The 288,358-nt window shown below is 41.0% G+C and overlaps 3 protein-coding genes across 5 annotated transcripts; 2 read left to right on the top strand and 1 right to left on the bottom strand.

The window, feature by feature from the left end:
• The first annotated feature begins 71,211 nt into the window (after positions 1-71,211).
• Positions 71,212-209,192, top strand: DENND4C (DENN domain containing 4C). 2 transcript variants are annotated; one of them, XM_032880511.1, is made up of 33 exons: positions 71,212-71,595; positions 106,611-106,932; positions 116,699-116,951; positions 118,917-118,986; positions 120,736-120,905; positions 132,031-132,269; positions 134,269-134,335; positions 135,427-135,485; positions 136,319-136,463; positions 139,534-139,709; positions 145,729-145,829; positions 146,160-146,378; positions 152,716-152,861; positions 153,855-153,890; positions 153,971-154,101; positions 156,107-156,239; positions 158,845-159,051; positions 162,925-163,053; positions 163,244-163,388; positions 163,664-163,810; positions 169,098-169,220; positions 170,671-170,817; positions 173,223-174,388; positions 177,063-177,240; positions 177,924-178,033; positions 178,323-178,498; positions 182,897-183,079; positions 183,855-184,050; positions 186,015-186,260; positions 187,350-187,467; positions 205,700-205,850; positions 207,522-207,586; positions 207,796-209,192. In XM_032880511.1, the coding sequence occupies exons 2-33, from the start codon at positions 106,628-106,630 to the stop codon at positions 207,930-207,932; spliced, it is 5,874 nt and encodes a 1,957-aa protein (XP_032736402.1). In that variant the 5' UTR covers positions 71,212-71,595; positions 106,611-106,627; the 3' UTR covers positions 207,933-209,192. The 2 variants fall into 2 exon arrangements, with proteins under 2 accessions (XP_032736402.1, XP_032736403.1); XM_032880512.1 differs by lacking the exon at positions 163,664-163,810.
• Positions 209,193-211,114: 1,922 nt separating this feature from the next.
• RPS6 (ribosomal protein S6) lies at positions 211,115-215,366 on the bottom strand. The gene is made up of 6 exons (XM_032880514.1): positions 215,240-215,366; positions 214,580-214,711; positions 213,911-214,121; positions 213,404-213,550; positions 211,345-211,502; positions 211,115-211,254 (listed from the first exon to the last, which is right to left on the bottom strand). The coding sequence occupies exons 1-6, from the start codon at positions 215,243-215,245 to the stop codon at positions 211,159-211,161; spliced, it is 750 nt and encodes a 249-aa protein (XP_032736405.1). The 5' UTR covers positions 215,246-215,366; the 3' UTR covers positions 211,115-211,158.
• Positions 215,367-240,174: 24,808 nt separating this feature from the next.
• ACER2 (alkaline ceramidase 2) lies at positions 240,175-272,636 on the top strand. 2 transcript variants are annotated; one of them, XM_032880509.1, is made up of 6 exons: positions 240,289-240,396; positions 248,646-248,760; positions 249,479-249,620; positions 257,667-257,804; positions 264,162-264,299; positions 268,306-272,636. In XM_032880509.1, the coding sequence occupies exons 1-6, from the start codon at positions 240,289-240,291 to the stop codon at positions 268,490-268,492; spliced, it is 828 nt and encodes a 275-aa protein (XP_032736400.1). In that variant the 3' UTR covers positions 268,493-272,636. The 2 variants fall into 2 exon arrangements, with proteins under 2 accessions (XP_032736401.1, XP_032736400.1); XM_032880510.1 differs by lacking the exon at positions 248,646-248,760 and having other exon boundaries at positions 240,175-240,396.
• The last annotated feature ends 15,722 nt before the right edge of the window (positions 272,637-288,358 follow it).

The raw sequence follows: 288,358 nt of genomic DNA, 5'->3' as shown, positions 1-288,358 counted from the left end.
GGATCAAGTCCCACATTGGGCTCCCTGCTTAAGTGCGGAGTCTGCTTCTCCCTTGCCTTTCTCTCTCTCTGTGTCTCTCATGAATAAATGAATAAAATCTTAAAAGAGAGAGAGAGAGAGAGAGAGAGAAAGACTTAACAAAAATTCAAGGAGGGAATACAGAAACAACCCAGGTTGAAATTTAGAAGATAGAAATATTGTAGCCTCTTTTCTTTCTTTATGTTTCTTTTTTTAAAAAAATATTTTATTTATTTATTTGAGAGAAAGCATGAGCAGAGGGAAGATGGAAGAGGGAGAGATGTTAAACCAACTGAGCCACCCAGGCACCCCCCCCCCATAGCCTCTTTTCTGTTCAAACTAAAGCAGTGCTAACCGCGGTCCAAGGACTTTTGTCTGGGGATCAACATAAAGCTCTTTTTTAAACATCACCTTCCTAAAAAAATATATAAATAAAAAAGAATGCCAGTTGGACAAAACATATGTTTAAATAACCAAAGCAAGCCGATTTTTCATCTGCTTCTCAACCTGTAGGTAATAGAATGATCTTCATACTTTCATAAATAAACATCATAGCTCTTAGTGTCTATCCAGAATATAAGGATTCAGATGTTTAAACCCCCCAATGTTGTCATTAGGATGAATATAATTCATGGTCAACTGTATTTTTTTAAAGATTTTATTTATTTATTTGGTGGGGAGCAAACACGAACGGGGAGAAGTGCAGAGGGAGAGGGAGAGGCAGACTCCCCGCTGAACAGAGAGATCCCAACATGGGGCTCCATCCCAGGACCCCAGGATCATGACTTGAGCCCAAGGTAAAGGCTTAACCAACTAAGCTACCCAGGTACCCTATGGTCAACTGTCTTTGAAAAATACAAATAATATAGCAAGTCTGCAAAAAAAAAAAAAAGAAAAAAGAAAAAGAAATGAAACATAGAAAGAAACATCATAGCTATCCCTAAGTTGAAATAAAAAGAGGAAGGATAACTTTCTGATGTAACTATAAAATATCTATTGAAAGGTTATTAAAGTATGGGAATTTTACAAGGAAATCTACCAAAATGTTAATTATAGTTATCATTTGGTGGGAGGATTATAGTTCATTTTTTCATATTGTTTATCTCCATTCTCTAAAATGAACTATATTACAGGAAATTAATTAATTAATTAATTAAATGAACTATATTACTTGTGACAGAATAAGAAGGCTTTATAGTGAATATTTTTTTAAGGTTGTACTTAATGCTCAAAAATTAAATATCTAGCTGCAGGAGTCACTGATGATTGCTAAACTGTACCTAGCAACTTGATTACAGAAAGCTAGTAACTGGGTAGAGCTTACCTCTTCTAGAAAATCCACCTGAGAACGTTACACGAGTACCTGAGTCAGGAGGCCCCATAGCTGCTTGGAGATGGCCGGTTAGGAAGTCTCAAAACTGCAAGTCTAATTCATGAACCAAGGCATATTCTCTCAAATGTTCTGAAAAAGTTGGGTATGGGAGTACAAACTGAGCAGAGGCAGCATCAAGGTCACAAGACCCATTCCTAGTCCCCTTTTAGGTCTCTACACCTGCCTTCTTCAAGCAACATGCATTCCCAACCAGCCAGCACCAACCTCCAGAACACCTTGACAGTGGGGCATCCCCAAGGGCACAAGGTTTCACTTCCATAAGAGGTCTCCCAACCAATCATTTCCTTAAGAATTCTTCCTAATTCTTCCAGGGCATCTTTGCTAAGCATCTAAGACATGGCTCCTTCCCTTCATGTATTTGTAAGAACTTCAAGGATCCTGGGCCAGAAGTCACACACAGGCCATCATGTTCTTGACAGCTCCCCAACAGGTGAGCACATATGTGGGTCACAACTTATATATAACCTGTCACTTAATTTATCTATTTATTTATAGATAATTCTTATTAGGGCGTTCTGTAACTGAAGTAAATTTTAACATATTCATGTTAAATAAATGATCTGGGTACCTAATTCATAATACCATTTCCTATGAAAGATAGAAATCAAGAACTGAAGAGCATTTCCCAGAAAAGGAGTAAGGATGATTTTATCACATTTATTGTGCGTGTGTGTGTGTGTGTGTGTGTGTGTGTGTGTCTCTCTCTTTTACACACAAACATACACATAGCTTGATACCTATACTCCAAACTACTGAGAAATCTCAGTTTGTGGTGCAATTTATTTTTAGTCAGAGATATACACAAATAATTTGTTTCAAAATTACAAAGTATGTATTTTTGTTTTGTTTTGTTTTTTGTTTGAGAGAGAGTGGTAGAGCACATGTGCAGGGGGGGTGCAGAGGAAGAAGAGAGAGAATCTTAAGCAGGTTCCGTGCCCAGCATGGAGCCCAACTTGGGGCTCGATCTCATGACCCTGAGATCATGACCGGAGCTGAAGAGTCAGATTTTTTTTTTAAGATTATTTATTTATTTATTTATTTATTTGACAGAGAGAGAGAGAGATCACAAGTAGGCAGAAGTTTGGGGTGCGGGGGAAGCAGGCTCCCTGATGAGCAGAGAGCCCGATGCGAGGCTCAATCCCAGGACTCCAAGATCATGACTCGAGCTGAAGGCAGAGGCCCAACCCGCGGAGCCACCCAGGTGCCTCTGAAGAGTCAGATTCTTAACCAAGTGAGCCACCAGGTGCCCCACAATGTATGTCATCTTGAGAGACATATCAAATAACTGACAATGGTAACTTGAGGTAGGTGGTTAGGGACAAAAAAAAAAAAAAGCCCTCCCATTTTTCATATTACGTATTTCTAAAAACATTTGAAAATGCATAATGAGCCTATATTTCTATTTCTGTAGGCAGAAAGCATAACAAAATTTAAAAACAAAAAGCTTCAAAATGTGAGTGACTTGAAGCTTTCCCACAAAGATCAGGTACACAGGAAGGATGTCCCCTCCTGCCATTTCCTTTAATATTGTTCTAGAAGTTCTAGCTAATACATTAAGACAAGGAAAGGAAATAAAATGTATACAGTTTGGGAAGGAAGAAATAAAACTGTCTTTGTTCATAGATGACATGGTAGTCTATGTAGAAAACCCAAAAGAAATGCAAAAAGCTTCTAGAGCTAATAAGTGATCATAGGAAAGATTATTGCAGGATACAAGGTTAATCCACAAAGAACAGCATTCATAACACATTTTTCATGACACCCAAAAGAACAATACACACATTCAAGGAGGCCCTGTTTTGCAACCAAAACAACAGGTGGAAAATTCATGACCCCTGCTCTTGGAGAGCTCCAGTTACTGTCTGAGACTTCTGACTTTATAAAGCAGAAAGGGAATATTGGTCTGTGTGTGTGTGTGTGTATGTGTGTGGCACTTGTACACAGAAAGAACAGATTCCTGCTAATCATCATTTGATAAAGTACAATTATATTTTTAACAAGATAGAATAACTTCAATTTATATGCCCACAGAATATGCCAGACATAATTACATACACATAAACATAAATATAAAGAATTAAAAATAACAAGCTGGTAGGAAAATGATGTGCCCATCTAATGACTCTAGTTAAAATGAATTTCATGAAAAGAAAGACAATATAGTGCATTGATTAGAAGCACAGCCTAGGGGCGCCTGGGTGGCTCAGGTGGTTAGGCATCTCCTTCAGCTCAGGTCATGATCTCAGGGTCCTGGGACCAAGCCCCTCATCAGGCCCCCTGCTCGATGGGAAGCCTGCTTTCCCTCTCCCACTCCCCCTTAAAGACATTCTTCCATTTCTTCACCAAACCGAGTTCTGCCACTCAAGCTCTCACTTTCCTTTGACCATTCTGCCTTTGACACTCTTCTATTCTCCAGCCACACTTCCTACCTCTAAGGATATATGAGCAGGAGGTAAGCATTATAATGCTCAGGTCAGCTGCCTATGAGGGTTGCTTCCACAAGACTCAGCTTTTCAAGTTGCTCAAAATCTCCTCCACCACCCTTATCCTGTCGTCCTTCCTCCATGCATCATTTCAGGACCAACAACTCCTAGAACACTGAAGCATTCTTGCTTTCTTTCCCAGCCAAGGACACTTTAGGAAGGAAGCCCTAATTGTTCTGACAAAACATTCTGTCCATTCAGAATGAACTCCCAAAGGAATTCTGGGAACTCATGCCAACAGTCTACCGGATTGCTGCTGGCCAGTTGGAGGAGCCTAGAAGGAAGAGCCTGTTGATGCTTCTGCCTCCCCTCCCCCCACCCCACCCTATGTTTTATGGTGTCAAGCTCCCAGCTTACAATGTCCCCATTCTTCTGGTGATACCATTTCAAGAGACTTACACAGCTTCCTCCTTTGACTAGCATTTGTGGGTTTATGACATTCTCTGCCAAACCGTAAACGTGACCTGCAAATAGTAGTTTTTCTGGCCTGTGTACATTCCTAGAATCTCTAGGTTGACCAGCGTAATTACAAACCCCAGAACATTAATAAGGACAATGAAAAGTGGGATGAAGAATCATAGAGGGCAAATTGTTAACAAAGAACAACAATAGGGGGCGCCTAGATGTCTCACTCAGTAGACCATGCAGTGCTTGATCTCAAGGTTGTAAGTTCAAGGCCCACACTGGGCATAGAGTTTACTTAAAAATAAGTAAATAAATATAATGTTTTTAAAAAAGAATAACAAAAGAACCCTCAAAGTCTGCACATAAACTAAACAGAAAGCTTTGTGAAACTGAATCTTGTAAGTTTACATAATTTAATAAAGCCTCAGGGCACCTAGCTGACTCTGTCAGTAGACCAAGTAACTCTTGATCTCAGGGCTGTGAGTTCAAGCTTTATGTTGGGTGTGGAGCCTACTTAAGAAAAAAAAAGGGAGGGTGCCTGGGTGGCTCAGTGGGTTAAGCCTCTGCCTTTGGCTCAGGTCATGATCTCAGGGTCCTGGGATCGAGCCCCGCATCGGGCTCTCTGCTCAGTGGGGAGCCTGCTTCTTCCTCTCTCTCTCTGCCTGCCTCTCTGCCTACTTGTGATCCCTGTCAAATAAATAAAAGAAATCTTAAAAAAAAAAACCTTTAAAAAAAAAAAGAATAGTGATTGATCATAATTTAATAAATTACAATTATATTTTTAAGAAGATAGAATAATTTTAACTTATATGCTTATGGAATATGCCAGACATAATCACATAAACATAAATATAAATATAATAAAGAATTAAAAATAACAGGAAGCTGGTCAAAAAATGATGTGCCCATCTAATGACTCCAGTTAAAATGAATTTCATGAAAAGAAAGACAATATAGTGCATTGATTAGAAGTACAGCCTATAATCATCCAGATCTCTGTTTCATGCCAAAACAGTATCCAACTTGCAAGATATGCCTCTAAGAGAAAATAGGAGGGAACCAGGAGAGGTTGATAGAGCCCTCAGACTGTGCTGTAGGGCTCACCCGCAGCAAAGAAGAGAGGGAAGGGGGGGCGCCTGGGTGGCTCAGTGGGTTAAAGCCTCTGCCTTCAGCTCAGGTCATGATCCCAGGGTCCTGGGATTGAGCCCCGCATCGGGCTCTCTGCTCAGCAGGAAGCCTGCTTCCTCCTCTCTCTGACTGCCTCTCTGCCTACTTGTAATCGCTGTCTGTCAAATAAATAAATGAAATCTTTAAAAAAAAAAAAAAAGGGGAAGGAACTGTGGAAGCATGTTAATTCACAGTGTTTTCTAATGAAAATTCAGCAAGGCTGGTGGGGAGCACTCAACTCTCCAGAGAAATCCCATCTCCAGCTAACGAGCCTGCCTTTAGATCCCTGTGCACCCCACCCCTGGCCTGGGGCAGTCCATGGGTAGCATGGTCGTAGCTCAAATACATTGTGGTGCATTTCACAACACAGGAGGGCCCTCCAGTCAGTTGCTTCCTGAAGTTGGAAGGATATCTGAGAGGCGTATCTCATGGCCACCACACTTAGCTTCCTCTTCAGTGAGACAAGACAGAATCCATACTCACCAACTAGAGCGGTTGTGTTGCTCAGAGGAAGTGGTGTTTATGAACACTCTGTAAACTCGAAGGTATGTGATATGTAAACCATTATTTACCCAGAACTATGCCCCAGTCAGGAGGTGTTCTCACTTCCTATCTCTGTCCGCCTCCTTTAATGCACATCTGCAGCAGTCTGCCTCTGAACCCCTCATTCTTTTTCTTTTTTCTTAAAGATTTTAGTTATTTATTTTTAGAGAGAGATGGAGAGTACGAGCAGGGAGAGGGGCAGAGGGAGAGGGAAAGAGAGAATCCCAAGCGGACTCCGTGCTGAGCACAGAGCCCAGTGCAGGGCTCAATCCTAGGACCCTGAGATCATGACCTGAGCTGAAATCAAGAGTCGGACACCTAACTGAGTGAGCCACCTAACCATCCCTGAACTCCTCATTTTTCTGGGCTACCCAGCTAGTTATTTCCTGGGCCAAGCCCTGCCTAGAAAACGGGAATGGAAAATGTAGAGCTTTGGCTCGTAGTCAAAACATCCTCAAACAGACATACTGGGTGCTGACAGGTCAGCCTAGGCCCATAATGCCCCACTTCATGAAGCTGGACATTGACTTCCTTGCTTCCTTGCACATCAGGTTCTATAATTTAACACTTGCTATACCACTTGGGAAAGAAGCAGACCATTGGCTTTGAGAGCTCTACATCTGTTTTTTATTTTATTGATTTTTAAAAGATTTTTAATTGATTCATTTTAGAGAGATCGAGCAAAAGCAGGAGGGGGGGTGAAGGGAGATTGAGAAGCAGACTCCCTGCTGAGCCCAATGCGGACTCCATCCTAGGACCCTGGGATCATGACCTGAGCCGAAGGCACACGCTTAACTACTGAGGCAGCCAGGTTCCCTTTCACCCTTTTGAAACCACGGGAGCTTTTTGAAATGCAAGAAAAGCAGACCAGGGAGGCCAGCAGACCCGTCCATCTCCACTCATGTCAACAGCCTACATGGACAGCAACTGTGGTTCATGGAGCAACAGCGTTACAAACATCATAAATATCCCCTCTCAGACCCAGGCAGAACCAACGAATGAAAATCTGCCTTTTAATGGATACCCCAGTGATCCCTGTGCGTGTGCCAGACCACTACCATCTCCCTTTAACCATAGTTAAGAGGGAGGCCAATGTAATTTGCCAGATAAATCCCCGGGTGAAAATAAAAAGCAATTAATAACATTTTTCTTAAGAAATTACGTTTTCCAGGGTGCCTGGGTGGTTCAGTTGGTTGAGCGTCTGCCTTTGGCTCAGGTCATGATCCTGGGGTCCTGGGATTGAGCCCCGTATCAATGCTTCTCCCTCTCCCTCTGCCTGCTGCTTCCCCTGCTTGTGCTCTCTCTGTTAAATAAACAAATACATAAATAAACTTGAAGAAATACAATTTCTTTTTTTTTTAAATCTCCTTTGCTTCTTCACTCCCCTTCTTCAAAACCTACAACGTCTCTTACTGAGCTCCCATTCTGACCCAGACACATCATTTTTCTAACCCTCAGATCATTTAAAAAGGTATTTTTATTCTTAAGGTGCAGATGAGGCCCAGAGGGTTAGAAATCCACCCAAAGTTAAACAGCTGTAAATTTTCAGCCTGCATGTGTCCCTTTCTGAGTCCTGCTGCTCTCTTTCCCCTGCATGACTCCCTCTCTCAAAGCCCTGGCATGTGCCCCCACCTAGACCTTGCCCATCTGGGCCAGATGACTTATGTTTGCCTGTCACACAAGGCTTCTGGACTTGTCTCTCCTGGACTTCTCCATCTCATTCCCCTGTCCCTTCCACTGCAAGTTTACCTGGATCATTTCCTCTTGGCTCTCAGGCATCAGCCAGCTACTCTTATCATTGGAGAACAATGGGAAACACCTGTGCCTTGTGGTCCTCTACAGCCAGGGGAGGAGGAAGAAGCAAGAACATGGCAGGCAGGTGAAGAAGTTCTTAGGAGGGTAGGATGTGGTGTACCAAGGATGCCCTGTTTCGATCCAAATAAAGAATGCAAATGGTCACTCTGCCTATGGTACTAAGCTGTGCCTTTGCCAGGGAGAAGGATTCCATAAACTGTGATACCTGCCCATAAGGAACATGAATTCATCAGGGGAGCTGGGACCCAGACACGTAAAAGCCCCAAGAGCAAAGCACACAGAAGCACAGAAGAGATTATTTCTGAGTGGTGAAGAGCAGGTAGCATTTGAGGATCGCCAAGTGGATAGGTGGGGTGGGAGGGAGTGGGCACACCAGGCAAGGGGAGAACACACAGGACAGGAGGGAAAACAGCTTTGGGGAGTGTCATGGGTAGAGTCCTGTGTGGTTGATCCACAAGTATGTTAAGAGGCCTGTAGAGGGAGATTAAGGAGTTAGATTGGGAATGGTGCATCGGAATAAATTTGGGAAGTGATATGGTCAGAAATGGGCAATTATGTTACTACTTTGACACACAAGATGGATCAAAGCAGAGCAGATGGTGACCAGCTTGAGAGAGGTGACCGATTCGTACCAGAATGAACCTCAGAGAACATGTAGACAAGTGGTTTTCAAACTTCTTGGCCCTGAAACCCTTTGTTCAAATGAGCTCTTGCTCACCTGTGTGAACAAAATGGATTAAAGTTAAATTGCTCTGATTGGGGAAAATTCAGGGAAACTATCCTCCCTCTTATTCTCTCCCATCCTTTCTCTCGGAGCAGATTCTGCTTGAAAATCATGATCAACAGAAATCGGCAAACTAGGCATGCCTGGGTGGCTCAGTCAGTTGGACATCTGCCTTCAGCTCAGGTCATGATCCCAAGGTCCTGGCATCAAGTCCCCTGTCGGGCTCCATGCTCAGCAGGGAGCCTGCTTCTCCCTCTGCCTGCTACTCCCCCCTGTTTGTGCTCTCTCTCTCCCTCCCTCTAACAAATAAATAAATAAAATCCTAAAAAAAAAAAAAAAGCAAACTATAACCAAATCCTGCTTGCCTCTTGTTTTTGAATATAAAATCCCATTGGAACACAGCTATGCCCATTTGATTATATGTTGTCTGCAGCTGCTTTCATGGTACAATGACAGAACAGAGTAATTGAAACAGAAACTATTAGGCCACTTTACAGAAAAGGTTTGTCAGCCCCTCATCTAGAACCTTGCTACTCAGGTATGATCTCCAGACCAGCTGCATTGGCCTGCACTCATTGTCCCTATATGGGAAGGTCGATTTAGGAGTCATTACCTTGGAGGAGATGACTGGAGTTAGGAGTTGTGTGATACGGTGATGGGTCAAGGAAGAGAGTCCAGAAAGAAGAGAAAGGAGGGTTTGAACAAACCTTAAGGAATACCTAGATTTAGGGAGCAGGTCAAAAGAGGAGAAATCACAGGGGAAAGTACCAACTCTCATTCGTACCAGTAAATCATGACCCATTGACTTTCTAACGTTTTTTATGAGAAAATCTGAAATATTCCTCTCTTCCAAATGCCTTGAAGAGTTTGCATCTTAGGAATCCTGGACAAATGTTACAGGGGAGATATGTTCTTGCTTCTCACTATATAAATGCCCCGTACACATCTCTCTTGACCTTCTTCAAAGTAGTATTTTGAGGTCATGAATATTTATTCTTAAAATGCAAACTCCTCCCTAAGAAGAAATGTGCATAATGCTGTCTTTATCAGATATCTGGAATAATATGGTAGATTCCTTCTCTCATTTAAAGGCATATACAGAGGCACCTGAGTGGCTCAGTGGGTTAAGCCTCTGCCTTTGGCTCAGGTCATGGTCTCAGGGTCCTGGGATCGAGCCCCACATTGGGCTCTCTGCTCGGAGGGGAGCCTGCTTCCCACCCCCCTGCCTGCCTCTCTGCCTACTTGTGATCTCTCTCTCTCTCTCTCTCTCTCTCTCTGTTAAATAAATAAATAAAATCTTAAAAAAAAAAAAAGGCATATACAGGGGTGCCTGGGTGGCTCAGTTGGTTAAGCATCTGACTTTGGCTCAGGTCATGATCTTGGGGTCCTGGGATCAAGTCCTACATCAGGCTCTCTGGTCCGTGGGGAACCTGCTTCTCCTTTTGCCTCTGTCCTGGCTGCCCCAGCTTGTGTGTGTGCTCTCTCTCTCTCTCCCTCAAGCAAATAAATAGAATCTTAAAAAAAAAAAAAAAAAGGTGTATACAATTTTTTAAGTTGGCATACATGTCAGGAAAATCATCATACAACTCAAATGAATGGATGCCTTTTTACAATCCCAGTCTTCATATGCCTTGTCTGCAGACAGACTCTTACTTTCTTTTCCCCTTCAGGGACTGTGCATTAAAGGCAGGAGGAACTCGAGCAAACTGGACTTCCAGATGTGCCTATATTACTAGTTTATAAGAAAAAATGTTATCTGAGCATACCTCTAAAATTGCTTTTATTGACTTTCTTTACCTCTTATTTGAAAGATTTCTTTTTTGAAAGGTCAAGATGATAAACTAAGAATTGTCAGCCGTTTGATAGGACCAGATTTCTAAGATAAAAACAGATACTTGGCTTACTCTGTATACATTTTTTTTCTTTTTAAAGATTTTATTTATTTGACAGAGAGAGAGAAATCACAAGTAGGCAGAGAGGCAGGCAGAGAGAGAGAGGGGAGGAAGCAGGCTCCCTGCGGAGCAGAGAGCCCGATGTGGGGCTTGATCCCAGGACCCTGGGATCATGACCCGAACAGAAGGCAGAGGCTTCAACCCACTGAGCCACCCAGGTGCCCTTACATTTTTTTTTTTAACTCTGTATATCCTGGAAAAGACCTGCAGAGGTCTGCCTTTAACAATCATTAGTTGTGGGCGCTTGGGTAGCTCAGTGGTTAAAGCCTCTGCCTTTGGCTCACGTCTGGTCCTGGGATCAAGCCCCATATCCGGCTCTCTGCTCAGCAGAGAGCCTGCGTCCACCTTTCTCTCTTGCACTCTCTCTCTCTCTGCCTGCTTCTCTACCTACTTGTGATCCCCATTTGTCAAATAAATAAAAATAAAATCTTGAAATAAAATCGTAAGTTGCTTGGAAGATTCAGGATTCTGATTGCTGAGATTTTCCTGAAAGCAATTTTTTTTTAAAGATTTTATTTATTTAACAGAGAGAGAGAGATCACAAGTAGGCAGAGAGGGAGGCACTGAGCAGAGAGTCCGATGCAGGGCTCCATCCCAGGACCCTGAGATCATGACCGGAGCCTAAGGCAGAGGCTTTAACCCACTGAGCCACCCAGGCGCCCCTCAAAGCAATTTTCTAACACATGTTTTACTTTTGCTAATGGCTTCTTTTTTTCTTACTATTTCTACCGTAACCTGGAGGCACTGACCAAGTGTTGACTATTCCAAAGGGAAAGATTTAACAAATACTCTCTAAGATTACAGTGTTAGTGTTAATCTTCATGTGCTCACAAGAATAATTTTTTAATGGTATGTAAACTTTATTCGGACCCCACTGATCTGTACCAATTATCTTTCTAGATCAATGCCATCTAATAGAAATTTCTGCTAGCGACTGAAAGAATCTGTATCTGTGCTAAACAAATACTAGCCAGTAGCCATGGGAGGCTGTAGAGCATCTGAAATGTGGATAATGTGACTAAGGAACAGAAGTTTACATTTTATTTATTTTTAAATTATTCAAACTCTTAGCCACCTGTAGCCATGGTCATCGGATCCGACAGTGCGATTCTAGAGCCTTTCATCCACACCTGAAAGATACCACTTCATTCATGAAGAGAGGAGCACCACCTGTTACTGTGACCTACCTCATGAACAGGTGATTTAGGAACTGTTGCCTGGCATTTCTTTTACTCATAAGAAATAGACTATTCAAGGGGCGCTTTGAGAGTCTCTCCCTCTGCCCACCCACCTGTGCGCGCATGCACGCTCTCTCTCAAAATAAATCAATCTTTTAAAAAGAGACTATTCGGGGCACCTGGGTGGCTCGGTTGGTTGAGCAACTGCCTTTGGCTCAGGTCATGATCCTGGGGTCCTAGGTTCGAGTCCCACATTGGGCTCCCCCAGCTCTCTGGGGAGCCTGCTTCTCCTTCTCCCCCTGCCTGCCACTCTCCCGGCTTGTGCTCTCTGTCAAATAAATTAAAAAATCTTAAAAAAAAAAACCAAACTATTCAAGGGGTCCCTGGGTGGTTCAGTCAGTTGAGGGTCTGAGTCTTGATTTGGGCTCAGATTGATGAAGTTCTAGAACATAGGTGAGGTTGAGTGGGGTGAGGTCCGGAGCTGATGACCAAGAAAAAATTCTTGAGACATCTTTGGTGCAAAATGGTGGTTTATTAAAGCACGGGAACAGGATCAGTGGGCGGAAAGAGGAGCTGCGGGGGGGGGGGGGGGGTGTTCTGAGAGGCAGCTGGTTGCGTACTGTGGAGTTGGGAGGAGGTAAGGAAAAGGGAAGTTTCCATAGAACTTTCATATGCTAACGAGGACTTACAAGATACAAGATACCAGATACCAGAGGCCTTGCCCTTGCTAAGGTCCTTTTGCCCTCCAGCAAGGTATTAACATTAAGATGGGTGGGAGATTCCTAAAGAATGGGGGTTGGGGAAAGTTGGAGGGTGTCAGCTTTTGCTTTGTCCTCAGTCAGCTCATCAAGATCCTGATTTCAGGGTCATGGGATCAAGCCCTCCATCAAACTTCACTCAGCTCCAAGTCTGCTTGGGATTCTCTCTCTCCTTCTCCTTCTGGCTCTCGCCCACTTGTGTGAGCTCTCTCTCTCTCTCACATAAATAAAAAGTAAAATCTTAACAACAACAATGAAAAGAAATAGACTAGGGAATTTCCAGTTGGTAAGGGAGGAGAAGGCAAGCTGAAAGCAAAGCACAAATTGACCCCCCCACCCCCCAATCCCCTGCTTCCGAGTGGGATCTGTGTGACATTCCCCAAGCTTTCCTGGCTGCCCTAAGGCTAAGGGAAGGGGAAATGAACAACCACTAGGCGTTAACTTACAGTTGTAGAAGGTGTCTCCATCATTTACAAATGTCTTAGTGATTTACAAGAAAAAAAGCAATCTTATCAATCGCCTAACTTCCAGAAAACCATAGACTCAATTTCCCGGAGCCTTAACATCACCCTCCGCTCCATAGTGATGTGGGAAACAAAGGCAGAAGGGAACTGAAGTAAAATTCAATGTCCCTATAACCTGCAGCCCATTGACAAATACTTGAGGTAGGTAAACTATAATATTCCTCCAGGAGATTCCCAGCGGTCTTTACAGATTTTTATTTATTTGACAGAGACCACAAGTAGGCAGAGAGGCAGAGAGAGAGAGAGAGAGAGAGAGAGAGAGAGAGAAGCAGGCTCCCTGCTGAGCAGAGAGCTCAATGTGGGACTCGATCCTAGGACCCTGAGATCATGACCCGAGCCGAAGGCAGCAGTTCAGTCCACTGAGCCACTCAGGAGCCCCCAACAGTCTTAATGTTAATGCCTTGCTAGAGGGAAAAACAATCTTAGCTTGATCATAGCCAGGTCTCCAGAATCCTGCAAGTCCTTTTGGACACCTCTCTTTGCCCTTACCTCCCCCAACTCCAAAGTATATAATCAGTCACTTCTCGCAGCCCCAGTGCAGCTCTTTTCTGCTCACAGGTCTTGTCCCAGTGATTTAATAAACCACCTTTTTGCACCAAAGACGTCTCAAGAATCCTTTCTTGGCCATCAGCTCTGGACCCCAATGACACTCCAAACAACATCACAATGGAAGCAATCTCTGTACCATGTACTTTAGTAGAACTTGGAAAAGGAGACAGAAATGAAATAGTGTCCTTCACCATTCTCAAGGAGCCTACAGTCTATGCGAGGAGAAAAGATTGTTATCAATTAGTAACACTAGTTGAAGATACAATGTAATGGAAACAGAGACTCATAGCCTCAGGACAGAGCTGAAGCTGCCCCCCACTCAGATTAGGGGTGGGGTGGAAGGGAGTTGGAGGGAGTTGCAAGGAAGTGCTCATAAAGGGGGTGGCGTTGATGTGGAGGTTTTTAAGAACAGGTGAGGAACAGGAAAGGGAACGTTATTAGCGAATAGCATGATATGCATGGGGAAGGCTGAGTGTGCTGAGGCTGTGGGAGAAGGTACTCTGGAAGGTGGTAGGAGATGAGACTAGAAAGGTAGATCTGGGAGATCCCTGAAAAGCATGCAAAGGGACTGAACTAGAACAGAGGTGAGTCACTTCATTAGGGAAGGGAGTGAAACGAAGAGTATTTGGAGCAGGTGGCGGACAGAGAGGCAGGGACGGGATCCTTACCGCTCGCTGTGATGAGCTTAGGAGTCTAAAGTCACTCCTTTTTTTTTTTTTTCTTTTAAGATTTATTTATTTATTTATTTAACAGGCAGATCACAAGTAGGCAGAGAAGGGGGGGGTGGGAGCGGGCTCCCCGCTGAGCAGAGAGCCCGACATGAGGCTCGATCCCAGGACCCTGAGATCATGACCCAGGCAGAAGGCAGAGGCTTAACCCTCTGAGCCACCCAGGTGCCCTAAACTTCATTCTTATAGTGGTATCTGGGAGTCCTTGGAGGACACTGGATGGATGGACGTTGTGAAGGATGGATTGCAGAGAGATGGTTGGAGGACTCAAGAAATCTTCAGGGAGGACAGCTGTTTTTGTTTATTTGTTGTTTAATTGACAGAGACACAGTGAGAGAGGGAACACAAGCAGGGGGAGTGGGATTGGAGAAGCAGGCTTCCCGTAGAGCCAGGAGTCTGGCTTCAGGGCTCAATCCCAGGACCCTGGGGTCAGGACCAGGGCCAAAGGCAGACAGTTAATGATTGAGCCACCCAAGTGCCCAAAGGACTGCTGTTTTGAAAGAAGAAAAGAGCTAGTTTGTCTGCTCCCATGGAAACCTTGAAGTTTGACATCTCTAGGAAGCCAGAAGTGGGAAAGCCAAGTGTTCTCAGTCGAAAGGTTGTCTATACCTACCTCACGTTGAGGATCATGGGTAATTTCCTGGACCCTCTCTAGAATACAGACCTATCACACAGCATAGTTTGACTTTCCTTACCAATGCTTTGGCCTCTACACAGGAATATGGCGCTCACTGGAATGTTCTTAACTAGTACAGAGCCCCTCGTAAATACAACCACTTCCGGTCAGAGAATCATGACTTTCTGGTACATCACAAAATTGGGTTACTGGTTCCTTAACTCAGCTTTGCCACTGTTTGGCTAAGATGGTAAAGAGTAGAGGTAGGAGAGAAAAACAGAAACAGCAGGTAGGGAATGACAATAGGAGTAAGGTAGAGGGCTTTCAGTCCTCTCACAATTTCATGGCAGCGTGGTTAACAGTATAGACTCCAAAACCAGGCCACAGGAGTTCAAATCTGAGTTTCCCTACAAATAGCCATTTGGTAAAGCCTGAAGCAAATACTTAACCTCTATGTATTTCAGTTTCCTTGCCTTTTTTATTTTTTTAAGATTTTTATTTATTTGACAGAGATCACACGTAGGCAGAGAGGCAGGCAGAGAGAAAGGGAAGCAAGCTCCCCGCCTAGCAAAGAGCTGAATGTGGGGCTCGATCCCAGGACCCCGGGATCATGACTCGAGCCGAAGGCAGAGGCTTTAACCCACTGAGCCACCCAGGTGCCCCAGTTTCCTTGCTTTTACAAAACAAAGGTAATAATAGAATCCACCCCTGTGAGTACTACCCAAAGGACTTACAACAATACCTAGCATGCAGTAAGAGCTCAGTAAATTCTTAATTATTACTATTACCACAGAATGAAAAAGATAGGCAAGGGCTCAGGGTGCCTGGGTGGCTCAGTCGGTTAAAAGTCCAACCCTTGATTTCAGCTCAGGTCAGGATCTCAGGGTAGTGAGATCGAGCCCTGTGTGGGACTCTGCACTCAGCCGGGAGTTGCTTGAGGTTCTCCCTCTCCCTCTGCCCCCTCCTCTACCTCCTCTATAAAATGAACAAATAGAGACACCTGGTTGGCTCCGTCAGTTAAGCATCTGCCAGCGGCTCAGGTCATGATCCCAACTGGGATTGACTCTGGCGTCCTCTCCCTGCTCAGTGGAGAGCCTGCTTCTCCCTCTCACTCTGCCTGCTGCTCTTCCTGCTTGTGCTCTCTCACTCTCTGTCTCTCTCTCTCTGGCAAATGAATAAATAAAATCTTAAAAACAATAGGGTGACTGGATGGCTCAGTTGGTAAAGCAACTGCCTTCAGCTCAGGTCATGACCCTAGAGTCCCCGAATCGAGTCCCACCTGGGGCTCCCAGCTTCATGGGGAGTCTGCTTCTCCCTCTGACCTTCTCCCCTCTCATGTTCTCTCTCTTACTGTCACTCTCTCAAATAAATAAAATCTTCAAAAATAAATAGATAAATAAATAAAACAATGAATAAATGAACCTTAGAAAAAAAGATAAGCAAGTTCTGTTTTCTATGGCTGAGATGGAAGAGTGGTTTTACCTTTATTTTTTGGTTTGTTTTTATTTATTTTTTAACTTTAAATGTATGTGCTAATAACATTTATGAAGTATTTAGTTGTCTCAAGTACCAATATATAGTACTAAAAAGAATTCTTAGGCCCATATACAGTACTATTAATAACTTAGTATCTAGGTAAAGTTCACAAAGACTGCCTGTCATGGCAACACAAACTGGACCAAAGTTCAGAGCCAGTTAGAGTTGCTGAGTTACTCATTTATGAGAGCTAAACCTTTGAGCACCACAAGGTGGTTGTAAAACTTAACAGGAAATGACTCAAATCTGGAACAAAGTTAGTCTCATGTACAGTGAGAAGTTGTGCAAGAGAAAAAAGATGAATGTTAAATGCCAGGATGATGTGATACATTGCTCAACATACTGGTGTGCAATCTGTCTTTGCAGGGGTCAGATCATCGTCTCACTTTAGAAAAGGTTTTCCCTGGGTTGGGGTGGGGAGGGATGGAGTGGTTGGGTGATGGACATTGGGGAGGGTCTATGCTATGGTGAGCGCTGTGACTTGTGTGAGTCTGATGATTCACAGACCTGTACCCCTGAAGCAAAGAATACATTATTTAATTTAAATAAATAAATAAATAAAAATACATTAAGAGAGAAAAAAAAAAAAAGAAAAGGTTTTCCATTTGCCCTAGACAATTTCAGCCTCTGGGTTACTTCTCAAAGTACATTTGCCTTAAACCAATAAGCAAAGAAAATCTTTCTCAAGTGCTGTGAGTGTACAATTTCCCTTTTCTAGACTCTGTCATCAGGGTCATAGGCGTGTGAATGAGGGTCCAGGTCCCCTGAGGAGACTGTTCATGAATGTAAGAGGTGTTCAGAAGTGACTAGGATGGGGGAAACTAAAGCAAAAGAAATGTAACTTAAAATCTCCTTAGATATTGGGGCGCCTGGGTGGCTCAGGGGGTTAAAGCCTCTGCCTTCAGCTCAGGTCATGATCTCAGGGTCCTGGGATGGAGCCCCGCATCAGGCTCTCTAGTCAGCGGGGAGCCTGCTTCCCTTCCCCTCTCTCTGCCTGCCTCTCTGCCTACTTGTGATCTCTGTCAAATTAAAAAAAAAAAAAAATCTTAAAAAAAATTTCCTTAGAGATTGCTTACATCCAGTGACAGACACCTGAAACTTGAAGAATGTGACCTTCCTCAAAGAGCTCGAGGCTGCCTTCGTACCTTTACATTTAAAAGGAACCTTTTCTTGGCAGTAGCTGGCCCCTCAGGGCCCGGAAAGTCTTGCTTCCAGATTCCTTGGAGAGTTGTGGTACCCCTGACCCCCACTAACTGAAAAGTACACAATCAGTCACTCCTCACAATCCCAGTATAGCTGTTTCTGCCCACAGGTCCTGTCCCATGAATAGGGAAAGGGTGAAGGTCTAGCAGGAGAGAGAGAGGAGGCCCTTGACTCCCCTGAGTTCTGGAACTATTCCTGGCAGGAGGAGACACTGAGGCAGCACGGAACAAACCGAGACACAAGAATGTCAAGGGCACAAGCTTCCCAGTCAGTTCTCAATAAAGGACTGACACCAAAAGCCCTCAGTGGCAAGCCTTTCCGGACTCCTCTCACTTTAGAGAGGGTTTTTTTTCCCCCCTTTCTGCTCTCACCTTCACTTAATAAACTTTGACTTATTTCACCCTTTTGTGTTCTCGAGATTCATTCTTGGACTCTGTGAGACAAGAACCCTGCCATCCTGCAACACTTAACACCGGGCTCTGGGAGACAACAGTCACAGGGGTGAAGACATACTCTCACAAAACTGAGAGGAGTTCCAAAGAATCACCCTCTCGAATCAGTCAACAACATACGGGGAGGCAGTGTGGTGTGGAAGTAAGTAGCTTTAAGGCCAGACAGATGTAGGTTTTAGTGCCAGCTGTCACCTTTGCCCATGGTATATTCACAAGGTAATTCACTGCAGAACTGTTGATAATAACAAGTGACTAGACATATACTAATATCTACATATCTACATATCTACCAATAGGGGACCAGTTAAATAAATTATGGTATAACCACATGGAAAGTTACCCAAATGGAAAAACAAAGTACAAAGCAGTGTGTAAAGAGGAAACTATTTTCTATCTTATATCTGCTTGTTTAGGCAATAGAGTATCTCTGAAAGAGTATTCAAGAAACCAGTTAAGACTGATTGCTAGTGGGAGGGAAAGTGGATAGCTGAGGAAAAAAAGTTGGAAAGAGAAACTTGGCATTTCACTTTTAAACTATGTGATTCTGTCACCTGTTCTAAAATTAAAGAACGGTTAAAAGGAGATATGTCTGGAGAAAACTTACAAAAAGAAAAAAAAAAATCTTTCCTTTTTACTAGTTACGCAAACTTGAACAAGTTACTTAACTTTTACAGGGCTCAGTGTCCATAGGTCTAAATGAGGATAACAACAGGACCTTATCAACTAGGTTTGAATAAAGATTAAATGGTCAAATATAAATATACATTAAAAGATTTACTTTACATTTACATTACTGGTGCTGTGCCTGGCACATAAATTAATAGATACATAATAACATTATTATATTTGTTGGAATTCTGATAATGAAGGCTAGAGAGAGGTTGCAAAGAAACAGGCTCTTCCTGTATGGAGCTTACAGATACATATATATCTGTAATGTATATATATCTGGATAATCTCATATATATATGTGTGTGTATATATATGTCATTTTTCTCTTGCACAGTTGTGCATATATATCAATATATCGGTATATACAGATATTTATGTTTATATTTTTATATATTTTTAATATATTACATATATACATGTATATATAACATATCTCTCTATCCCCTCACCCCCACCCTGCTTTGTAATCAGTAACTTCATCCTTGCAGTAATTCTGACCAAAAATCTTAGAATCATCCTTGAATCCTCTCTTTCTCTCACAGCCCACATTTAAACTATTAGCTACATCTGTTGCTTTTTGACATCATTATCAAAATATTTCCAGAATTCAGACCTTCCTCCTCTTTTCTTTCTACACACCCTAAGCCAAACCATCATCTTCTCTTGTCTGGCCTTCCACAGTAGTTCCTTAGGGCACCCCACCCCCGCATCCTGTTCTGTTCTCAGCACAGCACGGCTGTAATCCTCTGCTCATAATCCCTAATGATGGTTCCACTCACTCTCATTGTAAAATTCAGAGCCTTGAAGATGTGATCTGGCCCTATTGCTTCGTTGACCTCAACTCCCCGTAAGGGTTCAGTTCATGGTCTTGAGGTTGTGGGGTCGACCCCCGTGTTGGGCTTTACAATCAGCGTGGAGTCTGCTTGCCCCTCTCCCTCTGCTACTCTCCCATTCTCTCTCTCTAAAATAAATTTTTAAAATCTTAAAAAAAAAAAACCTGAGAACTTCTGGTCATCAAATGACACAGTAAGTGTGTCTGAGTCACATGCTGGCCTCTTTGCTGTCCCACATGCATGACAAGCTAGGAGATTACGACAGATATTTCAAAAAATGAGAACTACAGCCAAAAAAATATTTTAAGAGTGTGAAATCTGTACAACACAAACACCTCCTCGACAGAGAGAGAACTCTGAAGTCAACAATTAGAGGGGAAAAAAATACTTTTAAAGCACACAGTGACCATTTAATAAAACTGACAATGTAGTCAGCCAAAAAGGTGTCCAGAAATTTTTAAAATATCAATATTATATAACCAGATCCTCAGATCACAACACAATAAAATGAAAAACTTGTTACAAGGGTGCCTAGTTGGCTCAGTAGGTTAAGTGTCCAACTCTTGATTTCGGTTCAGTTCATGGTCTTGAGGTTGTGGGGTCGACCCCCGTGTTGGGCTTTACAATCAGCGTGGAGTCTGCTTGCCCCTCTCCCTCTGCTACTCTCCCATTCTCTCTCTCTAAAATAAATTTTTAAAATCTTAAAAAAAAAAAAAAAACCTGAGAACTTCTGGTCATCAAATGACACCCTCAAGGAAATGAAGAGGCAAACCACACATGGGGGGGACATATTAGCAAAGCATATATCAGATAAAAATTTGGTATCCAAGATATATAAGGAATTCCTACAGTTCAATAATAAAAAGACAAAAAACTCATTTTGCAAATGGGCAGAACATTTGCATAGTCACTTCACCAAAGAAGATAAGAGAGTGGCCAGTAGGACAAGAAAAGGAGCTCGAAATCACTAGCCATCACGAATGTAAAAGTGGATGGGGTACCCAAACATACCCAGCAGAGCAGCTAAAATGTTTCCACCATGAGGATTTGAACACCAAAAATTCATACATTGCTGGTGGTAACTAGACTTAAAAGCATTTTAAGGGGTGCCTGGGTGGCTCAGTTGGTTGAGCATCCGACTCTTGATTTTGGCTCAGGTCGTGATGATCTCAGGGTTCTAAGCTGGAGCCCCACATTGGCTTCCGTACTTGGCAGGGAGCCTACTAGACATGCCCTCTCCTTTCCCTCTGCGCTTTCCCCCACTTGTGCGCATGCGCTCTTTCTCTCTAAGATAAATAGATCTTTAAAAAAGAATTTTAAGATATTTAATATTTAATTTAATTTTAAGACATTTAATACTTAAGATATTTAATATTTAAGTGTTTTATTTGTAACTTTCCTATGAATTTTCTTCACATTGATCAATATACACAGAAAACAGGCAAAGAAGAAAAAGATGGTGTGAGGGAGGGTCCCAGAAAAAATAAAAATAGGTGTCCAAGGACTGAGTGTTGAAACAGAGGAAACCAACGGGAACAGAGTAACAGGAAAGGAATAGGAGTCAGAGGCAAAATGTGAGCTACCAGAAGGAAAAAGGCAGTTTGGAGGAGGGGAATCCAAGTGGGAAGCCAGAGGAAGGCTTAAATGAGGTGACACATGACATGCCTACAATATTGCCTGACACATAGGATACACAGTATCCAAATACATTTATTAATTATAAATCAGGAGGAAAATTGAAAGGGCAGGTATTCAATAACTGTTTATTCAATAAATGTTTAGTTGCTCTGGTGGTATATAAAATAAATAGGTTTTAAGTGTTCTGTGCTAAATTAACATCGCATTTTTTCCATGATTCTATTTTTACTGTAGGCCCCCCCCCCACACTGTTTTAGATCTATTGTTGAGGTAGCAAGAAATATTTGAATGTAACTTGGGTTTCTCTTTTTCTGGTAACAACCCTACAAGAGGTGAATAAGTGCGACTGCCTTTCAGAACAATGTATTTCTTATAATATAACCCCTGGAAGATTTTACTGTTACATAGCACATTTAGATACGGCCTTAAGAAAAACACATACTGGCAACAGGTCTTTGGGGGAGAGGACGATATACGACCTTGAAGCTGAGCAGCTGGGAATGCCCGGCCTACTCAGGGCGGAAAGTTGCCTGCTTCCCTTTTCTGTTATCTCCCCTTTCTCCTCCCAAAAGTGCCTGTTGTTGGTTAGATGAATCCTTTGAATGTGCTTGTTTAACCATAAACTTTACCCTCCTTCTTGTTTGTCCACAAGACACGTGACTAATGTCTGACCTTCATTGACTCTTCTGTTGGTTATTGTTTCTATCTAATAAAAGTGAGACTGAGGAGTTACTTGGGGCTGCAGTCTTTTCTACTGTTGTCCCCCACTCTATTTCTCTTGCAGCTGACTTGTTTGTGCCTCATTTTTCTTCCATTCCCCACTGGAAGTGGCGCCCGAAGAGGGACCAGAAACAAAACAGGAGAAGAAGCCCCAACGTGAGTTCTTGCACGACCGTGCCTTTTTCCAGCTGGTGAGTTGTGGGTACTTAACCACAGGGTATGGGTAATCTAGAGAGCACAAACAATTATCCCTCTTACGTTTGCTTACTGAGACGGATCCTAAAGGCGGGAGGAGCAAAAGTCAGCAAGGGCCACCTTATGGAGCTTTTAAAGGTAATTAAAGAACATTGCTCCTGGTTCTCTATATTACAGACTTTAGATTTACAAACATGGGAAAAAGTAGGTCATGAATTAAAACTTCTGTATACTAAAGGAAAACCAATTTTAATTACTATATGGCCTACTTGGACCCTCATTCGCTCCGTTCTAGAGCCTTTACAAACCTCTGATTTGGAGAGCGATAATGAATGTTCAGGAGAAACTAAAAAAGAGGAACCTGAACATGCCATTCAGGAGGAGAAAGAAATTACTAAGGCCATCAGAAAAGAATATATAAAAGAGAAATCTTCTCCTCCAATAAAGGAACAAAAGGTGCAAATGGCACTACTGCCATTGGCTTTATCCTATAAGAAGACACCATTTAATGAAAAAGATGAAAAATACATGTTATCAGCTATTCAGAAAGACCTCCTTCAAGCACAGCGAGCGGGAGACCTAGATGCCTTACATTTTAACATCCCGGTTATTACAGAACGTGTCCTTCCAGGACATGATCCTAATCACCCTAATGGTTTCTATGAGGCCAAGCCTGAGCCATTTCCCTTCAAATTATTGAAGGAACTAAAACAAGCAGTCCAAAACTATGGAGTTAATTCCCCATTTACAATGGGAATCATTCAAGGCATCGCAGAAGGCAATCGACTTATTCCAACTGATTGGTCATGGTTAGCAAAAACAGTTCCATCCTCAAGTGAGTTCTTACAATTTAAAACATGGTGGCAAGATCATGCAGAAACAGCAGCTGCCCATAATAGAGCTCGTAATGTTTCTATTTCCATGGAACACCTCATGGGTATTGGGCCATGGGCCCAGGTGCAAGACCAGGTACTAATGAATGATCAAGCTGTTGAGCAGCTCTGGCGTTGCTGTTTGAGAGCCCGGGAGAGAACAGAATCCCAAGGGGAGAAGTGCTCTTCTTCTCAAGAAGTGGTACAAAGTCCAAAAGAACTCTCTATTGATTTTATTGCGAGATTAAAAGGGGCTGTCAAAAGACAAATAATCTTGAGGCCGCAGATACCATTCTGCAACTATTGGCTTACGAGAATGCTAACTCTAATTGTAAGGAATTTGATAGCACCCTTTAAAGGCGAAGGAACATTGACAGATTATATTAAGCTATGCCAAGGAGTAGGAACAGATACTTACAAAGCTGATTTGTTAGCTCAAGCAATGGCTGCTCTGACCACAGGAAAATTTAAAGGACAATGTTCAACTGTGGACAAGCAGGGCATACTAAAGCTCAATGTAGACAAAAAGGAAAATTCCTTCTGCAAAGTGTAAAAAATAAAACACCTGGTCTCTGTCCCAAATGTAAAAAGGGAAATCATTGGGCAAGTCAGTGTCGCTCCAAATTTAGCAAGGATGGATTCCCCCTTCAGGGAAACTTGTTTCGGGACAAGCCCTCAGCCCCGAAAAACAAGGGGGCCAATTCTCCCATAACACCCAGCTTTCGGACAAATGTACCATTTTAAATTTATTACATGACACAACTGGTAGTGCTGGATTAGATATCCCCATTCCCAAAGATTATTTTCTAATGCCTACCAAGCGTCCTATTAAAATTCCAACTAATATTTATGGTCCTCTACCAAAGGGGACCACTGGTTTACTTTAAAGGAGATCTAGTCTTACTTCAAAGGGAGTACTAGTTTACACTGGCATTATTGATTCAGATTATGCTGGTGAAATTTCAGTGATGTTAACTACTGTGGCTTCATACCACTTTCAAAAAGGAGACTGCATTGCCCAGTTGTTACTTTTACCTTATCTCCAGGGTCAGTCTAAAAACAAACTCCAATGGGTTTGGAAGTACTGGAAAAACTGGAGTGTATTTAACTGAGAAAATTTATCAAGATAGACCAATTTGTTACCTTAAAATACAAGGAAAGGAATTTTCAAGTCTAATTGATACTGGAGCTGATGTCTCTATCGTAAGCTCATTACATTGGTCTAAAAAATGGCCATATAATTCCTCTTCTGTTACTATTACCGGATTAGGACAGGCTGGCAATGTGCGTCAAAGCTCCAATATTCTTTTCTGTGAAGGACCTGAGGGTCAAAAGGGTTGTTTGCAGCCATATATTGTAGACTTACCATTAACCTTTGGTGGCAAGATTTACTAAGTCAGTGGGAAGCCTCTCTGGTTATACCTTCCCCTAAGGAGGATTCCCAGATTTTTCACTGAGGGCCACTGCTCCTGAACCCGTTAAATTAAATTGGAAGAATGACAAACCCTTTGGGTGGAGCAGTCGCCCTTAACACAAGAGAAATTACTTACTTTACAAGCCTTAGTAGAGGAACAGATAGAAAAGGGACATACTAAAGAATTTCACAGTCCTTGGAATTCACCAGTTTTTGTTACTAAGAAAAAATCAGGAAAATGGAGACTTTTCAGCAGACCTGTGCATGGTTGGTTATCTGCTGTCCAACGCATGGGGTCTCTCCAACCTGGATTGCCTTCGCCTAATCTAGTCCCACACGAATGGCCAATAATTAATAACTTACAGGATTGCTTTTATACTACACCACTTGCTAAGGAACACTGTCCCCGTTTTGCTTTCACTATGCCCAGTGTAAATGTAAAAGAACCAGCCAAATTATATCAATGGAAAGTTCTTCCACAAGGAATGCTGAATAGGCCCACGATCTGTGAGGAGTGTGTGGCAAAAGTTACACAGCCAGTTGGAAATCAGTTTCCACAAGCTTATCTTACCCATTATATGGATGATACGTATGTGCAGCCTCTGACAACATGGCAATTGCAGGAGGCATTCAGAATGCTTCAATGGCAATTAGAAAAATACAAACTAATTATAGCTCCAGAAAAAAAAGTCACCACACCTGTCTCACATTTGGGGTTCATGATGGACAGGACCTCAGTTAAATCCCAAAAAGTTCAAATCCATAGAGGTAAAATTACAGTCTTGAATGATTTGCAAAATAATACTGGGAGACCTCAATTGGATAAGACCTAAAATTGGAATTCCCACTCAACGCTTTACAGCATCTATTTGCCTCTTTAAAGGGAGATCCTAATTTAAACATCCCTGGGACCCTATCAAAAGAGGCCTTAAAAGAATTACAATTTGTTGAAAGCCAGATTCATTCAATGCAAACGGGTAGAGTCCAACCTGGGATACTGTTAGATCTTCTCATTTTTCATACCCCACATAAACCCACTGGGTTAATTATCCAGGAAAAACTAATTATAGAATGGATTTTTCTCCCAAATAATACTGTTAAAACGCTCACTACCTATATAGACCGTATTGGCAGTATTAACTCAATTACGAAGAAAAAGAACTCGCCAAATAACAGGGGTATGATCCACAGGTTATTCTGCCGTTAAATAAGACACAAATTGAAACGGCATTCCAAAATAACTTAAATTGGCAAACTGCCCTTAGTGGCTTTACTGGAAACCCCTCATGATCTCTCTTGACTTGTTTCCTTTTTAAAACATACTGCTTTTGTCCTTCCTAAAATTACTTCTAAAAATTCAATAACAAATGCCTCTACTTTTCTGATGGCTCTGTCAAAGGTAAAGCTTGTTCTGGTCCTACTTCGAATCGAAGGTCGGATCTACTACCGGTCTCTCAGCACAAAAATCAGAATTAATGGCGGTTATTGGCATTGTTTCAAGACGTTTCTTCTGCATTTAAGCTGTTACCTGATTCTCTATGTACAGTATATGTTCTACAGCATATCAAAACTACTACTGTTTTTACATCCGATGTAATATGATGACCCTCATCATGGTAGCCTAAGTCTTCCTGGATGTTATGCACAAATACGTAACTTTACTTACTGGGCTTATATACCCAATCCTCCTCTGCTCTGTCCAGTAGAGTGGGGAGAAGATAGAATGCCAATTTATTTAAATGCTTCAAAATGGGTAACCTGGAATTTTGGATCCTAGATTGCCACTATTTGCCCTTAGAGGAGGGCAAAATACTAATCTTACCTTAGGATATCAAAATAGACCAATATGTATTGGCGATCATTCCAGTTGTCTTAATCCCTGATGATCAGAGATGGTTGGTGGACTTCCCTACTGATAATTATCTGACTAAAGTTCAGTTACATTTACTCTCCACTAAAGGATTCCTAGCCAATGAATATCAGGGTCCTAGCTATAACACAGCAGCACCCCCTATTCCCAAATGCAAACTAACACAAATACGGTCTGATGAGGGAATTCACCCTTTATGGGAGGATTGTCGAGCTTCTCATCCCAGTAATGATTCCTATGGAATTGTATGGGACTGGTCCCCTAAGGGGATGGCAGTCACCAATTGCACTGGGAGACCCTGCTCCTCTCATCGAAATTTAAAATGGCAAGTTTTTGATGATCTCATCTTACCACAAACCTTAACCTCAGGAGATGCACCTCTGGTCTGGCTTGGGCAAGGATTTTCTATGCCATCTATTTTTGTTATCACTGGTCTGGCTTGGGCAAGGACTTTCTATGCCATCTTTTGTTAATCATAAAAGACAAAAGAATTTATGGAAGGTTACCACCACTTTAAATCCTATAAGAGTTTGGAACGGCTCTTATATTTATCAGTCTAATAACTATGCATTTTCTTTTTTCCTAATGGATGAAGAATGGGTAAGAGCTTGTGTTAGAGATCCCTGTGTTTTTGTTATTGATCATAACAATAGAGAAATAAGCTGTCTCAAATGTAAAATGTTAACCTGTGTAGATGAGGATGTTCATACAGACAATTCCATTATCCTCATAGCTTGAAGAATAGGCATTTGGTTACCGGTGAAACACCACCGTGTTCAGGAAGGCTCTCCAGATACACCTACACTTCTAACAGTTTTGAAGGACTGGGTCCATAGAACCAAAGATTTCTTGGGTTGCTTCTAACAGCTATTTTAGGAATTACAGCCATTACTGCTACAGCTGCCACTGCAGGAATAGCCTTGCATCAAACTGTACAAACCACACAATGTGTTCAAAAGTGGCACAAGAATGCTAGCAAAGCTTGGAATCAACAAATGACCATAGATCAAGAATTAGATGAAAGTATCTCTGATGTAGAAACAGCCATGATCTATATAGGAGATGATCTTCAAAATATACAGCTTAGGCTTCATATGTTATGTGACTGGAATGTTTCTTCTTCTTTTTTTTTTTTTTTTAAAGATTCCTATTTATTTGATAGAGATCACAAGCAGGCAGAGAGAGGAAGGGAAGCAGGCTCCCCGCTGAGCAGAGAGCCAGACGCGGGGCTCGATCCCAGGACCCCGGGATCATGACCTGAGCCGAAGGCAGAGGCTTAACCCACTGAGCCACCCAGGTGCCCCTGGAATGAAAGTTTCTTCTTTCTGTGTTCTACTCCCCATGCCTATAATGAATCAGAAATATCTTGGAGCAAAATTCGCCAGCATATTACTGATCATTATGGTGATAATCTAACTTTAGATATTAAACAACTTTGAGATACTATTCAAAGTATTTTCACTCATCATTACAATCAGCCCCAGGGATGAGTTTTACTCAAAGAATTAATGATACTCTGTTTGACTTAAACCTTTTTACTGGGATCAAACTGTGGAGGCCGAGAAAAATTAAGGCCATCCCACCTCAGGTTTAGCATAAGTAAAGCCATCTTAGACCCCTGGGCCCAAGGGCTGAACTTTCCCCTACTTTACTTTAGTTCCAGAAGCCCCACCCTGCTTTGGTTCCAGGAATCCCCACCTTGCTTTAGTAACAGGAACTCATAAATTCCCTGGCCTTAACTAAGCTCGGGGTCCAAGTCCCTACTCTTCTGTGTCGGGTATACTTGGGCCCAAGCTTAAGCTTGTCAAATAAACCCTCGTGTGATTACATCGGTGTTGGCTCACTCCTTGGTGGTCTGTTAGATGCGAAAACTTGGGCATAACATTTGGAGGTTCCACTGAGATGGGGTCTTACGCCGGCTGGTGAGTGCACTCGTTGTTTTTTGTTTTTTTAATCTGTTTGTGCGCATACTTTCAGGGAGTCCGGTCTGCATTTTCACCTGTAGGAATTCCAGTCTGTATTGGGAGTTGACATTGGCTCAAGCGGACGCATGGCGGGCCGTCGACCAGGGAGTCTTAGATGTCCCTTTGCTCCTGCCTGGAGGCTCGGCTGCTGTTGCAGTCGGGGCTTACCTTCCTTACAGTTTTGTCTTCGCGGCCGTGCCAATCGTTTGTCTTTGTGAGTGTGTTCTTGTTAATTGTTGTAAGTGTATTTGCTTGTTGTGGACTGCGGAGGTGATGCGACAGACGCAGAAGAACCCTCTGTTTCTGGTGATGGACCACTTCTCGGACATTAGGGAAAGAGCTCATAACCTGAGTACGGAAAGGGAAAGTGTCGGACTTTCTGCATGTCTAAATGGCCATCCTTTAATGTTGGATGGCCGTGGGAGGGCTGCTGGGTCTGCGGTTGTCTTTTTCTTTCTGAAGATTTTTTTTTTTTTTTTTATTTGACAGAGATCACAAGTAGGCAGAGAGGGCAGGCAGAGGGAAAGAGGAAGCAGGCTCCCTACTGAGCAGAGAGCCCAATGCGGGGCTCAATCCCAGGACCTGGGATCATGACCCGAGCAGAAGGCAGAGGCTTTAACACACTGAGCCACCCAGGAGCCCAGGACTGTGGTTGTCTCTGTCTTGTCTTTCTGTTGTCTGTTGTGGTTGTTTGCTGTGTTTGAAGAAATGGGGCAAGCAGAGAGTAAGTGGACTCTGACTTTAATCTCTATGTTCCTCTTAATAGATGTGGGGCTTCTCCCTTACTTGTTTCTTGTGTTAATGGCTGGCTATAACTGGAGCCAACTGGGGTTGATCTAACCCGAGATTTTAAGGAATATCCCCCAAGCAGCTGCTGAAACTCCTTTGTTTCGGGGAAATTTTGGTCTTCTCTGGCCTGACAGGGACTGCTCAGCCCCTCCCCTCCCCCTTGCTGGGAGGGAAAGCATGGCATTTGCTGCTCTGTTGGAGATGATGAGCCCTAGAACTGGAAACACTATCTCTGCGTTCTGGTGGTGCTTTGTTCTGTTCTTTACTGTTGGGAAACAAGAAGAGCGCCCCCTGGACCTAACACCCAACTGGTGAGGTCAACTTCAGATCTTCCCACTCGTGTCTCAGGTAAACATTCAAGGTGAAGTGGGCCCAGGTGGAGCGTAAACCAGTATTTAAACTAAGTTAAGTTTGTTGGTTTAATTTAAGATACACATGTCTTTTAAACTATTTACAGTCAACGTGAAACTTCAAAGGTCAAATAAGCTCGTGTTACTGGTTAAAAATCTGTTAGCAAAGAAATGACTAAACTGATGGTTAATTGTTTAAAAGTTTTAATGGGTAACTGCTGAGACAGCTTTCAAAGTCTTTGGTAACCTGAAAGGTCAAAGTTTTGCTTGGATGACAAATGGAATTAAATTTGTGGGACATTTAGGTCTTTTCCAAAGAGGATAAAATGCTAAGTCATTGAGTACTGGATGTAGGTTTGTGCTTTTGACTTCTTAGAGCAAAGAAAATAATATTTAAATCAGTTAGTGAGCTTGGTTTGTGCTTAACTGATTCATAAACCGGCATCTAAAGAATTCTGTTAGAACCATTCACAATTGATAACTGACTAGAGGTTAATAACTAAAGGTGTTTCTAAGAGTACAAAATTCTGCTAACTGTGCTAACTGTAAGACTGATGGAAATAAAGGAAGCAACTCTGTATGTAGGAAAGTAGAAGATTTGTAAGAAAGATTTAAGGAATGGGAATACATTTTGTGGAAGGGAAGGGAATTTTGTCGTAAATGAGATGGTTGGAACGATATGGCTTGGGGCAAAACCTGGATGCAAAAGAAAGTTGTAGAAGGTTTGTGGAGGGAAATCTTCGGAATGGAATTTAGGATAGTCAGGACGGACTAAGATTGAAATGAATGGGTTTTAAAGGCACATTGCTATAAGACTGAAATTCTCTGTTTAAAAGGACAAAGTTATCTTAAATTGATCTGTTGTTAAAATGTAAATGGTTTTCTCTTCGCCGTCCAAAATTGTAAATGAGATCTCTTCGACTGCTAAGGCTTTTCCTTGATACCTAAGCTACTCAGGGAGTACTGCTAAACCAGTGCTAAACCTTGGGTTACATTTGGGTAAATGCTGCAACTACTCTAGAGGTTCTATACACGCTATATACACTTCTAAAGTTTTAATGTTTCGCTAAGGGTCATCACTTGATATTTCACCATATCTATTCTGAGTTTTTGTCATTTATAATTGTTTTAATTCTCTTGTAAAATGAGTTTTATCCTCAAGGAGATTCCTGTAAAGGACTTAGAGGACAAATACAGGTCTTTGATACGTTAAAATCCTGGAACTGAAATGGGTAAGAATTTCTGGAAGTAAAGGCTACATTCAGACTAAACCAGAATTAGCAACATGGGACTAGATGAGCTGGAGGGAATTGTTGTGTCTCTTAACGTTTTGTCTTATTTTAAACATGACTGGTTCTGTAATGTTTGCTCTCCCAGACTAGGGAAACTTTTTCTTAATTTATCTGTAACTTAGAGCTGTAAAAGTATTCATTTGTAAACGAATCAAGGCATTCAATTTTTCTCTCTAACTGAACCCTCTGAAACCGAAGATCTCAGCAGGTATTCTTTCTTCCATAGCAATCAGTCATTTGCATAAGTTCAATAAGAATCTGTTCTCCTTGTAACAGGACACCATTGGAAACACTGGTTATTTTACCACGGCTTTGACTGGAATGTCCTATTTGAAAAAACTCAGGTATGACAGTTTAAAGGAACTAAGGTTGACTTTATAAATCCTGGAGCTGTAAAGCCCTTTGGAACTGTTGGCCTGATACCTTGCTTAAGAGTTCCCAGCAGCCTCACCAGGTGAGTAAAGAATGTCACTTCCTGGCAGGATACTTTGGGAACCTCTACTATTTGCCCAAATCGACAGGTATTGTAGGCCTGTCTGGCAACTACGTGGCTTGGCTTCTGGCCTGGAGAGGCTACTAAAAAGTTCAACCTAGAGATTCCTTATAAGAAGTTCCAGCAAAGCAGATTCTAGAAGATCTAGATGATTATTCACTGTTCTTGCTGAGCTTATGTAAATAATTAGGCCAAGTTTGTTAAAACTGGACTTGTTTTTCAAATAAATTAGTCCTGATTTGACTATCTCTGGAAATGAGGGTTATTCTAGAGAGAAATTGTTTTTATAACACGCACTAATGGGTGCTAAATTCTAAATTTGTTTTTAAGTGTTTGTCTAAGCTAGACAACTGGAGGTAAACTTCAGAGAAGTTGCATGATAGCTCATTTAGACGATCTTGCTTTTGCCAGTCAGCCCACCCCAGATATAAGCAGCATTTCGGGAATTAACAAACAGCCTTACTGAGTGCCCCAGCATTGGCCATCCCAGATGTTACCAAGCCCTCAAACTTGTATGTGGATAAAGAGGCAGGGGTGGCCAAAGCAAGACTCGGGGGCCTTGGCAAAGGCCAGTAGCCTATCTTAGCAAGAAACTAGATCCAGTAGCAGCTGGGTTCCCCCTTGCCTCCACGTAATTGCTGCCACGGCCCTCCTGGTCAAGGATGTAAGTAAATTGACTTTGGGTCAAAATCTCAACCTTGACTACCACTCATGCTATCGAGGACCTTCTCCAGACTCCACCAGACCGGTGGATGACAAACACCGGAGTGACGGGGTATCAGGCCCTCCTCCTTAACAATGACTGATCAGTCTGTACTCCAGTTGCTGCAGGCATTAGTCTGTCTAGCGCACGCAGAGATCCTGACTGCCCACACTGAGACAGACGGAGCTGGAACCACATCCTTACCAACACTGGGGACTTGATTTGGATGCGCTGCCGCCAAGTGGAAAACTTGGAGCCTTGCTGGAAGGAACCCTACATCGTGATCCTGACCACTCCCACCGCTCTCAAGGTCGATGGGATTATTCCCTGGGTCTGCTACACCCACGTCCGACCAGCTGACCCACACACTGTTCTCTAGGACTTCGTCCCAGAATGGAAAAGTCAGCCTGACAAGGACAATCCCCTAAAGCTAAGACTGCGCTGTTCTCACTTACCCCATTAATGTTGCTTGATTTGTCAAAGACAGTACAGTTCAGCTCATGGTACTCAGACAGCAATACCAACCACCGGACCTTGTTGCTGAGACCAGACTGGACGCATGATTGGGTCCTTCTTTAGGTTTCTCTGAGAGGGGGAAATGGGGAGGCTGAGAAAAATTAAGGCCATCCCACCTCAGGTTTAGTTTAGCCTTAGCATAAGTACAGCCATCTCAGACACCTGAGCCCAAGGGCTGAACTTCCCCTACTTACTTGGTTCCACCAGAGACACCCCCCCCCCCGGCCCCTCCTTTGGTTCCAGAGACCCCCCCCACCCTGCTTTAGTAACAGGAACCCATAAATACCCCTGCCTTAACTAAGCTCGGGGTCCAAGTCCCTACTCGGCTGTGTCGGGTATACTTGGGCCCAAGCTTAAGCTTGTCAAATAAACACTCATGTGATTACATCGGTGTTGGCTCCTTGGTGGTCTCTCAGATGTGAAAACTCGGGCATAGCAAAGCAAACTGGACTCCGCATTATAGGTGGAATGATTGTATTGCTATGATCTTCTGATGCTTAGTCCTCAGATGCACACGAAAATCCTCAGACGACTGGAGAATCAAGAAGCTGCAAAATCAACTTACTACTTCCTCACAAAAGGGAAATGCGACTGCCTTTCAGAAGTGTATTAACTTAAAATATAACCCCGTGGAAGATTTTACTAGTTACCAAGCACATTTAGATAATAGCCTTAAGAAAAACACAGAACTGGCAACAGGTCTTTGGGGGAGAGGATGATGATAGACGACCTTGAAGCTGAGCAGCTGGGAATGCCCAGCTTGCTCAGGGCGGAATGGTGCCTGCTTCCCTTTTCCGGTATCTCCCCGTTCTCCTCCCAAAAGCATCTGTTAGATGAATCCTTTGTGCTTGTTTAACTATAAACTTTACCCTCTTTATTGTTTGTCCACAAGACGTGTGACTCTGACTTTCATGTGTGACTATCTTGACTTTCATCGACTCTTCTGTTGCTGTTAGATTCTAATAAAAGTGAGACTGAGGAGTTGCTCGGGGCAGCAGTCTTTTCGACTGTTGTCTTCTGCTCCCTTTCTTTTGCGGCTGACTTGTCTGTGCCTCTCCCATTCGCCAACTGGAAGTGGAAAATAGGAGCCTTTTACTGAAGGGCATTTTTAACTTAAAAAAGGAGAGCAGGGGTGACTGGCTGGCTCAGTTGGGAAGGTGTGAGGCTCTGATCTCGGGGTTGTAAGTTGAAGCCCCATGTTGGGTATAGAGATTAAATTTTTTTAAAATGAGCGCAATTAAGAGTAGACCGCAGGCTTGCCCAGCCAGTGGAGCAGGGAGCTCTTTAACTCTTCTCCCCGCCTTCCCCAAGTAGGCTCCACACCCAGTGTGGAGACGAGCATGGGGCTTCATCTCACGACCCTGAGATCAAGAGCCGGTCACTTAGCCAACTGAGCCACACAGTCACCCACAGCATGTAACTCTTGGTCTTGGGGTCATGAGTTCGAGCTCCACGTTGGGTATAGAGTTTACCTAAAAAGTCAGAGAACAATTAAGTAATCCACTTGTGGTTAAAAAATTGCAGTACTGAGGGGCACCTGGGTGACTCAGATGGTTGAGGAGCCAACTCTTGATTTAAGCTCAGGTCATGATTTCCAGGTCGTGAGACTGAGCCCCTTTTTGGGCTCTGCCCTGGGCATGGAGCCTGCTGACAAGTCTCTCCTCTTCCCTCTGCCCTCCCCCAACCTTAAACTCACACACACACCCAGACTCACTATAAAACACAAAAACAATTGGCAGCGCTGAAATTCAGTCTTCATCTGATGAAAGCACAGTTCAGGATGACCATGATTAATTACACTCCGGATTCTGTACTGAAATGTGGTCGGTTAGGCTGGAGCACTTCATAGGAAAGTCTTCAATTGTGCCTCAGTTTCCCTGTGCCAAGTTGTAAAATGCACAACAAATTAAAGCACTGTTCAGGTTATGAACATTTTGAAGAATGAAAGTGGAAGTGAATACCAGATTTCTTCCCCAGTCTCAGAGAATGTTAATGATCAAAAAGCTACCTACTGGAAGTTGGTAAGGACTACCCAAGACAGGTGTTGGGGTAACAGTGGCCCTTTGATCGCCCACCTGCCAGCTGTCACACTTAGCACCACCTGTCTTCTCTCAGGCCAACATTTGCCTTTCCCAACTCAAGTCTGCCAAAAAACGCACTCAAGCTTCCTGGTATTCTTCCTCATCCCAAATACTTTCAGTTCATTAGCCTAGGACCTGTTAATCATTGACCTGGGATGAACTTTTTACTCCTGGGCTGCCTAGTGTGTTCTACTTCGTGGGAGTTTTCTGGAAAGCCCAACTTTAGCTGTTAACACGTCAGCAGAACAGAGTGGTGATTGATGAACTTAAATCATTTCCGAATTATCCATGAATTGCTAACTTCTTGAGTTACAGAATCTCCACTCTTTCATATATGAGACCACAAAGATGCTTTCATGCAGAATAATACAATGGAAAAGGAATGATGATGCCAGGAACCAAAAGTAAAATATATTTAAATAATTTTGTTGACCACTATTTTTTTTTTTTTTTAAAGACTATATTTGTTTACTTGACCGAAAGAGAGCACAAGCAGGGAGAGCGGCAAGCAGAGGGAGAAGCAGGCTCCCTGCTCAGCAGGGTGGACCTGGGAGGACCCTGGGATCATAACCTGAACCCAAGGCTGACGGTTAATCAACTGAGCAACCCAGGCGCCCCTGTTGGTTACTGTTTTACCAAGAAACAGATACAGCTGACAAATCTGTATTATATTAAGGACATGTTAGGCCGGAGGCTTTTTATATTATTATAAGGAAATAGAATGAACTCAGTTATATTAGGGTATGGGTAATTTGACAATTGAAGTATGTATATAAAGAACTTTTGGCAAAAACAGATGTTAAATTAACCCATCTCATACATCAGATTTTAAAGAGATCATTTTTAGCACAATAAACAAGTGTGTTTACCAGGAAACTATGTTCTCCAGAGATCTGTGTTATAGGACTTAAGGCTCCCATGGGAGGTTCTTTTTAAAGTAACACTATTGTTTAAAAAAAAAAAAAAATTCAGGGGCTCCCTGTCTGGCTCAGTCAGTAGAGCATGTGTCTCTTGATCTTGGGTTTATGAATGTAAGTCCCATGTTCGGCATAAGGTTTACTTTATTATTTTTTAAAAAGATTTTATTTATTTGACAGCGAGAGAGGGAACACAAGCAGGGGGAGTGGGAGAGGGAGAAGCAGACTCCCTGCTGAGCAAGGAGCCCGATGCAGGATTCGATCCCAGGACCCTGAGATCATGACCTCAGCGGAAGGCAGATGCTGAACAACTGAGCCACCCAGATGCCCCTAAAGTTTACTTAAAAAAAATTTAAGGGGTGCTTGACTGGCTCAGTCCACAGAGCAAGCAGTTTTTGATCTTGGGGCTGTGAATTCAAGACGCACCTTGGGTGTGGAGCTGATTTAATTTTTTTTTCCTCTTTATAAAGATTTTATTTATTTGGAAGGAGTGAGAGTGAGCCATGGGAGGGGCGGAGGAAGTGGGAGAGGTGTGGGGCCCCATCAGAACTCAACCTCACAACCTGATCTGATCGTGAGCTGAGTCAGAATCAAGAGTTGGACACGTAACCGGTTGAGCCACTCAGGCACCGACCTACCCCCCATTTAAAAAAAAATTTTAGATGTACAAGAAGGTATAGAAAGTGATTTTTTTTAATATTTTATTTATTTATTTGACAGGCAGAGATCACAAGTAGGCAGAGAGGCAGGCAGAGAGAGAGAGAAGCAGGCTCCCCGCTGAGCAGAGAGCCCGATGCGGGGCTCGATTCCAGGACCGTGAGATCATGACCTGAGCCGAAGGCAGAGGCCCAACCCACTGAGCCACCCAGGCGCCCCTAGAAAGTGATTCTTTTTTTTTTTTTTTTAAAGATTTTATTTATTTATTTGTCAGAGACAGAGGGAGAGAGAGCGAGCGAGCACAGGCAGACAGAGAGGCAGGCAGAGGCAGAGGGAGAAGCAGGCTCCCTGCCGAGCAAGGAGCCCGATGTGGGACTCGATCCCAGGACGCCGGGATCATGACCTGAGCCGAAGGCAGCCGCTTAACCAAATGAGCCACCCAGGCGTCCCTAGAAAGTGATTCTTAAGGCCAAGTTCACATTTGAATCACTTGGGAAGCTTTGACTGAAATGCCAGTGCCTGGGCCCTTCTCCCAGAGTGTCATCCACTGTGCCTGGGCAACAGTAGTTTTTTTTATTATTATTTTTTAAAAGATTTTATTTATTTATTTGAGAGAGAGAGGGAGAGAGAGAATGAGAGAGCATGAGAGAGGAGAAGTTCAGAGGGGATGCAGTCTCCCCGCAGAGCTGAGAACCTAATGCAGGACTTGATCCCCAGACTCCGGGATCATAACCCCAGCCAAATGTAGTCACTTCACGGAGCCACCCAAGCGACTGCAACAGTAGTTTTAGAAGCTCTCCTGGTGATTCTAATAGGTGACAAAGGCCGAGACCCACCGGGACGAAAGTCTCTCTTCCATCCTTGGTCTAAATTTAGTTCCCAGTTCTGCCAGATGCAGCCGGCCTTACCAGGCTTTTCTAGAGTCCCCTATATCTCACATGACTGCACATAAATGAGGTCTGGTGATGAAGAGCTCGTCTCCTGAAATCAAGATTATCTGGGTTTAAATATCAGTTCTTCTCATCACTAACTAGCATTTGGACAAATTATTTAGCTTCTCTCTGCCCAGTTTTATCTGTAATATGGTGATAACAATAAATGCCTAACTTCCTAGGGTCTTTTTGTTTTTAAGATTTTATTTATTTATTTGATAGAGAGACACAGTGAGAGAGAGAAGACAAGCAGGGGGAGTGGAGGAGGGAGAAGCAGGCTTCCCACTGAGCAGGGAGCCCCAGGCAGGGTTCAATTTCATGACCCATGAGATCATGACCTGAGCTGAAATTGAGAGCTGGACACTTAACCGACTGAGCCATCCCTTGCCTCCCTTGCCGTTTTGTGATGATACATTTTGCGGATAATTTTATATTGACGTGTAAGTATACTTCCTTCTTTTAACAGCTGCATGGTAATTCACTGTAAGATGTACCATTTAAAACCAGTCCCCTGGGACGCCTGGGTGGCTCAGTTGGTTAAGTGGTTGCCTTTGGTTCAGGTCATGATCCCAGCGTCCTGGGATCAAGTCCCACATCGGGCTCCTTGCTCAGCAGGGAGCCTGCTTCTCCCTCTGCCTCTGCCTGCCATTCTATCTGCCTGTGCTCCCTCTTGCTCTCTTTCTCTCTGGCAAATAAATAAAATCTTAAAAAAAATAAATAAATAAAAAATAAAACCAGTCCCCTGTTAATGAACATTTTGGTCATTTTTAGTCTTTTGCTGCCACAATTTTGCAGTGAATATCTTCTTATACAGATCTTTGTGCATGTGCGCAAGTATCATCTAGCACCAGGACAAATGTCTAGAAGAACTGCTGTCAATTTAAAAATCTTGGTGGAGGGCACCTGGGTGGCTCAGTCGTTAAGCTGTTTGCCTTCAGCTCAGGTCATGATCCCAGAGTCCTGGGATGGAGGCCCACATCAGGTTTGCTGCTCAGCAGGAAGCCTGCTTCTCCCTCTCCCACTACCCCTGCTTGTGTTCTCTCTCTCTCTGTGTCTTTCTCTGTTGAATAAATAAAATCTTTTTAAATAAATAAATAAATAAATAATAAAAATAAATCTTGGTGGATATTGCCAAAGTGTCTTCCAGAAAGCACAAACCAGTGCACACTCCCACAAAGAATGTGTGAGAAAGGCGGCTACCCTCAAACAAATATATTATAAAAATTGTGGAGGGGCGCCTGGGTGGCTCAGTGGTCTTCGGCTCGGGTCATGATCTCAGGGTCCTGGGATGGAGTCCTACATCGGCCTCTCTGCTCAGCAGGGAGCCTGCTTCCCTTCATCTCTCTCTCTGACTGCCTCTCTGTCTACTTGTGATCTCTGTCAGATAAACAAATAAAATCTTAAAAAAAAAAAAAAAAAAACAGAAAACTGTGGCGTGGCGCCTGGGTGGCTTATTTGGTTAAGCATCTTCCTTGGACTCAGGTCATAATTCCATGGTCCTGGGATGAGTCCTGCATTGGGCTCTCTGCTCAGTGGGGAGCCCACTTCTCCCTCAGCCTGCCAAAGCTCCCCCTGCTTGTGCACTCTCTTGAGCACTCCCTCTCTGACAAAAAAATAAGTAAAATCTTAAAAAAAAACCAAAAAACCGGAAAAACAAAAAAACTGTGGCTATTTGCCAATCTCCTGCATAAAAAGGCTTCTTTTTTGTACGTTGATTGATTGATTGATTGATATGGTGAAGGAGATTCAGAATTCCTCAGAGATTTGTAAACAAACACAATTCAACAGCATCTTGACAAAGATTTTCCTGTGGTGCCCTGGGTTGGGAAGGAAGGTCAGATGCCGTTCCACGGAGGAGGGGACATGTGAGCTATGTTTGGCCACGGAGTGCCTTGATCCCCGTATGTAGGAAGCCGAATTTGTACCAACTCTGGGTTGAGTGAAGTTGCAAACTCAAGACGGTTGGAAAACATGCTTTCTGGGTGGCTGAAGGGATTTGAGGTTACCAACAGCAAGGCACTGATGCGCAAATACAAATAAGCAAACCACAGATCAGATGGTGGGAAGGGGTGGGTCTGGGGGACCCAACGAGGGTTTTAGAATATAGGCCTGGTTTCTGGCACTTCCTGGATGTTGAGCGACATCTAATGGCCAAATGGATGAAGAGGTCTATATTTTCAGTATTGTATTTTCAAGGAAAAATCTGTTGTAATGACATAAGGACAATTTAAAAAGGTTTACCTGCAGATACATAAAAAGTGGAAATTTATTTTTTTCCCCGTGAATACAGGCAAAAACTGAACAAAAATTAATTTTGGGTGGTGTAGTGCACTGAAGGCTATAGAAGGGAAAAAAGATGTTAGAATTGAAAGAAACAGACCAGTATCCAGGCTATTTATTTTATCAATGAGGAAATTCACTTCCAGGGAGAAATAACATACCTAAAGCTACACAGCTAGTGAATTATTGGTGCTCTGATAAAGTTATGATTTGGGCCCAACAAAGAATAATGAATATTTTACCCATCCATTTGCAAAACACAAGATGAAACAGATACTTTTGATTACACTACTGCCTGTTAATTCACAATATGGGGCATGTATGGAATTTAATGCTATCTACAGTACCTGAGATAATGAAATAGTCAGTTATTGGTCATTAGGCTCCTGCCTAGGGCTGTCTGATTTTTCAGACCAGTAGTGGACAAAAGCAGAGAAGTTCCAATGGATATCAGACTATACTGCAAAAAGTCCAAGGAGAGATTTGACCTCTGTAACCTAAGAGTTGATTCCCTAATTTTTCTCTTTGCCTTAAAACTGCTAACAGGTAAAGTTGGGACAAGAGACCAGGATTGATTCACATCATTCAATACACTAACCCCCAAACACTCACTGACCCCTTGTGTATGTGCGCCGTCGTAGGCATTTTGTTGGAAATGACACAGTACAAAGCAAAGAACAAGTGACAGTGAGCTTACTTCTTCAACCTGTTGATCTGAGTTAAATCGAGGTCAGCTTAAATATGGAAAGGAATTTACAGTTGTGCAACCACAACTCTGAAAAATATAGTTATGAATTCATCAAATAAATACATATCAAACAACATCTACCATGTATCAGAGCTAGGGACACTGCAGAGATCCAGACCCAGACTCTCGTAAAGCTTACAGCCTGGTAATTTTATATGCTAGAAATTGTGGTAAGTACACAAAGAAAAGTACAGGTGCCATAAGTATAAAATACAGCTAATACTAACTGAGGACTTGCTGTGTACCATTCACTATTCTTAGCATTTAGCATGCATTAAGTCCTTTAATCCATACAGCAATAATAAAAGTTCCTTACCCTCATGTCATAGATGAGAAAATTGAGAAACACAGAGGCTTTTGTAACTTGTCCAAGGTTACACAGATGGTAAGTGTGTCCTTGGCTATGTATCCTTGGGCCAAAAAAAGAATGTATGAGAGATTTAACCTACGTGGGAGAATTAGGGTGTAGGTAAGAAGGAGTGTAATTGTTACCTGTCTTGCCTAAGAAGGGTTGATTGCAGAGACATCCAGCTGAAAACTCTCTGCTGAGCTCTTGATCCATAAATGCCTTCATACCAACTCCATGTGGATATCCCATAGACACTGCAAAATCAGTGTATCCAAAATCAAAGTCTTCCCTTCTCCTTAGGCTAGTCTTCCTATGTTCTCTCTCTCAGTAGACACACCACTATTCACTAAGTTACCCAGGCCATCAGTTTTACCCAACATTGATTTTGGACAATGTGTGCGAAAGTCAACACACGAAATAGACAAATACAACCTTTATATTATTAAAAACATACTTGTTTTAAAAAGAGGGTTTTAGGTCACCTGGGTGGCTCAGTGGGTTAAGCCTCTGCCTTTGGCCTAGGTCATGATCTCAGGGTCTTGGGATTGAGCCCCACATTGGGCTCTCTGCTTGGCAGGGAGCCTACTTCCCTCTCTCTCTCTGCCTGCTTCTCTGCCTACTTTTGATCTCTCTCTCTCTCTCTGCCTACTTGTGATCTCTCTGTCAAATAAATAAATAAAATCTTTAAAAATAAATAAATAAAATAAAATAAAATAAAAAAGAAGGGGTTATTTATTTGAGAGAGAGAATGTGTGTGTGAGAGCACAAGCCGGGAAGGGGCAGAGAGAAGCAGACTCCCTGCTGAGCAGGGAGCCCAATGCTGGGCTCAATCCCGGGACGCTGGGATCATGACCTGAGCCGAAGGCCGATGCTTAACTGACTGAGCCACCCAGGAGCCCCTTGCACAGTGATTCTTACGTATTTTGGTCCACTGCTTTCTAAAACCAGTCTTTTCCGAAATAACTATTTTGGGGCCGCCTGGGTGGCTCATTCCTACACCAGGACAATCCAGGGAGAACATTGCTATTTCCTTAGCTCCTCCTTTTTTCCTCCTAGAGCAACCCACTACACTATCAGACATGGCATCTTGAGGAGGACAGGGTGACATCACAGCACGCCTCTTCACTAGGACTGCCTCCTCTGGCCATCGCCAATGAAAGCGTGTGAACTTGGATTTAGCTGATTCCATTCTGTGCATGCAAACAAGTTGCACTGCTAGTTAAAATCAGATACCCGCTTCCTTCTCTAGAAATAGCGGGTCCTTAATCTCAGTGATTCTCCCTTATCCTGGGCCACACCTTGAGAAATAACGACTGAACCCTGGTAAAGAAAAGTCTGGAGTGTGGTCTCTTGGAATCGAGAGCTGGACTGCTGAATCCTGCCAGCTTCATTCTCCCAGCTAATGGAAATGAGCCCTGCTGGAAGGAATCGATTCATGTTGGGAAGAGTGGAGCCAGTCATCTCCGAAGCACAGAAACATTTTTTTTCATCTGTCATGTGCAAACAGATTGCTGGCCTTCCTCAAGGAGGCAGGCCCAGACAAAAATCTCAGCAGGCCCTTCCAGGCAGCATTTTTCTGTGGATGAAATTAGGTCAAAGAGAAAATTCAAAGCAATTGGAGGAGAGGGAAAAAAAAGTCTCCAAACTGCAGCATAAAACTGGAGGACCAGTATGAGACATCCCACCTGCTTTGTGCCCTGATGAAGGCCAAGGGTGTGTCACATGAATCTCATGCCTTCCTGTTCCCTGCAGCTGCCTTCTGAGTCATCGTGGTGGCTGGGGAGGGCCCCCAACAGTCAGGGGGGACGTAAAACCACTCGCTGACCATAGAACTTGTAGGTGAGGCCCTTGTTCCAGGCCAAAGTGAAAATTAGAGAGCAAATGCATTGTGGCTTATTCCTGTTGACTTAAAGAAGTTCCTTAGTCTGGCTTTGTCTGCAACTGCAAATTAACAAAAGGCGCAAAAAAACAAGCTGGTAAGGAGACTTCACATCTGCTAAGTGAGAGCTGCTGCCAGTCCTATTAGTCACCAAGATCACTGAAGGGTGGATCACACCAGCAGGATAAACATTAAAACAAAAACAACACTTCCTTCTAAGAGTTGGGGTTTCCTAAGAAATCCTTAAAATGAAAACCTCAGTGCCAAGGCAGGCAGATACTACATTCCGAAAGCCAACCCTCGTGTTTCTCTTAATGCTGTTGTCAGCTGTCACGGAATGGGGTTGGGGACACAATACTCTGTGAATTAAGATTGCTCAGTAAGCACGTTTACATGTTCCGTTGTTTACGTGGGAGCATTTAAGAACCACTCCAAGGGGGCGCCTGAGTGGCTCAGTGGGTTAAGCCGCTGCCTTCGGCTCAGGTCATGATCTCGGGCTCCTGGGATCGAGTCCCGCATCGGGCTCTCTGCTCAGAAGGGAGCCTGCTTCCTCCTCTCTCTCTCTCTCTCTCTCTGCCTGCCTCTCTGTCTACTTGTGATCTCTCTCTGTCAAATAAATAAATAAAATCTTAAAAAAAAAAAAAAAAGAACCACTCCAAGGGACAGAAGGAGCACTGAGGTGTAATGCCTTTGCACTTGGAGTCCCGTCTCTGCCCCTCAACTCAGTGCTTACGGGGGTTTCAGGGTTGCTGTTCCTTTAGTGCCCACGGTTCTCCTTCAGGCCGCTTGGAAGAAGTAGACCAGGGTGGTGGGCAGGAAAGCAAGGTTTACTGAGCAATAGGACAAAGCTCCCCAAGAGGGAGGGGCCCGGAGAGGGTTGCCATTGGAGTTTCTAAACCTAGGGGTTTTTCTGAGATTGTCAGCGGGCTGTTATCTCATTAACCCTCCAGGTACCTGCCACCCAATCAGGTTTTTGTCCATGTGCTCATTTACCTACCAGGTAGGTGAACTCTTGGTTTCAGCTCAGGTCTCTGATGTCAGGGTTGTGAGATCGAACCTCGCCTAGGGCTTGGAGCTCAGCAGGGAGTCTGCTTGAGATTCTCTCTCTTCTCTCCCTCTGTGCCCCCTGAGATAAATAAGTAAATCTTTTAAAAAGGGCATTATATATTTCTGAAAGGATATATAAGAAAGTGGAACTAGTGGTAATATCCAGGTAGGGGGACTGAGAGATAAGGGGTCATGGTTAGACAAAAGATTTTCTTTTCATTGTATGCACAGTATTTTCCACCCTATGGGGGAAAAAATGCATGTGTAAGAATCACTAGTATGAAATGTAGGCTTTAATAAAATCTTCATAAATATACTAAAATGCAGAAACATGTTATTTCATTTACATTTAGATCTTTTATGACTGCAATGCCTTGTAATGGAGTCTGGACTAAGTGTGTTCTACATGAGAATTAAAATTATACAGTAGATGGGACTCTGGTTGACTCAGTCAGTGGAGCATGTGACTTTTGATCTCAGAGTCATGAGGTCAAGTTCCACACTGGGTGCAAAGATTACTTAAAAATAAAAATCTTGGGGGGACGCCTGGGTGGCTCAGTTGGTTAAGCAGCTGCCTTCAGCTCGGGTCATGATCCCGGTATCCTGGGATTGAGTCCCACATCGGGCTCCTTGCTTGGCAGGGAGCCTGCTTCTCCCTCTGCCTCTTCCTGCCACTTTGTCTGCCTGTGCTCACTCTCGCTCCTCTCTCTCTGACAAAATAAATAAATAAAATCTTAAAAATAAAATAAAATAAAATAGAATCTTGGGGGCACCTGGGTGGCTCAGTGGGTTAAGTCTCTGCCTTTGACTCAGGTCATGATCTCAGGGTCCTGGGATTGAGCCCCACATCGGGCTCTCTGCTCAGTGGGGAGCCTGCTTCCCTCTCTCTCTGCCTTTTGCTTTGCCCACCTGTGATCGCTCTTTCTGTCAAATAAATAAATAAAATCTTTAAAAAAAATCTTAAAATAAAAAAATCATACAGCAGAAAGTTGCATACTTTCTGGGGTTACATTTCTTATCTGATGAAAGTCAGTGCCCTTAAACTATTTCATACAAATGGAAATATTAGTTCAGAGACACTTGAAAAGGCAAGGCAGAAAGAACAGTTTGGAATTTATATACTGGAATTTGATATAGTACTTGTAAAACTAAACATTTTTTTATCCTGGGAAAGTCTGAAATGCAGAGATAACAAGATTACTTGTAATAAGCCAATAGAAAATATACCATAAGCTTATTGTGTGCCAAAAAATTTTACTCGTTTAATATTTTGACATAACTACAATCTCTTTTTTGATTAGAACTTAACAAAAATTTTTTAAATATTTTATTTACTTTGAGAGAGATAGCAGGAGAGGGGGATGGGGGCAGGGGTAGAGGGAAAGAGAGAAGCAGACTCCCTGCTGACCAGGGCGCCTGATATGGGCTAGATCCCAGGAACCCCAGAATCATGACCAGCCAAAAGCAGATGCTTAACCAACTGAGCCACCCAGGTGGCCCTGATTAGAGCTTTGACACTGAAATGGGTTCACTGAAAATTAGAACTGTATCAGAGAATACGTCTGAATATACAAATTCTCACCTGGATATTTTAGTGGTCTGGCCATAACTACTCTATAACCTTCTAAAAAATAAATCCAAGTAGATGTGATGGTGAAATCTCTCCTTAAGTTCCTCTTTCTCATTAAACTATAATTCAGCAAACTTGAATTTTCACTTTACCAGGAAAAGATTAGGTAGTAAATGTAATCATAGAATAGATAGTCATCAGCTCTGTCCAAAAGAATATATGCCCCCTGAATGATTCAGGAAACTAAGAAAAAAAAAAATGCAAGATTTGTTTCCCTGTAAGCAAGACATGAGATTATCTGTAACTATTACTGAGCATTAATGATTTGAGAATTTCCTTCCCATTAGCCTCAAGAGATTATCATGTCTCTTCCTTAGTGTCAGGAGACCTAGAGTTTTGTTCCAGCTTTGTCCCTATAGTCATAACTTGATCTTATCTTTAAAACTTTAAAACCCTTGTCTTTATTTTGAAACTGGGCTAACAGAAGAACATAGTGTGATTGTTGCAAAATCATAGAATCTTGAGCTGAAAGAACCTTAAAGATTATCTTGTTACAAAGTTACTTGCTTATTTTTAAACAGAAGTCTTAAAAAAAAGATATTATTTATTTAGCAGAGAGAGAGAAAGCAGCAGAGGAAGAAGGAGAAGGAGACTCCCCACTCATCAGGGAGCCCAAAGCGGGACTCCATCCTAGGACCCCAGGATCATGAAATGAGCCAAAGGCAGACGCTTCATCGACTGAGCCACCCAAGGGGTCCCAGAACCCTTTTTTTTTTTTTTAAGATTTTATTTATTTATTTGAGAGAGAGAGAGAGAGCTCAATTGGAGAGAGGGGCAGAGAGGGAGAAGCAGACTCCCCGATGAGCAGGGAGCCCGATGTGGGGCTCAATCCCAGGACCCTGAGATCATGACTTGAGCTAACACTTACGTGGCTGAGCCACCCAGTGCCCTTATTCAAACAAAAATCTAAGGAGTAAGAGGAAAGATAAACAGCTTTGGTTGACAGAGAGTGGCCGCTCAGGCTCTGCCTGCCGGCCTGGCCAGGCCCTCCTACTGTCCTACAGGGGAGTCCTGAGGCTCCGCAGCACGACCTAAACCAGACTTAGTCTAGCCTCATTTCACAGACTGATAAACGGAGGAACTTCGGGAGTTGATTGCAAAGTAATAGCCGATTCAGGACACCTTGTTCCATTGTTGTATCTACTGTCATAGCAACAAACATCAAAAGACACATTTGGGCTAAGCACTGCTCTAAGTTCTTTACTTGCCTTATCTCCTTTAAGCCTTACAATAACCCTCTGAGGTGTGGGTCCTGCTCAGATCAATGTACTAGATAAGAAAAAAAAGGCAAAGGGAAAATAAGTAAATGGCCTGAGGTTGCGCAGTCACCACGTTGTCTTCCCAGGCTTCAGCTGTTTCATCCATAAGGAGCAGGATAGGGGCGCCTGGGCGGCTCAGTGGGTTAAAGCCTCTGCCTTCAGCTCAGGTCATGATCCCAGGGTTGTGGGATGGAGCCCCGCATCGGGCTCTCTGCTCAGCGGGGAGCCTGCTTCCCCCCAATCTCTCTGCCTGCCTCTCTGCCTACTTGTGATCTCTCTCTCTCTGTGTGTCAAATAAATAAATGAAATCTTTAACAATAACAACAAAAAAAGGAGCAGGATAAGACCATTTCTTAAATGCACACTCTAAAACTTTGTAATTTTATGATTTCATGTTGTGAGACTTCTCCTCCCAAGAACTGTTTCTTCAGAACCTGCTACATTCCTTTGAGACTCTTAGGTCTTTGAGGCCGACAGAGGGACATTTGACAACGTAATCGTTTCAGTTCATTGGTCAGTTGAGTCTGACAGTCTTTCACCCTTGAGCAAGGACTGTCATTGACCCAGTTTTTGGTTTTTTTGTTGTTGTTTTTTAAAGATTTACTTATTCATTTATTTATTTGGCAGACAGATCACAAGTAGGCAGAGAGGCGGGGGAGGGGGGGGGAGCAGGCTCCCTGCTGAGCAGGGAGCCGATACGATGCCGATTGGATCCCAGAACCCTGGGATCATGACCTGAGCCAAAGGCAGAGCCACCCAGGCACCCTGACCCAGTTTGTTAATGCAAGAAACGGTGTGAGGTGTGATGGTGGGATATTGCTTTGGTCTTGGTCTTTGTGGTCAGAGAACAATGAAGTAAGAAGCCACAGCATGAAAAGCTTCCTTTGAGATGACTGTGTAGCAACAGAAGGAGCAAGAAAATGCAGATCGTGACAGATAAACAGGAACCTGTAAGAGGAGTTTAAGAAACCGCAAGGGGGGGCAGGGGGCACAACTACAGGTCACTTGATCACGATAAATTTGGAGCAGTTTTTTTCTATGCAAATGGACACAGATCCACCAAGGATACAGAAAATGTTGTTGTCCAATCAACTTGGCTAAATTCATAACTTCTTTTGCGTAAGAAACAAAACTTATTACCCGAGTAAGTCTTGAACTGCTGTGATGGCCTTGCGAAGAGGAGAGCGATGTTTTTATAAAGATAACCAGTTCTTGAACTTTGACCGGTGTATTATATATAAAGATGATTACAGACATCAAAGTAATGTAATCATTCATCTTATTTATTTTATTGGTGAAAATAATATTTAAACTCAAGGATAGTTCACTCGGTTTGAATTTCCTGCACACAGGGTTGGAGTTCTTATCTCTCTGTAGACATGCCAACCTGAAGAATGTGTTTTTCACTCAAAGAGTAAAAGTACTGTGATTCTTTTTTTTTTTTTTTAAGATTTTATTTATTTATTTGACAGACAGAGAACACAAGTAGGCAGAGAAGCAGGCAGAGAGAGAGAGAGAGAAGCAGGCTCTGCACTGAGCAGAGAGCCCGATGCGGGGCTCGATCCCAGGACTCTGGGATCATGACCTTAGCCAAAGGCAGAGGCTTTAACCACTGAGCCACCCAGGCGCCCCAAAGTGCTGTGATTCTTAAAGAGGAATTATGCTTTTGTTCTGTTCTGCCTCTGACCTCCTCTCTTCCAGCCTCTTGCCCTCCCACAGGCACAGTGTCTCCTTTTCTCCAGTCATTCCCATTTTTTTTTTAAGATTTTATTTATTTATTCATGAGAGGCAGAGAGAGAGGCAGAGGGAGAAGCAGGCTCCCCAAGCCTGATGCGGGAACCCGATGTGGGACTCAATCCCAGGACCCTGGGATCATGACCTGAGCCAAAGGCAGATGCTTAACCATCTGAGCCGCCCAGGTGCCCCGTTCCCAATTTCTTACGGTTTCCCAAACACGGGAGTCTGTCACATCTCTGTATCTTAGTGCATGCTGTTCCCTCCCCCTCCGATGGAACAGGTTCTCTGCTTTGTATTCCCAATAGGCCTACTTATTTCCTGATCACCCTCTTACATTCAGATCAGTTGTCATGTCCTCCTGGAGGCCTTTACTATTAAAAAAAATTGCAGTGAATACCCTTGTGTATATCTTTGCACATATTTCTGAGTGTGCCTTTCGTGGAAATTATTTGAAGTAGATTTACTGTGACAAAGATTATTAACATGTATAAGGGTCTTAATACACAGAAGAGCTCATTCTCTTAAAATAGGGATGGATAGAATGTTTCTAAAGTCAATCACTTCCTCACTTGAAAAGGACAGCACAAACCAGTGGCCCTTTCTGCTTCACTCCTCTTGCCACTGAGCTTTCCCGCTGCCCATACTATTTCCTTCTCATGAATGCTCCCATTCCTGTTTCTTGGGGAGCCTGTAAAGAGCTGGTGCAGCTCCTTTCCTAGTGCTAGAAACCTCCCCCACTATCCTCTTTTTTGCCGTAGATCTGTCCACCTGTCTCACCCACCTCCTACCACTGTGCTAGACAGAGGCTCCAGGTTGTAACATACAAGATTAAGAAGGGCCAAATGGGCAAACTGCAGGTACTTCCAGGGGCCCTGGGGCTATGATTTATTACACTGGTGGCTTTCAAGGTCATGTTCTAGGATTTTTCAGTGGTGCTCTAGAGGCCTCTAAAGGGAGAGACCGAAGGAAAGAGAAGCTCCAAAGCTAAAGCCCCAGGTGCTCCCTTCTGCACATCAGCCAGGGTCCAGTTTGCCTCTTTCACATGTTCTGTGCTGGAGTAAGGAAGGTTTCATTTGAAGAGGAAGTAGTAGAAGAAGAAACAAAAACAAAGACAGAAACAAAACTCTAAGCCTTAAAGAAAAAAAAAAACAGTCTTACTATGATTTATGAGTTTATGAGTTTACCAAGATTGAGTGGGCTGGCCTAGGAAACTCACCTCACGATTACATTTCAACTTTGGTCTCTTGTGGAAAATGCATTCATTCGTTTATTCTTAAAGTGACCAGTTTGTTCTGGTTTGTCTGAGATTTTCTTGGTTTTAGCACTGAAAGTTTTGTGTCCTGGGAACCCCACTTGTTCCAGGCAATGTCACCTTATTCAAGTTATTCTTTCCACCCATTTATTAAAAAAAAACAACAAAAACATCTAGCAATTTCCACATGCCGGGCACTCTACTAGACACTGGAGAATAAAGAAGAAGAACTTTGACAAAAGTCCCTGACCTTGAGGAATTCAGAGGAGTGGGTTCAGAAGGACACTAATACTCAACAACAAAAATTTGGTAAATGACACTACAGAGCAGTCTTCAAAAATTGTGTGTCTTCATCATAAAAATATTGAGCATTCACCCAAATATATTATATCTGTAAAGTATACTTATGTTCATAATAATAAGAGCTAACACTATATGGCACTATTAAGTACTAAGCATTGTTCTAAATCCTTTACAAATAGTCACTCAGTCAACCCTCACAACGACCCCGAAGTAAGTACTATCATTATAACCACAGTGTTTTAAAAACAGCTGCAAATTCTTTGACATAATCATCAGGAGGTCTATTCCTCAACCCTTGAAGCTGACCTGACCTTGGTGACTTGGTTGGTTAATAGAATGTAGGAGGTGTGACATTAGGGGACCCCTGAGCTTATGTTACTAAAGGCCTTGTTCTAGGGGAAGTCTGATGTCATGTGAAGAAACACAAGTTGGACACCAGAGAAATACCCAAGGGGCCCCAGCTGTTAAAGCCTTCCTAACACAGGTATGAGGTATGTGAATGAAGAAACCTATGGATAACACCAGTCCCTGTCAATATATGGCTGCAACCATATGAGAGATCCCAAATGAGGACCACTGGGAGTCCAGTTATCCTCCAAAACCTTGGAAGATAATAATGAAGTATGAAGTCTTCAACCCTTAGAGTGGTTTGTAATGCAGTAATAAGTGGTTGGAACTATGTCCACTTTACGGATGAGAAAACTGAGACACAGAGTGGTTCAGTAACTTGATGGAATCAAACACAACTAGCAAGTGGCAGAGTCAGCATTTGAGCCCAGACCACTTAGCTTCAGAATCCACTGCAGTTGTTCGCCTTTGCATTAAAAAAGCCTACACACACACACACACACACACACACACACACACATAAATTTAAAAGGGCAAAAAAAGAATTAAAGCTATGATTTTTTTTTTCCTTGTGGATCAACTAAGGATCCCATTGGTTATTCTCCTGGCAAAGGCCTTAAGTCATTGTGGGACCATCAGGGACAACAGCATAGAAAAGGTCATCTAAGCTGGATCTTGAAGGACGTCAAAGGTTATTGTGCAAGGAATGAGGAAGAAGGCAGTAGAAGGACAATACATTTAAATTGTGGGTTACAAGGAGAAAGGTGGTAGGAGCTGATGCTGGGAAGGTGTGCTAGAATAAGGTAGTGAAGAAACTTTGCACCGAACTGGGAGTAGTCAAAGGCTGTTCAACAAAAACATAATGGGATAAAGAAAAGGTAATTTCAGTGGCAGCAAGGGGACAGCTACAGGAAAGATGGAGGCCAAACAGGCAAATGCTATAGACCAGGTATGGGATGACCAACGCCTAAGGAAGTGGGGGAAATACAAGGAGGCAAGTTTGAGAGAGATTCGTAGCATGGCTGACAAGATTGGGCAGCCAGTTTGGTGACATAGATATTAGGCGACCCACCAGACTGTCTCCAGATTGTCTGACTGGTTGATGCTGCCTCTGCAGCTCAATAATTCAAGAGTCGGCATATCACCTTCTCAATAAAGACAAACAGGCGTTCAATGCAAAATAGATATTGAAAACCAAGGTACAGATCAAAGGGGTTAGAGAAACAAATTAACTTGTGGAGCTAAGGCCAAACCCTCCTCATTTGGATCACTTGAGATCGCACTTGGGAATTTGTATTTTCTTTTTAAATATTTATTTATTATTTAGAGAGGAAGAGAGAGACAGAGAGAGAGCACATGTGAGGAGGGGCAGGGGGGGAGAGGGAAAGAGGGAATCCCAAGCAGACTCCCCACCCAGCTCAGAGCCCAACTTGGGGCCCCATCCTATGACCCAGAGCTGACACCAAGTCAGACGCCCAAAGGACTGAGCCACCAAGTGCCCCCAGAGCTTAAGGAATTTGAACCAAGATCAAACAAGCCTTCAGCTATAACCACCTTTCCCAAACTTACAAAATGCTGTGAACAGTGAACTTTGGATGAAAGCAGAGGGGAAGGGAAAGGCTTATATCAAAGTCAATGAAATAGTCTGAACAAAGGGCAGCTGGTTTCCATTGATCTTTCTTATCTCTTAGATAAAGGTAGTTAATGGCCTATAAATACAAACAAAGGATATGCTTATCCCAGGAGGCAGGAGGGTGGCAGCCCCTCAGGGAAAAGCAGAAGAAATGTCCTCTCCTGAGATGGGAACCTGGCCACTCACTGGTCAGATAGCTGGGGAATGGGCAAACACTTGACATTTTAGTAAAAAGAAACTAGTTGGAAAGTTGGGAGGTGAGTGGAGGCCAGATTTGTGCCGGCTAGGGTGCTGCCAGGATGGGGAGAGGCGGTGTTAAATAAAGGACATGGCAGCCTTCACACAGCAACATCTGAGGGAGAGCCTCAGCAGGTCTTCTAGAAACATGGTCCTAACTCTGCGGACTCAACATTGCGGGCCGTGGACCAGCAGCATGGGCAGCACCAGTGAGTTTATTAGAAATCCTGAGGGGCGCCTGGGTGGCTCAGTCGGTTAAGCATCTGACTTCAGCTCAGGTCACAATCTCAGCATCTTGGATCTCAGGGTCCCTGTGTCCCACTCCCCATAGGGCTCTGCACTCAGTGGGGAGTCTGCTTCTTCCTTTCTCTCTCCCTCTGCCCCCACCTCCTGCTCATGCACGCGCTCACTTTCTCTCTCTCTCAGATAAGTAAAATCTTAAAAAAGGAAACCCAGAATCTCTGGTCCAACCCATACCTACTAGATCACAATCCACATTTTTTAAAGAAAGATTTATTTATTTATTTATTTGAGAGAGAGAGAGAGAGAGAACGTGAGAGAGAGCATGAGAGGGGAGAAGTTCAGAGGGAGAAGCAGACTCCTCTTGAAGCTGGGAGCCTGATGCGGGACACGATCCTAGGACTCCGGGACCATAACCCTGGGCGGAAGAGAGTCGCTCAACCAACTGAGCCACCTAGGCGCCCCACAATCCACATTTTAACAAGATTCCTGGTGATCACATAGTAGAGTTTGGGTGTAGCTGGAATCCCAGCTTCACAAAGATGGCAACTATGCTTGCTAGACCTAGAGACAGGGAGGGCTCCCAAGCACTCAAACTATCATATCTGAGTCCCAGCCATCTTATAAAGAAAAGCCTAAAAGTTAAAACAAAGGGCACCTGGGTGGCTCAGTTGGTTAAGCACCTGCCTTTGGCTCAGGTCATGATCCCAGGATCCTGGGATCCAGCCCTGTGTCAGTCTCTCTGCTCACTGGGAAGCCTGCTTCTTCTCCCTCTCGCACTCCCCCTGCTTGTATTCCCTCTCTCGCTGTCTCTCTGTCAAATATGTAAATAAAAATCTTTTTTTTTTTAAATTTTATTTTTTTTTAATTTATTTTTTTTTAAGATTTTATTTATTTGTCAGAGAGAGAGGGAGAGAGAGCGAGCACAGGCAGACAGAATGGCAGGCAGAGGCAGAGGGAGAAGCAGGCTCCCTGCCGAGCAAGGAGCCCGATGTGGGACTCGATCCCAGGACGCTGGGATCATGACCTGAGCCGAAGGCAGCTGCTTAACCAACTGAGCCACCCAGGCGTCCCTGTAAAAATCTTAAAAAAAAAAAAAAAAAAGTTAAACAAAAAAAACCCTTCATTCTAAAAATGATTAAAATCCTCCTTCAATCTTGGGAAAAGTTGGTATAAGCTTAGATTAATTGTGATTAATCCTGAATGTGGTAAGTAAAGATGATACAAGATGAAACGATCCTAAGAGTTCACATCACAAGAAAAAAATTTTTCTTCTCTCTCTTTTTAAAATTTATTTATTTATTTATTTATTTATTTGACACAGAGAGAAAGAGAGAGAGAGAGTGAGGGAGAGCGTGAGCAGGGGAGGAGGGGCAGAGGGAGAGGAAGAGGATGACTCCCCACTGAGCAGGGAGCTTTTCGTGGGGCTTGATCCTAGGATTCTGGGACATGACCTGAGCTGAAGGCAGATGCTTAGCTGTCTTAGCCACCCACGTGCCCCTAAATTTGGTTTTAATTTCATGGGAATCCCTGAATTTAAAAAGGGTAGATTTCTCCAACAGCAGCTAATTGTCTGTTCCATTTTCAGATATGTTCATGGAGAAGTGACCTCCCTTTCATTCACTCATCCATCCATTCCTTAGACTCATATATTTCCTGGGCAATGTGGTAGGTGCATGGTAAGTTTGTGCTAGGGGTATGGTGCTGAATAAACCAGACGTGTCCCCTGCCCTCAGGTTGCTCACAGTCTGGTATGTTCCTGGCATGCCACCCTTACCAATTGTATCTTGTTTTCTGGTTTAGTTTTCAAGATATAATTCACATACCATTATATATACCCTTTAAAGTACCAGTTGTATTTTCATTTATTTTTGCAAATATTTGTTGAGTGTTGGGTTAATTGTAAGGCACTATGTTAGGTAATTGAAATACTTATAGACTGAACCCTCTTGGGTCTTATAGGGAAGATTTACTAAATAGTAAAAATATTACAATTCAGTTTCTTTATATCCATCAGTTAATTTTTCTCTAGTTTTATTAAGATACAATTGACATACATTACTATGTAATTTAAGTTGTACAGCAGGGGGGTTCGACTTACATATATTGTGAAGTGATTACTGCAATAAATACAGTTAGCGTCCATCATCTCATACAGACACGATAAAAAGAGAAGGTGGGGTGCCTGAGTGGCTCAGTTGGTTAAGCATCTGTCTTCAGGTCATGATCCTGGGGTCCTGGGGTGGAGGCCCCGTCAGACTTCCTATTCAGCAGGGAGCCTGCATCTCCCTCTCCCTCTGTCGTCCCTCCTGCGTGTGCTCTCTCAAGGTCTCTCTCTTAAATAAAGAAATAAAATCTTAAAAAAAAAATGCAAAACCAAATTTACCTGACATTGAAAAGGAGCATGAATATGCTGTGAGTAGATATCATATAATGCCCACCATCATAATTTATTTTCAGTAGTTTGAATTATTACCAGGGACGGGCTTTTTAAGTAAACAAAATTTACCATAAAATGTGGGTAAACTTCAGCCTAATGTGGGTCTAATTTAGCCTAATATGGGTAATGCCCATATTGGGTGTAAGGTGTAATGTCCTACACATTCTAGTTTTCTTTTTTTTTTTAATTGATATGTTTTTTAAAGATTTTATTTATTTATTTGAGAGAGAGTGAGAGAGAGCATGAGAGAGGAGAAGGTCAGAGGGAAAAGCAGTCTCCCCTGGGGAGCTGGGAGCCGGATGCGGGACTCAATCCTGCGATTCCAGGATTGTGACCTGAGCCGAAGGCAGTTGCTCAACCAACTGAGCCACCCAGGCACCCAAGTTTTCTATTTAGAGGGGTGCCTGGGTGGCTTAGTGGGTTAAGCCTCTGCCTTTGGCTCAGGTCATGATCTCAGGGTCCTGGGATCAAGGCTTGCACCACGCTCTCTGCTCAGCAGGGAGCCTGCTTCCCCCTCTCTGCTTGCTGTTCTGCCTACTTGTGATCTCTCTCTCTCTCTGTCAAATAAATAAAGTCTTCAAAAAAATATATTTTTAGAAATGCTACTTATCTAGCCACATTATCCATAAAGAAGTTCCTCAGCATGAATCCTGCCATGCAAGCCTGGGTAATACTAGGGAATGGAAGTTTATCTTTGGCCCTTTCAGGATTTTCTTTTATCTTTCTTTTTTTTTTTTTTAATTCTTAATTATTTGAGAGCAAGAGCAAAAGCGAGAGAGAGAGAGAGTGAGATATGCGACCATGTGTGCATGTGCACTAGAGTTGGGGGAGGGGCAGAAGGAGAGGGAGAGAATCTCAAGCAGACTCTATGCTGAGCAGAGAGGCCCACTCAGAGTTCCATCTTGTGACCTGAGCCAAAATCAAGAGTCAGACTCTTAACCAACTGAGCCACCCAGGAGCCCCTCAGAATTTTCTTTTTTTACTTTAGAAAAAAAAAAAAAAAAACACTTCAGTATAATATTGAATACAAACAAAAGAATGTGTTATAGTGATATGTGAATATGTGTTCTGCTTAAGAACAAAAACATTATTGGGGCGCCTGGGTGGCTCAGTGGGTTGAAGCCTCTGCCTTAGGCTCAGGTCATGGTCTCGGGGTCCTGGGATTGAGCCCTGCATCGGGTTCTCTGCTCAGCGGGGAGCCTGATTCCTCCTCTCTCTCTGCCTGCCTCTCTGCCTACTTGTGATCTCTCTCTCTGTCAAATAAATAAATAAAATCTTTTTTTAAAAAAAGAGCAAAAACATTATCAATATTAGGACTTACTACCTTTTGGGAACTTATACCTATTTCGGAAGGATTCTGGCTTCTAGAGACCCGACATTAAGGTAAAAAGTTTGAGAAACGCATATTCAGTAAGGTCCTACTTGCTGAGAATCGCTTTAGATTTGCCATTCTTTTTTTTTTTTTTTAAAGATTTTATTTATTTATTTGACAGACAGAGATCACAAGTAGGCAGAGAAGCAGGCAGAGAGAGAGGAGGAAGCAGGCTTCCCGCTGAGCAGAGAGCCCCATGCAGGGCTCGATCCCGGGACTCCAGGATCATGACCTGAGCCGAAAGCAGAGGCTTTAACCCACTGAGCCACACAGGCGCCCCTAGATTTGCCATTCTTGAGTGTATAAAAATTTTAAGCATTTTTTTTCCTGACAAGAAAAGTGTATATATTCATTGTAGACATTTTTGAACATAGGAAAACATATGAAGAAAATTAAAATAATAATCCCACTGCCTCCAGATAATTGCTAACATTTTGAAATATGCAGACATACACAAAGACACACACTCATGTAAGAATACACTATTAGGTGTCTTGATTTCCTTTCAAGACATAAAGATATGAGTCCCTAATAGTGGAATTTCATATGTTGTGATAGGTTGGTGGGAAACTTACTTGGAAGCAAGATTTTTCTCAAATTGTACCAAACAAAACATTGCATTTACCAAAAGATAGCATTATAGTGATGTTCCTTAGATAATATTCAGCTATTAAGTAACCCAAGGAGCCCCTAGGGCCACGAGAAGGGTTTTAGTAATTTCACAGTGTAATTCAAACAAACTGGCATCAAATTCATATACTCAGAGTAAGATAAGAGCATTCAGCCAAATTCATGCAAAGGAAGCATATGCCTGAAGCCTTATGCATTCACAAGCTCACAGATACAAATTTACCCAGACTGATGGGTAGTGGTAGAATCAGAAGAGTTTGAACAGTGAAATGACACCAGAATAGAACTGGAGTGCCAGGAAACCTTAGTTCCTCTTGGTAAACCATCTGCAAACCGGACAAAGCCGGGCAGGCAAGTGTGTCTGTATCTGGGTGGTAAATGAGGAGATGAGAGGTAAATGAAAGACAGACCGGTTTCAAGTGTGTCTCACATGAATGTCTTTTCTAATTGAGTGATGGTAACCAGTCTAGCAGGTTCTTCTTGTCCCCTTGGGGGGAAAGCCTGTGCAAACAGGTAACTCTTGCACAAGGTTTTTTTGGATTAACAAATTTTGGGTTTTATGTGAGGACCCTCCACCGAAGAGAGCCTATCTAGAGGCTAGAAAGAAGCTTTTCTAGAAAGCAGAGCTAATATTTCCCTGTTGGTTTTAGTCTCTAGGACTTAGGGAAACAGTATCTCCGTTTAAGAGGCTTGGAGGTGGAGCTTGGGGGTGTCACGTTCAGGAATTTGAATTGAGAGACAAGCTCAGCAAGGAACAAAAATGAAAAAACATGCCAGAGGTAGGGTCCAAAATATGAGAAGCCAAATAAAATAAAATCAGAGTCCAAAGTAAAGCTCACAAATCACAGGGTTGAGGGAGAAAAGGCTAACGGTAAAATTCAGAATACAAGGAAAGTACAGGAAGGCTGGCGTCAAATAGTAAGCTTCTGTATATTTTTCTGAAGAGCACTAAAAATGTGAACAGTTGTCTACATGAGCAGATCTGCTGGGTTTGGAGGGAGACAAGGTCACTTCAGCACTCACAAGCCCAAAGGTTCATATCCAGCATCCAGCCTCCATACCTAACTATATGGTATGTCAGCCAGTACAGGTATTTAGCAAACAATATATTTTTAAGATATTTTATTTATGTATTTGAGAGAGAGAGAGAGAGAGAGGAGTGGAGGGGAGGAGCAAGAAGGAGAGGGAGAAGCAGGGAACCAGACTCAGGGTTCAATCCCAGGACCCTGAGATCACCACTTGAGCAGAAAGCAGACACCCAATGGACTGAGCCACCTGGTGCCCCATTTTGCAAACAATACGAAGCAAATAAATTAATATACCTTACATTTGTTTAAATTGTTATATTGAGAAAGTCCTCAGAATTTTCCGTTGTGATGCTTGTAGATAGAAAAGATTGTGTGACTCACTTGAAAGCGGTCATCCCTTGTAGATTTATCAAACAGAGAAATCAGCATCTGTATGCTATAGCAAACTATTGCTGAAGATCTAAAATAATAGGTCAATCTTGTAAAAGCCACTTGCCCGTTAATCACGTGCTTAATAGCTTTGCTGGATTTGATGTTCCCGCTGTAAGTGCTTTAGGTTTTAAATTCAGCATTCTGGTCATTTTTTGTTTCTTTGGGTTTCATAGCTATAAATTATGTTTGGTGTCATCTTGACTAATGTTTTGTTGTCCAAATGACTGGACTTGAGCAGTAATGCTTAACCGAGAGGTAGATTATCACATTCTTACGTTCCTCTTCTGTCTAATATGAAAAATACATATAGGACTCTTGCTTAACACTATGTTCAGATGATACCCCCATCAGGCAAGATTTCATTGAAGACATACACAGCCTAGGGTGCCTGGGTGGCTCAGTGGGTTAAGGCCTCTGCCTTCAGTTCAGGTCGTGATCAGGGTCCTGGGATCGAGCCCTGCATCAGGCTCCTTGCTCAGCAGGGAGCCTGCTTCTCACCAGCTCCCCCGCCTGCCTTTCTGCCTACTTTCTGCCTACTTGACATTATTCTGTCAAATAAATAAATAAATAAAATCTTTTAAAAAAAGAAAAGAAAACACACACAGTCTAAATATAATAGTTTTACCACCTTTCAAAATGTCTCACATTTTGGTTTGTTCCTTGATGGAGTAGGAAAGTTTCTCTCTAATTGACCCTGAATATAAATCTGTTAGAAGGTCTCCCACCAAGCGCAGTCCCCACCCTTCAGGCCAATCTAGTCTGAAAATTCCATTGGTAACAAGAGTGCAGTGAGATTTTTCTCCAGCTTCATGCAGTCCAGACTATTCTCTTGCTACACAAAATTACTTCAAGAGTTAATTGAGGTTTGGTTTTCTTAATTCCCCTACCCCCTCCCCCAGATCAGTTAAAGGTCTTTATCAGTTTCTTCTGACTGCTTTGTTCTCTTTCCACTTGGCTTAAGAATAAAGAGCTGATAGTCAACAAAGGCACATCCTTATACTGACAGAGTGAACTCCAAATCCACGGGGAGTCATTTGCTATTCTCTTAAAAAGAGAGCAAACCTTCCGTACCAATAGCAATCCAGCTGTTCTGTTTGCTTGTGTTTCCTGTGCAGTCTCCTTCTCATAGAAAGTCTTACATTTTAACTTATACCAAAGCACACTCTTCATTTAAACATCGTATAGCTTTTATTAAATGATTGTAATGTGCTCACTGGAAATACAGTTGTGCGAATTAAAGGAAACAAATTCTCCATGACCTCACTAGTTTTTAGGGCAGTGTTTTTCTATATATGTTCATGCATACAGATATTCATACTAATTTAAATAGCAATTGTCTTTGCATATAGGTTTTTAGCCCGCACTTTTCTGTATAAAAATATACTTTTCAACATCATTCTTCATATGATGTGTTGCAGTCCACCTCATAGATGTTCCATAATTTGGTTGTTGAATATTTGTTGTTTTAAATTATGTCTCACTATAGGATTTAAACCTTCCTATAACGGCCTTAACTAAAATTTAATTAATTTGTAGCTTTAATTTAAAAAAAAATGTAGCCTTGGTTGTTTTTTAGTTAAAATTTCGGCAAATCTCCTCATTGGGTAAAAAGCTATACATAGTTTTAAGGCATTAAAAAAACATGGTTAAACTGTCTTGTTGAAAGATTTTACTTTTAAGTAATTTCTACACCCCATATGGGGCTTGAACTTACAACCCTGAGATCAAGAATTACGTGTTCCACTGACTGAGCCAGCCAGGTGCCCCACAAACTATTAATAATGACCTGTAAGAGAAAAGATAGCTATTTATTTATTCATTCATTCCATTCATTTTTAAGTAGGCTCCACAAGCAACATGGAGCCCAGTTTGGGGCTTAAACTCATTACTCTGAGATCCAGACCTGAGCTGAGATCAAGAGTCAGCTGCCTAGCTGACTGAGCCACCTAGGTGCCCCTACAATAAAAATATTTTTAAATCAAATAGGGAATGGCAGCTCTAGGTGTACAAATTTTGGGTAAATGAGGGTCAGCGGGTCTGCTCAGAATCTCTGCTGTCACACAAAATGCACCAAACTCTCCCCTAATTTTCTCTTGGCACTGTCTTCCACCAATGTTTAGTAACTGCATATGAAACTGTTCTTCCTTAAGAGAGCAATACTGATAATGAGCCAAGGCTCCAGAGTCAGATAGGCCCAGGCTCAAATTTAGGCTCAAGGTCTCTGTGCGTTTGGGCAAGGTATTTAATCTCTCTGAATTCCAGATCATTGACCTATAAAATTGGAGAGATAATATTATCTACTTCACTGACGTTCTTCTAAGTTTCAGCCAAGATAGTATATATAATGCCCTTATCAAACCTTCTGGCAATGATTTTAATTATCATTATTTATCAAATTTTTATTCGTATATAAAGCAACACAATGCTATGTTCCAAAAAAAGTTGTCCTACGTTGATCTTAATATTCCAGTTTTCTAAACTATTCAAATTTTAATCAAAGTTGAGATTAGCTTATGAAAATTAAACTTTTCTATATTTGAAAATCCACTTTGATGTAAAACAGAAATATATACAAAGAATTTGATACATATTCCTAATAAACATTCACGGGGATCAAGGAGTCATGTAAATCGTTCATAAGATCCATATTCTACTTAATTTATACACAAAACCTGGTTAATCATCTTAGCCACATATATTTACTTCCTGGAAAAAAAAAAAGGGAAGTTTTATTTCATCTAGGCTTATGTAATTAATGACGTGAACTGATTACAAAGAAGAGGAATCACAGCATGTGAGAGTTCCTCAAATGAAGATCCCAGGCCTAGAAAGGTGCATGTAACCTACTCAAACTGCAGGGGTAGGCAGGGGCGTACCTGGTACCCCACGCCCAAAGCTGTTGACTCAGTGCTTTCCAGGGTACTGCGCCATATCTCAGATGGATAGAAATTCTAAGCTGGATTCAGTCACCAGCTTATCTGCAATAGCAAAAGCTAGGGAAATTTTGCTTTCACGTGGTTTCTGCTCCTAGAACTCAGTAGCATTTACATATTTATTTATTTTTTAAAAAAATTTAAAAATGTTATTTACTATGATGAAATAGTCTTTAAAAAAAAAGATTTTACTTATTTGTTTGAGTGAGAGAGAGCAAGAGAGAGAGAGCAAGGGGAGGTAGACAAGGAGGAGGGAGAGGCAGACTACTCGCTGAGCAGGGGCACCCCCTCCCCCAACATGGGGCTAGATTCCCAGGACCCTGGGATCAGGACCTGAGCTGAAGGCAGATGCTTACCTGACTCTGCCACCCAGGTGCCCCTTCTATTTATTTTGTTGATTGCCTGTTTTCCCTCACTAGCATATAACCTTCCCAAAGGCAGGAATTTTTGTCTGTTTCGTTCTTACTCCAACCCTAATGCCCGGGACAGTGTAGGCACCTAGTAGATGTTTGATACTCCCTGAATGAGTGAAAAATTATTGGCCCTTTGCCTTTCCTTTACATAACATGAATTGTAATTTAGGCATGTTTTCTGACTGAATTATAGAAATCATTGTGGCCTTTCTCTGAAACTAAAATGATTTTCTAACATGTCAGCTCAAAACCTTATTTTCCACACACCAGGACAACATTACTAATAGTACTTGGATTTTAGCTGCCTTCTGAGCAAACCAGTCTGTAAGTCCAGCTCTAAAAATAACTTTTATATGTTTAAAAAATGAAAGAGCTGAAGAATATTAGGATCAAAGTTTAAAAAAAAAAGTCATTGAACTAAATCCAAATAGGTAAATTTAAAAACACTTCTGAGTTTTATCCCAGAATGGGATGGAATCTTCAGGAAAGTGGATAATAAACAAGTTACTACTCTGCTTAAAAATGCTGGAGATGCCATGACTTGCAAAATACATAGTGAAAACGGCTTGTGAACACTGAACGATAAAAATCTAGTTGAGGTGAAAGGACAGTATACATTAGAGTCAGAGCTCCCCTGAAACGACCCTAAAGGTGGTTGCTTGACTTGTTTTTTTTTTTTAACTTTCCAGAAATCATTGTCCTTTCCTACAACTACAGAAGTATTTTAAAAGATGGTGCTGTCTTGGGAGGAAAAAAAAAAAGCAAGGAAGCAAAAGCATATCAAAAAACAGGACTAAGAACTTCTAATAGTATGGTTTCACTTTTCTTTTCTTTTCGTTTCTTTTCTTTTTAAGATTTTATTTATGTATTTGACAGAGAGATACACAGCAAGAGAGGGGACAATAGCAGGGGGAGTGGAAGAGGGAGAAGCAGGCTTCCCTCCTAGCAGGGAGCCTGATGTAGGGCTCCATCCCAGGACCCTGGCTGGGATCATGACTTGAGCTGAAAGCAGACATTTAATCGACTGAACCAGCCAGGTGTCTTCCTTTCCTTTTTTCTTTTTAACCACTGAATTATTTCAGATTACTTTTCTGCGCTATGGACTCCTGATTGCTGTAATTCCAATAGGCTTCAAAAATGAAAAGAGCTTCCTTGACAGAGGTGCTGGATACTGACAGTTAAAGCACTGATGTTGTAAGGCCTGGTCACTTCTGGCCTACAAAATTCAGAGGTCAGACCATCAGCTTCCCCAGGCCACTGACTCTACCAGGACCTGGGCTTCTATCCTGGGCAAAAGCAAGTGTATAAGAAGAATCCTCTTGAAATCGTGAAGCCAATTTTGTCATTTCTGTCATCATCTTCAGTCCCACTTCAAAACAGAAGTCCTTTTTGCCATGCCCTTTTGTGCTGCTTATACTCTAGCTTCCTTTTCCCATTCTTGACCTCCCACTAGTGGGAAGTGCCAATGGGACGTTAGGGAGCAACTCCAGATCTCCCAGAATCTCCTTCCCCTCACTTCCCTCATTCTTGGTATGGATAAGTGACATTCTTTCAACCAGTGACACCTCTAAGTGCCTTTGATAAAGCCATTCTAGAGCCCCCACGGCTGTCACTCTTCCTCTACAAAGCTTTCCACTCTGCCTCCTGAGATTTTCCATGATAAACAGATTTCTCCTCTACATCCTTAACCTATTCACTGGATACTTTCCTGTTGACTGCCCCCTGAGGACTCATAACTAAATTCTAGTTCATTCATAAGCGTATTCCTTGCCCCTTTCCATACTGGAGGCTGCTCATTCTGAAAAATGCAATGTATCTGGAAGTCACAAATTAAGGTCTCCATTTACCTCTATTCTTCTCCCCCTTTCTATGGTAAAAATCTTTGATTCCTTGGGACTCTAGTCATTGGTGACCCATTTTCTACCCCAGTCTTTTTCTCTTCTTTCCTTTTCTTTCTTTCTTTCTTTCTTTCTTTCTTTCTTTCTTTCTTTCTTTCTTTCTTTCTTTCTTTCATCCTGTTTAGAGGGAAAAGGAAATCAAACTAACATTTGTTAATCTCCTAGTTTAAGAGTTGGCAAACTTTTTTTTTTTTTAAATAAAGCATCACATAGCAAATACTTTTTTCTTTGTGTGCCATACTGTCTCTGTCATAACTCTTTAATTCCTCTTTAATTGTTATTTTTAGTGCAAAAAGAGCCATAGACAGTAGTAAACAAATGGGCATGGCTGTGTTCCAATAAAGCTTAATTCACAAAAACAGGCTTCAGGGTAGATTTGGCCCAAGGGCTGTAGTATGCTAACCCCTGTCTGAGTATGTGCCAGTCACTATACATTTGTCATGGGAAACTATAATGACAATTCCCCAATAGGGTGGAGTAGTAGACAATGAAGGTTAAGGACCTAGCATGGTGACTGGCTTACAGTAGGCGCTTGGTAAATGGTTGCTACAAATGATGATTAATCTTAAATGACTCAGCAAGATAAATATTTTATGCCGGAGGAAAGAGGCTCAGGGACATTAAAGAACTTGCTTATGGAGTAAACAAGGATCCAAAAGCCGAAACTGTCTGCTCGATCCTTTCTGAATGAACATAGTTTGACTGAATTTGATTTAACTGTAGAAATCTAGGTGAAAGAAGTAGTAAGTCCCAGGAAATGGAATTTAGGGGAGTGATGGGAATAGATTCAAATTTTCTGCAGAAACCTGCCTTCTCCTTTTGGTTTTCTAATTAATGCTCCTCATTAGGATTCATTAGCATATCAAAAGAGTATTAAAATAGCAATTAACTTTGGTGGCTAAAGTAAACACAAACACAATTTTCCCTCTGACAAGCTCAAAAGAAAATGCTCTAATAATTCTTAATGAAGGCAGCAGGCATCAGTAAATAAATCATTATGTTGAGAATTAACATGTCATTTGAGTCAGTTAAGACAGGATTTGTTAACTTGCTGTTCTCTTTTAGGCATTGTCAGTTAATGGTTATTGCTAGCATAGGATTATTCACAACTATATTTAAGGATCTGGACCCAACTCAAAGAACTTTCTCACATAGACTGCACAGGGAAGAAGTATGGATGAGAGTGCCAAACGTTTCAGACGTGTGCAGGCATATCTGCAGATTGGAGAGGCGGAACTAGTTGGGGTTTACCTGTACTAGGGTTTTGGTAATCCCAGGGAATGAACAATGACCAGAAACATGGAGATTGAAAACTGGTGGAGAGGACAGACTCCTCACCTGCTGCTTAATTATTTGATTGATTCACCAATAATATTTACTACCGTTGTAGGTACCAGGGATATAGTAGTGAATACACTAAAGTTCCTGTCCTTATGGAATTTACATGCTCATAGCAAGCACATAAATAGACAAGAAACGTCGATGTCCAGAGGATGGGGAAAATTTAAAACAGGGCAAGATGATAGAATGTGAATGTTGTTTTAAATAGGGTAGGCAGGGAACATTGAATTAGCAAACACTAAGCACTACTCCCAGCAGAAATAGTTTCCTGAGAGCACTTGTTCACATTTGCTTCAACTAATCAACACAGAACCTTGTTTTATGTGTTTCTGTTTAAAGAAACCTTATTTGAGGTGCCTGGGTGGTTCAGTGGGTTAAGCCTCTGCCTTCAGCGGAGGTCATGATCTTGGAGTCCTGGGATGGAGCCCCACATCAGGCTCTCTGTTCAGAAGGGAGCCTGCTTCCCCCCCTCTCTCTCTGCCTGCCTCTCTACCTATTTGTGATCTTTCTCTGTCAAATAAATAAATAAAATCTTAAAAAAAAATAAAGAAACCTTATTTAATATGTATCACTGATTTCTTAACATTGAACTCACGGCCAACAGCATTGTAAGCCATTCCTGAATACAGCTTTTCTAACACACTTCTGCCCAGTCCCTCCAACGCTTTCCCTTCTGTTCCACTAATGCCTTTCTGGGTGTCAAGGTCACCCAGTTCTGTATCCTGGAAAACTAAAAAAGAGCTGTTGTTTACAGGCACAATGTGGTTAGATGTTCAAGTCTCAGGATACGGGCTTACATTCTGTGGTCAAGAGCCACAGGTCTATGGAAGGACTATATGTCTCAAGGGTGGGACACACAGCTGAGATGAGTGCTTCATTTGACTGCACATAATTGCCTCCTGTGCCCCACTAAATGGCTGTCAATAGTCTATAGGCATGGGCCCTTTTTGGCTCCCCAGTAGTGGCCTCTGGGAGCGCTGGACAGTTCTCTCAGTGCTCTATTTCTTCTCTGTCTTGCCAAATGACATCCTCCCCAACCCCTAGTGCACCTCTAGATTTGGGGGTTCAAGAGGACATCATTTGGCAAGATAGAGAAGATGGTGGTACCAAATAATGAAATGAGGTAGCTCCAAAGGGAGTAGGTTTTGAGGGGAGATACAGTGCAGGGAGGGAATTAAGAGCTGTGTTTTGAACACCTAAAATGTTAGATGCCATCGAGACATTGGAGGTAGTTTCATGGTTGCCATAGCTCAGGGAAATTTGGGGCTAGAGAGGTAAGTTTGGGAGTGAACAACTAAAAAGGGTTGAAATTATTCTAGTTTCTATTGATCCTTTTGAGAAACACCTTCTAGTATTCGGTTCATCTTTTCTGTGTGAAAGGAATCATAAAAGGAAGGGATTAGCATGAGATCATAACTATTTTTTTGTCAGGGCATGTAAAACAATACCGACCTTATTAAACTCATATTAAATACAATCCAGAAATTGAACATTATTTTTGAGATTTTTAGGCAGTCTCTGATTCTTCCGTATTAGGAGGTTTTTGACCTGAATAGTGAAACATCTTTAACGGTGACAATTTCAGAGGAAAGAGTCCCTACCCTATATTCTCTGAACCATGGAGGAAGCTGGGCGGCAACATTCTGGTTTACCAATCAGAGGTATATTGCAGACTCAAACCTTCCAGGCAGGAGGTGCTTAGATCCATGAGGAGTGGGAAAGAGTGAGAGGGGATGCAGTAGCAATATTTTGTAGGTTTTTTTTTTTTGTAATTAAAACAATAATAAAATATTTAATAAAATAAAATGTAAATAAAAATAATTTTTAGTGGTGACAGTGCCTTGTATTTATGTTTTTAAATAAAAAAAGTCCGGATCTTTCAGAACCACATGCTGAAGTATTTACAGATGAAATGAAATGTCAAGTATTTGTTTCAAAATACTTGGGGTAGGGAGGGGAATGGGGAAGGTGATTCATGAAACCAAGATTAACTGAGTTGAAGCTGGGTGAGAAACACAGGAAGAGTTCATTATACTATTATTTTTGTTGATGCTTCTATTTTATTGTTTTTGATTTCTTAATGCAATTTTTTAAAAAAATTGATCTTTGAAATAGAGAATATATATATTTCTCTTTTAAAAAATATTTGAGAGAGAGAGCACATAAGCAGGAGGGGCAGAGGGAGAAGGAGAGAGAACCTCAAGCAGACTCCACAGTGAGCTTGGAGCCCCAGATAGCACTTTGATCTCAAGACCCTGAGTTCACGACCTGAGCCGAAAACCAGAGGTAGACACTTAACGACTGCATGACTTAGATGCTCCTAGAATACATGTATTTCTTGATCTGTGGTGAGGACACTTTGCTACGATGTGAGAAATGAAAGAAAAGAGGTCTTGTGTCTCACATTTTCATACAGACTGTCTTCCTGTCAACCCCTCTACCCATTATTTTTTTCCTCTCTTTGCTAATCCCTACTCTTCTTTGTGATTTGTTCTCAGGATCATTTACTCTACTTTGATTCAAGACCAAGAGCCATGTGTCAGTCCTCTCACTGCTAGCCCAGCTGTGTTTGGCCTGTAGGCCTAGTAAAGAGTGTTGGATAAAGAACACCTGAGTAACTCCAAAAAAGACTCTCGATGAGGCCATTCTGATAATGCTGAGACAGAGTCAGTCCACAGCCAGATAAGATACTGGAGTGGAGCACAGAGAGATTATGCTAATGGTCCCTGTGGAGAGTAGGACACACTGGCTCGTTGAGATATATGAATAATGCAGATCTCGTGTTTGCTGATGTAATTCTTACTTCGAACTCTTTTCTGGAAGAATAACACGGTGCCTGCAGGCATGAGTCACCAGGCCTTCAAATGCGATGTTTTCAAAAATTGATGAGTGAGGGGCTGGAACCACATAACTTGCCATGTAGATTATACACTGGAAAGTGGAGATCAGGCTCAGATTTTCACGCCGTGGGGGGTATCCTAGGTAATCCAGAGTTCAGTTATTCTGACTGGGGGAAAAAAAGAGCTAAGAATTTAGCAGTTTCTCCTCCATACTCAAGTATGAAATCATCAAAGCTGAGACTGGGAGACTCTAGGTACATCAATAAACTTTGCTGGGCCTTATTTTCCCCATCTATCAAATGAGTTAATTAGGATAGATGATCTCTAAATTTCCCCTCTACTCCAAACTCACGATTCCATGAAATACTTAAAACCACATTTTTTATTATGAAAAATTTTTAAAAGCCATATTAGAGAACACAAAGAACCCCCAGTAGCACTCTCTCCATTTCAACATACGTCCCATTTTGTTTTACCTAAACTCCTACTTATTCATTGTCCTACCTCCATTGCATAATTTTGAAGCAAATCCTAGATAGTGTATGAAATACATTTCAATGGACTCTTTTGGAGCAAAGATAGTTTATAAGCAACAGATCAGAAGTCAGACTTTCCACTTTTCCTGGATACCTTCTCTTACTGCAATTGTAACCACAATCATTAAATTTAGCGTGCTAGGATGCTAAGAATCACACGCTAAACCCTGTTATACTCAAGGAAGAGCTATCATTAATGAACACTTGCTATCTTCTGGGTTTTACTCTGATGCATTAAGTATTTTTTCTATGTAACAAGTTACCTCCTCTCCCCCCAATTTTGCAGCTGGAAACAAGAAAACATTTCTTTTTTTAAAAAATATATATAGTTTTTAAGATTTTTATTTATTTGACAGAGAGAGATCACAAGTAGGCAGAGAGGCAGGTAGAGAGAGAGAGAGGAGGAAGCAGGCTCCCTGCCGAGCAAAGAGCCCGATGCGGGGCTCGATCCCAGGACCCTGAGATCATGACCTGAGCCTAAGGCAGAGGCCCAACCCACTGAGCCACCCAAGCGCCCAGGAAAACATTTCTTATCTGATAGTTGCCTTGAGTAAAGAATGCAAGAGCATCTTATTTGGGTGACTGGGGCTCAGGATCTGTCAGGTGGCAGAAATAGAGGTGTTGGCTGTGGCTAGTCATCTTCAGGCTCGACTTGGCAAGGATACAATTCTGAAGTCATTCGCAGGGCTGCCTGATGACATGGTAGCTGATTCCCCCAGAGTAAGCAATCCAGCAGGAGAGAGAAAGTATCCAAGGGCGAAGCTTTTTTAATAGCCTGGTCTTGTTAAAGATACCTCATCATTTCTGATGGAGTCTGTGTGTTAGAAGCTAGTCAGTAAGCTCACCCCACACCTAATGGAAGATTACACTAGGGCATACATCAGGAAGCAGGGGTCACTGCAAGCTGCAGTGAATGTTTATCACATGGGCTAAATATTCATTACTGGACTAGTCTGTTGGATATTATAGCTTATTATAAATTAATAAATGATCTCATTTCTTATGAATATAATTTTACCCATTTACACACAAGGAAAATTAACTAACTTGCCTGAGGATGGAGTGGAAGAAAGTGAGGGAACCATGATTTATTTCAGTCATTCATCAGATATTTTTTTGAAAGTCTATCATATATTGGTTATTCTGAATCTGAAAGAGAATGTGACATATGAATACACATGTGACAATGTGAACCTTGCTCTCAAGGGCTTACAATTTAGCATGGAATTCAGACTTTAAGAAATTACAAAAATAGGGGTGCCTGGCTGGCTCAGCCCAAAGAGCATGTGACTCTTGATCTCATGGTTGTGGGTTTGAGTCCCACATTGGGTGTAGAGATACTTAAAAATAAAATAAATTATAAAAATAAATTACCATAATCAGATTAAACTGTTAGATTTATAATGCTTCTGTTAAACATGGAGTTGAATAAAACAGATCAAAAGAAATAAAGATATATAAAGGTCTTTGAATATTCCCTTGAAAACCAATTTTTAGTTTTTTGAGGGAACAAACAGGAAGTGGAAAATAATTTGGGATGTTTGAGCACTGAAGATGGCAACCCCAAATACCCTTATATTAAGGAAAATTTCAGGATTTTCATTCAACTCTTTTGCATTGCTGATCCACAGAAATCTGCAGTGACCATGCCCAATCACAGTGTATTCCCTTTTTCAACGGACGGGGTGTTTCTTCTACCCATTCTTCCGTCTAGAAAGGCTCAACTGAAACTGTGATACTATAAGGATTGTAACAATTATGTCGTTATTGGGCTCTTCAGCTCCTCTCCCATGTTTTAGACTCAAATATTTACATGTTAAGAATTAAAATGAACTTATTTCAGTGCTACATAAGATTGCAGTTGAGGTTACTGAATCAAGAACTTTCAGGCCTAAGAGCCGCTACCAAGATAAGAAAATTAGGCCCCAAATACACACCGTCATTCCATGAAACTTTAGGTAGACACTGGCAAAGAAAAATCTATGGGAAACCATTAGGGCAATTAAAATAGTGAAAAAAAATTAAAGAACCTCCTAAATCCCACCTTGCAAACTGAGAAAAATCTGTCAATCAAATGGGAGAGATACATTGGCTTCTTCCATTTTTCATTTCTGTGGTTGCAAAAAACCAAGAAGAAAAAACTCCCAAAGTTAACAAAATCTATCCATTAAGACATCTTGTCTATATTAAATGTTTCTTAACTCTTAATTAATATGCCTCGAGAAAGGAAGGACAAGAAGTCCTCGAGCTCAATTTCTGAGCATTAGTTCCTTGAAAAACTTCTGCCCCGATTGTCAAAGATTGGTTTTGCACTGTGCTTAAACTGACTCCAAACTATTACTAAATAAAACTTACATCCATTGCTGTGCATTTCTACCGAATCAATTCCGTCTGCTAAGGTAGTTAGGAAAATAGTTTCTGCCATTGGCTACAAAGTTCAAACTATCTGTACATGCAATAAACTTCAGAAGTGAACCGACAACAGAGCGCTCATGACTGAGGTGTAATCTTAAACTTTCCGGCAAAAGTGCAGATAGAATCAAGAGAGTAATTCCCAGGAAAACGATCATTATATATTTGAATATTCACCAGAGATACCCAACTATTACCCGTTCTAATTTTGACTTGCCATGGAATCTACGAAATCATTTGCCATTTATTTTTATTTTTTTTCCAGGAGATAAAAAACGTCCTGTTTCAAACTAGTTGTTACTTTTTCTCTCTTAAAACTTCCAAACGTTTGTCAAAAATATTTTGCAAAATTTGCATGAAGGCGAAAGGACTTTGTATGCATACGTGTAGATAAGGAGCCTACACTTAGGAGGAAGGAGAGGATTTAAGCGATGTCTACATTCGGAGTCCGCATCCCGACCTCCCGGCCGAGGCAGCGACACCGAGCGCAACCAAGGACGGACTGAAAGGACTTCGGGAAGACCCAGACCGCGGGTCTCTCTCCAGCCTCAGAGGCGCCCCCGTCATGCCTGGAAATTCCAACTCCCACCGTGGGAACAAAACTTCTCTTCCACAGACCTGCATCCGGCTCGGCATTCACCTCAAAGACTTTGAGGGACTCAGCGTCACTGTCCCCGTCTTTCATAAAGCAGAGAGGGGCAGCCGCCACCTGCGTGAGGCCAAGGCAATAAACACCACACATAGAGTCTGCGCCCTGCAAGAAGGGGTGCAAAGCAGCGCTCAGGGCTTTTTCCTCCCAGCTTGGTTTCAGCCGGGGGCCGTAGGAGCGGACACGGAAGAGGGGTTCCAACTGGGTAGGGCCGGGACCTCGCGCCCCACGGTGGTCGCCACGGGAGGTGGGGGGAGGGGAGGAGTGCCGCGCGGGCACGGCCCTCCCTGGGGGCGGGGCTCTAGCTGTGCCCCGCCCCCGCGACCTCCCTCTCCCTCCCCTTCCCCCACGTCCTTTTCCACCCGCCCCCGCAGTAGGAAAGGGAGAGGGAGGGGGAAAAGAAAGTGCTGTTCTGTGGAAAGGGGCGGAAGGAGGGGGAGAAAAAAAAGAAAAGGGAACAGAAACATGGCCGTCAGCTGTCGGAACGGTGGTGCAGCGGGCAGCTCCTAGGCGACCCGCCACCCGCACCGCCGGACTCGAGAGAGCAGAAGCGGCCGCGCGGGCTCGCGCTCCCGGCCGTTATCGCTGCATGCGGCGCCCCTCGAGACCGAGCCCGTGAAGCGGCGCAGGCGCAGATCGGGCCGTGGCGGCGGCGGCGGCCGCGGGAGCAAGTCCCCCGCCCGGCTGTGCCGAGGGCGCGCAGGCCGCGAAGCCGGCGCTTTCATGCCCCAGGAAGGGGCTGTGTCCGGGTGGCACTGAAGGTGGAGCAGGCGGCAGGTGAGTCTGCGGTGGAGGGCCTTTCGCGGAGGAACCCTGCGCCGCGCCTCCGCCGGGCCCGCGCTCCTGGGCTGCGAGGGCGCGGGGCAGGTAGCAACTCGGAGGGCTGAGTTCCGATGGCTCGCCTGCTAGGGGTCGCCAAGGAGGCGGAAAGGGGCCGCGGCTGGCGTTCCCGGCCTAGTTTTTCAGCGGTTTCCGGGGGCGAGGAGTCCCCAGATCCTGCGGGGAGTGATGATCGGGGAGAGGCCGCGCCGGGACAGGCCTCCCCGCGCCGCCCGCCCTCGCTGCTGAGAACCACTTGCCAGGACGCGCGAGAGGGTCTGGGCCCTGGGGACCTCCTGGGCGACTGCCGTGTGGGAGGGGGCTGGGCGGGGAGGGGGCGGGGATTGGGTTAGAGTGGGTGGAGAGCGAGGGCTGGGGTCTGGCGAGTAGGGTCCAGAGACCGCGAAGGGGGGAGATCTGGAGGGCCCGGGCAGGTGTCGCAGGTGACTTGAGGGCATGTCCTCCTCTGCCTTACCGTGGCTGATCCTCAGGGCTTCCTTGTGGGGGATGGCTTTTCGGAAGGCTGGTTTCATTAAACTCAGAGTGACTAAACACAAATAAAACCAACTAATGAGCCTCTATGCTGACTTGTGTAGAGGGATGTAACTTTTCTGCACTGAGGATGCTATCCTGTCTTTTTTTCTTTCGCTGCTTCATGGATCTTTTTCCCTTCCGTCGCATCAGAACAAAGAAGGAATGACTCAATTTTTTACAGAGTGCCCTCGAGCCATCCCTTTATGTGTTTGCTTCACACGGGAAAATTTAGGCCAGTTACCGAAGTTACTTGTGCAAATGTGAGGGCTAAGTGTCATTTCTAGTAACGAACGAACCCTCCGCTGTCTGTGTGTTTTTGCCTGAGATTGTCAAGCATTGTTATCTGGGAATTTGATTTACGGAGACTACTTAATCGCGTGCAGACTCGTGTTGTCTTTTCCCCTAGACCCCAATTTTCGGTAGGAGTGGATCTTCCCTTCCGGTCTTCCGGTTTAGAAGCTGAAGGGTATGGGAAGACAGGGAAGAATATTAGCGCTAAGGTGCCACGTTTTTCATGAATACTTGATTTGAGGTGAGCGTGTATATTAAGCTATCCGAAATGAAGAGCACAGTTTATGATGTTCTGTGTACACGTAAGAGCAAGATCGGTATCAAAAGTTAAACTTCTCTATGAACGTTAAAGAATGCTTCTCAGTTCTTGTTCAATTTTAACCACTAAAACAAACAAAAACCTTATATTTTATTTTCTGCCTTGTTCTTTGTATTACTGCTAAAAAGTTGGTAAACTGTCTTGCTGTGAAACTGGAATCTCAGAAATGAATTTAGGTATATATTCCTGAGGGAGATTTGCCTCGTAGAGTAGGCTTGATTTGACTAATTTTCCTTCTAATGGCAAGCTCGGTCCACACTTTGCACTACATTGGTATCTCCTGTGGCCATTTTGCAAAATAGTTGATCTTTTGTATTACCGATTTTAGTGAATAGGTCATGTTGCTAGTTGACTTTGTCCATACATACTGCCTTACTTAGTGCACTACAGTTTTAGACTTGTTAATTTGGATAATAGAGAAGCAATGATGTTAGAAATGTTGAAGTTGTATATTGGAGTAATTTACTCTTGTATAATTTGTAAATGAGTGCATCCTGTTGTTAAGAGTAATCATAGTATTTTGTAGTATAAACTTGAGTTTTCAGCTAAAGAAATTGGCAGTAGAGCTGGTGTGTGGAGGCTGTTCTTAAAACGCAAATGTTTTAAATTATAAGGAACTGCAGTGCTGTGTAGGCTGTGACAATTCATGGTGCCAGATTTGGAAGGTTATTTGGTTGAGGTGCTCTCTATAATAAAGAAACATGTTAAGTATCTTCAGTAAAAGCTAATTTGTAGCTATGCACAGGGAATTTTGCATGATAAAGATACATAAAGGAGGCTTTGCTCTTTATGTATCTTCCATTTAGGATCGAAACATGTCATATTTTCTTTGGAGTTTCCTGCCAAGGCAGTTACTGATTTTGCTTTGGCTTTGCTGCTCAGTTTGAACCTTGGTCTTATGCTTGCAACTTAAGTACAGGTTGTAAAGAAAAAGAAAGCTGCTGAGTCAGAGGCAGGTTGTCTCATTTGGTCTTTCTGATTTGCAGAAGGGAATTTGTGTTAGCATTTCAATTTCTAATATAATATGCATGTGAAATTTAGAGATTAATGGCAAATAAGCTTCCCTAATACAAGAATTAAAATTTTATCTTATGTCAGCTACTGCCTAGAGTTTTATCTTCTCTTTCAAACTGTCAGTTTGACAGACTTGTAGTAAATGGGATGCCTTGTTGGGATTGGAGATTGCTTTGTAAGGCTTAAAAGTTGGGGAAAGTTGTACCTGATACAGCTGGTGTAAAGTTATAGGGTTAGCATCAGATTGTAGGGAATTCCAAAATCAGATACATTTACTATTTGAAATTTAAAACAGTATTTTTGGAGAAGAAATTAGGTAGTTTATAAACTTTAAATTTTTTTCTACTTATGTCAGTACATAATAGATACAATTCAGTGAAGTAGAGTTTAGTGTGCTACTTGAAAACTTTTTACTTGGGGCGGGGGGTGCCTGGGTGGCTCAGATGTTTAGGTGTCTGCCTTCGGCTCAAGTCATAATCTCCAGGTCCTGGGATGGAGTTCGGCATTGGGCTCCCTGCTCGCTGGGAAGCCTGCTTCTCCCTCTCCTCAGCCTCTCCCCGTGCTCTCTCTGTCTCTCTCAAATGAATAAATAAAAACTTAAAACAAAACTTTTTATTGGACGAGAATACATGATTAAAGGAAATTCAAAAGGAAAAAAGTTTCTCACCTATCTTACAGTTTTCTGTATTTTTATTCTACTTGTATTATATACTAATTAGTATAATGTACTAATCCTGTCCATGCTTGTATATAATTCTGTAGTTAATAATCATACAATTGTCTTTATTTTTACAGACTACTTATTTGAGATAGAGCATGAGCAGGGAGGCGGGGCAGGGGAAGAGGGTGAGGGAGAAGCAGACTCCCTGCTGAGCAGGAAACCAGAGATTCAAGACTCGGGTCTGGATTAATTAATTAATTAATTAATTATTTTTGTGTGTGTATGTATTTACTAATCTGACAGAGATAGCACAAGTAGAGAGAGGGAGAAGCAGGCTCTCCGCTGAGCGGGGAGCCCAATGTGGGGCTTGATCCCGGGACCCTGGGATCATGACCTGAGCTGAAGGCAGTTACCTAACCGACTGAGCCACCCAGGCACCCCTATAACTGTGTTTTTTTAAAAAGAGGATTTATTTTAGAGGGAGAGAACATGTGCATGTGGAGGGCGGAGGGAGAGAATCTCAAGCAGACTCCCTCCAGAGCCCATTGTCTGGGTGCTTTATTTCAGGACTTGGAGATCATGCCCTAAGCTGGAGATCATGCCCTAAGCTGAAATCCAGAGCCTGCCCCTTAACTGACTGAGTCATTTATGCACCCATGTAATTTGGTTTTTAAACATAACATGTTTTCTTGGTGCTGATTATTACTGTTATTTTATGGCTTTGTAACAGTCCAAAGTTTTACTGTTTCATAGTGGATTTAACTATTTCTTTGTCTTTTAACATTTTAGTAGTCCACTTTATTACTCTTAAAATGATGTGATAATGAAATCATTTTGCTAATATGATGGTCCAAACCAAATTACTTTTTAAACTTGAAAAATTAAATATTCTTTGAACTGTTGCATTTGCAGTGGATTTTTAGGTCTCCTATAATAAATATTTAATTGAGAACAGAATTGAAGAATAAAAACTGAAGATATGCCTGTATGACTTGAATTCATTGAGTAGGTATCATAATATAAATTCATAACTGTCCCTGTTACCAACTTGCTACATGTTTCTGTGTTTATTAATTTTACTTTTAAAATACAGTCGGTGATACTTAGCATAGTACTAAGTGAAATATGTTAGAGAAAGACAGTTATCTTATGATCTTGCTGATATGTGCAATTTGAGAAACAAGGCAGAGAATCATGGGGGAAGGAGATGAAAAAATGAAATGGGATGAAACCAGAGAGGGAGACAAACCATAAGAGACTCAATCTCAGGAATCAAACTGAGGGTTGCTGGAAGGGAGGGATTGGGAGGGATGGGGTGGCTGGATGGGGGACATTGGGAGGGTATGTGCTATGGTGAGTGCTGTGAATTGTGTAAGACTTATGAATCACAGACTTGTGCCCCTGAAACAAATAATACATTATATGTTAATAAAAATATAATAAGTAAAATTGTTATAGGAGTATTTATTCTTATAAATATTCTTATAGGAATTCTTAATTCTTAAAGTAATAGTGTGGGGCATAAATGTTTCTCAGTGTAACTTACTTCAGCCAGACCTAATATTTACAAATCTAGATTTATATGCTCTTTAGACTTTTGAAGAGTAATTTTATAGGATTTTAAAAGTATTTTAAATATTTTAAAGGATTCCTTGAATCTGGTTTTTTATTGTGTATATACAGTTTATATGTCTTAATTTAGGGAAGCTTAGATCCTAAAAGCATAAATGTTATAAGTCTCTTTAATTATGGAAAAAAGAATGTATTAAATAGGTACTGTGCTATTGGCTGGGATAAAAAGTTGAATAACATACCGTCTGAATATTAAAGTCTAGTAGGATAAACAGTTTCATAAATATGCATCACAACTACAACTTGACAAATCTAGAATAGAGGAAACTTCTCTACAGGAGCTGAGGGAAGTCCCTAACTATTTTTGGTGTGGATTAGAGGTGTTGAATTTACATAGAAGGAGGCATTTGATTTAAAACTCAAAAGAATGATATGAAAAGGTACAAAGTAATGAAAACGGTGAATTTAATTAAAATGTGAGTAATGTGTAGGTGCACAAGTAGTGTTGGAGGGAAGTATGAACTAAGCTGGAGGGGAAAGCAGGGCTATATCTTGAAGGGTCTTAAAAGTCAAATAAGAAATTAAGACCATACACTGGGGGGAACAGGAAACCATACAGTTGTTTTAGGCTGTAAGTATCTTTGGCTCAGTTGTGAAGAATGGATATGGGAGAGCAGCTTGAGTGAGGCTGAAGGTTCATCAGAAGATCTTGAAGGCATTCAGGTGAGAATTGAGAACAACAGTGGTAGGGGTGGGAAAAAATGAATAGACTTGAGAAATATTATGTGATACAAACATTTTTCTCTGGCTCAAAAGCTTTGCCTTTATCCTTATCTTCTTGTCCAGTATGCACCTGTCACACCAGCCAACTTTCACATTCTTTCTCTTAGAGTCCTTGCATATACTGTTCCGTTTACATGTTAGTTTTTCTGAGCTGGCTTTCCTGATCATACTGTCTAGTTAGGGAGATCAGTTCCTATCAGGCCACCTAGTTATTTTATTCTGTAGAATTTATTTGCTTTCCTTCCTTCTATCAGATTTGTTTCCCTTACCAGTTTGGAGGTTATATGCGATCTGGCTCCTTTTTATTTTTTTAAGTGTGGGTCTGTTTCTGGTCTCCTTCTGTTGTTGGTATTCTTATACCAGTACTATATGGTTGTAATTACTATTTGTATATAGCAAAGCTTAAAATTAGGTATTATATGGCCTTCAACATTGTCTTTTTTCAACATTGCTTTGGTTATTTTAGAACTTAAGCATTTTCGTATAAACTGCAGACAGTACTTGTCAGTTTTTACAAAAACCCTGATGAGGACAGTTGACATCTTTGAGTCTTCTGATACTTTAACATGGCATATCGCTCTATTTACTCAGGTCTCTAGTTTTTTTTTTTTTTTTTTTTTTAAGATTTTACTTATTTGACAGATCACAGGTAGGCAGAGAGGCAGGCAGAGCGAAGAGGAAGCAGGCTCCCTGATGAGCAGAGAGCCCGATTCGGGGCTTGATCCCAGGACCGTGAAATCATGACCCGAGCCAAAGGCAGAGGCTTTAACCCACTGAGCCACCCAGGCGCCCCTCTAGGTTTTTTTGGTAGCACTTTTGTAATACTTCTTTTGTAGGTCTCATATATATTTTGTTCAATTTATCCTTAAGTAGTTCATGTTTTTTGATGCTTTTGGTTGTCAATGATACTGTATTTTAAATTTCTTTTCCCCAGTTTTTTGTCGATAGTGTAAAAAATACAGTTGATTCCCTTGCATATCCTGTTTTGTATTGTGTTATCTTACTAAATTCACTTTTTATGTCTAAGAGTTTTTATGTAGATTCCTTAGGATTTTCTGTTTATTTATTTATTTAAAGATTTTATTTATTTATTTGACAGTGAGACAGAGCTAGAGAGGGAACACAAGCAGGAGGAGTGGGGGAGGGAGAAGCAGGCTTTCCACTGAGCAGAGAGAGGACACTGGGATCATGATCTGAGCTGAAGGCAGAGGCTTAAGGAGACTGAGCCACTCAGGTGCCTCTCCTTCGGATTTTCTTAATACACAGTCATGTCTTAAGAGAAAGCCATTTTTGCTTCTTCATTTCTGACTGTGCCTTTTTTTAAAGACTAGCTAGATTAGTGCTGTTCCCTAGAAATATAACGTAATTTAAAATTCTTAGTAGCCCCACCATAAGAGGCAACAGTAAGTCATTAAGTGTAATATATTTTTTACTGTACTCCCTCCAACATATTATGCACATATGTAGTAGTTTCCCCAGTGCTGCTGTTAAACAAATTACCACAAACTATGTGGTCTAACATAATAAATTAATCTCGGTTCTAGAAACTGAAGGTTTGAAATCAAGGAGTTGGCAGTGACTCGCTCCCTCCAAATGCTCTAGGAAAGATTCCTTCCTTGCCTCTTCTTATTTCTGGTAGTTGCTGGCAATCCTTAGATATAGGGCTATTTAGATTTTCTGTTTCTTTTTGTGTCAGTTTTGGTAATTTGTGTCTTAAAAATTTTGTCCATTTCAGATAAGTTGAATTTATTGGAATGAAAGTATTTATAATATTCCCTTGTTACTTACTGATATACCTTCTTTCATTCCTCATTCCTCATGAATATACCTTCTTTCATTCCTCATATTGGTAATTTCACTTCTTTTTTCTTGATTTAGAGGTATTAGTTTCTATTACCATTGCTTGTCCATTTTCAATTTTATAGATTTCTGCTCTTTTTATTTTTTTGTCTACTTTTCATTTAATTTGCCTTTCTTTTTCTAGCTGCTGCTTTTTTTTTTTTTTTTTTAAGATTTTATTTATTTATTTGACAGTGAGAGAGGGAACACAAGTAGGGGGAATGAGAGATGGAGAAGCAGGCTTCCTGCTGAGCAGGGAGCCTGAAGCAGGGCTCAATCCCAGGACTCTGGATCATGACCTGAACTGAAGGCAGATGCTTAACAACTGAGCCACCCAGGTGCCCCCCCCCTTTCTATCTTCCTTAGGTGAACTCTTAGATCATTGATTTAAAAAACTTCCTCTTTTCTAATATACTTGATTAAAGCTATAAATTTTCTTCTAAACATTACTTTAGCTGCATTTCACAAGTTAATTTCTGTTATTTTCATTCAGCTCAGAATATTTTCTAATTTCTCTTGTGATTTTTTTTTTCTTCGATGGATTATTTGGATGAGTGTTGTTTAATTTCTAAATACTTGTGGAATTTTATAAGATGTCTTCCTGTTAGTGATTTCAAATTTAATTCAGTTGTGGTCAGAGAACATGTTGTGTATGATTTGTATTCTTTTAAATATATCGAGGCTTTATTTATGGGCCAAAATCTTGTTTTTTTCTATGTGTACTTGAAAAGAATATGTATTTTGCTGTTGTTAGGTGGAGTATTCTATAAATATCAGTTATATCAAGTTGATAGTGTTCTTCAAATTTTATGTATCCTTACTGATTTTCTGTATACTTGTTCTGTGAATTACTAAGTGAGGAGTGTTGGACTTGTGGATTTGTTTATTTCCCCTTTCAATTCTGTCAGTTTGCATATGAAAAGATGCTCAACATGACTCATAATAAGGGAAATACAAATCAAAACTACAATCAGATACCACCTAGAATCTGTCAGAATGGCTAAAATTAACACAAGGAACAACAGATGTCAGCAAGGATGCAGAGAAAGGGAACCCCTCTTACTCTGTTGGTGGGAGTGCAAAATGGGCAGCCACTCTGGAAAACAGTATAGAGGTTCCTCAAAAAGTTAAAAATAGAGCTACCCTGTGATCCAGCAACAGCACTACTGGGTGTTTATTCAGAGGATAGAAGGATAGTGATTTGAAGGTGCACGTGCACCGTGATGTTTATAGCAGCATTATCAATAATAGCCAAATTACAGAAAGAACCCAATGTCCATTGATTGATGAATGGGTAAAGAAGAGGTAGTGTGTATGTGTGTGTGTGTGTGTGTGTGTGTGTTGTCTGTATGTGCACGCACGCATCCATATACATATATAAAATGGAATATTACTCAGCCATCAGAAAGAATGAAATCTTGCCATTTGCAATGAAATTGTTGGAGCTAGAGAGTATTATGATAAGAGATAAGTCAGTCAGAGAAAGGCAAATACTGTGTGATTTCACTTATGTGGGATTTAAGAAACGAAACAGATGAACATTGGGGAAAGGAAAAAAAAAGGAGAGGAAGAGGCAAACCATAAGAGACTCTTACTATAGGAAATAAACTGAAGGGGAGATGGGCAGAAGGATGGGCTAATAGGTAATAGGTATTATGGAGGGCACTTGCTATGATGAGCACTGGGTGTTATTTGTAAGTGATGGATCACTAGATTCTGCTCCTGAAACTAATATTACACTATATTTTAAGTAACTAAAATTTAAATAAAAACTTAAGATATTAAACCCCCCGCAAATCCCCTGATCTATCAGTTTGTGCTCCATGTACTTTGATGCTCTTGTTAGGTGTATACACTTTCAGAATAGTTAGGCTTGATGAATGAACTTTATTATGAGATGTTTCTGTTTATCCCTGTTCTGAAGTCCTTCTTGGCCTGTTGTTTTGTTTGTTTGTTTGTTTTTTAGAAATTTTATTTATTTATTTGACAGACAGAGATCACAATTAAGCAGAGAGGCAGGCAGAGAGAGAGGAAGGGAAGCAGGCTCTCTGCTCATTAGAGAGCCCGATGCGGGGCTTGATCCCAGGACCCTGGGATCATGACCTGAGCCGAAGACACAGGCTTAAACCACTGAGCCACCCAGGCACTCCCAAAAAATTCTAGTTTAAAATCAGCTAAGAGCTTAAATAGATAACAAGTATATGGAAAAAAAATGCTCTGCCAGGATTAGGGAGTAACATTCCTTGAGAGCAAAGTATCTGCATAAGTTATTTGAAATTCTTTTGCATGGGAGATTTGCCTGTTTTCCTTAATGTGTTACTTTATTCATGTTATTAATTTATATCAGTATGGACTTGATATTTATTTTGTACTTTGGGTTATAATGCAGTACTACTTTATTTGCTCAAATTGTTCTAGGTATTGTTTTTGGTGATTGGGAGCTCGTTCAGTTGGCTCCTGTGCTCCTTTGACATATACTCTCAGTGTGGGTTTATACTCTCGGTGTTTATTTTTGGAGCACTTACTTTCTGGCACTAAAAAGTGCTCCAGGCTCATTTTGTATATTTTCTGTTCCAGACCTAGAATTAGCCACTTCTTCAAGATGTATTGGTTCTTTTGATTGGAGAAGAGTGTTATAAACCAAGATCTTGGGGTGCTAGGTGTGCTGATTGCTATTGGGGTGTCGTTGCTTCTAGGCCTTCTCAGCTGATTGAGCAAGGAAATATTGTGTATGTTAATCCATTCTATACATATATTTATAAGTCTTTCTGTTTTGTCACATCTGTATTTATATTAAGCTAAATATGAGTTTATTTTTTTAAAAAAGACTTTATTTATTTATTTGACAGAGGGAGACACAGCGAGAGAGGGAACACAAGCAGGAGGAGTGGGAGAAGGAGAAGCAGGCTTCCCACTGAGCAGGGTGCCCCATGTGGGGCTTGATCCCAGGACTGAGCTGAAGGCAGATTTAATGACTGAGCCACCCAGGCACCCCTAAATATGAGTTTACACTGAGTCTCTAATCCATTACTAATGGATCATCATAGTTTCCTCCCCTTATTTGTCTGTAGATTCCAGCTTTGACAGTGAGAAACCTGGCTCCAGTGTGTATCATCTATTTATGTAATTGTTCAGTTCCAGTACACATTTATAGCAGTATCAGAATCATTAACTCCTACTCCTGTGGGAAACAAGTTTATCAATTAGAGTGCCTTTTGGCAGTCCTTTTGCCTTTAGTTTTAAAGACTCCACTCTTTTTTTTCCTTTTTTCTTTTCTTTTTTTTTTTTTAATTATTTTTATTGGGGTGCCTGGGTGGCTCAGTGAGTTAAGCCTCTGCCTTCAGCTTGGGTCATGATCCCAGAGTTCTGGGATCGAGCCCCGCATGGGGCTCTCTGCTCCTCAGGGAGCCTGCTTCCCCTCTCTCTCTCTGCTTGCCTCTCTGCCTACTTGTGATCTCTCTCTCTCTCTCTGTCAAATAAATACATAAATAAATAAAGTCTTTAAAAATTATTTTTATTAACATACCTGCTCATTTTTTTAAAAAGATTTTATTTATTTATTTGACAGAGAGAAATCACAAGTAGGCAGAGAGGCAGGCAGAGAGAGAGAGGAGGAAGCAGGCTCCCTGCAGAGCAGAGAGCCCGATGCAGGACTCGATCTGAGGACCCCGAGATCATGACCCGAGCCGAAGGCAGAGGCTCAACTGACTGAGCCACCCAGGCGCCCCATATCTGCTCATTTTTTTTTATTTTAAAGATTTTTATTTGTTTATTTGACAGACAAAGATCACAAGTAGGTAGAGAGGCAGGCAGAGAGAGAGGGGGAGGCAGGCAGAGAGAGAGGGGGACGCAGGCTCCAGGACCCTGAGATCACGACCCGAGCTGAAGGTAGAGGCTTTAACCCACTGAGCCACCCAGGTGCCCCATATCTGCTCATTTTTAAAGTTAGTTTGGTCAGCATCTTTTTCTTCCAGCACTCTTCAGTGAGGCGGTTTTATACATTTGTAATACAGTTATAGTCTCTTGACCTACTCCACATTGCTTCAGGGGATCCCCTGGCCTCCTGAATGGTTTTTAAGATTTTCGCATACATTAAAGCTCACACTCTGTGCTTTAAAGTTCTATGAATTTTGACAAATGTCATGTATCCATCATCACAGTGTCCTATTGAATAGTTTTACCTCTGTAAAATCCCCTGTACTTCAACTCTAAAGTCATTTCTGCCTCACCTTAAATGTTTGGAAACTGCTGATCTCTTTTTACTATTTCTGTAGCTTTGCCTTTACTAGAATGTTACATAAATGGAATCATATAGCAATTAGTCTTTTCATACTAGCATCTTTCATTTTGCAGTGTGCATTTAAGGTTCCTTTAGGGATTTTTTCCTTTTTTTTCAAGATTTTATTTATTTAGTTGGGGGAGAGAGAGCATGAGAGGGTGAGAGGGTCCGAGGGAGAAGCATACTCCCTGCTGAACTCGGAGCCTGATGTGGTACTCAGTTCTGGGACTTGGGGATCATGAACTGAGCCAGAGGCAGTCGCTTAACCAACTGAGCCGCTCAAGGTGCCCTGCCTTCATGTTTTTTTATGGCTTGATGGCTCATTGCTTTTTATCACTGAATCATTCATTGTAGGAATGTGTCGCAGTTTGTTATCCACTCACCTGAATGACATCTTCCTTGCCTCCAGTTTTTGGTAATTATGAATACAGCTGCTATAAATATGCATGTAGGTTTTGCATAGACAGAAGTTTTCAGATGAATTTGGATAAGTACCTGGGAACATGATTGCTGGATCATATAGTAAAAATATATGCAACTTTGTAAGAAACTGTCACACTGTTTTCTCGTGTCTGTTCCATCTCGTGTACCCATCGGCAATGAATTTCCTGTTCTAGATCCTCATCAGCATTTGGTATTGTCAGGTTTTCTTTTTTTAAATTTTAGCCATTCTTATAGGTATGTATTGGTGTCTCTTCAATTGGGATTTCTCTAATGACGCTGAGCATTTTTTCATACACACATTTTTTTTTTTTAAAGATTTTATTTATTTATTTGACAGAGGGAGAGATCACAAGCAGGCAGGGAGGCAGGCAGAGAGAGGAGGAAGCAGGCTGTCCGCAGAGCAGGAGACTGGGATCATGACCTGAGCCGACAGAGGCTTTAACCCACTGAGCCACCCAGGCGCCCCTCATACACACATTTGTTATGTGTAGTTTATCATCTTTGTTGAGGTGTATGTTCAGATCTTTCCTCTATTTCTTTTTTGCTCATTGGGTTGTTTTCTTACCGTTGAGTTTTCTGTATATTAAGTATACCTGTACTTTATCAGATATGTGTTTTGCAAGTATTTTCTCACACTCTGTAGTTTGTCTTTTCATTCTTTTCACGGTGTCTTTCATGGAACAGGAGTTTTTAATAGAGTCTGCCTTATCTTTTATTCCAGGGATTATGGTTCATCGCCAAACTCAAGATCACGTAGATTTTCTCCTACATTTTCTTCTGGTTCTTTATAGTGTTGCATTTTATATTTAGGTATATGATCCATTTTAAATTACTTTTTGTAGAAGGTGTAAGATCTCAATCTTTTTTTTTTTTTTTTTTTTTTTGCTTATGGAGATACAATTTTCTACTACTTTTGGTTGAAAGACTACTTTCTCCATTGAATTGCCTTTGCTCTTTGTGAAGGTCAGTCATCCTTTAACTTTTAACACATTTGTGTCTTTGTATTTAAAACATATTTCCTAGATGTTGACTCTTTGTTTTTGTTTTTTTTTTTTAAATCTAGTCTAATAAGTTCTGTCTTTTAATAAGTCTTTAGACCACCTGAAATAAAAAAAAATCAGGGCGCCTGGGTGGCTCAGTCATTAAGCATCTGCCTTTGGCTCAGGTCATGGTCCCAGGGTTCTGGGATCGAGTCCTGCATTGGGCTCCCTGCTCAGCGGGAAGCCTGCTTCCCTCTCCTGCTTGTGTTCCCTCTCTCGCTGTCTCTCTCTCTCTCTTTCTCTATCAAGTAAATAAATGAAATCTTAAAAAAAAATCAGTTTTATTGAGATCTAACTTAAACATCATGAAATTCATCCATTAAAAGGGTACAATTCAGTGGTTCTTACTATATTTACAGGGTTTTCTAGCCATCAGTGTAGTCTCATTTAGAACATTTTCACCCCAGAAAGAAACCTTGTGTCCATTAGGAGTCACTGTCATACCCTGCTTCCCCACTGCAGCCCTAGGCAACCACTCATCCATTTCGTGTCCCTATAGATTTGCCTGTTCTGGACATTTCATATAAATGGAATCATACAGTAAGTGATCTTCTGCAACTAGCTTTCATTTAGGATAAGGTTTTTGAGGTTCATTCATGTTGTATAAGTAATTCATTCCTTTTTTTTTTAATTGTGGCAAAATTCATATAAAATTCACCATTTTAACAGGGGGGATGGGCAAAATAGATGAAGGGGAATGAGAGGTACAGGCTACAGTCATGGAATGTGTAAGTCACGGGGTGAAAGGTACAAAGCATAGGAATATAGTCAGTGGTATTATGATAGCATTGTATGGTGACAGGTAATCGTTACACTTGTGGTGAGCATAAGCTAATGTATAGACTTGTGGAATCACCATGTTGTACACCCGAAAATAATGTAACATTGTGTGTCAACTATACTTCAATTTAAAAAAGACAATGAAAAAAATTCACCATTTTAATAATTAAAAAATGCACATTTCTGTGGCATTTAGTACATTCACAGTGTTACATAGCTGTCAACCACTATCTAGTTCTAGAATGTTTTCATCACCCCAAAAGGAAACTCCTTTTCCTTTAAGCAGCCACTCTCTGTGTGCTTGCCACTCCCCAGCCTCTGGCAACCACTAGTCTGCTTTTCTATGGATTTGCCTAGTGTGGATATTTCCTATAGATGAAATTATGTGGTATGTGACTTTTTTTTTTAAATTGAGGCAAAATTGGTAAAAACATATTAGTTTCAGGTGTAGAACATAGTAATTTGATTTTTGTATACATTACAAAGAGTAGTCTAGGGGCACCTGGGTGGCTCAGTCGGTTGGGTGGCTTCCTTCAGCTTGGGTCATGATCTCAGTGTCTTGGGATTGACCCCCATGTCAGACTCCCTGCTCAATGGGGAGCCTGCTTCTCCCTCTCCCTCGATGCTCCCCTCTTCTTGTGCTCTCTAGCTCAGGCTCTCTCTCTCAAATAAATGAATAAAATCTTAAAAAAACAACAACAACAAAACAAAGCATAGTCTAGTTATCATCTGTGACCATGTGCAGTTGACCATCTTCACCCATTTCACCGATTATGAATCCCCTTCCCGTCCGGTAACTACTGATCTTTTCTCTGTATCTGAGTTTTGTTTTGTTTTGTTTTTTAGGTTACACATATAAGTAAAATCATATATAGCATCTGTCTTTCTCTGTCTGACTTACTTAGCATAATACCCTCAAGATCCATCCATGTTGTCACAAATGCAAGATTTCCTTCTTTTTATGGCTGAGTAATATTTCAGTGCATGTGTGTATGTGCACACAAGTCTTTAGCCATTCATCCAACAGTGGACACAAGTTGTTGTCGTATCTTGACTATTGTGAATAATGCTGCAGTGCACATAGGGGGGAATTAGTGTTTTTGTTTCTTTGGATAAATATCCAGAAGTGGAATAGCTGGATCATATGATATTTGTGTTTTTTATTTTGAGGAATCTCCTTGCTGTATTCTGTAATGGCTACACCATTTGATAATCAAATTGACAGTGGATGAGTGTCCTTTTTTCACATCCTCTCCCAACACTTGTTTATTTCTGGTAATTGCCGTTCTAACAGGTATAAGGTAATATCTCATTGTGGTTTTGATTTATGTTTCCCTGATTATTATTGATACAATATCATTAATAGCATAATACTTTCTTAAGTTCATCTGTGTTAGAGCATGTATTAGTAGTACTTCATTCCTTTTATGGCTGAATAATTTAGTGCATGGAAAGACCACATTTTGTTTATTGATTCTGACTTGATATTTGGGTTGTTTCTGTGTTTTGGCTATTTTAAGTACCACTGCTATGAATATTTGTGTACAAGTTTTTATAGGGACATATTTTTTTTTTCATTTGTTATGATAGTGGCTTAAATTTAGTGAAATTATCGATAAGGTTGGGTTTGAGTCCATTACCTTGCTATTTATTTTAATTTATTTTTCCTTGTTATTTAATTTTTCCTATCTGTTCTTTTTTTTTCTTAAAGATTTTATTTATTTATTTATTTATTAGAAAGGAGGCGGGGGATAGTGAGCCTGAGCAGGCAGAGTGGTAGGCAGAAGCAGGCTTCAAGCTGAGCAGGGAGCCTGACATGGGGCTCTATCCCAGAATCCCGGGATCGTGACCTCAGCCAAAGGCAGACTCTTTTTTTTTTTTTTTTAAAGATTTTATTTATTTATTTGACAGAGAGAGATCACAAGCAGGCAGAGAGGCAGGCAGAGAGAGAGGAGGAAGCAGGCTCCCTGCTGAGCAGAGAGCCCGATGCGGGGCTCGATCCCAGGACTCTGAGATCATGACCTGAGCCGAAGGCAGCGGCTTAACCCACTGAGCCACCCAGGCGCCCCCAAAGGCAGACTCTTAATGAGCTGAGCCATCCCCGAGGCAACCCTGTTCTATCTTTTTGGTTATATTTTATATATATATTTTAGTATTCTGTTTATCTCCACATTGTCTTCTTAGCTGTATGTCTTCTTTTTTCCATCCTTATAACTCACACAGTTTATCTTCAGATAGTTTTGTTTTTTAAAGATATTATTTATTATTTGATAGGCAGAGATCACAAGTAGGCAGAGAGGCAGGCAGAGAGGCAGGCAGAGAGAGAGGGGGAAGCAGGCTCCCTGATGAGTAGAGAGCCTGATGCGGGACTCGATCCCAGGACCCTGGGATCATGTCCTGAGCTGAAGGCAGAGGCATAACCCACTAAGCCACTCAGGCGCCCCAATTTATCTTCAAATAATATTATACTATGTCATGTATAACCAAGGACTCTTTAAAAAAAAATTAATTTATTTGAGAAAGAGGGAGAGGACGAACAGGTAGAGGGGCGAGGCAGAGGGAGAGGGGCGGGGAGCCCAATGCGGGGCTTGATCCCAGGACTCCAAGATCACTACCTGAGCCATTCAGGTGCTCCAGTAACCTAGGACTCTTAATTCAGTGCAACTGTATGCTCTTCCATTCTTCCTCATCATTAAAAACAGGATAATACTAGTTCTACTTAATTGGGTGGTTATGAGTGTAAAATGAGTTAATTTGTGTAAAATACTTTGAACACAGCTCATGCTTTTATTTATATTGGAAATAATAGAAGATAGAATTTCAGAAATCCGCAGCTTGTTTCTTTTCCAGCCGCTTCAGCTAACTACTTTCATGATCACACCCAAGACTATTGGTTCTCAATTCTGGATATACATTACAGTTACTGGGCAGCTTAAAAATATTTATGGTAATATGCCACCTCGGGGTGCCTGGGTGGCTCAGTTGTTAAGTGTCTGCCTTCGGCTCGGGTTGTGATTCAGGGTGCTGGGATTGGGCCCACATTGGGCTCCCTGCTCAGCAGGAGTCTGCTTCTCCCTTTCCCGTTCCCCCTGCTTGTGCTCTTTCTTTCTCTCTCTGTCAAATAAATGAAATCTTCAAAAAAAAAATGCCACCCCAAATTCTTATTTTATTGGTTTGGTATATATTTTTTAAAGTGTTCCAGCTGGTTCCATTGTGCAGTTAGTGTGGGGAGTCATTACCCTAGATTTTAGCACCATAATCTGTAACTGAAAGTATTTCAAGCGTCTGACTTCCATCTCCTCTTTTGCCAGCTTACATACTCTGGTGCCCTATTCTGATATTCTTTAGATTCCACTGAGATCCAGGCCATTAGCCACACCACTTTTTCACTGTCTGTCATTCCCCACGTATAGTAATTTCTTTCTTTACCCAGTTACATTGAATCAGTGAATAAAATTTTTAATGCCTAGGAGTGTTCTGTACCACATTGTAGGATAAAGTTACCAATTCCCTTGTTCCTTTCTTTCACTGTAACTGAGCCAAGGGGTGCCTGGTCTTGATTTCAGTTGGTCTTGATTTCAGCTCAGGTCATGATCTTGAGGTTGTGGGATCTGGCTTTTCATAGGCTCCGCGCTCAGCATGGAGTCTGCAGTCTGCTTGGGATTCTCTTTCTCTCCCTCTCCCCTTTGATGTTCTCCCTGCTCATGTGCTCTCTTTCCCTAAGATTTTATTTATTTATTTGATAAAGAGAGCATGACTGGGGAGGGGGGCAGAGAGAGAGGGAGAAGCAGACTCCCGGCTGAGCAGGGAGCCTGATGCAGGGCTCCATCCCAGGACCTCAAAATCATGACCTGAGCCACCCCGGCACCTAATAAATACAGTCTTTTAAGAAAAACTATAATTGAGGCAAAACTTCAGTTCTGATTACTTCATTACTTTGCCAACTCTACTACCTTGAACCTGAGCAGCTGAGTGTCGCTGGAGGAAACAAACATGAGTTTTGGGTCTTACATTAAATTTATGGCCACAGGGGCGCCTGAGTGGCTCACGGGGTTAAGCCTCTGCCTTCAGCCCAGGTCATGATCTCAGGGTCCTGGGATCCAGCCCTGCATCAGGCTCTCTGCTCAGCAGGGAGGCTGCTTCTCCCTCTCTCTTTGTCTGCTGGTCTGTCTACTTGTGATCTCTTTCTCTCTGTCAAATAAATAAATAAAATCTTTTAAATAATAATAAATTTATGGCCACAAATATAATTTGTGCCCCCAGCATTACCAGCTCATTTGCTCTTCCACTTTGACTACTAAGAAGACCATATAATTTCTTTCCTTTCCATACTCTTACTTTTGCAGAGAGGTCTTTACCTGATGCACTGTAAAAACAAGCCCTTGTGTAATCACTTTCTTTCCCTCTGTTTTATTTTTCTTCATAGTACTTAACATTTTCTGAAATTATTTATTTTTAAGTTTATACTTGTTTACTGATTATTTCCCAACTATGATGTAAGGTCCGTAAAGACAGGACATTTGGTGTTTTCATCACTTTAATTCCCAGCATTTAGAACAATGTCTGAGGCCCCGTCATAGGTTATTAATAAACTAGCAGTGATTGATTAGCAAACATAAGAGCTCTTTCCTCTTAGGCACGAAACTATAAAATACTTATGAATAATCCACACAAGACCTGGATGAAAAAGATTATACTTTGCTTAAAAGCTTTTTTAAAAAAAGACCTGAATAAAATGGAGAATCATACCATGCTTTCGAGTAGGGAACTTAATATTGTAAAGAGGTTCACTCTCCATGAATAATAAACTATATTTTGGGCAATTCTAAAAAGATCTCAGCCTCCCCCTCTCATACTCCCAGCCTCCACTGAAGCTTAATAAGCTTGGATGAATAAGGCTGGAAAAATCTTTAAAAAAGGGGTGTATGTGTGTGAGGAGGAGGTTTCTCTCTCAGATCAGAAAATATTTAGAGCTATTATAATTAACTGTGGGTGATACCAGCTTGAAAATTGGCTAATGCAACAAAACAAAGGTTGGATTCTATAGGATTATATATTAGTATATGAGCAAGATGAGAAAAGAATTTTTCAGTAAGTTAACCTTTCTGTAATAAGTAGAGGACACAGTTCTAAGTTTTATTCTGTAGAGCATTTTTCTTTTATCTTTTTTTTTTTTTTAAGATTTAAAGTCAGGGGCGCCTGGGTGGCTCAGTGGGTTGGGGCCTCTGCCTTCGGCTCAGGTCATGATCCCAGTATCTTGGGATCGAGCCCCACATCGGGCTCTCTGCTCTGCGGGAGGCCTGCTTCCTCCTCTCTCTCTCTGCCTGCCTCTTTCTGCCTACTTGTGATCTCTGTCTGTCAAATGAATAAATAAAATCTTTAAAAAAAAAAAAGATTTAAAGTCAATTAATATAATATTTGTTTCAAGAGTACAGGTCTGTGATTCATAAGCCTTATATAATACCCAGTGCTCATTACAACACATATCTCCCCAGATGTCCAGTACCCACTCCCCTTCCCTCCAGCAACCCTCAGTTTGTTGCCTAAGATTAAGAGTTTCTTAGGGTTTGTCTCCCTCTCTGATTTCGTATTGTTTCATATTTTCCTCTTTTCCCCTATCATCCTTGTTTCATGTTTTCCTCTTTCCCCTATCATCTTCTGCCTTGTTTCTTAAATTCCATGTATCAGTGAGATGATACAGTTGTCTTTCTCTGATTGACTTAATTTCACTAAGCATAATACCCTCTAGTTCCATTCACATTGTTGCAAATGGCAAGATTTCATTTTTTGATGGCTGCATAATATTCATGTGTGTGTGTGTGTATCCCAGCTTCTTTATCCATTCATCCAGATCCCCAGTGGGCATCTGGGCTCTTTGCATAGTTAGGCTATTGTGGACATTGTTCCTATAAACATTGGGTCCAGGTGCCCCTTTGGATCACTACCCTTTATCTTTGGGGTAGGTACTTAGTAGGAACCTCCATGCTGTTTTCCAGAGTAGCTGCACCAACTTGAATTCCCACCAACAGTGTAGGAGGGTTCCCCTCTCTCTGTATCCTCACCAACATCTGTCATTTCCTGACTTGTTAATTTCAGCCATTCTGACTGGTGTGAGGTGGTGTCTCACTGTGGTTTTTTATTTGTATTTTCCTGATGCTGAGTGGAGCACTTTTTCATGTGTCTCTTGGCCATCTGGAGGTCTTTGCAGAAATGTCTGTTCAAGTCCTCTGCGCATTTCTTGATTGGATTATTTGTCCTTTGGGCGTTGAGTTTGATCTTTATAGGTTTTGGAGACTAGCCCTTTATCTGATAGGTCATTTGCAAATACCTTCTGGTGCTTGTCTTTTGGTGTTGTTGACAGTTTCCTTTGCTATGCAAAAGCTTTTTATCTTGATGAAGTCCCCCTTGCCTTTGGCGATGGTTCTAGGAAGAAGTTGCTGCAGCTGAGGTCGGAGAGGTTACTGCCTGTGTTCTCCTCAAGTATTTTGCTGGATCCCTGTCTCACATTTAGGTCGTTCATCCATTTTGAGACTGTTTTGTGTATGGTGTAAGGAAATGGTCCAGTTTAATTCTTCTGCGTGTGGCTCTCCAATTTTCCCGAAACCATTTGTTGAAGAGACTGTCTTGTTTCCATTGGACATTTTTTCTTGCTTTGTCGAAGATTAATTGACCATAGAGTTGAGGGTCTATTTCTGGGCTTTCTTCTGCTCCAGTGATCTATGTTTCTGTTTTTGTGCCAGTACCATAATTGTCTTGATGATTACAGCTTTGTAATAGAGCTTGATGTAGAGCATTTTTTAAAGCAGTAATCCCCATTAGGGTTATTTGAGGTGTGTGGACCCTTTACTCTCTATAGTTAGGGATCTAGTTATCTAGACCTAGTCTTTAGGTCACCTTGTGTGGGTTTTTTTTTTTTTTTAAAGATTTTATTTATTTATTTAACAGAGAGAGAGAGAGAGAGCGCGCGCGCGCACGCGCGCGAGCAAGCGCACTAGTAGGTAGAGCAGCAGGCAGAGGGAGAGGGAGAAGCAGGCTACCCACTGAGCAGAGAGCCTGATGTGGGGCGTATTAGCCCAGGACTCATTACTTCAGCCGAAGGCAGATGCTTAATGGACTGATTTCCTTTGCTATGCAAAAGCTTTTTATCTTGTGCCCCCACACCACTTTGTGTTTTATTCCTAGACAGCTTTTTTTTTTTTTAAAGTAGGCTCCATGCCTGAGTGTGGAGCCCAGTAAGGGGCTTGAACCCACAACCCTGATAATATCAAGACTTGAACTGAGATCAAAGTCAGATGCTTAACTAATTTAGCCACCCAGGTGCCCCAACAGTTTAATTTTTTGATCTGATAACATCTTTACCTTTCTTGCTTTTTTTTTAATCATGATTTTTCTTTTCCTTTTTTTTATGATTTTATTTATCTGACACAGAGAGAGAGCTCACAAATAGGCAGAGAGGCAGGCAGAAGAGCGAGGGAGAAACAGGCTCCCTGCTGAGCAGAGAGCCCAATGCGGGGCTTGATTCCAGGACCCTGAGATCATGACCTGAGCCGAAGGCAGAGGCTTAACCCACTGAGCCACCCAGGCACCCCTCTCTTACTTGTAATTTGCTCCAATTTCCACTATGTATTTAGTAGTCAAATAAACAATAGAATTTTTGTAAACTAACACTAAATAGACTGTGAAGGAGAGACTGAAATGTATCAAGGATATATGTTTTGCTGCTTTGTGGTATCTGTTTTTGATCTTCAAGGCTGATTCTGGGCTGTATATGAATTGGTGAGCTTGCCAGATAGCACAGTTTAGAAACTTGTGAGGTGTGAATTTACCCCACATTCCCTTTATGCTCAGTGAATAAAGTTTAGGAATGATAACTCAGCTTTTAAGGAAAAGAAGGAGAAAAAAGTCCATGGGGGAAAATTTTAAATTTATTAGATATTTCTTGCATCTCTCTGTCTCTCTGTATATTTACATATGTGTATATGTGTATGTATATATATGAGATATTTTAGCAGGTTTTGTGTTCTACTTTTCCAATTTTATAGAGTTTAGTTAAAATTGGGAATATTCAGATTGGCAATTAAGCTTTCCTGCCTACGTCTTGAGTTTCAACCAATGTTATGGTACTCCATTATTTTCTTAGCTTTTCCACTTTCCTTCATTTTCCCCTGTACTTTTTTTTTTTTAAGGTTTTATTTATTTATTTCGTAAAGCAGAAGCAGAGGGAGTGGCTGGCAGAGGGAGAAGGAGAAGGGGACTCCCTACTGAGCAGAGCACCTGATGTGGGACTCGATCCCAGGCCCCTCAGATCATTACCTGAGCCAAAGGCAGAGGCTTAGCCCACTGAACCTCCCAGGTGCCCCTTCCCCTATACTTTTGTTGAACTTCTTTTTAAAAGCCTTTTAATTTGGGGGTACCTGGGTGGCTCAGTTGACTCTTGATTTCAGCTCAGGTCATGATTTCAGAGTTGTAAGATCAAGCCCTGCATAGGTGTCTCTGCTGGGCGTGGAGCCTGCTTAATTCTCTCCTGCTCCCTCTGCTTCTCTCTCTCTCCTTCTCGAAACAAAACTAACAAACAAACCACTTTTATTTGAAAAAAATTCAGGAAAGTTGAGTCCAACTTTGAAGAATAGTTTGAAGAATATTGTAATGAGCCTTCCACTTATGTTTCACTTTTCACTTACATTTACCGGTTATTAACATTTGATCACATTAACGCATTCTCTCTGTGCATAGTATTATTCTATTTTTATTTTTTAAAGTAAGCTTTATGCACAATGTGGGGCTTGAACTCAACAACCCCAAGATCAAGAGTTGCATGCTCTACTGACTGAGCCAGTCAGCCCCCCGCTTTGTGCATCGTATTATTTTTAGATTAAACCATTTGAGAGTAAGTTAAGCATGTATTTCCTAAGAATAAGGACATTCTCTTATACCATCTAATGATCACATTAGGAAAATCAGTTTTGTTACAAAATTAATTTATAGCCTACACTGAAATTTCTCCAATACTATTTTTTTTTAAGATTTTATTTATTTATTTGACAGAGAGAGATCACAAGTAGATGGAGAGGCAGGCAGAGAGAGAGAGAGAGAGAGAGAGGGAAGCAGGTTCCCTGCTGAGCAGAGAGCCCGACGTGGGACTCGATCCCAGGACCCTGAGATCATGACCTGAGCCGAAGGCAGCGGCTTAACCCACTGAGCCACCCAGGCGCCCTCCAATACTATTTTTTATAGCAACTTTTTGTTTTTCTGTTTGCAGATTCATTCTAGGATCACTCATTGTATTTAGTTGTCATTTATTTGATATTTAGTTGGATTTTCTACATAGACAGTCATGTCTGCAAATAAGGACATTTTTACTTCTTCCTCTTCTCTTTTTCTTCTATCTTAATTTCTTCCTTTTGCTTTCTTTGGTCAGACGAGAAATAATTTTAGCATCAAAATTAATGACAATAGTAAATTTTAACACATTGATTTTTTTAAGCCTTGAGTATACACTGATTTTTTTTTTTTTTTAAAGATTATTTATTTATTTGACAGAGAGAGATCACAAGTAGGCGGAGAGGCAGGCAGAGAGAGAGGAGGAAGCAGGCTTCCCCACTGAGCAGAGAGCCCGATGCGGGGCTCGATCCCAGGACCCTGAGCCCATGACCTGAGCCGAAGGCAGAGGCTTAACCCTCTGAGCCACCCAGGTGCCCCAGAGTATACACTGATATTTATAAAATAAATGAATGAAGGGGAGGGAAAGAAGTTTTTTCACAATAGAATGCCACTTAATAAACACAGAAGGAATGATCAAAAACCATTTTACAATCATTACAGTTTTCAGTTTCAAGCAAGAATTACCAGTGGATCCTAAAATCTCTGGGCAGAAGGCTGCTGAGTACAAGATTACTTAACATAATCTCAAGGCCTTTTCCCAGACATACCAATAATTACAAAAGAATAAAATGTTATCATGGCACCTGGGTGGCTTAGTTGGTTAAGCATTTGACTCTTGACTTCGGCTCAGGTGATATTCTCGGGGTTGTGGGATCAGCCCATGTCAGAGCCTCCTTAAGATTCTTTCTCTGCTCTTCCCAACCCTCTTAAAAAAAAAAAAAAAAAAAAAAAGGAAGAAAATGTAGCCACCACTTTAACCAAATACTCAAAATTAATATCATTAATGATTAGTCAAACTGCTATTCAGACATGTCTTCTGATATGATGCACCAAAGACACATTACTTATGTAGTATTCCTGATTTTATTTTATTATTATTATTTTTAAAGGTTTTACCCATTTATTTGCAGACAGAGATCACAAGTAGGTAGAGAGACAGGCAGAGAGAGAGGAGGAAGCAGGCTCGCCGCAGAGCAGAGAGCCCGATGTAGGGCTCGATCGCAGGACCCTGGGATCATGACCGGAGCCGAAGGCAGTGGCTTTAACCCACTGAGCCACCCAGGTGCCCCTATTCCTGATTTTAAAAAATGCATTGCTTTACTCCTCTAACACTCCAAAAAAAAAAAAAAAAGCATTGCCTATATCTGATCATGAGGGATTAGACAACCTGAAACTAAAGGGGAGAATTCTAGTCAGGGAAACAAAAGCAAAAATAAACCACTGGGACTACACCAAATTGAAAAGCTTTTGCACAGCAAAGGAAACCATCAACAAAATGACGAAAGCAACCTACTGAACAGGAGAAGATAACTGCAAATGATACAGCCAATAGGGAGACTATTCAAGCTAGATCTGTGTCCTTTTGATAGGACCCCACTAATCTTTGACTAGTGTTTTTTGTTTTCTTAAGTAAGATGTTCTCGGTATATCTTTTGCCTTTTTTTTTTTTTTTTTTTTTTTAAAGTAGGCTCCACACCCAGCACGGAGCCCAGCTCGAGGCTTGAACTCAGAACCACAAGACCTGGGCGGAGATCAAAAGTTTGACACTTAACTGACAGAGCCACTCAGGCTCCCCTATCTTGTGCTTTTCTTTCCCAACCTTGGAATTAGTAATTTCTCCAAGGAGGTCTACTATCGTTTTGTGAGGAATGTTTTTAAGAAACAAAGATTTAGGTGCTGAGTATGTTTGTTGCTGGTGGGGTGACACTGGTTTTGGGTTTCCTTTTTGGTAGACAGGAGGAGACATATACTCAATTTCAACAGCTTTATTGATAAATCACATATCACACAATTCACCTATTTAAAATATACAATTCATTGGTTTTTAGTTTAGTCACAGATTGCTTAACCATTACCACAATCAAGTTTATCACACTGAAAAGAAACCCTATCCCCATTAGAGTCATTCCCCACTTCTCCATCCCCCCAATCTAGGCAGCTTTCTCTTTTTATAAATGGCCTATTTTGGACATTTTGTATAAATGGAACCATACTATATGTGGTATTTTTTTTTTTTAAGATTTTATTTATTTATTTGACAGAGATCACGAGTAGGCAGAGAGGCAGGCAGAGAGAGAGGTGGGTTGGGGGGGGCAGGCTCCCTGCTGAGCAGAGAGCCTAATGCAGGGCCCATTCCAGGACCCAGGGATCATGATCGGAGCCGAAGGCCGAGGCTTTAACCCACTGAGACACCCAGGCACCCCATATGTGGTGTTTTGTGACTGACTTCTTCCATTTAGTGTAATGTTTTCAGGGTTTATCCATGTTTAGCATGTATCAGTACTTAATTCCTGTTTATTGCTGAAGATAGTTCATTGTATGGATGTACAACATTTTATTTGTTGCCTCATATGTTGGTGGACATTTGGGCTGTTTTTTGTTTAGTGTATTTTTTGTCTAGTATAAAATATGTTGACACACATATTTAAAAATTTTATTTAAAAATTTTTAAAAATTTGTTTGTTTATTTATTCAGAGAGTGGGAGCAAGAGAAATCACGGAGGGAAAGGGAGAGGCAGACTCACTGCTGAGCAGGGAGCCCTATGTGGGGCTCAATCCTGGGACCCTGAGATCATGACCTGAGCCGAAGGCAGACGTTCAACTGACTGAGCTATCCAGGCGCTCCTAAAAAATTTTATTTTTGAATTATTTTAGGTTTATTGAAAAGGTAGTACAGAGAATTCCTATATTCCTCTGGTTAACATCTTGCATTATCATAGTGCGTTTGTCAAAACTAAGACAACATTGTTATACTGCTTTTAACTAAAATCCAGATTTTATTTTAATCTCACTAGTTTTTATATTAATGTGATTTTTCTGTTCTATATTCCAATTCAGGGTACCACATTACATTTAGTGCTTATGTATTTTAAAATTATGAGTTCATACTGATAGCTCTAGTTCAGTTTCAGTACACATATTTTTTTAAATATATTTTGTATTTATTTGAGAGAGAGGGAGAGGGCACATGCAGGAGAGGGAAAAGGGAGAGGGGCAAGCAGGTTCCCTGCTGAGCAGGGGGCCTGATATGGGACTCATCCCAGGACCCCAGATCATGACCCAAGCCAAAGGCTGATGCTTAACCAACTGAGCCACCCCGGCATCCCAGTACACATATTCTTACTTGCCCTCTGCCATCCTGTATTATCTCTCTCTTTTCTCACAGTAAGATCTCTCTTCAAACAATGTTCAGGTATAGAGTACATACAGAATAATGTTTGAACCATACTACTATAAACCATACCACTATGTCTAAGGGCAGGATTTTTTTTTTCAGTTCTTAATGTTAAATTGTTTAAATTATTTGCATTAGCTCTTTTTTCATTTCCTTTTATGTGATTATATGGTCAATTTGGTATACATTTAGGTTTATTGACTCATATATTATTAATGGTGAAGTTAGGTATTTAACCACATCAAAAAAAGGTTTTTTTAAAGATTTTTTTATTCATTAGAGAGAGAGAGAGAGAGAGAGAGTGCGCACAAATAGTAGTAAAGGTAGAGGGAGAGAGTGAAGCAGACTCTCCACTGAGATGGGAGCCCCAGGTTGGGCTCTAGGGCTCCATCCCAGGACCTGGAGATCATGACCTGAGCTGAAGGCAGATGCTTAACTGTCTGACCCATCAGGCGCCCCTCAAAAACAAATTTTTTTTTTAATAAAGATTTTATTTATTCATTTGACAGAGATCACAAGTAGCAGAGAGGCAGGCAGAGAGAGAGGAGGAAGCAGGCGCCCCGCGGAACAGAGAGCCTGATGCGGGGCTTGATCCCAGGACTCTGGGATTATGACCTGAGTCTAAGACAGAGGCTTTAATCCACTGAGCCACCCAGGTGTCCCCCCCCAAGATTTTTTTAATAGAATTTAGAAATTGTTCTTTTCTAGACTTTTAATTTAAACTTTACAGTGAATATACCCTGCTTAATGGATTTTGTTTGAACTTAGTAGTATTTCCAAGAATTCTGAATTAGTTACCAATATTTTATTTTATTTTATTTTTTTAATTTATTTTTTTTTAAAGGTTTTATTTATTTATTTGTCAGAGAGAGAGAGAGAGAGTGAGCACAGGCAGACAGAGTGGCAGAGGGAGAAGCAGACTCCCTACGGAGCAAGGAGCCCGATGCGGGACTCGATCCCAGGACGCTGGGATCATGACCTGAGCTGAAGGCAGCTGCTTAACCAACTGAGCCACCTAGGCGTCCCAAGTTGCCAATATTTTAAAACTTGGAAATTTACATCAAAAAATCCTGATTTCTGGCTTCTTTTAAGAAGCCAGAAAGAAATTCTGGTTTTGCCAAGTCCATTTGGCAATAATGGATGGATCTCACTAGTAGTGATTGCCTGTGTTCTCTAGTTCCCATGACTCTTATATCCTGCTTGACCCCTTTAGGCATTTGTGTTTGCAGCCTTTCTTTACAACCCTCCTTCTTTACAAAACTTTCAGTGGCAGGTGCAACAGTAGAGAATTAACACTGCTTTGTATTCTGAAAAAGGAACTGATTTTGTCTGAACTGACTTTTTCTGTTTTGTAATTTCATGACCCAGCCGGTATAGATCATGTTGATAATGCTTTCTAAAAGGATTCACCAAGGCCCTATTTTAAATTGCTTAAATGTAGCAAATAAGTTTGATAAAACTGCATTCTCTTTGTGGTTTACATGACATTCACCATTTATTCTGCATGGTTTGGAACACCAAGGAACACACTTTTTGGAGCCTTAAATATTTTTGTTACAGTGAGAAAATTGTGTAAACTACATTTAGCTTTATAGATTGAAGTTACTGACATTTTGTTGATAGTAACAGCATTTATTCATTAATGTGTATGCCATTCTAAATAGCAGGAACGATTATCTTAGCAATAGTTGGAAAATGAAATTTAATTTTTAGACTCTCTTAATTTTTATAAATATTTTAATTGTTTTTCAAAAGCTTTGGTTAATACAGAGTAATTTTTATTGGAGATAGAGAAGGCCATTTCATAATGATAAAGGGGTCAGTTAATGAAAAGGACGTAACAATTCTAAATGTTTATTAGGTTGATAATGGAGCTTCAAAATACATGAAGCAAAAAACTCATAAGAATTGAAAGGAGAAATAGATCTGTAATTATAGTCAGAGATTTTAATGTTGTTCTCTTAATAATGGAACAAGGGGACAGAAGATCAGCAAGGATATAGTAGACTTGAACAACACTATTAACCTACCTGGTAGGCATATGTAGAGCCGTCTGTCCAAAAACAGAATACACATGCTGAAGTGGTGAAGTACACATGGTGTATTTATCAAGACAGGCCATATTCTTAGCCATAAAACTAGTCTCAATGTGAAAGAATTCAAGTCAGACATAGTGTATTCTCTTGACCACAGTGTTAAACTAGAAATTAATAACCAAAGATTCTTGGAAAACTCCGAAGTACAAAATTTGGAAACTGAAAAACATACTTTTAAATAGTCCAGTGGTCAAAGAAAATACTTTAAGAAAGGGAAATTAAAAAGTGTTTTGAGCTGAATAAAAAGAAAACATAACACACATTTTTGGATGCCACTAAAATATTACCTGGGAGATTTATAACACTAAATACCTACGATGGAGAAGAAGAGAGGTCTCGAATCAGTGACCCCAGCTTCCACCTTAATGAAGTAGAAAAATAAGAGTGAATTAAATTTTGCATAAACAGAGGGAAGGAAATAATAAAGATCAAAACAGAAATCAGTGAAACACAAAACAAAAGCGATAGAGAAAAATTAGTGAAACCAAAAGCTGTCTTAGAGAAGATCAATAAAATTGATAAATTTCAGGACACCTGGGTGGCTCAGTGGATTAAACATCTGCCTTTGCGGGGGAGGGGTTCCTGGGATCAAGCCCTGAGCCCTACCTCGGGCTCTTTGCTCAGTGGGGAGTCTGCTTCTCCCTCTCCTGCTCTTCACCCCCACCCCCAGCTCATGTTCTCTCTCTCTTTCTCTTCTTTGTCTCTCAAATAAATAAATAAAATCTTTAAAAAGCTGAGAAATTTCTAATCACACTGGTTAAGGAAAAAGAAGATCCAAATTACTAAATTGGGGATGAAAGAGGTGACATCACTACATATTATACAGATATTAAAAGTATAATAAGGAAATATTATGAATAACTTGTCAGTAAATATGACAGTTGAGGTGAAATGGACAAATTTCTTGAAAGACACTGCTATAGACTAACCGTCACCGCCCCCCCCTCCCGCTTCTGTGATGAAACCGAATTCCCAGGGTGATGGTATTTGGAGGTGGGGCTTTGGAAGGTATTTTGGTCCTGAGGGTAAAACCCTTATGAGGGGAATTATTAAAAGAGATCCCAGAGAGATCCCTCTGCTCCTTTCCATCATGTGAGTTACAGTGGAAAGACAGCCTTTTAGGAACTAGGAACTAGACAGTAAAGCTGCCAGTGCCCTGATCTTGGACTTCCAGTCTCAAGAACTGTGAGAAATAAATTTCTGTTGTTTTTAAGCCACTCAGTCTATGGCATTCTGGTATAGTAGCTTGAATGGACTAAGACACAAATGATGAACGTTTATTCAAGAGGAAGTAGGTAACCTGAATAGCCTATATGTTAAAGGAATTGAATTTATAGTTATAAAAACCTACCTCCAAAAAAAAAAACTCCAGACTCAGATGAGGTCACAGGTGAACTATCAAACATTTAAGAAGAAGTAATACCAGTTCTATACAAACTATCCCAGAAACTTGAAAAGGAGGGAATTCTTCCCAACTCATTCTGTGAGACTATCAATACCTTGGTACCAAAACTGGATAAAGACGTAATTACAAGAAAAGAAAACTACAGACCAGTATCCCTCATTAACATATAAAATTTCAAGCAAAATTTTAGCAAATAGAATTTAAGAATATATAAAGGGAATAATAGATCATGACCAAGTGGGGTTTATTTCAGGAATGCAGTGTTGATTAATAACTTGAAAATTAATCATCATCATTCACTGTGTTAAACAAAGAGAAAAGTTTCATGTCAGTAAATGCAAAAAAGTTTGTGATAAAGTCTAACATCTGCTCCTGATAGAAGTCTTAGGATTAGAAAGGAATTTTCTTAACTTGATAAAGAGCATTTACAACAAACCTACAAGTAACAGGTATTTACTGATAAAAGACTGAATGATTTCCTTGTTAAGATTAGGGACAAAATGAAGATGTTTACTCTCAACATTTCTCTCCTTTTTAAAAAAAGAATGTATTGATTTAAGTAATGTCTATACCCAGCATGGGACTTGAACTCACAAATCGGAGATCAAGAGTCACATGCTCTACTGACTGAGCCAGCTAGGTGCCTCTCCTTTTTTTTCCTTTGAAATCAAAGAAATTTGTATTAAAACCTCTCTATACCAATTTTACTCTAACACAATAAACATAAATACAGTTGTAACACCCATTGGATCATAGATACACTACTGTTGCGGTGGTAAATTGGTATATTCTTTTCCAAAAACAAGAAGCATGTAATAATGGTTATACATGGGTTTGTATACTCTGATCTAGAAAGCTGGTTCTGGGAGTTTACTCTGTAACTTACCTGAAGCCCAGAAGGTGAATATGGAGAGATGCTTATTGATATGTTCTCTTGTTTTTATTGTGGCAAGTACGTATAACATTTATCATTTGTAAATATACACTTCAGTGGTGTTAAGTACATTGGCAGGGTTGTATAACCATTGGCACCGCTATGCTCAAAACTTCCATCATCCCCAACATAAACTCTGTACCCACTAACCAGTAACTTTCCATTCTGTCCCCTCCCAGCCCCTGGTAACCTCTACTTTATGTTTTCTGTATTTATTCAGTATACCTCATATAGGAACCATATGATATTTGTTCGGTGTCTTTCTGGGTTATTTCACTTAGCATAAAGTTTTCAGATTTCATCCATGTTACAGCATTTATCAAAATTCAGTTCCTTTTTATGACTGAATAATACTGTTGTATAGATATATCACATTAAATTTATTTACTTATATTTTGGATGGATATTTGGGTTGTTTTTACTGTTTGGTTACTGTGAATAACGCTGCTGTGACTAGCGATGCTGAGCACCTTTTCATGTGCTTATGGTCATTTGTACATCTTTGGTCAGCATTTCTTCTGAACGCTGTACTGAATGTTCTGCGTAGTACAGTAAGATAAAGAAATAAAAGGCATCTGTATTGGAAAGAAAGAAGTAAAATTGTCTTTATTCATAGATACATTATTATCTACGTAGAAAATTTGATGGTACCTACAAAATTCTGCAACTTGTAACTGTATGAAGATTGCACTGTATAAGGTCAAGATATAAAATTAAGTGTATCTCTGTGTAGTAGCAAAGAATAATTGGCAATTGAGCTAAAAAGGGAACAGCATCATTTATAATAGCATTAATTATTATGTATTTAAGCAAAATCTGATGTGAAGGACATAAGCTATAAACTATAAAACATTAATGAGAGAAAGTTTTACAAATCTCAATAAACTTAGAGATGAACCTTGTTCGTGGATTTGAAGACTCATCATTGACAGTCTTCCTTAAGTTGACCTATGGTTTCAATACAATGCTAGTTAAAATCTTAGTAGGCTTTTTTTTTGGGGGGGGGAGGGATGTTGGTAGAAATGAACAGGCTGATTCTGAAATGCTTATTGAAATGTAAAGGACCTAAAACAGAATAATCAAAACAATTTTGAATAAGAACAGAGTTGAAGACTAAAACTTACTGATATCAAGATTTATTATAAAGCTACAGTAATCAAAATCATTTGGTACTGATACTAATAGACAAATAGGTCAGTGGAAATAAGGAATCCAGAGATGAATATAAACATGTTGGACAGTTGGTTTTTGACTAAAGGTACAAAGGCAGAACAGTAGGGAAAAGTTCCCTTTTTCAACCAGCGGTGCTGGAAAAATTGGATATCTGTATGTAAAAAGTGGATCTTTATTCAGACCTCACTATATACAAAAACTAACTCAAAATGGATCATAGACCTAAGTGTAAAACTTAAAATTATAAAACTTTTAGAGGAAAACATTGGAGAAAACCTTTATGACCTTAGATTAGATAGTGATTTCTTAAATATGATACCACAAGCATGCCCCATAAAAGAACAGGTTGGTAAACTGAACTTCAGAAATAAAAACTTCTGCCTTTCAAAAGGTAGTACTGTTAGATTAAAAAGACGAATCAAAGATTGGGAGAAAATATGTGCTAAGTATATGCCTGATAAATGATTTTTCTATATAATATATAAGGAACTTCAGAGGCGCCTAGGTAGCTCAGTCGGCTAAGCGCCTGTCTTTGGCTCAGGTTATGATCATGAGATGGTGGGATCGAGTCCTGCACCAGGCTCCTTGCTCAGCAGAGAGCCTGCTTTTCTCTCTCCCTCTGCTGCCACCTTCCCCCACCTCCACCCCCCCTTGTGTTCTCTCTCTCTCTGTTTCTTTCTGTGTCAAATAAATACATAAATAAACCTTAAAAAAATTAAAGAACTTTAAAAACTCAAGAATGGGGGTGCTGGGTGTGGCTCAGTTGGTTGACCGTCTGACTCTGGGTTTGACTTAGACGGTGATCTCAGGGTTGTGAGATTGAGCCCCATGTGGGGCTCTGCTATCAGCGGGGAGTCTCCTTGTCACTCTCCTTCCCCTTTGCCTTTTCCTCTCTACCCCATCCCCTGCTAGCACACAAGCTTTCTCCTTTTCTCTCTCTCTAAAATAAATAAATAAATAAATAAAATCTTACAAACAAAAAACAACTAAAGAATGAGTAAACAAACAGACCAAGTAGAAAATGGGCAATGATTTGAACAGAAGCTTCACTGAAGAAAATACATGGGTGGAAAATAAGCACATGAAAATGGGGTTAACATCACTAGTCATTAGAAACATGCAGTTCAGTGGGTACCTGGTAGCTCAGTCAGATAAGCATCTAACTCTCTCAGGGTTGTGAATTCAAGCCCTGAGTTGGGCTTCATACTAGTTGTGGAACCTACTTTAAAGAAATAAAAAAAAAGCAAATGAAAATGGTAGTAAGTATCACTTTAGGCATATTAGAGTTACCTACATTTTAAAAGACTGACCATATGGAGCTTTAGGGAGGAAGTGGGACAACTGGAAGTCTCACATACTGATGGTAGGAATATGAAATGATATACTCACTCTAAGAAGGTGTTTGGCTGTTTTTTAGAACTATGTATACCTAGCAGGTGATGCAATCCTTTCGTCTTAAGAATGACCTAAGGTGAATGAAAGCTTATGTCCGTAAGGCTGATACATGGGTGTTTATGACAGCTTTATTTGTAGTAACTCCAAACTGAAAATAACCCAAATGTCTTAGTAAGGTCAGGGGGTAAACATATTGTGGTGTACTCAGCAGTGGAATAATGCTTTGCAATAAAAAGGAATGAGGGGCTCCTGGCTGGCTCGGTCCGTAGGGCAGATGAATCTTCATCTCCAGGTTGTGAGTTGGGTATAGAAATTACTTAAAAAAAATTTAAAAAATATAAAAAGGAAAGAACTATTGTTATAAATAACAGCATGAATGACTCTCAAAATAGTTACAAAGAAAGGTAGACAAAAAAGAATGCATGCTATAGGTGGCGCCTGGGTGGCTCGGTGGGTTAAGGCCTCTGCCTTCAGCTCGGGTTGTGATCCCAGGGTCCTGGGATAGAGCCCTGAGTCGGGCTCTCTGCTCAGCAGGGAGCCTGCTTCCCTTCCTCTCTCTCTGCCTGCCTCTTTGCCTACTTGTGATCTCTGTCAAATAAGTAAATAAAATCTTAAAAAAAAAGAATGCATACTATATGATTCCATATATATCAGTTCTAAAAACTATAGTGACAAAGCAGATTACTCATTGCCTGGGGAGGAAGAGATATGAGGGGGTATATGAAAATACGGGGTTTGATGGATATGTTTACTGTCTTGATTGTGGTAATGATTTCACAGGTATATATATTTATGAAAATTTACACTGTAAATATGTACATTTTATTGGATATAAATTGTACTTAAAGTTTTAATTTTAATTTTAATTTTTTGGAAGATTTTGTTGATTTATTTGACAGATCACAAGAAGGTGGGGTGGGCGGAGCATGTTTCCTGCTGAGCAGAGAGCCCCACGAGGGGAGGGGCTCGATCCCAGGACTCTGAGCTCGTGACCTGTGACGTGAGCTGAAGGCAGAGGCTTAACCCGCTGAGCCACCCAGGCCCCAAATAAAGTTGATTTTAAAAAGCACATGAAATCCGTGAAAATATTTAAAACCTTAGAAGCCTAATTTTATTTTTAGTGGTGCCAAGTTTAGAGATAATAGAAATCTTGACTCAGTGTTCATAATCTCTGGGTTTCTACCATGTATTATCTAAGTCTCTTACTATGTGTTTTATATATAATTTTATCTTCTTTGGTTATAGTATTTTATGCCTTATCTGGTATTTACATAGGAAATACATAATGACTTCTGAACTTACTTAGTTTACATGGTGTTCTCATAAAGTTCCTTTTCCATAAGGAACAGACTCCTAACTGGATTAGGAGACCAGTTTGATCATATTTATCACTATTACCTTTATTATTTTTATTATTTTGTCTTAGACCTTGACTTAATTTGTGATGAACTCAATTCATTTGTTTAAATGTGAAGCTTAGCTTTACGAATTTGGTAACCAGAAGAGAATGATTTTTTTTTAAATGGTCTGAATTTTATTTATTAAGTGCATTTGCTGAAGCACCATAGCCCGTTAGATTATCCTGACAGTTTCATTATTCTTCACAGGGCCTTGGCACATGAGAGGATCATAGTTGCCTTACAAATGAGTTGATTCTGTAAACTTGTACTTGGAGTAGGTAAAAGCTGACAAGATAATACCGAAACAGGCTGCTTCTCTGGAAGGACAGCAGTTGGATTATAAATCCAGCTGGGAGTGTGCTGGGTCATCACTGTTAACTCAGGAGTATTTGACTTTAGGAAGTCAAGATGAAGTGTCTTATTTAATGGATGTCTTTTTTCTTTTTTTCCTCTTCTAGGAAATACAGTAGCAACCATGATAGAAGATAAAGGGCCAAGAGTGACTGACTACTTTGTTGTGGCAGGTCTCACGGACACATCTACTCTTTTAGATCAAGAACTAAATCGCTTAGATACTAAGTCAATGGGGCCCAAAGCTCCCATTACAGACATTGCAGTTATTAACAAATCTGCTGGGGAAACAGTACCTGAAGGTTACACCTGTGTTGAAGCCACTCCATCAGCTCTCCAAGCAAATTTGAACTATGGAAGTCTGAAAAGCCCAGAACTTTTCCTCTGTTACAAGAGAGCAAGAGATAAACCACCCCTTACCGACATTGGGTATGGTGACTTACTTTCTTTTGCTGTAGTGAAGGAAATAACATTTATTTAAAGTGCATGGAAATAGAAATTTTAAATCCTTGATAGTTCTGTTACTTGTTACTTCAGGATCGAGTGTAGTAAGACATTACATATCTCTATCCACCCTTACTGAATTTCTCTGCATTGTACTTGAATCATTAGATCATTTCCTTTCAGAAGATTGAAATGAAGACATTGGAGCCTGAAATATGATTCCATTTCTCTTGTACTTTTCAGATAAGCTTAGTAATTAAAAATAAAAGAGCAAGAAGCTATAATAAAAGACTATACTTTTAAGGAGCTACTTAGGTTATGTGATGAGGTTTTGTGAAGCCCTGAACTCCTTTAACAAAGGAACATGCCTGTTTAAAAAACAAACAAAAAACTGTGCTGTGTGGATTTTAGTCCCAGAGGGAGGAGGTATTTACAATTTAGAATGAGTGTAGTTGTTATAAGGTATTTATATCTAGTCCACAGCCAAAGAAGTACATTCTTTGTAAAAGCCCTTTTCCCAAAAATGTCTACATTGACCCTCTTTTGTAAATGAGATGCTTTTAGAATACCTATAATTACTACTTTAATAGGTACACATATCATGTATTAAGCTGTTCTGATTATTATAGTAAAAACATACAGGTATTTGAGAGCATCTTAGGAAGTATTTGGGATCAGCTTATCCATTTATGTAAAACACGAAGTTAGAATTTTGGTGGGGATTGCATTTAATCTATAGATCAAATTATGGAGTACTGCTGTCTTTATACCAATTAAATCTTCTAACTTATGAATGTGAGTTATCTTTCCCTTTATTTAGATCTTTATTATCTTTCAGCAGTGTTTTGTAGTTTTTAGTGTACAAGTCTTTCACCTTTTAATTCGTTTTATTCCTACGTATCTTATTCTTTTGGATTCTATTAAAAATGGGATTGTTTTCTTGATTTCTTTTTAGATTGTTCATTGCTGTTGTATACAAACACAGCTGAATATTAATTTCATATGTTAATCTTATACCCTGCAAGTTTGCAGAATTTGTTAGCTCTAATAGCTTTCTTTTAGATATTCAGGGATTTTAAAAAAATATATAGGATCATGTTGTCTGCAAATATAGCAAGTTTTACTCTTTCCTTTGCAGTTTGTTGTATTTGCTCCCTTGTCTTATTGCTCCATCTAGAACTTAACGTACAGTGTTGAATAGCAGTAGTGAAAACAGACATTCTTGGCTCATTCCTGATCTTAGGTGGAAAGCTTTCAGTCTTTCACCCTTGAATATGATATTAGCTGTGGGTTTTTCATAAATGCCATTTATCATATTAAGAAAGGTTCCTTCTGTTTCTGATTTTATGAGAGATTTTGTCATGAAATTGTGTTGGATATTTTTCAGATGCTTTCTTTGTCAGTTGAGATCATGCAGGCATTTCCTTCTTTCTATTAATGTGATGTATTACATTGATTTTCTTATGTCACATCTCTTACTGTCATCACAATACCACATTGTAGAAATGATTGATTACTTAATATCATCATGTATCCAAATTTTCCTGATTGTCTCATGAAGTTGTTGGTTTTGTTGTTGTTTTTTTTTTTTTTTTTTTTTTTTAAAGATTTTATTTATTTATTTGACAGAGAGAGATCACAAGTAGACAGAGAGGCAGAGAGAGAGAGAGGGAAGCAGGCTCCCTGCTGAGCAGAGAGCCCGATGCGGGACTCGATCCCAGGAACCTGAGATCATGACCTGAGCCGAAGGCAGCGGCTTAACCCACTGAGCCACCCAGGCGCCCCTGTTGTTGTTTTTTTTTTAATGGTTGCTGGTCTGTCTTTTCTTCTCTTTTTTTAAAGATTTTATTTATTTATTTGACGAAGAGAGAGATCACAAGTAGGCAGAGAGGCAGGCAGAGAGAGAGAGAGGGGGAAGGAGGCTTCCCGCTGAGCAGAGAGCCCGATGTGGGGCTCAATCCCAGGACCCTGAGATCATGACCTGGGCCAAAGGCAGAGGCTTAACCCAGTGAGCCACCCAGGCGCCCCATGGTGTTTCCGATAATAATTGTTCAGATATTAAGAAAGGTAATGAGTTGTTCCGTTTGACCACCACTTGTTGTCTTTGTCATCTCCTCTACTTTTGCAGTTGAGCTCTGGGGAAGTGGTCCTAGGTCCTCATTACGTTCAGATTTCTGAAGTCAAAGGATGATTTGTCGTTCTCTTACCTGACATTTTTGCACCATCCGTCTAACTCCTTTAGTATTGGCCACCTTGTTGAGCTCTGTGGTTCTCCTTCAAGTCAATACAGTTAGGATGGTGGTCATATAGCTTTATAGGATCTCTGGGAACAGGAGCCAAGTTAGAAAGGGTTGAGAAATGATTGGAATTGGATTAATAGAGCTTTTTGAAAGCTTGACTTTAAGAGAGAGAGAGAGAAGGTAGTTATGGGCCTTGCTATTCAAAATGTGTTCGTTGAACCAGTATCATCTGTAAGGCCTGGGAACATGTTAGAACTTCAGAGTCTCAGGCACTGCCCCAAACCTCCTGAATTAGAATCTGTATTTTGACAAAATCCACAGAAGCAACTGTTGAGGATACCTGGGGGGTAAGGCAATATGGAGTCATGGGCTGTTTTTTAACTTTCTTCCAGAGGATAACCTTGAACACTTTATTTGAAGGAGATAAACCAATGGAAAAGAAAGGGTGAAAATAAAAGAATAAGGAGATATTTGATAGAATAAAATGATGAAACAGATTGAAGGGGTAATGTCAGCAGCATCGGTGACTGCATTAGCCTTTAATGGGAGGGGCTTTTCCTTAGAGAAGGGGCAAGGAGGTTAAAATTGGTAATTCAGGACATGTGTAATGGTTTTACGATAGTTCTTTCATTTTTTCCACGAGTTTCTTAAGAAGATAGGTAATATCCATAGAAGGATGGGTATAGTGTAAAGTTTTGGTAATATCAATGTCAGTTGGTGGAAATCAAGCCAGGGACATAACTTGTGTTTCAGGCTCCAATGTTGACTGTTAGCTGTCTCTAAAGAACATTTTTTCATATCCTCCTCCTTATCCCCCCACGATGCAGTCATGATTGAAAGGATTTGTAGCTTTCAAAGATTGTTGTTGCATGTGGTTCAGGGGCACAACTTGAAATGATGACTTAGATAATTATGCTTAGATACTTTCAGATTGCAGGTCACTCTTTCATATACATCTTGTAGTTCCCCAAGTTTACAGATCCAGGTTTCCCAGAGTGTAGGTTGTCTTTTAGTTAATCATGCTGGTAAATTTTTCTTTCCAGATCAGATAATTGTTAATATCTGGTGACTGCAGTATTTTGACCTGTCCACCCCACTTTACTCCCATTTAGGCATGTGAGTGAGGAGATGAGATATTCATCAGGGTTTTTTTTTTTTTTAGAAAAATGTTATTTAAGTTTAAAGTATAAAGACCTGATATTCCCCCATAACATCAAATACTCTGTGAAGTATAATTTAAATAGTACAATATAGGGGCATCTGGGTGGCTCAGTGGGTTGGGCCTCTGCCTTCGGCTCAGGTCGTGATTTTGGGGTCCTGGGATCGAGCCCCACATGAGGATCTCTGCTCAGCGGGGAGCCTGATTCCCCCTCTGTCTCTGCCTGCCTCTCTGCCTCTTATCAAATAAAGAAATCAGATCCTTAAATAATATATTATCTTACGTGTCAGATATGTTTATTAAGATAAAGAATCATAAGTTACTGTATACTTTTCTTATTGTCCCCCATTTATCAGATTCATTGATTTAAAAAAATATATTTTTATTTATTTGAGAGAGTGAGAGTGCACGTGTACACGAGAGAGAGAGAGAGTATGCACTCCCACGCATGAGCAGAAGGGGTAGGGGCAGAGGGAGAGGGAGAAGCAGACTCTCTGCATAATTTTTCTATTATTTATTGACATTGTGCAGAGTCTTGCCATTTGTCTTATAGAATGTCCCCCACTCTACATTTATCTGATTGTTTCTTCATTATGTAGTTTAACTTAGTATCTTATTGTCAGTTTACTGGATGTTAGTTTTAAAGTCTGAATTAAATTTATGAATATTTTTAGCAAGAATACTTACAGGTAGGAAGGGATGTAGTGTCCGTTGTCCCATAATTAGTGATGTGTTCAGTTCAGTCACTTAGTTAAGATGGAATTGCCAGATACCTTTTGTTATTTTCATTGTTATTTAAGTAATTTGTGGAGTTTTGGGGCCTTGTTTAAATACCTGGTTCCTTAGTTCCTTTTCACCTCTCATTTTTTAGGATCCTTTGATCATTGCCTGAATTAGATCTTATATGGCAGGGGATGTAAAATGAGACTTTTCTAATTCTATCATTTAAAAAATAAATTTTTTAACTGGCAGTTTTCTCAGAGAGCTTGAATGAAGATCTTTCTATTCTCTCTCTTTTTTTTTTATTGTTTTGAGAATAACTAAGAAACTGGATTTTAACTTATTCTGTGAGATAAAAACCTATTATAATCCTTAGTCTGTTTGCTCCTATGGTCCCAGGTTTGGCCAGTGGGAACCCTTTCCAGCTGACTGCTTTGCCAAACAAAATCTGGATTTGTGTGTTTTCATTGTTACTGAGGTGTCATATATATACATACATACACACACACATATATACATATGTTCATATATATATGTGCTCCTTGTCCTTGGAATAGGACCTATCAAGCATTTACAGAGTACTTCCTGTGTTAAAAAACTGTATGAAGCAGTGTTTCTGTGTGGTTATGTTATCCATTTGTTATACAGTATGCAGTTAGGTTCATCTGTTTCTATTTGTGTTAAACTTGTTTTAGAAATATTTTCTGTTAATATGGAAAATATTGTCACAGCTCAAAACATGTAAAAAGATATATTTAGAGAAGTATTGCTTCAGTTTTTGTTTCCTTGACTTTTTTCTCTATACTTTCTGCCCTCTTCTCCCTTGTTAATGCACTTTTTGATTTATCCTTTCACTGTGTTTTTACAAAAATAAACACATAAGTGTATTTTTATTTCTTCCTCTTAAACAAACCATAAATACAGTATACACTGTTTTACACTTTGCTTTTGTCACCCAACAGTATATCCTCGGAATCACTCTGTATTTGAACACGGAGGTCTTCCTCATTTTTTTGTAACTCTGTAGTACCCGTTTGTGTGGATGTATGTACTTTATTCATCCAAACCTCTGTTGATGGACACTTGGGTTCTGTCCAGTCTTGTGCTATGACAAGAATGCTTTGGTGAATAACTGTGTATGTATTATTACATATTTGTAGAAGTGTATTTTCAGGTTGTCCTGGAAGGGCATTGCTGGGATAAAAGATAAATGCATGCATAATTCTCTTAAATCTTACCACATTTCTCTCCATTGTGTCATGCGACCATCAATATATGATATATGTGCTTCTTTCCCTCCAGTCCTAACCACAAAATAGGTGATCAAATTTTTGAATTTTTGTCAGTCTCACAGTCGAGAGGCTGACAAAAATTTAAAAGTTCGATACTGACAAAAATTCAAAAATTTGATCATCTATTTTGTGTCAGAGTAATTTTAATGAGATTAACTATTTTTTCATTTGTTTAAGGACCGTTTTTCATTTTTTCTTTTGTGAATTGTTAATGTCTTTTGGCACTGACTTTGTTTATGTCTTTTTAACAACGGGTTTTTGGGATGCCTGGTGCCTCAGTTGGTTGAGTGTCTCCTTCGGCTCAGGTCGTGATCCCAGGGTCCTGGGATTGAGTCTCACATCGGGACCCCTGCTTCTCCCCTGCCTGCCGCTCCCTCTGCTTGTGCTTGTGCTCTCTCTTGCTCTATCTGACAAATAAATGAAATCTTAAAATATAATAAAAAAATAAAAACAGGTTTTGGGCTTGGTTTGTTTGTTTGTTTTTATAGTAACTTTTTTATGTATTAGGAAGATGAACTTTTTGTGAAATAAGTTTCCGGATGTTTTCTTCAGATTTATAATATGTCTTTTCACTTACATTTTTTTCATGTAGAGTTTACTTGATGAAGTTTTTTTTCTTTTCTTTTTTAGATTATTTATTTACTTATTTGACACAGAGAGAGAGAGAGAGAGAGAGAGAGAGAGAGATCGCACGTAAGCAGAGAGGAAGGGGGATGGAGGCTCCCCGCAGGGAACCTGATGCGGGGCTCAAACCCAGGACCCTGAGATCATGACCTGAGCCGAAGGCAGAGGCTTTAACCCACTGAGCTACCCAGGCACCCCAGAAGTTTATTTTATTGCTTCTGGATTTTGAGTCAGTAGTTAGTAGCCATTTTTTTCCATAGTAGCCATATTTTTCCCAGTGCTAAGTTTTCTTTTAGTACTAGTATGTTTTCATTCTTGACATTTAGTTTTTTTAAAGATTTTATATATTTATTTATTTGTCAGAGAGAGCACAAGCAGGGGGAGCAGCAGGCAGGGCAGGCAGAGCAGGCAGAGGGAGAAGCAGGCTCCCCACTGAGCAAGGAGCCCCAGGACCCTGGGATCATGACCTGAGCCGAAGGAAGCAGCTTAACCCACTGACATTTCCATTCTTGATGTTTATATCTGTGATCTACTGGAGCTTTTTCTGGTATATGGTGTGAAGTTCAGATACACAATTTTATTTTTTTCCCAAATGGCAGTTCAGTTATTCAAGCACTGCTTATTACTATTAAAAGCCCATATTTCTCACAGTATATTGAGATGTCACCTTTATCCATTTCTGGTATTTCTTTTGTGTTTGTTCTTTCTATTGACTCATTTGCCAGTACTATCCTGATTTAAATATAGAGGCTTTATACTGTATTTTAATATTTAGTTGAGCTTTATCAGTTTTATTGAGATATAATTCAGATATCACACAATTCAACCCTTTCAGGTATACAATTTATTGGTCTTTAGTATATTCACAGATTTGTGCAGCTATTATAGCTAATTTTAGAACATTTTCATCCCCCTAAAAGGAGACCCTGTATTCACCAGCAGCCATTCTCTGATGTCCCTTTCCACCCTCTAGCCCTAGGCAACTACTGATCTACTTTTTGTCTCCATAGATGTGCCTATTAAGGGCATTTCATGTAAATGGAATCATACTACTTGTGGTCTTTTTTTTTGTGTAGATTCTTTCAGTTAACATGGTTACAAGACATTGATCTTGTACCTTGTATTAGTACCTCATTGCCCTTTTTTTTTTTTAAGTTTATTTATTTAAGTAATCTCTGCACCCATTGTGGAATTCAAACTCGTCATCCTGAGATCAAGAGTCAAATGCTCTTCTGACTGAACCAGGCAGGCACACCTGTACTTCACTGCTTTTTTTTTTTTTTTAAGATTTTATTTATTTATTTGACAGAAAGAGAGATCACAAGTAGGCAGAGAGGCAGGCAGAGAGAGAGGGGAGGAAGCAGACTCCCTATGGAGCAGAGAGCCCGACATGGGGCTTGATCCCAGGACCCTGGGACCATGACCTGAGCCGAAGGCAGAGGCTTTAACCCACTGAGCCACCCAGGCTCCCCTGTACTTCACTGCTTTTTATTGCTGGACAGTATTCCGTTATATGCGCATGGCGCATTTTATGTATCTTTCCAGTAGTTGGTGGACTTAGATTGTTTCCACTTTTTGGCTGTTATGAATAATGCTGTTAAATGTGTATTTGCATACCAGTATTTGTGCAGATGGATGTTTTCATTTCTCTTGGGTATATATCTAGAAGTAGAATTGCTGAGTTATACAGAAACTCCATGCTTAACCCTTTGAGGAACCACTGGACTGTTTTCCAAAGCAGTGTTGTTTCCCACCAGCATTGTACAGAGATTCCAGTTTCTCTATACTCTCACCTTACCAGTACTTGTAATTATGTCTTTTGATTATAGCCTCCCCAGGGTATATGAAGTGGTTCATATCTTATTGTGGTTTTGATTTGCAGTCCCCTAATTGCCAGGATGTTGAGTCTCTTTTCATGTGCTTTTGGCCATATCTTCTATGGAGAAATGCCTATTTAGATTTTTTTCCCACTTAAAAAAAAAGAAAATGTCTTATTTTAATAATTTTAGTTTTACAGAAGAGTTTTTAAGGATAGTACAGACAGTTACCATATAGTCTTGTCAGCCCTGTATCCATTTTTAAATTGCTATTTATCTTTTTATATTTATTTGTAAGAGTTCTTTATATATTCTGGAAAGGATTTTCTAATTAGATATATGATTTGCAAATATTTTCTTGCATTTTATTGGTTGTCTTTCCACTTTCTTTCTTTTCTTTCTTTTTTTTTTAAATTTATTTGACAGAGAGGGATCACAAGCAGGCAGAGAGAGAGGAAGGAAATCAGGCTCCCTGCCGAGCAGAGAGCCCGACGTGGGGCTTGATCCCAGGACCCCGGGACCATGACCCGAGCCGAAAGCAGAGGCTTTAACCCACTGAGCCCCCCAGGCGCCCCGTCTTTCCACTTTTTTGATGGCATCACTTGTGGAACATAAGTTTTTTATTTTGATGAATCCAGTTTTTAAATTTTTTTTTTGTCACTTGTGCTTTGGTATCCTGTATAAGGCTTTGTCAAACCCAAGGTCACAAATTTTTATTCCTGTTTTTTTTCCCAAGTTTTATAGTTCTCTTACATTTAAGTGTTTGATCCGTATCTGGTATGTAGTGTAAGGAAGGGGTCCAACTTCTTTTTCTCTTGCATTCTTATTTATTTATTTATTTATTTAAAAAAAAATTTATTTAATTGACAGAGAGAGCGATCACAAGTAGGCAGAGAGGCAGGCAGAAAGAGAGGGGGAAGCAGGCTCCTCGCTGAGCAGGGAGTCCGATGAGGGGTTCGATTCCAGGACCCTGAGATCATGACCTGAGCCAAAGGCAGAGGCTTAACCCACTGAGTCCCCCAGGTGCCTCTTTCTCTTGCATTTGATATGCAGTTGTCCCAGCACCATTTGTTGAAAAGATTATTTTTTTCCTATTGAATTTTCTTGGCAGTCTTGTTAAATTCAATTGACTGTAAATGGATGGGTTTAATTCTGCACTGCCCATGCCAGTTCATTGATCTAAATGTTTATCCTTGTGGCAGTAACACGTGGTGCTGATGACTAGATTTGTAGTAAGTTTGAAATGGGGGGAGTGTGAATCCTCCAACTGTGTTCTTATTTTTCCAGATTAGGCAATCTGAGTCCCTTGCATCTGGGTATGAGCTTAGGCTCATGTTACCAATTTCTACACAAGAAAGCAGCTAGGATTTAGATGGGCATTTTGTTGAGTCTGTAGATCTCTTCAGGAAATATTGACATCTTACCAAATATTAGATGTTTTTATCCATGACCATGGGATTCCTTTTTATTTATTAGCTCATCTCTAATTTCTTTAAACCATGTTTTATAGTTTCAGTCATATAATTTTTATATATATTTATTTTCAGTCAGAGGATTTTTAAAGGTGAAGTTTGGACAGGAATTATGAAGGAAAATTTTGTGAAAACGTCTGAATGCTTGATCTAGAAATCAACCTAAGGATGCTTATTGTGCGGTTTCACATGTCTTTTGTAAAAAGCGGTAAAAAAAATCAGGTTGTTTGATCTTATTTACTCTTAAAATTACATTCCAGCTCTTGAAAAATAGTAAAGAGATCTGTAATTCCCAAAGTGTAATCTTACTTTTGGTTCATATTTAAGATTTGAGAAACAGAAGAAGAAGTTCTCCAACCATTTTTTTGTTTGTTGAAAAGCAGCTTTTAACTTGTATTTATTTATTTCTCCCCTCCCTGCCTTGCAGAGTTTTATATGAAGGGAAAGAAAGGCTTATTCCAGGATGTGAAGTGATCCAAGCCACACCCTATGGTCGCTGTGCCAATGTCAACAATAGTTCAACTACTTCACAAAGAATCTTTATCACTTATCGAAGGGCTCCTTTAATTCGACCCCAGAATTCCTTGGCTGTAACTGATATCTGTGTAATTGTAACCAGTAAAGGAGAAAACCCTCCTCATACTTTCTGCAAAGTTGATAAAAACTTAAATTGTGGAATGGTAAGAATACAGTTGTGTCATTTTCAGTTTTATATGTACTGGCTCCCACCCCCGAAAAAAGGATAATTTTTGTACTCCTGTTTATTATTGGGTGTAGAATTTACTCTGCTTATATTTTTTGTGGTTTTTATTATTTTTAGATCTGTAACTTTTATGATTCATAATAGTTTTGAAAATCCTTAGCTATCTGATTTTTAGAATAATTTCATTGAGAAAATAAATACTTAAAATCAGGGATTCAAAAAATTTTTTTTTGATATGTGCTAATATTGCCTGTGTTACATCAATACAGATGTTTTATTACCTTTTGAGTTTCACTGGTGTCTTCATGGACAACCACAGGGAGACTGGATAGGAACTTCCTTTTTTTAAATTAATTAATTAATTAATTAATTTAAATTGTTGTAGTTTTACATTCTTGCTTTCCTAAGTTTTATAGTTCTAGCTCTAGGTGGGCTCCACACGCAACATGGGGTTTTTAACTCACAACTCCAAGATCAAGAGTAACATGCTCTACCAAGCATGCTGGGCCCCCACTCTCTACATACTTATTTTTTTTTTTTAGAAAAATTTTTTTTTTTTTAATTTGTCACAGAGAGAGAGCACTAGAGAGCGCAAGCGGGCACAGGCAGACAGAGTGGCAGGCAGAGGCAGAGGGAGAAGCAGGCTCCCTGCCAAGCATGGAGCCTGATGTGGGACTTGATCCCAGGACACTGGGATCATGACCTGAGCCAAAGGCAGCTGCTTAACCAACTGAGCCACCCAGGCGTCCCTACATACTTATTTTTTTTAAAGGGCTCTAATGAACAAGAACATTGAACATACACCTTTGATTTATAATTTTATGAGACTGAGGTTTACTGTTGGGTCAGATTTATTATGAAAAATATGTTTTGTTTTTTATTTTTAAGATTTTATTTATTTATTTGACAGAGAGATCACAAGTAGGCAGAAAGGCAGGCAGAGAGAGAGGGGGAAGCAGGCTCCCTGCTGAGCAGAGAGCCCGATGCCGGGCTCAATCCCAGGACCCTGAGATCCTGACCTGAGCCGAAGGCAGAGGCTTAACCCACTGAGCCACCCAGGCGCCTCTGAAAAATATCTTTAGATAAAACTATTATTAGCTTTAGTGAGATACAGGCAAAGATGACTAACTAATGTATCCTGGGTATTGGTCAAGACAGTTTGCCTCTGGAGGTAATGACTTCATAGTACCTCAGTTACCTTCATAATACTAGTCTGGGCTCTAGGGCCCACTCAGCTTTGTGCCGTTTCTTTCAGAGTGTCTGATTACAGCATTCTAAACTTTTCGAAACTGTTTTATGTCAGTTTAATTTTGCAACAGATTTTTTTTACTCCTTTCTTTTAATATTCTGAATTTCATGTTTTGCTGTGTTTTGTGGTCTGTAGTCTTTAAAAAAAAAAAAGATTCATTCATTTGAAAGAGAGAGAATGTATAAGCATTCATGGGTCGGGGGAGGGGCAGAAGGAGAGGGAGAGAGAGAATCTCAAGCACACTCCCCACTGAGCATGGGGCCCAACATGGGACTTGATCCCAGGACCCCAAGATCACAACCTTAACTGAAACCAAGAGTTGGGCACTCAACCAACTGAGCCTCCCTAAGCCTCCCAGGCACCCCTGTAGTCTGTTTGATAAACATGTTTTAAATAGATTTCACTGATAATCAGAACCTTTAGAAGATTTTCAAAAAAATCAATTTAGGGTCTCCTGGGTGGCTCAGCGGATTAAAGCCTCTGCTTTTGGCTCAGGTAATGATCTCAGGGTCCTGGGATCGAGCCTCACATCAGGCTCTCAGCTCAGCAGGGAGCCTCTTCCCCCTCTTTCTCTGCCTGCCTCTCTGCCTACTTGTGATCTCTCTCTCTGTCAAATAAATAAATAAAGTCTTTTTAAAAAATCCATTTATTTTCACTCTTTGGTCTTTTTTAAACATAATTTATATTTTACAGTGGGGTTCCAGTGTATTTCTGTGTTATAAGAAGTCTGTGCCTGCTTCTAATGCAATAGCATATAAAGCTGGTGAGTAAATTAAAAAATAATTGTTACTCTAGTTACTGTTATACATTAACATTTGGTTAGAAACCATAGTGTAGTGGTCATCATGTTCACCTAAGATTTTTGTTTGGTTAGAAGAGACAGTGTATGCCCCCTTACGTGGTTTATGGGGTTATTCAATTCATAAATTGAATTATCTATAATATTAGCATGTAAAGGCACAAGTTTCCTTAAATATGTTACATACTACAAGATATATTAATATTATACCCTCCCCCAAACATGTTGTTAAATAGAAATTACCATCCCAGTAAGCATTGGTGAAGTGAACATTCAGGCTTTTAGTCTACACCAATAGATTTAACAATTCAATGGAAAACTGCTTACTCTCTCTGACCTTTTTATTTTGGCAATCAGAAAGGTGTCAAACTGCATCTTTACTTCTTATATTTCCTTCTCTTATCTCTGTGTGTCTGATTTGAAACCTCATGTTACTTGCCATGAAAGGTGGACTTGCTTCCTTTTTCCTTTGTTGCAAAGAATCAGCTATATGGAGGAGAGGAGGGCCTGAGAAACTTTTCTGCCATGAAGTGTTTGAGAAATCTATCGCCACATTCTTACTGCACAGTAAAGTGTCAAGGGCTGTAAAGATTTAAGTGTGACCTCTTCATCCCACTGGTATGGTGGGATAGAAACTGAACATACAGGTATGCTCCAGTTGTAAATAGAAGAAATACTGGAAAACTTCCTTGTGAAAAGAAGCAGTGTCTCTTACTTTTGATCATGCACAGTTTGTTTTGCTTCAAGAAAGTCAGGCAATTCCATATCTGAAAAATCTTGATTGTCTTCTTAAAGACAGTAAGTCAGACCATTTTAATTTATAGTATAAAAATAAAGGCAGCAAATAATAATTACAAATTTCAGTATCATTTTAGAACGTGATACTGTTAATATTGCTGTAATATGTTGATTGTATGTGATTTCCTAAATTGTGTTTTTATGTATATGTATGTGTGTGTGGTGAGAGTGTCACTTAAAAAAGGAACACTTACTGAAATAAGCTCTGTGAAAGTATTCAGGTATTCGATAAAAGACGTATTTTAGAGTATAGAGCTTTGCACACTGAATTTTGACTCAGAAATTTTCAGGAGTTTAACTTAGAGGTGGTCTGCATATTAGAGACATGAGAGCTTTGTAGATAATTGATTGTGAAGGGGCTTTGTTAGCTTGCCCGAGGCCCTGCTCCTCCTGCTTCCTTGGTCTCACATACTATACTCAGACAGAGGATTTTGGTCTCATTTACTTTTCATGCTGAATACTTTCTGCACTGCTGCTCTCCCAAGATGAGTAAGGGCTCTGATAATTTCTATTGCCTTGCCATGATTATATAACACTTAACCCTTCCCTGAATTTTTTACTGAAATAGTTGGTGAATTTTCCTTACCACACTCTATAAGATGTTGTGGTACATAGAAGAAAATATATTAAAATTGGTAGTCTTGTTGAATAGAGTTTTAACTTATGTATTTTGTACATTTTAGCGTTACAATGAACGTACAATGAACGAGAAGTCCATGAGTAAAAAAAATAAAGGGTAAACTTGTTAATTAATTTAAGTTTCTGATACGGCAAGAGGAAAAATTATTTTGAAATTTCACACATAAATATTTTCATGAAATTTGCTATTAAAATATCCTATTAATATGCATCACATATAATTTATGTGAAAGTAACTCTTGAAAAAAATTTAATACTGTCTCCTTTCTCCAAAAGGTTTAATTTTTAGATATCCAGAAGATGATTATGAGTCATTTCCGCTGTCAGAATCTGTACCTCTCTTCTGCCTTCCCATGGGAGCTACTATAGAATGTTGGGATCCTCAAACTAAATACCCACTTCCAGTTTTTTCAACTTTTGTCCTGACAGGTTCTTCTGCTGAAAAGGTATTTTTTTTCCTCTTTTATTAAACCTATATTGTCCATGTTTTTATCCCATAAAATAATGAATATGATGTCAGTCTATTTGAATGTTAGGATTATTTGGCCACAGTTTATTTTGGGTTGAATTTGTACTGTAGTGCCCAAGGTGAGAAGTCACCATGAAAATTGGCATCAGGAGGCATCTGGAGCTTCTACAGAAGCAAATACAAAGTCTTCCTAGAGAGCCCCCAGACCCAAGCCTCAAGATGGTATTATAGGGGTGCCTGGGTGGCTCAGTGGGTTAAGCCACTGCCTTCAGCTCAGGTCATGATCTCAGGGTCCTGGGATCGAGTCCCGCATCAGGCTCTCTGCTCAGCAGGGAGCCTGCTTCCCTCTCTCTCTCTGCCTGCCTTTCTGCCTCCTTGTGATCTCTGTCTGTCAAATAAATAAATAAATAAATCTTTAAAAAAAAAAAAAAGATGGTATTATAGTAAAAGTTAGAAGACATAAATACCATAGGAAGAATCAGCAAGATACTATACAAAGCTGGATTAGACCCTGAATATATTGAATTGATACAATGACAATATTAAAGCTATAAATTAAATATATAATTGAAATGATTGAAGATGTTGAAACATCTGGGAAAAACAGAGTATTTTGTGGAATGAGTAGACAGGGAAGAGAATCACATGTCTAGAAATGAAAAATATGGTCCTTAAAATTAGAGTCACTGAATGGTTTGAACAGCAGATAAGACATACATGTAGGGAAAATTAATGACGTGCAAGATAGATACCTTAAACGTGCCTCCCCCCCCAAAAAAGTCCATCTAAAAGGTTTAAAAATGTAGAGGATAGAATCAGAAGGATCAGTGGATATTTAATGAATTCCAGAAGGAGAGATTACAAAAGGGAGAGGTAGCATTTTAAGGGATTTCGATTGGTTGTTTTCCAGGGCTGATGAAAAATGGAATCTTTATTTATTTATTTATTCAATTTCTTTATTTTAAAGATTTTTTAATTTACTTGACAGAGAGAGAGCGAGAGAGGGAACACAAGCGGGGGAGCGGGAGAGGGAAAAGCAGGCTGCCCACTGAGCAGGGAGCCCGATGTGGGGCTCGATCCCAGGACTCTGGGATCATGACCTGAGCCGAAGGCAGGTGCTTAAGGACTGGGCCATCGAGGCACCCCTGAAAAATTGAATCTTTAGACTAAAGGTATACTTGTAAAACCTTCAGCAGAAAGGTTGCTATTATAGTGAAACCATAGAACAGCAAAGAAAAAAAGCAACCAGGAAGAAAAGACATACTTATTTTTAAAGGGACAGCTGTGAGATTGTTGGCTAATTTTTCAATGACCGCATTGAGGCTCAGAAGACAAATGATACACTAAAATGGAGGGAGTAAACAATAAGCAGTTTAATGGCATATAGAAAGTACTAGCCAGACTTTGCAGAAGATGGCAGAGTTGGGAGGATCCTGGCTTCACCTCATCCCATGGATATATCTAGGTAACACTCACATCAGTGTAAATAACCCAGAAAACAACTTGCAGATGGGCAGAACAAACTCCACAATTAATGTAGAGAAGAGGCCACATGAAAAAGGGTAGGAAGGGTGAAGAAGTGGTTGGGAGCTAAAGGGACATGCGTGGACTTTCTAAGGGGGAGAGGGACATCACCAGTCCCAAGAGGGGAGAGAAACAGACCCTCACACTGAGAAGCCTGTGTGGGTAAGACGAATCTCTATAATATTTGGCTCCGAAAACCAGAGGGGCTGAATTTTGTAGGTTCTTAAAACCAGTGGGACTTAAAGCCTGAAAGTTTAAAAATTAGTGGACTAGGTTCTAGGACAGCAGGGTGAGTGATGGAAACTGAGTCCTCACACTTTTTAAAAAAAATTTATTTATTTGACAGATATCACAAGTAGGCAGAGAGGCAGGCAGAGAGAGAGGGAAGCAGGCTCCCCGCTGAGCAGAGAGCCTGATGCGGGACTTGATCCCAGGACACCAGGATCATGATCAGAGCTGAAGGCAGAGGCTTTAACCCACTGAGCCACCCAGGCGCCCTGAGTCCTCACTCTTAAAGAGATAGCACAACAAACAGTCCGCATAGACAGCACTGAAGCAGCAATTTGCTAAATGCCTGGGCCCTAGGGGAGGGAGAGTTATTTTTCATGTCAGAGTGTATCTTTAAGGGTAGGTTTCCCGAAGTGACTTCTACAGAATAAAAGAGCTGGCAGGTGCTTTTTCCCTGACCTCCCAGCATAAACACACAGCTACCAGTGGGAATCATTCACTGTCTAAATTGATTAACGGCATCCTGCCCCTCCAGCCAGGCCTGCCTCAGCCCTAGTGCTGTGAGTCCTCTTCCCCAGAAGACCTACGCAAAGTTTGCCAACACCGAGTCTCAGGACTCTGTACTTTGTGGGGCCTCCGTCCTAGTGGTGATGGCTGGTTACCTCCGGTGGAGGATGCATGCACCTTGTTATGCTCTTCGCAGGTCAGCTCTAACTGGTTCTGGTCTTGGCAGCACTGGCACATCCTCTGTGGAAGAGGACCAACACAAAACTAATAGGTACTGTGTGTGCCATTCCACTACTTTCAAGAGCAGGAGACTTAGGTGACTTTCCTAACTCACAGAAACAGACACAGAGTTAGACAAAATGAGGAGATAGGAATATGCCCCAAATGAAAGGACAGGACAAAACCAAAGCAAGAAATCTAAGTGAAACTGAGATGAGTAATATGCCTGATGGAGAATTTAAACTAATGATCATAAAGATACTTACTGAACTTGAGAAAAGAGTGGAGGGACATCAGTGAGACTATTAAAAAAGATAAAAAAGAACCACTTGGAGATAACACAATAATTGAAATTAAAAATACACTAGATAATGAGGGGCTCCTGGGTGACTCAGTTGTTAAGCATCTGCCTTTGGCTCAGGTCCTTGTCCCAGGGTCCTGGGATTGAGGCCCACATTGGGCTTGCTGCTCAGTGGGAAGCCTGCTTCTCCCTCACACACTCCCCCTGCTTGTGTTCCCTCTCTTGCTGTGTCTCTTTCTGTCAAATAAATCTGTAAAAAAAATACGCTATATGAAATAAATAGCAGACAAGAGGAAGCAGAAGAATGTAACAGTGACCTGGAGGACAGACTAATAGAAAGTAATCAAGCTGAGCAGGTGAGAGAAAAAAATTATGCAAAATGAGAAGAGGCTTAGGGAACTCAATGGCTCTAAAAGCATAATATGTTTCTCATTATAGGGATCTCAGGAGAAGAGAGAAAAGGGAGCAGAAAATTTATTTGAAGAAGTAAAAGCTGAAAACTTCCCAAATCTGGGGAAGGGAACAGAAATCCAGATTTAAGAGTCATTGAGAAGTCCCAACGAAATCACCCCAAGGAGGTCCCTACTAAGACACTTAATAATTAAAATAGCAAAAAGTAGTGATAAAGAGAATTTTAAAAGCAGCAAGAGAAAAGACAGTTACATACAAGAGAAACTGCATAGGCTATCAGCAGATTTTTTAAGCAGAAACTTTGCAGGCCAGAAGGAAGTGGCATGAGGTATTCAAAGTGCTGATTGGGAAAAATCTGCAGACAAGAATACTCTATCTAGTGAGGTTATCATTCAGAATAGAAAGAGAGATAAAGAGTTTCTTAGACAAATAAAAGTTAAAGGAATTCATGAGCACTAAACCAGTCCTATAAGAAATGTTAAATGGGACTCTTTGAGTGGGAAGGAAAGGCATAAATAAAAGTAAAAAAAAGTAGGAAGCATAAAAACATAAGTGAAACATCTGCAAAAATCAGTCAAGGGACTCATAAAATAAAAGGATGTAAAATATGACACCATCTTTTTAAAACATGGGAAGAAGAGGAGTAAAGAATGGGTTTAAACTTAACCAACCATTAACTTAATATAGACTGCTATATGCACAAGGTCTTATATACAAACCTAATGGTAACCACAAATCATAATCCAGTAGTAGATAGGCAAAACATAAAGAGAAAGGAATCCAAGTATATTACTAAAGAAAGCAAACCTACTGTAAGAGAAGAGAGCAAGGTAAGAAAGGAACAGGGAAGACCTATAAAAACAACCACAAAACAAGTAACAAAATGGCAATAAAAACATATCTATCAATGATTACTTTGAATGTAAGTGGATTAAACCTCCAGTAAGTGGATTTGACCTCCAGTCAAAGGGAAAAGGTATGACAGAATGGATAAAAAAGCAAGACTCATTTCAGAACTAAAGATACCTGCAGATTGAAAATGAAGGGGTGGAGAAGCATTTCGTATGCAAATGTCAAAAAGATTCAGGGGTAGCAGTACTTATGTTGGATAAAACAGACGTTTTTTAAAGATTTAATTAATTTATTCGATAGAGGGAGCACAAGCAGGGGAAGTGGGAGAGGGAGAAGCAGGCTCCCCACTGAGCAGGGAGCCTTATGTAGGGCTCAACTTCAGGACGCTGGGATCATGACCTGAGCTGAAGGTAGATGCTTAATGACTGAACCATCCAGGTACCCTGATAAAACAGACTTCAAAGGAAAGACTGTAATGAGACAAGGAAGGCACCACACACACACACTCTCTGTTTTATTTATTTATTTATTTATTTAAGCAGGCTCCACGCCCAGTGCAGATCCCTATCTTAAACCCTGAGATCGTGACCTGGGCCGACATCAAGAGTCAGATGCTTACCCAACTAAGGCAACCGGGTGCCCCAAAGAAGGACACTCTTAAAGTGGACAGTCAAACAAGAAGTTAGAACAATTGTAAATATTTATGCACCCAATGCAGGTGCAAAACAGGTAAAACAGTTAATGACAAGTATAAAGGAACTCATTGATAATAATACAATAACAGTAATAATACAATAACAATGGACAGATCATCCAAACAGGAAAACAATGGCTTTGAAAGAAACATGGACCAGATGGATTTATTAAGATACATTAAGAACAGTTCATCTTGGGACGCCTGGGTGGCTCAGTTGGTCAAGCAGCTGCCTTTGGCTCAGGTCATGATCCCGGCGTCCTGGGATCGAGTCCCACATCGGGCTCCTTGCTCAGCGGGGAGCCTGCTTCTCCCTCTGCCTCTGCCTGCCATTCTGTCTGCCTGTGCTTGCTCGCTCTCTCTCTCACACAAATAAAATCTTTAAAAAAAAACAAACAGTTCATCTTAAAACAGTAGAATACACATTCTTTTCAAGTACACATGGAATATTCTCTAGAATAGATCACATATTAGGCTACAAAACAAGTCTCAACAAAGTCAAAAAGATTGAAGTCACACCATGCATCTTTTCTGACCACAACACAATGAAACTAGAAATCAGCCACAGGAAAAAAGCCTGGAAAGAGCACAAATACATGGAGGTCAAATAACATGCTGCTAAACAATGAATGGGTCAACCAAGTAATCAAAGAAAAAGTCAGGAAATACATGGAGACAAATCAAAATGAAAATGCAACAGTACAAAATCTTTGGGATGCAGCAGAACTGGTTCAGAGAGGGAAGTTTAATAGCAATACAGACCTACCTCAAGAAGCAAGAAAAATCTCAAGCAACCTAACCTCATACCTAAAGAAGCTAGAGAAAGAAGAAAGAAACAAAGTTCAAAACCAGCAAAAGAAAGGAAATAATGAAGATTAGAGCAGAAATAAATGATATAAGAATTAAAAAAAAAACCAAACCAGTAATATATATCAATGAAACCAGAAGCTGATCCTTTGAAAAGATCAACAAAATTGATAAAACTTTAGCTGGATTCATTCATCAAAAAAAAAAAAAAAGAACTCAAACAATTACAGATAAAAGAAAAGAAATAACAGCTGACACCGTAGAAATACAAAGAATTTTAAGTGTGTAAGGGAATGTTATGAAATTATATGCCAACAAACTTACCAATCTATAAAAACCTAGATAAATTCCTGGAAGCATAGAACCTCCCAAAACTGAATCAGGAAGAAAGAGAAAATTTGAACGGACCAGTTACTAGTAATGATACTGAATCAGTAATCAAAAAACTCTCAACAAACAAAAGTCTAGGACCAGATGGTTTCAACATTCATTCTGCCAAATAGTTAAAGAATTAATACCTATTCTTCTCAAAGTTTTCCAAAAAGTAAAAGAGGAAGTAAAACTTCCAAATTCATTCTATGAGGCCAGTACCAAAACTAGATAGACAATATAAAAAAAGAGAACTATAGGCCAGTATCTCTGATGAATATAGATGCAGAAATCCTCAACAAAATATTAGCAAACTGAATCTAAGAATACATTAAAAAATCATTTATCACAATCAGGTGGGATTTAGTCTGGGGATGCAAGGGTGGTTCAATATTTGCAAGTCAATCAATGCAATAAATCACATCGGTAAGAGCAAGGATACAGACCATATGCTTATTTCAGTAGGAACAAAGTACAACCATCGATGCATGATAAAAACTCTGAACCAAAGTAGCTTTAGAGGGAACATACCTCAGCATAATAAAGGCCATATATGAAAAACCCACGGCGAACATCATCCTCAGTGGGGGGGGACTGAGAGCTTTTCCCCTGTCAATAATGAGCAAGGATGTCCACTCTCACCACTTATTTAACATAGTATTGGAAGTCCTAGCTACAGCACTTGTACAACAAAAAGAAATGAAAGGGATCAGCAAGGAAGAAGTAAAGTCTTTTTTTTTAAGATTTTATTTATTTACTTGACAGATCACAAGTAGGCAGAGAGGCAGGCAGAAAGAGAGAGGAGGAAACAGGCTCCCTGCAGAGCAGAAAGCCCGATGTGGGGCTCGATTCCCAGGACCCTGGGATCATGACCTGAGCTGAAGGCAGAGGCCTTAACCCACTGAGCCACGCAGGCACCCCGAAGTAAAAGACTTTTATTATTTGCAGATGACATGATACTATATATACAATACCCTAAAGAGTCCACCAAAAAACTGCTAGAACTGATGATAGAACTCAGTAAAGTTGAAGGATATAAAATCATTGTGCAGAAATCTGTTGCATTTCTATACATTAATAATGAAGCAGCGGAAAGAGAAATTTAAAAAGGCAGTCCCGTTTGCACCTGCACCAAAAATAATAAAGTGCTTAGGAATAAGCATGACCAAGGTGGTGAAAGATTTATACTCTGAAATGTATAAGCGTTGATGAAAGGAATTGAAGACGATGCAAAGAATTGGAAAGATAGCTGATGCTTATGGATTTGAAGAACAAAATACTGTTAAAATATCCTTACTACCCAAAATGATCTACAGATTCAATGTAGTTCCTATCAGAATAGCAACGGCATGTTTCAGGGAGCTAGAACAAACAAACCTCAATTTTGGATGGAACCAGAAAAGACCCTGAATAGCCAAAGGAGTCTTGAAAAAGAAAAAGGTGAAGACATCACAATTCCAGATTTCATGTTATATTAAAAAGCTGTAGTAGTCAAAACAGTAAGGTACTGACACAAAAATAGACATATAAAACAATGGAACAGAATAGAAAGTCCAAAAATAAAACCCACAGTTCTATATCAATTAGTTTTCAACAAAAGAGGCAAGAATATGCAATGGGAAAAAGTCTTTTCAACAAATGACATAGGGAAAACAGGACAAGTACATGCAAAAGAACGAAACTAGATTATTAACCATACACAAAAATAAACTGAAAATGGATTAAGGATCTAAATTTGAGACCTGAAACCATAAAAATCCTAGAAGAGATCATAGGCAGTAATTTCTCTAACATAAGCCATGGCAGCATCTTTCTAGATGTCTCTTGAGGCAAGGGAAACAAAAGCAAAAATAAGCTATTGGAATTACATCAAAGTGAAAATCTTCAGCGCAGCAAAGGAAACAGCCAACAGAGCTAAGAGACAGTCTACTGAATGGGTGAAGATATTTTGCAAGTGACATATCTGATAAAGGGTTAGTATCCAAAATATACAAAGAACCTATACAACTCAACAGCAAAAACCCCTATAATAAACCAATTTAAAAATAGGCAGAAGACATGAAAAGACATTTCTCCAAAGAAGACATATAGATGGGCAACAGGCACATAAAAAAAGATTTTCAATATCACTCATCATCAGGAAAATGCAAATCAAAACCACAATAAAATAATCACCTCATAGCTGTCAGAAGGGCTAAAATCAACCCAAGAAACAACAGGTGTTGGTGAGCAAGTGGAAAAAGGGAATCCTTATCCACTGTTGGTGGGAATGCAAACTGGTACAGTCAGTGTGGAAGACAGTATGGGGGTTTCTCAGAAAATTAAAAATAGAAGAGATATGTGCACCCCTATGTTTATTGCAACAGTATTTAAATTATTGAAGCAGTCCAAGTGTCTATTGATGGATAAAGAAGAAGTGGTATGTATATACAGTTGAATATTGTTCAGCCAGAAAAGAATGAAGTCCTGCCATTTGCGACATTGCAGCATAATGCTAAATGAAACTAAGAGAAAGACAAATACCATATGGTTTCACTCATATTTGGAATTTAAGAAACAAAACAAGTAAATGAACAAAGGGGAAAAAAGAGTCAAGCCAAAAAACTAGACTCTTATCTATAGAGAACAAGCTGATGGTTACCAGACGGGAGGTGGGTGGGAGGATTGTTGAAATAGGTAAAGGGAATGAAGAGTACACTTTTATCTTGATAAGCAACTGAGTGGTATATGGAACTGCTCAATTACCGTATTGTACACTTGAAACTAATGTAATGCTATATGTAAACTATACTGGGATTAAAGAAAAAATACTAGACTTAGAAGAAGAGATGAGGGGCACCTGGGTGGCTTAGTTGGTTTGGATGGCTGTCTTTGGCTTGGGTCATGATCCCAGGGTCCTGGGATGGAGCCCTGCATTGGGCTCCCTGCTCAGTAGGGAGCCTGCTTCTCCCCACCCGCGCCCCTTGTGGGTATGCGTGTGCGCTCTCTGTCAAATAAGTAAAAATAAAATCTTAAAAAAAGAAAAAAGATGAATAGTAGAACCCCACTGGAATAAAAAACAATGTTTATTCAAAGATACTAGGGTTTCCTGGGTAGTAGCTCAGTTAAGCATCTGATTTCAGCTCAGGTTGTGATCTCAGGGTCCTCGAATCTACTTGTCCCTTTGCCCCTTCCCAGGGGAAAATGTACTCTCTTGTGCTCTCTCTCTCTCAAATAAATAAACTCTTAAAAAAAAAAGAGAGAGATACCCTTAAGAAGATGAAAAAGCAGACCACAGGAACACCTGGGTGGTTTGGTTAAGTGTCTGACTTCAGCCCAGGTTGTGATCCCAGGGTCTTGGAATCGAGCCCCGCATCAGGTTCCTTGCTCATTGGGGAGCCTGCTTCTCCCTCTGCATATTTCTCTCTCTCTCTGAAAATAAAAGTAAAAATCTTCAAAAAAAAAAAAAAAACAGGCCACAGGGTGGGAGAAAATAATGCAATATATATGTGTATATACACACACACACAATAGGTGTCTTGTGTCCAGAGTATATAAAGAACTACACATTACCAGCAAGAAAAAGAAACAACTCTTTGGCTCGGCAGTTACATTCTTGAGCATATCCTGAGGGAAAAGACTGTATATATTTTCCAAAAGACATGTATATGCTTTATTTGTAATAGTAATTGAAAAAAATGCATAAAGCAGTAATAATGACAATTTAAAATAAGAAAGATGGTGAAATGATTTTAGGATATAAAAAGTAAAACTATGAATTTAGTAGAAATTTAAAAATTAAAAGCTCTCTTATGAAATTTGATAAAATAGTTTATTGAAAAGTATAACCAATGCTGACTCTTACGGATCAAGTAAAACACATCTGTGGCCTCATTCTACAGGGTATAAGTTTAAAACCTCCGTATTAGTGATAATGAAGGTTAAGTGTCCAGCCTAATGTCTGGAACATAAGTAAAATACGCACTGAATGAAGGCCAATACTATATTAACTGGTTGCTTACAACTAAGGTAAGTTTTTAGCTAAGAATTATTTATAGTTCTCCTATTTAAAACAGCTGTAAATGAAAATTTTAAGATCTTCAAACACTTAAGGATTACTAAATTTACTTTGGTAGAGACCAACAAAGCCTCATTGAGATGCTTTTGTCATACTGTTAAAAATCTCTTGAGAGGGGCGCCTAGGTGGCTCAGTCGTTAAGCATACGCCTTCAGCTTGTGTCATGGTCCTGGCAGCCTGGGATCAAGCCCCATATTGGGCTCCCTGCTCTGCGGGGAGTCTGTGTCTCCCTCTCCCTCTCCCCCTGCTTGTGTTCCCTCTCTTGCTGTGTCTCTCTCTGTCATTAATAAATAAAATCTTAAAAAAAAAACAACCTCGAGGTCGTGGAAATAATTGTATCTAGGAGTGTTGTATTTGTAAAGGGTTAATGTGATAAAAACACACATATGTTTTTGTGCGTATATATATAGTGTGTGCATATATACGTGTGTGTATATGTGTGTATATTTATCTATCTATATAGATAGATAGATAGACTAAGTAGTTGTAAGATTTATAAAAGAGAACCATCCCTATTTGTCTCAAAAACTTTTTGATTACCTTAAACAGGAACTTCCCATACCTCTGCCCCTGGTTCCTGGCAGTCTCTCTTTTACTTTATATGAATTTGCCTATTTCAGGTAGCTCATATAAGTGGAATTATATATTGTCCTTTTGTGTCTGGCTTATTTCACTTAGTATAATGTTCCCAAGTTTATCCATGTTGCAGTATCTATCAGAACTTAAGTCCCTTTTAAGGATGAATAAAATTTCATCACATGTATATACCCCATTTTGTTTATCCTTCATCTGATGGACTTTGGGGTGGTTTTCACCATTTGTCTATTGTGACTAATGCTGCTGTGAATACTGGTGTACAAGTGTCTGAGTCCCTGCTTCAGTTCTTTTGGACGTATTCTTAGTAGTGGAATTGCTGGATCATACGGTAATTATTTTTTTTTAATTTTGGAGAAGCTGCCAAACTGTTTTGCACAGCAGCTGTGCCATTTTATGTTCCCACCAGCAGCATTTCAGATTTTTCTTATCATCTCTGTCATATCTACTCTAAGTTAGTAATTCTGTTGTAATGAGAGATAAACAGAAATTTTTAAAAACAAACTCGAGTCTTATAATGGAATTCTGTTGCTTTGTAGGTCTATGGAGCTGCCATCCAGTTTTATGAACCTTATTCTCGGGAACTTCTGACGGAGAAACAGCTTATGCAGCTGGGCTTGTTGACCCCTGTGGAGAGAAAAGTGGTCTCCAAATCCATCAATTCAAACAAATGTATTTGTTTACTCTCACACTGGCCTTTTTTTGAAGCTTTTAGAAAATTTCTCATGTTTATATACAAACTTTCTGTGTCTGGACCACACCCTCTTCCCATTGAAAAGTAGGTATAATGATTAGAAAGATGTCTGGTGGGAAAATGGGTTGTATATGTATACATTTCGTTGTTTACCCGACTTTAAGCAGAAAAGTTTAAAGGGAAGAAGAATCACAGTCACCTTACTGTTTTACTTGTTACCTTCCTCACCTGAATCATGGGTTTTAAAATTGAGGCGTGGTGGTTAGGATGATCAAATAATAATCTTTCAGAAATTCAGCTGAAGAAGGAACTCGTTATACGGCGTGTGTGTCCTTCCTATTCATTCTCTTGATAACCAAGAGAAACATAGCTATTACACACATAAACACCTGAACCATGCAAGTAGACATTCCTGGTTCTAACTATAAAGCATCTCTAAACTGATGTAGAAATTAATAAGGGTGAGTTAATTGATGCTAAAAGTGAGGTTTGAGTTTTAGCATTGAGAGATCCCAATTTTCCATTATGTTTATAATTCCCTTTGTCATGGAAATCATCTGTAAGCAAGAAAAATATATGTGGAGCTGCTGCCTTTAATTTTTTTGGTTTTTCTTTCTGTTTAAAATTTAAGTTTAGTTAATTAACATAAAGTGTATTGTTAGTTTCCGAGGTAGAGTTGAGTAATTCATTAGTCTTATAATTCCCAGTGCTCACTGCATCACGAGCCCTCCTTAATGTCCCTAGTCATTCCATCCCCTAACCTCCTCCCCTCCAGCAACCTTCAATTGTGATTAAGAGTCTCTTTTGATTTGTTTCCCTCTCTGATTTCCTCTTGTTTTATTTTTCCTCTATTCCCCCATGATCTTCTGGCTCAGTTGGTGGAGCATCTGACTTCTGGTCTTGGGGTCATGGGTTCAAGCCCCCATGTTGGGTGCAGAGCTTACTTTAAAAAAAAACCAAACCATGTTTTCTGACTTCTAGTGGCACACTGATTTTTGTTTGTTATAATTAATGATTTATTTATCCTCCAGACAAACGAGGTATCAAGAGCTTTATGGAAATATAGTATGCATAAACAGATTTTTCATACAGTTTCAGAAATTTCACATTATAGGAGAAAGAATGTCAGCAAAGCATACTAGTTAGTTAAAGGGAGGGGCAATTATTTGACTTTCATGTTGTGCTTTTGGGATGCCATACTAATAGTTCATAGTTCTAGATTTAACTTTGAGCTTTCAAATTAGCTTAAAATTGTTTGAAGTAAAACTTAATGTTAGGGACAAATTAGCAATCTTTTGAAAAATTAAGGTTCTATGAATAGTTTGAGGAAATAAAATCAGTATATGTGATCAATATTTTTTTCTCAGATGAAATAATATTTTGTATGTTAGTGGCTCTTGAGAGCTCAAAACTTTGGAGAAACTTAAGAAACATTCTTTGTAGGTGGAGAAATAGGGTAAGTGGTCTGCTCAAAGTTATGAGAAAATAACTATTGACTGAATTAATATTTAATTAACATTAATTATTTGGATTATAGTTATTTATTTAACAGACAGAGAGGCAGTGAGAGTGGGAACACAAACCAGGGAGAGGAAGAGGGAGAAGCAGGCTTCCCAACTGAGCAGGGAGCCTGATGCAGAGTCGATTCCAGGACCCTGAGCCGAAGGCAGATGCTTAACAACTGGACCACTCAGGCACCCCTAATTATTGGAATTAAATTCAGTATTAGGTTTAATTTATTGTATTTCAGTTAGTTGCTCCCCATACCAGCACTCGTAACCAGACAATAAAAATTAGCTTCTTTCATGAAAACTATATTTGTCTTATTTTTATTTTCCTGGCAGTATTAGAGTATATTAACATGGACTTTTAATCAGGAAATACATTGTGCATTTCAGAAGTTTAGTGGGATGAATACATTTATCTACGCTAGATAAATTTAACATAAATTTTAGGTAAGTGGTTTTGCCAGATCTGGAATTATATATATATATATATAGATAGATAGATAGATAATATTTGTTAAAATCTATGAAGCATTTTAGAAAAGTAATTATGATCTGTATTTTAATTTTTTTTCTAGGCACATTTCACACTTCATGCAAAACATCCCTTTTCCCTCACCACAAAGACCAAGAATCCTCGTACAGGTAATCCAAACCAAATGTATTTGAGGGAAGCTCTGCATATCTTCACTCTAGTCATTGCACAGTGGATTCTGTGGCCCTTTGAGTTTGAGGTGGAGCAATATGTGTTCGTAAAGTCTTTGAATTTCTTATATTTTACCTTTTATTTGGGTGTCCAGAATTGGAAGAAATATAGTCTTTGATTTATGACATTATCATCTGGTCTGTGCGTGGCTTTTATGTAGCTGATTTTAGTAATATAAAACCCAAAATTGTGTTATGGACATGTTTTTAAATCAGAGCAACTAATAAATATGAAATGATTTGCAGTTGGAGGGAAAAAGTGAAATAATCTATAATAGTGGTCTTCAAACACTTATGTGTTAAAGGACCGGTTTCTTTTTATTTCCAATCAGTAGCAGACATATATAAGTTTACAGCTTGTGAAATGTGCACCTTAGCATGTGAGCAGTGTAGACATGAACATGTCTGTACCCTGTCCAAAGAGAGGGGCCCTCTCATCACGTACTTGGGGGTGGGAGCAGTGTCATGTTGCCATTAGAGTTCCTGAAAGGCTTGCTCTCCAGTTATATGCAATCTTTTCCTGGACCAGTAACAGTTTGCAGACTGGAGCTTTGAGTGGTATTGACCTATAGAGGCAAACTGTTTCAAAATTGTTTTCTAAGATGTTATCAACATTTGTGATATGGTGGCATTAAGGCAAATGTTGTTAATCTTGAATGTACTTCAGTTATGTACTTCAGCAGGTTTTAATGTATAGTAATCCATTGCATTTCTATAGTCTATGGAGTAAACTTGAAGCTGTTAAAAAGCAGTTATTTCATAATTTTAAATTAATTTTTAAATTAAATTTAAAATAATTTTAAACCTGTTTCAAACAGTTAACTAAATCAAAATTCAGTTGAATTAACCATTTAATTTAAAAGAACTAATATAATACCTTTGAGTAAATACAGCTATCATTGTATATCTTAGTATATTTCTAAAACTATGTCAGTCTGCATATGAAACTACTTTTAGTATTACCCTTGATATAAATACTTAGGTTTCAAGATTGGCTTGATTAATTCATCTTTTTTTTTTTTTTTTTGAAGCTTTCAGTCCACGATGCGTTAATATTATCACAGCCAGTTTCTACACCTTTACCACTAAGGTAATCAGTAGTATCTAAAATGATACATCCATTCACTTGGGAGAAAAATGCTTTAAAATATATTAAGGCCTGTAATAATAAAGTTAAGTATTATTTTTTACATAAGCGTAGCCTTAATATGTCTGTCTGTGATAGCTAGATGGATGGTGGCTATCCACCCTTTAAAAATGAAGTACTTAAGAGCGTTGCAAGATTGGGTGTAGGGAATACCTCCCTTTTCGTTTCCTCTCCCCTCCTCCTATCCAGTTCATAGCTAAATATTCAGGGTAAACTGATTTTAACCTCCCCAAATATCTCAGATCTGTTCATCTGCATCACTAGTCCAGGGTGGCATGATCTCTTGCCTGGACAGCTTTGTTACTAACATTTTAATTGGTACTCCTCTTCTTTCATTTCTTTGTCCACACTGCATTCAGGTGTCCTTTTGAAAATGCAAATAAATTGTGTTGTTTCTATTTTGACATAATCTCTTGCCCCTTTCTTACTATGCTTTAGTAACAGAAAGTGTATTTTAATTTCCTAGAAATGATGGTAGCTTTTCTTGCTTCACTGCCCCTGCATATGTTGGCTTCTCCCTTCCATTCTTTGAGCTCAACTCAAGTGCTTCTTTGGGAAAATCTTCCCTCATAAACTCCTCTCTGTTACAAAAGGATGAGTTTGAATCATTCTGTTATATTATTTCATTACATTTACTACTTCTCAGTGATAACTAAATCAGAACTTGAAATTGGCACTAGATTCTCAATCGTAATATTTAGGAAATAATTTAATAAGCAAATCTTAACATGTTTTAGCGAAGTAGTTTACAATCATCTTTTTCTCTTTTCTCTTAGTGGAGCCAACTTTAGCACCTTGTTAATGAATCTGGGTCCTGAGAATTGTGCGACCCTGCTGCTCTTTGTTTTACTTGAGAGTAAGATTCTGCTGCATTCTCTCAGGCCAGCTGTGTTGACTGGAGTAGCAGAAGCTGTTGTAGCTGTAAGTATAGAATTTTCCTTATAGTACTGGGTAACTGACAGAATATTTAAAGGGAAATTTCCTTCAATGAAAGCAACTTTGAAATTGCCAGGTAATGTTTAACGTAAATATAATAGACTGGCAAAGGGAAATAGTAAGTATAAAGAAGAAAAAAAATGATTTCTATTTGAGAGAAAATTTCAGTTTCTGATTTTTCGTATGTTAGAGTACTTCAGAGAATCTATACGATTTTATAACAAAACTCATGAATAAAGCTTTCTATATTAAATAAGAGGCTCTGGCCAGTTTCATTTGCCCTAAAATTATGCATATGAATTACATAGTACTCCCTGTTTTAACTTTTTATCAGATTGTGAGCCTGTAACATTCTAAATGATTGTGAAATAGGATAATGTACAAATGCTTAGCTCTTATGTAAAATGTAGATAAAATTAAATCAAGTCTTCGCCTGTTTTTTGATGACTTCCCATCGGAATTAGGTGTCTGATCATGTAGAGCTTTATAGATCATTATATAGAATTTTGGATGTTCCATTTCTCCAACTTTATTTTTCATTATATGTTTAATTTAAAATAGCTGACTCTCCTGTCTTCCCTTCCCCATTTTAAGAATATAACTCTTATGGAAATAAAGACCTATCTCTTTATTATCATTGTGTCCTCAGCACTAATCACAGCTTAATAGCATGGAGTAAGTGAGCACTCAGTAAATACCTGTTAAATCAACAACTGGGGTATGTTTCCCTGATCTTAATTTGGTCAGGGAAATGCTACTATGAGTAAAAACTGAAGTAACCAATGTGTGAGATAGTTTACAGGGAACAGAGATCTTCATTGTGTATTGATTTTTCAAACTTCCACAGTTGCATTTGAAAGCAAAAGCCATTAGAATGTGAAAATATTTGTTAATGAACTGAAGAGTTTTAGAAAGTTCCCACTCCTTCCTGTAAAACATTAGTGTTTACCTATGTTCGTTGGTCAGAATCTTTGTGGCCCAGTCTCTCGATTTCAGCAATACAGTGCAAGAACAGGTGAAAAGATTGTAATATGTAACGGGAAATCCATGCAAAATGCAAGATTGCATGAAATTTATGTAACCAGTATTGGAGAATTCCTGAAATGAGTGCAAAACCATTGATAAATGAGGATTTGGCAATTGTTGGAGAACTTGCCTGAATTGCATGCAAAACCTTTGATAAAGAAAGATTGGCAGTTTACCATTTAAAGAAGAGAAAATGGAAAGGAATGATCACAGGATAAATTCTTCAGAAGGAGAATGATTTGAGTATCAAAGAATACCAGAATTAATGGAGGCTCTTAAGAAACATTGATGAAATCAATGGGTAGTTTTGTAAAAATGACCCTATTTATGATTGAGCAGTGAAAGTCAAAGGTGAATACAAGGGTGCCACGTTTTCCTGTTAGTTTTGTTTTTAAAATTTTTACATAGTGGCAGGTGTAATGTACCTTTTGTTGAATGGAAGATAGTTTTCACTGTAGGTATCTGAAGTCCTTGCAAGGTCCTATGGGAGTGGCTCTGTCTGCCTGCCTGTCCTCTGATGATTCCTGCTACTCTATTGCCTTGCTCTGCTCGGCTCCAGCACACAAGCTTCTCCTGAAGCATATTAGGCAGGCCCCACACCGTAAGGCCTTTGCTGTAGCTGTTCCTTCTCTCAAAAGCTCTCTTCTCCTAGATATCCCCTAGATACCTCCTTCAGGGTTAGGCTCAGTTGTCACTTTCTTAATGAAGTCTGCCTGTTTTGCCTATTTAATAATACAGCCTGCTCTCCTGTTTCCTATTCTGAACTCTAATCTCCTTCGCTTGGCTTTCCTTTTTCTTTTTCCATAGCACTTAGTGCTTCATGATAGGATGTATGTATTATTGTGTACTCTGTTAATTCTCCACCTCTTTCTGCTAGACCGGGTGGTGGTGAACTATGGCCCACTGGTCAAATCCTGCTTGCCATCTGTTTTTGTAAATAAAGTTTTGCTGGAACATAGGCCATTTATTTACATACTGCCTACGAGTGCTTTCATTAATGGAGACAAAGTTAAATATTTGTGAGAGACAGTATGGCTCAGAAGGCCTAAAATATTTTTTGTCTTTCTTGTACATAAAAATTTGCTGACTTTTGCTAAACTCTAAACCTCAGGAGGGCAGTGATCTTTGTTTTATTCACTGTTATAGCCCCATCTAGAACAGTGTTTGGCTCATACTAAGTGCTGAAATATTTGCTAAATAAATAAATGAAGACAAAATCCCATCCCAAAGAAATGTTTGGAATAACTGGCAGATGTAATAAATGCTATAGGCATTTCTTTGGGGTGAGTGATGATGAATAAAGTATAACAAGTATTTTTTATAGTAGAGGAAAAATTTTATCAATGATTAGAATTTTCATATTAGCTGATAATTAAAATTATAGTCTGTTTTTTAATTTATCAGAACTTTTCTTTTTTGTTTTAAAAGCGCATGACACAAGGTAGAGCTTTGTAAAGATTCTTGAGGTATGTTTTGTATTGACTAGTATTTTTTAAGATGCCACGCTTCATTGAAGTTGGATCATTTTGTGTTTATTTGAACAGTTAGGAAATTTTTTACTGAAATTTCAGTTGACTATTAATATTTTTAAGAGAATCATTTTAATTTTTTTCAGCCTTTGGAATTCTTAGTTGGATTTTAGTCAAAGGTTATTTTGAGAATTAATAGAGGGATGAAATGCATAAGAGTTAAAGATCATGAGTTTGTTTTATAATTTTGGGGGGCAGTGTTCTGTCTCTGCTGTGACTTTTTCCAAAAAATGTAGCTGTGGGTTTTATATGGCGTTAGAAGAATTAACATGCAAAGAACTGTTAGTGTTTTTATTGTGCTTGTGATTATTGTCATGCTTGAAGATTTCATAGTATTGCTTAGTATATTTTATAGTCCTGTAGCTTTTGGAATGAAGTGGAAGGTAAAAGCAGCTACACTTCACTGCTTTTTTAATGGTCCCTTTGAGTAATATTAGTTAATTACATACTTTATATTGCAAATTTCAAATTTGGTTAATTTTTTAAAACTTTTTTCCCAGATGATCTTTCCATTTCAGTGGCAGTGCCCATATATTCCCCTTTGTCCTCTTTCTCTGGCGGCAGTCCTTAGTGCACCTTTACCATTTATAGTTGGAGTTGACTCGAGGTATTTTGATCTTCATGACCCACCACAAGATGTTGTTTGCATTGACTTGGATACAAACATGTTGTATATGTAAGTTGATTCTTTTTATATTATCTCCCATTTATATTTTCTCCCATCTGTGGTTTATAGTGCATTGAAAGCATCTAGAAATAATGCTATTTTTGACGTTTTTAGTAAGTTTTCATCTTTAATACAGTAATTCTCAGTGAGGGCAGCTATCAGAATCCTGGAAAGTTTGGAAAAGAACATGTTAAACATTAGTTTATATTTTGATAATAATGTTGGCAGTTGGCAGAAAATATTTATATTTGTCAAAAGAGAATAAGGATTTGAAAAAGAAGGTTAAACACTGCTTTCAGAGCTCAAGAGAAGATATGCTTTCTAAGTTTAATTCAAAATCCATTTATAAGCTATGAAAAAATGAGTTCACCTGTTTAAATTTAGTTAGAATATAGGGTGGTGATATGCCATTTCCTTACTTGTCAAGATTTGAATTTTTTAGGGCTCTGTTTTATTGCAGAGTAATTTTTAAAAAGATTTCATTTATTTATTAGAGAGAGAGAGCATGAGTGGGGAGAAGGATGGGGAGGAGCAGAAGGCAGGGAGCTGGATGTGGGGCTTGATCCCAGAACCCTGGGATCATGACCTGAGCCGAAGGCAGATGCTTAGTTGACTGAGCTACCCAGGTGCCCCTTATTGCAGAGAAATTTATATTAAAAATCAGTCACACTTTGTGTTCACTGGAGGTGATAAAATGTATAGCAGTGGTGTAACTGAGGATTCAGAGAAAAGAGTATGACATTAATAAAAGCAGTTCTGGGTCAGTGCTCGCGAGCCAATCTCTTCCTGCCCACCCCCCAGAAAAAAAAGTGGAAAAAGGCAGTACGTGTTGAAAATTCCTGTGTTGGTGCCGAACTCCAGATCCTGGAGTATTTTTATTCTTTACTGTTTGAGACTGGCAGAAAATAAATAGAGTGAAAACTGTGGTGAGACTTCAGTGGTAACAACAGTAGAGGAGGTTGGCAAAATACTCCAAAGCGAACCAAAGGAATAGGTGAAGGAAGAAAACATTTGCTATCACTTAAAATGTTTTTGAAATGGATCTGCCATTTACTTTTGAAACTGTATAATTATGGTAGCTCTTTACTATGTATATTTCGACCTAGAGCCTTGAAGTAAAGAACCACTAGGTATTTCCTGTAGCACCCATTTTGTTGTTTTCTAGCTGCTGTCCCTGAAAAACAGTTATTTCAGGGTTGTATACATTGAGGTGCTTTTGGAAATGATTACTTATAGAGCTGTAACTCAAGATACTTGCCTTACTTTCATTACTATTCTGAATAAAATATTATGGAGATTCTTCTGTTAACATTCTATTTATCAAAAACTGTTTTCTAAAATAACTTTGAACTCTTTTATAATTGAACTCAGTTATGCTTAAATAATTATGAAATGTTCTAGATACCCAAGAATTATAAAGAATAATGTAAATAGCTCCCATGTATCCATCACACAAATTAAGGAATAGAATATTGCCGGTGAATTTGAAACCCTGGATAGTCTTCTGCAACATATCTTGCTCCTGGTTGACTGTTACCTTGATTTGGGGGTTTATAGTTATCATTTCCATGTTGTTTCCATGTGTTTTAGAAACATTTATTATACATGTATTACTTTAAATGATATTTTGTTTTGCATGTTTTAAAAATTTCGTGTTTGTATAGTTTCCTGTGACTTGCTTTTTTACTCGGCATTCTTTGTGAGGTTTATCTGTGTTGATACATGGAGCTCTATTTCATTTTTAGGGCTTATCAGTGTTCCTGGGTATTTAGGTTGTACCTGCGTTTTTTGTAATTTTGAACAAGGCTTCTCTATTATTGTGCATAATTTTGAGTCTGTGGGCAGGAATTCCCCTGAAGTATACATGTAGAAGAGCTAATGTTGGTTTGTAGACATAGCTAATGTCATTTTAGTCCTCCAAGTTTATCTCCTGTTCAGAAACAAATGAGAATTCTCTTTGTTCTGTTCTTTGCCAATGACTTGTTATGGTCAGACTTTAAAATTTTTGCTAATTTGATGGTAATGGGACCTCATTGTGCATTTAATTCATATTTCCCTAATTAGTAGCAGATGGGGCATTTTACTTTATTTTTTTAAAGGTGTTTTTTTTTTTTTTAAAGATTTTATTTATTTGACCAAGAGTGTATAAGTGCACAAGCAGGGGGAGCAGAAGCCAGAGGGAGAGGGGGAGGGAGAAGCAGGCTTTCCACTGAACAGGGAGCGCGATACTGGGCTCAATCCTGGGCTCGATCCTAGGACCCTGAGATCATGACCTGACTGAAGGCACATGCCCAACCAACTGAGCCACCCAGGCGCTCTGCAAATGGGGCATTTTAATTTCTTTTTGCCCTTTGATTTTCCTGTGAATTAGTGTATTTTTTTTTGGGTTCATTTTTCTATTATATTGTCTTCTTCTTTTGATTTGTATCAGTTCTTTATATAATCTGGTTAATTCTTGGTCTGTTACATGCTTTGCAAATAGCTTCTCCCACACTGTGATTGTATTTACGTTCTGTTGTGTATTTTGATGAACAGAAGCTTATTTTAGTTGCTCAAATTTATCAGTGTCTTCTTATTGATTGCTATTTTTGGTTCTTGTATATGAAATCCTCTGCCTTGAGGTCATGAAATATTTTTCTGGATATTCTTTTTCTTTCTTTTTTGTTTTTCATTTTAAGTAAACTCCACGCCATACATAGGGGTTCGAACTCCCAACCCTGAGATCAAGAGTCATATGCTCTACCAGCTGAGCAGCCAGGCACCCCCTATTGTGGATATTCTTAAATTTGTAAAGTTTTGCCTTTCTCACTTAGGGCCTTAATTCAGTTGAACTTAATAATACTGTATGATATAACATAGAAGTACAATTTCATTTTTCTAACATGAATAAATAATTCTCACATAGCACTGTATATTGGCTAACCAGTTTATCTCTTCCCAGTGGTCTTCAGTGTCAGCACCGTTGCATATAAATTTTTATATTTTATATTTATACATATTTTATATTTTACAATTCTATATTATATATTAATTTGCAAATCAATTTTATATTTATAATATGCTTATTATTCTGTTCCTTTGGTCTGTTTTAGCCTCTTGCTAGTATAATACTGTCTTATTTTTTTTTTTTTTTAAAGATTTTATTTATTTGTCAGAGAGAGAGGGAGAGAGAGCGAGCACAGGCAGACAGAATGGCAGGCAGAGGCAGAGGGAGAAGCAGGCTCCCTGCAGAGCAAGGAGCCTGATGTGGGACTTGATCCCAGGACGCTGGGATCATGACCTGAGCCGAAGGCAGCTGCTTAACCAACTGAGCCACCTAGGCATCCCAGTATAATACTGTCTTACTGGCTTTAAAGTCAGGTTGTCTAAGGGACGCCTGGGTGGCTCAGTCAGTTAAGCCTCTGCCTTCAGCCCAGGTCTCCATCTCAGAGTCCTGGGATTGAGCCCCGCATTGCACTCCCTGCTCAGCAGGAAACCTGCTTCTCCCTCTCCCTCTGCCTTCCACTCCCAGTGCTTGGGCATGCGTGCTCTCTCTCTGTCAAATAAATAAAGTCTTTTAAAAAAATTAGGTTGTCTAAAACAGCCCTGTGAATATGCTAAAAAAAAAAAAATCAAATTGCACATTTCAGATGGGTGAATCGTGTGTGATTTATATCTCAATAATGTTTTTAAAAAGTTGTATTGTGAGATGACAGGTCCCTTTCTTTACCCTTGTTCTTTAAAATTGTTTTGACTCTATTTAGTCCTTTGCTTTTCTGTATAAATTTTGACATATTGTTAAGTTCCATGCGAAGTTACGCTGTGATTTTGGTTAGAAATCTATTGAATTTATAGATTAAATTGGGGGCAAATTACTTCTTTTTGATTTGGTCTTCTTACCCATGTATATAGTATTTTTCTTCGTAGATCTTTCTACATTTTTTAAAAATAAACTTTGCCGTTTTCTCCATAAAGACCATGAACATCTTTTGTTAGACTTATTTATTCCTTTTTTTTTTTTAAGATTTAATTAATTTATTTGACAGACAGAGATCGCTAGTAGGCAGAGAGGCAGGCAGAAAGGGTGGGGGCAAAGAGGCTCCCTGCTGAGCAGAGAGCCCAACTCGGGGCTTGATCCCAGGACCCTGAGATCATGACCTGAGCTGAAGGCAAAGGCTTTAACCCACTGAGCCACCCAGGTGCCCTAGACTTATTTATTCCTAAGTACTATGTGGTTTTTATTATACTATAAATGATATATATATTTTTATAAATGATATTTTAAATTACATTTTCTATTTGTTGCTGCACTATAGAAATGCTGTTTGGTTTTCAGGTAGTCTGCACGGTGACTTAATTCAATTTTTTTTTTTTAAGATTTTATTTATTTATTTGACAGACAGAGATCACAAGTAGGCAGAGAGGTAGGCAGAGAGAGAGGAGGAAGCAGGCTCCCCGCTGAGCAGAGAGCCGGATGCGGGGCTTCATCCCAGGACCCTGGGATCATGACCTGAGCCGAAGGCAGAGGCTTTAACCCACTGAGCCACCCAGGCGCCCCTTAATTCAATTTTGTTTGTAAATTCTTTTCCGTTTTCTGGCTATAAACAATCACATCATGTATAATCCTTATATATTTTCAAATTCTTATCTTAATTCTCTGGCTAGGATCTTAACATAGTGTTGAATAGTGTAGTCATAGCTGGTATCTTGTCGTACTCCTAATTTTAAGGGAAATGGTTTGAGCATGCCATCATTAAGTATGACTGTGGCTTTAGCAAGAATTGACATCTGGCCATGGCCTGTTTTTGTAGATAAAATTACAAAACTCATTCATTTACATATTCTGTGAGTCTGCCTTCATGCTATAATGCTACATTTGGCAAGTTGTGATAGAGGCTGTATGATCCTCAAATCATAAAATATTAACATCTGACCCTTTAAAGAAAAGGTTTGCTAGCCCCATTGTAGGGTTTTGATTGCTTACTAATAAATTAAGGAACTTTTCTTCTACTTCTACATAGTGATTTTAAAAAAACTCTTAAATAGGTGTTGAATATCATACTTGTACAACTATTTTAAAGAAGTGTTAAAATCTAGCTCTATGGGCTACTAAATACAAAATAAATCTAAAATTCTTTCTAAGATGGAACAGATTGTTTCTCCTTTGTTTTCTGTGCGGTAAATAACATTATAAAATCAATAGTGAATAATTTTTACATTCCTGAAATAAATATCATCTTATTCTTTATATCCTAGCAGATTAAATTTTCTAAAAAATTTTAAATGTTTACATTGTGCTCATAAATGATACTGGCTTGATGATGTATATAGTGTTAGCTGTGACCTGTGGTTAATACATAGGTTTTCATCTTTGTAGAGGTGGGTTTTTTTTTCCCCAGAAGATTTATTTATTTATTTTAAAGAGAAAGATTGAGAGAGCATGAGGAGGAGAGGGAGAGAAAGACTCTCAAAAAGACTCCACACAGACTGTCGAGCCTGAGGTGAGCCTCTATCCCAGGACCCAACCTTAGCCAAAACCGAGTCAGTCACTCAGCCGACTGAAGCACCCGGGCACACCATCTTTGTAGAGTTTTAAATGTTTCTTATTTCTTTGAAAATATTTTGACTCCTGCATTATTTAGAAGTATTCTTTTGAACTTCCAAGTTCTTTTTTCCTTAAATGCTGTTTGAAATATAGTTGCTTTACATATTACTCTCTGATATTTATTGAGATTTGCTTCTAATCGGTAGTTTGAAGTATCAGTGAAGTTTGTCACTTAAAATATTATAGTTCTAAAATGTAACTTTTGAAGCAAGATTGGTGTTGAATTCATAGCTCCAGCCTTGAAAATTTGTGTTAGAGCATTAGAATGATATGACCAAATTTGATTGAGGTTGTTTGAGATGTAAAGAGAACTTCCTTGAAAACCATTTATTCAGACTGTCCATGTCAATTGTAATTTGAGCAAAAATAGCCTGTCCAACGTAAGAGTTTTGCTAAGTAGAAAGAGATTATAACAGATTTTATTAATTGTGTTTTTATTAATAGATCAGATGAAAAGAAGAACATGAACTGGAAGCAGCTTCCCAAAAAGCCATGCAAAAATCTGCTTAGTACCCTAAAGAAGTTGTATCCTCAGCTATCTTCAGGTAAATGTGAAGAGAAAGGGATACTTTTAATGAAAGAATATAAGAAAATTCTTAAATTTAAACATAATTTTGCTCTCCTTAAAAGGAATCTCATTACAAAACAAAATTTCAGCACTAAGACATTAATATTGTGGTTGATGATTTTTTAAAGTATGTTCTTTGTGTCCTGTCTGCTTGAGCCTCCTTGTTAGTTCCTGCCAGTGATCCCTTTATATTAGTGAAGACAGGAATTTCAGGAAGTCATGGGTTTTATTTTGACAGTTTTCTTAATTGTTTAATCATTACTTGTCTAATATTATATATTAATGCCATCTTCTCTGGATATGTCAGTTCACCGAAAGACTCAAGAAGGTTCAGCGATTGAGATGACTCCAATTGAAGCAGATTTCTCCTGGCAAAAGAAAACAACACAACTTGAGATGGAAATTCAAGAGGCATTTTTGCGTTTTATGGCATCTATTTTAAAAGGGTATAGAACATATCTCAGGCCAATCACAGAGGCTCCTTCAAATAAAGCCACAGCTGTTGATTCATTGTTTGACCGACAGGGTGAGTGGCATTGAAAATATAGTTAACTTTTCATTGAAATGAAAAATATTTTCTATTTGGTATTGCTCCCCCCAAAATATTCACTATGTAGGTTCTTAGAAATGTATATTAAAATACAGTGAAATTTTGGGTTGTTGTGACCTAGCTCTATGGAGAATTCCATTATACTCTAATTTTTCCTGAGAAATCTGAAACTGGAGATCTTTAATTATGAAAAGTCAAAGATGTTTCTTGTATTTACTAGATAGCTAGTTATCTTAGTAGAATATACCTGGCAATTTGCTTTTAGATGGTTCCTCAGTTTTGCATAATTCTTTGATTTATACATTCTTGGCTTTATAATATTCCCTAACAGTTAGTTTTTGGAATAAGGCCACAAATGTTTAGAAGTTTTGAAAAACATAGTTTTGTTTCAGGGGAAAACACTATACTCGTCTTTCTGAGTGTTTGTTATTTTAGGGAATTATCAAGATTTTTGTTGTAATTCAGCTATTCTTCTATGTGGTAGCAATCTTACAAATACAGTAATATTCATATGAAAATTATTTTCTATTTCTGTACTTTTACCCACTAGTTACTTTAAAAAAGACTCCACTTTTCTCATAATCCTTTTGACTTTCATCATCTCAGCTTCAGGATAACCTATCTCTTGAATATTTAGTTATCACTTACCAAGTCTGACTAGTTACTAGATAGGGATTATAAAGAAGTGTTAAAATCTAGCTCTATGGGATACTAAATGCAAAATAAATCTAAAATTCTTTCTAAAATGGAACAGATACTCAAGAAAACAGATTTTACACAATTAATAATTCATTGGGAAGTTCCCAAATTTAGAAAAAGGGAGCATGTTTCCCAAATGACTGTTTCAGAAGACTTCGTGGAAAAAGAGTGTAACTTTGAGGAAATGGGTAGAATTTAGATAAATGGAGCTTATCAGGAAAGGCTTTCTAAAAAAACAATATGCTTAAGGGGTGCCTGGGTGGCTCAGTTGGTTAAGTGTCTGCCTTCTGCTCAGGTCATGATCTGAGTGTCCTGGGATTGAGCCCTGTGCCTTGGGCTACCTGCTCAGCAGGTAGTCTGCTTCTCTCTCTGCCCCTCCCTCCCGTTCTCGTTCTCTCTCAAATAAGTAAATAAAATCTTTAAAAAACAAAAACAATATGTATGAAAAGCCAAATCTGAATGGAATTTCTCCTTTGCTATTTATTAAGCCTTTCTGAGGTTTTGTTTTCTCATGAATAAAATGAGGATGACACCTACTTCATGAATGGTTGTGAAGATTAGATGTATATGAAGCAACTAGTAAAATTACAGTACTCATGGTAACAGCTTTTACCACTAGTGGTAATGATAGAATGGAAGAAACCTCAACTACAGATGTGTAAGGCATGTGTATTAGTTTGTCATGGCTTTGTCATGGCTGCCGTAACACAGTGCCATAGATTGGGTGGCTTAAAGAACAGAAATTTATTTTCTCGCAATTCTAGAAGCTAAAGTCCAAGGTCAACATGTTGGCAGGATTGGTTTCCTCTGAGGCCTCTCTCCTTGGTTTGTAAAGATGGCCGTATTCTTCCTGTGTCTTCACGTGGTCTTCCTTCTGGAAAGGAATCTATATCCAGATTTCCACTTTTTTTTTTTTAAGATTTATTTATTCATTACAGAAAGGGAGAATGTAGAGGGATGTGGGGAGGGGCAGAGGGAGGGAGAGAATCTCAAATAGACTCCGTGCTGAGTGCAGAGCCCATCGTGAGGCTCAGTCCCATGACCCTGAGATCATGTAAGAGGGTGAAGTAAGGTGAAGTGAGAGATGAAGTAAGAGTTGGTTGCTTAACTGACTGAGTCACTGTGGTTCCCCCAGATTTAACTTATAAGTACATTAATCATTGGGTTAGAGCCCATCCTAATTACTTCATTTTGCTTAATTACTTCTTTAAAGACCTTATCTGCAAATACAGTAAATTCTAAAATACCAAGAGTTAGGACTTCAGCATAAGAATTTTGGGGGGTGGGGCACCTCAGTGGCTCAGTGGGTTAAAGCCTGTGCCTCCAGCTCAGGTCATGATCCCGGGGTCTTGGGATCGAGCTCCTTGTCTGGCTCTCTGCTCGGTGGGGAGCCTGCTTCCCTTCCTCTCTCTCTCTCTGCCTGCCTCTCCGCCTGCTTGTAATCTCTGTCTATCAAATAAATAAATAAAATCTTAAAAGAATTTTGGGGGGACAGTATTATGGGGTTCAGCCCATAACAGCATGTTATGTACAGTTTGACCAAAGTGAAGAGTTTTAGTGGTGTTGTGAAATACAAGGCTGAAAATAAGATTAGGGGTCAGATAATAGGTAGTCTTAAGTGCCAGACTTAAAATACAGGTTTCCTAATAGGCAGTAGTGGGTCACTAATTCATACATATTCTTTCTCTCTCTCTCCCTTTCTCTCTCTGAGGGAGAGTGGCATTACTAATGGAATTTAGAAAGATACTGCATTAGTATCTCAGGCCTAAGATTTTTGTCGTTAACAGAATAGTATTTAGTGTAGTGAGGGCTACAGATAATTAGACAGTAACAGAAATACTAATTACATTTTAATAATTATATTGTAAAGGAACATTGGCTATTCCTTTGAGAGTGCTAGGTCAGGGAAAGGTTCCCTGAAGAAGTACCAGATAAGCTTGGGCCTGAAAAATGCATAGAAATTACTTGTGGGTTTTGGATTAACTTTTTATCAGGGGGACTTTTGCAACATGTATGAAAATAGAATAATGTACTCTCATAAAGCATCTTCCAACTTCAGCAGCAGTAGCAATCAACATTTTGCCATTTTTGTTTCATCCTTCTTCCCTTTTTTCCCAAATAGGACATCATTTCACCCATAAACTTTGAATTATCCTTTAGAATTTCCTAGATATGTATGGTATATGCTTTTGGCTGATCGTGTTCCTCTGGCGCTGTATAATGTTTCTTCCATCATGTGAATTTCCTGTAAACTTGTGGCTGGATTAAGAGACACATTGTCCATTAGAAATGTAATGTAAGCCATACATAATAATTTAAAATTTTCTAGTAGCTATAATTAAAAAAAAAGCAATAAGGGAAATTAATTTTCATAGTATATTTTTGCAAAAAATATCCCAAATGGTATTTCAAAATGTAATTACATTTTTGAAATTTTAATGAAAAAAATAAAAGGGACATCTGGGTGGCTCAGTTGGTTAAGCATCTGCCTTTGGGTCAGGTCATGATCCCAGGGTCCTGGGATCAAGTCCTACATTGGGCTTCTTGCTCAGCAGAGAACCTGCTTCTCTGTCTGCTGCTCCCCCTGCTTATCCCCTTTCTCTCTCTCTCTCTGACGAATAAATAAAACCTTTTAAAAAATAGAATTTTAATGAAATATTTTACATTATTTTTTTATACTAAGGCTTTGAAATCAGCCTGTGTTTTATATTTACAGCACATCCCAGTTTGGAGCAGTTACATTTCAGGTGCTCAGGTCACAGGTGGGTGGTGGTTACTGAATTAAATGGTACTGTTCTAGAGCTTGATTAGATTCAGATTCCGTTTTCTTGGCAAGTAGTGCCAATATTCAAAACACATGGTGTTTACTACTTCCTATTGCAACCCACATGCATGTCTGGCTGTCCCGTTTTTAGTGCTCCTAGGATTGATCAGTGTGTTTTAAGTGTTGTCAGCCTCATTTCATGCATTATAGGTTCCCCAACAGCCTTTCTTTTCTTTCCTTTTTTTTTTTTTTTAAAGATTTTATTTATTTTTTTGACAGAGACACAGCAAGAGAAGGAACACAAGCAGGGGGAGTGGGAGAGGGAGAACAGGTTTCCCACCAAGCAGGGAGCCTGATGTGGGGCTTGATCCCAGAATCCTGGGATCATGACCCGAGCCTGAGGCAGGCACTTAGCAACTGAGCCACCCACGTGCCCCCCCCCACCATCAGTCTTTCATTAAATTATTTTTTTTAAGATTTTATTTATTTATCTATTTGATAGAGATCACAAGTAGGCAGAGAGGCAGGCAGAGAGAGAGGAGGAAGCAGGCTCCCTGAGCGGAGAGCCCGATGCAGGGCTCGATCCCAGGACCCTGAGATCATGACCTGAGCCAAAGGCAGAGGCTTTAACCCACTGAGCCACACAGGCGCCCAGATTTGCGTTTTTAAAAGATGAAGTAATAAAACATTTTTTTCTCCGCCTTCTTTGCAGAGATTGAATTGGAGGCATCCAGAGTACAGATCTACTACTTAGTTGGTTATCACATTGGTCCAAGTGCTTATAGAAGTGACCTGGTTTAATTAACAGTAGTATGAGTAGAAGTGTGATGTTTTTTAGGAAGTAGATTGAATATGGGATATAAGATGGGGATGTCAAGAGCAACTTAGAAATTTTTGTCTTTGTCAACCAAGTAGATGGAAGGCCATGCCATTTATTGAGAAGGGAAATAGCAGAAAGGGGAAGAATCTGATTATTTTTTTAAGGAAAGTTTTTTAAAATGAGAGACTTGAGATGGAAAATTGGTTAAGAACACTGAGAACACTGAAAGGGCTGGAATCCCAGGCTCATACGGTGGGCCTGGCCTTAGATAAGAGGGACACAGCTGTTGTAGAAAGAGGGAAGGAGTAACTGATAGCTGCGGAAAGCCATAGATTTTTTGTAGTGAAATAATGGTGGCAATTCTGTTAATGATTTTCATTTTCTCTGCAGTATAAGGTGTGATCATTAGAGATGGGGGAGAGAACATGATAGGAGAGAATTAAAAAATTGGAAATAGGGGCACCTGGATGGCTCAGTGGGTTAAAACCTCTGCCTTCTGCTCTGGTCATGATCCCAGGGTTCTGGGATCGAGCCCCACATCGGGCTCTCTGCTCAGCGGGGAGCCTGCTTCCCCCTCTCTCACTCTGCCTGCCTCTCTGCCTACTTGTGATCTCTGTCTGTCAAATAAATAAGTAAAATCTTAAAAAAAAATTGGAAATAGTTGTGAAAACATGGGTAAAGGGAAATTACGTTGATTCCAGAAATTTAATAGGGTTGCTAGTCAGGAATGAAGGTATAAGTGGTTCTGGCCAGCCTAGTTGTGGAATTGGTTTTTTTCCTCTTTCAAGTTGTACTCAGCCACACTGGTGTAGATCCAGAAAAAGCAGGCAATACAGTCTTCCAGGGCTCAGGTTTACTGGGTGAGTTTGACAAAAAAGACAAAAGAACATAAGAATTGAGAGTGTAGACAAGAAAGTAATTGAAATGATGGGCTTGGACTTGGAATTAATATTGGATAAGGAGAGAAGTGAAGACAGGAGGGTTAGGTAGAAAGTAAAAGGTTATGAATGATTGTAGATTTCAAAGAGCCCCTCACCCCATGCCTGGTAGAAGTACTTAAGTAAGCAAATTGTACAAGGGTAATGGGCAGAAAGTAATATATATGTAAATTAGATTCAGGAGGCAGAATTGTTTTGAATGCCAACAAGAAAGGTCCAGGGAGTGTGTGACTATGTAGAAGTTGGTGACTGAGGTGGGCTAGACCATAGGTCATTGAAATTCAAGGCCTTAAGAACTCGTTAAAGTGGGACGCCTGGGTGGCTCAGTTGGTTAAGCAGCTGCCTTCGGCTCAGGTCATGATCCCAGCGTCCTGGGATCGAGTCCCACATCGGGCTCCTTGCTCGGCGGGGAGCCTGCTTCTCCCTCTGCCTCTGCCTCTGCCTGCCATTCTGTCTGCCTGTGCTCGTTCTCTCTCCCTCTCTCTCTCTGACAAATAAATAAAATCTTTAAAAAAAAAAAAAAAAAAAAAAAAAAGAACTCGTTAAAGTATTGGGTGGTTTATGCTTATGGATGTTGAAGAATGATAATGGTAGGAGTTGGAGAGGAGAAGTTGGAATTATGTGCCCTAGGCTTCAGTGAATGAAGGAGAGTGTCCCTGAAGTCAGTAGATGACTACATTCAGCAGGGGAAAGGGTGGGATAGCCAAGTCACACGAACTGTAAGGGGCAGAGCAGAGATTTTTACAAGCCAGTATAGGAATTGTCTGGTGGCATTGCAGAATAAGGACATTAACCTTTCTTATTTAAGACTAGGCCGACTATAAAAGAGAAATTTCTGCTTGAGAACTTGAGGGCTAGAGGTTCCTTATAGGAGGTTCAGATTTCAGTGAAAAGGTTAGTGGTATAAATTAACTTTTTCATGGTTGAATCAGGCAGAAAGAGTGATGGTTACTAGAATATGGTTACTGAAAGCTTCTATAAATGTGGATATATGTAAAGAGAATATAATATAATTTGTACAGGTTTAAGATACTATTTTGTCTAACATCTAGTTCCACTTTAAATTTTGAATTTAATTATAATTTTTTTCAGGATTTTTAAAAAGTCGAGATCGTACCTATACAAAGTTCTATACTCATTTATCCAAAACACAGATATTTATTCGTTTCATTGAAGAATGTAGTTTTGTAAGCGATAAAGATACTGGATTGGCATTTTTTGATGACTGTATAGAAAAGGTAAGTTTGTCCTGTATATAAGTGTTAAAGAAAAAAACATTAACAGTTTGGCTGCCTGTATAATCATCATTATTATTAGTACAGATGATCTGAGGGAGACAGTGTAGGTTTGTGCATGTGCAAGTGTCCAGTTCTAAGCTTAATATAAGAATACTTTCCCTTTATGACACCTAGTTTCCACTGTACATAGCTAATTTTTCTTGAATCTCACTGTAGTTTGCAACTGTTAAATACTAAGAACATTTCACTGAAAATCCTAAATCTTACCTTTTTTATTTACCTAAGTAAGATAAGATTTTGTAGTTCATTAAGAAAGTTTAGTTTTTTGGGTAATGGAGTCTTGTGTTTTGGTTTTTGTTTTCTCTTCATTCAGTTACACATTTTAAACATTATACATTTTGCAAGGTAGTTAACATGTGCCGTTTTAAATTTTCGCTAAGTGGATCTTGGGGCTGATTTGTTTATGTGAGCCATAGTATGTAAAATTTGAGATTATATCTAAAAAAGGTAGAATATTATGACATAATGTTTGTAGTGTCCTTAGAGGACTTGAATGATTTTCTCCCATTATACTAATGTGATGTAGACTTCTGGGGATAAGATTAAAACTATTCAGTGTTTTGATTACTTAAAAATTGATAGTCTGACATCATCCAGTTAGAGGAAAGCTTAGATGATATCAGTATGTAACACAAGGTTTTAGTAACAATGAAATTTTTTATTTGAGAAGCCAGACTCCCCTTGTGACTGGCCATTTTTTGCTTGTGAAGAGGATTTATGAAAAATCTATTTAAAATAAATTGTTTCTATCCTAATAGCCATAAGAAAAATATTTTATGGTAACCTGACAATGTAGGGTCCCCCAAATATATGTGAAGTGTTTCCTATCTGCTCAGTATTAAAAAAGGATCATTTTTAAAATAAGAATTTAAGATCATCTCTAATAAATTCACATTAGACATTTTCACCAACAGTTCTTTTCTTCTTTTCTAGCTGTTTCCTGATAAAGGCACAGAGAAAACTGACAAGGTATTTTTTCTTACATTTTAAAATTTCGAAACTAGATACTCCTTGTATGCAGATTAATTGGAGAAAATAATTATTTTCAGGTTGATTTTGATTCAGCTGAAGATACCAGATTGATAGAGCTAGATGATTCCCAGAAGAGTGAGCACACAGTATTCATCATGCCGCTGGAGCCGCCCCCTGATGACGGGAAGGATCTGTCCCCGAAGTACAGGTAGCAGGGATTTTTTTAGATTGCTGTTTGGGTTCAGCTTTAGTAATCCAATTTGATCTTTTGTAATTATTAGTAGATAATGTATATTAGTCATTTGTGAAAGTCATTTTCAAAATTAATTCAGCGAACTAATGAAGATGAATGTTATATGAAGATGTTACCAGGTATTGTAATTTAAAAATTGGACAGCCGTTTTGGAAGGGGAGCCAAATCACTGTTCACCTAAACATTGAATTATATTTTAATCTTTAAAAACTTCATTTCTGGAGAAGAATAAGCTTGCTTCTGTGAGGTTTCTTCTACGTGTGGGAGTTTTGTTGTCAGTGTAAAGACTGAAATTCCTATTTATTAGTAAGATACCAGAGAAAACTTAAGAGTAGAGGGCCAGGAATCATTATTTATTAAAATAGGTGATGGGGATTAAGGAGGGTGCTTGTCCGTGATGAGCACTGGGTGATGTATGGAGTTGTTGAATCACTGTATTATACACCTGAAATTAATAGAACACTGTATGTTAACTACACTGGGATTTAAAACAAAATAAAAATAATAAACTTGGAGATAAGATTTGGATGGGAACCTTTTACGAAATTAAAATGTACTTGATTTTTATTTGTTGTTATGATAATACAGAGTTTAATGTCTGTTAACCACTGTATGTGTATCTTTCCTACAAATTTGCATTTACTATATTAAAACAAGTATGAGTTTGTATTGTACATACTCTTTGTAACCTGTGTCTGCCTTTAGTGGTCTGGACAATTTTCCATGCTAACAAATATTTTTGTGCCATATCATTTTGAATGACCATATTGCATGCATTTATTGTGGTTTGTTTAATCTCTTGTGGGTTTTTTTTTTTTTCTTCGTTCTTTGCTATCTATATCCTTGTGTATATACATAGTTTTTTCCTTAGGCTGCATTCCTAAAAGAATATCTGAGGCAAAGGAAGTATAAAATAACTGGCTTCCAAAAATACGGAATTAATATATTATCTTACCTAGACTGGATAAGAATGAAGACTATATACTGGAGTTTAGTGGCTTAATTAAGTGTTATTTTGATCACATGTTAATTATAGAATTTTATTTTACTTTGGTTTAATTACTATACATTGGAATCCATGTATAAGGTAAATCAAATAGGGAAAGACCATATCTCCCAGAAGAAAATTGGCCAAAGGCAGTGAGTAGGCAATCTCCAAGAAGAAATTCCAATAATTAATAATATGAAAATATATTCAGTATTTCTAGTATTCAAAGAAATGCAAACCAAAATGGTGAGTAGAAGCATTTTTAATCTATTGGATTGAAAATAGGTTATGCTACTATATAGACTGTATATAATTGAAATATTAAAATATTGAAATTGAAATAATTTGATAGTGACTGTAATAATTTTGATTCTCTTGATAAACATTGACTATAGCAAACTCTGTTATTGGGCGTTATCCTAAGACATTAAGCAAAAGTTTCATAAAGGTATAAGTAACACAGATCTTTTAATTGCAAAAATTGAGAACCTAAAATGTCTGATAATAAAGAATGGTGAAATTATGGTATAGCCCTAAAATAAAAATATTATGGATTCGTTTCCCCTTAAATACCACTGCAAGGTATGTTACGAAGTTAAACTGTTATGAAGAAAAAAATTACAAAGTATACTAAGTGTTAATTTTTAATATGAATTATTATTCAACACATGGTTTCTGTTCAAAGTTACTAATTCCTCTGTCAAGTAAGATATCAAGATTTTCTGTTTTGCAGGGATTGGTTGAAAGTAAATTACAGGGTGGGGAGGAAGCCAAAGTTTCCATGTAGGTAGTCTGTGTATCTTATAACTACATCACCTTACAGTTTTGAAAAATATTATTTTTCTATATCTGGATTTTGGGAAATAATATTGGGTACTATTTAAGATGTAGAAATACTCACCTAAATTCTGGAATAATATGAAAAGTTAATGTATTTTAAATCAGCAGCTCTATTTTTGCTTTTTATTTTAGTTACAAATACTTTCCAAGACTGGACCTTAAACTTTTTGACAGACCACAGGAGTTGAAACTTTGTTTTAGTAGACACCCTACTGGGACTAGCATTACAAACAGTCCAGCACTCATGGCTAAGAGAACTAAACAGGTCAGATATTCTTTATCTAATACATGTTAATTTAAAATGTAAAATATGTGTATGTGATATGCAGCCCATAGTTTAGAATTATCACCATGGCAACCATTTGAAGACCCTCTATGGTTGTTAAGTAAACGAGATGTCTCGCAACCCTTTTATAATATTGAGGCTGAAGTTTTTGAATGTGTATGTTTATGCTTTAAGAGAATCCTGGGGAACCAAATACACTTTTTAAAAAACAACTTTATTGAGGTACATTCCTATACCATACAATTCACCCATGTCAAGTCTACTCAGTGGCTTTTATTCACAGGGTTGTGCAACCACCACCACGGTCCATTTTAGACCATTTTCATTACCCCAGAAAGCCTGCACCTCTGACTTGTTAACCCCCCCCATCCATTCCCCACAGCCCTAGGCAACCACTTAATCTATTTTCTATCTCTATGGTTTCTCCTGTTCTGGGCATTTCATAATAAATATTCCATAAACGGAAATATATAGCAAGAGGCCTTTTGTGACTGGTTCCTTCCACACAGCATGGTATTTTTAAGTTTCTCCGTGTTTCACTGTGTGCCAGTACTTCATTTATTTTTATTGCTGAATAATCCTCCGTTGTATGAATATATACCACATTGTATTTATTCATTCATGTACACATGAGTGGTTCTGTCTTTTGGCTATTGTGTGTAGTGCTGCTGTGAACATGTGTGTACAAGTGTTTGCGTGGATGTGTGTTTTTGTTTCTCTTAGGTAAGTGCCTAGAATAGAATTGTTGGTCATATGGTATCTGTATGTTTTAACCTGTTGAGGAACTGTCAAGATTGCTTTCCAGAATAGCTCTACCATTTTAAATTCCTGCCAGCAGTGTATGAGGGTTCCAGTTACACCATGTCCCTGTCCATTCTTGTGATTATCTGTCTTTCTGATGATAGCCAATCTTGTGTGTGTGAAGTGGTATCTCATTGTGATTTCTCTCGCAGTTATTTATCTCGCCAAATATTACATTTAAAGGAAGTTAAAGGGAGTTGCTTTAGGATAAGTTAGGCATCTTACAGACATACTATATCTGATTTAGGTATAAAGAGTTAATCTATGGTTAGGTGTGAGTTAAAATGAAACATCTTTTGTACATATATTGTTGACATACTTGTGGTCTACAAAACATGGAAATTTTTCAGAATGAAGTTTTTAATTCAGGTGTTACCAGCTTGTGTACAGTCCCCCAAATGCTAGAGGTAACCGGAAGTGTTCCTTAATTTCAGATAGTACACGTTTCTCTCAATGTCGGAAGGGAAATTAGCATATATGTATTTTGCTATTACCGGCTTAATAAAAGCCAGTTTTTACAATGGGAGAATTTGGTTACTAAATCTTTAAAGCTCCTATTCACCAGGTTTTTTGTCCCCCAGGCTAGCTGGAAAAGAAAAGAACGTTCCCACCTTAGAAAAACAAGTGAATATATTTTCAAATATATCTTCCGAGTGTAACGGAAATAGAGCTCATAAGAAAAATGAAGGGCTAGGACATTTTTATTTAGAACACATCCCAGCAGAGGGATCTTTAGTGCAAGGCACACAGTGGTAGTCTGACGTACCTGGAAGGTTCTGTGGTTTCTAAGAGTATATATAGTTTCTGTTTTTTGTTGTTTTTTTTTTTTTTAAGGAGTTATTTGTTTGTCTGAGAGGGAGAGGGAGAGAGCATGAGCATGTGCACAAGCAGGGGAGGGGAGAGAGAGCAACTCTCAAGCAGGCTCCTTGCTGAGCATGGAGCCCAACAATGGGGCTGGATTTCACAACCCTGACTTCATGACCTGAGCCAGGTGCTCAACCGATTGAGCCACCTGCGTGCCCCATGGGGTATATAGTTTGATTAAAGCTCTGCAGGTGGTTTTGATACCTCTTTTCCACCTAAATGAGAATGAGAATCAGAGGTAGAAAATACAATTACCGGTCTGTGGGGTAAGAAAGTCTGTGATCTTGATCACACTGTTGCCTGCAGTGGCATATATCTTTTTAAGGAATCAGTCAGTGAAAGAATTAAAGATTGGTGAAGGAGGATAGTTTTCGGCAGGGAGAAAGGTGGAAAGACTATCACTTTTCAAGAATGCCATCAATGGACTGACAAGCTCTAAATGGTTCAAACCCTTTTACCCATCAAGCATATGAGTGCCTTCTATGTGAGGGGCAAATAATTAGCCATTATATTATATAAATATGAATGATCTCTAAGAGATTTCTAGTCTAGTGGGAAACATGTGCTTGCCAGCAAATAGTTACAGCACAGAATAAAGTGCTTCTGTAGGTGAATGTTGAAGGCCCTACATGGCACTAGGTGGGAAGCCAATCATGAAAGTAAACTGTGAAATGCTTAATGTTAGAGTCAGATTTTATATTATATTCCTCTCTCTCTTTTCCTTCTCACTTTTATCCCCACCCTAGTGGATTTTAATAAATCCCTTGATTTTTTTTTTCCTTAATTTTCTTTTTGTAAGTAATCTCTACTTCAGTGTGGTGCTTGAACTCATGAACCAGAGATCAAGAGTTGCATGCTGTCCTGACTGAGCCAGCCAAGTGTCCCAGATGCTGTAATATGTTATTTATTCTCTTCCTAGGAGATAAGAACAGCTCATAAGTTGGCAAAGCGATGTTACACAAATCCACCACAGTGGGCCAAGTGCCTCTTCAGTCACTGTTACAGCTTGTGGTTTATCTGTCTCCCGGCCCATGTGAGAGTTTCTCACCCTAAGGTCAGAGCACTGCAGCAGGCGTATGATGTTCTCATTAAGATGCGGAAAACAGACGTGGATCCGCTCGATGAGGTGATTATAACAAACCGAGTTACCATTACCAGGATACATTTTATTTTTGTATTTCCAAGGGAATTTAGGTCTCAGTTGCTTTAAAGTGTTCTCAAGTATTTTCATTAAGCAGGAAAGGTTAAATATTACTCTGTTCCATGGAGCTAATACTTATTGCTTATTTTTAAATATATTTATTTATTTTATAATATAATTTATAATATAATATAATAAATTAATATATAACATATAATAAATACAAATATAAAATACAATATATAAATAAATATAATTATTGCAAATATAAAATAATATTTATATATGAATTTATATTTAAATATATTTATTTTAAAATTACTGCTTTGGAATGAAGCAGAGACTGCCTTAGGTCAGATAGTTTGCACTTGATAAATAGAAAATAATATTGACTACATTTTATTCTTTTTTTTCTTGAGAGTGGGGAGGGGCAGAGGGAGAGGGAGAGAGAGAATCTTAAGTAGGCTCCACGCCCAGGTCCCTCTCACAACCCTGAGACAAGGACCTGAGCTGACATCAAGAGTCAGATGCTTAACTGAACCACCCAGGCGCCCCTACTTCATTTTATTCTTTTTATTTTTTAATTTTTTAAATTTTTAAAAAGATTTTATTTATTTATTTGACAGAGAGAGAGATCACAAATAGGCAGAGAGGCAGGCAGAGAGGGGGGGGAAGCAGGCTCCCTGCTGAGCAGAGAGCCTGATGTGAGGCTCAATCCCAGGACCCTGAGATCATGACCTGAGCCAAAGGCAGAGGCTTAACCCACTGAGCCACCCAGCTGCCCCTCATTTTATTTTTGATACAACTTTATTAGGAAGCAAATAGGGAATAGGCTGTTAGTAAGTGGCTCTCCACTTAGGCCCTGTGTCCTAGGATGAGTTATATAACCTGTATGTATTTCAGATAATGTATCTGAAAATGTTGATCCAGACTTCTTGATCTTGGCACTGTTGATGTTTCGGCCTACATAATCCTCTGTTGTGGGCCAGTCCTGTCCATTGTAGGATGTTTAGCTGCATCCCTGGCCTCTCTAATGCTCCTGGCCTGACTAATGCCAGGAGCAGTCCCCCTTCTACGCAGCATTCAGATATGTCTGCATACATTGCCACCTTTCCCTGGAGGTCAGAATTGCCCCACTGTTGTAGATAATTGTAGTTGGTACCATCTTTCTAAGTTTAACTTGAGGGTTAAATCTGCTGATGTACAGTGTGCCTAGAATAGTACCTGGCTTATAGTGGAAGGTGAGCACTCAGTGACTGATATGCTAAAGGTTTTACAGGCACTCTCTGTCTTAAGCTTCAGAGCCATCCTAAGAGGTAGTGATACTGTCCAGTTAATCATTGAGGAAACTGGACAACTTATTTAGCCTTTGTCTTTGCTAGTTTTCCCTCTTAAAAATAACTTTCGGTGTTAAAATAACTATAAATGATCTTTAGAATCAGATTAGAACTTAAAATGAAGTTGAAATAAAAACTCAGAATAATGGGTCTCTGAAGGGAAAGCACAGGGATAGAAGAGAAATGGGATTGAAGAGGGGCACATTATAGGCTTCAGCGCTAATATTTTTTCTTAAAATAAAAAATCTTAAGTGAATGTACACATATAATACGAAGATTTGATAATGCTTGTGGGGACAATAAAACTCATTTTCTCTAAGTATTAACTGTATGTTATGAAAGCTTCAAAAATAAAATTACAAAACAAGTACTAAAATATCTATTCTCATATTTGATTACATTGCTTTCATCTGATGTTTATGAAACTATTTGGAAATTAAAAGTACTTGATCAGAATCTGTGTTTCGTACCTTATGCATTTTAATGTTTTAAAAAAAATTTGTTCTAATAGAGTTATTTAGTTTTCTAAGATGTGTTTTAAGATGTGTTTTAACTTGTGAAAGGCATAAGATATTTTTTAAAGTGTTCTTAAATGTGCTCTCAAAGTGTTTTACAGTATGCTCTATGAATGATGTTATTGTACTCTAAATTCAAAGCACAGTGCTTCATTAAGTTTGTTTGATAAGTTTTAAGTTCATAGTACATATCATAAATTTCCTAAAAAGTATTTTCCTCTGTAGGTATTAAAGTTCATTGGTAGTCTTTGGTACAAGGAATTATCTTCTCTCATTTGTAACACACAGCAGTTATGACCAGTAAGCTAAAAAAATTTTTTAGACTATTTCCCTAATAAACACTGATAGGAAGCTTAAAACTTGGAGCTTAATTTGTTGTACTCCTACTTCTAATGAGTTATTTTGACAGATTTTTAGTCTCCTGAAGTCATTACATCTCCACAACTGGAAGAAAGAAATACTTAACTTTAAAACTTAAGTATGCATATTTGGGGCCTCCTGGGTGGCTCAGTGGGTTAAGCCTCTCTCTTCGGCTCAGGTCATGATCCCAGGGCCTTGGGATTGAGCCCTGCATCAGGCTCTCTGCTCTGCGGGGAGCCTGCTTCCTCCTTTCTTTCTGCCTGCTTCTCTGCCTACTTCTGATGTCTGTCTGTCAAAGAAATAAATAAAATCTTAAAAAAAAAAAAGAAAGTCTGTAGCGTGTGAGATCTTGCCTATGCTTGAATTGGGTCTAATGTTCAGGAAGTGTTTGTGTTTCTTGTTGAGCTTAGTTTCACCTCCCTGTGGCTTTTTGGGAATTGCACAGACTGTTTATTCCCTCTTTCATGCAGCATCTCTTCAGATACTTGAAGAACCCTCGTGTGCTACATTCTCTTTCCTCCCTTCACACATCTTACGAGTTCCTTCAGTTTTCCGGATTCATGTAGTCATTTATACAGTTGCTCTCAGTTTCTGACCTCCTGTTTCTAAATTACATTTTCCATTTCTGGCTTCCAGATACTCATCTTTTTAACCCTTGGCCTCTTCATGTCTCTTTTTCTATTTCATTTCTTCTGTTCTCTTGACTGAAATATCCTTTCTGAAATCTTTTTACTTTCCCCTTTAGTTGAGAGCAACTTGGCTTTACAGTACCTTTTTGTTAACCAACTCTGTCATAAACAGAGCATATTTGACAAGTCCCAAGAAGAGTATCTTCTGTCTGTGCATTTCTTTATTCCCAGACTACGCTGTCTGAGAGGCTGTGGCTGCTCCGGCACTGCTCCTGTCAGCGGGCTCACCTCTTCGCTGGGAGCCCTTGCGGTACCTATTTATTCTCCATGCTTTCTACTGTGTCTTTGATGTGTGAGATTCGGACTTCGTCTTCTAACCTCACTTGTCCTCTTGTGATAAGATCGAGCCCTCCTCCGTAAACACATATTCTTAGAAAAGCCTTTGCTAATAATATTATTTGAGAGAGAGAGCATGTGCGCACAAGCAGGGGGAGGAGGAGAGGGAGAAGCAGAGAGCTGAGCAGTCCAGTCTCAGACCCAAGACTCTGGGATCAGGAAGGCAGATGTTTAACTGACTGAGCCACCCCGGTGCCCCTCAAGTTTCTTCTCATACTTTCTTAAGACGTGGATTTACAAAATCTTTTTTGTTACATAGGCATCTGGGAGATGTTGTCTTTAATTTCTTTGGCACAGAATGTAGAGCCTGATTTGGGAGAGAGTTATTTTAATCATACTAGATTTAAAAAATAAATTTCTTCTCAAATTATGGGGAATAATAGTCATTCTCTTTGTGTAAACTTTGCTGAAACAAATGTCGGTCGTGCATGTCGGTCTTACGTGATAGAGTTGAGGCAGGTGTTTTCATTAATGAATAGATTTTTTAAATAATTTATAGAGAGAACAAAGGATAAAATAGTACTTAATGCCTTTGAGAAGAAGAATTGAGTAATTGAAACATTTCTGTGAGCCACAGACTGACTAACCAACTGCTTATGCTTTGATGTTCTTTTCTGTTAGGTGTGCTATCGAGTAGTCATGCAGCTCTGTGGACTTTGGGGTCACCCTGTTTTAGCAGTGAGAGTCTTATTTGAAATGAAAACTGCCAAGATAAAGCCAAATGCTATTACTTATGGTTATTATAATAAGGTAAGTGGGATCGACATTGGACAACCTGTGCTGCTTACTAAGATTGATACATTTTTGTACATTTTATTATTCATCAAACTTCTTCTAGAGTTTTAAGCTATAGTGACTTAGTATTTTATGTGTATGTATTTCTTTAAAAAAATAAAGTATTCCTAACAATCTTTATTTTTAACCGTTATTTTACCTGTAGGTAGTTTTGGAGAGCCCGTGGCCTAGCAGTACCCGCAGTGGTATCTTCTTATGGACGAAGGTACGGAATGTGGTACGTGGCTTGGCACAATTTAGGCAGCCGCTTAAAAAGACCGTGCCAAAGTCACAGGTCTCCTCACCATCAGGTAATACACGTGGTTGGAAAGATACTCTATTGCTGAACCATAAGCTTTATATAGGCATACGAGTGTTTAATTGTATGAAATAGAAAAGATAAATGAAATTTTGGTTGATGTTTTCATATACAACTAAAGATAGAGATTACATTAGTCCCAACTTATTTTGCCCCCACAAATTTAGAAAGTGTTCTGCAACTGCAAATGAATTGTGGGGCATTCGTGTTTCGTTTCAGAAATGGTCAGTGCATGAGTTATTGAACTGCTGTTGTCCTTATCTTTAGCTCCGCCGAATGCCACAGGTGGAAGTGATGGGGACACGGTGAGCCACGGTAGCGTGGATAGTTCTAATGATGCTAACAGTGGGGAGCACACAGTCTTCGTCAGAGATTTAATCAGGCTTGATTCCACTGATAATCACTTTAGCACAGGTACTAAAATCTGGATTTTACTAACCCTTCACTTACTCTCTTGTAAAGTCTTTACCTTTTTAAAAAGCTTTTACCTTCCTTTCTTAAGAGTTTGTGCAATGAGTACTTTAAAAATACTTTATATAAATAAGGGAAGAAATTACACCTCTGATTGCAGATCCCTTCTTTTTATTTCCTAAAATACAAGAAATTAACTTTGGAGTGCTGTGCAGAAGGCTCCAGCATGGTGCTCCTTTGTATTTGTTCATCATTAGTTTGTGAAGGTACACGATACAGCTGTAGGAATGATGAACTGAGGGACTTGAATTTAGTGATACAAATTGCAGATCTCTTTTTCATTAAAATACTAAGAATTTGAGATTATGAATATTAAAGAGGGAAGAAAATAAGTCACACACCATGAGAAAGAGTATTTTCTTCATATGGTCATTCTTTTCAATGACACTTTTTAAAATCCGAGAAACTTCTGAAGCTCCTTTTACATACAAAGCTCCGGGCGTCCCCTCTGTCCTCCCAAGTTAGAAATAAGCGTTATGCCACTAGCACCTGGAGCAAATATGTGTGTGTTGCACATCCCTCTTTTTGTGTTGTTTTTCTTTTTTGTTGTTGTTATTGTTAATATCTCAAGCTTTTCTTTAAAAAGAATCCTTAGTCTGATTCCTGTGCTTCATCTGATGAACTTGTCTCAATGACTGAAGTTTCCTTTTTTCTGCTCTTTGTTGCTCTGCTTTTTGCTCTGTGCTGTTTCTTGGTGCTGCATTTGTCCTTGGCTGTCATGGTGTGGGGTGCAGACAGACTTGTATGACGTGAAGCTATGGATACGCGTGTGCATTAATTCTACCCTTGAATGTTAACCACTTCAGGTAATTTCCCGTTTATTAGGTTAAATTTTGCTGACGTGCAAGGGTGGGGGAGAGACCTTTTGTTGTGCTGAAAGTATTGTTATAGGTAGAAAGCAATTTCAGTTTTCTTGACTTCTTCCTCTTCAGATAAGTGTAAACCTGTATGTACCACTGAAAATATCTGGCTAACATTTCTCTGTCATTTTGCAAAGCTTATTTGTTGTCTTATTTGAAAATACACCGTGCCTTGCTATAATTCTTTCTTTGGGGTTGGTTTGTAGCATCATTGTATCCACTAGTTTTATGGAGATTAAACGTTTCACTGTTCCAGCTATTGAGATGGTTTTGCTTGCTAAAACTGCTTTGCTAAGTTCTTGTGCTAAAAATTACCCCATAATTACAGAAGCGTGTATAAATCATCGAAAGTCAACTTAGAGCTCTAAGTTACAATCCTGTTTGTAAATTCACTGTCTTCAGCAGTAGAAATTTTTATATGACTTTAATTTTAAAGTCGTTTTACTTCATTTCTTCCTGTATTTGTTGCTAAAACTTATATGAAGAATGGACTTTTATGAAGAAATGGACTTCATTTATGAAAAAAAAGAAAACCTAAGGGAATAATTTTGTGATATGAAGCCATTTCACCAAATAATTATAATTTTAAAAATAGTAATAAATCCTGTCCTTACTCTTCTAAACGTACCTCCTTTAGTTAAAAAAAAAAAAATCTTCTAGTAATTCTGGGTAATGGGCATAAAGATTCCAGTAGTTGGGGAAGAAACTTCAGATCCCTTTTCCATATATATCTTTTTTTTTTTTTTAAGATTTTATTTATTTATTTGACAGAGATCACAAGTAGGCAGAGAGGCAGGCAGAGAGAGAGAGAGAGGAGGAAGCAGGCTCTCCACAGAGCAGAGAGCCCGATGTGGGGCTCGATCCCAGGACCCTGGGATCATGACCTGAGCCGAAGGCAGTGGCTTTAACCCACTGAGCCACCCAGGCGCCCCTCCATATGTATCTTTAAAGTTACATTTCAAATGGCTGAAGCCCTGTTGCTGAATTTACAGTGATTGTGTGTCCTTGTAGAGTTTCTGGTGACATCATTTGATACTTTTGGAGACTTCCAACCAAAGTGCTTAGGTTACTCTTTCTTTAGGGATTCTGTTGTAGAACCTTTCCACTCGGTACCTGATACAGAGTCACTTAGCTTATTGGGGGGCATATCTTGATTTAATGGTCTGCTTAGTCCCCAGTCTGGTGTCCATTTCATGGCACATCACGCCTTACCAGACTTTCGGAGGAGCCAATAAAAAACTGACAAATTAATCATTCTAACGGGGGTATGTAAAGAAGTTTAGTTCTTTTTTTCTATTGCAGACTCAAAGTTTGGCAGTATAACATGCAGCAGAAGGTAGAAGGCACTGCAGTTAACTCTTGAACAACATGGGTTTGAATGTCATGGGTCCACTTCCATGCCAGTCCCCCCCCATAAATCCAGTACTGTAAATGTATTTTCTCTTCTTTATGATTTTCGTCCCCCCCCTTCTTTAAATTTAAATTTGAGTATGGTTTATACATGATGTTACATTAGTCTCCAGTTTACAACATGGGGATTCAACTTCTCTCTATGCTGTGCTCACCATAGTCACTGCACAGCACTATTATAATACTTGAGGACTTTTTAATAATGTTTTCTTTTCTCTAGCTTCCTTTACTGTAAGAATACAGTATATAATCACAGAATACAGGATATGTGTTAATCAACTGTTTATGTTATCGGTAAGGCTGCCATGAACAGTAGACGGTTATAGTTCAGTTTTGGGGAGTGAAGAGTTATGCCTGGATTATTGCTTGTGTGGGGCGGGAGGGCCAGTGTTCAAGGGTCAGCCGCGTGCTCCTGTTTCATTTTCACTAACGTCCTCTGTAAGGATTCTCTAGGATCTTTGTTTCAGTTAGTCCTAGTTTAGTCTTCAGTCTTTGTTTCCATTTTAAATGACAGAAATCGAAAGTCAAATAAACTTGTTTAAAACTTTATTTTGAAATTATTTCAAATTTATGAAAGTGTTGCTAGTATAGTGCAGAGAACACTTGAATAATTTCTATCCAGAGTCGTTCTTAGTTTGCCTTGTTTGCTTTATCGTTTTCTTTCTGTACACACATGTACATTCTTTCTCTGAGTCCTGTGGCAGCAGGTTGCATACATCTTGCCCTTCTACCTTTTAAATACCTCAGTGGTGTTTTTCTCTGATAAAACCATAGTATAGTCAACCAGATTCAGATGGATACCGATACACTACTTTAATCTGTAGGCTGCATTCCAGTGTTGTCAATTGCTGTAATGTCCTTTGTGGGACTCTAGATCCCTCTCTTTGGTCTCCTTTAACCGGGCACAGTTCCTTACCCTTTCTTTGTCTTTTGATCTTTCTGAAGAATTCAGTTATTTTGTGGAACGTTCCTTAGTTTGAGTTTGTGTGATGTTCCCTTGTGGTTAGCTTGGGCTGTACATTCATGTCTCTGTTGCAGAAGTAATTGTCCCTCCGAGGCGCACACTGTCTGTCTACCTCTCATTGGTGATACTCATTTCGATCACCAGTTCCTCCTCATTATCATGATTGCCCCTGCAGATGATGAGCTGTCTGGAAGGAGACTCTGAGACTGTGCAGTAATACCCTCCTTCTCATCATGCTTTCTCTTTTAAATTTAGCATCCATTGATGATTCTTGCCTTAACTGCTCTTCACTAGAAAGTAGTGATATTGAAGCACCCGAGCAGCTCAGTTGGTTGGGCATCTGACTCTGATTTCTGCTCACATCATGATCTCAGGATCCCGAGATGAAGTCCTGTGTGGGGCTCTGAGCTCAGTGTGGAGTCTGCTTGAAATTCTCCTCTCCCTCGGAACCCTCCCGCTGTACTCGCTTGCTCTCTCTCAAATAAATAAATCTTTAAAAAAAAAAAAAAGTAGTGATTTGCCAACTCTGTCCTCTATCCAGATTTATAGGATGGTATTCTATGTCTTTTGGTTTAATAATTTTACTCAGGCATATCCTGAGTATGTTTTTAAACACTCCTTTCTTGTACAACAAAATGTTCCTGGCTCATTCTTGTAGCTTTCCTGCCAGAGATCTGATATCAGCCATTTATTCAAGGATCCCAGGTTCCTTTCAATGGGCAGTAGATTCTAGAAGCCAAGATCTGGGCTCTAGGTATGCTTACACTACAGGTTATTACTGCTTTTAGAATTTTTCAGCAGAGCTGGAAAATATGTATATATGAGGGGAGAAAAAAGAAAATATGTATGTATATTTTGGGAAATACCTCCATTTTCTTTTCTTTTAAAGATTTATTTATTTATTTGAGGGTGGGGGTAGGCAAAGGGAGAGGGAAGGAGAATCCCAAGCAGACTCCCTGTTGAGTGCAGAACCCAACACAGGGCTTGATCTCAAGTCCTGAGATCATGACCTGGGCCAAATCCGAGTGTCGGATGCTTAACCAGCTGAGCGGCCCAGGCACCCCTAGAGATATTTCCATTTTCATATCAACCCCACAGGTTTTTCTTTGTCTTCCTTCATTTCATTTTTTAAAAATCTCTCTTCTTCCACAGTAAGTATCTTGGCTTCCAGTAACCATCATTATTATGTTTACTCATTTGCTCAGTCCTGCAGTATATATAAAATAATTTCAGAATTGCTACATCTGTTATTCTGGGAGAAACAGACTTTCTAAGGATTTAGGATTTGTCTGTTACCACCTCCCTTCCCAGGTTTAGGGTATATACTCAAAATAGCATGTTGAAAAGTTTCTTGGATTAGTCCTCTCCCCGCCCCACCCTGTTCCCCATCCCTTCAGTATGGTTGTTCTTGTGAAATACAGTTGGTCCCATTTGTTCCTGTTCACATTCAGTTTTAGTCACCACCTTCCTCCCAGTTTTGTTGATTTAATTTTTTTGAATATGTAAAAATAAAAATACAACACAATAAGCCATATTTAGAGGAGTGTCCTCTCTCTTTATCCCTTCCATCCTATTTTCCCCCCATCCCTTGCAGTTAACCAGTTGTGTTGTTTTCTGGTATGTTATTTCTGCATTTCTTTTTGCAAAAGTAAACAGATACATGCTTGTTTTATTTCCTCTTCTTTCTTTCACAAAAGGTAGCATTCTATACGTACTCCAAAAGAGACTTCCCAGAACATCTTGTCCAGATCTGTTAATCTGTGGATGAGGAAGCTGAGGTTCAGTACTTCCACTTTCAGCCTTCAGTGCTCCTCTTCTTCCTGCTCTTGGCTGCTGACCTTCTGTTTACTGTGTCCTGCGTGCTTCATGGGCTTTCTTGTCTTCCTCCTCCATGAGTTTAAATCGTGTAAATCAGTGCAGGTTTCTTCTGACATTTTATAGCTGGTTTGTGCGTAGATGAACGCTTCCACCTGTAAGCTTGATTCTTTCTCAACAGGCGGTCAGTCTGACCAAGGCTATGGGTCTAAGGATGAACTTAGGAAGGATGATGCAGAAATTCACATGCCCGAAGAACAAGCAGCAAGAGACGTGATACCTAAAATGAAAGTGCACACAGAAGGTGAAGTACTGGTATTTACTTGCTCTTCTTAGAAAAACACTGTTACTAATTCTTTTAAAGTTTATTTATTTTTTTATTTTTTAAGAACCTCTATACCCGGGGCGCCTGGGTGGCTCAGAGGGTTAAAGCCTCTGCCTTTGGCTCAGGTCGTGATCCCAGGGTCCTGGGATTGAGCCCCACATCGGGCTCTCTGCTCAGGGGGGAGCCTGCTTCCTCCTCTCTCTCTCTCTGCCTGCCTCTGCCTCTCTGCCTACTTGTAATCTCTGCCTGTCAAATAAAATAAATAAAATCTTAAAAAAAAAAAAAAAAAAGAATCTCTACACCCAGCGTGGGTCTTGAACTCACAGCCCTGAGATCAGGAGTCGCATGCTCTTCTGGATGAGCCAGCCAGGTGCCCCTCTACTGATTAAGTCTGATGTGATAATTCTGATGATAATTTCAAGAAAGAAATACAGGGTCTGGGCTTATAAAATCCCATGTAATATGATGTATGGAGAGAGAATGAGTAGTTTCTGAGTTTTAGAATTTAAGAGATCTTTAGAGACTGTAGGTCAGCCCTCAGTTTGTAGGACAGTGCAGTCCACTGAGGTATTTGTCAGAGGCAAAGAGCTATTTTGTGATAGAACCAGGGCTAAACTTTGAGTCATCAAACTTGTGTTCCAGTGCTTGTTTTATTTCAAAATGCTCTTTGATGGAAGTCCTTCAAATATCTAAGTAGGTATTTTTCATTGGTAGGTTAGATACAGTGTCCAAGGTTTTCCTGTCTTTTTTTTTATTTTTATGGGACTCATTGAGGTACATATGATTTACATTAATCATTTTATGGAAATGTGGAGGAATTTTCTGGCTTTGTGGTAATAAGATATTCTTCCTATCCTTTTACACAAAAGGACACTTTCTTTAATGATCTTACTTAATTGATGCTCCATAGTTAGCAGAAGCAAGCCTCTCTCCTACTTTATAAGCGAAGGGATTATAAATGGAGGCCAAAACCTTTAATTTACTCACAGGAATGCTCAAGTTAGGGTTATTTTTTTTTTTTTAAGATTTTGTTTATTTATTTATTTGACAGACAGAGATCACAAGTAGGCAGAGAGGCAGGCAGAGAGAGGAGGAAGCAGGCTCCCTGCTGAGCAGAGAGCTCGATGCGGGGCTCAATCCCAGGACCCTGGGATCATGACCCGAGCCGAAGGCAGAGGCTTTAACCCACTGAGCCACCTATGTGCCCCTCAAGTTAGGGTTATTGATGCTAAAATAAAGCATTTATTTGCATCAGTACTGGCAACATTTTATGGCATAAAGTAAATGAGACACAATAAATTAGTGATAAAATAGTCATCTCTTCACTCCCACTTGGGGAAAAATATTCTTAAAAATATTAAAATCAATATATGGTTTCTGTTCAGTTTTAGTAAAAGTAGGAATAACATCCAAATGCTTTTTTCCTCAGAAGTGTGTGATGTCTCTGCTGTTGGGGCAAAACATTCCCAAGCTGGTACGGAGCCACAGAGTCCCACCGAGCCTCCTGTGTGGGGTGGCAGTATTGTGAAAGTTCCGTCTGGGATATTTGACCTCAGTGGCAGGAGGAGCAGCACTGGTGAGTCTTCCCAGATTGCTGGCCAAATATTTAAAATAGTTTTTAATAACATTAATTGATGACTTAATTGTGATGATCATGCTAAGGAGCCAGAAGTTTGAATCCTTTCCATGGGTTAAGAAGTTGTTATTTAAAATAGTGTATCAGAGGAGGGGTGTTTATTGTGCTTAGTTGTTCTTGGGAGTACCTTTGCTTGTTGTGGTGCCTCTTCTCAGTTTGGTCCCTCTTTCTCAGGGTAGATGATGAGAGGGCCTCCTATACTCATGGAATTACTGAATTCCAGGGGGGCTTTTGTGTGGCAGTGGAAAGGCAGTGGAAGGAAAAGATTGATATCACTGTGCTGTATTGTGGAAAAATACCAGTGTGTCTCTAATTTGGCCAGTTGTTACAGGCCCCCTGAGCCACTTATTTGTGATTAAGTATTTCTAATGAATAACTCTCTGGCCTGTGACTCCCTTGAATTTCAGTTCACTCCTTTCAGTTGTGTTTTAGGCCTCCTGAGTACCCTCTAAGCATGCATCTAAGTCTGTGATTTCAAAGGCCAAAGAGATCGGCCTTGTGTTTCTTGCCCTTTTTTAGTAGTAACTATAATTCACTTCTCTAACTAAAGTCAGCTGTCTTAAGTGTATCTGTTATATGACTTACAGAAATTAATTTGCTCAGCTTCCTAAATTCATGTTGGAATACTCCTTATTCCAAAGTCTCTCCTTCTTTTAGATTCACTGATACCAAATTCATTTTGTTTGTTTGTTTTGGGGGGCAGGTAGTATTCAAGAGGTAGAGCTAAAAAGGTTTTTGAAAAAATAATTAATATGTATGTTGTGTATCCTATTTTCCAAACCTGTTGCTAGCAGGTTTAAAAAATAAAAAGGAGGAAGACAAAGTTTTCTTCATCAGAGGATTATAATCTTCTCAGAATATTGACATGGACAAGGTCTGGTGTGCTTCCTTCCCTCTTTACTCATCCTGTGCCCGTGTCATGTCTTGATGTGGGAAGATTTATTCTAATAAGAAAGAAAGCGGGAGTAGTGGGGCTTTTGCCAGTATATCAAGGGTCAAATTTATTTTAAAACTGAAAAAAAAGTGCCACTAAATTCCTGGAAATAGTGTGAGAACCAGTAAATTTGCTAAGATCCGTTTCTCACATACTGGTAAAGGTTCGCAAAGCAGGCACAAATTTTGGAGGTGTAAAACAGGCTAATTTAATTCTCCTAAAAGCTGTGAAATATCTCTAAGTGTTTATTCTGTTTAATTGGTATGATTATGATTATTATTTGGGACCAATTTGGAAGCTTAAAAAGAACCTAGAAATTAACCTGGAAGTTTTAAAAAGAAGACTTTATTAAAGAACTTTTCCCTCAAATCTGTTAGGTCACTATGCCTTTTAAAAAACAAATGAGAATCCTAAATAGGAATGGGTAGACTTGAGTTTTGGTAATGATTCAAATAGGAAATAGCTTTTGGTCTTGGAATGGGAAAAAATTGCATCACTAAATTCTACACCTGAAACTAATATTATGCTAACTAACTGGAATTTAAATAAAAACTAAACAAAGAAACAAAAACCCTAAAAACAATAACAAACAGATAAACAAACAAACAGAAACTACTTGCTTCCCCCTACAGCCACCAGCATAATTTTGTTCCACTTGATCAAACAAGACTGAACTCAAGAGAGAGATCTGGGATCATGTCTGTTTCATTTGCCTTTGTATTTCTAGCACGTTATATGGTAGATGCTAGTAGACATTGGGTATTTGTTGAGGGAATGAATATATCTGAAAAATTTGGAGCTATGCAGATTTTATCAGCTTTCTTGGAATTTGCCAAGTCTAAGGACTCCACTCTAGATTCTTCTACTTTGGGGAATTATTTTACTTTGGAGCAATAAGGCTTTGATTTTAGCAAATATATAATTCCTACATGATTATGAATTTACTTTGTGTGGAGTAGATTCCTAGCAAATATTTGTTGAATTAGATATATGAAAGCCAGAAGGGAAGAGATTTTGTCTTTTTAGGTTAGTTATTTAACACGAAATATATTTCTTAAATGGAATGTAGAACTTTGCAGCTGTAAGATGTATTTATAGATCTGTATTTGGTAAATGCGATAGATTTTGGTGAACAGTACAGGTATCTGCAGCGTATGTTGCCTCATTTTTAAAATGTGTGTGTAGAGAGTGAGAGGGGAGGTCATACACATTAACAGTGTTATCTCTGGGAGGCAGGACTGAGAGGAGGCTTTTTGGTTGTTCTTTTCTCTGTATATTTTCTTTGTCCCTTTTGAACTCTGAATCTTTCACTCTGAGGATGTGTTACTTTTCCAAAATCAGAAAAGAAACATTTTCTAAAGGTTACATCAGAAAATAGCGTTCCTTTCTAATACTATACTTTCTCTTTCAGGTAGTATATCCAGTGTGCCATTTGCTACTCAGGATCCAGGTGAAGAGGCAGTCTTCGGTGAAGTTACTAACCCCAAGAAGAATGGTGATAGAGGAGATAAAAGACAAAAGCACTTTCCAGAGAGGAGTTGTAGTTTCAGTTCTGAAAGTCGAGCAGGAATGTTGCTTAAGAAGAGCAGCTTGGATTTGAATTCGAGTGAAGCGGCTATTATGATGGGAGCAGATGCCAAGATTCTCACAGCAGCATTGACCTGTCCCAAGACATCTGCATTCCGAGTTGCAAGCACCCATAGCTTTGACAGTGTTGGTTGTCATCTGGGTGATACCAGGACTCGTATGTCTGAGAGCACTTGGGATTCAGAGCACAGATCTTCCTCGGTTTTAGAGATGCTCGAGGAAAGCCAAGAGCTCCTGGAACCTGTGGTTGATGACAGTGTAGCTCAGACTCCTGTGGAAAAGGATGCAGGTGACAGTCTACACAGTGATGGTGACAGTAATCAGCCCAGAGACTCAAAAGTAGGATCCAGAGATGTCATGAATAAGAGAAGTAGTTTATATGGGGTTGTTAAAGCTGTTGAGAGGGAGGATGTTGAAACTGGACTAGATCCTTTGTCTCTCTTGGCCACTGAAGGTACAGGAGAAAAAACTCCAGATTCCGAAGATAAGGTGTCTTCCCCAGTTATTGCACGTAATCTGGCTGATGAAATTGAAAGCTATATGAACCTGAAGAGCCCCCTGGGCAGCAAGTCTTCCAGTATGGAATTACACGGAGAGGGAAGCAGAGAGTCTGGTCCTGCCAGTACGTTTACTCACCCTTTAGAGAGGAGATCAAGCCTGCCTCTAGAGCAGGGTCCAGCAGCACAGGAAGATCCCGAAAGCGAAAAGAGCTCCCCCGCAGAATCCAGGTCTAAAACTCTCACCGGGCGTTTCAGGCAGCAGACGCCGTCTCGCGGTCAGAAAGAACGTTCAGCTTTATCGGCCCTGGTGCGCTCTTCACCACATGGCTCACTGGGTTCTGTGGTAAATTCTTTGTCAGGGCTGAAGCTAGATAATATACTCTCAGGACCCAAGATAGATGTCCTGAAATCTGGTATGAAACAAGCAGCAACAGTAGCCAGTAAGATGTGGGTAGCCGTAGCGTCTGCCTACAGCTACTCGGATGATGAGGTAAGAATGCTTCATGTGTGCAGACTGTCTCGTATGGGAACGTTTCTAGTATTTTTTAATATATAACTTCATATTTAGAGATTGCTGGTAAAACTTTATGCATATCCTATTTTGTTCTTGAAATGACTTGAACATCAGTGTAAGGAAATTAATATTAAAGAAACAAGTGGGTTAAAGCCTCTGCTTTCAGCTCAGGTCATGATCCCAGGGTCCCGGGATCAAGCCCCACATCAGGCTCTCTGCTCAGCAGGGAACCTGCTTCCCCCTGTCTCTCTGCCTGCCTCTCTGCCTACTCGTGATCTCTGTCAAATAAATAAATAAAATCTTAAAAAAAAAAAAAAATGGGGCACCTGGGTGGCTCAGTGGGTTAAAGAAACAGAATATCAGGACTACTTTATAATTCCATAGATGAGTCTGAATAACACAGTAAGTTTATTTCTTTGAAAGTATTAATGATTAATAATTTAATAACAATGCCATATTATATTTGCATAGCACTTCACTTTTTTTTTTTTTAAGAATTTATTTATTTATTTGACAGAGAGAGAGATAACAAGTAGGCAGAGAGGCAGGCAGAGAGAGAGAGACAAGGAAGCAGGCTCCCAGCTGAGCAGAGGGCCCCATGCAGGACTTGATCCCAGGACCCTGAGATCATGACCTGAGCTGAAGGCAGAGGCTTAACTCACTGAGCCACCCAGGCGCCCAACTTTTTTTTTTTTTTAAGATTTTATTTATTTGACAGAGATCACAAGTAGGCAGAGAGGGGGAAGCAGGCTCCCTGCCAAGCAGAGAGCCCGATGAGGAACTTGATCCCAGGACCCTGGGATCATGACCTGAGCCAAAGACAGAAGCTTAACCCACTGAGCCACCCAGGCACCCTATAGCACTTCACTTTTAAATAACTTTTATCTGTGTTCTCTTTAATATATGTGGAATCACTCTACAACTTAATCCATAGATTTCATACTGCATAACAACAATTGCTAATTCTTTTAAAAATTATTGAAAAGAGAATTAACCATTAGACCTTTCAGTGAAATAGAAGGGGAGAAATTTTGCTTACTTGTTTTATAGAAGAAAATTAATTAAAATTTCACCTTCGTGTTCAAAGAATGATAGAGTACTTAGGTACTGTAGTGGGAAGGACAGACACCTATAAATGTTCACTGTTACTAAATTCTCTCTCTCTCCCCATCTCAAAAAAACAAAAGAGTAATACTGAGTTCTGTAAGACTGAGTTGCATTTTGTTGCATTTAAAAGAACTTAAAAGGTCAGTGAAGGAAAGACAAAATAAGCTAGCTTCAAAAGTATCTTAACCTAGCATTACCTTGAAGTAGACTGAGTAAGCCACTCTATTTTTGAAATTTTATCTAACAGTGTTAATAAAAATAGTAAAAAAAACAAACAAACAAAAAAAAAAACACCTTTCTACAGAGTACTTTGGACTTGGAATACAGGACTATAAATTTCAGGTGGTCACGTGTCTTAATCTTTCTTTTGTTTTCATTGCTGTCGCCTTGGTACTAGTGCCTGACAAGGCAAATAGGTTATACTTAATAAATATTTCCAAATCAAGGAATGTATACAAAGTCTTTTTAAAAAGTTCATAACTTTTATCCAGATTTTAATCTAAGGAAATAATTAGGGATATGTATAAAAACAACTCAAAGGAATTCATCAGTGTAACATAAAATTGAAAGCATTCTGAATGCCTAAGCAACAGAGATTTACCAAATGCATTGCAGTCCATCAGTAAACTGGATTAGGTTGCTGGGATTAAATAGTTTAGAAGGTTTAGTGACATCAAAATACATTACATGAGAATAGACTAAAAAACTATCCTATTTTGTAAAAGCATATATATATATGTATATATATATATAAATGACTAGAAGGATATACATAAAGATTTTAATTGTACTGTGTGGGTGTTGGTAATATAAGTGCTTTTATTTCCTGTTTCGCATATCTGTTTAATTGTTCTATCACTTAACGTGGTTTTATAACAAGACACGAGTCTTCTTTAAAGCAGAAATCAGAAAGGAACCTGCTTGTTGATTGAAATGTTTTCTCTCTAAACTAAAGCATCAGCAGTCACTAGCAGTTATGAACTATAGTGTTTGGAACTTTTATTCTTATTTTATGCCTCTAATATTGATGGTGGTTGTTCTGAAAATCATATTGCCAGCTATAATTCTCACACCACCTTTGTTTTAAAGGACTTCTCATATCCATATTTTTCAGATGATATAATTTTGTTAGACTAGTTACATGGTTTCTGCAAGGTTACACGACTACTACGTGGTGGGGAGCCAAGACCACAGTCTGCCTGTCTGAGTTTGTAGCCCCTACTGTCCTTGGGCTGGGGTGCCTGATCCAGGAGACATTGAGTTTTCTGGAGTTCCTTCATTCTGTGATACTGATTATTGAGAGACATCCCAACATACACCAGGGGTGAAACAAAATCTTAAAAGTATTCTAGGTCATTGCTTGAATTAGAGTGTGGAAAGAAAATTCCAAATAATACGGAGAGGAGTTCATGGTTTTGAAAAATAAGGAGATGATTAGTTAAGGATTATAGAGACGTTTAATTCTGAAAAGGGCAGAGTGGATAGATTCTTATTGGGGAAGATACTATTTACGTATGTGGGGTTTTATTCTTTTCAATTAAAGGAGGAAACAAACAGAGATTACAGCTTCCCAGCTGGCCTGGAAGACCATATTTTGGGGGAGAATGTGTCACCTAACATGAATATTGCAGGGTTGGTTCCCAGTGAACTTACCCAGAGCAACACAAGCCTTGGCAGTAGCAGCAGCAGTGGAGATGCAGGAAAACTGCAGTACTCAACAGGTACGGGAGGGACGGTCCTTTCCTGTCATTTATGTGCCCGTACCTTTCCCTCCGCCTGCCACATACACAATAGACCCCCTCTGCTGAGATGAGCTGATAGACGGTGAGGGTAGCCCCACCGTACTACCACTTACTTTACAGGATCTCTAAGTGTTCCAGTCACCTTAGTTGTGTTTGTGGACTCTGTCATTGGTTCTCAGACTTTAGTTTGTGTCAAAATCACATGGGGAATTTATTTTAAAATATGGACAAATGTCCAAGTCCCAGGCTAAAACTTTTCAGACTGAATTTGAGGGATTGGGGCCTTAGAAATACATTATTAACCAGCTCTCTGGATAAATCAAATGTATACCAGTGTTTAGAGAAGCCCTAGGCTATGTCACTGAAATTTCTTAGTGCTATGTTATTTTAAGAAATTTAAGTTCTGTTTATTTTTTCCAACATTCTGTTACGAAAAATTTCAAATGTTCTGAATAGTCGAAAGAATCATATAATGAACGATCATATATTCTCCACTTAGGGTTAACCGTTGTTAATTTTAGATATATACCTACAGAAATTTTTATACTGAACCGCTTGAAAATAAACCGTAGACTTCATTATACTCCCCCTGAATACTCTAGTATGCATTTCCAAAGAATAAGGACAGTCTCATATAATGTGTTATATTTACTTCTCTTTAGGTGAACCTACATTTCCAAGAAGCATAAAAGGGCAGGACTGTGAAAAATCAGATCATGGTTCTTCTCAAAACACCAGCATGTCTAGCATCTATCAGAATTGTGCAATGGAGGTAAAAGTTCTGTATTCTGCACATGGTAGAATGGTTGTAAACATGCTTATTTCAGAATGGCACTGGACAGAATTCGTGATACCCTTGTAGACCGAAGAGTAAATCGTTTTGTTGAATTTGCTTGTCTTATGTAAGTAAGGCAATAGACTGCTAGTTTTACCTGTACAGTGACTGAACTTAATTCTAAATTGGATCAGCAAAATGAGTAAAATGCTGTGTCTCCAAAGGATGGTTTGTGGAGATGACTTCACTGTGCAGGTTCTCAGTGTCTGCACTTTTCTACTCTTAGGTTTTGATGTCAAGTTGTTCCCAGTGCAGAGCTTGTGGCGCTTTAGTTTATGATGAAGAAATTATGGCTGGATGGACGGCAGATGACTCAAATTTGAATACCACCTGTCCATTCTGTAAAAGCAACTTCTTGCCTCTTCTCAACATAGAATTTAAAGACTTGAGAGGCTCTGCAAGGTTAGTATTGTGAAAGCTCCTTCTCAGAAGGCATGACTCCTGGGGGCAGAGGGAAATAGTCACGGCACCCTCCAGCTGTCCCTCTCCTCTCTCCTTCACTCTCACTACTGGAGTAGAAAATACTGGCAGTATAGGAGACTACTTTTCCAGTTTATTTAATACACAATTATCAGTAGTAGTAATTCTTGGAGCTAAACATCATAGATCATTTAGAACTTCAATATTTATCATTAAACTTTCTTTCTCAGTGACTTTATATATTCTAGAAGAAAAAACTAAACGCACGGGAGATGGGGGTTTTTTGACTCTTCTCCCAACTTGTTAACCCTCTATGGTAGTGCTCTGTACAGTGAATTGACCAAATTCCAGGGAATCGAAAAGAGTAGGTGATCTATAATTACTCATTAAGTAATCAAGAGTTTGGTAACTGCTTAAATAATGATCTTAATATTCTGTTTGTTTTATGGAGAAGACAAGCTTCATATTACTGTCTACCTTTAGCTGCTTTTAAAAAATCTAATCGGGTGCCTGGGTGGCTCAGTGGGTTAAGCCTCTGCTTTCGGCTCAGGTCATGATCTCAGGGTTCTGGGTTTGAGCCCCACATCAGGCTCTCTACCTACTTGTGATCTCTCTGTCAAATAAAATCTCTAAAAAAAAAACCAAAAAAAACCTAATTGTACAGGTGTGTCTTTTTTTTTTTAAGATTTTATTTATTTATTTGAAGATTTTATTTATTTATTTGACAGGCAGAGATCACAAGTAGGCAGAGAGACAGGCAGATAGAAAGAGAGGTGGAAGCACGCTCCCTGCTGAGCAGAGAGCCCGATGTGGGGCTTGATCCCGACCCTGGGATCCTGACCTGAGCCGAAGGCAGAGGCTTAACCCACTGAGCCACCCAGGCGCCCCTACAGGTGTGTCTTCTTAGCTTAGTTTTTCCTTTTAGCTTCAGGTGTGGAGCTGAGTGAAATCGTGTTCTAATTCCTGATGCACTATCATCATTGCTTTGTGCAAGGATCCTCTCTTGTTAGCTCTTCCCCGCGTCCCACTCTCATTCCCTTATCCAACAAAGACATTGACTCCATTGTGTGTGATACCTTTGAATATATACCTTCATAAAATACGTAGTTTTGCATGATTATGCAATTTAAGTTACATAATTAGAATACTGATAATCTCTATTACTCAGTTTAAAAGCTGAGTTGCCGTATGTACATCTAGTTTATTACTTTCCTCCTGTAGGAAGTTAATACCTAATTTTACTTACCCATTATCCTGCTTTTGGTTCAGTTGCTTCCAGGTCTCTGTTCCTATAAATACCACTGCAGTGAGGCAGTACACTGTAAAATATGTCTCCTTCTGAACTTGTGAAATAGTTTCTTTCAGAATAATAGTCTTAGCAGCGAGGTCATTGAGTCATTTTCATTCACGATTTCAAGAAACAATGGAAGATAGATTCCCATATGGCAGTACTCTCACTAGTAATTCTTAAGATTTTCATTTCTGTATATCCATACCAGCATTTGATATTATCATTTTTCATTTTTTTGTATTTTAATGAATATAAAGTGCTATCTTGTTTTTGTTTACGTTCTGTGAATATCAGTGAGTTTATCTCTTCATATTCTTGTTAATTATTCCAGCATTTTCTGTGAGTTGCCGGTTTATATTTTTACCTTGTCCATTTTTTTGTTAACTTTCTTTTTCTTGTTGATTGTTAAATCTTCTTGATATTAATTCCTTGAAAGCTTTCATTTTGATGTCATTATCCATTAATTTTTCCATTATCCATTTAATTTTTGATGTAATTATCCATTAATTTTCCCCCTACGATTTGTGCTTTTGGTCTTGTTTTAAAAGTAGTTTCCCATCTGTAGGACATGAAGAATTTCTCCTGAAGTTTCTTCCGTTAGCTTTGTATTTTACCTCTGATATTTAGATCTTTAATCTACCTGGAATACACCTTTGTGTTTGTGTATGGTGGTAGGAATACAGCTTTCTTTTTCTCCATGTAAGTAGCCTGTTTCCTATCCTTTCTTCATTGATAGGTAGCATCACCTTTATCATAAATCACGTTCCCATGTGCACCTCACCCTGCCTCTGTGTTCCCTGTTTTTTTGGTCAAGTCTATTTTTTATCACAGTTTTATCTGGTTGATAGGGTAAACTCCTCATCATGGACATTGTATTTATTTATTTATTTATTTATTTATTTTGCTGAGAGTAACTTTAGTCTCCCCATCCCCCATCCCCAAATTCAGCTGGAGTTTTCATTGAGATTGTGGCATTAGATGTATAGATTAATCTGGGGAAAAAGGACATTTTCAGCATTACTCTCTTATCTGTGAGCATACCTCTATTTTTTAGATTGTCTTTTATGTTCTTTTGTTTTAAATTATTCTCCATAGTCATATATTTCTTGTTGAGTTAATTGTGTTTTGTAAGCTATTATGTTAAGTACCTTATTTTATATTTTCTGTGTAGGTATAAAGGAGCATTGTTGATTTTCCTCCCCAGTATGTCATTATAGAAAATTTCAAACTTGCAGCTTAAGTTTAAAGGTTTTTCTTATGGTGAAACCCAGATACCCATCTCTCCATTTAAAATGTACCATTTGAAAACTGAATGCATACACTGTTGCAGATTTAACCCTTACTAAGATGTAGAACATTACCTCAGAGAGTTCTCATCATGTCCTTTGCAAGGGCCAACCCTCACTTCATCCCCACCCAGAAAGAGGACAGAGATAAGATGAAACAAAATAATGGATAAAGGGGAAGAGGAAATGACTTGAGAAAAAATGGATATTTATGAGGGAGAGGCTACCATACACGAATATAGGTTAATACATGCTAAAATGCCATTGCTGCTCTGTTTTTTTTTTTATTATGTTCAGTTAGCGAACATGCAGTACATTAGTTTTTGATGTAGTGTTCAGTGATTCATTAGTTGTAAATAACACCCTGTGCTCATCACAACATGTGCCCTCGTTAATACCCATCACCCGGCTGCCTCATCTCCCACCCTCCTCTTCTCTGAAACCCTGTTTGTTTCTTGGAGTCCAGCGTCTCTCAGGGGTTGTCTCCCTCTCTCTATTTTAACTCAGAAAATTAATGAAATGTTTTGCTTTCCATCTTCCTTCATAGCTTTCTTTAAAGAATCTTACACTGAATGGTAATGACTTTGAGAGTTTTTTCATTTGAAAAGTTTAGGACAAGGGGCACCTGGGTGGCTTAGTGGGTTAAGCCTCTGCCTTTGGCACAGGTGATGATCTCAGGGACCTGGGATCGAGCCCTGCATCCAGCTTCTTGCTCCAGGGAGCCTGCTTCCCCCTTTCTGCCTGCCTCTTTGTCAAATAAATAAATAAAAGCTTTAAAAAAAAAAAAGTTTACGACAAGAGAGGATTGAGAATGATAGCACAGTGTGTGTGTGCACGTTTGGTATGTTTGGAAGAGGCAATAGTTCTGTGGATTGTGTAAAATTCATGTGACTGCTTTATCATAAAATAATAAATATGAAATTTAGAGGGTTCTAGGTGGTTTTTTTTTTTTTTTTTTTGGTAAAGATTGTATTTATTTATTTGACAGAGAGCTAGAGAGAGATTACAAGTAAGTAGAGAAGCAGGCTCTCTGTGGAGCAGGGAGCCTGTTGTGGAACTTGATCCCAGGACTCTGGGCAGCTGCTTAACCCACTGAGCCACCCAGGTGCCGCAGGGGTTCTAGGTTTTTATTTTATTTTATTTTTTTAAAGACTTTATTTATTTGACACACACACAGAGAAATCACATGTAGGCAGAGAGGCAGGCAGAGAGAGAGGGGAAAGCAGGCTCCCTGCTGAGCAGAGAACCTGACTCGGGACTTGATCCCAGGACCCCGAGACCACGACCCAAGCCGAAGGCAGAGGCTTAACCCACTGAGCCACCCAGGTGCCCCTATTTTATTTTTAAATATTTTATTTATTTATTTGACAAACAGAGAACATAAGTAGGCAGAGAGGCAGGCAGAGTGAGAAAGAGAGGAGGAGGCAGGCTTTCCACGGAGCAGAGAGCCCGATGTGAGGCTTGATCCCAGGACTCTGGGATAATGACCTGAGCCAAAGGCGAGGCTTTAACCCACTGAGCCACCCAGGCATCCCTAGGGTTCTAGGTTTTTATTTTCTTTTTAATTTTTTTTATTTTTTAAAAGATTTTCTTTATTTGACACGGAGAGAGAGATCACAAGTAGGCAGAGAGAGAGGGGGAAGCAGGCTCTCTGCTGAGCAGAGAGCCCGACTTGGGGCTCGATCCCAGGACCCTGAGATCATGACTTGAGCCGCAGGCAGAGGCTCAAACCACTGAGCCATCCAGGTGCCCCGGTTCTAGGTTTTTAAAGACTTTTTTTTTTTTCTCATTGCTCGTGTTTAGCTTTTTCCTGAAACCAAGTACCTCTGGTGACAGTTTACAAAGCGGCAGCATTCCATTGGCTAGTGAACCTTCAGAGCACAAACCTGTATCTAGTTCAGCAGAACCTGACTTGATCAACTTTATGGATTTCCCAAAGGAAAACCAGACCGTAACTGAAGAAACCACCTCTGCAATTGAATCAAGGTACCACAGGATACAGAGAAGTCTGCACTATAAATTGGGTACCCTTGTAAAAATTCCATCTTTAAAGATAACTTGATGCATAGGCATAAGTTCTGGCATTTAAAAAATTCAGTCTTAACATTTTACTATGATATATTCATATCTAATGAATGAATGTGATGATAAACCATTTTTGAAATTAATGTTTTACAGTGTCCGTTTACAAAATGAACTTCGTAAGAGTACAAAGTATTTTTCCCTTTTAGTGTAGTCATTGCCAGTTTCCAGAGACATACTCTCTGTACTGTGAAATATACCTACTTCCTCTAAAATACTGATTGAATCAAGTATTTATTGAAAGCATTATGCTAAGGACTAAAAATAAAAAAATTAAGATCTGGTCTCTATCCTTAGATAGAGATTAAATACTGGCCTGATAGAGATTAAGTACTTATCAAAGAATCTATAATACTTAGTTGCATAATTCTAGATGATTTTGTTTAGTAAAGATGAAATAATGTTTGAATAAAACAACTAAATGGGCACTTAGTCTTTTAAAAAGAGTATCTGTTACTACCCTTTGTCTTTTTCCCACCCTTCACCAGAGTCATCTACTCCATGCTGTTCTTCTGACTCCTTTAACAAAATGCTTGAAGAAAATGTAAATCTTATAAGGTGGTACTGATTCTTCTCCAGTACATTCATTAGACTCAAAATTCGTTGTAGAAAATACTCTAGCTGGACAGGTTTAGATTGTGTTACAGCACAAACATAGCATTTCTTCATTTTTTTAAAGTGATGAAATAAAGAGAGCCAGTGGAGAAGTTCAAACTATGAAAATTTCACCTGCGCCTAATAGTTTTTCAAAGCGAAATGTATCTTTGACTCGAAGTCACAGTGTTGGAGGTCCCTTGCAAAATATTGACTTTTCCCAGCGACCGTTTCATGGCATTTCAACAGTCAGTCTCCCAAACAGTCTGCAGGAAGTTGTGGTATGTAACAAGATGATAATTATCTGTGTATTCATGTAAGTATTTATTAGAGCAACACATAATCCACAAGTGATAAGAATTTTTCATAAGCAGACTAAGAACTTCTTAAAATTTCAAGTATGTACAAAACTAAACAAAAGAGTGTAATGAATTCCTTTGACCTGCCATCTGGCTTCAGTAATTTTCACCTTAGGGTCATTGTTCTTTCATGTATACCTTTATTTACTTCTTTCCTAGATTCTTCTGAAGCAAACTCCAAACATTATATATTCTATTTGTAAATATTTTAGTATACTACGTAGTTCTTAAGAGTAATACAAAAATGCAATGCCATTATACGACTAAAAAAATACCAAATTATTCAATCTCTGTTCAAATTTCTAATGGTTTAAAAAAATGTCGAGTTTGTGTTTGCTTTGTAGTTTGAAGAACGATCAAATAATATCTGTACATTACAGCTGATCTGGTTTTTAGTCTTTATAAATCTGTAGACCCTTTTTTTTTTACCTTGGAACTTACTTGTTGATTACAACCCTGCTAATTATCTAGAAGCTTGATCAGAGTCAGGTTTTTCTTTTGTGGTTTATTTTTGTAAGACAATAGCAGTGGTGGGATGTCCCTCAATAGAAGACATGAACTTTCTTCCTGATGCTGATAGCTATTAATGCCCCAGTGCCCAGATCACATTACTTATTTCCAGCTATAAAGGGTAATAGTCTAATTGTCTTTATTATATGGGGTACATCTATAACGAGAAACTTGCCCTTTGTTTTCTGTTTGCTTTTCCAAACACAGAGTTTACTTTGTAAAGGTAGGATGACTGATTTTTTTCCTTTTATTTACCAGTTTTCAAAAAAATTAGTTGGATTCCTAGCATTCTCCCTTGTAATCAATTAATTTGGAGGAATAGGGTATTATTATGAACTCATTGATTTAAACATTTGTGTTTACATCATTGCTGTTGCTATCCTTACTAATACTTACCTTATCCCATCTTTGATCAGCTAGAAACCACTACGAATTGGTGCCCTAGTCCCTTTGACACAATTCTAGTAGCCTTTTGTAAATATTTTTTAAGCTTCCTTGCCTTTTTTTTTTTTAAAAGATTTTATTCATTTATTTGAGAGAAAATGAGAGAGAGAGAAAACACGAGATGGGGGAGGGTCAGATGGAGAAGCAGACTCCCCACTGAGCAGGGAGCCTGGTGCGGGACTCGATTCTGGCCTCCAGGATCATGACCTGAGCCAAAGGCAGTCGCCCAACCACCTGAGCCACCCAGGCACCCGCTTCTTTGCTTTCTTATATGACAAGATGTTTCATGCTCATGTGATGTATCTCTTTCTCTAGACCTAGAATCAGCCATTTCTCTAAGAAACCCTGGGTCTTTTTAGAGGAAATGGTATGTGGAAACCTCAGCCTGGGCATTAAGGATACTCATTAATGAATTGGTCATAAGCATTTTATTCTGATACAAAGACTAAATTAGATTCTTTCTTCATTTGTTATTTTATTTGTAAGACTGCTCTTTAGTTTTTATTGCAATCAAATGTAAAAGCAAGCTTTTAGATATAAAAGGTAGATATAAAAGGAGTCATCAAATATTAACACAAAGATTGCTCCATTTGTTTAGAGTTTTAGAAAGAAGATAAAGTCAACTTTTGGGGGGAATCATAAAACATCTGGAATGTAGTATTTCTTAGAAAAATAGAGAAACTTTCAATGTTTAAAATAGGGCCTATTATATGGATTATCAATTTTCTTTTGTAATCCTTTAACTTCAGGGCATTTATGGTTAAGTATTTTTTTTTCTTTTTTTAGGTTTTCATTAGAGTATACTACATGTAGCACTGGGTTTGAAATCACTGATTTTGAAAGGATAGATTAAGCATAATCTCACTGAGAAGTACTCTAAAGCATACAGAATAGGTAATATTCACTTTTTACTGTATTTTTATTTTTTAAAGGATCCTTTAGGAAAAAGACCCAATCCTCCCCCTGTTTCTGTGCCGTACTTGAGTCCTCTAGTGCTTCGTAAAGAACTTGAATCTTTGCTAGAAAATGAAGGTGATCAAGTGATTCACACATCCTCTTTCATCAATCAACATCCGATCATTTTCTGGAACCTCGTTTGGTATTTCAGACGTTTGGACCTTCCTAGTAACTTGCCAGGACTCATCCTCACATCTGAACACTGTAATGGGGGTGTACAGGTAGGGTACTTACACATGCTTATACTACATTGTGGTTGGTTAGAATGAAGCATAACTTCAAGTAAGAGAGAATATACAACAGTGACTTAACAAGATGTAGGTTATTTCTCTCTCACATAAAAGTTTGGGTAGGTGGTCTTGGAATGGTATAATGTCAGGGACCTGAGATTCTTCTATCTTTTTGCTAAGCTGCGTATTACCTCTGTTTCTAAGTTCTATATCTGGTCCAGGATGGCTGTGCTGTTTCCAACTATCACATCCATGTTCTGGCCAGCAGTAAAGATAAAAATGGATGGAGAAAAAAGTATGTCTTCTTCCTCTGGGGATAGCTCCTGGAGTTGCATGTAACATTTAATTTATGTATCTGTTTGGCCTGAATTTAGTTATATGGTTATATCTAGTTGAAAGGGTGGCTAGGAAAGGTAGTTTTTATCCTGAACTATCAAATTTCCAGCTGAAATTTTCACAACAACTTTATTTTAAAGGTCTTCTCTTACCCATATTTTTCAGATGATAAAATTGAAGGTTAGACTAGTTAAATGGTTTCTGCAAGTTCACACGACTACTACGTGGTGGGGAGCCAAGACCACAGTCTGCCTGTCTGACTTTGTAGCCCCTACTGTCCTTGGGCTGGGGTGCCTGATCCAGGAGACACTGCGCTTCCTGGAGTTCCTTCATTCTATGATACTGATTATCGAGAGACGCCCCAACATACACCAAGAGCACAACACAATCTTTGCTTAAAGCATTATACTGTCTTTTGACTCATTTAAGTTTAGCAGTCTGCACAATAAGATAGTAGAAACTAACCTTAAAATTTGTTGTAATGGTGACTAATCTTTCAGGTGGCCACTGTGCCAGCTACCAAGTTGTCTTTCCAGTCTGTGGAAGTAGGAATGAGAAACCTGCACTTGAGAAAAATAGGAATATTTATCATCAGATAACAAAGAAAATTAAAATTTTTGCTTAGAATTTTAGGTCCAGAATTTTGAAAGAACTCATTTGTTTTATATAACCAAGCTTTGCTAAATCCACTGGTAATTATTATTACGCTTACAGTGACTAATACTCTTTATTGATTTCTTTTAGCTTCCCCTATCATCTCTATCCCAGGATAGCAAACTTGTGTATATTCAGCTATTATGGGATAATATCAACCTTCATCAGGAACCGGGCGAACCTTTGTATGTCTCATGGAGGAATTTTAGTAAGTAAAACAGAATTAAAGACATAAAAGACTCAAACTATACAATTCATACAGTAGAATACTATATAGCAATAAAGAACAGACTGCTGGGGTAAAAAAATAAAATTAAGGAGGTGAGAGAAACAAATTATTCTGCTCTATTTTAAAATTTTTTATGCATTTTTAGTATCTCTTCAATGAAGAGTCTTTCCATTTTAGATCAAATTGATTTGTTCTTTTACTGACCCATTTGACTGTGTCAGGGAGTTGAAGAGTATTTTGTGATCTTTCTTTTAAATGCCAATTTTGGTTAAGTATTGGGAAGGTAAATTCTATATAGTGGAAGAGTAATTTGGATGTGTTGTTGGTATAGGATCATAATTTCAAATATATGGATACGAATCTCAAAGATTCTGGCCTCATTTTCAGTCTTACATTTAGAGCATATTTTTACAGGGCATTTAAAAAGGGATCATCCAGTATTCCAAAGTCATAAGACAGCACTGTCCAGTAGATATGTGAGCATAGTATGAATAGGCAGTTCATGGAAGAAACATTGCATGACATATTAGTTTGCTAGGGCTGCCATAACAGAATGCCATAGACTGGATGGCTTAAACAACAGAAATTTGTTTCTCACAGTTTGGAGACTGGAGGTTAAAGATTAGAATGTCAGCAGGTTTTGCTCCTGGGGCTTCTCTCCTTGGCTTGCAGATGGCCTTTTCCCTGTGTGCACCTGCATCTCAGACTAGGCCCCTACCCTTATGACCTCATTTAACGTTAATTACTTCTTTAAAGACCCTGTCTTCAAATATAGTCAAATATGGGGTTCGAGGTTCAGCTTACGAATTTGGGGGAACATAATTCAGTTCATAACACAAACATGAAAAAGCTCAGTCTCATTTAGTGAAATACCAATTTCTTTTATTAAAAAAGGGAAAACTAACTTAGTTACATCAGGATGGCAAAAGACTTAAATTATTTTATCCAATTTTTTTGAGGAAAAAAGGAAAGGAACATGCTGATACACTGTTAGACATGAAAATGATACAGTTCTAGAGAAGAATGTGGCCTATATTATCTGTACGCTTTAACTCAGAAAATACAGTAAGACAACTCTGTTCTGTAGAAATAGAGTATGGAAAGTTGTCTGCACAGTGATGCTTACTGTATGATTATTTGTGATAATGAAAAACTTCACATAAATGCTTAACAGGAGAATAGTGAAATGTTGGCATGAGTCATTTGCATATGAGTGCCTGAATCGGATGTCATGTATCAAGTGGAGAAGGGGCAGGTTTTGGAACAGTATATGATCTTTTTAATTAAAACAAAACAGCCACCTAAAATATATGTTTTTAATATATACATATAAGAAGGTCTAAAACCACTATTAACAGTGGCTCCTCAGATGGGAAAGGGAACAGTTCACTTTTAAAAATCTATTACTATTTTGCTATTATTACAATTTTCTTCCAGTTCTAAGTAAAAAAAAAAAATTTTTTCCCTTGAAAATGCTGGTCACAAAATTATGATTTAAATATATTACAAGCTGTTTTTGTCTTTTTGTTGTTTTAGTTCTGATATTTCTTTGTGTGTTTTTTTTAAAAGATTTTATTTATTTATTTGACAGAGATCACAAGTAGGCAGAGAGGCAGGCAGAGAGAGAGGGGGGAGCAGGCTCCCTGCTGGGCAGAGAGTCCGATGCGGGGCTCTATCCCAGGACTCTGGAATCATGACCTGAGCTGAAGGCAGAGGCTTTAACCCACTGAGCCACCCAGGCACCCTGTGGTTTGTTTGTTTTTTTTAAACAGAAGGAGAATAACCTTGAAATTTATGCTAGAAAATAACGAATTAGGGGCACCTGGGTGGCTTAGTCAGTTGAACATCCGACTCTTGATCTGAGCTTAGGTTTTGATCTCGTGGTCATGAGTTCAGGTTCCATCTTGGTATGGAGCCTACTTAAAAAAAAAAAAAAATAGAGTTGCTATTTTTTTTTTTTTTTTTAGAGATCTTATTTATTTGAGAGAGGGAGGGAGAGAGAGAGCATGAGAGGGGAGAAGGTCAGAGGAAGACGCAGACTCCCAGCAGAGCTGGGAGCCCAATTCAGGACCAGATCCTGGGACCGTGGGATCATGACCTGAACCAAAGGCAGTCGCTTAACCAACTGAACCACCCAGGCGCCCAGAGTTGCTATTTCTTTAGTTACTTTCCTACCTCTCTTGAAATGCATAAGTGTTTCAAAATATTTTATAATTTGTGATGGGAATAAAATTTAGAGCTCTCAAGAATGGCCTGATTGGCTGCTTTAAATGAAGAACTGACATGTAAATGACATTGAAAGACACAAGAATTAAGTACTTGGGTGATAATTTCTGGAATGGTAGTGATTTCCAGTGATTTCTGGAAGAGGAGCTTCAGAGATCCACTTCCCAGCAAAGCAACCATAATTGGTTTTATATATATATATTATATATATATATATATAATATATATGTATATAATATATATATTTTTTTTTTAAAGGAAGAAGGGAAGATGGCAGAGTACGAGGGTCCTGAGTTATTTTGTCCCACAGACAAACCAAGGCAACAGCTATATCTGTTGTACTAACTCTGAAAATGACCTGAAGACTGGCAAAATGTGTCTTCCAAATCTAGTTGAACAGGCCATATCAAAAGGGAGCAGAGGGGCAGTTGGGAACCAAACTCCCAGCACAACTAACCACAGATGGGAGGGACATCACAAACATGGAGGAAGGAGGGAATCATAATCCCACTCCTGGCCTTGGGGACATGGACTGAGAGGACAAGTCCCTGTAACATCTGGCTCTGAAAATCCGCAGTGCTTAGCTGAAGAGCAAGAGGATTAACTGAAGAGCAAGAGGATGATAGGAAACCGTATCCCTACCTTTAAAGAGCCAGAATCCTGGGTAACTCACCGGGGACACAGCAGAGCAGCAGCAGTGTGGAACAAAGTGCCTAGGGTATCTGTGAAAGGGGATTTACTGACTAATCTTAAGATGTGTACCAGAGGGGCAGGAATCTGCATATTTCTCCAGGAATGCAAGTGCTGCCAGCCACTTTTTTTTTTTTTTTTTTTTTTTTGCCCTCCCCCAGCCTAGATAGCTAGACACTTGGGGGAGCCAGTATTGTCCCCATGTGCCTTACGATCACTGCACGCCCACCTGACATTTCCCGTCCAACCCACCTGCCTCACCAGGGGCCCCTCCAAAGTAGCTCCTGCCTTGACACTCCTGAAGGCAGCCCTGGCTGGGAAAGGTGTCCTTCCAAAGTGACTGCTGCCCTGAGGGGCAGGAGGTAAACAAGCCCACACACTAGCATGTCTGCAGTTCCTGCATTCCGGCCTCTTAACTGGCTGCACAGGCACTGCACCCAGCAGTGTGCCCACAGCTGTGGTTCAGGCTAATGGCAGACAGCGAGGCTGAGGGCCAGCCCCACACACTAGTGCATTCATGGCAGGTGCAGCTGGACCTCTCAGACCCTGCCTGGTGCACCTGCAGTGTCAACTGCAGCCAGCTGGGCTGAGGGCCAGCCCCACCCGCCAGCATGCCCACAGCAGTCACAGCTCAGCCACAAGAGGACACACACAGCCCACAAAGGGAAAGCTCTTGGAGTACCTGGTTCTGGTGATGGGGTGGGGGGAATTGCGCTGTATGGCACCACAGGACCTCTTCTACACAAGGCCACTACTTTCAAGACACACAGATACAGCTGACTTACCTAATATAAAGAAACAAACACAGAATCAGACAAAATGGAGAGACAGGAATATATCCCAAATGAAAGATTTTTCCTACTCTAGGGAAGGACATAGACACCCAGGTCCAGCAAGCACATAAAGCTCCTAAGAAGATGAACCCGTGTATGCAGAACACAACAAAGCACACAATTAAAATGGCAAAATTAAAGCTAGAGAATTTCAAAACAGCAAGAGAAAATAAAACTGTTACATACAAAGGAAACCCCACAAGGCTGTCAGCTGATGTTTTTAAAAAAAGATTTTATTTATTTATTTATTTGTCAGAGAGAGAGAGAGGGAGGGAGAACACAAGCAGGCAGAGCAGCAGGCAGAGGCAGAGAGAGAATCGGGCTCCCCGCTGAGCAAGGAGCCCAATGTGGGACTTGATCCCAGGACCCTGGGATCGTGACTTAAGCCAAAGGCAGTGGCTTAACCAACTGAGCCATCCAGGCGTCCCTGTCAGCTGATTTTATTTTTAAATATTTTATTTATTTATTTGACTGACAGAGATCACAAGTAGGCATCGAGAGAGGGGGAAGCAGGCTCCCTGCTGAGCAGAGAGCCTGATGTGGGGCTCTATCCCAGGACCCTGGGATCATGACCTGAGCCGAAGGCAGAGGCTTTAACCCACTGAGCCACCCAAGCGTCCCTGTCAGCTGATTTATCACCAGAAACTTAGCATGCCAAAAGGGAGGATCATGGTATACTGAAAGTGGTTAAATGAAAAAACCTACAAAAAACAATACTGGGCAAGGTTATCATTCAGAATTGAAGGAGAGAGAGTTTCTCAAAAAGAAAAGTTGAAGGAGTTCATCACCATTATATAAGCCTTAAATATATTTTTTTAATTTCTTTTGTTTTTTTTAATTTTATTTTACTTTTTATTTTTTATAAACATATAATATATTTTTATCCCCAGGGGTACAGGTCTGTGAATCTCCAGGTTTACACCCTTCACAGCACTCACCATAGCACATACCCTCCCCAATGTCCATAACCCCATCCCCCTTCTCCCAACCGCCCTCCCCCCAGCAACCCTCAGTTTGTTTTGTGAGATTAAGAGTCACTTATGGTTTGTCTCCCTCCCAATCCCATCTTGTTTGATTTATTCTTCTCCTACCCCCTTAACCCCCCATGTTGCATCTCCACTTCCTCATATCCGGGAGATCATATGATAGTTTTCTTTCTCCGATTGACTTATTTCGCTAAGCATGATACCCTCTAGTTCCATCCACGTCGTCGCAAATGTCAAGATTTCATTTCTTTTGATGGCTGCATAGTATTCCATTGTGTGTATATATACCACATCTTCTTTATCCATTCATCTGTTGATGGACATCTAGGTTCTTTCCATAGTTTGGCTGTTGTAGACATTGCCGCTATAAACATTCGGGTGTACGTGCCCCTTTGGATCACTACGTTTGTATCTTTAGGGTAAATACCCAGTAGTGCAATTGCTGGGTCATAGGATAGTTCTATTTTCAACATTTTGAGGAACCTCCATGCTGTTTTCCAGAGTGGTTGCACCAGCTTGCATTCCCACCAACAGTGTAAGAGGGTTCCCCTTTCTCCGCATCCTCGCCAGCATCTGTCATTTCCTGACTTGTTAATTTTAGCCATTCTGACTGGTGTGAGGTGATATCTCATTGTGGTTTTGATTTGTATTTCCCTGATGCCGAGTGATATGGAACACTTTTTCATGTGTCTGTTGGCCATCTGGATGTCTTCTTTGCAGAAATGTCTGTTCATGTCCTCTGCCCATTTCTTGATTGGATTATTTGTTCTTTGGGTGTTGAGTTTGCTAAGTTCTTTATAGATTCTGGACACTAGCCCTTTATCTGATACGTCGTTTGCAAATATCTTCTCCCATTCTGTCAGTTGTCTTTTGGTTTTGTTAACTGTTTCCTTTGCTGTGCAAAAGCTTTTGATCTTGAAGAAATCCCAATAGTTCATTTTTGCCCTTGCTTCCCCTGCCTTTGGGGATGTTCCTAGGAAGATGTTGCTGCGGCTGAGGTTGAAGAGGTTGCTGCCTGTGTTCTCCTCAAGGATTTTGATGGATTCCTTTCTCACATTGAGGTCCTTCATCCATTTTGAGTCTATTTTGGTGTGTGGTGTAAGGAAATGATCCAATTTCATTTTTCTGCATGTGGCTGTCCCATTTTCCCAACACCATTTATTGAAGAAGCGGTCTTTTTTCCATTGGACATTCTTTCCTGCTTTGTCGAAGATTAGTTGACCATAGAGTTGAGGGTCTGTTTCTGGGCTCTCTATTCTGTCCATTGATCTATGTGTCTGTTTTTGTGCCAGTACCATGCTGTCTTGATGATGACAGCTTTGTAATAGAGCTTGAAGTCCGGAATTGTGATGCCACCGACTTTGGCTTTCTTTTTCAATATTCCTTTGGCTATTCGAGGTCCTTTCTGGTTCCATATAAATTTTAGGATTATTTGTTCCATTTCTTTGATGGATGGTATTTTGACAGGAATTGCATTAAATGTGTAGATTGCTTTAGGTAGTGTAGACATTTTCACAATATTTGTTCTTCCAATCCAGGAGCATGGAACATTTTTCCATTTCTATGTGTCTTCCTCAATTTCTTTCATGAGTACTTTATAGTTTTCTGAGTATAGACTCTTAGCCTCTTTGGTTAGGCTTATTCCTAGGTATCTTATAGTTTTGGGTGCAATTGTAAATGGGATTGACTCCTTAATTTCTCTTTCTTCTGTCTTGTCGTTGGTGTAGAGAAATGCAACTGATTTCTGTGCATTGATTTTATATCCTGACACTTTACTGAATTCCTGTGCAAGTTCTAGCAGTTTTGGAGTGGAGTCTTTTGGGTTTTCCACATATAGTATCATATCATCTGCGAAGAGTGGTAGTTTGACTTCTTTGCCAATTTGGATGCCTTTATTTTCCTTTTGTTGTCTGATTGCTGAGGCTAGGACTTCTAGTACTGTGTTGAATAGCACTGGTGATAATGGACATCCCTGCAGTGTTCCTGACCTTAGCAAAAAGCTTTCAGTTTTTCTCCATTGAGAATGATATTTGTGGTGGGTTTTTCATAGATGGCTTTGATAATATTGAGGTATGTGCCCTCTCTCCCTTCCTGATCAGGAAGGGATGCCGTACTTTATCAAATGCTTTTTCAGCATCTATTGAGAGTATCATATGGTTCTTGTTCTTTCTTTTATTAATGTGTTGTATCACATTGATTGATTTGTGGATGTTGAACCAACTTTGCAGCCCTGGAATAAATCCCACTTGGTCGTGGTGAATAATCCTTTTAATGTACTGTTGAATCCTATTGGCTAGTATTTTGGTGAGAATTTTCACATCTGTGTTCATCAAGGATATTGGTCTGTAGTTCTCTTTTTTGATGGGATCCTTGTCTGGTTTTGGGATCAAGGTGATGCTGGCCTCATAAAATGAGTTTAGAAGTTTTCCTTCCATTTCTATTTTTTGGAACAGTTTCAGGAGAATAGGAATTAGTTCTTCTTTAAATGTTTGGTAGAATTCCCCCGGGAAGCCGTCTGGCCCTGGGCTTTTGTTTGTTTGGAGATTTTTGATGACTGTTTCAATTTCCTTACTGGTTATGGGTCTGTTCAGGTTTTCTATTTCTTCCTGGTTCAGTTATGGTAGTTTGTATGTCTCTAGGAATGCATCCATTTCTTCCAGATTGCCAAATTTGTTGGCGTAGAGTTGCTCATAGTATGTTCTTATAATTGTCTGTATTTCTTTGGTGTTAGTTGTGATCTCTCCTCTTTCATTCATGATTTTATTTATTTGGGTCCTTTCTCTTTTCTTTTTGATAAGTCTGGCCAGGGGTTTATCAATCTTATTAATTCTTTCAAAGAACCAGCTCCTAGTTTCATTGATTTGTTCTATTGTTTTTTTGGTTTCTATTTCATTGATTTCTGCTCTGATCTTTATAATTTCTCTTCTTCTGCTGGGTGTAGGCTTTCTTTCTTGTTCTTTCTCCAGCTCCTTTAGGTGTAGGTTTAGGTTGTGTACCTGAGACCTTTCTTGTTTCTTGAGAAAGGCTTGTACCGCTATATATTTTCCTCTCAGGACTGCCTTTGTTGTGTCCCACAGATTTTGAACTGTTGTGTTTTCATTATCATTTGTTTCCATGAATTTTTTCTATTCTTCTTTAATTTCCTGGTTGACCATTCATTCTTTAGAAGGATGCTGTTTAGTCTTCATGTATTTGGGTTCTTTCCAAATTTCCTCTTGTGATTGAGTTCTAGCTTCAGAGCATTGTGGTCTGAAAATATGTAGGGAATAATCCCAATCTTTTGATACCAGTTGAGACCTGATTTAGGACCGAGGATGTGATCTATTCTGGAGAATGTTCCATGTGCATTAGAGAAGAATGTGTATTCTTTTGCTTTGGGATGAAATGTTCTGAATATATCTGTGATGTCCATCTGGTCCAGTGTGTCATTTAAGGCCTTTATTTCCTTGTTGATCTTTTGCTTGGATGATCTGTCCATTTCAGTGAGGGGAGTGTTAAACTCCCCTGCTATTATTGTTGATGTGTTTCTTTGATTTTGTTATTAATTGGTTTATATAGTTGGCTGCTCCCACGTTAGGGGCATAGATATTTACAATTGTTAGATCTTCTTGTTGCACAGATCCTTTCAGTATGATATAGTGTCCTTCCTCATCTCTTATTACAGTCTTTGGCTTAAAATCTAATTGATCTGATAACAAGGATTGCCACTCCTGCTTTCTTCTGATGTCCATTAGCATGGTAAATTCTTTTCCACCCCCTCACTTTAAATCTGGAGGTGTCTTCGGTTTTAAAATGAGTTTCTTGTAGGCAACATATAGATGGGTTTTGTTTTTTTATCCATTCTGATACCCTGTGTCTTTTGATTGGGGCATTTAGCCCATTAACATTCAGGGTAACTATTGAGAGATAGGAATTTAGTGCCATTGTATTGCCTGTAAGGTGACTGTTACTGTATATTGTCTCTGTTCCTTTCTGATCTACTACTTTTAGGCTCTCTCTTTGCTTAGAGGACCCCTTTCAATATTTCCTGTAGAGCTGGTTTGGTGCTTGCAAATTCTTTCAGTTTTTGTTTGTCCTGGAAGCTTTTAATCTCTCCTTCTATTTTCAATGATAGCCTAGCTGGATATAGTATTCTTGGCTGCATGTTTTTCTCGTTTAGTACTCTGAATATATCATGCCAGCTCTTTCTGCCCTCCGGGTCTCTGTGGATAAGTCTGCTGCCAATCTAATATTTTTACCATTGTATGTTACAGACTTCCTTTCCCGGGCTGCTTTCAGGATTTTCTCTTTGTCACTAAGACTTGTAAATTTTACTATTAGGTGACGGGGTGTGGACCTATTCTTATTGATTTTGAGGGGGGTTCTCTGAACCTCCTGGATTTTGATGCTTGTTCCCTTTGCCATATTGGGGAAATTCTCTCCAATAATTCTCTCCAATATACCTTCTGCTCCCCTCTCTCTTTCTTCTTCTTTTGGAATCCCAATTATTCTAATGTTGTTTCGTCTTACGGTGTCACTTATCTTTCGAATTCTGCCCTCGTGGTCCAGTAGCTGTTTGTCCCTCTTTTGCTCAGCTTTTTTATTCTCTGTCATTTGGTCTTCTGTATCGCTAATTCTTTCTTCTGCCTCATTTATCCTAGCATTGAGAGCCTCCATTTTTGATTGCACCTCATTACTAGCTTTTATAATTTCAACTTGGTTAGATTTTAGTTCTTTTATTTCTCCAGAAAGGGCTTTTATATCTCCCGAGAGGGTTTCTCTAATATCTTCCATGCCTTTCTGGAGCCCGGCTAGAACCTTGAGAATCGTCATTCTGAACTCTAGATCTGACATGTTACCAATGTCTGTATTGATTAGGTCCCTAGCCTTTGGTACTGCCTCTTGTTCTTTTTTTTGTGGTGAATTTTTCCGCCTTGTCATTTTGTCCAGATAAGAGTATATGAAGGAGCAAGTAAAATACTAAAAGGGTGACAACAACCCCAGGAAAATATGCTTTAACCAAATCAGAAGAGATCCCAAATCGTGAGCGGGGAGAAAGGGGATAAAAAGAGGTTCAGAAAGAAAAAAAAAAAAAAAAAGAAACAATTAAAAAAAGAAAACGAATAAAGAAAAAATATACAAAAGAAAAGAATATGTATATATATTATATAAACTAGTTAAAAGCGTTAAAAAAGAAAAAAGTTAAAAAAAATTAGTAGAAGAAGAGAGAAGAAAAAATTGAAAAAGAAAAAAAAATTAACTGCAAGGCTAAAGAATCATGGGGAGAAAGCCATGAGTTCCATGCTTTTCTTTCTCCTCCTCTGGAATTCCACCGCTCTCCTTGGTATTGAAACTGCACTCCTTGGTAGGTGAACTTGGTCCTGGCTGGATTTCTTGTTGATCTTCTGGGGGGGGGGGGGCTGTTGTAGTGATTCTCAAGTGTCTTTGTCCCAGGCGGAATTACACCGCCTTTACCAGGGGCCGGGCTGAGTAATCCACTCGGGTTTGCTTTCGGGAACTTTTGTTCCCTGAGCGCTTTCCGTAGAGTTCCGGAGGACAGGAATGAAAATGGTAGCCTCCCAGTCTCCAGCCTGGAGGAGCTGAGAGCTCGGGGCCCCACTCCTCAGTGAGCCCTCAGAGAACAGCGCCCAATTACTCCCGTCTGCCTGACCTCCAGCCGCGCTCCGAGCTGACCGAGCCTGCGACTGGTTCAAGGTAACCCCGAGCTGTGAGCTCACTCCTTGGCTCTGTCTCTGTAGCCGGCATCCCTGTTCTAATACCTGCAAGCTCTGCGTCACTCAGACACCCCCGATCCTTCTGTGACCCTGCGGGACCTGAGGCCACGCTGACCCCACGTGGGCTTCACCCCGGTTAAGCCTCTGGAGCGATGTCCCTCAGCGGGACAGACTTAAAAGTCCTGATTTTGTGCTCCGTTGCTCCGCCGCTTGCCGGGAGCCGGCCCCTCCCCCCACGGTCTATCTTCCTGTCGCTTTGGATTCACTTCTCTGCCAGTCCTACCTTTCAGAAAGTGGTTGATTTTCCGTTTCTAGAATTGCTGTTCTCCTTCTCTTCGATCTCCCATTGGATTTGTAGGTGTTTGCAATCTTTACATAAGCTATCTAGCTGATCACTTGCTACCCGAAGTAGTCTCAGCCTGCTACTTCTCCGCCATCTTGACTCCCCCCCCCCAAAAGAAATATTAAGGAGAATTTTTTTAAGTGGAAAGAAAAGGCCATAAATAGAAGAAAATTATGACAGGATTAGATCTACAAAAATCAGTCAAGTAATACACAAAAAGAAGTAGGACACTGTACACATAAAACATGGAGGGGGGGAGTAAACATCCAGTGCTTTAGAAATGTGTTCAAACTTAAGCCACCATGAACTTAATAATATCGAATGCTATATACATAAAATGTTACATATGAATTCCATGGTAACCACAATCACAAACCTATAATAGGTACAAAAAATAATAACAGAGAAAGGAATCCAAGCATAACACTAAAGAAAGCCCTCATACTTAAAGGGAAGAGAGCAAGGGAAGAAAGGAAAAGAGAACTACAAAACAACCAGAAAACAAAAACAACCAGAAAACAATTAACAAAATGGCAATAAGTATATACCTTATTCAGTAATGACTTTAAATATAAATGGACTCAGTACTCTAATCAAAAGAGGGTGACAGAAGGAATTTAAAAAAAAATGAAAACCCATCTCTATGCTGCTGATAAGAGACTCACGTTAGACCTAAAGATAAACAGTGAAAATGAAGGGATGGAAAAAGATATCCATGCAAATGGAAGCCTACAAAACAAAAGCAACTAGAGTAGCAATACTTTTATCAGACAAAAAATAGATTAGAAACAAAGAGTGTAGCAAGAGGCAAAGAAGGGCCTTACATAATGATAACAGAATCAATCCAAGAATAGGATGTAACAGTTTTGAACATCTGAGCATCCCCCTAGGCACACCTAAATATATAAAGCAAATATTCACAGAAATTGAATTTCATCTCAAAACACACATTCTTTTTCAGTGCGCATGGAAAGCTGTCCCAGATAGATCAGTGTTGGGCTGCAAAACAGTAAGACTAAAATCCTAGCAAGCATCTTTCCTGACCACAACAGTGTGAAACTAGAAATCAGTTACAAGAAAAATACTGGAAAAAACAGGTGGAGGCTAAGCAACATGTTCTTAAACAAGCAGTGGGTCGATGAAGTTAATCAAAGGAAATTCAAAGAAGAAATTCATGGAGATAAGTGAAAATGGAAACACCATAGTCCAAAATCTTTGGGATGCAGCCAGAGCAGTTTTAAGTGGGAAGTTCACAGCACCACAGGCCTATGTCAGAAGGCCATAAAAGTCACAAACTAACCTCTAATATATAAAGGAACGAGAAAAAAAGCATAGCTCAAAAGTTAAAAGGAAGGAAATAATAAAGGTTAGAGTGGAAATAAATAGAGACCCCCCCCCAAAAAAAAAAAAAGATCAGTGAAACCAAGAGCTGGTTTCTTAAACAGGTAAATGAAATTGATAAACCTTTAGCCAAACTCATTAGGAAAAAAAGAGGTCTCAAGTAAGATCAGAAATGAAAGAGGAGAATAACAACTAACACCATAGAACTACAGAGGATTATTACAATAATGTGAAAAATTATATGCCAACAAATTGGACTTAGAAGAAATGGATAAATTCCTAAAAACATAGTCTTCCAAAACTGAATGAGAAAGAAATAGAAAATCTGAGCAGACTGATTACTAGTAATACAATTGAATCAGTAATCAAAAAACTCCCAACAAGCAAAAATCCAGGACCAGACAGCTTCACATGTGAATTCTGTCAAACACTTAAGTGTTAATACCTGGTCTTCTTAGGCTATTCCAAAAAAATATGGGAGGAAGGAAAAACTTCAAATTCATTCTACAAGGCCATCATTATTACCCTGATACCAAAACCAGATAAAGACACTACCAAAAAGAAGATTACTGGCCAATATCCCTGATCAACATAAATGCAGAAATCCGTAATAAAATATTAGCAAACCAGATTCAACAATATATTAAAAGGATCATTTACCATGATCAAGTAAGATTCATTCCAGGGATACAACAATGATTCTATATTCACAAATCAATTAATGTGATTAATAAGAGGAAGGATGAAAAACATCATCTCATTAGGTTCTGAGAAAAAGCATTTGACAAAGTAGAATGTCTTTCATGATAAAAACTCTAAACAAAATGTGTTTAGAGGGAACATAACATAAAAAAGCCATATATGAAAAACCCATAACTAACATTATACTCAGTGGTGAAAACTGAAAACTTTCCCTCTAAGATCAGGGACAAGACAAGGATGTCTACCCTTACCATTTTTATTCAACATGGTACTGGAAATCCTAGCTGTGATAGTCAGACAAGAAATAAAAGACATCCAGATTTGAAAGGAGGAAGTAAAACCACACTATTTGAAGATTACATGATATTATATAGAGAAAACCTGAAAAACCTCACCACAAAACTCTTAAAATTCAGTAAAGTTATAAAAGTAATAGCCAGAGGGTGCCTGGGTGGCTCAGTGGGTTAAGCCTCTGCCTTGGGCTCAGGTCATGATCTCAGGGTCCTGGGATCGAGCCCCGAATCGGGCTCTCTGCTCAGCGGGGAGCCTGCTTACCTCTCTCTCTCTCTCTTTCTGCCTGCTTTTCTGCCTACTTGTGATCTCTGTCAAATAAATAAATAAAATCTGAAAAAAAAAGTAATAGCCAGAAATTGATAACATTTCTATACACTAAAAACAATGTAGCAGGAAGAGAAATTAAGACCTTTCCGTTTACAATTGTACAAAAAGGATAACATACCAAGGAATACATTTAACAAAGTACTCTGAAAACTGTGGGATGGTGATGAAAAAAATTGAAGATGACACAAACAAATGGAAAGTTACAACATATTCATGGATTGGAAGAACTGATCTCATTAAAATGTTCATACTACCCAAAACAATATATAGATTCAATGCAGTCCATATAAATATGCCAATAGCATTTTTCACAAAACTGGAAAAAATTATAAATTTTATGCAACTAAAAAGATCCCTAATAGACAAGTAATCTTGAGAAAGAGAAACAAAGGTGGAGGCTTACAATCCCAGATTTCAAGATACACTGAACAAAGCTATAGTAATCAAAGTAGTATGGTACTGGCACTAAAATAGTTACATAGTGAAACAGAATACAGAGCCCAGAATACAGAGCCCATACTCTTATATGGCCAGTTACTCTATGACAAAGGAGGCAAGAGATACATACGGAGAGCATGTCTTTTCAACAAATGGTGCTGGGAAAATTGGATAGCTGTAGGCAAAAGCATAAAACTGGGCCACTTTCTTACACCTTACACCAAAATAAATTAAAAACGGATTAAAGACCCAAATGTGATAACTAAAATCTAAAACTCCAGAAGAAAGCATAGGTACTAATTTCTTAGACTATGGCATAGCAGTATATATTTTTTAAATATTTTCTTTACTTATTTGACAGAGAGATCACAAGTAGGCAGAGATGCAGGCAGAGAGAGGGGGAAAGCAGGCTCCCCACTGAGCAGGGACCCCGATGCAGGGCTTGATCCCAGGACCCGGAGACCATGACCTAAACTGAAGGCAAGAGGCTTAACCCACTGAGCCACTCAGGTGCCCATAAGCAACATAATTATGGGTATGGCTACTCAGGCTGGGGAAACCAAAGCAGAAATAAACTGTGGGACTACATCAAAATAAAAGGATGTTGCACAGCAAAGGAAACCATCAACAAAATGAAAAGGCAGTCTGCTGCGTGGGAGAAGAAATTTGCAAACAATACATTACCCAAAATATATAAAGAACTTACATAACAACAACAAATAAACAATTCAATTTAAAAAATGGCAGATCACCTGAATAGACATTTTTCTAAAGAAGACATTGACATTGCCAAGAGACACATAAAAAGGTGCTCAAAATCACTAATCATCAGGGAAATTCAAATCAGAACCACAGTGAACCTCACACTAGTTAGAATGGCTAGTATCAAAAAGAGTAGAAAGAACACGTGGTCTGAGCATGTAGAGAAACGGGAACTTGTGCACTGTTGGTGGGAATGTAAATTGGTGCAGCACTGTGGAAAACAGTATGCCGGTTTCTCAAAAAATTAAATCTAGAACTACCATATGATCCAGTAATTCCACTACTGGGTTTCTGCCCAAAGAAATAAAAAACACTGTGTTTGCTGCATTATTTATAGTAGCCAAGGTATGAAAGTAACCCAAGTGTCCAGCAACCAATACAAATTGATAAAGAAGATACAGGTGTGTGGAATACTATACAATGGAATATTACTCAGCCATTAAAAATGAGATCTTGCCATTTGCAATATCATGCATGGATGTTGAAGGCATTAAGCTAAGTGAAGTAAGTTAGAGAAAGACAAATACTGCATGGTTTCACTTATATGTGGAATCTAAACAAAAAAACAGAAACAGTCATAAATACAGAGAACTAACTGGTAGTTGCCAGAGGGGACGGATGTGAGGAATGGACACAATAGGTGAAGGGAGTTAAGAGATGGAAACTTCCAGTTATAGAATAGTCACAGAGAAGAGAACTACAGTAAAGATAATATGGTCAGTGTTTTAATGTGACACATGGTGACTATATACTTACTGTGGTGAGCTACAGAATTGCCACACCACTGTGTTATACACCTGAAACTAATATAGCATTATCTGTTAACTATACTTCACAATGATTTTTTTTTTTTTTTTGAGAGCATGAGCAGGGTTGGGGAGGGACAGAGGGAGAGGGAGAGAGAAAGAATCCTAAGGAGGAGGCTCCATGCCCATTGCAAAGCCTGATGCAGGGTTTGATCTCACGACTGTGAGATCATGACCTGAGCCGAAATCCAGAGCCACACACTCAACCAACTGAGCCAGTCAGGCTCCTCAACAATAAAAGTAATCTAACAAAAGATATAGGGAGAATACACACACTATATGGAAGTAATAACTTAGCAAAGTTGAGGATATTAGGGCAATACACAGAAATTACCTGTATGGGGGGGTATGGGTTAACTGTGTGATGGGATTAAGGAGGGCATACATGAGCACTGGGTGTTATATGTAACTAAGGAATCATTGAACACTACACCAAAGACTAATGTACTATATGCTGGCTAATTTAAATAAAATTAACTGTATTTCCATATACTTTTCAATGAATAATACAAAAATAAAAGCCAGAAAATAATCCCATTTACAATAGCATTAAAAAGAACAAAATAGAGGGCCCCTGAATGGCTCAGTTGGTTGAGCTCTTGATTTCTTGAGCTCAGGTCGATCTCAGGTTCTGGGATCAAGCCCCACCTGCAGCTCAGTGGGGAGTCTGCTTGAGGATTTCTCTCCCTCTGTCCCTCCCTCCCTCCACCCCCGTTTGTATCACACTCACTGGGCAGTCCTTAATTTGAGGCATCAGATACTAACAAGTATTGGTGAGGATATAGAGAAATTGGAATCCTCATACACTCCTGAGTGGAATAAAAAGTAGCTGCTTTGGAAAACAGTTTCAAAGGTTCTCCAAATGGCCGAGTTATCATGAGACACAGCAGTAGCATTCGGGTATGCACCCAAGAGAAATGAAAACATACATATGTCAAAAAAGTAGTACACTGTGCTTAACAGCATTTTCTTATAGCCAAATAATGAAAACAGCCTAAATGTCCATCCACTGAGAAATGGATGTAGTACATCCATACAATGGATTATTTAGAAATAAAAGTTATGAATATTGATACATACTACAATGTAGATGAATTAGAAAACATTATAGAAGAAACCACTCACAAAACACAAAGTATGATTACTTTTATATGAATATCCAGAACATGTAAATCTGTGGAGACAAAGTAGATTAGTGGTTGCCTATGGCTGAAGGTTTGGGGAGATAGAGGAGGGACTGCTGATAGGTTTCTTTGGGGGAATGATAATCTTCAAAAATGGATTGTGATGGTTGCAAAACTTCATGAATATACTAAAAGTCATGGAATTATACACTTTTAAGTGGGTGAATTGAATGGGAATTATTTCTCAAATAGTAATTAAAAAACTGAACTATGGGAGAAACAAAGTTGCAGATTATATTTAGGTTAGATTCTAAAATCATAGCATAGCATAAAAATCAAATACATTCAAAGACCATCATGTAGCAGGTGGAAGAGCTAGAATCAAAACCTGTAGCAGCCAATATTTCTCCTTTTAACAGAGGACTTCATTTGAACACAAATGAACTTCTACTAGTTGTCGTTATTAAGAGGCTGTGTTGAATGAAAAATACAGTAGCTTGTTCTATGACAGGCACTCTGAGGCTGACTAGGGAGCTACTGGATACATATTCCCATCTCAACTAACATGGGTACAAAGAAAATTATATAGTTGCTGGAATTACCTGCAGTGTTAAAGTTTTCCCTTTCTTCCAGGCCAATCACCCTTTGTTGATTTTTTAATTTACTTATTTTTAAAAATATTTTATTTATTTATTTGACACAAAGAGAGCACAAGCAGGGGAGTGGCAGGCAGAGGGAGAAGGAAAAGTAGATTCCCTGCAGAGGAGGGAGCCCCATTCAGAACTCGATCCCAGGACCCTGAAATCATGATCTGAGATGAAGGCAAATGTTTAACCCACTGAGTGACTCATGGGCCCTATTTACTTTTTTTTTTTTTTCTTTTTTTTTGAGAGCACGAACAGGGAAAGGGGCAAAGGGAGAGGGAGAGAGACTCTTAAGCAGGATCCACACTGAGCATGGAGCCCTATATGGGGCTTGATCTCACCCAGAGGGCATGGCCTGAGCTGAAACCCAAAGAGTTGGGTGCTTAACTGACCGAGCTACCCAGGCACCTGGACTTTGTGTATTTTTAGTATTAGAATGATTAAATCCTAGTATTAAAGCTCTTTTGTAATTTATGAAATCTGTAAGTATTTGTTCTTAGTAATTCTGGAATTACCCTTGTTTCAGTTTGGATTATACTCTGCTATATTTAATGGCAAATAACGGAAGCTTAAACAGGTAAAGATTATTCTCTCTCATAAAGAAGTTATGAAGTGGACACTCCATGACTGGGAGGCAACTCCTGTCATCAGCGACCCAGGCTCCCGATGTAGTGCCTTTTCCATTGGTTAAGGTTGCTTCATGGTCACAAGATTGCTGCCAGAGTACAAGGTATCACATCCCAGCCTGAAGAGGAAACCCATACATTCAGGGAGAAGGCAAAGGGACTGGACTTTCGTATCTGAAGAAAGCAGGAAAAATATTTTTTAGCTGGCCACATTGACACATAATTTTACTAGTAAAGTGTGGGGGCAGTGTTGAATAAAAGACAATACTTGTAGAAAATGCTACAACTCTGGGGAAAAAACTTTTTAAACAAAAGTAATTAAGAGTATTCTTATTTACTGTGTTCTTACTATTAGATTCTGAAAAGAAATTATCTCTCCTGTCCGAGGAACAAGAAGAAACAAGCACTTTAGTAGAAACCATCAGGCAGAGTATTCAACATAATGATGTTCTTAAGCCCATCAACCTGCTTTCACAGCTAATAAAGCCAGACATGAAAAGACAAAGGTAGGAATCCAGTTTTGCTTCATGCCACTCAAGACAATTTCATGTTTAAGTATTATTTTTAGAATATCTCTAGTTGTAAAGGAAACATACTCAGTGTAGAACACCTGTTTCAAAAAGTGCTGCCCAAATGTATCTATTCATACTTGAGCAAATATTATAAAAGTTGTGTGTGGAGGAATAAAATTTAGAAGGTAGTTCATTCATGTCTAAAATGTAGAGTCTTTGGGAAACCTTACTGCTGCTATTCACTGGAAACCTTCTATGAATTCGTTAGCAGTGATGTCAGTACATATGTACTACTTGTTCAGGCCCTGTCATACCTGCATGTCTTTTATCTTCTTGTGGGACAGTAAAACAAAACAAAACAAAAAAAACCTGTTTAGGAATAGAAACAATTTATGTAAGTGATGGACACAGTAAATTACAAAGGATATAGAGCCTTCCTGATCCTCTACTATTGTCTGCTCACAGGTTTAGATCGGTACTCATCCCAGTCTCAGTATAAGTGAATTTTGCAGTGGAAACTACAGAAAAGGTGGCATAATAAATGCTACCAAATACCAGCAGTTGGCAAGTCCTCTGCGAGTTTCTTTGGTCATGGCATCTTTGAAGATAACCTCAGAAGTGACAGAGCATGAACTGATTATGAAAATGAATGGATCCTTTTGTAATCTCACAGTCTAAAGGGCAGCTAGTTTCCAGCATCTGTAGTTTAAAGGAAGAGAAGGAAAATTAGAAATAGGTTATGGCTTCTGAAGCTTCTGTACAAGTCTGGATGAAGCATTATCAGAATCAGCATTACTCTGATTTTTTTTATATGTTAAGTACTCTAAAATGAGTTCATTTTTTAAGCTTTCCTTCACTTTTAACTGAGCTATGAAGCTCATTTTTAAGGTTTGATTTGTTACACTTTTATGTTCACAAGCCAAATGTAGTCTATCCTTTATTGATTAAAAAAATAATAATAAAGATCACACCACTTTTCACAGTGTCCAAGGGTTTTAGACCCCTAACTTATTTAAAAATTAATGTTACTTTGTCAAGTGGGAAAAGATGAGAGGAAACTCTTGCAAATTATAATGGCAAAGTGGAGTTAAAACAGTTACCTGTTCCCCCCCAATGCAACTGATAATCTGCCTATGATGTTTGAGTCCCCAAAACTTAATAGCTGTTGACCAGAAGTCCTACCAATAACACAAACAAAACACATTTTGTATGTTGTGTTATATAATGAATTTTTACAACAAAGTCAGTAAATACCTTTACAGTACTCTGCTGTATTGAAAAAAAAAAAATAGGTGGACCCATGAAATTCAATTCCATGTTGTTCAAGGGTCAAATGTATTCATATTGCTAAAATATTATAATAAAGTTAAAACACACCACTTGAAATAGTTTTTAGTGTGAAGCCTTACGTCCAAAACTTTTTAACTTGAAAAAGAAATTCAAAGTAAATTGCAAAAGTAGCACAGAATTCACCATACTTTCACCCAACTTCCCCTAAATGTGACATCTTCTAACTGTAGTGTTTTATCAGAACCAGGACACTGACATGGGTACATTACTGTTAACTAGATATAGAACGTAATCATTTTTCACCATTTTACAAAACTTCCATGTGTGTATTTTTATGTTCTCTACCCATTAACTTTAAAAATACTTGTTTTATAGGAGTTTATACCGAGAAATCCTGTTCTTATCATTAGTATCCCTTGGAAGAGAGAATATTGATATTGGTAAGTTGGTTAATTAAGGATTACTAAAGGAGGTTCATTTTCTAAAGTAATTTACAGAATTGTAATTGGTATGGGTAAATACTGATCCTCTATTTTCCAAAGATTTCTACTTTTAAATATGCGGTTTATAGATACATATGAAATTACTGACATTTTTCATTTTATGACTTCTAACAAATTACAACTGCATTTTTGAAAATGTCTTTCAGAGGCTTTTGACAACGAATATGGACTTGCATACAATAATCTGTCTTCAGAGATTCTTGAAAAGCTGCAGAAAATTGATGCTCCACCAAGTAGCAGTATGGAATGGTGCAGGAAGTGTTTTGGAGCGCCTCTCATTTAAGTAAGATGTTCAGTAGGTTTTCAACAAAGCTTGAGGGAATAGATTCCGTTGGCAAACATTCAAGGTTTATTCCAAATGCTAACAATTGATGAAGGGGAAATGAAGTTAACGCTTGGGACAATATATAATGAAATAGAATTCATACTGAATCATCTCGCAACATAAAAATGCCCCAGGGTTAGTTACCTAAAAGGCTTGCAACTTCTGAATGGTTCATCTGCCTGTGCTTGATCCAAAACTGGTTTTGGATTTCTCAGTGTATTTGTTTGATAATGCGAAACTATTCATTCTTGGCGTTTGTTTATATTTTAAGTTGTTGGTCTTGGGGAATAGCAGTTTAATGTAAACTTGCCTAACCCCCCAAAAAAATGAAATCTCAATTACAGGAGCAACTGTTTGTGTATGTGTGTGTATATATGTGTGGCTGTGTAGCTGTTTGTATGTACAGCCATATATTTATTAAAATTCCTAGACTGCGTGTTGCAATACAATTTTCTGAAAGGGGTCTGCAACTATTAAATGACTACTACTAAACTCAGCTGTAGTCATAAATCAAAATTATCTTCAAATCAGAGGGCAGCCTTGCCTTAGGTATTCTCTTCCTTAGTGGATTTTATCTTTAATATCCAAGTTACTTTTCATCCTCTTCCCAATACCATGTTAATTTACAACAGCTTTAAGATTGGAATAAAGGAACCAATCATAGTTTAAATGAAATCAAACCAGCCTCATAATTTACAAAATTGGAACGTGCTTAAAATTTTATATTTTTGACCTCAATTGTTCAGGTACATCAATTGTTGCTGTTGGTCACTTTTTAAAACCTGTGGGATAAACTTGCACTGCACACAGAAATTTTATTCTTGTATATTTAATTTGTATGCTTATTTGTGCATTTGTAAATAGTTTCTTAGGATGGATCAAGTAAGTCTTAAAACATTAAAGCTTATTGAGCTTGTTGCCAGTAGGTTCAAGAAAATCATGACCTCACATGCCTGACCTTTATCATGCCTTTCATTAAAAACCCTTAGCAACAATTAAGTTTGCCTTAACCCTGCAAGATTTAAAAAAGCCACTGGTTGTGTGCTTTTACAGTAATTATGCAGATGACTGAATTAGTTGATAAAATTTCCACGTGTCACAATCTCCCACCTGGTGTAATCTTTTAGAACTTTTTACTATACCAGTCTTTGAACATTTCAGGGCTAATCTAACCTATGCAGATTTTGTTTCAATTTATTATGAAATTGCTGAAAGAACTTGACAAATTATGTACAACTCGTTACCTTAAAAATGGATCATTTGCACTATCTCAGAATACGTATTTTTGCAATTTAACACTTGGTACTTAACATTTACTGTCCCAACGAAGTTTGGAATTACCTTACATCTAAGCTTGAGGTTGAATAAAAATGGAAAATTCTTGTTTGCGGTTTGCTTAAGGCTCCTGAAATGTGTGCAATTCTAACCTTTGTGATTTTTAGAGTTCGATATTGTGTTTTTCCCCTTCTCTGTGGTCATTAACTTGAACTAAATTACTTACCAAAGCACTTCCTACTAAGTGTAATGAGGATTGCCTCACACATTTAAGATTTGGCTCTACCGTACCAAAGTATACATTTCCTAGTAACTTTTTACAGCATTCTAAATAACTCAGCCATTATACATTGGAAACCTTACCCTGCTTTCATTTAGAAATAGGGGTTTTTGTGTTAAAAGTGCACAAAGGCCTCTTCTAGTACCTACCACAGAAAGGGGACCATTAAAAATTTACTACAAACAAAACCGTAAAAAAAAGGCCCGATAATGCAGTCATTATCCATACATTTAGAAATATCTAGAATGGTTGTAGCAATGTATTAAACTTAAAAGCCTGAGAACTTCTGCAAACAATCTTTCAAATTAGTCCAGATGTTTAGCATTACTTCTTAACTAGTTTTGGATTTGATAGTTGTGACTTTATACCGGACTTGCCTTCTGGACTTTACCCCAACTGCAGTGTTTATTCCTTTTTCTTTTATGTTATCACTTACAAATGCTACATTTTCCCTTTCTGCCTTTTTAGTTTGACCTTAATTTATGGACATCAGTTGCCAATTACAATTTTTCATGTTATTCAACTTTTTAATACCATGTATTAAGAACAGCATTGATCTCCCTTTTGTCTATCTTCCCAGCTAGCTGGTTCAGTCTGAGGACTGGCATTATTGGCATTAGCTGGGAACTTATTAGTAATGTACAATCTGGGGCCACAAATCTTCTGAATCACAGTCTGCATTGTGCAAAGCACAGCTTCAGTCTCTGTGTTAAAGCAGTTTGAAAATTTTACTTACCTGTGGTTAAAACATGTATTCCAGCAAATAAGGAATTCCCATTCTTCACCCTTAAAGCCTGATGTGCCTTTTTAAGAGCCTTCTAGTCTATAAAGGATACTTCTAACTGCAATTACTATATAGAAACTAGACAGGCTACATTAGAAGTATACTACTTTGTGTATCCTTCACTGATCTAAGTGTTTCTTAAAGGCACAGTATGAAACCATAAAATGCATGAGTAACAATTTACTAGAGTTGAAAAGCTTTTGTTAATTTGCACTGGTTTTAAAAGCTTTGTGAACTGTTTTAAAATGGTATCTGTTAACTATACTTTTAACAAGGTATGTTTTTTACATATGACAAATGTCCATCTTCTTAAGGGCACTTTTCATGTATTGTGTATAGATCTTTAAAACTGTACTCCTCAAAATAAAATGTACAAAATATTAATAGTCCTAGTCCCTTATTTCCCCCAAATTGTTCCACGCCTTGCTTGAAAAAGCAATAGCTACCTTATGCTCAGAATCTTTTCCTTTAAAACTGTACTCCTCAAAATAAAGTGTACAAAATATTAATAGTCCTAGTCCCTTATTTCCCCCAAATTGTTCCACGCCTTGCTTGAAAAAGCAATAGCTACCTTATGCTCAGAATCCTTTCCTGAGCCACCCACCCATCCCAAAAGAAACCCTGTTCTGGCCATCCACTTTTACAGTATTGTCTCAGCTGCTCACCTTGAAGGGTTTCACTTTGAAATATCTCTTGCTCACTTTATCTACCATCAGATTGCTGTATACGATATTCCCCTATTTATCTCACTTTTTTCCTCCCTTTATCTATGATTTATCACCAATGAAAAGTCAATGAAGGGGATTTAATGTCTGATCTTATTTATTTGTCACTCTTAGAAAATCTCATTTTTGACTGGACTCAGACTTAGAGGTAGAAGCTCTCAGAGAGGACAGCCTCCGTCTCTTGGCAATCTGTTCCTGGCGTTTTTCTTTGGCCTCCTAAACAAAACAAAAAAGCAGTTATAGCTTGTCTGGCTTAAAAATCCAAAGTCAGGCCTGACTTTCCCTCCCCCAGTCTTCTTGACTTACCTTCATTCTCTTGGCCAAAAGTTTAGCATATTCTGCAGCCTCTTCCTTGTTTTTCTTAGTGCGCTGTTTCTTCAAAGCAATACGCCGACGTTTGTGTTGGAGGACACGTGGAGTAACAAGACGCTGTATCTTGGGCGCTTTGGTTCTAGGTTTCTTACCTGAAAATTTAGATGACGATTCAATCACTTATCAATATCCATGTTCATCAGGATCCACATCTACATTTTAAAAACATTACTAACAGGACTACCTAGGACTTACATGTATGAAGCCTTTTAAGTCAAATCTAAACTACTATATAACTCAATAGACTTACTACCCTGTCAACAAAACCCAAGATGGGCTAAATATTCTCAAAAGAGAAACTGGTTAAGTCCTTCTGAAAAGTGAACAGATTAGCTTTGTCTACTGGGTGCCAGTGTTTTCCGGATTGACACATTTAATCCTAAAACAGCTCATCAAACTACATCACTAGTTTGGATGTCAGCTTCTAGACTATATATAAATTTAGGCTACTCTGTGAAGGGGGGGGGGGGGGGGGGGGAGTCATACCCCAAGCTTTTTTCTACACCACTTCAATTTCCCTTCCACAGTAAGATTGTCTTTATAGAGTATTACATATTTGTGTACTTTAGGACACAAGAGCATTATTTTAAAACAGTATTAGCTGTGCATGTGTAACTTATGTATGAAAACTAAGTAAAGCTCTATCTGCACCAATCCCCTAACCACACTCTGAAATCCCATTTATGCTTGAATTCAATATTTGCCAAGGCAGATCCTGCCAACCTAGGGAACAAAACCACTAACATTAGAATGTGCAGTGCACAGTTCACAGGGTATCTTTACTTAGCCTGTGTGCTAAGTCCCAAATCCTACGGTTTATAGATCTGCTTTGAAGCAGATGGCTCTTTAGATGTAATCATCTGAGTCTGTAGATACCTGGTGGCAATAACAAATAGCTCATGCAAATTCTAAAACTAAGTAATTGTTCAGGTTTTCCTAAAAATCAAACACCTTAAAAATACAAGAATGATGCTATTATCACCTGTTAACCAGAACATTTAACTACACCGGTATTGCCAGCAGTGTTGCACTGCCATGTACCTGCCACTTCTAAATGTAAACTACAGAAGAGTAACTTGTCCTTTGTTACTATATCCCCAACTCTTAAAATTAGTACCTCGCACAGAAGTGGTTCCGATATCTGCAGTGACCCATGAGCACTCAGTATATGCCAGGTTTAAGTTTTCAAGTACCCAGTGCCAAAACCCAACCCATTTTTTTCCTCATTTGTCAAGAAAACCTGAACTGAACTGACATGCTCTTTACTCCACGTAACAAATACTCATACACTTTACTAGAGAGACAAATCATGTTACAGAGCACTGCTGCCTCACCAGTGACAGGTTATGTTCCCTAACAAACCATGTCTACTATATACCATCTCAAAATATTAAAACTCCAAAACCCAAACACCTGTTCCTAGGATTATTTTTTTTTTAAGATTTTCTCCATTCATTTGAGAGAGATACAAAGACAGAGCACACACAGGGTGAGGCAGAGGAAGCAGCAGACTCCCCGCTGAGAGCCCCACATGAGGCTCAATCCCGGGACCTGGAAATCATGACAACTATCTGAGCCACCCAGGCGCCCTGCTGCTAGGATTTTGAATCAAGTATTTTTCTTCTAATGGCCACAACTCCTACAATTAATATCCACATCTCAGATCAAGAAAATAAAGGTCAGGAGTTAACAGTCCCAGAATTTCCTATTATCTTCCTGACTCCTAACCAAAAGTAATGAACTTTAGGTCTGGTAAGTTATCTTCCGATAAGCATACCCAGTAACCCAGGGAAAATTTCACGTAAAATTCTAATACTCTAGAGAACCATCAGATACAACAAGGATTAGTAACAAGTGCCCACCTTGACCCTCTTCCCAATATTTTCCTAAAATACTTACAGTAAATACATAATAGGTGGACTTTCTATTATCTGTACAAGATGCTACAGACAACCGAAATTAAGCAAACCCTGAATTGCATAATTTCCCCTACCTTCTTTGTTTAAGGGCTTTCTCACAACATACTGGCGGACGTCATCTTCTTTAGAGAGATTGAAGAGTTTGCGGATTCTGCTGGCTCTTTTGGGCCCCAGGCGTCGAGGCACAGTAGTATCAGTGAGTCCAGGAATATCCTTCTCTCCTGAGGAGGAAAGTGATCAGAACTTTTTAGTTCCACAACTTGCTTATAAACAATAACCGTAATTACTGTTTATGCATTGGTAAAGAAACAAGTCCAAAGAAACAGGTCAAACTGGATACTGCAAATAAAAAGCCATTTTGGTAATCAGTGTCAGGGGCGCCTGGGTGGCTCAGTGGGTTAAGCCTCTGCCTTCAGCTCAGGTCATGATCTCAGGGTCCTGGGATCAAGCCTGCTCCCCCACCCCCCACTGCTCTGCCTACTTGTGACCTCTCTGTCAAAGAAATAAATAAAAATCTTTAAAAATAAATAAACAAATCAGTGTCAACAGAAACTGAACTCAAGAACACAAGTAAACCTCACCTTTCTTTACAATGACCAAGTTGAGAACACTGAGATTGGCATCCACGATGCAACCCCGAACAGATTTGCGCTTTCTCTCTCCTGTCCTCCTTGGTCTGTAGCAGGAATGCCCCTTACTCAGCAGCAGGCGGACACGGCCATGGGTCAAGACACCCTGCTTCATGGGGAAGCCTTGTTTGTCATTGCCACCACTGATTCGGACCACATAACCCTGCAGAATACAGTGACACGTTGTAAAATAAAGGATTACGGCCCTTAGATCCTAAATCAAAGCCAATTTGAAACTTAGTTTTCTCTGGTTACTAAGTTTTGTCTGTCTCTTCAATTTGCCAACATCAACGAGCAAATTCTTTTCAATTAAGTCCTACTTCTAACCTATGTCTTACTAGATGTAACAGTTCAGCAATGGAAAGATGATGTTAAGAAACGAAAGTACAAACGAGCAACCAACCAGAAACAACCCTTGTTGGCACTTTCCAAAGAACTTTAGGTGTATTTCCTCCTTTGACGCACACAGAACCCCGCAAGGTGACAGCTCTACTTCAAACGTGGACGTGTAACTCAAGGTCAGAAGACAGAACCCGGAGCACGAACCCCGCTACAGTTACCAATTAGCAACAGCACCGACGAGCTCTTGAGCAGCTCAGACAGTTTAATTCGGTAACCAACCTTCCATTCTTCACCGAGGGCGTCAGCAGCAACTTCTGTGGCCATACGCTTCTCATAAAAGGTACGAAGTTTGCGTTCATCGTCCACTTCAATGAGTTTCTGGCAGCCAGTAGCTGGGAAAGAGATGTTCAGCTAAGGATTAAGGGGGGAGGAAGGGGAGAAGAGCTTTAGAAAATCGCAGAACCACCAAAAAGCCTTTATGTAACCCCCAGACGAGGAGCTGATACCTTGACGTGTCGGTTTTGTTAGCTAAAGCACACGTGTGCGTAATAACGCACAAATATCGCACTAAAACCAGGCTAATTTTTCCTCATGCCTCGCGGAATGACTCCGGGGTCGAAGGACCCTCCGCAGCCTTTCTGCCCAACAGAGCAAAAAGCGCGACCCACCGGCAACCAACGAGGCAGCAGGGCCGCATTTGCCCGGCGGAGCGTGAGGACGCCACCATGGCGCTCCCCGCCCGGCGCGGCTCCAGCTGTAATCGCTCGCCATCCGCTCTCCTGAGGGCCCTCGGACCCGAGAGCGGCAGGCTTTCTCCCGCCTCAGACTCTTCTCCACCTGGAGCTAGGACTCTGGAGAGCCAGGACGGTAGCACTGCAAGCTTCTGGGGCTCGATTCACCTCCCCCGAGCCCATTTCAAAAGCCTCCACCACTTCCTACCTTCATCCTGAAGCAGCCTACCGCCTCCGAGGCGCCACGAAAAAGAGGCCCTACTTCCGCTTAGCCCATGTCTCATAGGCACTTCTAATTCTCGCGAGATAAACTGTCGCCAGGGATAGCGGAAGTGAGCGCCGGCGGGCGGTACTTCCGGAGGCGGGGTTAATTAGCATTGGGAGGTGGGCTCTGCCGGCGATGGGACACTGGCTGTCCCGCGCAAGTTTGTTTCTGAAGGTTATATTCTCTCAGGGTTGACCTGTTCCGCTCTATCCTGAACCAGGGTGGACTCCCGGCTGGGTCCCGAACATTCTGCCTTTGCTGGTACCATAGGGGAAGGGCAGGACCAGAGTTCAGGTCTTTTGGCCTCTCCTGTACGTTAGACACCGTCTGAAGATTTTTAGTTTTTAGTTGAGAAGCTTGCGGTGCTCTGGCTCCGGTTGTTCACAGCAGGACGCCCTGAAAACCGTGATTTGTTTTACTGTCTATCCTCTAACCGCTCTGCCGTCATCGTCGTTCTGTCGCAGAATCACACCTTCCCATTGGCCCAGGCCAATAACCACAATTACCCTAAGTTAAGCCAGGCCACCATCGGTGCATTCTGAATGGTCTCCCTGGCTTCTGTCTTGCCTCTGGATCTTTTACAACGAAAAATCATATCGCTGTTGCTGGAAATGCATCATTGTCCACTGCAGTTAAATACTTTGCAATCTCCTGTCCCTGACCTCAAACATCCCACAAATTCACCTATTGCCATTTGTTAATATTATGTAGGTCGTTCAGATTAGATGTCCCAAGAAAAACCTTTCCTGTCCACGCTTCCTATAATAGTATCCCACCTTTTATCCCTGGTATAGCACTGTTTTCCCTTCTCATACTTAATGATACATAATTGGTATGTTAATGGTCTCTGCCCTCTCCTAAATGATAAATTAGGCAGGGCTACTGTCTAAACTTCTCTATGGAACACATAGGACACAGCAAAGTGCAGGGCACATAAAGAATAAGCATTCAGTAAGTATTTGTTAACTTATAACCGCAGCTCTGGTAGGTATATAGTATATTACAGTGTGGTAGTATGGAACCAGCCAGTAGAGGGAGAATAAGTGAATGTGTTATATAAATCTTGAATCTGCAGTGATGCAATTTTTTTTTAAGATTTTATTTATTTATTTGACAGACGGAGATCAGAAGCAGGCAGAGAGAGAGAGGAGGAAGCAGGCTCCCCTCTGAGCAGAGAGCCTGATGTGGGGCTGGATCCCAGTATCCTGGGATCATGACCTGAGCCCAGGCAGAGGCTTTAACCCACTGAGCCACCCAGGTACCCCAGTGATGCAATTCTTAATAGTACACAAGACATGAGAAAGATACAGTGCATTTGATAGTCCTCCAGAACATTCCTGGGAAGGCAAGAATGGGAACCCAGGTGGTCTAACTCTGAAGACCACACTCAGCATCCTTAAAGAAGGAACATTTATTGTCTATTATTTACTCCATATTTTTTTCGAGAAATAAAAACTGCATTTCAGGTAAACCAATAATTTACTTTCCAAGATGATTACATCCCTTCTTCTCCTTCTTCTTCTCATTCATTGTTGTCACCGCCTTCTTCTTCTTCTCCTTTTTCTTCTTCTTCTTCTTCTTTTCTCCTCCTCCTCCTCCTTCTTCTTTTTTTTTTTTTAACATCACGTCTTCTTCAGTATCACAAAGTTTTGAGTTTAGGCCTGTTTCACATTCGAAATTGAAATAGTCTACTAAATCCTGTTTGATCACCTAGTATTAATGATAGAATGTTGGTGAAATGACACATTTAAAACCTGTGGAATTTTTTGGTAATGAGGTGAAATTGATATAACAGAATTAATCATTTTTAAGTAAACAATTCATCGGCATTCAGTACATTGACAATGTTGTGCATCTACCACCTCTGTCTAGTTCCAGAAGGACACTGTGTCCCCATTAAACAATTGCTCCCCATTCCCTTTTTCCAGCACCCAATGGCAATCACAGCCTGAGTGCTGTCTCTATGGATTTACATCTTCTGTAAATGGGATTACACAATATGTGAACTTCATGTCTGGCTTCTCATGTTTTTGAAGTTCAACCACCTTGTAGCATTTATTAATATTTCATTCTTTTTTATGATTGAATGATATTCCGCTATAAAGACTATAATTCGTTTATCCATTCATTCATCCACTGACGGACGTTTGGATCATTTCCAACTTTTAACTCACGAGTAGCACTGGTACATTTGAGTATCTGTCTTTAATTCTTTGGAGTATATACCTAAAAGCGGAATTGCTGGGTCATATGTAAATTTTGTGTTTAACTCCTGGAAGAACTGCCCAATGGTTTTCACAGCTGCTGAGCCATTTTATATTCCCACCAGCAATGGATGATTGTTCCAATGTCTCCAAATCCCAGCCAACACCTGTTGGCCTTTTTTATGTCTTCTTTGGAAAAATAGGAAGCTATTCAAGTACTTTACCCAACTGTGTTTTTTAGCTCTGTTTTCACTGAAGTAGTAGTAATAGTGAGTTAATGTGAGACAAAGAGTCAAACCAAGACTACTTCTCAGATTTTTCTTCTTCTTTTCATGTATTTTTTAATTGTGGTAAAAAACACAAAATTTACCATCTTAATCACTTCTAAGTATACAGGTCGTAGTGTTAAATATAATTGCAGGGCACCTGGGTGGCTCAGTTAGTTAAACATCTGACTCTTGATTTCAGCTCAGGTCATGATCTTAGGGTTGTGACATTGAGCCCCGCATGTTGGGGTTTGTGCTATACTTAAGATTCTCTCTCTTCCTCTTCCTCTCCCACTTGCTCATGTGAGCTCTCTCTCTCTCAAATAAATAAGCCTTAAAAAATATATATATATACACATATATTATATATATATATACAATATATATATAAAATCACATTGTTGTGAAACAGGTCCTCAGAACTTTTTCATATTGCAGAACTAGAACTCTATACCCATTAAACAACTCCTCCTCCTACCCACCCCACCCTCGGTAACCACCATTTTACTTGGTTTATATGAAGTATCTCAAGTAGTCAAATTCATAGAAATGGAATCATGTAGTACTTATCTTTTTGTGATGCTATTTCACTTAGCATAATGTCTTCAAAATTCAGCCATGCTGTAGCCTGTAAAAGCCTTCCTTTTTAAAGCTGAAGAATATTCCATTGTGTCTATATACCACATTTGTTTTATTCATCTGTTGATGAATATCTGGGTTACTTCTACCACTTAGCTGTTGTGAATAAGGCTGCTATGGCAGGTGAGAATTCTAATAATGCTGCTATGAACATAGATGTGAATATATCTGTTTAAGCCTCTGCTTTCATTTCTTTTGGATATATACCCAGAAGTGGCATTGTTGAATCATATAGCAGTTCTATTTTTAATTGTTTAAAAAGATTTTTATTTATTTATTTATTTATTTATTTCAGACAGAGAGAGCTCAAAAGAGAGCACAAGCTGGGGGCAGGGGCAGAGAGAGAAGCAGACTCTACGCTTAGCAGGGAGTCTGACATGGGGCTCCATTCCAGGACCCTGGGATCATGACCTGAGCTGAAGGCAGAGGCTTAACCAACTGAGCCCTCCAGGTGCCACTATTTTTAATTTTTTTGAAGAAACTCTGTACTCTTTCCCATAACGGTCACACCATTTTATAATCTCGTCAATAGTACAAAAGGGCTGCTATACTCACTTTGAATTAGTTTGTCTTGTTGAGTTGTTAAGAGTTCTTTGCATATTCAGAATATTATAACTTTTATTAGATATATTATGTGCAAATATGTTCTCCCATTCTGTAGGTGTCTTCTTTCTTTCTTTCAAGATTTTATTTATTTATTTGAAAGAGAGAGAGCTCACAAGTAGGCAGAGAGGCAAGCAGAGAGAAAGAGGGGGGAAGCAGACTCCCTGCTGAGCAGAGAGCCATACGTGGAGCTCAGAGCTCGATCCCAGGACCCTGAGATCATGACCTGAGCCAAAGGCAGAGGCTTAACCCACTGAGTCACCCAGTTGCCCCTCCACTTTCCTGATAATGTCTTTTTTTTAAAGATTTTATTTATTTATTTGACAGAGATCAGAAGTAGGCAGAGATGCAGGCAGAAAGAAAGAGGAGGAACAGGCTCCCTGCTGAGCAGGGAGTCCAACGTGGGGCTCCATGCCACGACCCTGAGATCATGACCTGAGCCGAAGGCAGAGGCTTTAATCCACTGAGCCATCCAGGCGCCCCATAATGTCTTTTGATGTACAATAGTTTTTAATTTTGGTGAAGTCCAATTTATCTATTTTTTTTTCTTTATGATCATGCTTTTGGTGTTATATCTGAGACAAATCCATTGCCAAATCCAAAGTCAGGATGATTTACCCCTATATTTTTTAAAGACTTTTATTTACTTATTTGAGAGAGAGAGAGAGAGAGCACGAGAGGGGAGGAGGGCAGAGGGAGAGGGACAATTAGACTCCTCACGGAGCAGGGAGCCTGTCATGGGACTCTACCCCAGGACCCTGGATTATGACCTGAGCTGAAGGCAGGTAAGTATTGACTGAGCCACCCAGGTGCCCTGTGTTTCCTTTCAAGAACTGTATTGAGTTCTTATATTTGGCTCGTTGATCCATTTTGAGTTAATTTGTTAGTATGGTGTGAGGTAGTGAATCCAACTTTACTCTTTTCCATGTAGCTATCAGCTGTCCCACCACCATTTGTTATTGAGACTATTCTTTCCCTCATTGAATGATCTTGGCACCCTTGTTGAAAATCAAATGACCATAGATGCATGAGTTTATGAGTCTGGACTCTCAGTTCTATTCCATTGGTCTGTATGTCTATCCTGCTAGTTCCATGCTGTTTTGACTTGTAGCTTTGTAGTAAGTCTCAAAAATCAGGAATGTGAGTCCTTGGTTTGGTTCTTCTTTTCTTTTCTTTCTTTTTTTTTTTTTTTAATTTATTTGACAGAGAGAGATCACAAGTAGACAGAGAGGCAGGCAGAGAGAGAGAGAGGGAAGCAGGCTCCCTGCTGAGCAGAGAGCCCGATGCGGGACTCGATCCCAGGACCCTGAGATCATGACTGAGCCCAAGGCAGCAGCTTAACCCACTGAGCCACCCAGGCGCCCCTGGTTCTTCTTTTCAAGATTGTCTTAGCTCTTTGGGATCCCTTGTAATTCCATATGAATTTTATGCCCATTTATGAAAAGTATGCCCTGTTGGAATTTTGAGAGGGATTACATTTAATCCATAGATCAGTTTTATCATCCGTACAACACTGAGTTTTCCAATTCATAACACAGAATGTCTTTCCATTCATTTAGGTCTTCTTTAATTTATTTCACTGATGTTTTGTGGTAACCAGCTTGCAAGTCTTCTATCTCCTTGATTCATTTTATTCCTAGGTATTTTATCCTTTGGGATTGTTTTCTTAATTTCCTTTTCAGATTATTCATTGCTGGTGTATAGAAACACAACTGATTTTTGTGTGTTCATCTTATTTCCTAAAACTGCTGAATTTATTTGTTTTCTTGTGGTGTCTTTGGGATCTTCTATTTATGATCATCTCATCTATGAATATAGTTTTACCTCTTTCTTTTCCGTTTGAATGCTGTTCATGCATTCATTCATTCCTAATTGCTCTGCCAAAACCTTCCAGTACAATGTCAACTAGCAGTGTTGAAAGCAGGCATCATGTGTATATAGTCTTGTCAGTTTTAGAATCACCTGAAAAATTTTGAGGCATAGAAACGATAGCTGGGATTCCAAGTCTATTTTCTATTTGGTCTTTTTTTTTCTTCATGAGTGAAGCTGGAATTATGAAAGTTTCTCTTGCAAGTCAGCCAAAAGCTTTTAACTGATAGACGTCTAGTGCCTATGTACTTCCTGATGCATAAATGGCTCACACCAACCTTTGCTCTGAAATTTGTCATTGTTCCAAAGAGACTTGGCTGTGTCTACTACATTCAACTGCAGTCTCTGATGTGCGACAGGCAATCTCTTGCATAAATGGCAACTTTTTGTTTCAATACTGCATCACAGTAATGTTAAGCATATGCTCAACAAATACCATCACCAAGTATGCAACATGGAACTTCATGATGCTGCTCTTTCAAGTACTTAGGTTGCATTAAGAAACAAATGAATAGGAAACTGTCCAGGAAAGAACAGTCACAACTTAACTTTCAGCCTTGTGGCTGGTAAGTCCACTTGGCACTGATTTAAGACTGGTTTTGATGCTGAAATGCTCAAATAGAAAGGAATGTGAGTCTTAGAATTAAGAAAACATGGTCTGTTGCAGTAAACAAAGAATGAGGACTATCTCTCAGAAAATATGTAGCTGGGTTCCCCAGATATTTTTGAATGAGAAAAGTTAGGGTTTTTTTTTTAATAAGAAAGGAAATAATAAAATAGAGATGCGTTTGTTAATTAGTTGCCTAATTAAATTGACTACTTTTACCAAGTGGCAGTAGGGTAGAGGGTATAGCAATGACAACAGGATGTCCCTGGCTGTGGAGGCATGGACTAGCCTGTCTCCTGCCAGGTCCCTGGGTGGGCTGGCTGGCTCTCTGACCATGGCTAGAGGGGCTGGAGAAAGGACAGCACCCTTTCAGGATCTCCAAGTCACAGACAGGAAGGTCTCCTGCCAGGTCCTTGTGCCAGCAGGACTGTTCACAGGCTGCTGCGCTGGAGTCCAGTTCCAGGGCTGTTTCAAAATCTGCTGTTTGACCAAGTTTGACAGGCTTACTTCCAGGAGCTCCTGGATCCCAGCCAAGAGTGTCTTGGAGCCAGCTCATAGGCCACTTCGGGGACTCCAGCCAGGACTGAGGTCCCCGTGCCTGTTACCCCACGCACCGGTAGGTGTGACTCCTCCCAAGGCCTTTCACATACGGTGCTGCTCACAGAACCAAAGCCAGATGGGGCTGTAGCCAAGTCATGGGGTGACAGAGCTGTTTCTGCATCTGTGGCCATGACCACAGTTGGTGAGCCAGCAGCCAGAGTGAGGGCCTGCCTTTCTTGAAATAGCTCTCCTTGGTCTTGGCCTGCACTGGGGTTTCATAGTCTACCTGATCTCGAGGCTCCCACAAAGGCACTTTGTCCCTGTTGGATGCCAAATTATTATTGTTGGAGATACAGATATGAGCAAGGAGGTCTTTTTTTTTTTTTCTTTAAGATTTTATTTATGTGAGAGAGAGAGAGACAGAGAGCATGAGTGAGGGGAGGGGCAGAAGGAGGGGAGCTGAATTCCAGGACCCCAGGATCATGACCTGAGCTGAATGTAGACACTTAACCAACTGAGCCATCCAGGTGCCTCCAAGCAAGGGATGTCTTCTTTGGTCATCTTGCTGACATTAGTACTTTAAATATTCCTTTTATAAAGGCTTGACTTCTATGTAAATGTTGTAAATATTTTTTAAAAAGTAAAAGGATTTTTTAAAAAAATCACAAAATTGAAAAAGAAATTAATTCTCAAATTGAAATATAGTCAGATAAAAAATTTCAAGAAACTGGGGCGCCTGGGTGGCACAGTGGGTTAAAGCCTCTGCCTTCGGCTCAGGTCATAATCCCAGGGTCCTGGAATGGAGCCCTGCATCATCCCATCATCGGGCTCTCTGCTCAGCAGGGAGCCTGCTTCCTCTTATCTCTCTGCCTGCTTCTATGCCTGCTTGTGATCTCCGTCTGTCAAATAAATAAATAAAATCTTAAAAAAAATTTTTTCAAGAAACTTTTGAAGACAGTATTCTAACTATGTATTCCTGGTGGGGGATATATTCTAAGGAACAAAAGAAGTGCAAGAAGATCTTAAATTTTACTTAGTAAATTTGCTAATGATCATTGTATTAGTCTCAATTCTGAAACTATTTTGTGTATATTATAAGACACAGAACGAATAAATCCACTGAGGTCTTAGGAACCAGGATTTTCACTGTGGGATATCTAAATGTAGGGGGGAAAATGTAGAATCTTGTGGAGTCTGATCTGAATTAGAGGTATGCATGCATGCATATATATATATATATATATATATATATATATATATGCACACACATAGATTGTGTATGTGTGTGTGAGAGAGAGAATGGGGGAATAGGGAAGGAAAAGGAAGGGGAAGGAAGATATTTGGAAACAACTGGTAAAATTTAAATATGGATTATGTATTAGACTGTATTACTTAAATAACGTTAAGTTTTAGGTACGGTGGTGATATTGAGGCTATGTGGCAGAATAGCCTTATTCTTAGGAAGTGTCTGCTGAAATATTCAGAGGTGAAATACCATGGTGTTTGTAATTTACTTTCAAATGGCTCAGGAAAAATGTATATACACACACATACTAGATACTGTTATATATATAGCATATATACACAGGAGAGTATATATATGGGGGAAGTGGAAGCAAATATAAATATGTTAAATGAGTGTCACCTGGGTGGCTCAGTCAGTTTAACATCTGACTCTTGATTTTGGCTTAGGCCGTGATCTCAGGGTCCTGGGACCAAATGGGGTGGGGGTGGGGATCTACTTGGATTCTCTTTCTCCGTCTTCCTCTGCCCCTCCCCCAGTCCATGCACACGCGTGGGCGCACATTCTTGCTCGCTCTCTCTCTCCCTAAAATAAATAATCTTTTATAAAAATGGTTCATTTTCACTGTATCCTTTCCAATTTTCTTCGGTTTTGGCATTTTTCAATGGAAACAAAAAATTAAATGAAGAGATTCAAGGGGTAGAATGCACAGAACTTTACAGTTAATAGAAGGGGGAGTGGAGGGACAGCTGAATCAGGAATGCCACCTAGATTTCTGGCTTGTCATGGGGGTGTCATCACTGAGATGGGGAGCTTTGAAAGAAGGGCAGGCACACAGAGAGTGGTGAGACTTCCGGTTGGACACACCAAGTGCGAAGTGTCTAGGGGATACACAGGTGGAAGCGGCCAACAGGCTGTTGGACAGACAGGTTTGGAGGCTGAGTGACACAGCGAAGAAGGTGAGCTTTGAATGGGGACCTGTGTGAATCTGCTAGAGCTGCCATAACAAAATACCACGGCAGGTGGTATTTAGGTGGTTAAACAGCAGAAATTTGTTTTCTTGCAAGTTTGGATCTAGAAGTCTCAGAACCAAGGTGTTGGTGGGATTGGTTTCTTCTGAGGCCTTACTCCCTGGCTTGTAGATGGCCTTCTCTCTGTGTCTTCAGTGCTCTGTCCTCCCTGTGTGTCTGTGTCCTAATCTCTTCTCCAGTCATATAAATTAGGTTCCATCTTTTTTTTTTTTTTAAAGATTTTTAATTTATTCATTTGACAGAGAGAGAGATCACAAGCAGGCAGGGAGGCAGGCAGAGAGAGAGGAGGAAGCAGGCCCTACGCGGAGCAGAGATCCCGACGCGGGGCTCGATCCCAGGACCCTGAGATCATGACCTGAGCCGAAGGCAGAGGCTTTAACCCACTGAGCCACCCAGGCGCCCCAAATTAGGTTCCATCTTAAAGACCTCATTTTATTTATTTATTTTTTAAGATTTTATTTATTCATTTGCCAAAGAGAGAGAACATATGCATAAACAGGGGTAGTGGGAGAAGAAGGCTCTCCACCAAGCCAGGAGCCCCATGTGGGACTCAATCTCACAACCCTAGGATTGTGGCCTGAGCTGAAGGCAGACGCTTAACTGACTGAGCCACCCAGGCATCCTTTAAACATGTCATTTTTAACTGAATTACCTCACTAAAGACCTTATCTCAAACTAGTCACATTCTGATGTCCTGAGGTTAGGATTTCAACTTAAAAATGGGGGCGGGGAAAAAATTCAGCCCATACCAGGGCCTGAAGGTAGTCTCTGACCAGGAGAAACCTGACCAAACAGAATACTTTCTTATATTCAATAGTATTAAGTTAAATAATCCCCAAGAGCAATCAGTAAAGGTAAAATTTCCCCTAACTCACTGGTAAATGAGTTTTTCAAGTTTGTTTGGGAAACGGGATACTTTCCAAAAGGAGGCATAAATACAGAAAGGAAGAGAAGTAATAAGGGAGGAAGTGAGTTTGTACATTTCAGTAAACTCTCTCATATTTGGCCCAAGTCGAGGAAGCAGGGAAAAAAAGATCATTTTGGACACAACAAAATTAATTTCAAGGGCAATTCCTACTTGTAGGAAGAAACTAATTTTAAATATGCCCCACTGTGTTTGGGAAAGGAAGTAAAATCAACGAAGTGAAGTTAGAAAAACTCCTTGACATTATTTCTGTAACTATATCCAGGAGCAAGAATTACAATGGATTACTCACCCCTTGAGTCAGGGACTAAGTGATGTTTTTGCAGATTTGTGGCAAATAAGCTCTGGCATGTATTTATGAAATATTTGGTGGTGGGCAGGAGGGAACAGAAATGACAGAAAAGGTACAGTAATAAACCTGGTTTATTGTTTGTTTGAATCAAATCAAGTCACTATATTAGGGCAATCTTTTTGTCCCATGTGTTTTCATTCCTTCATAGCTGTGTGACCTTGGACAACTGACTTGCTCTCTCTGTGTCTTAGTTTCCCCATCTGTAAAATGATGGTAATACCTTTCTTCTAGAATTCTTGCCAGGGATAAATGAACTAACAAGTGAAAAAGTTAAGCAGTTTTCGTTGCAGAGCAGATTCTCAGTGGAGGTTAGCAATCCCCTCCTCCCTACTCGGCGTTTATCATCAAGGTCAACAGGTCTAATTTTGTTCGTGTCCTGCCCACTGCCAGCAATGTTAAGTTGTGCTGGTATGCGGAGTCTTCCCCCACCCCCCCAGCACCTGAACCCACGATGACCTTATTACAAGGAGGAAATGGAAGTTTGAAAGGGGGGCTTGGGGGGCGCGAGGTGTAATGAATGGATTGATTCTGATGGTGTGGAGGACTGCCGTGGGGAGAATCTTTGATAACATCATTCAACAAATGGGTGCTGGGCACTTACTTTATGTCAGAACCAGGCCAGGCACAGGAGATACAGGGATGAAAAAGGATGGGCCTCCTTTTCAGGGAACTTTTTTTTTTTTTAAAGATTTTATTTATTTATTTGACAGACAGAGATCACAAGTAGTCAGAGAAGCAGGCAGAGAGAGAGGAGGAAGCAGGCTCCCTGCCGAGCAGACAGCCCCATGTGGGGCTCGATCCCAGGACCCTGAGATCATGACCTGAGCCGAAGGCAGAGCAGAGGCTTTAACCCACTGAGCCACCCAGGCACCCCTTCAGGGAACTTTTTATCTAACGGAAAAAGAAACATACAAGTAGGGGTGCCTGGGTGCCGCAGTTGATTGAGTGACTGCCTTCCGCTCTAGGCGTGATCCCAGGATCCTGGGATCAAGCCCTCCACATGGAGCCCCCGACATCAACAGGCTCCCCGCTCAGTGGGGCGTCTGCTTCTCCCTCTGTCCTTTACCCCATTTGTGTGCTCTCTCTTGCTCTCACTCTCTCTCAAATAAGTAAATCTTTTTAAAAATCTTTAAAAAAAAAAATACACAAGCAGACAAAGTTGTAATGGATATTTAAAAGGTTCAGTAATATAGCAAAAGCCAGGATATAATCTAAGAGTCTGGATGGTTCCCATCAGCCTAAAAACATGCTGAACGTCTCCCATCTCTAAAAAGTCTCATTCTGACCCATAACCTTCTCCAGCTGCCATTTCTTTGCAGAGCCCCATCCCCTTCCTTATTGGAAAGCTGTAAATAATGGTGCTCAAGATTGTTTGTGTCCTAAAATTCATGGTCTGCCCCCCCATGGTCTATTGTCCTCCTAAAATTCGTATGTTGAAATCCTAACCAGCAGGGTGGTAATATTGAGAAGGGGGGCCCTTGAGAGGTGATTAGTGGTGAGCCCTTACGAATAAGATCGGGGTTTTGTTTTGTTTTGTTTTGTTTTGTTTGTTTGTTTTTAAGATTGTATTTATTTATTTGAGAGAAAGAGAGAGAAAATGAACCAGGGACCGGGCTGGCGAGGCAGAGGGAGGACCCCCCCCCCCCCCGGGATCACGACCTGGGCTGAAGGAAGATCCATAACCTACTGAACCACCCAGGCACCCAAGGATCAGTGTTTCTATAAAAGAGTCCCCAGGAAAGCTCCCTTGCCCCTTTGGCCAGCAAGGACACAGCAAGAAGAATATGGGGATAGTCTGGTGAGGTTCTGCATCTGCCCCTGCCTTGACCTTGGACCTCCTGGTCTCTAGAACTGTAGGAAAGAATTCCTTTGTTTCTAAGCCTCTCAGTCTATGGATTTTGCTATGGCAGTTCGAACAGACTAGACAGATAAATCGCTGTGCTCATTATTTCCACTCTCTCACCTCACAGTCCTTCTTTTGAAAAAATGCTTAAAATTTCAAAAATTGCAAAAAGGAATACACCTTTCTCACCCTGCCTTCCAGTTCCACCTCACACCATCGTTATTCAGTATTATTAGTTTGTTTATACAGAGGGTTTTTGTTTTTTGGGTTTTTTTTTTTTTTGGTACAAATGTATCCCATCTTCCTTTTTAACATAAATGACAGCATACCTTGTATGACTTGCTGCCCTTTTTGTTTTTCCCTTAACAGTACAGCACAGAGAACATTCTCTTTTGACACAGGAAGAGCTTCCTTGAGTTGCCTTTATGGGTCTCTTCCTAGTTGACATTTAGGTTGTTTCCAGTCAATCACTATTGCAAAGAAAGCTGCAATTACTCGGGGACCCTGCGGGGAAGTCATTTCCCTTGTCTGGAAGTTAAAGTGGTAAACGACTAGAAGTCGATGTGCCTGGTCTAAGCGTACAACATCTCTAATTGTGATAGATCGGGCTGCGCTGTTCTCCATAGTGTTGTCGCGGGTCACGCTCCCGCTAGCAATCAGGAGAGTGCCTGCTCCTGGGAAGGCTTGGCAAGTGTCCGCGCACCTTGCACCTTGCCGGCTGCGGGCCGGAGACAGGCGGGCAGCGGGGGAAACACGACTCTAGGGGTCTCTCGCGGCCCCTCTGCCTGGCTAGGAGCTAGAAGGGCGTGCCCTCTCCCAGCTGAGCTCCAAATCCCCCCCCCCCACCCCACCAAAGACGCAGGAAGTGGAGGAGAGGGGGCGCCCCTGCCCAATCCCCTCCGACTTCAGTGTTCCGTGCTCCCTGGTCAGAACTTCCTCGGCTTCTTTTTCCCAATACTTCCCTCTTCCCTCCCCGGCTGCCTCCATTTCCCTCAGGGAGGGTTCCCTGCTCCCCAACACACCCTGGTGGCAGGAGAGCGGGCAGATCAGGCGGCAGAAGTTTCTAAGAAATAACTTCACCCAGATGTCCAGGGACAGGCAGAGGTCTGAGGACCAGAGCTCCAGCACCAGCCGCCGTGGTTCCGATGTGGACCAGCAGAGAGCCAGCGGCCCCCGAGCCTGAGAACACGAAGAAAGCAAACTTTTGCCACCCAGCGGAAGAAGAACACCACGCTCTCTAGCAAAACCAGTGCCGAGAGGACTCAGAAGGAACGGGCTGAAGGAGAGCTTGATCCTACTTCTCAAGACAGGGCTCCACCTAAAGGAGAGAAATTTATGAATGGAGACCAACTATATTTGGCCCGCCAAGTTCTGTTTATGAAAGTGGGTGTTTCTTTTCTTTTTCTTTTCTGGGTATCCCCCTTTCATCCTATTATCCATTTAAGGTGGCAAAGGTTACTATCTGCACCAGAGAAGCTATGGGTCAGCTGGAATCCTGCTTGGACTATTTCAAAGGTTGGGCGTCCCTCCGGATCCTCTGGTCGGAAGCATAGCCGCTCCGGGTTTGACCCGCAGAGCAGAACGCAACGGGATGGCCAGACAGAGGAGCAAGAGCCAGGCGGCAGAAGTCATAGTTCACAGGTGGTGTGAAGGCGCCCAAGGATTCTTCCCTCTGTGCCGCACATTTTGTACTTTTCCAGGACAGCCTTCTGTGTGTATGATGTACTAACTCTACCCACTCTTTGGGTTTATCTTTTGAAGACTGGAAGACTCCCCCAAGAGATAAATGCTGTGGTTAAGAGAACTTTGTAGCTATAGATTAAATTAGGTTTACTATGCCTACTTGCAAGTCTTGCTTCTTCCGGGTATCAATATGGTTATTTTTTTTTTAAAGATTTTATTTATTTATTTGACAGACAGAAGTCACAAGCAGGCAGAGAGGCAGGCGGGGGGTGGGGGTGGGGGTGCGGGGGAGGGAGGGGAAGCAGGCTCCCCGCTGAGCAGAGAGCCCAATGCAGGGCTCCATCCCAGGACCCTGAGATCATGACCTGAGCAAGGCAGAGGCTTAACCCACTGAGCCACCAGGCGCCCCAATAACTGTTATTTTAATGTAGTTGTAATTTATAAAATTATAATTATAACATAGTTATAATTTATAGCTCTGTTACTATGAATTAATCATCTTTTTATATATTCTTCTATTTCATCTTTTATCATTTTTTTCCCTATTGGATTATTAAGTGTTTCTGTAAGAAAAATTAGCCCTGCATAAAAGTTCCACATGCTTTCCCAGGGGGTAGCCTTTCCTTTTTTTCCTTCCTCTTTTCCCTTTTTCTTAAAACAGCTTTATTGAAATATAATTCACATACTGCACACTTCATCAATTTAAGGTATGCAATTCAATATTTTAAAAAACAACATATCCCAGAGTTGTGCAGCTATCACCACAATCTAATTGTGAAGTATTTTTCTCACCCCTAAAGGAAACCCCATACCACATAGTGGTCATTTCCCATCTCTATTTTTCCAAACTACCCCACCGCCCCAGCCCTAGGCAACCACTCATCTATTTCTGTCACTATACCTTGGCCAATTCTGACATTTTGTGTAGCTGGGGTCATGCAATACATAGCTTTGGTAGCTTTCTTCTTTCACTTTGCGTCTCTTCTTTCTCAAACCTGCTCCAGTCTGGATTTTGTGTTCACTTACACTATCGTTTAAAAGGTGGTAAACTAGGGGCGCCTGGGTGGTTCAGTCCCTTAAGTGTCTGACTTTGGCCTGGGTCTCTCAGCAGGAACCCTGCTTCTCCCTTCCCCCTATACCCCTCCCCTGCTCTACCCCCTCCCCTTGTTCCTGCTCTCACTCTCAAGTAAAATTTTGAAAATAAAATAAAATAAATGGTGGTTGACTAGAGCTATCTTACGTGTGTCTGCTTGTCCTCCTACCTCTCTAGCTGTGCCTTCTTGCTGCCTGGCTATTTCCTCCTCCTTTACCCTCTGAACTCAGTCCTTGCTCCTCTTCTCTCTTCTCTCTCCACCGCCTCTCAGCTGCTCATCTGGGGAGACCACTAGCTTGCTCTAAAAAATCTGTTCCCCTAGAATTCCGGTTCCAGGAATATGGAGGGGACCTACATTCCGTATTCCTCCTGCTAAATACAACTTAAAACTCTGGACATTGTATACAAAACAAGCATTTGAAAGGTAGAGGGAAGAAGGCAGGCTGGCTAGAGACCTCAGGACCCAAGGAATGGTATGGTCGGGAGTTCTCTGTGCTTTCTTCTTGCTCTCACCTCCCAGACTTGGAACTGGAGAAATCAGCCACTCAAAATGCCAATAGGCATAGACCAAAAATTCCACGACAAGAGCTTGTTTTCTCTCCTCAGAGGACAAGACAGGGGCAGTCTAGCAGACCAGAAACATTTAGAGGAAACATTCTACTCCAGTGAAACACCACGGGAAAAACAAACAAACTATGGCCCAAACCCAACCACACAAGCAAAGGCTGAGTGGAAACCTAGACTTCCACCCTTATGAGACTCTTCAGAGGTTTTCCAACAATCCTACCAGGGGACTGTCAGGGAGAGCTTAGTAGGGAGTTGAACTTCCTGCCCTGGTGGCTGGTCAAGAGCTTCCCCGACCCCCTGTGAAGTCGGTGGAGACTATATGCAGAACTTGAACTTCCACTCTTACCATTGGTAGAGAAGAGTCTCCTCTCCGGTGTCAGTTGGACAATCTGGCTATCTATCTCCACCTGGTAGAACCTCCCCTTCCCCCTCAGAGGAAACCAGCAGAAGACAGAAGGTTTAGATAAGATTTGTAATTTATATTATGCATAGCTTTACATAATACAAAAATACTGGGGCTTTGATTAAAAAAAATCACTCATCACACCAAGAATGAAGAAGATCTCAAAGTGAGAAAAAAAAAGTTGTTAAAACAGAGATGATGGAGAGATTAACATTACCAATGATTTTTTAAAAGATTTTATTTTATTTATTTATTTCATGTGATCTCTACGCCCAATGTGGGGCCCAAACTTACAACTCTGAGATCAAGAGTGATGTGCTGCTCCACCACCTGAGCCAGCCAGACCCCTCTCTATCTGAGAATCATTTCAAAATCAGCCATGATACAAATACTTCAGTGAGCAATTAAGGCTATGTTTGAAATAAATGAAAACATAGAAGGACTTAGCAAGAAAACTAAAAATCTCAGCAAAGTAATGCAAGCTATAAAGAACTAAATGGGCATCTTAGAACTGAAAAATACAATAACCAAAATAAAAAGCTCACAGGATGGGCTGGCTGGGAGAATGGAGGGGATAAATGAACCAATGAACTAGAAGAGAGAACGATAGAAATTACCTAATGTGAACAACAGATGAAATAGATTTTTAAGAATGAACAGAGCCAACAAAGAACTACCAACAGAGAACTACCAAAAACCAAACCAAACCAAAACAAGCCAGGACAAAGACCCAAAAAAAACCAACAACCCCCCAAACCCTAAATCTAATATTCACGTCGCTGGAGTCCTGGAAGGAGAAGAGAGAGAAAGCAAGACTGAAGAAGTACTTAAATAATGGCTGGAAAGTTCCCAAATGTGATAAGAAACATAAACCTACAGATTCCAGAAGCTGAGCAAACTCCAAATGGACTGAACCCCAAGAAATTCACATCAAGACACAACATAATTAAGGTTTCAGAGGACCAGGAGGCATGGCGCTGACCAGTCCCTGACTTTTCCAGCTTCCTGGTTCCAGAGAGTCTGTGGCCACGGTACCACCTGGCCCATGCCCAGGCTGCTGAGAACTTGTTTACCAACGGCTCCCGGGGTAAAGGGTTTCTCACGCAGAGGCCTGAGAGGATTCCCTCTCAGCCATTTGCCGTTTGCTTTCTCAGGTGAGGGTAACTCCCTGCCATCATGTGCCCTCTGGAATGAAGGGGACAGGTAACAACAACAGGTTCAGCCAGAAATGCTGCTTTAATGGTAGCCATTGCTAAAGTTTGAGTCCTTTGCCCTCACTCACCAGCCACCTTTCTGGTGCTCTTGGCTACATGCGCGCTTGTGGGGACCCCCCTATTTAGTGAAATTCATTACTTCTTTAGCTTTTAAACTTATTATGGAAAATTTTAAAGACATGCAAAATAGAGAGACTGTTGTGACTACCACGAAGTTTCAACAGTTATCCCCTTAAAGCCAACGTTTCTCCATTTGTACCCTCAAACCGACTTCCTCCCCCATTCTTTTTTTTTTTTTTTTTTAAGATTTTACTTACCTGACAAAGAAAGGGAGAGAGAGAGCACAAGCAGGGGGAACTAAAGGCAGACCCTTAATCGACTGAGCCACCCAGGTGCCCCCATTCTTTCTTTTTTAAAACATTTATTTAAATAATCTCTACACCCAACATGGGGCTTGAACCCACAACCCCAAGATCAAGAGTTGCATGGTCTCCCAACTGAGTCAGCTGGGTGCCCCTTTCCCGCATTATTTTTTTTTTTTTTAAAGATTTTATTTTATTTATTTGACAGACAGAGATCACAAGTAGGCAGAGAGGCAGGCAGAGAGAGGAAGTGAAGCAGGCTCCCCGCTGAGCAGAGAGCCCGATGCGGGGCTCGATCCCAGGACCCCGGGATCATGACCTGAGCCGAAGGCAGAGGCTTTAACCCACTGAGCCACCCAGGCGCCCCTCCCGCATTATTTTAAAGCAAGTCTGAGAGACTATATTTGGTCTGTAAATATTTCGGTATGTATCTCTAAAGAATGCCTCCTTTTTTATTTTTGGTTATGGTCAGGCTTATGTTTATTTTTTTTAAAGATTTTAATTATTTATTTGAGAGAGAGAGAGCACAAATACAGCAGGAGTGGGAGAAGTAGGCTCCGCTCTGAGCAAAGAGCTGGACGTGGGGCTCGATTCCAGGTCTCTGGGATCCTGACCTGAGCCAAAGGCAGACGTTCAACCTACTGAGCCAGCCAGGCGTTTCTGTGGTCAGGTTTATTAAGGTATCATTTACATGTGGTAAAATATACCTTTGTATAGTTCTGAGGTTTTACGAATTCAGTTATATAAACATTACAAACAGAATAATCTGCCACCTCCCCAAATTCTCCCATACCCCTTGCGGTGAACTCCCTCTACTACCCCAGTAACCACAGATCTGTTTTCTATTCCTTAGTTTTGCCTTTTCTAGAAGGTCATAAAAGATGGAATCATAAGGTAGTAGCCTTGTAGGGCGCCTGTTCCACATCTTCTATAGGAAATCCTTACGTTTCTTCCCCGGCTTTTGCTTAAGATGTTGGGTGGTCGTGAAGAGTGTCCTTTAATCAAAATCTTACTGATTGCGCCTGCGTGCTGTCCTGTCCTCTGTTCTCCACAGCCTCGCTGCCGGAAGGCGGAGGAGCAGGCACCTGCATCACTCAGGAGTTCGTGAGAAATGCAGGATCTTGGACTCTGCTCCAGACCTACGAAATCAGAACCCTCATGTTTAACCTTTTTACAAGATCCCCAGGTGACTCAGCTCCTGGGAACTGGTAGTGAGAGCCAGAATTTTGGTTTAGGTTCCATTTTTCCCCCCTTCAGGGAGGCAACATCATTTATTATTTCTTAACCGGGCACACCTGCTCCTCTCTCGCCCGGCCGGTCGCTCAAGTCTTCGGGGACTGTCACCTTCCTGTCACTCAGGCCTCCATAACTGTGGCCACCCCCGAGGCTCAGCGTCATGCCTGCCACCCAGCGTCCCTTTCCTTGGTCCTGCCCAGTCCCGTGAGCGCATTTACCCGAAGGGCTCTCAGGGCTCTCTTTGCTAATCGCGTTCGCTCATCTTTTTGTCTAATCCTGCGCTGCCCTTGGTCTTTCAACTGAACTTTCCAGTTGCTGAGAGAAGAGACCTTCCGCGGAGGTTCAGCCTGCGCGCGCCTTTAACTCAGCAAGTCAAACCTCAATCACAATTTTTCCTCCTAGCCTCCCTTTTGGATTTGTAACCTGGCCATCTTCTGAGCGTTCAGGCTAGACTATTTGAAGTGGTCTTCTGTTTCCCCCCTCTTTCATGTCCTATCTCTAATTAAACTATTAATTCCCCTGTATTTGTCAGCCTTCATTAGGTTATGCCGGAGTGAAAAACAGGCCCCCAAAATCTCAGCGACCAGACTGTTTTATTTGTTGGCTGACATTCCAAGCTGGGGTGACATGGTTCTGCTCTGCTCCACGTGTCTTCTTCGTTCCAGGACCCAAGGTTGAAGAAGCAACCCAGATCAGGCATATGGCACAGGCCACCAAGGAAAGGCAGAACTAGGGATGGATTTCAAAGCCTCTGGCAACCAGGGAACACAGCCATTCCACCCGCATTCTTGTCACAGCCAATGACAAGGTCAAGTCCCAAGTCCCATGACAGTGGGTTAGGAAAGTGTGTTCCAGTATCCGGAATCAATAGCACAATCTATCACAACTCCTTTTTTTAATATCTGGATTGCATCCCTTTCAATTCCCTTTCCCCTTGCCTTAAACTTCCCTTCTCCTAGTGTAAATAACACCTGCTCCGGGAAAGCCTTCCCTGACACCATCAGCCAAGGTCAGAGCCACTGCTGTCTCCTCTCGTGGTACCTGCACTTCTTCGCAGCACACTTGTAATGATTTATGCAATATTCAGTGTCTCACTTTCCAGACTTCAAGCTCCATGAGGGCAAAGGCAGCATCTGTTTCACTCTCCACTTTAGCCTTGGCCCCTAGAAAAGTGCTAAAGCACATAACAAGAACTCCATAATTACGTGTAAATGAATGAAAGCATGCTTTAGCCAGGGTCCTTTCATCCCTCAGCTGGATTGTGGAAAGACCTCACCAGCTGTTTCTGGTATCTGTGTACTCCTCAGATCACCTATTAGTCTTGTAGCTTGACTTCCCTGTCTGTCGCTTTTCCAGCTGAAACACAGTATTTGAAGTTTCCTGAATTATTACGCTTCCTCAGACTTTCATCCTTTTGCACATGCTGTTCCTTCCCTAGAATTCCCTTTCTGCACTGCTGTTCCTGGTAAAATCCTCTTCATCTTGTACACCTCCGTTCTGAGGCGTCTCCTCTGCTGGGCCTACATTGGCTCTCAGTGCAGACTCCAGCCCCCCACCCCTTGCTTCCCCATTTAATCTGCACATCTCCATTTTAGCAGTTATCTTGTGGTACTCTGATGGTTTGTGGGCCTCTACTAGACTCAGCTGCAGGAGGCCAAGAAGAATATTTAATATGGGACCTTGCATAAAACAGGTGCTCAAAATTGCTGTATACCCTTGTCCCCTTGCAAGCTAATTCTCACAGAGTAACACCTTCTCTGTTGAGAAGCGCCGTCAAAACCCACATTAACAAATTCCATGCACTGTGGGCATAGGCCAAAGCCTCAGCCTTCCAATCAGAATTGACTGACTTGTGCTATATATATATATACCCAGTCCTAACAAATTGTTTGTGGCTTTCCAGTATAGATTAGAGAAAGGAGAGGGGCCCAGGGCCAAGGGCAGGAAGTAGCCTCTGACCGTCTGTCCGTGAACTACAGCAAATATGGCCACGTTCCTGACATGGCCACAGTAATGTGTGGTCCTGGGGAGTCCCTATTTTCTGCACAATTCTGAGCCTGGAAACTCTGTGTTAGATTAAAACAAAAACAAAAACAAAAACAAAAACAAAAAACAAAAAAACCGCTTGCTTTATTTCCTTTTTTCCCTCCTGACTGAAGAGGGCAAGCAGACTCTACCCGCTGGTTTCCTCATGCTTAACCAGGGGAAAGAGAGGACGGTCTCTTTTGGGCTTTGATCTTCTCCTTCCTTTCGCTGGTGGTGGCAGTCTTGGCTTGGATTTGACTGATTTTTTTCAGGCAACCAAAGCTTACTGTCCACAGTGGAGTTTTGCCCTGGCGCACATTGGCTCAAATAGTGGTTCTGCACTTTGAGTGTGGGTTGGAATCTCCTGGAGGGTTTGTTAAGCCTCAGATTGCTGGAATCCACTTCCAGAGTTTGTGAGTCAATAGGTCTGGGTTATGGACCTAAAAATTTGCATTTCTTAGAAGTTTCTAGATGATGCTGAGGCTCTTGGTCTGGGGATGGACGTTTGAGAGACAGGGGCCTGAACAACGAGCCTCAAGCAAGACCATGATGAGAAACTCTGGCCAGACAGAAAAACGCAGAAAATTTCACCCTTGATCATGCACTTTGTGCTTCATTGGCACAGGTGCCTGCAATTTTTTCCAAGGAAGACTTTGTGACTTGATATTTTCCACTTGTAGAACGAGTTGAACTGGATATTTATTATCAGATATTTACTTAGACCAAATAAACATAGTTAAAAACTCTGTAAAAAGAGAAGATGCTGGCATCCTGACTTCCCTCCTCAAGGATCTGTATCACGGACTCATATTTAGATCCAAAGCCACACAAGAAAGTCATTGTCAGAAATCAGGAGTGCCCTGTTGTCTGCGGTCACATCCCCCAACCTGCTCTCCCCAAGCTCTCTGCTTACACTTGATTTCAGAGTTTTGTATTCAACTATTAAAGGTAGTTGTGAAGGCCTATTGTTAATATAAATCAATTTCAAAATTAATGACCCAATGATAGGCCCTAATGTTAAATTACTAGATGACATTCATTGAAAAAGTGGCAACAATGGGGAGAGTCGATGACAACATCTAAAAACTTTAACACACTCCCAAGAAGAGCAACACTGGTGTCTTTGGAGAAACGTCACTTGTGTCCCTGATGCTGTTCGCCAGTAGCCTCAGGCTTAGCACTGTCTCTCTGTGCAATTGTAATTAGAATCCAGGTGGTTGGTTTTGATCTTAAACTAGGATGGTCATTGCCAGTAAGAATTCCTAAGTAGGAGGAAAACTCATCAGTCTCTAGCAGGACCTGCAGAAGAAAGATTTATATCCAGTGAATTCTACATTTGAGTGGTGCTAAAAAGTCACAGTGTTTTGCATTGTAACATCCTGAAATCCAGATACATCTTATGGTGAATGGCATCTTATAATCACGGTTGGCCAAGTGGGGGTCAAGACGTGTTGTCATTGCCTGAACACGCACAAACTCTGTGGTTAATCCTGGTGGAATGACTTGGCAGCTGTAATCTCCACGTTTCTGTCAACAGATCACCTAAGGATTGTCTGGAAAGGAAACATGATGCCTAGTGTCTGAACACTTTTCCTTGCAACCTCCAGGTAAGATCAAGAATGTGCTAGCATCACAATATGTACCCTGGGTTTGGAAGCATTCAGGAGTGAAGTGTAGTTAAGAAATGCTGCATCACCAGTGCCTGGTAATTAACAATACGAGGACAGCAATGACTCAGTTGAAAAATGACTAAGTAAAAGAATAGAGATTCTGAGTGTGAAGAAATTAGAAGTCCTTAATAAGTTTGTTGTGTTCCCTTTTTATGTACACACAAGAGTGATAGAAATATGTCTAAGTCTAAAAGCTCTCATTCAATAAATATTTAAAAGTTCAAAAAGATTAAAAACCTTACGAAGAGTTTAACTGGGTATATCTTTTTTTCTAATAGCAGTTCTCAACCTTTTTGATCTGAGGACTCCTTTTATACTGAAGATTGAGGATCCTAAAATTCTTTCATGTAGTAATATCAATCAGTATTTATCATATTCAAAAACATTTTTGAAAGAGAGAGAGTGCACATGTTCTGGGGGGGAGGGGCAGAGGGCGAGGGAGAGAAATCTTAAGCAGGTTCCATACCCTGCACTGAGCCCCACGTAGGGCTTGATCTCACCACCCTGAGATCATGACCTGAGCCCAAACCAGGGGTTGGTTGCTTAATGGACTGAGCCACCCAGGCACCCCTCATATTCAACATTTATTTTTTTTATTTTATTTTTTTAAAATATTTTATTTATTTGGGACAAAGCAAGAGAGAGAGAGAGAGAGGTGGGGAGGGGCAGAAGGAGAATCAGAGCTCCCAATGAGCAGGGAGCCCGATATGGGGCTTGATCCCAGGACTCTGAGATCATGACCTGAACTGAAGGCATATGCTTAACCAACTGAGGCAACTGGGCATCATATTCAACATTTAAAGAGACTTTTAATACCAAAAAATACGCAAGCACAGATTCCATAAGCCGCCAGAGATAATGACATCATTCAGCCTCTGAAAAGCTCCAATGTGCACTGGGGAGAGAATGAGATCCAGAGAGGCGGATTTGTGTTGGCATGTCCACAGGAAGGGAGTTTCTACCTTGTGGATATTTATTTATTTGAGAGAAATCACATAGGCAGAGGGAGAGGGAGAAGCAGACTCATTGCTGAGGAGGGAGCCTGATGCAAGGCTTGATCCCAGAACCCTGAGATCATGACCTGAGCCTAAGGCAGAGGCTTAACCTATTGAGCCACCCAGGCAACAGATAGATTTCCACTTAAGTGCTGGAAGGAGTACAATGTGGAAAACTGGTGTTGGACCACTGGGAGTGCTGTGAGGCATGGGGAAATGAGCTGATTAAATGTCCTCTGTGGCCGTGAGGAATATTCCCCCCAACCCCCAGCTCACACCTGGTGTCCTGCAGGCCTGAGTCATTCGAACCTTAGGAGAAGGTACCCGTGAACCTGGGTTCCAGCACGGTGGAACCGGCTGTCTAGGAGAACAGAGTTGGGACAGAGGAATGAAGGAGTGTGATTTGCCCCCTGGGGAAGAAAGCTGGATTTTTCTGGAGACCAACGGAGGAGTTGGGGCTTATAGTTTCTGGAGATCTGGGGAGGCCTGCAAATGCCTGTGTGGGTATTTGCTGATGGACACTGGAGGCCAGCCAGGGTTTGCCTGGACTGTCTGGTGGAGAGAGGGAAGTCCCTGGGGAGCTCAGATGCGGCTTTATAGACTACAGCAGCAATGTAGTTACCAGCCAGTCTGAGATCATCCTGCATGAGTTTGATTTCTAGCTCTGCCTTACTGGCTGGAATGTCATTGTCACTAGAGCCCACTTCGCAGGATCCCCCTGAGAACGTTAAGTAAGGGACACATGGAAGTTCCTCAAACAGTGCCTGGTGTATCATCAATGCTATACATATGCCATCATCTCTTGCACTTTGAATTTCCTGGAGAGGTCATACCTGCCACACCGTGTCCTCCGAGAGTTGCTATGGCTAAAGTTTCACCCTGCGTTTAATTGAAGACCAGATTAAAGCCCTAAGGCTGGAGTCCGGGGGACCAAGAGCATCCTGGAAATTGCAGAAGTGCTCTACTGAACAGTGGGTGGGAGAGGCTACGGTGGAGAAGGTCATCGAGCCCGCCACTCCACCCTGTAAGGTCTTCCTGCTCTAGCCCATGGCACTGGGTCCTGCTCAGCAAACCCTCACTGACTTCAGAGGGACTGAGGGCTTTTCTTTCTTGAGTGTGAGCACCGGCGTCCCACGCAGGGCAGAGACAGATCAGTGCCAAACTCCTTGAGAGTCCACCGGGGCCTGGATCCTTCAGTGGGTGGCGGGGAGTGGTGGCGCCTGTGTGTCTGAGCCGGGGAGGTGGGCGTGGGCAGGCATGGGCAGGCACGGGGCCGACCGTCAGGGCTCCTGCCACCTGCCATAGCACGGGTATCTGAACTTGCCCGGACCTCTGTCCGCGCTTCCGGACTGCCCCTCCTCCCACACGCATCCCGCCCCCAGGGTGGGCGTGGCCGGCTCGTACCCTCGCCTTCCCCTCCAGGGGGCGGAGCTGGGGGAGGGGTCCACGAGTGAGTCACGTCCAACAGGCGGAGCTGAGCACTAGGGGGCCGGCTGGGGAGGCGCCACATCCGGCGGCTGACTCGTTGTGTATAAAACCGAGGCCGCAGTAGTCGGCTTCCAGCAGCAGCACTGGGCTCTTTTCGGCTTCGGGAGCAGCTGCTCCAATGCCCCACAGCGGCCATGAGCATCCCGCACTGGTGGGACCAGCTGCGGGCCGGCAGCTCGGAGGTGGATTGGTGCGAGGACAACTACACCATCGTGCCTGCCATCGCCGAGTTCTACAACACGGTGCGGGAGCGGGAGCGGGAGCGGGAGCGGGGATGGCAGGCGGACTGGAGGGAGGGGACCATCCCTAATCGTGGCTGCGCCGGGAACCTGGACATGGGTCCCTGCGTGTATGTATGCTCTCTCCAGGGCCAGGGTCGATCCGTGCGCCCCCTTCTCTGCGCTCATTCCAGCTCTCCATCTGTCTGTCCTCTTCTGTCCCTATCCCGACATCTGGGCTTATTCACCCCTTGTCATTTCCTTCTGATGGCTCTATTGTCTTGTTTGACCGGCACCTGTCCCGAAGCCAGTGGTCCGCGCCAGCCCCTCACCTAGGTGGGTGACTCAGGGACTGGTGAACCCGCCGGGACAATTCCCTTTCTCCGCTAGGATCTCTGTGGCGTGACGCACTTGGGTCGCATTGTGCGGTTTCTCCCTGAATACCTGCTCTAGGAGTGGGTGGGGGGGAGGGGAGTTCCCGGGCAGGTTTCAGGGGCAGGGCCCACTGCCACCGCGCTCGTTGGCCCCGCCCCGCTAACACACCAATAATAGGTCGAATTACTTTGGGCCAGAATCACGTTGTTACTAGTTCCCCTGTCTTTACCTTTAGTTTCCAGGCTCACTCCAGCCCCCAAGTCAGCTCCCCCAGGTCTGTGCCGTCTCCAGCGATTAAGCCTGGGGAGTGAGAGGGAAGTTTGGGAGTGACTGTGTGCGTGTTTCGTGGGCTTGCCTTGGTCCCACTACGGGCAGGCTGAAACTTACCCACCGCAGTAGTGGGTGTTGCTGTTAGTATTTATGGGAGGGAAAGCTTGATGCTGGAAGGAAATGCCTTTTCTTTTCCCTGTGCGGTGGTTCAGGATTCTCAAATGAAGACTCTGCATGGTTATTTCTGCGGCTGCCCAAACACACACAAAAAACCAGGAGCTCCTGGTTTAAAAGTCCCTGTGAATTTGAGGTTGTTTGTTAGGGTTTTCTCCTTGGATTTGCTGGAGAGAATGTACTTGGCATGAGTCAGTCTGGAGGGATCTCTGATGAGCTGGTCAGAGCCCTTTCATTCATTGATGATGAAACTGAACTCTAGAGAAGGGAGCAGTCATCCTCATGTTTCTGGCACAGTCCGGAAGTCTGCACTCTCCCTCCTTCCTCTCTCACAAACACTCCTGCTTCTTAATTATGACCAGGTTAGTTCCTCAAGAAAACCTGCCCTCTCCTGTCCATCGATCCTGTGAAAGACTAGTGGAGGTGGCCACAGGTCATCTGTTGAACCCCTTCCTTCAGAACGTACCCTCAGGGGTAGACAGGGGCACACAGTACTGGAGCTGGCTGGGTACTCTGAGTACCCGTTGCTCTTCAGTGTCTGTGGGTGATTAGCCTGGCTGGTCCTCCTGACAGGCCTTGTTCTTTGCAATACTCCTAAACCACAAAATTTGCTGTAGCCCGTTAGAGAGCTTTAAATCTCAGAGAAGTGTTCGGTCTCCTGACTTTGTTGAGTCTGGGTCCAAAAGAGCTTAGCAAAAACTGTTTCCTTCTCTCAGTTTCCTTGCCCTACTTATCTTCTGAAGCTTATTACAGGACGAACGCGTGCTTCTCTCTCTCTTGTATTGAGGAAGACTGAACTATTACTTGGCGATAAATAGCTTATTAAATCCTCATTGGAAGGCAGCAGGTCTAATTATCCATTTTAGAATAATCATTACTAATTTTGAGGAAAAGTTTCGGGAACCGAAGATAAAACAGGGGATGACTGGGAGAAGGATCTAGAACCTTCTTAATGGGTCTTGGGGGTAGCACATCACTACTACAACTTATGTCACTACTGGCTACCATTAATTGTTTGCTGGGTGTTGAAGCTTTGCTGTGTAGTGCACAATCAACCCGGGTGGTGGGCACTCGTCATTAGATCCACTTGATAAAAGGAAGAAACCAGGGTCCAGAGAGATGATGCAATTTGCCAAGGTCAAGAAAATGGCAGAATTAGAGTTAGACCTTAGTCCATTTGACTCTTCAAAGATACTTCTCCTGAGGATGCAAATGTCACATAGCTCCTTTTGACTTCTTTATTTTGCACAGCACAGCTGTTTATAATTCAGTCATTTTTTAACTGAAAACTCCTGCATTGGGACCGTTGGATCTACAGGATAGAACTCATGATGTTGGGTATGAAAAAGTTTGCGTAGTTATTTTTCCAGTTGTTTAAAATGTTCACCTTAAAAATAAAATTTACTTTACCAGCAAACATGGGTTTATTTTGGAGGAAGAGAAAATGCCATTCAGGACAAGCAAGCTATAGCAAAAGCATAGGCAAGACCAATAAACAAAGGAACGGAATGTTATCTTATGGAGAAGGAGGAAGTGGGGAGGGGTTGTTTTGAGCTGGAGAAAAGCAAAGAGTTCAGGGTGATTGTTTCTCATTGGCTGAGGGGCAGGGGTAGTGGATTTCTCTTGGGAGATACAATGTATATCTTTCCCTGTTGGGACCTGCAATAAGTTCCTTGGGGAATCTTCAGTCACCGGTCTGTCATTCACATTGAGTGGTGTGGGCTTCTCCTTCCAGCCTCCCCAGGGAGCATCCCCAGGCAACTTCAGTGAGGTTTGCACTTACTAATTTTCACAAATAGTAGCACGATCAGGATAAAAAAAAATCAGAGTATGCAAGTTATAAAGTGAAAAATCTGCTTTTTTGTATTATCTTTTCAGACATTTTCTCAGGCATTGTACAAAACACGCGCATTTGTGTGAGTATATAAAATACATATGTTAAATGTGTACACCCAGTATCTAAGTTTTCATTCAACCCGGTTGAGATCATACTACACAGACTACTTTCGATGTCTTCACTTAATAGATCTTAGAGATGGTCCTAGATTTGGCTCAAAGTTACCTTCCTCTTTACAGTGTCTAATCAGTGTTCCATTGAATGGACTGACCGTGATTTATTTAACCACTCAATCTCTTATTGATGGACATGTAGGGCGGTTTCTGTTTTATGCTTTCGATTTGGTTTTGGAGCAGTGATGCAATGAATATCCTTATATCTGCTTCTGGATGGACTTATACGAGTACGAATCCTCTGGAGGGAATTTTGGAGGGAATTGCTAGATCAAGGAGAGAGTTTACTCAGAGACTGATAATTGTTGTTAAATGGCCCACCAGAGAGAGTATCCTGATTTATAGTATACTCGCACTGACAGGGTTTGGGTGGACAAAGCCTTTTGCATTGGGGCCCTGCAAATCTCTGTTGCCTCAAGACTTGTCATCATCCTTTGCTTCAGCCCAGCCTACATTTCCTTTCCAAGAACGTGTCATGTTCTTCCATAGCCATTTGCTTCTGCACATTTTGTACTGTTTCTTCCATCAACAAGTTTTATGGACGTGGGTTCCTTTTTATGTTTTAAGTTTCCAGGCTCTTGTCCTACCAAAGAGAAGGACTCTAGAACGCACTGTTTTAGAAAAAAGTAGGGTCTGCTTTTTAACCACTGGGCTTTGCTTTTGGGGATTCTCTTGCTGGGCAGTGACTCAGGGGCTCAGGAGGAAATCCACTGGTGCTGAAAAAAGTCTCGAAGCAAATTATCTGCATAAAACCAGTCCATCATCTGTTGCCTTTTTCCAATGAGCTCTGCTACCCATCAAGATAAGGAAGGTAGTTCTCCTGATATGCTAAGGCCCATGTCCCCATAGGGCAGAATGACCTATATATTCTGTCTCTGTTCATGGCTAGATCTGTCTGTTTACTGGGCAGCTGCTGCGTGCGTGTCACAGAGATCACACCTGCAAACAATCTTTTGGGTGGTGATGGCCAAACCCAGAGAGGTACACAGGTTGGCAAAGGTGTTATTGGTATTCCACATGGGGTTCCGGTACTGTGGAGGAATTTTGCAAGAAGTCTTCTGAGTGGGGTGGCCAGTGTGTCCTCGTTTGTCCAGGCCTTGCCCATGCCCCGGGGGACCCTCCTCAGTCCCAGGCAGGCCAGGACAACTGGTCATCCCAGAGGCATGAGGGCAGCGATGGAATGGAGGATTAGACATCTGCATGCAGTTAAGAGGCCCAGACCTTCTTCTCAGCCAGGGAATACCCCTTAGCTGTTTCTGAACCTTCTGTTCAGAAAATCTCACAGCCTGTTGCTTTGTCAGCATTTACTGTGCTCCTGGGAAAGCGCACACTCCCATGCGTTGGGAGGAGATTGCTGCCTGTTCTTGAGATTATTTTGGGGCGATGTTACGGAGGAATTCGTGGAATGAGGAACTTTCTAAGGAAATAATTAATATATTTTAAAATTGCGGTTTCCTTTTAATTAAAACAATCTGCTCTGCCGACATTAAGCTAATTAGTTCTCCAAAGCAACAACAGGCTTTAAAAAATACCCTTTGGCTGAACTATTCAACTTCAGTAACCCACACAATTGTGAGGGGAAGTTTCATTTCTCAGACGAAATGGAGCCGCTGAATGTGTGTTTTAACCAGGACTTGTTTGCTTTTCTGTATTTCTTTCGGAGTTCCTTCCTCTTTTTGTCTCGGGGAGAGAGTGTCCCTCTGATTTGGTCTTTCCCTTTTCATAGACGGAGGGCTTTAAAAGGCATGGTGGAGGTGGGCCATCATTGGGAGAAGGGCTGTGAAGAGGCAATAAGGTGATTTCTGTGTCATCGGGGAGATGTCCAAATGGTGCTTCTAAGTTGAACTCCTTAATACGTGCATTTAAAAAAATGTTTGAGGTCCCATGACTTTCCTGCAGGTGTAATGAATGACTTCATATCTTTGTGAAAAGTGTGTAAATACATTTAAACATGTTTAACACAGAAGCCAGCATTGCACCGTATGTTACCCAGCATTTAAATACAAACTCGAAAAGGCAAAAACAAGTGAAGAACACAAGTTGACAAAGCCAGCTTGGGGGGACAGCTTAGCAGATGGCTGTACTTGGCTGGAGCAAGGGAGATTGCAAGGGTTTGAGGCAATGACGATGAGGTAAAAAGCAAAATGTGTCCTGCCCCCACCCCCATCGCTGACATTGTAGGAGAGGCTGGTCCCTGGGGCTCCTTCCCCTGGGGACGGACTAGATAAGCCCCCCACATGTGGCACTTACAGCAAGTGAGGTCAGTCTATCTGAACTAAGAGGAGAAGTTTGGCGTAGCCGTTGTTGGCCTGTTGTTGAAGAAGAGGAGTAGTAGAGTGATGATGTTCTAATATGCAATATGTATACATTCACATAAATGCAAGGAAGGGGACTTGAAGACTGTGAACCCGAGGGCAACGGGTATCCCCCGGGAGCAGGATGGCAAGGAGACTTGAAACAAAATTACACAACGGAACAGGAGAACACGTTTATGTCTAAAAGGAGAAAGATCAGGTTTTGAGTTATCTCTGGTATAATAATTCCATTTTCTCCTTCTCCCCCTTTCATTCCTTCTTTGCTCCTGGAAAGGAGAGCCGCATTTAAATCATATCACAGGTGCACAATGCAGGGATAAGTCAGAATTTTTAGAGAACCAGCGAAGAGTTCAGCCAAGGGGGTCAGAGTGTAGCTGGAGGGAAGGGGGGGCTTTGGAGGGGAAAATCAGCTCTGGGCCGTGGAAACAGCTTAGGGCCCGCCCCTGCTCTGTGGGTGATGGGCCAGCCTGCGGAGCCCTTCTGGGCGCTCAGGCATTGCCCCTTGTAAAACAAGGGATGGTCTTGAACACTCTCATTTTTACTCCTGAAGAACTCTCGTTCTTTAAAGGATTCCTTGGAGAGTTAAAGGCTGGGATAGTCAAACAACAGCTTACTGCTGACAATGTATGCAGACCCTAGGCCCAGTTCCTCCTTACCTGCTGCTTAGTGACTGAGAGTGGCCCTGTTTCTAAGCTTGGAGACTGCACCCTGGCTGGGACATCTGACACCACTTATCCAAACCCTCACCCTGGGCTGCAAGTAGCTTATGGGCCTTTCCGGTGAGAAGGAGGAAAAGATCCCCCTCAGAGCAGATGAACTAGAAGGAAAATACCCTTTTCTGCACAATGGGGTAGCCCCACTGGGGATTTCAGGCTTCAGTCTTAACCCCCGGCAGCAACCCTGCATCCATCCCGCCCCGACACAGGATCTGGTTCTCCACTTGCCACTGACTGAATTCCCTCCTCTCTTCCCTGCCTTTCTAAAAGTGGTGTCCCTTATAACCTTTCCTGTTCCCAGATGTTGAAAGAGGCCTGCCTGCCTAGGTCACTGACCGTCCCAGTCTTTACCGGTCTGCCTCAGGGGTCTGGTGTTGCTGATATGTTTGGTCTAGTTGTGCACATGCACATTTTCCTAGGTCTGGTAAAGGTTTTCTACCCAGGCTCCTTTAGTTCAACTCAGAGACCCACCCTCATGGTTCTCGTGGGGCTGCCTCTGTGTTGTTCAGCAGCGGGGGCTGGACTGGTCTTTGGAAAGAGCCCAGGCCCTTGATTTTCTGGACTTCCATCTGCCCCAGCCTCCTACCTGTGAAAGTTTTTTGCTAGTCTTTTTTTTTGTGGAATCCTCCTACCCTTCCCCAGCGATGTTGCTCAGTTCGACTTAGTTGTGGTTTTCCTATTCCACACGCTTCCTCTGCCTCCTGTCATTTAGGAGTCACAGTTAGAAAGGAAACTTCAAAAGCTGAATGTCCCCACCACTTTGTACCTTGGAGGATGGCCTTCATTAAGAACAAAAACAACCGGAAAATAACACATGTTGGCAGAGTGGTAGAGCTATGAGAACCCTTGTACGGGGCTGGTGGAAAGGTAACATGGTCCAGCCATGGTGGGAAACAGCTTGGCGGTTCCTCAGTAAGTTAAACATGGAGTTACCATGGGATCCAGCAATGCCAGCTTGGGCATGTACCCAGAAGAAAACAAGTACGTGAATGTTCATAGCAGCCCCGTTCGCAACAATCCATTAATGAGGGAACAGATAAACAATGTGGTCTTCCGATGAAGGAATATTATTTGGCCATGAAAAAGCAGGAAGTACTGAACGCACCACAAGGTGGATGAACCATAGACATGTTGTGCTAAGTGAAAGAAGCCAGACAAAAGGTCATAGGCTGTGTGACTCCACTCTCATGAAATACCCAGAATAGGTACACTCTTAGACACAGAAAGCAGATCAACAGTTTTCAGGGGCTGGGCTGGGGGGTAGGGAGGGTGCGGAAAGTACCTGCTTAATGGGTGTAGGATTTCTCTTTGGGGTGATGAAACATTTTAGAGCTAGACGGAGGTGATGGTTGCATATTCCGAGGGCATATAATGACATAGAATTGTACACTTTAAAATGGTTAATTTTATGTGATGTGAATTTTGCCTCGATTTAAAAAAAATTGGGAGGGAAAAAACAGGAGTTGGTTGTGACCTCCTAAAAACAAGAAGACAAAAGAATACATTAAAAAAACCCTAGAGCTGAGGTTCCAGAGTTATGCTGACCTGTACGGTCATCCCTGGGCATTTGCGGATATCGAGCACGTGGAGTTCGGCTGGTCCACATAGAGATGGTCTCTAAGTATGAAGTTCATTCTGGACTTCAAAGCTTTATGTGAAAATAAATGGAATGGAATGGAAAATACCTCATTAATGATATTTAAATAGTGATTAAGTGTTGAAATGACAATTTGAATATATTAGAGAAGATAAGTATATTTTTTGAAAAGCCAAATGCCACCCCCCACCAAGATAATAGGCTTAAATCCACACTAAAATCTGAAAGTTTGATCTTTACCTAAAAGTAGGTTTGATTAGGGGAAGAAACTGACAAGGGCAGGCACAGGAAACTAGGAAGCATCCTGCCCTGTGTGGGTGTCGGAGGAAAAAAGCTGGCCTTGCTAGCAGAAATTTTGGGGAGCTGGAATGTCTAGTCCTTGCTTCCATATTAAACTTTATTTTTTACCATTACTTAGTGTAGGCCTTACTTTTAAAAACATAAGTTCAAGTAGAGCAAAAGGCTTTATAGGTAGTCTTGTGCAGAAAAAGAAGATTTCTTGCAATCTAGACAGGGGGCTGGGCAGCCTTCGTAGCTCGATCATGGGAGTAGCTGTAAAAATGCTGCGAAGAGACAGGAAGAAGCCCCCAGATGGCCATTAAAGAAGGCTTAAATTTCCCCGTATCTGCAGTTAAAAAATAAAAAATACATACATACATACATACATAAATAAAAGATGTAACAGCTTGAACAAGATGTGTGGCCACATCCATCTCAGCTTGGAAGAAGGGTCATATCTGGAACACGCTGCTTTGTTTCTTTGCCCTTTTACTTAATATTCATCTTTTCATTTTACATCCCCCCTCCCTCCACCAGATCAGCAACGTCTTATTTTTCGTTTTACCGCCCATCTGCATGTGCTTATTTCGCCAGTACGCAACATGCTTCAACAGTGGCATCTACCTAATATGGACGCTCTTAGTTGTAGTGGGTAAGTGGATTCGTGTTGGAGCAGGGGCCGAAGGGGAGGAAATGGAATTCTGCACACTTCCTGTCCTAGTTGAACATTATGTTTTTGTAAACCAGAGTCACCCTGATGTCTCCGTGAACTTTTATTTTGCTTTGACGCCCGAAGGAGGACGCTTTTGAACACGGGCTGCATACCGGGGTGACTCTAATGATCACTTCATGGCTTACCTCTGTAACCCTGTTGGTGCTGTGCCAGCGCCATTTCCTGAGGACTTCGGAAGAAAATCACACACACAAAAAGATTGAACTCTGATGAGACTTTAGTCTAATGGATCAAAACAAAAAAAGAAAATTCTCTATGTTTGATCTTTCATTGTTCTGGGAAATGTTTGTATAATTTCCATTTCCTTCCACAGGCGGATTGGGAATTCTTAACAGTGAGAGAATGTTGACTTTTATTGACTGCCTCTTCCCCTGAAGCCTCCGCGGAGGAGGACAGTGTTTAACTGTGGCATTATTCGAGTTCTGATGTGCTGACCTTGGGGCCCTGCTTGAAATCCTCTTTCTAGGCTTCACGTCTGCATGCCTAGGGGGTGTGTGTTTCTTCCTTCAGCTGCTTCTTTCACTGAGAGTGTGATCTGGCGATTGTGACAGTGGTTGGTCGAATGGCTGGCCTGTGTTGAATTTGTGAGTCTCTTCTTCTGTGGTGACCTTTTTTTACTGGTTGTCATTGATTCTAGGAATTGGATCCGTCTACTTCCACGCAACCCTAAGTTTCTTGGGTCAGATGCTCGATGAACTTGCAATCCTTTGGGTTCTGATGTGTGCTCTGGCCATGTGGTTCCCCAGAAGGTATCTACCAAAGGTCTTTCGGAACGACAGGTAAGCTTGTGCTACAGTTTTGTATTTACTGCTGAGTGCAGTACCCAGTGTCAGGAAAACAGCAGGCAACGGAGCCTCACCTGTGATGAACTTAATCAGATATTTGTTTAGTGTCCACTCTTTATTCTGTCAGACCGTAAACTGATGAAAGAGGGAATTTTAATATGCTTGGTGAAGAATTGGTGGGATATTAGGGATTAAAATGTCAAATGTCTCCCTCATAGGATATGAACAAAAGTGGAAAGATTTTCAATGGGGGAGAAATTACTGAATGGTAGTTTAAAGACCTTTGATTTTCTGCTAGAACATTTCCTTCAGTCCAGTCCAGTTCTTTAACTTGGTAAGTTTATAGAAGAATTCCATTAAGGAATTGGTTCTTGTAGCTGTAGATCCCGTGGTTGTCAAATGGTATTGGTTTTACTTCTACTAAGATCTAAATACACACACACACACACACACACACACACACACACCCCTCCAACCTGGAAATCCAGAATTTCAGGAAGGGATGCATTTTAGTGTCTGTTGTGAGGCTTAAATGGTTATTTATCCAGTAAATATTTTTTTAAACACTTAATATGCATTTTTTTCTAGGCACTGGGATATAGCAGTAAATAAAACAGTGGAGTCTCTACCCTTGGTGAGCTCATACTGAAGTTGGGAAGCTTACAAATCAATGAACAAAGAAACAATGCAATGTTAGGATAAGTGCTACAGTTAAAAAATGAAGCTGGACAGTGGGTAGAGGTGACATAGGGTGCTCATTTGGAGTTTGGTGAGGGAAAGCCTTTCTAAGGAGCTGTATGAGGTTTGTCAATATCTGAAGGAACCAGAGAGAGTCAACCTCATAAAGATGAGAAATGCTTCTAGAACATATGACCCACATATATTTCTTTGTAGGACACTATGTTTTATATGGACCCATATGTGTATGGATAAATAGTCTAAACATGGATTCAGTTAAGCAAGCTGTGTGTACCCGGGAAAGAGCTATACTAGGAGAAAAAAAGAACTCCCTACAGTTTTCCTGGTGCTGTGAAGAGGAAGAGGAATTTTGGAGCTATTAAAGCCAAAGGCTGTTCTCTATGGATGAAGGTCGGAAAGTGCCCATAAAACATGCTGGCTGCAAAAAGCACATGGTAGAACTGTGTGGGGGATATATATAATAATTTTAGAACAAATTAGCTAATTTCTTTTCGAGTTTATGACTGTGTGTGTGCACAGAAATGCCTAGTATAGGGCACCTGGGTGGCTCAGTCGGTTAAGCGTCTGCCTTCAGCTCAGGTCAGGATCCCAGGGTCCTGGGATCAGGTCCTGTCTCGGGCTCCCTGCTTGGTAGGAAGCCTGCTTCTCCCTCTCCTATTCCCCCAGCTTGTGTTCCCTCTCTCGCTGTGTTTCTCTCTGTCAAATAAATAATAAATAAAATCTTCAAAAAAAAAAAAAAAGAAAGAAAGAAAAGAAATGCCTAGAGGAGGAGGATAAACAACCACTAACATTGGCTATTCTTAGGAATCGGGGAGGGAGTGGGGGAGAGATCTTCCACTTTTGCCTTTAATCTACTGTTGTGCAGTTTTTTCTTTCTTTTTTTTTTTTTTAAACAAAAAGCACATGTTACTTTTTAATACTAAAAATGTACTTTTCAACAAGGTAGGGAGAAAACATACTTCAGGTGAAGTAGCTGTATGGTATTCATTGTACAGAGCAGGATTTGAATTACATAGTATTTTCTTTGAGTATCATGGAGCAGATAAAGTATCCTCAAGATTACTTATCCAAAAAACTAGAGTGAGCAAGCCAGCTGTTGACAAGAGGGGACAAGAAGGGCGTTCCTGGTCTCAGGAGAAACATGGTCTCCCTTGGCTGTGGCCTTCTCCTCAGTGGAGGAAAGAGGCTCAGTGTGTGGCAGGTTGGCTTGGGTGGTCTACAGTTCCTTATCTTGTTGTGCTTTCTTGTCTGGCTTCAGGAGAATGAGTGGGGGTGCTTAGGAAGCCTGATGAGGTGAAGAAGGGGGGCAGGGTGAGGGCGGAGGCAGGCAGTGCCAAGTAGTGTCATGAGGGGACTTCACAGGCAGGGGCTCTTGGGCTCTGGTGGAGGAACATCATTTACCTTGGCTTTTCCTGTCATGCTGGAAGGTAGCCACCAGTCTCTTCCATCCCTGCCCTTAGCCTGGTGGGTGATAGGCAGAGAGCTGAGGAACCTCTTTGCTCTTAGATCTGATCTTTCAAGTCCTGGGAGCTGAGTGGGAAGCCACAGACTGGAGAATGGTTTTGTTCGTGGCACTCTGGGGATGCCACTTGAAATTCCACGTGACTGTTTTTAGTGTGTTTGTAGTGCAGAACTTTTTTCTTTTTCATTTTTCTTCTTCTTCTTACTTTTTTTAAGTAGGCTCCACACCCAGCAGGAGCACAACACAGGGCTTGAACTCAGGACCCTGATTTCCAGACCAGAGCTGAGATCAAGAGTAGGATGCTCAACCACCAACTGAGCCACCCAGGCAGCCCCTGTCTTTTTCATTTCTTGAAGTGAGGAGTGAGGGAATGTTACGAGCCAGAGAAAAGAAAATGGGATAATGGATGTGATTTCAAAGCTTACCAACTTTAATAATGAAACCAAACCATGGGACAAAGAGGTGACTGCTTGGGACCCTTCTATTGCTGGCGCCATTTCTCTGGGAAGACGTGACCCCACTGTCTTCAGCTTGGGAAGAGTCCTTTGGAGCCCTGAGCACCCCAGAGGTCAATGTCCCTGGCTTTGGTGACTCCCTGGCTTTGAATCCTAGCTTCCCTGCTTACAAACGATGTGACTCGTCCTGACTCTTTCGCTTTCTGTTTCCTCATTTGTCAAATTAAATAATCCTCTCATGAGAGGCTCTTGCTGGGCACCCTGGAGCACTAGAAACATGGTGGGTGCTCAGAGTTCGCTTCCAGTACTGCCAGTAGCGCATGGAGATTTCTGCCTGGCATTTCTTTCTTTCTTTCTTTCTTTTTTTTTTTAAGATTTTATTTATTTATTTGACAGGCAGAGATCACAAGTAGGCAGAGAGGCAGGCAGAGAGAGAGAGAGGAGGAAGCAGGCTCCCCGTTGAGCAGAGAGCCCGATGCGGGACTTGATCCCAGAACCCTAAGATCATGACCTGAGCCGAAGGCAGAGGCTTAACCCACTGAGCCACCGAGGTGCCCCCTGCCTGGCATTTCTGACATACACACACACGTTGAAGGAAAAAATGGGAACTGTAGATGCAGATGAAGAAAAGGCATGTGTTACAGGAAAGCAGCACACGATACATAAGGATTTCAACTCTATTGGTCCACCTTCAACTTGCCAGTGACAGGGGGAGCAAGACGACCAAACCCCTTTTTGTGGGCCTCACTGCCCATGACAGGGGGACCAGTGCAGCTCTGAGTCCAAGTGGCAGCCAGACCAAACACTTCATGTCAAAACAAGGATTTCTGTAGACCAGGGATCATGTGGCTTAGCTGTCCAAGTTTACCAGTTAATGTCTCTGTTTGTGACCTGCACTTTGCTGGAATATTTTTTTTTTTAAGATTTTATTTATTTATTTGTTTTTAAGATTTTATTTATTTATTTGACAGAGAGAGATCACAAGTAGGTAGAGAGGCAGGCAGAGAGAGAGCAAGGGAAGCTGACTCCCTGCTGATCAGAGAACCCGATGTGGGGCTCAATCCCAGGATCCTGGGATCATGACCTGAGCCGAGGGCAGAGGCTTTAACCCACTGAGCCATCCAGGCGCCCCTGCTGGAATATTTCTAAAAACACATTAAAAGTAGTTCCTATGTGAGATTCCTGGAGAAGGGGCAGCAGAGCCTGATGGCTGAGTGTTTCCGACAGACATGGCTTTGGGTAATAGATTTTTGTTTTTTTAAATTTTTAAATTTTTTTAAAGATTTTATTTATTTGTTTGACAGAGATCACAAGCAGGCAGGGTGGGGGGTGGGGGTGGCGGAGAAGCAGGCTCCCCACTGAGCAGAGAGTCCGATGTGGGGCTTGATCCCAGGACCCTGAGATAATGACCTGAGCTGAAGGCAGAAGCTCAACCCACTGAGCCACCCAGGCGCCCCCCCCACCTTTTTTTTAAAGCTGGTACCTCATTGTGCTTATCTGTAAACTGCAGATATTAAGAGTACCTTATGGAGCTGGAAATCTAGGGGGAGATCCTAGAAGGTGTATAGTATCTTGTCCAGAGTAAGGACTCAGTAAGGGCTAGCGGTTATTAGGAATGGCTAATATGGATAAGTGTTTTGAAAAATGTCTAGAACAGCAGGGCAATTATTAAAGTTTACCATATAAATAGGAATAATTGGTCAGTTAAAAAAGAATTCTTCTATCTTGCCTAGAATGTCCTAAGAATCGTCATACACTCAGCTGTTGATGATTATTAGTAATGTTTAGACATTTTTGTTGTGAGGAAAAAAAAACTCCCTCGAACAAAGAACTATGATGGGCGAATTGTTTCCATTTCTTATAGATTTATCCTGCTGTGATTTTTACGATTTTGCCCTCACTTTATAACCCCATCCAGTTTTTGAGTTCCGAATTACCAGGCTGGGGTCTGGCCGTGCAGCTCTGGCTGGATGACTGGGGACCTGGGCCTTGGACTCTCTGGGCCTTTTCAGTTCCTTCCTTAGAAAAGGACATGGAGGGACCTGCCAGGACCAGATGCTGTAATCCTGTGACTATCCTGGGCAGGGGTTGTTCTACATAGATTACATTTTAGTCCTAAAGGTTAGTTTAAAGCCATTTTTTTTTTAAAGATTTTATTCATTTATTTATTTGAGAGAGAAAGAGAATGAGAAGGGGAAGGTGAGAGGGAGAAGCAGACTCCCTGCTGAGCTGGGAGCCCAATGTGGGACTTTATCCTGGCATGCTAGGATCATGACCTGAGCAGTTGCTCTACCAACTGAGCCACCCTAAAGGCACCGTAAAGCCGTGGATCTTAACCAGGGACATTTCCATTCCCTGAGGGACATCTGGGAAGTTTGTGAACAGGTTTTGGTGGTTGCCATGATGGAGGTTTTATCATCCGTAAAATCCGTTTCACTTTGGAAGAGTAAAGGGGGCATTACCAGGTATTTGCTGCAGAAAAGGAGCACAGGGTCTGACAGGGTTGCAAACCTCTGCTCTAAAGGGTGGCTCCTGGAAGCACCAGCAGCAGCTTTGTTACGTTATGTTGATGGTGTTAGCTGTTTTGATTTGGGGAAATCGAGGAAACCGGGGTGATCGGGGTACCCTGACCTGGTGTTCCACTTCGAGACCATAATGGGCTGGAAGGTGGAGAGCCCGACCGGAGACCAGGGGTTGCCAGGTGTCACCGACATGACAGCATTCTGTCAGAACCCTACGCTCCTAGGTATGGCCAGCTCTCTTGTCCCCAGGACCTCAGGTGACTCGGGTCAGGTGGGCTGTCTCTGTGGCTTGTGTGGACTTCTGCCGGTTGCGGTGTTGTCTGCTTGGCCGCCTTTGTGAAGCGCATTCCTCCGCAACCTCTGGACCGACGTGGGCGGTGTCTGGCTCTGTACTCCTTAAAGCAAGTTGGGTCAAGCTTGCTGCCTTTGAACTGTTTGGTAATACCCTCCAGAGCCTTTGGGGATTGCTACACCAGCCCCATCAGGTTTTCCCTAAGAGGAGCTATTATTCACAATTACACTATTTAAGATAGCATTTACTCTCAAACACTGGGAATGGTAACAGTTAATAGTGGATTTTATTAGCGCATGCCATGTACCAGGCACTATGTTAAGGGCTTTAATGCTTCTAGAAACACCATGGGGTAGCGGGTCTTCATTTTCATATGGGAAACACAAGGTTTGGAGGGTTTCAGAACTTGCCAAGAGGTACCACAGCTACTAAGTGATGAAAGCAGCAAGCGAACCCACATCTGTTAGCTGGAAAATCTGTGCTTACATCACTGTTGCCTTCACTAACTCTTGAACCGTTGATCTAAAGAATTAATGCAACTTACAAGCCTTTTAAAAAAAAAAATTATTTATTTGACAGAGAGAGAGAGATCACAAGTAGGCAGAGAGGCAGGCAGAGAGGGGAAAGCAGGCTCCTCGCGGAGCAGAGAGCCCAATGCGGGGCTCAGTCCCAGGACCCTGAGATCATGACCTGAGCTAAAGGTAGAGGCTTTAACCCACTTAGCCACTCAGGCGCCCCTACAAGTGGTTTTTGTTTTGTTTTCATTTTTTGTTTTGTTCTTTTTTTTTTTTTTTTTCTGTTTATCCAGTCTAAAAAGGCTGAAAAGCTCAGTACAGATCATAGAACCTCAAAAACCCAGTGAAAGAATTATTGTGGGTCTCCAAGGGCCATTTGCAATGACAGGGGTGGGTGTGGGGTGGGGTGGGAGGGGAGCTGCGGGCTGTCATCCTCCGGCTGGAGCAGACAGCCTTTCCTCCAGTAACTTAGGATGCCAGCCAAGGCCAGGAGGAAAACACGATTCTCCTGAGGATTTGCTGCCTGGACCCTTTCCTGCATTCGTATTTTTTCTCTGGTTGAAGTTCAGGGCTACAATTCTTGTTCATTCCGGTCAGAAAGTTGGCAGCTTGATCAATGATTTCCTGCACCTTGATGATAAATGGTTTTCCTCTTTAAGAGATAAATTTGTATTTTGGAGGTTTCAGTGTACTTTGATTTCTTTATAATGGAATTTCATTCAAATGAGTTTCCCAACTGTGACCTGTTCCAGGGTTTGCGCCAAAGTAAATTGCCAAAGTAAATTGTGCTAATGAGGAATAAAAGAAACTTCAGGAAAATCATGTGCTCCTAAATTTCAGTCATGGATGAGACCTTGGGGATCATCTAGTCCAGCCTTTTCATTTTATAGATAAGGAAATGGAGTCCCAGGGAGAGAAGAAGGAGCATGTCGAGGATCACGTCGCCACTTCTGGCTCTTTCTACTGAAAGTACATCCACTGAAGGGTGTGGGGATGGTATTTTCTTGCTTCCTTTTTTTGTAAGATTTTATTTATTTGAGAGAGAGAGGAGGAGAGAGCATGCACAACATGCGTACGTGTCCAAGAGCGAGGGGAAGGACAGAGGAGGAGGGGGAGGAACAGAGGAAGAGAGAGAAGAACCAGTAGACCCCCTACTGAGCATGGAGCCCCACCAGGGGCTCAGGGGCTCATTCTCCCGACCCAGAGATCATGACCTGAGCAGGAATCAAGAGTTGCCTGCTTAATGCACTGAGCCACCCAGGCGTGCAGATTTTTTCTTTTAAACTAGGGAACGTTGTGGTTTGTAAATGGTCCCTGTTTTCCTTATAAAGCTCCTCCAGATTCACCTTGTGGAACGGAAACTGGCAGGCTGGGTCCTGCAAGCCAGAAGGGTCCACTGCCTGCTTTTGCAAATCAAGTTTTATTGGCACACAGGGGCACCTGGGTGGCTCAGTGGGTTAAAGCCTCTGCCTTTGGCTCAGGTCATGGTCCCAGGGTCCTGGGATCGAGCCCCACATTGGGCTCTCTGCTCAGCGGGAAGCCGGCTTCCTCCTCTCTCTCTCTTCCTGCTTCTCCACCTACTTGAGATCTCTGTCTGTCAAATAAATAAATAAAATCTTTAAAAAAAAAAAGTTTTATTGGCGCACAGCCACGCCCATTCCCTTCCCGCCCGTCCACAGGGGCAGACTTGGGGAGCTGCGGAGGTCCTAGGACCTGCAAAACCCAAACCGTTCCCGCTCTCACCCTTTACAGAAAGACTTTGCTAGAACCTGCTGTGCAACTTCTGAAAAACATATAGAAAAACAAGGAACACTAAGAAAACAGTTATCCATGTCTGACCCTCGAGGACTTGGATGGATTCTCATTTTACCATTGTTCTGGCTAAATGGCTGTCAAATTTGTGGTTATTTCCTAAGGATGAACTGCTAAAGGTGGAATTCCTGAGCCCGTGAGCGGGAGTGGGTTTGAGACTCCTGGCACTCGGTGCACAACTCACTTCTCAGCTCGCTCTCCTGCCTGCAGGTCCTGAGCTCGGCTAGCGTTCACCAGACCCACCAGAGCTCCTTGGCTAACTGGTTTACTTTCACTGATTCAGGGGCAGGTTCAAGGCAGTGGTCTGTGTCCTTTCTGCGGTGACGACATGCCTGGCGTTCGTCAAACCGGCCATCAACAACATCTCTCTGATGACCCTCGGGGTTCCTTGTACAGTGCTGCTTGTTGCAGAGCTAAGGAGGTGGGTGCCTTTGTTCTTCTCCCCTAACCCCTGACTGTCCCTGGGTTGGGAACACAACAGCTTCTTTGTTTTTTGGGATTTTTTTGATTGTTTGTTTTAGATTTATTTATTTGCGAGAGAGAGAGCGAATAAGCAGGGGCAAGGAAAGAGGGGGAGGGAGAATCCCAAGCAGACTCCCTGCTGAGCTCAGAGCCTGACGCGGGGCTCGATCTCATGACCCAGAGATCATGACCTGAGCTGAAACAGAGTCAGATGCTTAACTGACTGCACCACCCAGGCGCCTGGCTTCTGTTTTTTGTTTGCTTTTGGTTTTGGTCTTGGGTTTTGTTTTTTTACTGCCCTCAAGTGTGGAAGAGGCGTTTAACTCTTCACGTAGAGTTAGTTCCTGACTGTCCGGTTGGGAGCACATTGGATGGTTTAGCTCAAAATGTTAATGATCGCACCTCCAGAAAGAGGCAAGCAGCTGGTTCGTAGGTGCAGTGCACTAGCTCGCTGAGCAGGAACATCTCAAGGACGTGGTGGGTGCCTAGGCGAGCCTGTAAGACTTAATTCTGTACAAAGAATAGATTTGTTCAGAGGAGACGACCAGGGAGAAAAGTCCTAATGAGGCTGTTGCATTCACACACAGAAGGAAAAAGAAATGTCTATATATAAGGCACCAAGGACTCCAGGCACAATACCGTGGACGGCGCTAGTCTCTCTGACACTTAGTGTCTTAGTTACAGGCTGTCCGGTAAAGCCTTTGCTATTTGCGTAAGGATTTTCCTTTGGGAAGTTGTATGCTCAAGTTCAGGTTGATATCCAGAAACAATTTAGCCTTGTGTGTACATGACCTCTCCTCTAACCCCAAAATGCATCAAATCACCGCCCTTATGGTGGTACTCAGAAAATGCTGCTTTTTCTTTGTGCCCATCTTGAGAAGTGCATTTTAATTCATGACTTTCTCCTTGTATCTGTCTTCCTTTGTGTGAGAGTTGCTCTGTGTGATGTGGCAACAGCCTTCTCTCAGTCCCTGTTTTGAGAGGAGACATGTGGTTCTTCCCACTGCTTTGCCTCTGGCGGCTGCTTTGAATGTTGGCCATACCAGGCAGGGTCAAAGGTGACTGAAGAATTTAAAATAGTGTCTGGCAGAGGAAGGGTGCTGTCCAGTCTTGTCTGCTGGCTTTCCCCAGTAGCCTTGAAGGAGTGGAAAATGGAAAGACTGGTTTCAGAACACTAACAGGATTTTGAAGCTCTTTGGAAAACACACAAATTGCCAATAAAGAAATCTGAAATGGATTTGTAATCGTCCGGGGGTGCTGGCTGATATTAGGCCCGAATTGGATAGAATGTTGAGGACTTAGTTCTCTTTCTTGAGAATTCATTTTAACTCTTGATGGTATGTTTTGGCCTAAAATTTTGTTAATTTTACACCAGCAGCTTAAGGAAAGGGAAAATATTTTTAATTCAGGGTACTTAAATAAGGACAAATGAAGGAAGACATTGGTTAGGGGCAGATTACGGTTTGAATAAATTCTGCTTCATGAGTGTCGCTTTTAAGCAGGGAAACATTTTCTTTATTAAGATTTTACTTATTTATTTGAGAGAGAGAGAGAGAGCGCGCGCGTGCACACGAGCAAGGGGAGGGACAGAGGGAGAAGCAGGCTCCCCACCTCTGAGTAGGGAGCCTGACATAGGACTTGATCCCAGGAGCCTGGGATCATGACTTGAGCCAAAGATGCTTCAACTGAGCTACCTAGCTACCCACATTTTCCTTTAATACTCTAATCTTTGTACATGATTACAAAGGAAATCATTGTTCCATACTTAAAAATCTTAGCCTCCGAAAAGCTAGCCATCACTGTAGCTCATTAGGAAGTGCCCTTCCTTCCTGCCAGGTCTGTCAGCCTCTGGATCATTCTGTCCATTCTCCTATACATACTTTATTCCTGTAAATGGCCTCCTGGGTCCTCACCCCTCCTTAAACAGTCCTTCCCATTGGAGCGTCTCCTGTCTTCCCTAGCTCTCACCTGTGCCCAGTCCAGGTCTGTCTTAAACCACCACCCTTTCTCTCTTGTCTGTCACAGCCCAGCATCTTAGAAGTGTGTATTATATCTATCAGTGATTTTTACACCCAACAAGGGGCTTGAACTCAAGACCCTGAGATCAAGAGTCACATGCTCTACCCACTGAGCCAGCCAGGCGCCACAGCCCAACGTCTTTAAAAGTTGCCTTTAGGGGCACCTGTGTGGCCCAGTAGTTAAGCGTCTGCCTTTGGCTCAGGTCATGATCCCAGCGTCCTGGGGTCGAGCCCCACATTGGGCTCCCTGCTCCGAGGGAAGCCTCCTTCCCCCTCTCCCACTCCCCCCGCTTGTGTTCCCTCTCTTGCTGTCTTTCTGTCAAATAAATAAATAAAATCTTAAAAAAAAAAATTGCCTTTATCCCTCAGCTCTCTTTTGTTCTCCAGCCCACTGCCTTCTAGCTCCTGCCTCACTTCGGCACCCACGCCCTCTGGGTTGTATGCCCAGTGGCGGTTCCTCAGCCCTCCTGTATCTTATGAGCTCTTCGCTCAGCTCTTTGCACAGTTCATGCCCCTCATGCTTGACACGCTCTTCCCCATGCCTGCCAGGAAGCCACACCCGCCGGGGACTCCACTCACTGCAGCCGCTTCTCTTCAGTCTCTGACATGAGCTCCTTGTTCGCTACACACGTTTGCACATGGGGGTCCTTCAAGGTGACTTCCGCTTTGGCTCTCCTCTCTCTACACTTGGCCTTGGAAGATCTCACCAACAGCTGCAGCGTTCATTACCAAACATGTGCCAATGACTCACAGGTGTGTGTCCGCCTCTGTCCTTCCTTCTACCTTCACCATGGCGTGTCTAGACACCTGCCCCACCTCTGGGTCCGCCCCTCATAGCCATCTCAAATTCAAGTAGGTTCCTAATCCGACTTTTCTGGTTCTGGTTCTCCTAGTATTTCCAGCCGCAGTGAATGGGAGCACCATTTACCCGTTTGCTCAAAGCAGAGGTGTACTCCCTCTTCCTTCCCTGAACATCCCATCGGATCCTTTCGTTTTCCTATTAGTTGACATTGCAATTGACGTTAAGTTCAATATCTTCAACATGGCCCCTGCATGCCTCTAATAGTCTCTCTTTTTTTTTTTTTTAGCTGATTTTGCAATTAGGATGAAGTTCAAAATCCTAACATGGCCCTCTCAGGCTGATCTGTCCTTCACGAATTTCCCCCTTTCATTCTGTCCTCTTGCTTCTCTGACCTTCCCTATCCCCTAGGTCCTTGTTCATGCTGTCCCTTCCTGACTCTCCTGCTTGGCTCACTTCTGGCTCATTGTTAACTCACCTGTTTGGCTCCCTTGCCCCTTGCACCTCAGACTTCTTTCTGGCATCCCTCCCAATTGGAATTAAAAAATTATTTGTGCTGAGGAGCCTGGGTGGCTCAGTCATTAAGCCTCTGCTTTCCACTTGGGTCATGATCCCAGCATTCTGGGATCGAGCCCTGAGTCAGGCTCCCTACTTAGCGGGGAGCCTGCTTCTCCCTCTCCCTCTGCCTCTGCTTGTGTTCTCTCTCTCACTGTGTGTCATTCTGCCAAATAAATGGGTGAAGTCTTTAAAAAAAATTATTTGTGCTGGGTTTTGTTGTTGTTGTTGTTAATACCTGTCCCTTTTCTTGATGTTGACTCCATGGGCAGGAAAGAGGCCCCTGTGTTCACTGCTGTGTCCTAATTCCCCCTGAGTCCCAGCAAGGAAAGAGAAGATGATTGTTGGCCTGCTTTGGTCAAATTCCCAGACAGGGGATGCCCTTGCTGCTCTTTGCGTTTCCTTCCAGGACCTGCTCTGCTGACATTAGCGATGATCTGTAGTGTGGTAGCTAAATAGTTCCCGTCCAGCCTCCCTCTGCCCGAAGGAGCTGGGGAGCTTTCTGTTTCTCATTAGCCTTGTTGCTAGAGCTTGTTTCTAGTCTTTCCTGATTTTCAGTGTCCTTTCTGAACTTTCAGACCATGTGGCAACGACATTTTATTTGGGGTTATGACTGGAACTTTACTGAAATTTGTGTTGTCTTATTATCAAGTGACTCAGCTGCACTGAATATATTTTAATATAGGTGCCTTTTTTTTTTTTTCTGGTTATAGGAGTGAGTCTGTTAAGGGCAACTTTGCAAATACAACAAAGGGTTAAGGAGAACCACAGATAACAGCCCAGATTTTTTTTTATTCTAGAATAGGGTTCTACTGTATATATCACTTTTGTTCTGCTTTTTTCCTTTAATCTCTTTTGATAGGAGCCCTGAGAAGTGGGAATAAAACCCAAAGGAGTCCAGGTTTGGGCAAGACCCAAGTGCAGATAGGCCTGGTCAGCAGCGGGTAGTAGGACCTGTCTGTCTAAAAACAGAGGAGGGGACAGTACCAGGCAACCCTGGGACCCTGACTCTGCAGGCTTTCCTCCCAAGTGACTCATCATCTGGCAAGAGAGGCAGAATGTCACACACACACTGCCTCTCCAGCATGCTGACCCATGTTCTGGAGTGTTCTTAAGCCAAAGTTTCTAGGTTTAATTGAATTGAGTGTACTTGGGTCCTCTTGTATCAAATTGTCTATAGTTGTTGACACTTGTTTTTGTCCTCTTTCATTTTATCTTTAAAATAGCAAGGCAAGAGTCCTTTTCATTTTGCCTTTCATAGTGCCTAGCATGCATTCAGAGAATTGGGTACCCAGTCAATGTGGTTACTTTAAAAAAAAAAAAAATCTGGAAAAAAATGTGCTCCTTTAGGTCACTGGAATTCAAGTAACATTTTTCTTTACTTCCTTATTTGTTCATTCAGCAAGCATTTATTTCATGCGTGTTCTGGGCCAGACAGTGCATATACTTGGTGAAAAGCAGGTAGAGGTCCTACTCTTGTTGAGCTCACTGTCTGACTGGATACTAGACCTTCAACAAATAATTACAGCAACGAAAACGATGTCGGTTTGCGATGAGTGTTATGAAGGAAAATGTTATGAAGGAAAATTGTCCCCCATGGGCACCCATGGGGTGGACAACGTCACGGGGGTGGGGGCCGTCTGAGAAAGTCTATTTGAGAAGGCGCCCTGGAAGCGGAGATCTGAGGAGGCAGAGAAAGCTGAGCTGAGAGAGAGAGGAGTCTGTGAGGGCGACGTGCTCAACAAAGCTAAGTAGGAATTCAGTGTCTCCAGCCTAGGCCTCTATCGTTTCAAAAAAGTTTTCAAGGGAAGACATTTAGCTGTCTGACAAGATGGTATTCCAGTTTGTGTTTTTGAGGCCTTTGAACCTACTACCCATCCTGTTTTGCTGCTTGTACAATGCTTCCTCAGGTGGCCGGGAAAGGTCCCAACCAACCAGTTGGGCTTTTGACACTCATGCAACAAATCTGAACACATAGCTGTGACCCCTTCTTGGGGTCACAGAGAGCTTGACTGACCTCGGAGCGGTCCATGGAGGGACGGAGACCTGAGGGAGGGCTGAGAAGTACCCTCGGCCACCAGCTGCCTCCGGGCCTTCTCCCCTGGGAATGGAAGTCACTCCCCTTTATGAACGATTCAGGAACAAGGAAAGGAAATGGCAACGGAAATTTCTTTGGGCTGTTAGGATTGGTATCTGAAAAACATTTTGTCCCGGTGTGCGTGAGAACTCTTTTTATTCAGCAAATAGTGGGAGGCCTGTGTGTGTCCTGTGCTGTTCCTGGGGAAGACCAACTGTCCACAAGTAAACATCGAGGGTGCTAGAAGGGTTGGAATCCCTCCAGAGAAGTCAGAGGAGAGAAGAGGGAAGTGGTGGTGGTGGGGTACAAGAATCACTTATGGGTGGAGGCCCGTGGGGCGATTGTTAGCAGTGGTCAGGAAAGGGTTTACTGAGGGGCATTTGAGCAGAGGCTGGGAGTACAGTGAAGCATGTGGATACATGAGTAAGAGCATTCTGGGAGTAGCAACAGCCAGTGCTAAGGTCAGGGGCACATGGCGGGGCTATCTGAGGCATATGAGGATCCCTCAGGGGCCAGGGGTTGATAACAGAGGCAGCGAGGGGCAGTGTATCTAGGAGAACAGGAGTTCGTTAAGGACATGTTAGATTTAGGTCTGTGTTACACATGGGTGGGCATGTCCAGACGGTCACTGCATCTGTGAGTCTCGAGTCTGGGGGAGGCCTGGGTGAGAACACGGCTTTGGGAGTCATCTGTGTATGGACATGTGGAGTCTACATCCAGAAGCTTGCGGGGGGTGACAGGATGTTGGGTGGGACCTCCAGTGCTGAGGGGCTGGGGTTATGGGGGTGGTAGGAGACAGAAGGAAGGGGCCAGCAAGGTGGGTGACAGCCAGACTGAGGCTGACTCACTTTCTGGATCCCTGTGCAGGTGTGACAACGTGCGTGTCTTTAAGCTGGGCCTCTTCTCGGGCCTTTGGTGGACCCTGGCGCTCTTCTGCTGGATCAGTGACCGAGCCTTCTGTGAGCTGCTGTCGTCCTTCCACTTTCCCTACCTGCACTGCGTGTGGTAAGCCCCAGCCGCCACACGGGGTCTGCACCCGCTGGGCGTGCTTTTCCCTGCCCGGTGTGCGTGGGTGTGCGTGGGTGTGCGAGGGGATAGAGCACAGGCTGGGGGCACCTCTCTCCTCGCAGGGACGGTCAGACCTTTCAAAAGCAATGGGAAGTATTGTCAAACGCACCATAGGCTCCAGGGAGCAGGCTTAGCCAGGACAAAAAGACCTAATTATGTGTGCTTCAGGTCTGCGGTCCCTTACCTCTGGCTCCATTACTAAAGCATAAAGGAGTCTGAAAACCGAATCCGTAACCTGAGCTCTAGCTAGATTGCCCAGGGTCGGGTGGTGGGGGTGGGGAAGGCTTGGGACAGAGGTGACGTGGGGACTGGGATGCCCAGGTGACCAGGTGAAGGCATCACAGGTCACCTGGGGACAGTCTCACCCGTGCACTTTACAGGTAGAAACGGATGCCCAGAGAAGTGAATTAATTGTTCAGAATTGTTCACCCGGGAATTCAGCCATTGGGAACTGGAGCAGCTGTGCATTGGATTGCTCAGGATATGTGGTTAAGTTAAAGAAAAAAGGCAGCAAGCAGTTTAAAAAATAAAAATACAAAAAATAAAGATTTTATTTATTTGACAGAGAGAGACACAGTGAGAGAGGGAACACAATTAGGGGGAGTGGGAGAGGGAGAAGCAGGCGTCTCTCCAAACAGGGAGCCCGATGTGGGGCTTGATCCTAAGACCCTGGGACCATGACCTGAGCCAAAGGCAGACGTGCAAAGATTGAGCCACCCAGGCGCCCCTAAGATTTTATTTATTTGTCAGCAGACTCAGGAAGTCTGCTGAGCAGGGAGTCCGATGCGGGGCTCAATCCCTGGACTCTGGAATCATGACCTCAGCCAAAGGCAGACGCTTAACCGACTGAGCCACCCAGGTGCTCACAAGCAGTTTATTAAACAGCATGCAGACTCCTACACTCAGAACTGCTGAGGAGGAAGTCGAATGTTTTTTTCCTATGAACTGCTTCAGCTCCAAACCCAGAGCCGTGTTTCTCTGTGCCCCAGAACTTCTGATTGCAAAAGAGAACAAGGACCAAGGGAAATCTGCTTTACGATGTCCCTTGTACATTGAGAGCTCCGGGGAGAATTCTAGTGGAAAGGAGCTGGAAAAACTTTATTAGATCCAAGATTCAGAAGAAGGTTGACTTCTATTGGGCGATGCCTAAAACTCTATGGTTTCGAAGAACTTGTGTGAGTGCCCTTGAACGTGGGAGCTTGTATAGATTGAGCATGAGACCCAACTTGCTCTCGGTTTAAGGTGTGGGGACTCCCAGGACTATTTGCAAAAGACAAAACAATGTAAAACAGCACAAACTGAAGATTCCAGTCTGAAGGCCCTTTTCCTGGTATTTTTTTAGGTTCCACCTTGACTCACACTAATGAATTTATGCACGTTAATTTGAGTTATAATGGGGATAATAAACTGTAGATTTCAAGTGTACACTTGGATGAGTTTTGATAAATGTACACACGTGTGTAAATATGACCTCATTCAAGGTACAGTAAGTACACATTTTTATCAATCCAAGTTTCTTGGTAACCTTAGCAATTTAAGCAAAATTCAAAAATTAGATTGTAATAACGTTGGCTCAGACTTGAATTTGTTTCTAAGTTTGGTGTACTTCCTGCTTTTTCAAAGTTGAATCATATTTTTGCCCCAGTTAAGATGCTTTAAGAACAGGGGCACCTGGGCGGCTCAGTAGGTTAAGCCTCTGCCTTCAGCTCAGGTCATGATCTCAGGGTCCTGGGATCGAGTTCCGCATTGGGCTCCCTGCTCAACAGGGAGCCTTCTTCCTCCTCCCTCTCTCTCTGCCTGCCTCTATGCCTACTTGTGATCTCTCTCTGTCAAATAAATAAAATCTTTAAAAAAAAAAAAAGAAAGAAAACAAAATCAAGTGTCAGATGCTTAACTGACAGAGTCACCCAGGCACCCCTCCACTGTGGGTTTAAAGGGGTTTGTGGTTTGAAACAACAAACCACATCAACAGTTTGTCCAGTCATTCTATAGGTGGTATAAAGTGTTTTGTTTTGTTTTTTTTCTTGCATAGGGAATACTAGATTGTGGATGACTTTCCTTACCAGTGCATACATATTATCTTCCACTTTTTTGTGTCTAATAAATATCTCCAGTATGGATGCTTTAGAATTCATTTAGCCCACCTCTCTATTAATAGGTAATTAGGTTATTTGTTCACATGCCTGCACATTTCCTTAGGTTAAATTTTATATATCTGTAGATTATATCTGTACCTATTAGATACAGGTACATATAGTATTTTTTTTAAGATTTTATTTATTTATTTGACAGACAGAGATCACAAGTAGGCAGAGAGGCAGGCAGAGAGAGAGTAGGAAAGCAGGCTCCCCACTGAGCAGAGAGCCCCATGTGGGGCTTGATCCCAGGACCCTGAGATCATGACCTGAGCCGAAGGCAGAGGCTTAACCCACTGAGCCACCCAGGCGCCCCTGTATCTCTGAAGTATTAATGCACACTTTTTATTAAAGTCTGTAAGATAATTCCTTTTATCCATACTTTCATATATACTAGATATTAACTCTTAACTCATGTTACCCTGATTAAAAATATTTTTATTTTCATGTCTTTGTAAAAAACTAGCATTATTGTTGAACCTCTTTCACAGTTTAAGTTCAATGGGTGCATTTCTTCGTTTGAAAGGTACCTTTTCATTTGTCATCCCTGCAGTGTTTCTATTTTTAAAAAATTTCTATCTAGCAACCTGGTGTCTGGCACAGAGTAACCAGTCATTACTGTCCAGTATCTGTATGTATTATGCAAATCTGCATGCAAATAAGCTCAGACAGAATTCTACACTGAGCCCTCATAGAGGCAGTAGCCAGCTTCAGTGTTTATAGCGTGAGGCCAAGGTCAATCATGCCATCTTCATCCACCCTGATTGTGTTAAAGGGCATCCTATGAAAGGATTAGTTTTGAGAGCTCTTTGGAAAATAGGGATTTTATTTTATTTTTTGAGAGAGAGTGCACCTGTGTGAGAGGGTTGGGCAGAGGGAGAGGGAGAGAGAGACTCCTAAGCAGGCTCCATGCTCAGTAAGGAGCGTGACCCCGGGCTGGATCTCAGCATCCTCAGATCATGACCTGAGCTCAAATCAAGTCAGCTGCTTAACCGACTGAGCCACCCTCCAGAATATAGGGATTTTAACTGGTCATATGATACAAATATCTCACGCCCCCCTTTCCCATTAATCTTTCAGTGCTTGAGGGTTTTTTGGTACCATATGGGTTGTCAACAGTCATGTTCTCACATCGGTCAATCTCTTCCTGTAGGGTTTCTGGACTTTGTCAATATCAGAAAGGCCTCCCCCACCAAAGTTCATAAAAATATTTTCTCTGACTCTATTTTAAAAATGGATTTTAAATCTTTAGCTCGTCTGGAATTTAATTTCAGTCTAGAGTAGAGGGAGGGGTTGCCTGCTTTTAAATGGTCCTTGCTTGCTAAAGGATTCATGTACAACTTCTTATGGACACAGTAAAGTGAGAAAGTTTCCCTACTAAACTGTAAAAGCAGTTTAGTCTGTATAAAAGGATTCCTAATAAAGGGCATAAACTATATATAAGCAACATTGGAGGAAGAAGGTGGGATCTAATCAGATGGTCTCAGTTTCATCTTCTCAGCACCTGTTTTAAATCCTTGTGCCTCAGTCTTCAGGGTTGAGCCCCAAAAGCATTTGCATGTTTGCTCCTATCACCACGTGGAATATTTTAGAACTTTCTAAAACATGGTCCAATAAGGCCATGTTTGCCCCAGATTTGTGGTTCTCCTACTATTCCGAGGATCGTTGGTTACCTTACCCCCCCTTCCTCCTTGGAAGGAGGGCAGGCTGGGTGGGGCGGGGGTGGGGGTGGGGGAGGGCAGGGTCCTCTGAAGGGGGCCATATTTGTTGGCCCTGGCTGGGTGCTGACCTGCTGTGTCCTTTCACAGGCACATCCTCATCTGCCTTGCCGCCTACCTGGGCTGCGTCTGCTTTGCCTACTTTGACGCTGCTTCCGAGATCCCTGAGCAGGGCCCTGTCATCAAGTTCTGGCCCAGCGAGAAATGGGCCTTCATCGGTGTCCCCTATGTGTCCCTCCTGTGTGCCAGCAAGAAATCACCGGTCAAGATCACGTGATGGCAAGGCAGTGGCTGGCTTCTCTGCCTATTTTTCCTCATGCACTGAGCTTCACTTGCCAGCAAAGACAGCCGGTGGTTTGTAGAGTTGGGGGTAGGATCTGTCTTTTTAGTATTTTGTTCCCTTGGGCTCTAACCAGCGAGTCTGTTGCTCACCAGTACTCCACTGTGCATGGGGGAAGAGGGTCTTTCCCTTTCCCAAGATGGAAAGTGAACTGAGGGGCATCGGGTAGATCTTCTCAGCATCCCTTCCAGATGCAGTGACTGGTTGGGCTGTATCCTTTGTGATGGCAAGGTGGTCCCTTGTGGGAGCCTCAATTCCCGGGAGGAGTTTGCTCCAGACCCCACTGGTCCCATGTGCTCTCAGAGTGGACTCTCCTGCTGACAGACTCTGTGACAGGCAAGACTATCTGACTGATGGAAGATGCCAGGGATTTTCATCTGGGGAAACAGTCCTAAAATAAAACCAAGCCAATGAAACCCACGCAGGGCTTGTGGCTGAGGAGGCTACTGGTCTACTCGGAGACTCTCGGTAACCAGATTTTACTTGTGCTTGTGAATCCTTTCTCTACTACCTCTGCTGAGAGCCGGGGACTTCAGATGAGAGTGGAGTGGACAGAAAAACCCTCTGTGCCAAAAGCTACACTCCACATTAAGCCATTCTTGAAGATGAGCACAATTTCTAAGTGTTGACATTGTTGCCCACCCCTGCCCCCCAGCCCAGGGGCCTCCAACACTTGGAGAAGAGTAGGTATGGCTAAGCCATCTGCACACAGAGCCCCACTCCTTGCTGCTGAACTCTGTAAAGTCAAGGCCTTAGGATGGTCACAGTGGGGATCCCGGTTTAACATCTGGAGCAAACACAAAGTTCTGGAAACTTCTGCTAATGGGAAACCTTCGATTCTGGAAGTTATCCTCGAAAACCTCGCCTCTTCTTTGTCCAGTGTTTCCTGTGGGAATCGTACTCCATGCACTCCCAGTACAAGGTGCTTCCTGTGGTTTTTCTGAGCATCTGATGGCTGCTTCTCTTGACTACTGAGGGGACCCCAGGCTGGCTTTTCGGGTCACTTATGCAGCGGGCAAGTCTGTTGCCTTCTGAGTTTTTCCTCAGCTCAGATGACACTGGCTACCACTAACCTCTTCACTGGGCTGAATGAAGACTCCAAAAACGGTCATCGAGGTTTGAGGGGGTGGAATACATGACCTCAGGGATACTCGCTGTCCCTCCCACACCTCCTGCCTTGCAGCATTCCACTCTGAAAGAGAGCAGGACCGAGGTGTCCTTGTGAGGACAGGAGTCATGTCACCAAGGATTGAAGAGTTGGGCAGTACCAGTTTGTGGCATGTCTAGGAACTCTTGCTTTACTGAGAATTTTGTACAGGATCTAAGGCGAAAAGTCCAATAAGGAACAATGAACTGAGAGTTTGAAAATGAGGGACTTTGTTCTACTTCTGTGGTTTTCAAGCAATTTTTTTTTAGCACAACCCTATTTACAGTAAGAGATCTTGATGGAACCCAAATGTGAGAAATGTGTTGTATTCTATTAAGTTTATTTGCAGTTTAAACTTACATATTTCCCTAATATCATGCAGTGAAAATGCAAGTTAAATTGTGGTTTCCATGGTGAAAAATTTGGTGTTGAAGGAGTGTACCTGTGTATTATGGTTTAAAAATATACTTTGAAAAAAGGTATTTACGTATTAGTGGGATTGTAATGCACCTCTGAGACCTTGGTGGTTTTTGGAATCACTGAGAGTTTTAAAACTTTGGTCTAGCATTTTTTAAAGGGAAATAGCAGTCCTTGCTTCAGATTAATTTCACCTGGCATGGATTCTGGGCTCCTCCATTCTGTAGTATCAAAATGCTCCAAAGTAGGGAGAAGCTTCCACATGCTTCAGGCCCAGCTGTCTTAGCGTGGAAACTTGGATGAGGAGAGGCAGGGAAGCGCGGGAAGGGTTTGTGTTCTTTGTGAGGATTAATTTCTGTCTTGAGAGTTCCTCATTGACAGAAGCACTGTTCAGCAGTTAGGGAGGGACTGTGTCTCCCTCTCAGGTAACGGGGTGGGTGGGTCCCTGATGATCATCACCTCCAGCTCTCATCTCTTTGACCTTGCTCTTCTGGAAGTTTCTGAGTGTCCTTTGGAAATAGGGATACAATGTGACTGCTGGAAATAAGGAAATCAGTGCCCCGGCTCACAGGGCTGTTTCCATCCGTCTTCTACAAGACAGATGAGTTAGTTAAGATATCAGAAGGGATATTTTTGCTGTTAAAAAAAACAAAAACAAAAACAAAACAAAAAAACAAGGCCCTTCTAGAGATTGGTTTTAATGAGCTGAGGGCTGATAACGTACGGAATGGGTATATTTGAGGACAAAAACTGAACTCTTGAACAAAAATCACTCTAGCTTGTTAGCGTGAAGATGGTAAATCGAGAAAGCAGTTGAACAATCTAGTTTGAAGTTAGACTTCTGGCATATTTATATTTACACTTATATTTAGGATGCTTTTCTTCTAGCACTAAACACTCTTGAAAGAAAATTGGAAAACCACAGGAAAGTCGAAGGGAAAAAGAAGTCTGTATTTCTATTGTCCGAGAACAATCATTGTTAATATTTTGGTGTATTTCCTTCTCGTCTCCCCTCTCCCGCCCCATAGCCTTGTGAACAGCCGTGTTTTAGAGGGGACAGTTCTTCCGGTCGCTTGAATGGAATATAAATGCCAGTTATGTATTTTTCATGAGGAGCAGCTTTTGGAATACACTCGGTCAGCTGTACCCTTGAGAGCTCATCACTGGATTCTGACTTACTGCTGAGTCTTCTTTTTAAATTGAGCCTGACATGAATAGGTCCCGAGAAATAATGAACTGAATTCTGTCTTCCAGAGGCCTCTGCTCCAGATTGACGAGTTGCAAGACATCGCTGGTAAAAAATAGGGCTCTACATGTTTTCAGATTCAAAAAAGTGAATAACTTATTAATTGATGTGCAATCAAGAATCTTTTGTTTTTTTTTTCTCTAATAACGCAGAGACGTGGAGATGTGATGTTTGGGACTTAGGTCATGGCAGGTCGGGCGCATTTGTGTTCTGCATGGATAGATTTGCCTAAGACCGAGAACCAGCAGGAATCGGATCTAAGATAGTAAACATTGCTCTCCTCATAACCGAGTGATCATTTAAGTCGGTGATTCTTATTTTCCAGTGTTTGATTCAATCTTAATTTTTAGAAAAAAATCATTTCTCTTTATGATTATGATTATATTATTAGCACGTCAGTGAATCTATCGAAGGTCTACGGGGGAGAGATAACCTGAATCTGTTTGGTAACAGGCTACATTTTGGGGGAAACGAGGCCTGTCCCTCGGATGAGTGCCTAAAATATTAATTGTGGGTCCAAGATGTTCTGTTGGGGGAATCTAAGCTTGATGGTCATCAAGCACAGACTTTCTTAAAACAAAACAAAACAAAACTGTAACTTGTTTTTACTGGATTTCTCAGGTGTGTCAAAACTTCTCACCTGTTCATCACGCTTATGTGAACCAATGCCATGTTGCAGGTTCTGAGAGTGGGACGGAGTCTCCTTGGCTTTTCATCCCACGGGGCTGACACACAGCCATCTCTGGGGGATGGGGGAAGGCTGAAGCTTGTCCATCGAGCACCCCCAACCCCAGCTCCTTTCCACCAAATGAGCTTGGAACCTTTCATTGTCAGCTCCTTGCCTGGGTGCTACCATTCCAGCTGGCCGGAGAGAATTGACAGGCCAGCTTGGGGTTCTCAAGGGATTTTATGGACATTCTCCTACAGATTAAAAAAAAGAAGAAGAAGAAGAAGAAAAAGGCCTCTATTCTAAAGGACTGATTGTTTGAATTGCTTCTTTCTCTCTGTTAAACCAGATTGAAGACTATTTTATAATCACAGTATGTAATCAGAACATATATGGTATTTTCAGATACATCCCTTGTTTTATACTTTCTGGACTTGTTCTGTATAAGTGTGGTGTGGGCCCCCTGGCTGTGGTAGCATTTAGTCTCCATTGCTTTGGGAGTGATTTGAAGCCTTTTGAAATGGAGCTTTTGCACTTTATGCTATTTTTGTGAGCTATGATGGTTATATTCGATATTAAAGCCGTAAGGGGCATTTTCTGTGAATATGTATGTTTGTGTTTATTTCCAAAATGATTTCGGAAATACCTGAAAATGAAAGATGCATTTAATGGATTGTCAAGCAAAGCACATTTTCCCAAATTAATTTGTTAACGATTTTGGGTATCATTATTTTATTTTTTTATTCTTTAAAAGATTTTGTTTGACAGAGAGAGCGAGAGAGGGTGCACAAGCAGGGGGAGTAGAAGAGGGAGAAGCAGACTTCCCATCGAGCAGGGAGACTCATGTGGGGCTCCATTCCAGGACCCTGGGATCATGATCTGAGCCAAAAGCAGATGCTTAACAACTGAGCCACCCAGGCACCCCTTGGGTATTGTTATTATTAAACAGATTAGTGTAATATTTATAGTATGAAGTGCCTAAATGCATAGCAAATTATTTTAGCAATAATATTTTGTATGTACCTGTTTTTAATTCCCTAGGACCATTTTTTTAATCATTAAGATTTCATAAGCCATATTTAAAAGAACAGTGTGACCATCAGAAGGGAGACTGGATCAGTGTTATCATTAAATCCATAAATCCATTAAATCCATAAAATACATTACAGTGGGTTTTTAGACTTTTTTTCTGGTCTGGGTGAAGGGATAAGGGCATAAGCCGTGGCTTCAGAGCCTTTTGCCTGTCTGGTGGGAGTAGTGAGTCTTCTCCCTAGGAAAATGCCCACCCATATAATTTTTTGGGAATTCAGGTGTCCCTAGAAGCCACCCACATAAAGAGCTTCTGCAGGGCAGGGCACCAGACCAGGATTCAAATCCTCTCTGGGGCTGAAATTGGTCACCTTAGGTCTGCTTTCCCAGCTGCCCTCTAAAACCAGTGCCCCTCCTCTCCACCTTCTCTAAGTCAGGATTTCCTCTTCTGAGGGGCTGCGGGGCAGGGGTGGGGTGCCCCAGGGTGCCGGGAATGCACATTTCAAGTGATCTCAACAAAGGAGCTTACATTTGCCTCAAGCCTCTTTATAGTTTATAGTTTGGTTTCTAGTATCAGACCCTCCATAGGATTGTATACCGGTCTGTCCTATTATTCTAGCTTTTGTATTGTGGAATTTTTCCATAATAAATATAAGAGGTAGACCATTTGGGGTTTTTGTTCTTCATTCACTGGGGTGAGGTTCAGCTTCCTTCCTGCCCCAACTTAAGGGTGCTGCCTGCCTCTCTCCTCAGCTAAGGATTTGTCTTAGCCTCATGAGCACTTGTTTCTGTCTCCAGGCCTGGTGGGTGACACCCCACTTAGCTGGGAAGTCTCTCTGGGTGGTAACTCACAAAAAGGGAAAGATAAACCCGTTTTTGGTTGGTTTATTTTATATTTCTTATTAAAACAAAATATTTGATCCAGCTGCTTTTACAACAAAACGGAGATCATACCGCTATCTTAAAGATGTAACAAATAGCCAAAAAAAAAAAAAAAAGGAAAAAAAAAACCCCAAATTTAACAGATAGCAATAAAATCAGTAGTTTTTGCATTAAGGCTAGTTACAAGAAAGTGACCTTGGGGAAGGCCAAGAGCACGAAGAGACACAAAATGGACGGTGTTATCAGTGACAGTTGCTAGGGAAGGAAGTCTGAACAAAGGAAGGCATAGCTACCGGGGGTGAAGGACTGGGAGAGACTCCTGGAGTAATATCGCCATCTTGTGGCCCTTTCAGGTATTCCTCTCCACGGAACGCTTGAAACCCCAATTGCAAATCACCCCAGAACTCAATATAATTATCTCAAAACTCCCACAAGTCACACAGCTTCTTTTTGGGTCCAGGTATGTGTTCCTGCGTTTCCCCCGCAAGCATCTCTCTGCTTTTTCCCCTCCTTGCTTCCCCTAGCAACTCATTCTTCACCCTCTAGGTGTTTGATCTCAGAATTCTAAAAATCTGCCGAATACCATAAAGCAAATATTTTCCGGCATGTAAAACTGAGTTAACATAGTTGTGATCTAGAGGAAGTTTTTTTTTATTAATCCACTGGAGTTAGGTTTAACTTCTGGGATTAATAGTTCTGCTCACACAAGTCAAATGCCAGTACAACCCAAAACATCTCTAAGACTGAGTCCAGTTTGAGCCAGCGCTTGGCCCGCTTTGTATTACATGTGGGGCTAGCTGCAGGGGGCTGTGTGATGAACACAGCCGTGTGCCCTGTGGAGGACGAGAGAAGCCACCAATGGCTGAAAACTGTGCGTACAAGACGCATCAGCAGCTCCGGGAAGGCACGCAGGAGAGAGTGGTAACATCTGACCAGCGAGGAGCTGGTTTGAGACCTTCTAAGACGGAACTGATGGACTGAGAACCATATGTGATAATCTAGAATCTCAGACCGATGAAAGAATGGGTATGTTGCCTGGAAGAAGTGTTTTCTTAAAGCAAGCCCTATTTGAGAGCTCAGCGCATGAGTTATCTTTGCCTTATTTACTCTGACTTTTTTGTGAAGCCAGTATTACTATTATTCCTGGTTTAAGGACGATAAAACTGAGCCTCAGAAAGGTATTTAGAACACAGCCAGTAGGTAGCAGAGTCAAGATTCAGACCCAAGGCTTTCAACTCGTCCATTTAGTTCTCTTTCTACAAAGGATTTTTTATTTTTATTTATTCAAATTCAATTAATTAACATAATGCATTATTGGTTTCTGGGTTAGAGGTGAGTGATTCATCAGTCTTCTGTAAAACCCAGTGCTGGTTACATCATGTGTCCTCCTTAATATCTATCACCCAGTTACCCCAGCCCCTCTCCCCTCCCTTCCAGCAACCCTTTGTTTCCTATGATTGAGTCACTTATGGTTTGTCTCCCTCTGATTTTCTCTTATTTTCCCCTTCCTTCCCCTATGATCCTCTGTTTTGTTTCTTAAATTCCACATGAGTGAGAAGGAAGGGGGAAAGGGAGAGGAGAGAGTCTCCAGCAGACTCTGCGTTGAACACAAATCTCGATGTGGGGCTCCATTGCAAGACCCTGAGATCATGATCTGAGCTAAAGCCAAGAGTTGGCCACTTAACCAACTGTCTCTCCCCCCACCCCCGTCATCTTTCTGAAGAAAAATCTGAACAGGTCAGTTAGCTGCTCAAAGCCCACCAATTCTTCTCCATCACTTTGAGAGCAAAGCAAACTTATTCTTTTGAAAAAATTTGAGAGAGGGGCACCTGGGTGGCTCAGTGGGTTAAGCCTCTGCCTTTGGCTCAGGTCTTGATCTCAGGATCCTGGGATCAAGTCCCGCATCGGGCTCCCTGCTCAGCAGGGAGCCTGCTTCCCCCTCTCCCTCTGCTGCTCCCCCGACTTGTGCTCTCTCTCCTTCTCTCACTCTCTGTCAAATAAATAAATTCTAAAAAAAAAAAAAAATTTGAGAGAGGGGCGCCTGGATGGCTCAGTTGGTTAAGTGACTGCCTTTGACTCAGGTCACGATTCCAGGGTCCTGGGTGCAAGCCCCGCATCAGGAAGCCTGCTTCTCTCCCTCCCTTTGCCTGCTGCTCTGCTTACTTGTGCTATCTCTCCGTTAAATAAATAAATAAATAAATAAAATTTTAAAAAAGTTTGAGAGAGAGAGAAGTTGATTGAGGTGAGGGGCAGAGGGAGGACAGAGAGAGAGAGAGGGGGGAATCCCAAGCAGACTCTCTGCTGAGTACAGAGCCTGATGTGGGGCTCGATCCCACGACCCTGAGATCATGACCTGAGCCAAAATCGAGAGTTGGACACTCAACTGGCTGAGCCACCCAGGTGCCCCAAATCAAACTTTCTTTGAGGCCCGAACGTGATTTAGAAACCCCTTCACCATCTGGTCCTTGCCTTCTTTCATAGTCTTTTTGTGAGCTGCTCTCCTCTTGGAACCTTCACTTGAGTGAAGACATTGCTGTAGCTCTACGTGATCTTTCACGTGGCCATAGGGCCTGCATTAGTTACCCAGCGCTGTGTAACGAGTCACTCCAAACTCTGTGGGCTTGAAAGAACAGACCTACCCCCTTAGGTCATAAATCTGGGAGCAACTTAGCGGCCTCATTTTGACCAGCTGCTCATGAAGGACCTGTCAGCTGGGGCAGCGGTCATCTGAAGGCTTGACTAGAGCAGCTGGATTCCCTCCCAGGGAGCTCTCTCGTAGGACTGTTGGCTGAAGTCCTCAGCTCCTTGCTGGTCAGAGGGCTCTGTAGGGCTTCTCCACAACAGGCCAGAGGACTCCTAGACTGACTGAGTGACTCAACTGAACAGGTGGGAAGCTACAAGATCTTTTATGACACAGCCTCAGGTACCACAGTCATTCCTGTAACATCCTGGTACGTAAGTCAGCCCTGTTCAGTGTGGGAAGGGACTACACGAAGGTAGCATGAGTTAGGGATCACTGGGGGCCATCCTGGAGGCTGGTAAGAACAGGGCCTTTGCAGAAAGCATTCCCTCCGCTAGAATGCCCCATAGCACAAGTCAACTTGACTGGGTGAAGAGATGACCTGAGAGCTGGAGAACATTTCTGGGCATGTCTGTGAGGCTGTTTCTGGAAGGGATTAGCATTTGAATCAGAGTGAGTGAAGATGATCCTTTACCAGGGTAGATAGACATCCTCCTATCCATGGGGGGGCCACTCGAGAACAAAAAGGTACAACAAGGAATGCTGGAACATTGAAGTTCTATTCTCTGGCTTTCAGATTTGGACTAGGACTTATACCCTTGGACCCCCTGGTTCTCAGGCCTTCTGGCTTTGACTAGAATGACATGGTTGGCTTTCCTTGGCCTCCATCTTGCAGATGGCAGATGATTGCATGAACCAGGCCCTCATAAATCTCTATCCATTGTAATTTTTTTTTTTCTATTTCTCTGGAGAACCCTTACTAGTACACTTCCCTTAAAAGCAACTTGTATCTCCACTTGTTCCTTTTCTTGGTTGCCCTTCCTCTCTTCTTCCTAGAATGTGGAGGTGGTGGCTGGTGTTCTGGCTGCCATCTTGAAACAGGAGTAAAACAGCACATCCTTGAGAGGACAGAAACCTGGGGTTTTAAAAGTTTTGTGGAGCTGCCCTACCAAAGTTGGACTGTCTTGTAATACAGAAATCAATTTTTATTTTCTTTGGGTAACCTATATTTAGGTTTTCAGGCTTATGTAGCCGAACTGAAAGGTTTACCTCATTACACCTCGGCAAATGCCTGGTAGGCAGGCTGTGCTCAGCACAGGGATAAGTGATTTTTTCAAAGGTGGGGTCAGAGTGGTCAACCACATGCCATCACAAGGATGGTGCTCAAAGAGTACCAGGGCCGGGGGACCCGGGTCATATTTTCAGCTCTCCTCTCTTGGGCTCCATTTAATTTTCTTTCATGAAGAGAGTCTGGTGTAGCGCTAGAATTTTCAATCTGTTCTCAGCAACAGATGGGAGCCAATATATGAAAACAACAGAAGTTGTAATCCACCCGATCCTTTTGGTTCTGGCCCTGAACTGTCCTGGGAGTGGGGGTGGGGTGGGGTGGGGTGGCGTGCAGGGAGTCCTGAGGTATCTAAGAGCATTATTTGAACAACACAGAATTGATGGATTCTCCAGGTTGTGTCCAGGAGCAACAGCATGACCCTAAGATGCTGAGCTGGGATACTTGGTCAGGCTCTCTAGAGCGTGCCGTCTTCGAGGGTAAGGGGAATGACAAGCCCCTCATGGTCCTAGGTTCCCCAAGGACTCTGGCTTTACATGTGCTGATGCTGGAGCTTGGGGTCCTCATCTTACAGTGAAGGAAAGCACATGAATTCATAACCTCGGAAGCTTTCCCCTTTGCAGTTCTAGGCTACATATTACATTGGGTGAGCAGAACTTGGGCCAGTGTTATCAGAAACAATGGGAACATGTGAAATTTCATGTTCCTGGGGCTGCAGGATGGACAACGTCAACCCTTTCTACCCACCTAAGCCATAGGTGAAGGAGTTATGCCACAGATCAGGAAACAGGTGCCAAAACTTAAATCCCTCACTGGAAAATCGGGCTCTAGACCACAGGAAAGGGACAATGTGGCTGTACAACGCACGTATCTCCATTCCGTTGTGGAGATCACGGTCCATCACTGGGGCGAATCAGCATATACTTGGTCCAGTTACAAGACGATGGGAGGAGATAATCCACAAACACTCTAAGACTAGGTCAGCAAGTAACTGTTTCTTTAGTGGTCAATGGGGGGGTACTTCAGTGTTTTCCTTATTGAGAAGGCTACAGGCAAGGAAGTGAGCCCTTGGAATATAGTGGTTACCTCTATTCTTTAACACACAAATGTTTGAAAGTTTTAGGTGGTCATATTGGATCTTTTCCTTAGCAATAGCAAATGTCTGTGTGTGTGCGCACCAGGCATCCAGACACAGTTGCCTTTTTAAAGTCTTTTTCTAGCCAGTTTCTCAAGTCCTCATCACGCTTGCAGGTGGCTATGGTATTTGTATCCATTGTATAATTAAGCCAGCGGTTTTCTACAATCCCCACCCAGCACGCCTTGTGATGCCCTGTACCCATGGGCCACAAAGCCTCACAGAGTTTCCTTTCCTTTAAGGCAGGTGCAGAGGGTGGGGGAAGGCTAGGAGCACGTGGAGGGGTAGAGGCCTCGGGGCAAGGTGACCTCTGAGTCAAGTGAGAAAAAGCCTCGCAGGGAAATTCTGGTAAGTCCAGTAGGATGTGCCATAGGTTTGGACACTTACCCACTGTTCTGGAATGGCAATGGAGGAGAAAACCACTCACCAGAGCAGGTTTTGATTGCAGACTTCCACTCCCCTTAGCTCCTTGCAAAACCACCCCCAATACAAATGCTCTTGTTTTTAGTTTTTCCTCCAGGATTATCAGCCAAGCAGCCACTGGATTTGGCAAGTTGGCTATGGAATGGAAGTTGGAGCTTTGATTTGAACTCGGGGAGTCCTTGCCTGGCCACTGAATAGCCCTGCGAGTTTGGGCAGGTAGAATTGCTTTGTGAACTACAGAGGTCTGTGAACAAAAGCACAGGGTGAATACTCAGGGCATACTTTATTGAGTGATATTGCAAGCTGGTGGCCGTGACCTTGTTAATGTGGATGTTGAGAAGTGTTTTTGGCTGTCTTCCCATCTGCAGCCTGGTTTAGCGATTGCCTAATACCCTAGAAGGGAACACTTCTGAGTGGGTTTATGAACTCCATCACTGGGCACCTCTCCAGGCTCTGGTCTCCTTCTTCCAAACTACATGCCACCTACACATAATACCCTCCCTCTAGGCTCTGGGACTTCCATGCCCCTGGCCAGCTAGCTTTCTTCCCTTCCCACATTTTCAACCCCCTTACTTCTGCTTGTCCTTCACGATTCTATTTACCTAACACCTCCTCCAGGAAGCTTTCTTTGCTAACTCCCCTGCCCCACACTCCCAAGATTGGCTTAGGTGCTCTGTGTTTCCATAGCAACTTCTGTTTTCCCATCACAGGGCACAGACTGTATCCAACAGTCTTTTGTTTTATTGTTTTTTTTAAAGATTTTATTTATTTGACAGAGAAAGAGACCATGAGAGAGGGAACACAAGCAGGGGAAGTGGGAGGAGCAGTTTCCTGATGAGCAGGGAGCCCGATGTAGGGCTTGATCCCAAGACCCTGGGATCATGACCTGAGCTGAAGGCAGATGCTTAACGACGGAGCCACCCAGGTGCCCAATGTATCCAAGAGTCTTTAACCCCAGAGAAGAAATGAATAAGATAGACTCTCCACAGCAGAGCTACAGGTCCTTCCTAGCATTCTAGAATTACTCAGTGTTTGAACTGGAAAGGATCTTAGATGTTCCGTGGTATCTCGTGTCCACTTTACGGAGGACCAACTGAGCCAGGAAAGATTTCACAATTAGCCCAAAGGCCTCTGGCTACTTGCTAAGAGAAGTGAGCCTGGAACTCGGGTCTTCAGACGACAGAGACTTTTTTCCTTCCCTATGGAAGGCGTGAGACCGGGGCTTGCATGATGGGCATCCCTGTACCAGCAGCATGGCTTTGAGCAATTGCTTTTCCTTCCAAGTGTTTGTGCGTGTGGGAGGGGAGAATAATACTGAAGACCTAACATGATTGTGGGGGAGGATCGATTAATTTATGGTGAACAGAGAGCATCAGTGCTCGCTAAGGAATAGGGGTGGGGTTACGAGTTTAAAACAAGGCAGCTGTTGCTGACTATTATCTTACATGGGCTGAACTGGACCCATTCTATGGATGGGTCACTCCCCTGCATGTAAGCTCCATCAGGGAAGGTGTATGTTCAGCTCACGGCTGAATTCCCAGAGCTTAGAATAGCACCCAGCCCGCAGCAGGCACTTGGTAAATGTTGATTGAAGGAGCAAATGAACTACCAAGAGACCCTATGGGATAGTTAGAGATCAGTGGCCGCTCCAACGGTCCTGGTTCAGGAATTCTTTCTTGGCCTTGGAACCTGGCTAGCTTGTGTCCCCCAAAGAACCTTCCCTTATCCCAAATCAGAGGACCCCAAGCATTTCCACTAACTTTCCTCCAAAGACATGGCAAAGAAAGGCTATTTCTCTTGAAGAGAAAGAAGGGAGAGAATGCCTTCCCTTAACCTCCATCAACAAACGGAGCCCGAAACACACATACCTTCATGGCTCATGTTCTCGGGAGAAAGACATGGTAGCATGCATCTGGGAAAAAAACCCAGCTGAAGCCAGATTTGGGTAAATGGCTTCTGTCAGTCTGTGCTTCCCCTCTGGAGTGTGCCATGATGACAGCCCCCCTCCCCCCACCATTTTCTGTCCTTGCTTCTTTCCAAATGAAACTTTGATGGGGAAAAAAAAAAATTTTAGAAAATACACGGGGAACCAATTCCTAGCCCATAGGCTAGCATTTAGCCATCCTAACATTCTGTGATGGAAATGTTCTAAAATCTGCACTGCTGGGCATGTCAGCACCAACCACATGTGACTCGAGCACTTGAAACGTGGTTGGTGCAAGGGAAGGGGCTTAATTTAGATAGCCACGTATCATTAGCAGCTACTGAACATGGTGGATAATGCAGACAGATGGAGGAAGAATGGGAAGGGTCTGACTCTGGAAGTCCTCATTTGGCTCTTTCCCAGGGACCAGAATCAAGAAAACCCCACCAGCTTTTCTGTGCTTCTTAACACAGGTGCCCCTTGACCTGCTGAGATGAAGAAATGAAGTCCTGTTCCTTTTAATATTCAAACCACAGGTCTCTGAGCCCTTAGTCCCACCTCTCCTCTCTCCTGCTGGGCTTCTACCTCCTGGGAAAGCTATAAACTCCTTTCAGGAGTCTCCTCTGTCCAAGGGTAGGTGGTGATTATGCTCACCTCCAGGAGAGAAAACCAGGAATCCCGACTCCTCTGTTGCTGCCTCTGCCTTGGCCACTAGATGTCGCCAGTGCTCCCTCCACGGACCTCCGGGCCACAGGCCGGTAAGAGGTCTGGGGACAAACATGGGGGCTGGAGGTGGAGGAGGAAATCCACTTCCTGAATGGTGGAAAGAAGACAACCATACCAGAGGCAGCAAGCCATGTACGGTTGTACAGGGAATGTGTGCAGGAAGCTGGATGGGGCCCAGAAGGGTTTGCCACTGGACTTTCCTTGAATCCTAGTCTGATTGTCCTGAGGAAGAGTTATCACTCATCCCGCTGAAAGAAGAGGCCTTTAAAATATCTGCTCTCGGGGTGCCTGGGTGGCTCAGTCGGGGTTCAGTGTCTGCCTTCGGCGCAGGTCATGATCCCAGGGTCCTGGGATCGAGCCTCCACATAGAGCTCCCTGTTCAGTGGGAAGCCTGCTTCTTTCTTTCCCTCCACATGACACTCCCCCTGCTTGTGTCCTTCCCCGTCTTGGTGAAATAAATAAAATCATTAAAAAAAAAAATACCTGCTCTCTTGTCTCAGTGGACGCAGGCAATCTCCTTCATAAGAAAATTGATGGGCTCAACCTGCTGTGGGCATGTTCCAATGTCTGCAGTCCTCTGAGAAGGGACAGGTTCTCACAGCAGGAGGGGTGGGTGGACAGACAGACTTGGGTCCTGGTCCCAGCCCCATCACTCACTTCTGGTGGGGCTCAGGGTTGCTGCTCAAACCCCTTGAGCACCTGTAGCAGAGAGAAAAAATGAGACCGGCCACATGCTTTTGCGGCTTTTTGATTTTGTCTCCAAGATTAGATTCTTAGTTTCCCCGACAGCTCATGGCACAGTTAGGGCTCACATCGTGCTGGTTGATGGGATACTAGTGTGAGGGTTATTTAATGTAGTGGGGGCAGAACCGGATTATTCTCCCTCCATGTGTGGCTCAGTGGTACTCCCTCACCGCCAGCTTTCTGGAGTCACAGGGACTAGGGTTGGACTATAGCCTGAGCCCCAACCAGCTTCTCGAGTGAGGGGGCCACTTAGTCCTTCTGAGCCCCATTGCCTCAGATGCAATATGAGGGCAACATTTACCTTTTAGATGGTGTGATGGCTACTTTTATAGGTCAGGTTCACCGGGCTGGAGTAGGATCAGGGGTTGGGTTAAACATTCTGGGCATTTCTGTGAGGGTTTAGGATGGGTAACCCTTAAGTCTATAAACGTTAAGTAGAGTGCCTTCCATAGTGTGTGTGGGCCTCAGCTCATCAGCTGAGAACTCAAACAGAACAAAGAGATCGGTCTCTCAAAAGCAAGAATTCTCCAGCAGACTGCCTTTGAACCTCATCTGCAGCACTGGCTCTTTCTGGTTCTAGAAAAGATGGCTTTGGGGGTTGAACTGGAACAGTGGCTCTCCTGGGTCTCCAGGCTGCCCGCCGCCTGCAGGTCCCTTATATAATTCTTCGTAATGGATCTCCATCCCTTCGCCCCCCATTCCATCCTTCTCCACATACGATTGCTTCTGTTTCTCTCTAGAACCCTCATCCGGAAGGCCACGAGGATTAACAGAAGTTACAATGTACCAGTATGTAGTGTGTACCCAGTGCATGCAGTAGACCCTACTTTATTAGAGCCTCCCACTTGCCTTGATCAAGCAACAAACAGACACAGAGGAAGAGTACTTAGAGCCTGGGCCCCGATATGCACTGGTCTGTTAACGTTGCCCACTGGCACTGGGCCACCCAGCTTCCCATCACCTTACTCTTGGGATGCAGACATTTCCCGGGCACCTGCCTTCTCTACCAGCTCTATTCTCCCAAGTTTTAGACCAAGAAGGCATGTAGTGTTCTTTGTTCCCTGTCACTAATTGCTTCTGGGTGGGTAAGAGTGGGAGGAAGAGAATTCTTCTCCTCAATAGTCTCTATTAAGCCACACGTGTATTTGGAACCTGAAAAGGTGAGGGGGTGGGTTCATTATGCTTCTTCAGATACATTAAACCGCTTCTCAACGGAGTGCTTCTCACCAATTGGCAGAATTATTTTTAGCATATTTGAAAACTTTTTCCCCTTATTGCACTTTGGAAATCTAAAGTGCTTTGCTCTTGTGAACTTTTCCCCCTCCCCCCACCTATTAACAATTAACATTATAATAAAACAGAAAAGCCCACTTACACGATCACGTTTAAGTTCATGGATTAGAGCTTGGTCTATGTATGTTTTCCACTCGGCCCAACGAAATACTATCAGTGGAGCAGTTTAGACCATCCCCTACTTGGGGTCGCCCAGCTCTGAGGTCAGAGGTCCAGGCATGGCGTCGCTGGCTTCTCTGCTCAGGGTCTCCCAGGACTGAAATCAACACATCCGTCAAGTGGTTTTCTCACCTAGAGCCCTGCCAAGTTTATTCAGGCTGTTGGTAGAATTCAGATTCTGGTGGTTGAAGGATGGAGGATCCTATATGCTTGCTGGCTATAGGCTGGGGGCACCCTTGGTTCCTAGAGGCTACCCTCAGCGGCTTGCCACTGGTCAGGCTCCTCTGTAGACCCCCACGTCCTCACACCTTGAAGCTCTTAGAGGAAGTCCCAATGCCTTTTAAGGGCTCACTTGATTGGGTTAGAACCCCTGGGATAATTTCCCTTTTGATGAACTCCAAGACAACTGATTAGGGATCTTAATCACATTTGTGAAACCCCTTCTGCCATATAACACAGCGACTGGAGGGACCGTCTTTGCATCATAGGGAGCCTGGGTCCTCGGGGGCAGGGATCTTGGTTGCTGTATTCATTTCCCATGGCTGCCCTAATGAGTATGACAAACTGGTGGCTGAAACAGAATTGAGGATGTCGCAGCTCCGAAGGTTAGAAGTTTGAGATCAAGGTGTTGAGATCAATTTTCAGAACAAGTTCATTCAAGGGCAGGGAGGGAGAATCTTTTCCATGCCTCTTCCCCGACTGCGGGGGGACGGCCAGCCATCTCTGTCCTTCCTCAGCTAGTGGAAGGGTCAACCCCTGCCTTCCTCTCCACATGGCCTTCTCCCTGGGGGTCTGTGTCTGAATCTCTTCTTTTTATAAGGACACCAGTAGTACCGGGGAGGGAGGTGTTCACCGTGCTCCATCATGGCCTCTTTTTATCCTCAGGTACTGGGAGTTAGCACAGTGAGCTGGGAATGTGGGGGGAATACAATTCAAGCCGTGACAGGTGCCATCTTAATGACTCTGCCTTCCACAGCCTGCAAAGCCTCCTTGTCATTAGCTTCTGTACCCAATGGTTCCTTTTGGGGGTCTCCTGTCCCCATTGGAACAGTCCACACTTACAGTATTTTATACAGTCCATTTCCCCTCCTTTCCCCACCAGCTCTGGTGAGAGGGAAGGGGGAGGGGATGATAGCCCTGGTTACAGAAATAGTTTTCAGCCTCAAATTCTCAACCAGTAGCATCAGAACAAGGGGGCTTGGGGTAAGTCACCTTTCTTTGGAATGATCCCAGAGGACTACCCTTTCTCAGGACACCACTGGGGTCCAAATTGGACCTCTGCCTCTCGTTGTGGCGCCTGAGAGCAAAGAAAGGGTCTTTATGTTTTTAACTGGGTTAAAAAAAAAAAAAAAAAGCAAAAGCAAAGTATTTCATTACACCTGAAAATTATATGAAATTCAAGTTTCATTTCCCATCGCTAAAGTGTTACTGGAACCCAGCCCCTTGCACTTGTTTGCCCTGTGCATGCTGGCTTCCACATTATAGTGCTTTGGCCCCCAAATGACTAGAATATTACTACGTGGCCGTTACAGGAAAAGTTTGCCAACCCTTGTTCTAAACGGTGGTATTTGTTAAGTCAGGTCCCTGGGCCCTCGTTTAAATTCTTGTTCTTGGTAATCCCATCTGGTCCCGGGACTTCAAGGTCACTTTTTGAGGACAATACAGAGCTACAGACTCAAGGGTCTTGGGTAGTCCTTTCTCGGCTTGCACCTTTTGCTGTGCAACAGACCGCCAGCAGGGGGCCTCATTGGTTTTACCACCATAACACCTCTTGTGATCACCTCTTGGTCTCCATCTGTCGCTTAAGCCAGCATGCTCTCTTGCCTAGACCATCACCACACCCTCTCGTCTCATCTATTCTCCACCTAGCAGCAAACATATGGTCTTAAAACTTAGTTAACATCATGTCACCCCTTTACTTTAAACTTCTTCATTCTCATCAAGGTCCACTTGCCTCTCAACTAACTCTAGCCACTAGGATTTTCTGTCAGCTCCTCAAATCCATCAACTCCTTGTCCAAGGGCTCTTTACCTCCACCTTCTGGAATGTTCTTCCACCTGCTGTAACAATAACAGTAACAATAACTCAAACTTATTTTTCAGGTCCCAGAGGACACATGCTTCTTTCATGGTCTTCCCTCACCAACACAGCTGTGTAGACTTCACATTCCCCATTCTTCTGTGCTTTTACACATTGCTTATTCCCTTGTTAGAATTACAAAGGTTGATGGGCTCCATTTATCAAGCTGCTTTTTGTCTCTTTCGACTAGGATAGAAGCTTCCGAGGGGGAAAGGAGTAGGTCTGCCTCCTGTACGGAATCTTCAGTGTGTGGCGTAGAGTCTTTCATTTAGTAAGTTTGCAATAAATATTTATAGAGGTAATGAATGGGAGGCAGAGTTGGCAGTGGTGGTGGGGGAAGCATCCCAGAAACCTTCCTGAGTCACTGAAATGGAGATACTGTATTTGAAAAATTACCTTAATAAATACTTTAGAAATTAAAAATATGTTTCATGGTTGCCTTTTCGTGGAAGCCATATATCTGCGTGACAGTAATTTATTCCAAGGCAAACACCTGTGTAGCCACTATCAAGTCAAGAAACAGACCTTCAATGCCATCCTAGAAGCCTATCTAGGTCTCCACTCTAACCACCATTGCCATCCTTTCTCCCCTGACAAGCCATCAACATCCCTCTAGTATTTTATTTTAGTAGTATTTTTTTAATCAAAATATGCATCCATAGACACTACAGTTTCATTTGGACATTAAAAAACGGTGATATTCTATTGTTCCTTTTTTATTTACTAGTTGGAATACTTTGATGAAGCAAAAAATTCTCATCTATTTCATTAGCCAGTGATAAAGAACATATAGAAAACACAGGACACATCGGACTCTCTTATTTACCAATTTTCAAGATTAAAAATGGGTTCCCTATCATCCTCCAGAAAGGACCAAATATAAGTAATTATGAACTCATGGATTTAAATGTATCTGATGGATTGCAAGCCACTGCAATTACTTATACCCTGATTGTTCCGATTTTAATCCATGAGGCTAAGTTGCTCTTAAATTTTTCTGACATGACTCTAGTAATTGGTATCTTCCTTGTTACCCAGTAAGACAATGTTTTCTGGGGTCATTTTGCACATTTCCTACCAGATCTGGACTCACACACACAGAACTTCAAGTAATGGCTATTTTAGTGAAACACTATTTCAAGACCTAGTCTAGGTTCTAGCTAATGGCCTGGTCATGGTTTCTAATTCTTTTCAGTGAACAGAGCTGATAGATAGATTTGGAAGTCATGAGAGAAGTGAAGAATTACACTTTGTAAATGGTCCATAATATTCAAGTCCTTTAGACATTCCCAGTATTGTTCTCTATGCGAAAAATGGCAGCTTTGCCATAGACCAGGCCAAGCTCTGGTCTTAGTGATGGTGTTCCCCTGACCTAAATACTTCCATTACAGCTTTAGTTAAAAATAACACTACTTCTTCATTCCATTTTCAAATGCCACAAGGTTGCCACACACGGGCCCATGTGGAGGCTATGTTCCCTCTCCAGAGGGGAGGTCATCACTATAGATAGCTATAGTGTCCCCAGAGTTTCGTTAGCACCGGATCATTCCCTCCTGCCTGCCATGCTGTTCCTACAGTGCCTTCCCAGCTGCTTGTCTGCTCCCACACATCATGGCCCAGGGAGCCTTCCGGGGCTGTGTAAGTCTGCACGTACCTCAGCTTTCACATCTGTGAAATGCAGAGAATTGTACCTGCCTCATCAAGTTGTGAAATTTAGATGAGGTATCAGCCAGTCTAAGGCTTAGCACAGCAAGTCTTCAATAAATTTGCTCTTTCATGCTCGCCATAGCCAGAGAATTCTCTCCCCAGCTGCAAGTTAGAAACATCTGAGACAGCTTTTAAGAGAAAAGAATGAAGCTTTGAATCCTTGGAAGTCTGGACTCCATAGGTCAGTGCAGTGAGAGTCTTTCCAGTTCTCCAGGGGACTCTGGGGTAGGGCTTGGCAACCCACACAGCAAACGGTCCTCTTCATTAGCACTTTGTTGGCCCTGTGAGGGGAAATACTTCTGTGCCATTTTAATACATTTCTTCCTGACTCTAGGTCAAACTGGATTCTTTTACTTAAAACCAAAAGAGGCCTAATGAATGCAGGTGCAATTCCCAAGACAGATTATTGGATAGAATTA

The sequence above is a fragment of the Lontra canadensis genome, unplaced genomic scaffold (genome assembly GCF_010015895.1).
Source record: "Lontra canadensis isolate GAN:19392208 unplaced genomic scaffold, GSC_riverotter_1.0 scaffold70, whole genome shotgun sequence".
Lineage (NCBI taxonomy): Eukaryota > Metazoa > Chordata > Mammalia > Carnivora > Mustelidae > Lontra > Lontra canadensis.
This window is presented reverse-complemented; position numbering and strand designations above follow the sequence as displayed.

Coding starts and splice junctions, on each gene's coding strand:
- DENND4C (XM_032880511.1), top strand. CDS start 106,628: ATGATAGAAGATAAAGGGCCAAGAGTGACTGACTACTTTGTTGTGGCA. Junction 178,499..182,896: donor GACTTGAGAGGCTCTGCAAG/GTTAGTATTGTG, acceptor GCTCGTGTTTAG/CTTTTTCCTGAAACCAAGTA. Junction 205,851..207,521: donor CCAGACATGAAAAGACAAAG/GTAGGAATCCAG, acceptor CTTGTTTTATAG/GAGTTTATACCGAGAAATCC.
- ACER2 (XM_032880509.1), top strand. CDS start 240,289: ATGAGCATCCCGCACTGGTGGGACCAGCTGCGGGCCGGCAGCTCGGAG. Junction 240,397..248,645: donor TCGCCGAGTTCTACAACACG/GTGCGGGAGCGG, acceptor TCCCTCCACCAG/ATCAGCAACGTCTTATTTTT. Junction 249,621..257,666: donor AAGGTCTTTCGGAACGACAG/GTAAGCTTGTGC, acceptor TCACTGATTCAG/GGGCAGGTTCAAGGCAGTGG.
- RPS6 (XM_032880514.1), bottom strand. Junction 213,551..213,910: donor CTTGGTCATTGTAAAGAAAG/GTGAGGTTTACT, acceptor TTTCCTCCTCAG/GAGAGAAGGATATTCCTGGA. Junction 211,503..213,403: donor AAAGCCCTTAAACAAAGAAG/GTAGGGGAAATT, acceptor CTAAATTTTCAG/GTAAGAAACCTAGAACCAAA.